This window comes from Bufo gargarizans, chromosome 8 (genome assembly GCF_014858855.1).
Source record: "Bufo gargarizans isolate SCDJY-AF-19 chromosome 8, ASM1485885v1, whole genome shotgun sequence".
NCBI lineage: Eukaryota > Metazoa > Chordata > Amphibia > Anura > Bufonidae > Bufo > Bufo gargarizans.
In genome coordinates this window covers 158,401,556-158,612,486 of record NC_058087.1, presented here as the reverse complement: position 1 = coordinate 158,612,486, position 210,931 = coordinate 158,401,556, and the positions used below count along the sequence as shown (strand labels likewise).

General features: G+C 43.8%; 3 protein-coding genes across 4 annotated transcripts; 2 read left to right on the top strand and 1 right to left on the bottom strand.

Moving 5' to 3' along the window:
• Window positions 1-341: 341 nt before the first annotated feature.
• On the top strand, window positions 342-165,037 carry ABAT (4-aminobutyrate aminotransferase). Its single transcript, XM_044302610.1, has 16 exons — window positions 342-576; window positions 72,242-72,353; window positions 101,727-101,824; window positions 102,629-102,658; window positions 106,291-106,408; window positions 117,870-117,919; window positions 132,292-132,372; window positions 133,419-133,511; window positions 133,683-133,745; window positions 139,235-139,298; window positions 140,343-140,491; window positions 142,808-142,945; window positions 143,899-144,066; window positions 150,427-150,573; window positions 160,327-160,438; window positions 161,576-165,037. Exons 2-16 carry the CDS (start codon window positions 72,284-72,286, stop codon window positions 161,695-161,697), a joined length of 1,503 nt encoding a protein of 500 aa, XP_044158545.1. The 5' UTR covers window positions 342-576; window positions 72,242-72,283; the 3' UTR covers window positions 161,698-165,037.
• TMEM186 (transmembrane protein 186) lies at window positions 162,304-182,466 on the bottom strand. The gene is made up of 3 exons (XM_044302611.1): window positions 182,422-182,466; window positions 169,440-169,939; window positions 162,304-166,788 (listed from the first exon to the last, which is right to left on the bottom strand). Exons 2-3 carry the CDS (start codon window positions 169,795-169,797, stop codon window positions 166,076-166,078), a joined length of 1,071 nt encoding a protein of 356 aa, XP_044158546.1. The 5' UTR covers window positions 169,798-169,939; window positions 182,422-182,466; the 3' UTR covers window positions 162,304-166,075.
• Window positions 182,467-182,553: 87 nt separating this feature from the next.
• Window positions 182,554-205,731, top strand: PMM2 (phosphomannomutase 2). 2 transcript variants are annotated; one of them, XM_044303452.1, is made up of 8 exons: window positions 182,554-182,700; window positions 183,848-183,959; window positions 184,713-184,789; window positions 187,317-187,408; window positions 188,206-188,305; window positions 203,081-203,156; window positions 203,444-203,559; window positions 204,932-205,731. In XM_044303452.1, exons 1-8 carry the CDS (start codon window positions 182,635-182,637, stop codon window positions 205,034-205,036), a joined length of 744 nt encoding a protein of 247 aa, XP_044159387.1. In that variant the 5' UTR covers window positions 182,554-182,634; the 3' UTR covers window positions 205,037-205,731. The 2 variants fall into 2 exon arrangements, with proteins under 2 accessions (XP_044159387.1, XP_044159388.1); XM_044303453.1 differs by having other exon boundaries at window positions 182,564-182,696.
• Window positions 205,732-210,931: the final 5,200 nt, after the last annotated feature.

The following is a 210,931-nucleotide window of genomic DNA, read 5'->3' as shown; positions in this document are numbered from 1 at the left end:
TGGGAGGCATGTTTTACACTTTGGATGATTTGAGTCTCTTCCGTGCTTTGAACCATATAAATACTTAGGGAGAATTATCAGAACTGGTGTAAAGTAGAACTGGCTTTAATTGTCCATAGCAACCAATCAGACTCCATCTTTCATTTTCAAAAGGAGCTCTGAAAAATGAAAGGAGGAATCTGATTGGTTGTTATGGGCAATTAAAGCCAGTTCTACTTTCCACCAGTTCTGATAAACCTTCACTGACTTGCCCCCATACCACACAGCAGCAGACTAGCCCGACATGATTACTGCCCCCTCCATAGCAATACCATAGGCGTAGCCCTAAGACAGGACATTATCTCCCCCATTGCCCGCCCTCACACTGCACAGTCCCCAGTATCTGGCCGCAGCCGCCGCGTCCCCCCAGCCCGCTTGGAATCCTGCCCCACGTGACTCGCGCTGTCACGTGATCGCCAGACGTCAGGAGGTGCCTGCCGAGAAGGAGCCCCAGCTCAGCCTTCAGATAAGACAGCCCGTTACCGGCGGAGGCTCCGTGATACCTGGGACCGGGAGTCTCGGCGGCACAGCTCACAGGTAAGATACCCCCCAGAGCGACGGGTGACGGCGGGATGTGATCACCTGGAGCCCCTCACACCCCCTCCATAGAAAGCTGGTGGCGTATATCCCGGGGCAGTGTCATCTGCACGATCCTGCCAGGTAACGGGACCGGACGGCGCTGCAGATGTGTGTATGATGGGATGTATGCCTCCTGTGCAGTGTATATGACAGGTGATGTGTATGATGGGATGTATGCCTCCTGTGCAGTGTATGTGACAGGTGATGTGTATGTATGATGGGATGTATGCCTCCTGTTCAGTGTATATGACAGGTGATGTGTATGATGGGATGTATGCCTCCTGTGCAGTGTATGTGACAGGTGATGTGTGTTAGTGTATGATGGGATGTATGCCTCCTGTGCAGTGTATGTGACAGGTGATGTGTGTATGATGGGATGTATGCCTCCTGTGCAGTGTATGTGACAGGTGATGTGTGTATGATGGGATGTATGCCTCCTGTGCAGTGTATGTGGCAGGTGATGTGTGTGTATGATGGGATGTATGCCTCCTGTTCAGTGTATGTGACAGGTGATGTGTGTATGATGGGATGTATGCCTCCTGTGCAGTGTATGTATGATGGGATGTATGCCTCCTGTGCAGTGTATGTGACAGGTTATGTGTGTGTGTATGATGGGATGTATGCCTCCTGTTCAGTGTATATGACAGGTGATGTGTATGATGGGATGTATGCCTCCTGTGCAGTGTATGTGACAGGTGATGTGTGTATGATGGGATGTATGCCTCCTGTGCAGTGTATGTGACAGGTGATGTGTGTATGATGGGATGTATGCCTCCTGTGCAGTGTATGTGACAGGTGATGTGTGTATGATGGGATGTATGCCTCCTGTGCAGTGTATATGACAGGTGATGTGTGTGTATGATGGAATGTATGCCTCCTGTGCAGTGTATATGATGGGATGTATGCCTCCTGTGCAGTGTATATGACAGGTGATGTGTATGATGGGATGTATGCCTCCTGTGCAGTGTATGTATGATGGGATGTATGCCTCCTGTGCAGTGTATATGGCAGGTGATGTGTATGATGGAATGTATGCCTCCTGTGCAGTGTATGTATGATGGGATGTATGCCTCCTGTGCAGTGTATATGACAGGTGATGTGTGTATGATGGGATGTATGCCTCCTGTGCAGTGTATATGACAGGTGATGTGTGTGTATGATGGGATGTATGCCTCCTGTGCAGTGTGTATGATGGGATGTATGCCTCCTGTGCAGTGTATATGACAGGTGATGTGTATGATGGGATGTATGCCTCCTGTGCAGTGTATGTGACAGGTGATGTGTGTATGATGGGATGTATGCCTCCTGTGCAGTGTATATGACAGGTGATGTGTGTGTATGATGGGATGTATGCCTCCTGTACAGTGTATATGACAGGTGATGTGTGTGTATGATGGGATGTATGCCTCCTGTGCAGTGTGTATGATGGGATGTATGCCTCCTGTGCAGTGTATATGACAGGTGATGTGTATGATGGGATGTATGCCTCCTGTGCAGTGTATGTGGCAGGTGATGTGTGTGTATGATGGGATGTATGCCTCCTGTTCAGTGTATGTGACAGGTGATGTGTGTATGATGGGATGTATGCCTCCTGTGCAGTGTATGTATGATGGGATGTATGCCTCCTGTGCAGTGTATGTGACAGGTTATGTGTGTGTGTGTATGATGGGATGTATGCCTCCTGTGCAGTGTATGTGACAGGTGATGTGTGTATGATGGGATGTATGCCTCCTGTGCAGTGTATGTGACAGGTGATGTGTGTATGATGGGATGTATGCCTCCTGTGCAGTGTATATGACAGGTGATGTGTATGATGGGATGTATGCCTCCTGTGCAGTGTATGTATGATGGGATGTATGCCTCCTGTGCAGTGTATATGGCAGGTGATGTGTATGATGGAATGTATGCCTCCTGTGCAGTGTATGTATGATGGGATGTATGCCTCCTGTGCAGTGTATATGGCAGGTGATGTGTGTGTATGATGGAATGTATGCCTCCTGTGCAGTGTATATGATGGGATGTATGCCTCCTGTGCAGTGTATATGACAGGTGATGTGTATGATGGAATGTATGCCTCCTGTGCAGTGTATGTATGATGGGATGTATGCCTCCTGTGCAGTGTATATGGCAGGTGATGTGTGTGTATGATGGGATGTATGCCTCCTGTGCAGTGTATATGACAGGTGATGTGTGTATGATGGGATGTATGCCTCCTGTGCAGTGTATGTGACAGGTGATGTGTATGTATGATGGGATGTATACCGCCTGTGCAGTGTATATGACAGGTGATGTGTGTGTATGATGGAATGTATGCCTCCTGTGCAGTGTATATGATGGGATGTATGCCTCCTGTGCAGTGTATATGACAGGTGATGTGTGTATGATGGGATGTATGCCTCCTGTGCAGTGTATATGGCAGGTGATGTGTATGATGGGATGTATGCCTCCTGTGCAGTGTATGTATGATGGGATGTATGCCTCCTGTGCAGTGTATATGGCAGGTGATGTGTGTATGATGGGATGTATGCCTCCTGTGCAGTGTATATGACAGGTGATGTGTGTGTATGATGGGATGTATGCCTCCTGTGCAGTGTGTATGATGGGATGTATGCCTCCTGTGCAGTGTATATGACAGGTGATGTGTATGTATGATGGGATGTATACCGCCTGTGCAGTGTGTATGATGGGGGGGCAGCACATAATTGGAAACCTGGAGGTATTGGGGTAGATTCGCACTTTGCTGATATTTGCTAGCACTTCTGCGCCTTCCGGATTTCAGCGGATAAATCCGATGCTCTCCTGGTACCGCGAATAATCCGTGCTGCCGCATTATGTGATCTGTGCCGACTTCTGTCTTTTTAACCATTATGTGTATGATGCTATTGAATGACAGCAAGCAGAGATCTTGACAGCCACATGGGATTAATCCAGACAGTGTATTATGCAGTGATTAAACTGCTCTTGCTGAAACTTTGATATCCTTAAAGGGGCATTCCAGCTTTACAGTATTGATGGCAAATGCTCAGCCTAGGGCATCAGTATCAGATTAATGGGGGGGGTTAATATAGGGGGAGACAAAATTGCGTTTTCTTATACCTCTCGATCTGGGACAGCTCTGAAATGTGCTGAGCTCCTGGAATTTGTCCTGCCTAGTATTTTATGAGAATCCTTGTGTTTTACGAGCCGGAGTGATTCTAGTAGTAGATTAAGCATCTGCCATATACAGCATGCAGTCCTTAGTCTTGAGGTCCTTATTGTTCCCCCCCCCCATACAGGTAATTGACTATGATTCTGAATGTCCCTTTAAAGGGAATATGTCCTTTGACCATGCTAAACTGCTGCCAGCACTAGGTGGGGGCTGGGGGGGGGGGGGGGGCAGGACTACCTTTTGTGGAGCATTTATCATCAGGAGTAATGAGAATATAAAGTTTTAAGCTGCCAGATTTAAGTTGCAAGTGCCAAGTAGGTGGAGCCTCAGCACAAAGTGCAACCTGCTCTTTGTCTCAAGCTACCTCAAGCCCCTCCCCCTGCGCTGAGTGACCGCTCTAGTGATCTCCTGTCTGCATGCTACAGCTGTCATAATGTAAATCTACAGCATAAATCTACAGCATGACAAGGATTGCGCACCACGGACCACGGTTCTGGTTTACCCCTTAGATGCCGCATCTAAGGAGTTAACAGGGGGAGAGAACTCCCTTTCTTTCCAGCAGCCCCCCCCCCCCCCGATGGTTGCTATGTACCAAAGCCTGCCAGGCCCTTACAAATGTAAAGTGACATTATAGCAGAGCTCAATAGATGACTATTGCAGTATATTGTACCAGTGATCGGTCTGCTGTATCTTCAAGTCCCCAAGTGGGACTTAATAAAAAATAATTATCCACTCATAATTGCTTAAAGAATAAAATAAGCTACACATTGGCATCACCACGTCCGTAACAACCAGGTTTAAAAAAGGGAGGTGGGGAAGGGCACGGGCCAGTAGGTCCGTCTCATTCATCATTTTCTACTCCTGTTTTAGGCGTAAAAAATTGTGTAAATGTAAGACAGCAAGGGAACTAGCTCACATTTAGAAGCGGCTGTTGTAACATAACGTAAATTCAACGGATTTGAGAATGAATAAGCTTACGCAGACTAAGGGTACTTTCACACTTGCGTTGTGAGGATCCGGCAGGCAGTTCCGGCAACGGAACTGCCTGCCAGATCCGGAAATCCATGCACAAGCGGATAGCATTTGTAGACTGATCCATCTCACAAATGTATTGCAATACTGGATCCGTCTCTCTGGTTTCATCCGGAAAAACGGATCCGGTATTTATTTATTTTTTACATTTTTAAAGGTCTGCACATGCGCAGATAGGGAAACCGGTTCCGGCGTTCCGGCAAGTGTTCCAGAATTTTGGCAGTATTTTCTCCGGCCAAATACCATAAAAGCGACTGAACTGAAGACATCCTGATGCAACCGATTGCTCTCCATTCAGAATGCATTAGGATAAAACTGAAGCGTTTTTTTTCCGGTATTGAGCCCCTAGGATGGAACTCGATACCGGAAAAGAATAACGCTAGTGTGAAAGTACCCTTAGTGAATAAATATGTTTACTAAGTGATGACATAAAACAGAGAATTCACATACAGAATAGTAAAAAGTAAATAATCATCACTAACCGAAATATGGGATATGGATCTGGTCGCCATTTTCTGGTCACCTTGCCTCACAAAAAGTGTAACACCAAGCGATCAGAAAGTCTTATGTACCCCAAAATAGTACCAATGAAAAGGTCACCTCATCCCGCAAAAAAAAAAAACCAATGGCGCCCATAAACCAATCTATCAAAATCTGCTCTGCAAAAGCCATATGGCGCTCCTTCGGTTCTGAATCCTGCAATGTGCCCCCACAGCAGTTTACCACCACATATGGGGTGTTGACATATTCAGGAGAAAATGGGTAAGAAATTATGGGGTGCTTTTTATCCTGTTACCCCTTGTGAAAATGAAAAAATTGGGGCTAAAGCAACATTTTATTGGAAGAAATGAAAGTTTCCCCCCCCCTCGCCTATGACCGCACCCTTAGATAGTGTCCACCCCCTCCTCAGGACAGGAAACAGGAATCACAACCACTTTTAAAGGAGGGACCAACCCCCTACACGCCAGTTTTGTTTCCCCTAAGGGACAGGGTTGGATACCACAGCCGCGATGAGCAAGAGAGTTGCAGGCGCCCCGTGTATAGAATTATAAGGAGGGCCTACCTGGTGGCGTAAGTCTTCTGAGGAAGCCGCTGAAGAGCCTGAACCTGAGGTTTGCATGCCTTCTCGGACGCGCGGACCTTTGCGGCCACGTCCGCATGATCGGCTGCCGGCGTTTGATGCACTTCCGGTTTCGGCAGAAGGAGGAAGCGCGATGCTGTAGACCGGAAGTGGGGGGAGCCGGCGTGCGCCCGGGAGAGTTTAAGTTCAGCCAGCTCATACTGCTAGCGGGAGAAGAAGCTAGCAGTCTGTTTCTCCATTTCTGCTGCTACAGCGTGTGACCCTGGAGCAGACACGGTGCGCAGATCCCACTAAAACCACCAATGAATCTTCGGTACCATGGTGGGGTAAGAGGGGTAAATACCCCATAACCTCTAAGGTTGTAGTTTCTTATGGGGCTATTTTTCTGTGTTTAGGTATCCAAGGAGTGTAGAAAGGTCTCCAGCTCTAAAGATAGAGGGTGTGCTATGTGTAAGAAAAAGTTACCCTTAGGCTGGGGGGGAGCCTATCTGTCAAGCCTGTGTAAGCAAGTTATTAGAGGATGAGGCCCCGTCTCTTATGACCAGTCTAAAACAGATGATCTGGGATGAAGTTAAGGAGTCAGTGAAGCAGTCGGTTAACAGCCTCTTGGAGGGTCGCCCCAGCACCTTTATTCCCCCCTCCAGCGATCAAGAATTACTGTCAGGATTGGAGGAAGAGGGAGAAAGACTGTCATCGGATAATTCCTTTGATGATCATGTAGCGGGAAGACCACTTTTTCAGGCCGAGAATATTAGCTCTCTGCTCAGAGTTGTCAGAGCCACCATGGGGTAAGGCGATTATAAAGCGCCGCAATCTGTACGAGACTCCATGTTTGAGGGCCTGGGTCCAAGAAAGATGAAGGGCTTTGAGTAAGCCAGATAGAAAATGTTTCATTCCCTCTTCCATTAAACGTAAATACCCATTTGATGAGGAAGTATCTGCTTGTTGAGATAGGGCCCCAAAACTGGATGCCCCAGTTGCCAAAATTTCCAAGACAGCGGCTCTTCTCTTTGAAGACACAGGTTCCCTAAAGGACCGCATGGAGAGAAGGGGGCGGAAATGTATTTGAAAAAGAGCTGTGAAGCTACAGCGGGAGCTTTTAGACCTGCCATTGCGGCCACTTCTGTGGCTAGATCCCTAAAAAGGATTTAGAGAATCATATAAAGGAGGGAACCCCTAGAGAGAAACGGCTTTCTTCCTTTACCACTATTTTTAATGCCATTTATTCGGCGGACTCGTTAAAATTTTCTGCTAGAGCTTCCGCCCTATCTAACTCAGCATGTAGAGCCATTTGGTTGAAGGATTGGAAGGGAGATTCTACCCCCAAGGCCAAACTATGCGCCATTCCATGTCGGGGTGAATTTTTGTTTGGGCCTGTCTTGGATGATTTGCTTGAGAAGGCCTCAGACAGATAGAAAGAGCTCCCTTCCACTAGTAGGGGTAGTTATAGGAGAAAGAAGGTGTCTAGGCAAACTTCAGGTACTAACAGAAGGTCCAAAGGATATCTTTTTTCCGGAGCAAAGGCCTCAAAAAAGCAGCCACAATGACGTCAGGGCCCCGGTGGGAGGTGAGCTTTCTCACTTCGCAGAACATTGGCAAAAGATATCAAACAGCCCATGGATAATCTCGATCCTAAGAGAGGGCTACAAGATACATTCATCGTTCAAGTCCTCAGAAACAGGCGGCCATAGTTTCAGAGGTATCTTCCCTATTAGAAAAGAATGTTCTGTTGGAAGTCCCAGTACAAGAAAGAGCAAAAGGGTTTTATTCAACTCTTTTTTTTGTTAAAAAAAAAAAAAAAAAAAAAGCTGAATGGCTCCTACCGTACAATAATACATTTGAAACTTCTGAACCAGTATCTAGTGTACCAAAGATTTTGTATGGAAACAATCAAGTCTGTGATTTTAAATTTGTTTCCAAACTGTTTTATGGCGTCCCTGGATCTCAGGGATGCCTACTACCATGTCCCTATACATCCCAGTCATCAAAAGTACCTAAGGGTAGCAATTCAGTTGGAGGACAGGATCCTACATGTGCAATTTTAGCCGCTCCCCTTCAGGTTGTCGCAGGCTCCCAGGGTATTTGCAAAGATTATAGCAGAGATGATGGCCCATTTGAGAGAGAAGGGTTTAGTAGTTATTCCATATCTGAACGACTTTCTCCTTCTCTCTCAGACATTCACACAGCTAGAGGAGCAGATTTCATGGTTCAGGGAAGTATTGGACAAGTTAGGGTGGGATCTAAACATAGAAAAGTCCAGTTTAATTCCGAGTCAGGCATGCACCTTTATAGGGATGACCCTAGACTCCACGTCACAAATGTGCCTACTTCTCCTTCACAAAGGCTGTCTGATCAGATCCAGAGTTCAGTACCTGTTTTCCCATCAATCTGTTTCCCTAAGCCATGTCAGTTTTGGGGCTCATGACAGCTGCCATTCCGGGGGTGGAGTGGGCCCATTTCCACTCGAGACCACTCCAACTGCACATTCTGGATGTCTGGGACAGGACTCGGAGTCCTTTGTCTCTGGACTCAGATTCGTTTATCACCCCAGATGCTCTCGACGCTGGAGTGGTGGATGAATCTTTCGAACCTGCAGGGGGGAGTTCCGTGGCAGAGACAAAATGTCTTACTCCTGACCACAGATGCAAGTCCTTATGTTTAGGGGCCCATATAGAATCTCTCCTTCTTCAGGGATCTTGGGATCAAGAGATTCAGTCCCAATCTCACAATTTCAGGGAGCTAAACGCCATCTGGATAGCCTTGAAGGAGAATCTTCAAATAATAAGAGGCAGGAAAGTAAAAATGTATTCAGACATGACTGCAGTGGCATACATCAACAGACAGGGAGGTACCAGATCCCCGAGTCTAATGTCCCTCAGTCAAAAGATTTTTTGTTTGGCAGAGGATTCTCTTTTGTCAATTTCTGAAGTACATCTGAGAGGAAGGGACATTGTGACAGCAGACTTCTTAGGTCGCCATCATCTTCCTCAATGAGAATGGTCTTTAAACCAGCAGATATTCAGCAAGATAGTTGCCTTATGGGGTCTTCCAGTGACAGACCTCTTTGCCACCAGGGTGAACAGGTAGGTAAAGAGGGATGCTCTTATGGAAAAAGAGAGAAGAACAACAGCTGTGGATGCTCTAGCTCAATCCTGGAGAGAGGGACTTCTTTATGCATTTCCCCCATTGAAGTTATTGCCAAGAGTCCTAAAGAAGATAAGTGAGGAGAGTGCTTTAGTCATCATGATAGCTCCCTTCTGGCCCAGGAGTGTTTGGTTTTCCTGGCTTCGCAGAATGTCAGTTGCCTCCCCTTGGGTTCTTCCAGTCTTCCCGGGACTTCTAGCTCAGGGTCCCATTTTTCACCCAGAGGTAGAGAATCTTCATTTGACTGCCTGGCTTTTGAAAGGCAGATTTTAAGGAAGAAGGGTTTATCGGAGGAGGTAGTCAACACTCTATTGGCAAGTCGCAAGAGAGTCACGTCCAAGATCTACTTACATGTTTGAAGGGCCTTTTGTATATTCGCAAATAAACCAGTAAATGTACTTGAAGCTCCCAATTTACCTCTAGTGTTAGATTTTCTACAAGAAGGCTGGAGGAAGAAGCTTAGGCCTAGTACTTTAAAGGTGCAGATTTTGGCCTTAAGTGCTCTTTTTGAGTTCAAGCTGGCTGAGCACCCTTGGATAAAAAGATTTATAATGGCAGTTTCAAAGTTAGCTCCAGTCCATAGAGTAAAAGTTCCACCATGGGATCTAAATCTGGTACTTTCTGCACTTACGTCAGATCCCACGGCACTTTTTTTATAATATGTTAATTACCTGGCTACCAGCAAGTAGGGCGGTTGCTTGCTGGTAGCCGCCACATCCTCCTTTCAAAAAACGCCCCCTCCTACTGTTGATTGACTTGACAGGGCCAGCGAGCGCTCTCCTCCTTCGGCTGGCCCTGTCTGCGTTCCAAATCTCGTGCCTGCGCCGTACCGGTCTTCAGTTGGTGCAGGCGCACTGAGAGGAGGACGCTCGCTCGGCCGCTCCCTCCTCAGTGCGCCTGCGCCGGGTGTAGATGTGACGTCATCGGCGCAGGCGCACTGAGGAAGGAGCGGCCGAGCGAGGTCCTCCTCTCAGTGCGCCTGCGCCTACTGAAGACCGGTACGGCGCAGGCGTGAGATTTGGCACGCAGACAGGGCTAGCCTTAGGAGGAGAGCGCTCGCTGGCCCTGTCAATCAACAGGAGGAGGGGGCGTTTTTTTTTTTTTTTTTTTTTTTTGCTGGTAGCAAGATAATTAACATACTTTAAAAGTGCAGTTTTTAAAGAAACTAAACTGCAGAAAAATGTAAGAGCACTGTATATTGAATAATCGCACTATAAGGATTTTAATTGGCCCAAAAATAAAAAATGACTTTTGGGGGGTGACAGAAGCCCTTTAACACTAAAATTGGCCTTTTTACTGGCTATTACATAAGCTAGGAGAGTGAGTTAGATTTCGGCCTTTTCTATTGAAAAGCCGTATTTAAATATTTTGGAGGATTGAGTGATAATTTTGCCAGATCCTTCATTTCTACCAAATGTGTCTTCTTCCTATCATCGTTGTCAGGACATCGTCTTACCTTCATTCCGTGCCTCTCCAAAAAATAGGAGTCAGAATTCCACTGGTCTAGATGTTAGGAGGTGTCTATTACACTACCTAGAGACAGGTGGATTTGATTTAAATCAAAATGATTTAAATCACGATTTAAAGGGAACCTGTCACCGGGATTTTGTGTATAGAGCTGAGGACATAGGTTGCTAGATGGCCAGTAGCACATCCGCAATACCCAGTCCCCATAGCTCTGTGTGCTTTTATTGTGTATAAAAAACGATTTTTATTTATTTATTTCTGTTCATGGTAATGCAAACGGATCCATTCTGAACGGATACAATCGTTTGCATTATAGGTGCGGATCCGTCTGTGCAGATACTAGACGGATCCGCACCGAACGCAGGTGTGAAAGTAGCCTTAAGGTCCTTTTAATCTTTCCTGGTAAGTTTTATCCTGCAATCCATGTACCAGTTTAGTAGCTCTTCTCTGAACTCTCTCCAAAGTATCAATATCCTTCTGGAGATATGGTCTCCAGTACTGAGCACAATACTCCAAATGAGGTCTCACTAGTGCTCTGTAGAGCGTCATGAGCACCTCCGTCTTTCTACTGGTAATTCCTCTCCCTATACACCCAAGCATTCTGCTAGCATTTCCTGCTGCTCTATGACATTGTCTGCCTACCTTTAAGTCTTCTGAAATAATGACCCCTAAATCCCTTTCCTCAGATACTGAGGTTAGGACTGTATCCCTGATTTTATATTCTGCTCTTGAGTTTTTACGTCCCAGGTGCATTATCTTGCACTTATCAACATTAAATTTTAGTTGCCAGATTTTTGACCATTCCTCTAGTTTTCCTAAATCCTTTTCCATTTGGTGTATTCCTCCAGGAACATCAACCCTGTTACAAATCTTTGTGTCATCAGAAAAAAGACACACCTTACCATCGAGGCCTTCTGCAATTTTGCTGATAAAGATATTAAACAATATGGGACCCAGAACAGATCCCTGAGGTATCCCACTGGTAACAAGACCTTGGTCTGAATATACTCCAATGACTACAACCCTCTGTTGTCTGTCCCTCAGCCACTGCCTAATCCATTCAACAATATGGGAGTCCATGTACAGCCTCATTCTACATAATAAAATGGAATAACCTTTGGATGGTAATATATTTTCCTCCAAAAAGCATTTTATATAAAAAAAATCAGATTGAAATAAAAAAAAAATTATTTTTTTTTTTGGTCCGTTTTTTTAAATCATTGATTTTTATCCAGCCTGCTTAGAGCTTATACACACAAATGTATTTTCTTTCCGCGTCCGTTCAATTTTTTTGCGGACTCTTCCTTTTTTTCAATGGGTCTGCAAAAAAAAAAAACTGAAGTTACTCCATGTGCATTCCTGTTTCCTTATGTCCGTTCTGCAAAATAATAGAACGTGTCCTATAAGGGTTTGTTCTTTTCAGGGGATGCAGGCCGATTTTTTTTTTTTTTTTTTTTTTTAAATGAAGTGATTTAGAAATTTGCTAGTTACACCATTCTCTATTAATTGAAATTAAATTGTCTTAATACACCTTTAGCTGGTGGTGAATGAGCTGAATTTATGTAGATGTGCCAGACTCTACATAACTTAGGTGCATCTTCCGCCTGTCTAAATCTACACCAGCTCCCTTGCTTACATAGATTTAGACCATTTTCTATGCCTAAAACAGGCGTGGAAAATGATAAATGGGAGGGGCCTGCTGGCCCGCCCACACAACACGCCCTTTTTTAGACCTGGTGTGAGCGAGGAAAGGTTGGCACTCAAGTAACCTTTTCTCCACAGTCAGTGACAGATATACACCAAAAAGTGGTGTATATCTGTTTGTAAATGACCCCCATAGAGTTCAAGGTGATGACTTGTCCTGTAAATCTCAGTCCGATCGAGCATCAGTGGGATGTGCTGGAACCAAATCTGGACCATGGAGGCCTTACGTTTCAGCTTACAGGACCTGCTTCTATGTTAGTGCCTATTAAAGGACAGGAATAATGAAGGTGAATGAGTTGCTATTATTGTTGTTTTACATTTTGGATTATAATTTACAATCAGAATCCCCCTCCAGTGGCATATACAGTCTTGGCGCCATTGTTTGCCCTGGACTCCTGCGTGCAGTGCTCCTTCTGTAAGCTCATTGTAATATGCTATGTACCATGGATCTCTTATACACTAGTAAATCAGATCAGGCGTATAGAATTGAATCTTTCGAGCTGGACGAGCGTCAATTTGGCTTGTGCTTTTTGAGGCAGAGACCACTCATTTTGCTTCTGGACGCACATTTTCTTGCCATTACATTAGATAGACGTGAGCGTGTTTAAGGATTAATGTCTGAACGGAGCATTTGTACAGATGAGCAACTCCATTATCCGTGTGAACCAGTTCTATGGCCAGAGGCGTTGTTCTGTTCTTAGCGAAGAAAAGCAAATATAAACCTACACTATGTAGCTAAAAGACCATCCATATAAGGCACGCGTCATGTTTTCCTGCAATCCGGTATACAATGGTATTGGTTGGTCTACAAAGTATTTCCCAAACAGAAGGGTAGTGGACGGCTGTCTGTCTGCTTAGGAATGATGGCTGGAAACATTGACTGCTCTGCTCGGTCCCGAACCAAGCCCCTCTTTTCCTTTTATTTAATTATAAAATTTAGGGTCCAGTTAAAGGGGCAACCTGTCATCAACTTTTATTATTTTACCCATTCCCTTATTGAAATTCACAGGCCTTTTGCAGAAAAGAACTTTAATAATGGCGTGGGTTTTATGCAAGTAGTATTTCTAGGGTCCCCGGAGTTCCCTTTAAGGGGGATCTGTCAGTAGATGTGTACCCATGTATGACACTGGCTGACCTGTTACATGTGCATTTATTATTTATTATTTTATTTTTAACATTCCAATCAGGCAGTTCTTTAGTAAACGTGATCATGCCTGACTGGTCCCGGCAATCAAATAGTGGAGATCTGCAGTTGCAAAGAGAGCTGAGCCTCTGGGTGTAATGGCAACGCCCCCGTTGCTCCTAGAGGGTCATTTACATATATTAAAACTTAATTTTTCTCAGCAATGTGAGCACATATGAACATGAGACCAACACAGATGTCTTCATCTGCCAAGTGCACCTGTAACAGGTCAGCCAGTTTCAGAGGTACAAATCTAATGACCGAGGCCCTTTAACCTCTATGGCCACACTTCTTCACTCAGTGTTTATTTTCTCCTGTTGGATTCTGTGTGAATCGAACAGAAACAGATATAGGGTGGCATGTTTTATTGGACTGTGTACCAGTGTTTTGTAGGGGAGAATATCCTTGTACATACTAGTGCATCTCACTCAAAAAATTAGAAAATCATTGAAAAGTTAATTTATCTGTTGATCTATTTTAAGTTTTTATTTCTTTTAATTTTGCTTATAGCTAATGAAAACCCAAGAGTCAGTATCTCTGAAAATTACAGTATTGTGAAAAGGTTCACAATTGTAGACTCATGGTGTCAAAGTCTAACCCCGCTAATCAACACAAAGCACCTAAGGTTTCCTAAGCATTTACGGCAAATGGTCCCTCAGTCTGGTTCAGTAGGCTACGAAATCATGGGGAAGACTGCTGATGTCGCAGTTGTCCAGAAGACAGTCATTGACACCTTCTTTAAGTGCTATATCCAAGCATGTTAGTGGAAGGAAAAAATGTGGTAGAAATAGATGCACAAGTCACAGGGATAACTGCAGCCTTGAAAGGTTTGTCAAGAAAAGAGCATTCAATAATTTGGGAGACATTCACAAGCCACCACAGACAGACGTATCCAGGACATGGGCTACAAATGTCGCATTCCTTGTGTCAAGCCACTCATGACCCAGAGACAATGTCAGAAGGACTGGGATGTTGCTCAGTGGTCCTAAGTCCTATTGTCAGATGAAAGTAAATGTTGTAATACATTTGGAAATCAAGGTCCCAGAGTCTGGAGGAAGAGTGGAGAGGCACATAATCCAAGTTGCTTGAGGTTCAGAGGTTTCCACGGTCAGTAATAGTTTAGGGAGCCATGTCATCTGCTGGTGTTGGTCCATTGTGTTATATCAAGTCCAAAGTCAGCACAGTCGTCTACCAGGAAATTTTAGAGCACTTCATGTTTACCAAATAGGTGGTGTAAGAACCACGGTATTGCTATGATTGATTAGCCAGCATCCTCGACTGACCTAAACACCATAAAAAATCTATGTGGTATTGTCATGAGGAATATGAGAGACACAATGATGCAGACGAGCTGAAGGCCACTATCAAATAGAGTTGTTGCAATACCAAATTTTTTTTATTCGATTTCGATACCATATGATACCACGTGAAAAAAATAAAACACTAAAGCCACATGCATTCCGCATTTTAAAAAATGTCGAATCGTGCAGTTTTTATTATTATTTTCCTGTTCCAGTGTTCACCGCATAAAAATATTTTAATAGTTTGGACTTTTTGGCGATATGTGATATGTTTTTTTTTTTTATTTATTGTTTATTAATTTTATATGTAAAATTGGGAAAGGGGGTGATTTATACTTTGGTGTTTTTTTTTTGTTGTTGTTTTTTTTTTACTTTTAACTTTTTAAACTTTTAATTTAATAACTATTTTCCCCCTATAGGGGCTAGAACCTGGGATCTTTTCATCCATTGTCCTATTCACCCTGATAGATCTCTATTAGGGTGAATAGGACTTCACACTCTCCCTGCTGCCCTGTGCATAGTGCACACAGCAGCAGGGATGTTACCATGGCAGCCAGGGCTTCAGTAGCGTCCTGGCTGCCATGCTAACCGATCGGAGCCCCACGATTACACTGCTGGGTCTCTGATCAGAAGCTGCCACTGCCATCAATGAGAGGGGGAGGGGACCTTGTGGCCACTGCAACCAATGAGAAGGGGATGGGACCCTGTGGCCACTGTCACCAATGATTTTAATACTGTGGTGGTTGAGGGGGGCGGGCGCACTGCGCCACTAATGATTATTCACCTTTAATACAGGAGGCGGGTGCCGGCAGCAGATCAGCGTCAGTTAACCCCTCAGGTGCCGCACCTGAGGGGTTAACTGCCACTGATCGCAGATCCCTGTCAGAGGCAGGGTGCCGGCAATGTGATTCTGCTGCCGGCACCTGCCTCCTGTATTCCTTCTCCCTTGCTGTGACGTTTTGTGCTGCAATTGGACAGCGCTGCAGCCAGGGAGAAGGAATGCCCAGGAGAGAAGTTGATGTCCCCTCCCCATTGCTCCGATAGTAGTAATTAGCATACGGGGCAGGAGACGGTAACAGGGGCACAGCCGCGAAAAGAGCGGCGCCCAGGAATAATACTAAGAGCAGGGAGTTCCCTGGGCACCGCTCTATGTAGTCTGCTAACTTATCAAAGTCGGAACCCATGAAAGGTTCTCCTATGATTGGTGGCGCAGTGCGCCCGCCCCTCTCTCTTTATTGGCAGCGCGGCACAGGGGGAGGGAGAGACGGCTTCCTTCTCCCCTGTGCTGCTAAGGGAACATGAGCACGCTCACAGCAGCGCGGTCATGTTCTGTGATACTAGACTGCGCAGTAGAACAGCCTAGTATGGAAAAATTGAATACGATACCGGGACAAAAGTATCGAAATTTCGATACCCTCAACAACCCTACTATCAAAGCAACCTGGGCTTCCATAACACCTCAGCAGTGCCACGGGCTGATCACCTCCATGCCACGCCGCATTGATGCAGTACTTCATGTGAAAGGAGCCCCGACCAAGCATTGAGTGTGTGGGGAAAGCCCTTTATTATGCCCTCCATCATGAACACTGTTTGACTCTTGTTCAGTTTTACCACAGCCAACTAAGGATGTGACACATGGGGAGGGGGGTTGGCTTATGTTGTCACTCAGTTATCTCCCAGGATACTGGGGGAGGAGTTATGTGCACTGTATAAACGTACTTGATGTGTGTGTGTCAATAAAGTTCAGTTGATGGTTTACCCAGCAATAGGCCTCGGCTGATGTGTGGGGTGATTTCATGCCCGAGGGCGTACGCCTGACAGGATTATTAACGATCCGGGCAGGAAAAGGGGACTGTGGGAGATGACCAGACCGCCAGAGTGCATTTACTGTACAGACTTTTCAGTAGGCCAACATTTCTGTATTAAAATAAAAAAATTGGTCTTATATAACATTTAAATTTTCTGAGCTTCTGCCATTTGGGTTGTCAGTAGCTGTAAGCCATAATCTTCAACCTTTTAAGAAATACAAGCTTGAAATTGATCCCTCTGGGTGTAATGAAGCTATGGTATATATGAGCTTCCCTTTTTGAATTGAAATAAATTAACTTTTTGATCATATTTAAATTTATTGAGATGACTACTACAGGGATGCCCAACCTGCGACCCTCCAACTTTTGCAAAACTACAGCCCCCATCATGCTCGGACAGCCTACAGCAGAGCATGGTGGGAATTGTAGTTTTACAACAGCTGGAGGTCCGCGGGTTGAGCGTCCCTGCACTAGTATATATCACCTGATGGAACACTGTACGATGCCCATGAAGCTGTGTGCTGTTCCAGCCTTTATGTACTGCCATACCGACACGGTGCCCACGCGCATGACTCTTTTTGCTGTCCTGTACTATTTTAAACATGGTTTTAGAAGCTGTAAAGTATCACCTTGCTCTCTAGGGATAAAATTATTTATTTGTTTCTTCTCTTTTCCGGAATAGACTTTGAAGTAGAAAATCCTCTTGTGCCAGCCAGAAGTGTTGGGTGGGTTGGCACTCTAAAAATACATCCACGCCAGAGCAGTAATTCATGCTGGCACTCACACAGTTCTGTCTCTGCCAAACACAAGCTGGCTCACTCCTCTTTCAAGGTGTTATCCAACCCCTATAATGCCCCCTCTAATGCCCAGGCCCCTCACACAGGTTGTACTTACCTGGCACCCATGTCGCTCCTGATGTCTGCACGGCTGCCGCTGCATCTCACGGATGATGCTAGTAAGGGTCCATTCACACGTCCGCAAAATGGGTCCGCATCCATTCCGCAATTTTGCGAAACGGGTGCAGACCCTTTCAATGTGCAGATTCGCACTTCCGTTCCGCAAAAAAAATAGAACATGTCCTACATGGACCCTAAGGCTCATTCTCATCACAGCTTGCTATTTGCTGCCCCATTCCCTCCCTTCCCCCCTGTTCCTGTTGCCGGGTGTTTTGATCAGCGCAACGGGGAGATGCAGTGGCGGCTGTGCAGGCATCAGAAGCGATGCAGGTGCCGGAGAATAAGGCAAGTACATCCTGTGTGAGGGGCCCAGGCATTATAGGGTTAGGATAACCCCGTTAAGCCAGAAACGCATGTTCAGTCATCCCTGGAATGCGAGTTGGGCAGTTATAGACTGATTTCCCTCTGTACGCTGGAGGAGGACGAGGAGGAGGAGGAGAAGAGGTTTCTCTAAGAACTGTCCTCCTTCATGAACAGGCAGCGTTGGATCTGTGTCATATGATAGTTAGAAAAGAATGACTCCACTCAAAATCTGACAGTGTATCCGCAGTCCAGTAATATCCTGCTCTCCACCCCATATCACTTAAAGTAGTATTACCATCTTGGACATTTATGGCATTATAAATGGCTGATAGAAGCGGGTCTCGCCTCTAGGACCTCCTCCACCTGTCTCCAGGCCAGGGGTTCCCTGACCTCCATCCTGCCTGGTGAGGCAACCTGTGGATATTCCATAAAGGTCTAAGATGGGAATAATCCTTTGAGGAGTTGTTTGGTTGGGTCATCTCACTTCAGAGGTGTTGATCACCAGTGATCTTTCTGCATTGACTATGGCCCTGTTCACATATGTCCATCCACCAGTACTTCCTAAGTAGGGATGAGCAAATCGACTTCGGATGAAACATCTGAAGTGGATTCGCATAAAACTTTGTTCTAATACTCTACTGTACTTTGTTCTAATACTGTAACTTTATAAATTAATTTGTACGGGTTCGCGTCCAAGCGGTATGTTATTTTTATTTACAGTACAAATTAATTTATGAAGTAATTACGTGAGACTTCGCGAAACAATGTATTTGCTCCGATGAGCCGTAGTTATTCTAATACTATACGGAGCTCCTGCTCCGTACACTATTAGAACAAAGTTTTATGCGACTCTCCGAAGTCAATTTGCTCATCCCTATTCATAAGCTCTGGAGGAAGACTGCTATAAGAAATGGTATTATGGTTTCCTTTGCGGTAATTTATATGTTTAGTGATATCCATATGAGACCAGACATTTCCCTGAGCCACACAGAGGAACGTTGCATGCAGCATCTATAGCTATACGCCCAATAGGTGCAAAGTCAGTTGCAGGGTGTTATTATTGGCTTTTCTTCATCCTGCTGAGTGACCATATTGGTGGCCAGAGAATGAAGTCTGCAGATGACGTCTAGCTGTCGAGCGTTAAGACCCCTGAGATAAAAACTTGACATGTCTGACTGGAGCACTGCATGAGGTGTAGGGGTTAAAGTGGGATGTGGAGGTTATTGGCACTCTCTCTTGAATTCTCATCCTTTCAGTAAATTTTCGGTGAGATTTGTGTATTAGAGGGCTTGGTATAGTAAGGCAGAATCCAGATGGTTCTGAAGCACAAGAAAATGCACAGCTCTTTTAAGAGGTTTTCCAGGAATGTACAATAATGACCTATCATTATCCGCTTGGGTCCAAGTTCCGGTGATCCCTGATGATCAGCTGTGCCGCTCCCCGGAGCTCTGGTGACGCTGCCAACTCCTGGCAGCTTTCCATGCACAGTGCTAGTACATTGTATAGTGGCTGTGCTTGGTATTGCAGCTCATCCCTATTCACTTCAATGGGGCTGAGCTGCAACTAGGCCATGTGACCGATGTACGGTAACGTCACATGGCCTAGGAAGAGACCATAGTGCTCATGGAGCGTCATTTCACAGGTTAAAAAAATATCATTTGCAGGTGGCAGATTGTGGTGTCTATTAACTATCTGCCGTCGGCAAACCATTATACAGCTTGTGGTCAAGCCATAGCATAGCATCCCATGCTGAGGAAGAGATCGCTGCATGTAATAGCAGCGGTCTTCCCCGCTAGCTAGAAGGTGATTGCTGGGAGGGTATGCCACATCGGGGTATGTATATACCTTCGGAGGCAATTTTTTTTAATGATTACATTTTACTCATTTTGGGCTAAAAATAATTTTTGATTTTGATTCGTCTTTATTAAAAATATTGAGCCTTTCTTTCACAAAGGGTTAACAGTTTTTCTAGCTGTGTGAATCCTACTTTCACTTTGTGCCGGTCATCGAATAACCCTTATATCTAAATTTCTAAGAGATCATAAACACCTATTTAAGCAATGTCCTTACCAGTAAGATAAGGATTGAGCGTTAATGAGTTTTTATCATGGAGGAGGCCCTCAGCTCCCTGTCTGACAGAGCAGAGAGAAAATTTAGATCCTGCTAATAGAGCATCTCTGCTCTGTACAAGGAAAAGTACTCCATTTTTTTTTTTTTACCTCCTAATGAGTACAATGCAATAATAAAAAAAAAATACCCCCAAAGGTGTACATAGCCTTTAAGAATACTAAAGCTATTCACAAAATGTAAAGTGATCAGTGATGGTGCTATCGGGTCTGTTACCAGCTGTACATTTCTGGAATTAATGGCACGTGAAACATTTTCACAGTAAGCAATCCTGTAAAAGCTGGTCAAGGTCCAGAATTTGAGTATATTGTTTGCAGACCTTGGTCATCCAGTAGCTGGGATTTTAATTTACTACCAGTTACTGTTTAAACTTCTTGACTTTGCATAACTGGATTGACTTCTTTACAGCTAAACCCAATTTGGCAATCTGGTTCAAGACTTAAAGGGGTTGTCCAGCTTTGACAGCCTTTCTGGCTGACCCCACCACCACCTTGCAGTCCCTAGTTGTGAACCACTGGAGTAGATGGGGGTCATGTGTGTTGCTGCATTGACATGTCTCGCAAGCTGGATGGGGGAAGGGGTAGCGAGAAAGGCTGCCAAAGAGGGACAGCACCTTTAGGGGGACCCATTTTTTATATAATGTTACATTGATGACCCCCTTTGCAGCGTTCATGTCCATGGGTTCAAATCTGACCTAGGGCAACACTGACATGGAGTTTAAATGTTCTATCAGTGTTTGCTTGGATCTACTCCAGGTTCTCCTGTATGGATGCAGCTGCACCTGGATGAAATAAATCACATTCCTGGAATATATTCATCTTTTATTTTTTTTGTCTATTTTGGAGTTTTCCTGTAATCTGTTTAATGCTAACTGCAGTGCTGTTCTCTTGTACACAAACACTAGCGGATTTGTTGGTCTTCTTTGCAAGGCTGTCTTTGGAAGGTGTCCAGGTTTGGCTGTTGGCTGGAGCAAACAGTGAAATCTATGCACTACAGTTTTGATCTGAAGATATTACTAAATTTATCTACACCATTAAATGAAAAGCCGTTCAACCAGGTGCAGCCCAGACCATGTTCTAGTGAGCACACGTTCATACCACCCCATTCAAATCTATGAAAGCTGCCAAGTTTGTAGCTTGAACCCTCAGCAATAAAAACTGTCCATCTAGCGTGACGTTTCAGAACTTTGGGGACTATGAGACCAACTTCCCTATGATGATGCTGTGCTGAGCTGTCAGGGATAAAGGAAAGAATAGTTGTCATAAGGGACGGAACCAAAAATCCCTTCTCATAGTTTTTTTTTGTACATTTTTAGCATAAACAAAAATCATGTTTCTCTGTTGTTTTCTTAAGGGATTGTTGGGGGAAGTTTTTTTTTTTTAAAGGGGTTGTGCAGCGCATTGATGACCTATCCTCAGAATAGGTCATCAATATCGGTGGGGGGCTGACTCCAGACATCCTGCTGATCAGCTGTCCGAAGCGGTAGCTGCACTCGTACAAGCTCTGCTTCCACTTTAAAATGACCTGCTCTTCATCTCGCTTGTAGAGGCAGTGCAGTCTGATCACAATACATTCACTTGTATGGGACGAGCAGTTGTAATGACACTTCTCCGCCTCTACATGCGAGACGATGCAGAGGTAACTTTGAAGCAGAAGCAGCCGCTACCGCTTTAAACAACTACTGCGAGCGCCGGGTCCTTCTCAGACAGCTGATCAGGGGGATTTCTGGGTGTTGGTCCCCTACCGACCAGAGGAATAGGTCATCAGTATAAAGGTCTCAGACAACCCTTATAATGCACTGTGTCACTCATTCGGTGGTCAGGACCTCTCTGCTCCCGCCTGCAGACTGCGGCCTGCTTGCCAGAAAGGCCATTCCTCCTAGGTCCGTAGAGTGTGTGTGTATGTTCCCTCTGGCTCTTAAAGGGCCAGCATGTACCCTGGTCTTCACCAGCTAGTGTCCGACAGTGTTGGGGTACTTAAGGCACCTTCAGTTGTGGGAAGGAGCCTGAATAATTAGGTCTCTAGCTTGCTAGTCTTTGTAAAGATGTGATGTTCTGTTGTCTGCCAGTGTACTGACCTCTGTCTGTTTACCCGTTTTGACCCTCCTCTGTCTGACCTGTGCCTGTTTAACTGTACTGAGCCTAAGCTGCGTGCCCTGACCTCTGACCTGTTACCATATTGCACATAGTGGGCCTGCCATGACCTTGGCTTGTCTCTGGCTATGATTCTGCCTGACTGCTTGGTACCCTGCATCAATGTCTCTGACCTCTGTTTATCATCCGTCAACCATACAGGAACTACTCCAGGAGACAGCAGTTTGGTGGTCTCCTGCACCAAAGTCCAGATCCCTAACACAAAGTCAAACCTGTTGACCACATGGCTCCATACCCACTGCCGTAACAAGAATGAATCTACTGGTGTGTGTGGTTTCAGTGGTGCAGGTTCCACCCCCCCCAAAAAAAATCTTCTCTTCACCATGTTTTTGCATTTTGTTTCCTGGAGAGCTCATGACAGTTGGAGTCACTGCAATGTGCTGATTACTGAACTGGGAAACTTCAATTCACCCTCCTAGTAATTGCAGATTTCCGCCAAGATTTTCACAATTGGTTACTATGGTAACTATGTAATAGCTTATCCGAAAAGCTGTCACGGTGATTTAAAAGTATTTGAGCCTTTCCAACACATTGCTTTGCTCTTTCCACTTCCCCACCCCCCAATTTCCCAGGTTTCCATGACAACTGGTACGTAATTAAAAAAAAAAGCATTTATCCATAAGGTGCTGCGTGTCCCATGTACAGTTTACCCGATGTACAAACAGCTGGATGTACAGACAGCTGGAGGGAGAACTTCAGATTAGCATCCAGTTGATCTTTTGTGTCAGCACTGGATGGTTTAGGCTAATCTTTTTTCAGTATAGACTGAAGTTGTACATTGCATTCCCTTAAAGAATTTAGAAATCGTTCGACTTGAAAGAAGTATTTCTTTATGAACTCATTGGATTTTTATCATTGTCTTAGTTTGGTCCTTTTATGTTATAGTTAGGTCTCCATGGCTGTTTGGGCACCAACAATGCTATGTAAAAGTAGAACCTCACGGCGCCCTACATGTTACCTCAGTATGTGACAATCTAAAGAAACCTTGCACTGGGTTCGAGTCTCAACCGTTTAGCCATAGCCTATTGAATAAGCGCCGGTGAATAATATATTGTGTGGCCCGCATCTTGCCACGCCATACCAGCTGATTTACTTGGGTAAGGCTACTTTAAAGGATAACTGTCACATTTAGACCCTCATTTACATTTTCATATATGTAGTTACTAATAACATGATATTCCAGAATCGGTTACTATTAGACTGACTTACCCCATATTTAATAAGATTCAGCCCTTAGCAACCAGTCTGCATAAAACTGCAATTTCACTATTCAGTTAAGATGGCCACCACTGCCCTCACCCTGAGGCTAATCCCGCCTGCCCTCACTAGCCAGTAACAATAGCCCCCCCCCCAAAAGGGTCAGTAACCAGAGCTCTCCCCCCTAAAGGGTTAATCTCCTGCAGCACAAAGGGGTCCTCTTACCACATGTTTCTTTCATTTATACACTGAGCAGATGGCAGATCTCCCTTCCCCGGTCTGCGCTGCTCCAACCCTGCATTCTCCTACTCTGCTGAGTGAGGGAGCATATGCCAAGCGCAGGGACAGGGAGAAGTGCACACAGCCCAGGCACTGTTATCAGCTGCTGGGGAGGACCTGGCTTTAATCATTTACTTACAGTCCCTGGCTGTCAGTAATGTGACCCTGCACGCAGCCTGCTCCGTCCTTCAACACATAGACGGACCATGCCTAGCAACACTATTTTAAGCACAGGTAAAAGTAGGCAGTACAGGGAACAAAAATGTGGAATTAAGGGGTATTGACTACACAGTGAAAAGTTGAACTAGGGCCACCAAGGTGATATTAATCACCACAATCCAATACTCCCAAAAAAATAAATAAATACGACAGTTATCCTTTAAAATAGGGTTGCTAGGCATGGTCCGTTTATCTGATGATAGACTAAGCACACAGCGTGCCAGGTCACATTACTGACAGCCAGGGACTGTAAGTAAATGATTAAAGCCAGGTCCTCCCCAGCAGCTGATACCAATGCCTGGGCTGTGTGCACTTCTCTCTGTCCCTGCGCTTTGCAGACACTCCCTCACTCAGCAGAGCTGGAGAATGCAGAGTTGAAGCAGTGCAGACCAGGGAAGGGAGATCTGCCATCTGCTCAGTGTATAAATGAAAGCAACATGTGGTAAGAGGACCCCTTTGTGCTGCAGGAGATTAACCCTTTAGGGGGGAGGGCTCTGGTTACTGACACTTTTGGGGGGCTATGGTTACCGGCTAGTGAGTGCAGGCGGGATTAGCCTCAGGGTGAGGGCAGTGGCGGCCATCTTTACTAATAGTGAAATTGCAGTTTTATGCAGACTGGTTGCTAAGGGCAGAATCTTATTAAATATGGGGTAAGTCAGTGTAATAGTAACTGATTCTGGAATATCATATTATTAGTAACTACATATATGAAAATTGAAATTAGGGTCTAAATGTGACAGTTATCCTTTTAAGCACAGGTAAAAATAGGCAGTACAGGGAACCAAAATGTGGAATTAAGGGGTAATTGAATACATAGTGAAAAGTTGAAATAGGGCCACCAAGGTGATATTAATCACCACAATCCAATACTCCCCCAAAAATATACAGTCGTGGCCAAAAGTTTTGAGAATTACATAAATTATGGAAATTGGAAAAGTTGCTGCTTAAGTTTTTATAATAGCAATTTGCATATACTCCAGAATGTTATGAAGAGTGATCAGATGAATTGCATAGTCCTTCTTTGCCATGAAAATTAACTTAATCCCAAAAAAACCTTTCCACTGCATTTCATTGCTGTTATTAAAGGACCTGCTGAGATATATTTCAGTATTCGTCTTGTTAACTCAGGTGAGAATGTTGACGAACACAAGATCATTATGTCAGGCTGATTGGGTTAAAATGGCAGACTTGACCTGTTAAAAGGAGGGTGATGCTTGAAATCATTGTTCTTCCATTGTTAACCATGGTGACCTGCAAAGAAACTTGTGCAGCCATCATTGCGTTGCATAAAAATGGCTTCACAGGCAAGGATATTGTGGCTGAGGACTAGGGCAAAGTCATATTCTCCGATGAAGCCTCTTTCCGATTGTTTGGGGCATCAGGAAAAAGGCTTGTCTGGAGAAGAAAAGGTGAGCGCTACCATCAGTCCTGTGTCATGCCAACAGTAAAGCATCCTGAGACCATTCATGTGTGGGGTTGCTTCTCATCCAAGGGAGTGGGCAATTTTGCCCAAAAAACACAGCCATGAATAAAGAATGGTACCAAAACGCCCTCCAACAGCAACTTCTTCCAACAATCCAACAACAGTTTGGTGAAGAACAATGCATTTCCAGCACGATGGAGCACCGTGCCATAAGGCAAAAGTGATAACTAAGTGGCTCGGGGACCAAAACGTTGACATTTTGGGTCCATGGCCTGGAAACTCCCCAGATCTTAATCCCATTGAGAACTTGTGGTCAATCCTCAAGAGGCGGGTGGACAAACAAAAACCCACTAATTCTGACAAACTCCAAGAAGTGATTATGAAAGAATGGGTTGCTATCAGTCAGGAATTGGCCCAGAAGTTGATTGAGAGCATGCCCAGTCGAATTGCAGAGGTCCTGAAAAAGAAGGGCCAACACTGCAAATACTGACTCTTTGCATAAATGTCATGTAATTGTCGATAAAAGCCTTTCAAACGTATGAAGTGCGAGTAATTATATTTCACTACATCACAGAAACAACTGAAACAGTTTAGCAGCAAACTTTGTGAAAACTAATATTTGTGTCATTCTCAAAACTTTTGGCCACGACTGTATATACGACAGTTATCCTTTAACACTTGCGTTGTTAATTCGTATCTGTTTTGATTTTACACATCAGGATGCATCCGTTCCGTTAGGGTTCTGTTGTGTGAAATCAAAACAGAAAAAAATGTTTTTAGGCTCAATAAAAAAATGGATCCGTCACCATTGACTTAGATTGATTTCAGTGCCGGATCCATCTTTTGCCATTTTTATGACCGGACACACAACCGCAGCTTGCACCAGTTTTGTATTGGTCACAAAACGGATTGCTGACGGAACAGAAGACATCCTGATGCATCCAGAATGCGTGAGGACCAAACGGAAACGTTTTTTTCCGGTATTGAAACCCTCTGCCGGATCTCAATACCAGAAAACAACAACTAATGTGAAAGTAGCCTTACACTACAATGTGATGATTGATAAAGCAGCTACATTCTAGAAAGCAGCTTGTCCTTTTGCCATGTTCATTACCAGCATCTGTACCCTTTTTTTCTTTGTTACCAGACCAATTTTGTCTTATTTTTCTTTATTTTTCCATTAAAGGGAATTACCTATTGTTCCAATCAAATTTTTTTGTAAAACATATAAAATAATTTTAGGTACTGTTATTTTTAACCCCTTAGGGACCCATGACGTATCGGTACGGCATGTTTCCCGAATCCTTAAGGACCCATGACGTTCCGGATTTTGCTGGCAATCCTGGAATCCAGATTCCCACAGTGGGGTTTACTGAAATTTACTATTTTAGTTTTTCTTTTACAGTAACCCACTGGTGAAATTGATGGTGGAGCAGACAAATCTGTACGCCCAACAGTTCGTCGCTCAAAACCCAGGCTCATTTTTGGCTAGATCCGGTGGCTGGACGCCGGTCAGTGCAGCCGAGATGAGGACATTTTGGGGCCTCGTGCTGCATATGGGTCTAGTCCAAAAACCCAGAGTCAGGCAATACTGGAGTGGGGACGTCCTATACCAGACCCCACTGTACAGTATGGTCATGACACGTCCCCGGTTTGAGGCCATCCGGAAATGTCTGCATTATTCCGATAATGCAGCATGTCCACCCCGAGGTGATCCTGCCTATGACCGGCTGTATAAGATACGGCCGGTCATCGATCACTTTGGGGCCAAATTCATGGAGGCCTACGTACCTGGAAGGGAGGTCGCGGTTGATGAGTCTCTCGTTGCGTTCAAGGGGAGACTCAGTTTCCGCCAATATATTCCCACAAAGCGGGCGAGGTATGGCGTGAAGCTATACAAAATTTGTGAGAGTACCTCAGGGTACACTTACAAATTTCGTGTGTACGAGGGGCGAGATTCCCGTATTCAACCCCCAGAATGTCCCCCCACTCTGGGTGTTAGCGGGAAACTCGTGTGGGACCTTATGCACCCACTGCTGGATAAGGGTTACCACTTGTACGTGGATAACTTTTATACCAGCATTCCCTTGTTCAGGTCCCTTGCCGCCAGATCCACGTTCGCTTGTGGGACCGTGCGGAAAAATCAGCGCGGCCTCCCTGCCCACCCCCTCCAGGTACCTATCCCCAGGGGTGAGACCCGTGCCCTTACCAGTGGAAACCTGTTGCTGGTCAGGTATAAGGACAAGAGGGATGTCCTTATGCTGTCCACAATCCACGGTAACAGCACCACCCCAGTCCCTGTGCGAGGTACCGCGGCAACGGTCCTCAAGCCCGATTGTATCGTCGACTACAATCGGTATATGGGAGGAGTTGATCTCTCTGATCAAGTCCTCACGCCATATAATGCCATGCGCAAAACCCGGGCATGGTACAAAAAAGTTACGGTCTACATGGTGCAGGTTGCCATGTACAACTCTTTTGTACTATCCCGAAGCGCTGGCAGCACAGGGACATTCCTCCAATTCTATGAGGCAGTCCTCAAAGACCTGATCTTTTCGGACCGGGAAAGAGCAGGCCGGAGTACCTCGGGAACTGGAGGCGCCCGGATCGTCCCTGGCCAACACTTTCCAGGTGTGGTCCCCCATACTGGAAAGAAGGGACGAACCCAAAAAAGATGCAGAGTGTGTCACAAGAGGGGGATACGGAAGGACACCACCACTCAATGTGACACGTGCCCCGATCATCCGGGCCTCTGCGTTATCGATTGCTTCAGGGAGTATCACACTTCCATGGAGTACTAAATTTTTATAATCCCCAACAGTCCACTAGAGAACATAAAACACTATGGCTCTTAGACTTTGGAGACACAGAAACAATTTTTTTTCCCCAAAAAAATATTAGTTTTAGAGCAGGCATCCTCAAACTGCGGCCCTCCAGATGTTGTAAAACTAACTCCCAGCATGCCCAGACAACCTACAGCCATCAGCAGGGCATGGTGGGAATTGTAGTTTTACAACATCTGGAGGGCCGCAGTTTTTAGGATGCCTGCTTAGTGTCTCCAAAGTCCGAGAGCCATACATATTGGGCATCGTCGCGTGCGTAAAAGTCGTCGCTATAAAAATAACATTTGACCAAACGCCTCGAATGAACGGTGTTAAAAATATAAAACAAAAACGGTGCCAAAACACCCATTTTTGGGCAAAATTTCAATTTGAATCCCTTTTGCCGGTAATAAAGCAAGGGTTAACAGCCAAACAAAACTCAATATTTATGGCCCTGATTCTGTAGTTTGCAGAAACACCCCATATGTGGTCGTAAATGGCTATATAGCCGCACGGCAGGGCATAGAACGAAGGGAACTCCATACGGTTTCTGGAAGGCAGATTTTGATGGACAGTTTTTTTTTTGACACCATGTCCCATTAGAAGCCCCCCCTGATGTAGCCTAGACTAGAAACTCCAAAAAAGTGACCCCATCTAAGAAACTACACCCCTCAAGGTATTCAAAAGTTACTTTACAAACTATGTTAACCCTTTAGGTGTTCCACAAAACTAAATAGCGAATGTAGAAAATTTTTTAGAATTTAATTTTTTTGTTACATTGCCTCAAAAAAGAGTAATATAGAGCAACCAAAAATCATATTTACCCCTAAAATAGTCCCAAAACAACAACCACCTTATCCTGTAGTTTCCTAGATGGGGTCACTTTTATGGTCACAAGTTTCTACTCTAGGGGTGCATCAGGGGGCTTGAAAGGGTACATGGTGTAAATAAACCAGTCCAGCAAAATCTGCCTTCCAAAAACCGTATGGCGTTCCCCTTCTTCTATGTCCTGCCGTTTGGCCAAACAGTAGTTTACGACCACATATGGGGTGTTTCTGCAAACTACAGAATCAGGGCAACCCATTTTGAGTTTTGTTTGGCAGTTAACCCTTGTTTTACTCCTGGAAAAAATTGATTATATTGGAAAATTTTCCAAAAAATAGAAATTTCTAAATTGTTTCTCCATCTGCCATTAACTCTTGTGGAACACCTAAAGGGTTAACAAAGTTTGTAAACCCAGTTTTGAATACCTTGAGGGGTGTACTTTCTTAGATGGAGTCACTTTTTTGAAATTTCTATTCTAGGGGTGCAACAGGGGGCTTCAAATGGGACATGGTATAAACAAAACCAGTCCTGCAAAATCTGCCTTCCAAAACCCATATGGTGTTCCCCTCCTTCTATGTCCTCCCGTTTGGCCAAACAGTAGTTTACGACCACATATGGGGTGTTTCTGCAAACTACAGAATCAGGGCAACCCATTTTGAGTTTTGTTTGGCAGTTAACCCTTGTTTTACTCCTGGAAAAAATTGATTATATTGGAAAATTTTCCAAAAAATAGAAATTTCTAAATTGTTTCTCCATCTGCCATTAACTCTTGTGGAACACCTAAAGGGTTAACAAAGTTTGTAAACCCAGTTTTGAATACCTTGAGGGGTGTACTTTCTTAGATGGAGTCACTTTTTTGAAATTTCTATTCTAGGGGTGCAACAGGGGGCTTCAAATGGGACATGGTATAAACAAAACCAGTCCTGCAAAATCTGCCTTCCAAAACCCATATGGTGTTCCCCTCCTTCTATGTCCTGCCGTTTGGCCAAACAGTAGTTTACGACCACATATGGGGTGTTTCTGCAAACTACAGAATCAGGGCAACCCATTTTGAGTTTTGTTTGGCAGTTAACCCTTGTTTTACTCCTGGAAAAAATTGATTATATTGGAAAATTTTCCCAAAAATAGAAATTTCTAAATTGTTTCTCCATCTGCCATTAACTCTTGTGGAAGACCTAAAGGGTTAATAAAGTTTGAAAAAACAGTTTTGAATACCTTGAGGGGTGTAGTTTCTAGAATGGGGTCATTTTTGGGAGGTTTCTATTATCTAAGCCTCACAATATGACTGCAAACCTGAACTGGTCCATAAAAAGTGGGATTTTGAAGATTTCTGAAAAATTTCAAAATTTGCTTCTAAGCCTTGTAACATCCCCAAAAAATAAAATATCATTCCCAAAATGCTACACACATGAAGTAGACATATGGGGAATGTAAAGCCATCACAATTTTTGGGGGTATTACTATGTATTACAGAAGTAGAGAAACTGAAACTTTGAAATTTGCTAATTTTTCAAAAAAAATTGTAAAAATTTTATTTTTTTGTGCAAAAAAATTAACTTTTTTGACCCAATTTTAGCAGTGTCATGAAGTACAATATGTGACGAAAAAACAATCTCAGAACGGCCTGGGTAAGTCAAAGCGTTTTAAAGTTATGATCACTTAAAGGGACACTGGTCAGATTTGCAAAAAATGGCCAAGTCCTTAAGGTGAAATAGGGCTGAGTCCTTAAGGGGTTAATTTACCATGTCTGCATGTAAAGAGGTTTTCCGATACTGTAATACTGATCGGAAGGGTCCAAGAACCCGTGACCCCCACCAATTAGCTGTTTGAGAAGCGAGCGCCATGCTAGCCTTCTCTCAGCTTTTCCTAGGCCAATAGCGACACATTCATTGGTCACGTGGCCAGGGCGCCGCTCAGCCCCATAGAAGTGAATGGGGAAGAGAACAGTACCAACCACAGCCATTATACAATGTGTACAGCACTGTGCTTAGTAAGCACGGATAACGCTGCGATGCTCACAGCAGCGCTGGTGCCTTCTCAAACAGCTGATCGGCGGGGGTCCCAGGTGTTGGGCCCCCACCGATCAGATACTAATAACCTATCCTGAGGATACATAATCTGTATCAAAATCTCAGAAAACCCCTTTAAAGTGGGTTTACCATTAAGACAACATATCCCATATCCATAAGATAATGTCAGACTGGTGGAAGTCTGACCACTAGGGCCTCTGATGGTCACAAGAATGGGGGTACCTGCTCCCCGTATTAAATGGATCGGCAAACGCTCATCATCTTATTGCTTTTCATAAACTGTCTGTGTTCCACCTCCTAAAGAGATTGTACAGAGTTAGGCTCTGGTGGCATATGGACAGAGGATGACAAATTGCTAATTTTCCACTTGATTTATCACATTTTAGATACAGGAAAAACTCTCTAAAAGACCATCTAAAAAGATCACTCCCGTCTAGACCAGATGGATTTTCGATTCCTCTATCAGATATATTGACCTCTTATTTGATACACCACCTTCCACCTAGAAGACCAATATTGACTGAAATTTTGGGTTGACATCGCGGAGGTTGAATGATAAAGATTACAAGTAAGGGTACTTTCACACTAGCATTTTTCTTTTCCAGCGCTGAGTTCCGTCCTAGGGGCTCAAATCCGGAAAAGAACTGATCAGTTTTATCCTAATGCATTCTGAATGGAGAGTCTGTCCCTCAGGATGCATCAGGATGTCTTCTGTTCAGTCTTTTTGACTTTTTAACCGTAGCATGCTGTATTTTTACCTCCGGCCAAAAATCCTGAACACTTTGACTGAACGCCGATCCGGCCTTTTTCCCATTGACTTGCATTAACGCCGGATCCGGCACTGTGTGTTCCGTCAAAACGGATCTGGCTTTTGCATGTTAAACCCGAAAAATATGAAAAAAAAAAAAGTTAAAGTCCATAAATGGCGGATCCGTTTTTTCCAATGCATTTTTTCATTGTGATCAAAATCCTGATCAGGATTCAAATGTAATCAGTTTTCACACGTTTTTCCGGATCCGGCGGGCAGTTCCGGTGTCGGAATTGAACGCCGGATTCAAACAACGCTAGTGTGAAAGTAGCCTAATACAGGTCTATAGCGCAATTTACAGATATTAAATACATTAGCAGTCTTCAGGGTGAGCCATATCACAATGATCTGCTCAAGTATTCCCAGCCTCAAAAATAAATCGCCAATACATCTATTTTTTTTCATGGACACTGGAAAAAAGTGCCTTCTTTTTAGGGACTGTCCAATAATTTCTGGATGGTTGGCAACCCTGCTATGGTCCAGCTTGTTCTCAGGAAGGTTTCCAAAATGTATTCACAAGTAAAAGTTAGTTTTACCATCCAGCCAAATGCTCCAATAATCCCTAAGCAATGAAACGTGTAATAACTGTTAATGCCCGCATATCGCCTGCCCTGCGTATCGCCTGCCGTCTAGCATTGTGCTGTACACAGGTTGTATTTACTCTAGTATTTGGTACGATGACATATGAAAGGCTTTGTAAATACTAGAAGATATCACTACAAATCTGTTCCGGGAAGTTCTGGGAAGCTCAGAGCGTTCTCCTGAACGTGTGAAGTTGTGAACAGATTTAAATTTCCTCCTCATTAGAAGGTTGTATTAAGGCTATCATGCAGAGACTGGCGTGCGCCAGCTTACCCACCCTGTCCCTGTTAGAACAGAATGTGCTCCGATCTTCCAGCCTGGAGTCTAGACTACCAGGGTGCACATGGGTGTGTTGTACATGTGTCTGCAATGTGGTTTCATGTTCTCACATCTGAAGAAGTAATGGGACCTAGTTATATCCCATGAAATATCACTGAAAATGTACAATGAGGTCCAAATAAGAATACCACTGTGGGAACCTGGCTTATTAAACCTTTACTCTATTAAAATAAGACCCAAACAAAATAAAAGATATACAATATACACGCTTCATGTCCTGCTGAGGGCATCAGCCTCAAATGAGACACTGGGCATGCACTTGGGTGAGATTTCTCATTGAAGCTGAAGGCAAGTGTGGGTGGTGTTACCTCGCATCAGTGATGTAGGGGTGCGGCGGAGGCAACGGCGCTGATGTGGCCGTGGAGCCTCAGCCCAGGAGAGGTGTGCTTGGGTGTTCCTGGGCATCGTTGAAAGAAAATAATGCCCCTCTGGGCACCTAACTGCCTCATTTGCATATCATACAAAGATGATTTTTGCAAGATAGAAAGCAAGAAACGCCGAACGGAAGGTACAATAGGGAAGGAGGTGTTCTACATGGGAATAGTTTTACTTTATTAGTGATAATCCACGGGACAGATTTCCTTTAAAGGCTATGTACAACCTTTTGGGAGCATTTTGTTTTTATAATTATTCCAATGTACCAATTTTGAGCTAAAAATCTATTAAAATAAAATTTATTAAAAATATGGAATGCTTTTTTCTGTACATAGCTGAGATGCTGTAGGAGCAGCCTATGGATTTTCTGTTAGTTGGAGAGCTGATGGGCTCCTTATCGCTGCTCTCTGACCTCCTAAACACTCATCTTAGCTCAGTTCTTATCTTACTGATAGGAATGTGCTTTAACCCCTTAAGGACTCGGCCCTATTTCACCTTAAGGACTTGGCCATTTTTTGCAAATCTGACCAGTGTCACTTTAAGTGCTCATAACTTTAAAACGCTTTGACTTATCCAGGCCGTTCTGATATTGTTTTTTCGTCACATATTGTACTTCATGACACTGCTAAAATTGGGTCAAAAAAGTGAATTTTTTTTGCATAAAAAAATAAAATTTTTACCAAAGATTTTGAAAAATTAGCAAATTTCAAAGTTTCAGTTTCTATACTTCTGTAATACACAGTAATTCCCCCAAAAATTGTGATGACTTTACATTCCCCATATGTCTACTTCATGTTTGTAGCATTTTGGGAATGATATTTTATTTTTGGAGGGATGTTACAAGGCTTAGAAGTTTAGAAGCAAATTTTGATATTTTTCAGAAATCTTCAAAATCCCTCTTTTTATGGACCAGTTCAGGTTTGAATTCATATTGTGAGGCTTAGATAATAGAAACCTCCCAAAAATGACCCCATTCTAGAAACTACACCCCTCAAGGTATTCAAAACAGTTTTTTCAAACTTTATTAACCCTTTAGGTCTTCCACAAGAGTTAATGGCAGATTGAGAAACAAATTCCAATATAATCAGTTTTTTCCAGGAGTAAAGCAAGGGTTAACTGCCAAACAAAACACTAAATGGGTTGCCCTGATTCTGTAGTTTGCAGGAACACCCCATATGTGGTCGTAAACTACTGTTTGGCCGAGCGGGAGGACATAGAAGGAGGGGAACACCATATGGGTTTTGGAAGGCAGATTTTGCTGGACTGGTTTATTTACACCATGTACCCTTTCAAGTCCCCTGATGCACCCCTAGAGTAGAAACTCCATAAAAGTGACCCCATCTAGGAAACTACGGCATAAGGTGGTTGTTTTGGGACTATTTTAGGGGTAAATATGATTTTTGGTTGCTCTATATTACTCTTTTTTTGAGGCAATGTAACAAAACAATTAAATTCTAAAATTGTTTCTACATTCGCTATTTAGTTTTGTGGAACACCGAAAGGGTTAACATAGTTTGTAAAGTAACTTTTGAATACCTTGAGAGGTGTAGTTTCTTAGATGGGGTCACTTTTTTGGAGTTTCTAGTCTAGGCTACATCAGGGGAGGCTTCTAATGGGACATGGTGTCCAAAAAAAACCTGTCCATCAAAATCTGCCTTCCAGAAACCGTATGGCGTTCCCTTCGTTCTATGCCCTGCCGTGCGGCTATATAGCCATTTACGACCACATATGGGGTGTTTCTGCAAACTACAGAATCGGGGCAATAAATATTTAGTTTTGTTTGGCTGTTAACCCTTGCTTTATTACCGGCAAAAAGGATTCAAATGGAAATTTTACCCAAAAATGGGTGTTTTGGCACCGTTTTTATTTTATATTTTTAACACCGTTCATCCGAGGCGTTTGGTCAAAAGTTATTTTTATAGCGACGACTTTTACGCACGAGACGATGCCCAATATGTATGGCTCTCAGACTTTGGAGACACTAAGCAGGCATCCTAAAACTGCGGCCCTCCAGATATTGTAAAACTACAATTCCCACCATGCCCTGCTGATGGCTGTAGGTTGTCTGGGCATGCTGGGAGTTATAGTTTTACAACATCTGGAGGGCCGCAGTTTGAGGATGCCTGCACTAAAACTAATATTTTTGGGGGAAGAAAAAATTGTTTCCGTGTCTCCAAAGTCTGAGAGCCATAGTGTTTTATGTTCTCTAGGGGACTGTTGGGGATTATAAAAATTTAGTACTCCATGGAAGTGCGATACTCCCTGAAGCAATCGATAACGCAGAGGTCCGGATGATCGGGGCACGTGTCGCACTGAGTGGTGGTGTCCTTCCGTATCCCTCTCCTGCGACACACTCTGCACTTTTTTGGGGTTCGTCCCTTCTTTCCAGTATGGGGGACCACACCTGGAAAGTGTTGGCCAGGGACGATCCGGGCGCCTCCAGTTCCCGAGGTACTCCGGCCTGCTCTTTCCCGGTCCGAAAAGATCAGGGCCTTGAGGACGGCCTCATAGAACTGGAGGAATGTCCCTGTGCTGCCAGCGCTTCGGGATAGTACAAAAGAGTTGTACATGGCAACCTGTACCAAGTAGACCGCAACTTTTTTGTACCATGCCCGGGTTTTGCGCATGGCGTTATATGGCTTGAGGACTTGATCAGAGAGATCAACTCCTCCCATATACCGATTGTAGTCGACGATACAATCGGGCTTGAGGACCGTTGCCGTGGTACCTCGCACAGAGACTGGGGTGGTGCTGTTACCGTGGATTGTGGACAGCATAAGGACATCCCTCTTGTCCTTATACCTGACCAGCAACAGGTTTCCACTGGTAAGTGCACAGGTCTCACCCCTGGGGATAGGTACCTGGAGGGGGTAGGCAGGGAGGCTGCGTTGATTTTTTTCCCCACGGTCCCACAAGCGAACGTGGATCTGGCGGCAAGGGACCTGAACAAGGGAATGCTGGTATAAAAGTTATCCACGTACAAGTGGTAACCGTTATCCAGCAGTGGGTACATAAGGTCCCACACGAGTTTCCCGCTAACACCCAGAGTGGGGGGACATTCTGGGGGTTGAATACGGGAATCTCGCCCCTCGTACACACGAAATTTGTAAGTGTACCCTGAGGTACTCTCACAAATTTTGTATAGCTTCACGCCATACCTCGCCCGCTTTGTGGGAATATATTGGCGGAAACTGAGTCTCCCCTTGAACGCAACGAGAGACTCATCAACCGCGACCTCCCTTCCAGGTACGTAGGCCTCCATGAATTTGGCCCCAAAGTGATCGATGACCGGCCGTATCTTATACAGCCGGTCATAGGCAGGATCACCTCGGGGTGGACATGCTGCATTATCGGAATAATGCAGACATTTCCGGATGGCCTCAAACCGGGGACGTGTCATGACCATACTGTACAGTGGGGTCTGGTATAGGACGTCCCCACTCCAGTATTGCCTGACTCTGGGTTTTTGGACTAGACCCATATGCAGCACGAGGCCCCAAAATGTCCTCATCTCGGCTGCACTGACCGGCGTCCAGCCACCGGATCTAGCCAAAAATGAGCCTGGGTTTTGAGCGACGAACTGTTGGGCGTACAGATTTGTCTGCTCCACCATCAGATTCACCAGTGGGTTACTGAAAAGAAAAACTAAAATAGTAAATTTCAGTAAACCCCACTGTGGGAATCTGGATTCCAGGATTGCCAGCAAAATCCGGAATCTCAGGCTCAAAGTCCACTGGGGGACACCAGCTAAGTTCATCGGCAGGGGGCTCCGGTGAACTTATTTGGTGGGCCGGGAAACCAGTACGAACCCCAGGGCGGCTCGTACTAGGGTGGGCCACAGGATCCCTAGCATGTGGGGCCCCTGGCTCCGCCTGGTGGCGTCTCCGCCGCCTTGGTGGCTCATTGTCATCTGATGATGATGAGGAGGATGCGGATGATAAAAGGAATGTGGGGTCATCCTCATTCTCACTGGGGCTCTTAGAGTCGGAGGCAATCTGGGCGTATGCCTCCTCGGCCGAGAACATCCGGCGGGCCATGGGTGTGTGTGCGTGTAGGTGTGCGTGTGTGGAATACTTTATTATATGTGCGTGTGTGTGGGGGCAACGGGTGTTCGCGTACTAAAAAAAGGCAAAAAAAAGGGGCAAGTGTTAGGAAAAAAATAAAAGTTCAAACTTGCTGATCAGCGGTACAACGCTGATCAGTGGTGGGGCGGGCGATGCGCTAACAGTGGACGGACGCTAAAAAGTGCCGACCAGTCAGCTCACGCAGAAAAAAGAAAAAAAAAAAGTGGTGGTAAGGGCGCTGGTGGTGAGGGGGGGGGGGGTTTCTGGTGGGGGTGCTGGTGGTGGTGGGGGGCAAGTGGCAGGAGGGGGTCTGGGGTCTGATAGATGGATCAAAGAAAATTTGGAATAAAAGTGCTTTTTTTTTTTTTTCCCCCTAACTAACTTTTCCCTTCTTTCCCTGCCTAACGGTGCCTCTCCCTCACTGACCCTAACCTACCTGGGTGGCGATGGGTGCAGGAGGGTTATGGATGGCGATCAGGGGGACGCAGGAGCTGGTGCTGGACGATGCTGCCGGGTGCTCGTGCAGAACAGGAAGAGGAGGGGAGAGAGGAGCGCAGGAAGTTTGAATCTCGCGCCTCTCTCCCCTGCACCAATCAGCACCCTGGACAGCAGTGTTCAGCACCAGGGCCAGCACCGGCTCTGCAACTCTTCGCACTGCGATTGGTGGTGCGTTTGCAGTCTTTTTCCGGTTCATCGGGTCACAGGACACCCGAATGGACCGGAAACGCTGAAAACCGCAGGTCTGAATTGACCTGCGGTTTTCTGCGATCGCCGATACGGGGGGGGGGGGGGGTCAAATGACCCTCCCCTGCGTTGTTACGGGATGCCAGCTGAATGATTTCAGCCGGCATCCCGTTGCGATTAACCCCCGCGGCGCCAGAATCTCGATTTAAAGTTAGGACGTACCGGTACGCCCTGAGTCCTAAAGGGGTTAAATAAGTGTTTATAACCTCTTAGTTTAGAGGTAAGGTTTATTAGATGACCGGCACAAAGTGAAAGTACCAATCACACAGTTAACCCATTGTGACAGAATCGCTCAATATTTTTAATAAAGGCCAATTGAAAATATGATTTTTAGCCAAAAATGAATAAAATGCAATCATAACCCAAAATTGCCTCCAAAGGTGTGCATAGCCTTTAATAAGTAGTCATCAGAGCCAGTGATGTCCTCCATGAATCATGGACCATTCATTAGGTTGCATGGTGTTAGTTACAGGATGGTGGTTATTGCACAGTACTCAGTAAGTTGATACCCAAAAATTCTTATAGAAAAAAGTTCACAAAACCCAGCTTACAGAAATATAAAATCCAGTTTTTATTGTTCCAAGACTTCCAAAAATTCTAGTATGATAAAAAGTCAATTGATTAGGTGCTTTCTCCTTTTTGCTTCTCAGTCCATATTTTGGGCTAGGACCACACAAGAGCCTATGAATAAAGCCATCATCCTGAATCAATCTTATTGTTTTATGAGCAGAGGGAGACTTAAAGGACTTTTGTGGGAGTAAAATATTGATGACCTATCCTCACACCTATTTCTCAGGTCATCAGTATCTGATCGGTGGGGGTCTGTCTTCCAGTATCCCCACCAATCAGCTATTTGAAGAGGTTGTGACGCTCTGTTGAGCGCTGAGGTCTTTGTCTGGGTCAGTGACTGCACGTTCCATGGTCACATCGCCAACATGCAGATCAGTCCTATTCAAGTGAAGGGGCCGGGGCTTCAGTACCGAGCACAACCACTATATGATGTACACTGTGCTTGGTATGCTGTGATCAGCCGGAGTGCTGGAAGTTGGACCCCCACTGACCTCATATTAATGACCAGTCTGAGGACAGGTCATCAGTTTTTAACTTTCAGAAAACCGCTTTCAGCAGATCTGGATCCGTCGCATGATTAATACCACCAGTGTCTTACAATACCCCATTGACAACGCTCACAGGGGGACATTTATTAAACTTGTGTAAAATAGAACTGGCTTAGTTGCCCATGGCAACCAATCAGATTCCTCCTTTTTATTTTTCAAAGGAGCTGTTTGGTTGCTATGGGCGACTAAGGCCTCTTTCACACTTGCGTTGTCCGAATCCGGCGTGTACTCCACTTGCCGGAATTACACGCCGGATCCGGAAAAACGCAAGTGTACTGAAAGCACTTGAAGACGGATCCGTCTTCAAAATGCGTTCAGTGTTACTATGGCAGCCAGGACGCTATTAAAGTCCTGGTTGCCATAGTAGTAGTGGGGAGCGGGGGAGCAGTATACTTACCGCCCGTGCGGCTCCCGGGGTGCTCCAGAATGACGTCAGAGCTCCCCATGGGATCACGGCATCCATGCGCATGGGGCGCCCTGACGTCACTCTGGAGCGCCCCGGGAGACGCACGGACGGTAAGTATACTGCTCCCCCGCTCCCCACTACACTTTACCATGGCTGCCAGGACTTTAGCATCCCGGCAGCCATGGTAACCATTCAGAAAAAGCTAAACGTCGGATCCGGTAATGCGCCGAAACGAAGTTTAGCTTAAGACCGGATCCGGATCAATGCCTTTCAATGGGCATTAATTCCGGATCCGGCCTTGCGGCAAGTGTTCAGGATTTTTGGCCGGAGCAAAAAGCGCAGCATGCTGCGGTATTTTCTCCGGCCAAAAAACGTTCCGGTCCTGAACTGAAGACATCCTGATGCATTCTGAATGGAGTGAAATCCGTTCAGGATGCATTAGGATAAAACTGATCAGGATTCTTCCGGCATAGAGCCTCGACGACGGAACTCGATGCCGAAAGAAAAGAACGCAGGTGTGAAAGAGCCCTTAGCCAATTCTGCTTTACACCAGTTTGGTAAATCTCCCCCATGGTTTTATGATGGGTCATAACTAAGGTTCAGAACGGATAATAATAATTAAAATCATCTTTATTTATATTGCGCCACCATATTCTGTAGCACTTTACATTTCTGGGGGGTATACGTACAAATTTAAATGGACCTCACAGGATTACAGGTTAATGTACAATAGGGAGTGAAGGCCATGCTCGCAAGAGCTTATACTCTATGAAGAAGTGCAGATGACACAAACTGTAAAACGCTTTATATTGTGGTCCAGCCATCTTTGTACGAAATAGAGCTGCATGAGCCAGTGCATTGAGCGTGGGGTTTAGTGGGGGATGATGGTGGTGAAGAATGAGGGGGCGATTACTCTAATCATTAAGACAGTCCGTTCTAACCTCATCTATGTTTCTATGCTAGTTAGGCCTCATGCACACAAACGCATTTTCTTTCCATGTCTGTTCCGTTTTTTTTTTGCGGACCGTATATGAAACCATTCATTTCAATGGGTCTGCAAAAAAAACGGAAGTTACTCCGTGTGCATTCCGTTTCCATATGTCCGTATTTCCTTTCTGCAAAAAAAATAGTACATTATCTATTATTGTCAGCATTACGGACAAGGATAGGACTGTTCTATTAGGGGCCAGCTGTTCCGTTCCACAAAATGCACAATGCACACGGACGTCATCCATATTTTTTGTGGATCCGTTTTCTGAGGACCGCAAAATACATATTGTCGTGTGCATGAGGCCTTATTGTAATGTTCCTGACATGTCTGGCGTACCCATGAATTAACAGTCCGGGAACATCTTTCATAGCTGTTCCTTGTACTGTTCCTCTATTGTTCCATCTGGAGATTTATTAGTAAATTGACAACTGGGCGTTACCACCATTGGTAAGTCCTACATATAAGTCCTGACATTGTGCAATCATTGCTGACAGTGCCAGGGAGAGGAGCCAGTTGTCAATGTATTCAGTTCATTCATTTATTCATTTCTGGGAAGAATAGCAGAGGAATGGCACCTTTAGAGGTACTTCTAAGGTGCTCCAGAATTATTTCTTGAAGAATACACGTATATATTAAAATGTACATGTCAGGCGAGCTAGCAACTTTTAAAGAGGCTAAAGGCATCCATACTCAGTGGTCATCCGAAATAGGGCTGCAGCTAACGATTATTTGAATAATTGATTAGTTGTCGATAATTTCATCGATTAATCAGGAAAAAAAACACCAAAATGACAAAAAATGGGGTTTATGTGATTTTACTTGAAAAATTATGTTCAAAGGCCATATTAAAACAAATTAAAGGCGTCACATAATTATACAAATTTTTCATTACAATTTAAAAAAGACAAGTTATGGGGGATCTGTGAATGACACTGTTATGGGGGAATCTGTGAATTGACACTGTTATGGGGGAATCTGTGGATGACACGGTTATGGGGGATCTGTGGATGGCAGTGGTACTGTTATGGGGAGGGGTGATCTGTGGATGACACTTTATGGGGAGGTGGATCAGTGGATGACACTTTATGGGGAGGTGGATCAGTGGATGACACTATATAGCATCTTATGCTATATGTGTCATCCACAGATCTTTCTCATGACAGTGACTCCACAGATCCCCCTCCCCATAACAGTGCCATCCACAGATCCCCCTCCCCATAACAGTACCACTGCCATCAACAGACCCCCCTCCCCATAGCAGTGCACAGATCCCCCTCCCCATAACAGTACCACTGCATTCCACAGATCTCCCAATACACCGGCCACATCAGTATTCAGACTATTCCTTAAATAGCAGTAACTTTTACTTGAACTTTAAATCAGCTCTATGATCTTTATTACCTTACAAATACAATGAAGCTCCGGTATCAGGCAGAGCAGGCGGAGGCGTAACGTCACTCACTCACGTGACTCGCCTGCTCCGCCCACTTTATGAATGAATTAGGCGGAGCAGGCGCGTCACGTGAGTAAGCGACGTAGCATTGCTGCCCGCTTTGCCTGTTACCGGAGCTTCATTGTAAGGTAATAAAGATGTGCTGATTTAAAGTACAAGTACAAGTTACTGCCGGTTTGGACCCACAGGCATAGCGCCTTACCGCCCGCATAGCAACGAATCGGCCGATTATTCGATAACTGAATTCGTCGACAACAAATCCCGTTATTGAATATTATCGATAACTTCGATTAATCGTTGCAGCCTTATTCCGAACAAACTACTATCTCTTCAACCTCTCCCTTAAAGTGGGTTGTCTCACTTAAGCAAATGGCATTCATTATGTAGAGAAAGTTAAAACAAGGCACTTACTACTGTACTGTGATTGTCCATATTGCCTCCTTTGATGACTTGATTCATTTTTCCATCACTTTATACACTGCTCGTTTCCATGGTTATGACCTCTCTGCAATCAGTAGTGGCCGTGCTTGCACACCATAGGAAAAAGTGCCGACCTCTCTCATGACCAAGACCGAGAGAGCGCGTATAGACATGCAAGGCATGCGCAGCAGCTCCCATCCTGGCCACCTCATATCTGCGCTGCAGCATTGGCTGTGACCCCTGGAAACAAGCAGTTTATAATGTGATGGAAAAATGAAGCCAGCAAAAAGGAAGCAATATGGACAATCACAACACATTAGTAAGTGCCTTTTATTAACTTTCTCTACATGAAAAATGCCATTTGTTGAAGTGACACAACCCTTTTAAAGGGAGACTTTTGCCTTGCTTTTGCTTATAACACTAAGGGCAGTTCACACTCAGTTTTTCTGCTTCAAAATCGGCTCCAAAAATGCTTAAAAACAGCCTCCTATTCATTTCGGTGGGAAGCAGCACTTGCTTTTTGGGAAGTCGTATGCCCTATCTTGGGGCAGAATCCATGAATCTCCCATTGAAATGAATGGGAGGCAAAAAAAAACAAAAAACAGGTTCGGTACATCTAAAAGTCAATGCGTTTTTTGGCACAGATCAACGCAAAAAAAAAAAAACCTTGAGCTGAAAATGCAGCTTTGTATTGAACCCCCCAATGAGTAAAAAAAAACATTAAAATTGCATCAAAAACAGCTGAAAAAACACGTGTGGATTCAGAGTTGATTTTTTTCAGTGTGTTTTCAAAATCTGTTGTGTGAACATTCCCTAAGGATAGAGTCCGGTAGTGCTGGCAGAGCCATTTAAATCGTTATCCTTCTTATGGAAAGCCATTGCTTCAAATAGCAGAAAATTTACTTTTAACACATATGCAAATGAGCTGCTCGGAGCTTCGGGAGCAGCCCCCTTCCCCTCGGAGGAAGTGCTCAGCTATATTCGTCCCATAGGGTTGAATGGAGCAGCTGACACACATGCATGTCTACCACTGCATTCAAGTGAGGAACATGGACCCTGTTCTAATGATCAACCACTCAGACACTTATACACTATCCTATGGATACGGGATATGTTGTCATGGGACATCCCCTTCTAAGGCCTTATGCACATGACAGTATTTTTTTGGGGTCCGCAAAAAGGCATTCCGTTGTTCCGTGACCCGTGTCCATTTTTGTTTCCGTGTGTCTTCCTTTATTTTTGGAGGATCTCCAGACATGAAGGAAAGTAAAAAAAATCTAAGTCAAGTTTGCCATGCAAATGATAGGAAAAAAACGGACGCGGATGACAATCTTGTGTGCCTCCGTGTTTTTTCACGGAACCATTGACTTGAATGGGTCCGCGAACCGTTGTCCGTGAAAAAAATAGGACAGGTCTTATTTTTTTCACGGACTGGAAACACGGATCACGGACGCAGATGACAAACTGTGCATTAGCCGAGTTTTCCATGGACCCATTGAAAGTCAATGGGTCCGCAGAAAATCACGGAAAATGGACACTGGACACAACAACGGTCGTGTGCATGAGGCCTAAGGGTGAGATCACATCACCGCTATATATTTCCATTGTTCTGCTCTGTTAGAGGGGCCGAACAATGGAAGTGCTGGATTAGGGCACATGCACGTAAGTGTTTTCTGATCCGCAAATCAGGTAGCCGCAAAACAGATCCTGGCAGAGTGCATGTCACTATTTATTTTTAACTGATGTTAAAATAGAAATGTCCTATCATTGTCCGCAAAACGGACATGTTCTATTTTTATTTTTATTTTTTGCAGGGCTGTCAAACAGACATGCGGCTCTGCACATGGTGTATCTTTTGCGGCCCCATTGATATGAATGGGTTCCCATCCAATCAGCAAAAAATGCTGATTGAATTACGGGTAGAAACTACAGATGAGCAGAGCTGAATAGACTCCATTCAGTTTCCGTTTGGGATCCTGTCTTTTTACCAGCCCAAAAAAAAGGTCATGCACGCAGGACTTTTCTGTCCTATTCCTTACAGAATCTGTGACGGAAGTTCTGGACGGGGCCTGCAACTCAGCTAGTCCTTGTTCAGATTTATCAACAAACTTTTTTTTTTTTTTTTAAGTCTTATTTTTGTCCAGTGAAGAGGTGGTTTACAAAGTTAAATAATATCTGACATAAATGTTAGACTTAAAGGGTTTATCCCATGACTAATGTAAAAAAATGAAAATCAGCCATTGTATAGTGCATTACAGTCTCGTTCTAACAAAGCCAGAACCAGTCCTGTACCTCACATGGATCCAGAGATCTTCCCATTCATTGCTCTTCTAGATTTATATCAAGCTGACAGCTCAGGGGGAGTGTCTTTTCTGCTGCAGCTCAGGAGGCGTGTCCATTCTCTCCCTATCACAGCTCAGGAGGCAGTTAAAGGATTAAACTGAGCATGTGCGGCCTTCTTAGTGAGCAGGTCAAAGAAATAAGAAAAAGAACAAACAGCAGGTGGCGCTATACAGATACATTGTATTGAACTCGGCTATTCTAAAAAATTTATTACATCCAATTACAAAAGTGTTCAGATCCAGGTTCTGGTTTAAAAATTGTAGACTATATAATCATTGGACAACCCTTTTTAAAGGTGCATCACATTTATCAAACACGACATTTGATACATTTGGCCCAAATTTCCAACAAAGCTCCCCCTTTGTCTGTGTTTTTGATAATGGGTAGCAAAAAGACAGTTGTGTCTTGCATATTATTGCTAGTTTTTGTCGAATTACCAGTAATTTGTATATAAAATAAACACCGCTGTTATCATAGTAACTGAACACAAAGGCCTGTGAAGGAGCTGCAGTATAACCATGGTGACTGGTAAATGCAGTAATACTCCTATCTTCTGTGCGGCTCCAGTCCATTGTTACCTGATGGCCTCACAAAGAACATGCTGCATTAAGTAGCTGTGATCATTTTGATGAAGCTGTCAGTCCGTTCCCTCACATCTCGTCTAAGAAAAACCTAATGTGACTGTCGGAGCAGAAAAATAGCAGCGATTTGTAGGACAGCGGAGTGTGTAGAGGGACATTGTAGAATTTTTTACATGCTCTACAGGTAGATGATTCTCCGCAGCTCTGACCAGGAGATCAGTTCTGGGGCAAGGAAAGGAAGAAGAGATAACTTGATGTGTGAGTTCACCCATTGCAATTCAATTCTTGTTTTCCCTCCAATTTACTAAAAAAAAATAACTGCAATTTGATTAAGACGAGTACACTCGCCCTACATTTTTCATAATGACAAAATTAAGGTGCAGTTGTGCTTACCTCCTCATTACGGGGCCTGCAAGAGGCTTCCTACCTCCTCCCCTACCTAGCCATGTGCAGTGCTATGAACAGGTACTTGCCCCCTTCCCATCTTTTAGTTTTACATATTTGTCATACTTAAATGTTTCTGATAATGGAAACTACTTTTAACGCGGGTCGTCCTGCCATTTATATTGATGACCTATTATCAGGCTAGGACATCAATATCTGATCGGTGGGGGTCCGACACCCAGCACCTCCACCAATCAGCTGTTTGAAGAGGATGTGGCGCTCATGCGACCGTTGCTTCCTCTTCATTTTGGCGCCCGACGTCTCGGAGGTTATGGCGGTGCAGTGTAATCATAAGTACTTGCTTCATTCACTTGAATTGAGTGAGTACTTCTAATTAGACTACATCACCGCTGCAAAGCAGACGACGCGTTGTGTAACGAAGGGGGTGCTGGCTGTCGGACCCCCACAGATCAGATATTGATGTCCTATCCTGAAGATAGGTCATCAGTATAAGTGACAGGACAACCCCTTTAATGACCAGACGCTTATTTGTGATTTAGCGCACGTGGTGGATTAATGACCCTAACTTTATTTGTTGGACTACCAAAATAATTTTTTGCTATGTGTATCTGACGCTTCGGGCTTTTTATTAATATCAGTATTTTTTCAATTATTTGTTTAGTTTTATTTGGGGAAAACTGATCTTGAATTGACCAACCCTCAGACCTGGACTGAGCGGGTAGAACGTTCCTTGGGCTACCAATGCACAGTGTGCATCAGGTGGTCTGAGAAGCGGTGCGGCCATCTTGTATGGTAGAAGAGGAGCCTGGGAATTGGCGGATCTGCAGCTAAAAAGATGATTTGGAGGTCACCATGTAAGTGTTCTGTATGTTCCCATTAGGGATGAGCGAATCGACTTTGGATGAAACGTCTGAAGTCGATTCACATAAAACTTTGTTCTAATGCTGTATGGAGCAGGAGCTCCGTACAGTATTAGAATGTATTGGCTCCGATGAGCCGAAGTTATTGCCTTGCGAAGTCTCGCGAGACTTCGCTCAATAACTTCATAAATTAATTTGTGCTGTAAAATTTTTTCCCCCCCAAATTCGGGTTCGGTTCAAAGTGGTAGCAATAACTTTGGCTCATTGGAGCAAATACATTCTTATACTGTATTGAGCTCCTGCTCCGTACAGTATTAGAACAAAGTTTTATGCAAATCGACTTCAGATGTTTCATCTGAAGTCGATTTGTTCATCCCTAGTTTCCATGTTAAAAGGGTTGTGCAGCCATTGATCGGTGGGGGTCCGACTCCCATCACTCCTGCCAATGAGCTGTTTGAAGAGGGGGCAACGCTCGTGCGAGCGCCATTTCCTCTGTGCTTCAGCTCGCTTGCAGCGGCAAGTGCTCGTCTCAAATGAATGGAACAAGTACTTGTAAATACACTGTGCCTCTGAGACCACGCGTAGTGTAATCTTAAAGATCCTCTTCAAGCAGCTGATTGGTGGGAGTTGGACCCCCACCAATGAGATATCAATGACCTGTCCTGAGGATAGGTCATCATTATGTACTGGCTGTGCGACCCCTTTAATGTGATTTTTATTTATTTATTTATTTATTTTATTTTTTATTGAACCGGACACTCACTCTAATCCCGTGCCCTACGTATTTAGCGCTTGGGCACTATGAGGTTAATGTTAGACAAAGATAATCAAAATACTGATTTTGCAGCATGAATTATTTCTTCTTCTACACCAGCAGAATTTATTCTAAGACTTTGTAAATTTCCTCCATTGACTTCCTACAAAATTTGTCCAAGTGTGTATATGTTTCTCTGAAATAGAGAGAGAGATTTTGAGCCCCATTGGGGACAGGGGCTGATGTATAGGATGATAGTTTTGCACAGAGCTGCAGAATATGTTGGTGACATGTTTTCCCCAAATAAAACTAAACAAATAATTGAAAAAATACTGATATTAATAAAAAGCCCTACGCGTCAGATACACATAGCAAAAAATTATTTTGGTAGTCCAACAAATAAAGTTAGGGTCATTAATCCACCACGTGCACGAAATCACAAATAAACGTCTGGTCTTTAAGGCCTTTTTAGGTCTGGTCATTAAAGGGGTTGTCCTGTCACTTAGGCCTCATGCACACGACAGTATTTTTTCACGGTCCGCAAAACGGAGTTTCGTTGTTCCGTGATCCGTGTTCGTTTTTTTCTCCCGTGTGTCTTCCTTGATTTTTGGAGGATCACCAGACCAGAAAAGTGAAAAAAAAAAAAAATTGAAGTCAAGTTTGCCTTGAAAATGATAGAAAAAAAACGGACACGGATCACGGACGCGGATGAGAATCTTGTGTGCCTCCGTGTTTTTTCACGGACCCATTGACTTGAATGGGTCCGCGAACCGTTGTCCGTAAAAAAAAAGAGGACAGGTCATATTTTTTGGACGGACAGGAAAAACGGATCACGGACGCGGATGACAAACGGTGCATTTCCGAGTTTTCAATGGACCCATTGGAAGTCAATGGGTCCTCATAAAATCACGGAAAACGGAACAAGGGACACGGATGCACACAACGGTCGTGTGCATGAGGCCTTATACTGATGACCTATCTTCAGGATAGGACATCAATATCTGATCTGTGGGGGTCCGACACCCAGCACCCCCTTCGTTACACAACGCGTCGTCTGCTTTGCAGCGGTGATGTAGTCTAATTAGAAGAGAAACCTTGGCCAAAACGGCCTTTCCCAAAAACTTGTTGTGTTGGATTGTGTTTGGCCGGTATACAGCAATAACCAGAAGATTATGGTATTAGTCCGATTACAGGCCAATGAGGTGTTATAAAAGGACTGCATATCTGCCGTCTCTTCTTGTTCTGTGACAAGACGGTAACCGATCACCCGTGCTTGTGACACCCTACTCAATGGGGTTAGCTCCAAAATGTAACTTTTTTTTTTTTCTTATTTGCTTTCATGGGGGACTTTGTTCCCTTGTTCACATGAGACAATCAAGCACAATCTACCAGGATGCATTGTGAATAATTAGCTCTTGTTAACCCCTTCCTCCAGAGATACTTGTGGTATGTAATGCCTCTACTTTTTCCTTCTCTACTGTCTAGAGATATATAGCTATCTATTTTTTTATTTTAGTAGGGGTGAAAGAATGAAAGGTGTCTGGGGCACTTCACCTGTTTCTCTATGTGAGCACTATGCCAGTACTGAGGGGAGCAGGGACACTCCTGGGCATGTAGGTCCACCACTGATTACGTGAGAAGGTGGACCAGAAGGAGAAACAGCAGGGGGCGCTACCAAATAGGACCATGTATTGTCCAATGAACAATTGCCCAGATTTACTAATCTTATACATCAGTGTTCCTCAACTCCAGTCCTCAGGGCCCACCTGCCAGTCATGATTTGAGAAGATCCCACAGAATGAATACCTGTGGTTAGTCCTGATGTATTGACACTAGGGTTGTTGCGGGTATCGAAATTTTCATACCCAATCGATACTTTTGTCCCGGTATCGATACGATACCGGGATTTCCATTTTTTTATACTGGGCTGCGCAGTCTAGTATCTCCAAACATGAGCGTGATGCTGTCGGCGTGCTCATGTTCTCTCAGCAGCACAGGGGAGAAGGAAGCAGTCTCTCCCTCTCCCTGTGCGGCTGCTGCCGCTGCCACCAATGAACGGAGAAAGGGGCAGAGGAGGGACGGGCACACTGCGCCACCAATGATGGGACTTTTCCTGGGTCCCGGACTTGGTTAAGTATTAGGTTACACAGAGCGGTGCCCAGAGATGTCCCTGCACTTACTATTATTCCTGGGCGCCGCTCCGTTCGCCCGCTGTGCCCCCATTACTGTCTCCTGCTCCATATGCAAATTACTATCGGCGCAATGGGGACTGGAATGGGGATTGGACAGCGCTACAGCCAGGGAGAAGGAACGCCCACTGATGTCTCCTCCCCATCGCTCCGATAGTAATTAGCATATGAAGCAGGAGACAGTAATGGGGGCACAGCGGGCGAATGGAGCGGCGCCCAGGAATAATAAGTGCAGGCACATCTCTGGACGCTGCTCTGTGGGGTTAACTGCCGCTGATCTGCTGCCGGCACCCGCCTCCTGTATTAAAGGTTAATTATCATTGGTGGCGCCCCCCCCTCCCCAGTATTAGAATTATTGGTGGCACAGTGCGCCCGCCCCTCTCAACCCCCCAGTATTAAAATCATTGGTGGCAGTGGCCACAGGGTCCCCTCCCCTTCTCATTGGTGGCAGTGGCCACAGGGTCCCCTCCTCTTCATTGGTGGCAGTGGCCACAGGGTCCCCTCCTCTTCATTGGTGGCAGTGGCCACAGGGTCCCCTCCTCTTCATTGGTGGCAGTGGCCACAGGGTCCCCTCCTCTTCATTGGTGGCAGTGGCCACAGGGTCCCCTCCTCTTCATTGGTGGCAGTGGCCACAGGGTCCCCTCCTCTTCATTGGTGGCAGTGGCCACAGGGTCCCCTCCTCTTCATTGGTGGCAGTGGCCACAGGGTCCCCTCCTCTTCATTGGTGGCAGTGGCCACAGGGTCCCCTCACCTCCTCTCATTGGTGGCAGTGGCAGCTTCTAATCGGAGCCCCAGCTGTGTATCCTGGGGCTCCGATCAGTTACCATGGCAGCCAGGACGCTCCTGAAACCCTGGCTGCCATAGTCGGCTCCCTGCTGCCCTGTACACAAAGCCCAGGGCAGTAGGGAGAGTGTGAGGTCCTATTCACCCTTAAGAGCTCTATTAGGGTGAATAGGACAAGGGATGAAAAGATTCCAGGTTCTGGCCCCTAAGGGGGAAATGGTTATTAAATAAAAAGTGTAAAAAAATAAATAAAAAAAAAACATGCAAAATTATTAAGTGTAAATCACCCCCTTTCCCAATTTCACATATAAAATATATAAACAATGAATAAATAAACATATCACCACGTCAAAAAAGTCCAAACTATTAAATATTTTAAAAAATCTATGCGGTGAACGCCAGAACAGAAAAAATAAATAAAACTGCTCGATTCGCCTTTATTTTAAAATGCGGAAGGCTTTTTTTGTTTATTTTTTCGCATGGTATCGAGTATCGCAATACTTTTTTATGGTATCGAAATTGAATCAAAAATTTGGTATTGCAACAACTTTAATTGACACTAATTGTATCACCTGCTCAATACTAAGGAAATCCCTGAAACATAACCGGCAGTTGGGTCCTGAGGACTGGGGTTGAGGAACACTGCTATAGATGGAGTAAGCTTAGACCGGCTGTCTAGACCTGCACCAGATTCATCTCTGGGGCTCAGGCTGGAGGATAAATGTGGTGCAGGGATAGATACTTTTCTGTGACTACAAATATTGGTTGGCTTACCTTGATATAGATTTTTACTCTATGATGGCGGCAAAATTATGGTGCAAAGTGGCACATCTTAGGTCCACTTTAACCAGCTTTCACACAAAGCCATGTCCCCTGTTGAGTACATAAGTGTGAAAACCCTAGATGTGCCAAATTACAACAGTTATCGCTACCTTTTATCGACAGATTTTTGGAGCAGACACAGCAAATCGGGGCCATTTTTTTATTTATTGTAATAACACTTCATTTGAAATGCTCTCTACACTGCATAGTAACACTATTCTTGGGGTACGCTGCATGCTGCGGTTTTATATCCGTCCAAAATTCCAGAACACTTGGCAGATTTTTTTCCCATGGAAATGCTTTAGTGCCGGATCTGGCCCCAAGTGTTCCGGCAAAACGGATCCAGCATTGCGGTCTGCGCAATGACACCGGAGAGACAGATCCGGCATTTCAATGCATTTGTCATACGGATCAGGATCCTGATCAGTCTGATAAATGCCATCAGTTTGCTAACGTTTTGACGGATCCGGGAGGCAGTTCTGGCGCTGGAACTGCCTGCCTGAATCCTCTGCCGCAAGTGTTAAAGTACCCTAATACACACAGAACCTATCCTAAGCACACAGTAGGACAAGCTACATTACTACACGGAGCTAAAGAGCTGCTTCATCCTCCTCTCTGCTCTACTTGTCAGGGAATATAATCCTGAATACAGATGATAAGATCTTCAGCTGAATCTCTGTGGTACATGAAGTACAGAGAGGATAGACAGGACAGACTATGGTAATGCAGTGTGTATACAAGTGCTACTGTTCATTATCCAAATACCCACCTCCTCTCTGTACTTCATTTATCCACATGATCTCCATTCACACAGAGATTCAGCTGAAGATCTTATCAGCTGTATTCAGGATCCTAATCCTTGACAAGCAGGAGAGGAGGATGAGGAAGCTCTTTAGTTCCGTGTTCTGAAATAACGTCTCCTGCTGTGTGATGATGACAGGGTCTGTGTACTAATAGGATGGTGGCCATTTTATTACTCCTAATGATTGCTCCCTAGATAAACAGAGCCATTATATCTAATGAAAGGTATTTGGGAATATAGACATAATAAAGCAATAGTTAGGTATATTCCTTTTCTTAATTCCCGGAGAACCCCTTCAATGTAATATTATTATTTTTTTTGGGGGGGGGGACCGGAAGGTCAATTTAATAAGTTTAATCAAGTGCACCTCTTGGACAGTTGATGGTAAATGCACGTATATATTACACAATAATAGGGTAATTTAAAGGGTAACTGTCATGTTTTCATCAACAAAATTCAATTTTACCATATGTTACTGCAGCAGCATTATGCATAAAGCAATCTTTAGTTTCTTCACATACCACTGTTTTCCTTGAGTTTTTCCCTTAGTTACGGCTGTTTACAATATTTACAATATGAGGACCTTCTCAAGATGGCTCCTCTGCCAGTTCTCTGAGGCCAAAACTGCTTTCCCTCACTTCCCAAACACACTTGCTGTAGCCAGCAGCTCCCGGCCAGCCAATCAGATTGGATTACTGAGCGACACGCCTCCACACTCTAAAGCCTGATGCAGGCATGCAGTGTGAAGGACCGCCCCTCAGTCTTCCTGTCTTCTTAGCCAGAGACAGATAAGCCATAGCAACGGTCTTTTAAGGGAGCAGTGAAAAGGGACAGAGGACATTAATGGAAGCTGTTATTATATGGCTCCTATTTTGCAGTTGTCGTATGTTTATCTGTGGGGGTTGGAGGCGTGTACGTTTATTGGGGGTAGGGTTTATATTGCCTGCTCAGTGCAGCATACACTGTTTCCCCATTCCTCTTTTGGATTCATTTACCCAGAGTCAGGCGGCTGAACTGCTTATCGCAGCGCTTGTCTCCACTGCTGCTACTCATTTTATCATTGTCTATGGTCTGTTATATTTATTATTTAATAAAATATTTGTGTTATAATTGTACATGTGTCTTTTGTTTAAATTGGTTGTGTTATAACTCTTTGGCACACATAATCTCATCCTTTGGATGATTTAATAGGTGGTACCTCTTTGTTCATTGTAAAATGTAGCTGCAATGGCCTACTGCCCCTTGTGGCCAAATCATGAACAACAGCAAAGCAACTTTGAATTTCCCAAACATCCTCTATGGCAGTGTCTGTTATGACAGTGGATATGTGCATCACCATCCCAGATATTGGTGTAAAGGAATCCTATAGTAAGAGGAAGTATATGTGAACTCCCATTATGCTCTGCCGTGCATGCTGAGAGTTTTTAGATTGCAGCTCTGGAGGCAGCGACCGCTCTATGTTCTGCTGCCAGCTTTTGCTGGGAATAAGACTCCAATTCAAGGTACAGGTATGTCAGACATCGGAGAGTGTTAAGGTGAAAGAATGCAATTGGATCAAATTTCTGGATACATATCTATAGTAGGGCTGCAGTAAACTATTATTTCAGTAATCAAGTATTCTATTGATTATTTTTATAGACTGTTTTCCTTTATTAAAACTAGGGATCGACCGATATTGATTTTTTAGGGCCGATACCGATAATTTGTGAACTTTCAGGCCGATAGCCGATAATTTATACCGATATTCTGGAAATTTTCATTAAAAAAAAAAAAAATATCCTACACAAATCTGCTGAAAATTAATGTTAATTGTTAATGTGTAGTTTTTTTTTTGGTAAATCTTTCTTTTTCATTTATACTTAATATTTTGGTGTTTGTTTTTTTTTTTGTAACTTTTTTTTTTTTTTTAGTTTTTTTTACTAACTTTTAGCCCCCTTAGGGACTAGAACCCTCGTCCTATTCACCCTGATAGAGATCTATCAGGGTGAATAGGAGCTCACTGTCCCTGCTGCTCTGTGCTCTGTGCACACAGCAGCATGGAGCTTACTATGACAGCCAGGGCTTCAATAGCGTCCTGGCTGCCATGGTAACCGATCGGAGCCCCAGCATTACACACTGCTGGGGCTCCGATTGGAGGAGCAGGGGAGAGGGGATCCTGTGGAGGGGCGCACTGCACCACCAATGTTTTTAATACTGGGATGGGGGGCGCACTGCGCCACCAATGCTTAATACTGGCCGGGCTTGGGGGGGGGGGGGGCGGGCGCACTGCGCCACCAATGTCTAATACTGGGGTTGGGGGGGGGCGGAACTCCACCACCAATGTCTAATACTTGGCTAGGGGGGGGCGCACTGCGCCACCAATGAAGCTTAATCTCTCATTTATTCATATACAGGAGGCGGGAGCTGGCTGCAGAATCACATAGCCAGCTCCTGACCTCTATGAGCAATACCTGCGATCCGCGGCACCTGAGGGGTTAACTACCGCAGATCGCAGCTATTGCTCATAGAGGTTGGGAGCTGACTATGTGATTCTGCAGCCAGCTCCCACCTCCTGTATATGAATAAATTAGAGATTAAGCTTCATTGGTGGCGCAGTGGCCACAGCCCCTCCCCTTCTCTTCTCCTCCCTCCTCTCATTGGCGGCAGCAGCAGCACAGGGGAAGGAGACACTGCTTCCTTCTCCCCTGTGCTGCGAAGGGGAACACGGAGAGCGCTGACAGCAGCGCGATCTGTGTTCCCCATACGCTATCGGAATATCGGCAAAATAGATGCCGATAGCGTTCAAAATCCTCAATATCGGCCGATAATATCGGTAAATCCGATAATCGGTCGATCCCTAATTAAAACTCATCATACCCCCTGCCATCAGTCCCCAACACCCTTCATTCCCCCCTGTGCGATCAACCCAAGTGCATCCGTTCCCCCAGTGCCATCAGCTCCGTTCCTCCAGTGCCATCAGCTCCACTCCCCCAGTGCCATCAGCCCCTCCATGCCATCCATTGCCATGTCCCCCACTCCCCCACTGCCATCAGATCAGCCCTTCCATGTCCTCTACTCCCCCAGTGCCATCAGATCAGCTCCTCCATGTCCCCACTCCCATCTGCCCCTCCATGCCATCCATTGCCGGCTGTCCACCTTCAGTGCCATGTCCCCAGCACCAGTTAAATAAAATACCTTTCCTGAAGGGGTGCTGCTCCACAGGTCCTTCCTCTTCTTCTCAGCGCGCTAGATCCTGACGTCACACAGCGTTGGGTCATAGTGTGCGCTTACGTGTACTATGACCTGACAATGTGTCAGGATCCAGTGCAGCACGGTACGGGCCGGCGGGTGACCACCGTGTGGTAAGTAATAGCAAGCGCTTCACTTCTGCTCCATGGTCACATGAGACAAACGGATCCTCGATGCAAAAAATTTGCATCAAGGATTTTTTTGTGTCGAATTACTTGATTCAATCGAGTAATCGTTTCAGCCTTACTTTGATCACTAGAACCCATTTAAAGGGGTTCTTCATTATTTTCATATTGTTGGCCTATCTCAATATGAGATCGGGGGGGGGGGGGGTCCTACTCCTGGCAGCCCCACCAATCAGCTGTTTGAGGAAGCTGCAGTGCCGCAGCAGTGGCCTCCGCACAGCTCATCAAGCACAGTGCCATCCATTGGATAGTGGCAGTGCTTATTATTACAGCTCAGCCGCATTCACTTGAATAGGACTGAGCTGCGCCTAGGTGATGTGACCGCCATCAGACTAATGAATGTGACATCTTCCAGCAGCTGAATATTGACTGTGTCGGGAGAAGGACCCCCATTGATCATATATTGAAGACCCATCCTAAGGGTTCATGCATACGACCATATATATTTTGTGGTCTGCAAAACACGGATCGGCAACAAATATAGGTGACATCTGTGTGCATTTCGTATTTTGTGGAACGGAACAGCTGGCCCCTAATAGAACCGTCCTATCCTTGTCCGTAATGCGGACAATAATAGGACATGTTCTATTTTTTTGTGCAGAACGGACAAACGAAAATGAAATGTACATGGAGTAACTTCCATTTTTTTTTTTTTTTTGTGGAGCCATTGAAGTGAATGGTTCTTTCATATGGTCCGCACAAAAAATGGAAAAGACACGGAAAGAAAATACATTTGTGTGAATGAGCTGTAAGGATAGGCCATGAATGGCAAAATCCCAGAAAACCCCTTTAATATTTTAAGTGGAGTTGGTTGGAAACAGGTGTCCTCTTGTGTTTCAAAGAGAACCTTTCACCTCTGCGGACATGTCTGTTTTAGTACTTGTAATTGCCTTTCAGTAACAATCCTGGAGCATCTAGTCTTATGACTCTATCTTGTGGCATTCCTCTATTATTCCTGCTAGAAGTTTATAAATGAATTACCTGTGGTCTGCAATAAAAGTTCAATATGGTGTTAGGGGTGCGTCCATGCATGGTCTGTCCAATCAGTGCTACCAGTGTTGCCCCACTGTTAACACCAAGATTGAGATTCATTAACAAACTTGTAGTAGCAATAACTGAGAAACAGAACAGCATAGAGTTACATGAACAGATGCTCCAGAATCATTATTGCACAGGGAGTACAATTATTTCCAGTGTACCTTACAGTGCAGTCACCTCTGAGGCAGGTGTAGGTTTACAGCTAGAAATGCTGTAGACTACCTGTGCACAAAGTCCTTTTCTTGTGCTGCATTTTTGATGTTCACATGATTTTTTTATTTTTATTATTTATTTGCTATTCGTTTCTTAATTGATATTGAAAAACTCACTCTCACGTTTTCAATGTCATTTTCATGTTCAGCCCAAAATTATACTGTATAGATATTGTTTTCAATGTCATTATAGATAGTGTTTTTAATGTTATTTTCGTGTTCAGCCCAAAATGACATACCGTAAAATGACAATTTAATTGTTACAGTAAGTCTTGGATAACCCTGGATAAAACTGTTACAAAAAACTTCCAAATGTTTGTAGAACAGAACTATCCGTTCCTCAATATATACTGTATAGTGTGTCCTCGTATCCTGACCTTGTCGTGGGGTCATCTATGTGCACTCTGTCTCTTTGTCACTGTGCCAGGTGCATTAAAACCGTAACTCACTGTAAACTGGTTGATAATTGAACAGACTTTAGTAATGTTACAAAATGAAATTGCACAGTGTCTTCAGCTTTTCGTGATAACCTTATGATAACAAGTTGTTGTGTTAAACCGGATCTGTCCGCTTATTATGCTGCCCTATGCCCCTTACGATGGCGATAAACTGCTGAGTATGCCCTTAAAGGGAATGTGTCACTTATCATTTGTTCTGCCAGTTAAAGTGTAACCTCCATGTTTTCATGAAAAAAAAAAAAAAACTATTTTAGCATATGTTACTGCAGCATTACGCATAAAGTAATCTTTAGTTTCTTCGCATACCACGGTTTTCTTTGGGTTTTTCCCTTTAGTTACGGCAGTTTTAACCTCTACAATATGAGGACCTTCTCAAGATGGCTCCTCTGCCAGTTCTCTCAGGCCAAAACTGCTTTTCCTCGCTTCACATACACACTTGCTGTAGCCAGCAGCTTCCTGCCAGCCAATCAGATTGGATTACTGAGAGTCATTCCTCCTCACTCTGAAGCCTAATGTAGGCATGCAGTGTAGAGGGGCCTCCCCTCTGTATTCTGTTTACACTAAAGGGAAGACAGACAAGCCCTAGCAACAATCTTTTAGGGGAGCAGTGGAAAGGGACAGAGGACATTATGAAAGCTGTTATAAGGTAATTACAGATATTTTGACAATCGTTGACAGACTAACTCATGTATACATGCCTAGCTGTAATAAACTGGCAAATAAAGAAAAATGACCACTACACTTTAAAACCCAATAGCGACACATATCCCTTTTTCTTATCTGTTTTTATTTTCTGATAGATTTTCTATTTACTGAACATGATTACGTGGGTCGTCATGTTGCCTGAGCTGTTATTAACAGCATTTAGAGCAACCAGCGTGGGTATACATATAATAGACTGGAGAAGACTGGTTGACTTCTATGGGAGAGTTTTCTATGTATGCTCTGTGCCCTGTGCAGAGGTCACTGTACAAGGAAGGAAGGAGTAGATAAGTTGTAATAGCACCTATTGCGAATGGCGGATCCTGTGTTATCTATACACAGAGGTGATATCTGTCAATGTAATCCTGCCGTTGATAATAATGAGATTATTTTTGAAAAGTGATCTGTACAGATCAAGAAGTGGTGACGATTATTAGGCTTAGTGGCCAGTGCGAAAACTGCCGGTTTTCAGGAATTGTTTTTAAAAGGGTTGTGCCACTAATAAAATGCATCCCACAAACAAATATCTCCGTTAGATCACTTTCCCCAAATACCTCCATTTATCAAATCTGCCTTCTTCTGAAGTTATTAGCCGACCATTGCACCCAGTGGCAAATCTGTTTTGATACCGTGGTTCTCCGAAAATAAGACAGGGTCTTATTTTTTAATTTTTTTTCTCCGAAAACTGGGCTAAGGCTTATTTTCGGGGTAGGGCTTATTTTTGGTTCCATGAACAACAATCACACATTTATGCTTGAACAAAAAAAATCTGAATTTATTCACTGTATATTCATGTCATCATATTCTGGAAAACCAGCATAACGCTCCAAACCCTGTATTCCATCATGCATTTCTTCAGATCCTATGGTATTGCCTTTTTCATGTACATTAACTGGTACAAACACATCAACCAAAAATCTACATTTATTCAAAAACAGTCATTTCATCATGAAATGGAACATCATCATAATTCTGCAAATCCTCGATTTCCTTCAAAAGCTTTGGCCCCCATTTCTCATGTCTAGCTATAGCGCTTTCCTGAAATGAGCCCCTCTTGTTCAAGTCGCCCGCTTGTAGCGCATTGGCGAGGCCACTGTCAGTGCTTTTCTCCCATGAATTCTTCACCCAAGTCACAACCTTTTGCAGTTTTGGCTTCACAAAGTTGCCGCGCTGATTTCTCTCATTCTAGTTTCAATGTAGCCATTGATTTCTGAGCGCAAATGGTCCTTGAATGTCTTATTTATTGCAATATCAAGAGCCTGGAGATGAGCAGTCATTCCAGCAGGAATCACTATTTGATCTATTTTTCTGTCATGAAGGAAGTTCTTCATGTCTTTAGCGCGGAGTGTACTGGCTGAATCCCAGACTAGCAGGCCTCTTTGGCCACCCCGCAAAACAAGCGGCAGCATGAAATCGACCCACTTTCTTAGAACTGCTTGTGTGCACCAGGCTTCTTCGGTGCCTGAAACACATTCAATCTTATCCTTCTTGATTAGAGGTGGGACTTTAGTTCCATCCAGACAAATTGCCAAAATACAGGTAACACGTGCACTTACATAACCAGTGGAGGGAACGTAGACTGAGGAGACCCATAAACACATTTCATCCATAGAAATCATGTTGGAAAGTTGGTATTTAGGAATATCGAAGCCATTGAATGCGAGTGCACGTTTAAACAGTGCTGTGGATCTTCTTCGAGACAGTTCACATCACAGAAGGAAGCCATCCAGCCAGTGATTTGATGCTGGGGATATGTCTAAGGCTATTTTCACACCAGCGTTTCAAGATCCTTTTGAAACGGATCCGTCACAGAAAAGGAAAGAAACAGAGGCGAACGGAAATCATTTGAACGGATCTGTCTATAAAGTGGATCCGTTGTTCACGTTCAGCTTTCGTTTGAACGTATCCGTCTGTAAAGCGGATGCGTTTAACGTTTTGTCTTCCATTTAGCGGATCCGTTTTAAAGGTGTAAGGTATGAGGCGTGTCTCAAAGTATACGCCAACTTTTACAGTGTATTCAAGAAGTGAAACCTCCTCTTTAGGCCTCATGCACACGACCATTGTTTTATTCTCTGTCCGTTGCGCCATTTCTCGTGATTTTCTGCGGGCCCATTGATTTTCAATGGGTCCGTTGAAAACTTGGCTAATGCACCGTTTGCCATCCGCGTCCGTGGTTCCAGTACGTAAAAAAAAAATATAACCTGCCCTATTATTTTTGCGGAAAACGGTTCGCGGACCCATTCAAGTCAATGGGACCACTAAAAAACACGGATACACACAAGATTGTCATCCGCGTCAGTTTTTTTCCTATCATTTGCATGGAAAACCTGTCTTAGACTTTTTTTTTTGCATTCCTTTATGTCTGGTGGTCCTCCGAAAATAAAGGAAGGCACACGGAAAGAAAAATGGATCACGGAACAACGGAACCCCATTTTGTGGAACGGAACACAACAACGGTCGTGTGCATGAGGCCTTAGGCTGTTGCCTGCACAGTTAAGTCTGCAATTGAGGTTTCTAATTGTAACGGTCGCGTACACACACACACACACACAGGGGGGAGGGAAGTGACCACTGCGCTCCACCCTTACCCCTGGCCCTGCCTACTTGCCTCGCAAGTCCTAATGACAGGGGACAACTGGACGGCAATCCCTAGCTTAGAATAAGTGCAGGGATGACAGACAGACAAACAGAACGTGAACGGACCAAGTCAATACCAGGAAAGCTACAAAGTACAAATGGAGCAAGCAGAGAATAGTCAGGAGAAGCCTGGGTCGTAAATACCAGGAGAGACGTGAAGTACCGAAGGAGTCAGCAGAGGATCGTCAGGAGGAAGCCGGGGTCAGAATACCAGGAGAGCAGCAAAGTACACAAGGAGCAGGCAGAGGATGGTCAGGAATTCAGCAGGAGGTAAGTACGCCAGGAAGACAAAATCACAGGTGGAACCTAAATTAACTGGCAACCTGTGGCCAGCAGGCTGCCTGTATTTATAATGGGGAGTGAGGGTCATGTGACGTGGCCAGCGTCACATGACCGTCAGACCAACCAGTCGAGCACCGAGTGATCAGCTCGGCGCTCAAGGCAGACTTAGGAGCAGGGAGCCACCCAGCTAGTAAAACCGCCCTGGGAACAAGGTCAAAGACAGATCCTCGCTCCCGAAGCTAAGCAGCAGGTCTTCGGCTAATGGGGGACCGAGTGCACCTTCGGAACCCCGTTACACTAATCTTTTAAAGCGAGATGGAGAAGACGTTTTTGTATACACTTTGTGTCTTCTTTTGTACTCAACTTTTGCTTTTGCTTCTGCTACACTGGTAATATCTTTAATTTTTTTTCAAACAAGCTAATGCCACCCATGTCATCTGGATTTTGTGCATGGCATAGTTCACTCTTGTAAACATGCACACGGTCCAGATCCTCATGGGTGGCATTAGCATTTGTGAAATAAACGTGAAGGGTAGTAGCCACACATATGGTTATTAAAGGGGGTGTTTCATCTTAGACATTGGGTGCATATTGCTAGGATATCCCCCCCCCCCTTGATAGGTGCGGGTCCCAGCGTTGAGACCTGCACCTATATTGGTGGTATAGCCACACAAGGTGTTGGCTGGATGAGTCCACTCCTGCCACCACCAAGCGCTTTCTCCATAGAAGTGAATGGGAGTGCACCGGACATGAACGGCCACTGCTCCCATTCGCTTCTATGGGCCCGATGGAAACAGCCTATCCAGCGCTAGACTATTTTTGGAGGACCCATAGAAAAGCAATGGAGGGAGCATGTGTCTGAGCAGTGCGCTTATTAGCACTTTCATGTTCTCGATTATAGGTGCGTGAACAAGCGCTGGGGTACGCAACTGTAAGGCTCATGCACACGACCATATGGCTTTTTCAGTGTTTTGCGGGCCGTTTTTAACGGATCCGTTTTTTGCTTCAGTAGTGCTTCCGTTTCTGTCCAGTTTTTCCGTATGGCATATACAATATACATGAAATACTTAGGAAAATTTGGGCTGGGCATAAAATTTCCTGTAAAACTGCTAGGGCAATGCTAAAGCCGGCCCATCAGAGCCGGTGACGTCACCGAACACACGGTTTGGTGGAATCCTCCGCCCAGCAGTATGTTATTGTAAGCCCTTGCCCTGCCCGACCCTGCGCAGGGCAAGGGAGAGCATTGGAGCCTGAAATGAAACATCAGGGCAGCTGTCTGGATGAAATTCTGGGTTCAGCTCTGAACCCGAACAACACCCTTATCAGCACCGTGTCACACTAGTTATGTTGGGAGCGTTATCTGGAAATCATTAAAGCTGTTGTCCAAGTTATATTTATTGATGACCTATCCTCAGGCTCATTCCTATACAGCGATCCGTCCCTTTGAAATAAATAGGACGGCTTGGGTGTAATTACACCTGCTCACCACTGCAGATGCGACGGCGAGCAGGTAAACAATGAAGAGGAGGCAGCGCTGCCACGACACGTTCCTTTTCTTCAAACAGCTGATCGGCGGTGGTGCCAGGTGTCGGACCCCCGCCGATCTGATAATGATGACCTATCCTGAGGCTAGGTCATCAATAAATATAACTTGGACAACCCCTTTAACTAAAGAGCGAAATTGAAATTCAGTGCTCTGTAGCTAATGAATTCGTGATGATGCTGATTCATATGGACCGTGACTCCTACAAGGGATCATGTGAAAGGGCACAAGATTGACCGATGAACAAGAGGGAAAACTATCAATATGGAGCTATAAGAAAGCCCGTTATTGATCTTGCAACATGTAATGTTCAAGGTTCAGCCACCTTTGGCACTACAGCCATTCAGAAAATAAAACTCCCAGAAACCTATTTTCACTTCTATGGGCGGTATAATAAACGTAAAGTAGTGTACTGCTGGGAGTTCTAGTTTCACAGCAGCTGTAGTGGCCATGGTTGCTGACAGCTTGTGCCTGAAAATAAAAACACACACACACACACACACACACACACTGAAGTACAGTTATATTATTTATATAACTAAAATATAATAAAACGCTTCAACATTGATTTTAAAATAAATAAATATTAACCCAAAAAATAAATTAATTAATTATAATTGTTGAAAGTCTGCTGGGGAGGTGGACCTTTGCTGCGTTGACTCTCTTGGTCCGGCAGCACTAGACCCCTGTCCTCAGTGGCTGAATAAATATGATGGGCCGCAGGAAAAGATGCATAGCGGATTTGTGAGGTGTGGAGAGAGGACGGGTCAGAACTGGAATGTTCCCCAGCATGTGTAGAAGAGGGAGTTTGAAAAAAAGTGGGAGCAACATAGTGAGGAGAAGGAGTTGAAGAAAAAGGAGGAGTGAACACATGCTCGGGGGGTGGGGGGTGGGAATGGGATAGTGGTCAGTAAAGATGCCGGGAATGGGATGTTTGCCGGAAAGGGGATGGGTGAAAGGAGTGGGATGAGGGGTAGTAGTGGTATGGGGGATAGGACTGGGAAGGCGGGCGGTGCAAAAATTTCCTACGACCCATTCTCCACCAAATTTTTTAAATCATGCTGGGGATTATGGTTACCACAAATTGATGGTGAGGGCTCAGTTGACACGCCACCTCTTCCCCTTCCAGGCAATGTGCCAAGTCATCCCTGATTTGCTTCATTTCCTCTGCAAAACCTTCTAGAGCATCAGAAACTATCTCTACAAGGTTCCCCAAATCCTCATAACTGCTCCTACCGGATCTTCAACTATTCAACAGGGCTCTCACATTTTGTTGGAAATTCGAGAGCCTCTGTTCAATAGAGGGACCCAGTTGGGGACCGGGATTGTCCTGAGCAGGGGCATGATGGACAGGAGGACTGGGGGTGGCGGTCGGTTCCAGGTCCGCTTTAAGAGGTGGGTCAGGAGCCCGAGTGCTGCTGGCAGTTCTGTTGAAAAAAAGAAAAAGAGATTCACCTTTAAATACTGTGTCCAGGTTCTACGCTATGCCTACCTCCGACCGTAGTGGGTTGCCCGAAACAGAGGGTCCAAACGCTCCTCTGTCTCAGTCAGCCCCTTGCAGTGAAAGGGAGAGGACAGTTGTCCCTCTGACCATAGTGGGCTGCCCAAAACAGAGGGGCCAAACACTCCTCTGTCTCAGTCAGCCCCTTGCAGTGAGAGGCAGAGCACAGTTGTCCCTCCGACTGTAGTGGGCTGCCCGAAACAGAGGGCCCAAACGCTCCTCTGTCGACATCCCTTTGCAGACAGTAGGAGAGGACAGCAAACGCTTTTTCCAGTCCCCCCCCCACCCCCCCCCCCAAAAAAAAATTACCTTCTTAGTGCCAGCATGATATCTATATGGCGACCTTGAGGTTGCTGCGGATCCGCTCGGGGCCTGAACCTCCCAGTTGTAATCCCTATTGAAGCATTCCCGCATTGACCGCCACCGAATGAGAACCTTTTGAATTGTGAAACAAAAAAAATATATAATTTGCATGCAGTTATGTTAACTACAATATGACTGTAATTAAAATACATATTTCTGTACTTACCAAATTGCCCCAGTGCCGCAGCGGTGATATCCCCTCAGTTGGTCAATAATGCTTCACCAATCTCCCTCCAGAGCAGCTTGGTTTGCTGATGGTCGGCATGGTGGCAGTTGGTGTAGTCCCATAAAGTGGGACACGCCTCCACCAGTTGGATGAGGAGATCATTATCAATGTGAGGGACAATGAACTCATCATCTTCCCTGGTAGAGACTGTAGAACCCTGGAAGAAACAAACACAAAATTTAGTGAAAGTCCAAAAACAAACTCCGAATTCGAACTATGTATTCAGTACTTACATGTCCCTGACAGCCAAGGGCTCTCCCACGATCTCTGGAGGAAACTGGGGGATCCTGTCCGGCAGCTCTTGGTGCAGGTTCCTGAAAAAAAAAAATGTTAACACATAATTTTCGTTTTGTAAAGAGAATATAGATAAATATACTTACCTCTTGCCGACCCTGGTCCCTGCTTTGTTCATCTCCCCTTGACGCGGCTGAGGCCTCTTCAGACTGCTGCTGCTGCTCCTCCTCCGCAGATGATGAAGAAGACTACAATAAAGTACATATTGATTAATGCAAAGAATCCTACAGTATTTCAAACTCCAGCATTGATTGTTATACTTACTGGCTGCGCAATTCAGTTGAAACTGAAGACCTCTGTACGAGACATAATACAAGACCAAATTCTGATTAAAAACACTATATGAACATGATTAGAGCACCATTGACAGATATATCACATTTACAATATTTATGTCAAGAACTTACTTTTGAGTAGAGAAGCTTGCCCTCCACAGATATTCCTATTGACTTTTTTTTTCTTGTTTTGAAGAAAAAGAATTCATACCGTGATTATGTTTTTGAAGTAGAAAAAAATTGGGAGTGTGGATGTGAGGCATGGCAGCTGAGAAGAGGCAGGGTGGCAGATGTGAGGCATGGCAGAAGATGTGAGCATGGCTGCAGATGTGAGGCATGGCGGCAGGAGTTAGATTGTGGCTATGCTGAGGTCTGATTCTGGGCCAAGGCCTCTTGGAGGAAAAAATACGGTGTGTATATATTGTAAGAAGGTACCTGGAATCATCGTGGATGGAATGTATGTGTCACCGAGGTTCCTGGCCTTGGTGAAATAAGAGTAGGTATTTTATGTGTCAGCAGCAGCTATTGCTAATTGACACCTAAAGATTTAGCATGGCTGTTATAGCTGATCTGGACAGCTCTTACTGGAAGTAGTCAAAGTGCTGGGTGGGTGACTACTCCCCAGGCATAAAAAACAGTGGAGCTCAGGAGTCTGTGTGCTGTGACCTGAGGGCTCTGCTGGGATTTGAGGTTTGAGCCGGGCTGGAGGACTCGGGCCCCTCTAAAGGCGAACAGGCCGCCTATGGACTTGATGAGCTGAACGGCTAACAGGGTGTGAATTAATATCCAGGAGAAAAGGTGACTTTTATTGTTTCTGGACTTTCCTTGTGTGTGAACAAACACCAAGCTACCTGCGTTTTGTGATACACCAATGTGGGAATAAACACCGCTGTTTGGTTCAAGAACTGTGTACTTTACCTCTATACTGCATCCGCTAGTCCTAACTACTAGAGCGAATCCCCACTATATATATATATATATATATATATATATATATATATATATATATACATATATACACAGACAGACAGATATAGATAGATAGTGAGTGTTAAATTTATAAAATAAAAATAAAAAAAACTAGAGAAAAAGATAGATAGGCATTGCAACTATCTTTACTTACCAAGTTGTCTGCCAAGTGTGGCATCCAAGATGGCCAATCATAAAATGGCTGCTGGGGGAGTGGACAAATGTTGAGCATGCTGAGTGAGCAAAACGGTTGGAAACAGATCCGCCCCATTGCAAACGGATCTGTCACCCATTGCCAATCATTATTTTGGATGGCGGATCCGTTTGGCTCTGCTTCGTCAGGCAGACACCAAAGCAGAATGGTGACGGAATGGAAGCAAACTGATGCATTCTGAGCGGCTCCTCTTCCATTCAAAATGCATTAGGGCAAAACTGATCCGTTGTGGACCGCTTTCAAGAGGATCTCAGAAACTGAAATCCAAAAACGCTAGTGTGAAAGTAGCCCAATTGTGGTCCCATTGCAAGGGCAAATTTTTGAATATCAGCTCTGCGCACAACCAAAGCCTTTGCTCTCCTGTCAGCAACCCATTCACAGATCATGTCTTCCAGCTCGGGAAATAATGAATGCCCATCTGATCCACACTTGCGCTTCTTAGCATTTCTCTTGCACACCTGCTGACTGAGGTTGTCATACTCTGCTCGCCATTTTATGACTCTTCGGAAATCCAACATCTTTTCCTTGCAGAAAGCGGTACGATTTTGGCCCTGCAAGTCCTCTACGATTGCTTTCTTGTACTCCACAGCTTCTTCTTTCTGAACTCGTGTTGTCTGGGGGTAAAAATGTACCAATACCTATACAGTTTAACTAGAGATGAGCGAATCTTGTTAAATGGTTAGGGTTACCATGGCGGTGTAGTGTCAGTGGGTGTTACTTGCATTCTCTCTCAGAGGCAATGGAACCAAGCCCTATCTCTATCCCCTCTCTGCACGTGGGAGGCAGGACTCTGGAGCCACTCTGGCAGTGGCACGTGCCCTCTCTATGGTATCTCCTCTTGGAAGGCAGGACACAGGAGGCAGTAGACGCATCTAGTGATTGGGTGAGTGGATTCTGCCATTCCTGCTACTAGGGTTGCACCGGGTATCAAAGTATCGATACCCAATCGATACTTTTAGACCCGGACCGATACGATACTGGGTCTTACTATTTAACGATATCAGTTAGAGAGCATGGCACGCACCACTCTCAGCACACGCCATGTTCTCTTCACTAGCACAGTTGAGAACGAGGCAGTCCCTCCCTCCCCACTGTGACGCGGCTGCCGCTGCCACCAATGGGGAGATAGCAGGGAGGAGGAGGGGAGGCACTGTGGCCACCAATGAATGTAAAACACATTACGATCCACCGAACTGTGGCAATAAACCCCTCAGGTGCCACACCTGATGGGTTAATTGTCGCAGATCGCATGCCCTGTTATTGAGGCCAGGTATGTGATACTGCTGCCGGCACCCGCTGCCTCCTATACTTGAATTAATGTGTTAATTACATTCATTGGTGGCGCAGTGCGCCCTTCCCCCCCCCCCCTCCCGGTATTATTATCATTGGTGGCGCAGTGGCCACAGGATCCCCTCCGCTTCATTGGTGGCAGTTCTGTTCGGAGCCCCAGCAGTGTAAGCTCCCTGGTATCATGACAACCCAGACATCCTGGGCACAGTATAAGGCTGAAGTATTCCTATTCTTCTTATCCAACATAACCTAGCGCTGGAGGCACTCACTGTATCTAGGGCTTATATTTGGAGTAGGGCTGATTTTTTTTAAGCCCCCTCCAAATTCCCTGCAAAATAGCGGTAAGGCTTATTTTTGGGGTAGGGCTTATTTTTGGAGAAACACAGTTGCCGTAACTTATGTCGTGAATCGACGCCTTGTAATGTAGGACACACAGGCGTCATTGGTAAGAACAAGGGGCGTGGTTGGTGTCACATCTCCTGCTGAGATCGGGACACATCTCACTGCCCTAAGGCATGATGGGACAGAAGACACATGACAAACCAGGAAGTAGGATTCAAGCATGGAGGATAAGAGAAAATGACAAATGAGGTAAATATAAGAAATAATAATCCAGGTAGGAATGGGGGCTAGAATAACTGATGAAAAAAAACTTTAGAGTGAAAAATAGTTTGTCACAATCCCTTTAAATCTAGATAGTGACATGGAAAATTAAAAACAAAAACCTGCCAGCATGTCCCCTTCCCTGCCCCCACACCTCACTGTACAGTGGGATGCAAAAGTTTGGGCAACCTTGTTAATCGTCATGATTTTCCTGTATAAATCGTTGGTTGTTACGATAAAAAATGTCAGTTAAATATATCATATAGGAGACACACACAATGATATTTGAGAAGTGAAATGAAGTTTATTGGATTTACAGAAAGTGTGCTATAATTGTTTAAACAAAATTAGGCAGGTGCATAAATTTGGGCACCACAAAAAATAAATGAAATCAATATTTAGTAGATCCTCCTTTTGCAGAAATTACAGCCTCTAAACGCTTCCTGTAGGTTCCAATGAGAGTCTGGATTCTGGTTGAAGGTATTTTGGACCATTCCTCTTTATAAAACATCTTTAGTTCATTCGGGTTTGATGGCTTCCGAGCATGGACAGCTCTCTTTAAAGGGAACCTGTCACCCAAAAATCGCCTATTAAGCTGTTTACAGTACCTTATAGTGCTGTATAGTCGTTTCCTGATGCACTTTTTATTAGTTTTGCAGCATGTATGCTCAGTCAGAAATCGATGTTATATTCAGCTGCTGCCCCGTGCTTCAAGTCAGGCTTGAAGTCACGGGGGCAGCGGCCTCGGCGTCTTACATGGCCCTCTCCCCGCCCCCTGCCTCTGTGACTGACAGCCGAAATCCGATTCCGGGACCGCGCTCAACGGCCGCATGCGCAGTAAAGGGCGGCAGGAGCGCGGTCCCGGCTGCCGCGCGTACTACGCGCCGTCTTACTTTCGCCGCACTGCGCATGCGCCCGACATCCTGTATCAAACGCGCCCGCGCCCGGCATCTGGGCGCGGGCGCGTTTGATACAGGATGTCGGGCGCATGCGCAGTGCGGCGAAAGTAAGACGGCGCGTAGTACGCGCGGCAGCCGGGACCGCGCTCCTGCCGCCCTTTACTGCGCATGCGGCCGTTGAGCGCGGTCCCGGAATCGGATTTCGGCTGTCAGTCACAGAGGCAGGGGGCGGGGAGAGGGCCATGTAAGACGCCGAGGCCGCTGCCCCCGTGACTTCAAGCCTGACTTGAAGCACGGGGCAGCAGCTGAATATAACATCGATTTCTGACTGAGCATACATGCTGCAAAACTAACAAAAAGTGCATCAGGAAACGACTATACAGCACTATAAGGTACTGTAAACAGCTTAATAGGCGATTTTTGGGTGACAGGTTCCCTTTAAGTCACACCACAGATTTTCAATTATATTCAGGTCTGGGGACTGAGATGGCCATTCCAGAACGCTGTACTTGTTCCTCTGCATAAATGGCTTAGTGGATTTTGAGCAGTGTTTAGGGTCGTTGTCTTGTTGAAAGATCCAGCCCCGGCGCAGCTTCAGCTTTGTCACTGATTCCTGGACATTGGTCTCCAGAATCTGCTGATACTGAGTGGAATCCATGCGTCCCTCAACTTTGACAAGATTCCCAGTCCCTGCACTGGCCACACAGCCCCACAGCATGATGGAACCACCACCATATTTTACTGTAGGTAGCAGGTGTTTTTCTTGGAATGCTGTGTTCTTTTTCCTCCATGCATAACGCCCCTTGTTATGGCCAAATAACTCAATTTTAGTTTCATCAGTCCACAGCACCTTATTCCAAAATGAAGCTGGCTTGTCCAAATGTGCTTTAGCCCACCTCAAGCAGCACTTTTTGTGCTGTGGGCGGAGAAAAGGCTTCCTCTGCATCACTCTCGCATACAGCATCTCCTTGTGTAAAGTGCGCCAAATGGTTGAACGCTGCACAGTGACTCCATCTGCAGCAAGATGATGTTGTAGGTCTTTGGTGCTGGTCTGATGGTTGACACTGACTGTTCTCACCATTCGTCGCTTCTGTCTATCCGAGATTTTTCTTGGTCTGCCACTTCGAGCCTTAACTTGAACTGAGCCTGGGGTCTTCCATTTCCTCAATATGTTCCTAACTGTGGAAATCAGATGCCCTGATACATCATGTCCCAAGTTGGATTCAGGACTGGGGAACATGAGGGCCAGCTTTTGAGACTACTTAGGCCTCTTTTCTCAGGGACCTTTTTACAGTATGCATGCCCCTCTGAAATTCTGGGAGGAAAGGGATGCAAATGAGCTCATAACAAGCTCTGCCTCTAATGCCACCAGATGTAAGGCGGCTATCCTAGAAGTCAATGTTCAACCCTTTCAATTGGCCTTAAGACATGACTCGGATATTAAGTAAACTAGCATCTCATCTGCAGACAGCTGTTTCAGTGCAGAGCAGGGAGTACTGGCTTAACTGGGTGAGAGGCCTAGGTCAGGATTTGGGGGGTACTATCTCTCCTTGGGGATCCTTATGAGATGATGTGGTCATGGCTGCAAAAGTGTTCCAGTAGTGGCAAATTTTTCCTTTCTTCTTTTATTGTGTGGTGATGAGAGTTCATTCTTGTTCTATGCTTTGACCAGTTTCACTGACATAGAGACCCCCAGTAGAACATTAGGACATTTGGTACATTATGTTTTTCTCTTCTGTTTACTGGCTAACACGGTACTTAAACACAATAAGTTATTGTGTACTTATGGCTGTTTTCCCTTTCCAGTTCAGCATGTCCCAGGTCAGATCATTGCCCTTCATCTAAAATCAACTCGATGTGTTTCCACTTGGTTGTAGGTCTCATAAGTGCACAAATGGCGATAAATCTGGTAAACGGTCAGGCCGAGGTAGTGTTACAATCTGGTGGAGACATTCCCGGGAAACCCTTGCATTATCCTGTTGAAAAATGCCAGTTGGAAGCCCTACCATGAGAGGCTATACATGTGGCCTGTACAGTGTGTAAAGATGCTGGTGTGGCCAGGCTTCTTCCTCCAGGCATGGCGTGTGAGGTTAGGAAACCAGAGTAGAGGATGCCGGATTGACAGCGGCGCGCCCAGTCCAGATGCATGGTATCTTTGAAATGTATCTTTATTAAAATTATCTCTTTACAGATGGTGATCATTTCGGGGCTGAACTGGGCCCTTCATCAGTTGTTGTTCTTTGGTCTGATGAAGGGGCTGGTTTGGTCCCGAAACGCATCACCACCTGTAAAGAGATTACTTTAGTAAAGATACATTTCAAAGATACCACGCATCTGGACTTACCTGGTCGCGCTGCTGTCAGTCCCGCATCCTCTTCTTCTCAGCTCGTCATACCAGCAGTTGGGGCAGTGTGTTGCTCTACAGCAAAAGCAGGATTGAAGTGCTCACCACGAAGTTTCTGTACTCTAACTGGACAGTCATCGGATCTATTAGCGTTTTTTCCCCAGGCAGGTTTATGATGGTTATACGATGAGGCATCAGACCTCCAACCCGTGAATATTTCCCTGTCCAAAGAATATCCGATTTGCACTGGCCAGGAGATAAAAAGATAGCCCAGACTGATCTCAGGTGGTCAATATCTAAAATCTTTATTCCACAGCACATACTTATAGGGCATTGGGGGTGGGAACATGGTGTCCTGCAAGATACAAGTGAAACTCCGTTAAACAATACTGGTATCTGCTATATACAATACACGAAAGGGTTATTTTACCTCTTGACCAAGGTTCATCTAAATGCTAATACGTTGAATGACTTGTCATAGGTTGCGGTCATTGTATGTGAGATGTGATTTTAAATAGCCTTATGTTAAGGGAGGAAGGTGCTATTGTGTTCACCAAGTTGCAAAGGGTGTGAGATGTGTTAATTCGGGGTGCTGTATTCCACAAGAGATGAGGCTTGTAGACCTTGTATAATCTGTGATGTATCAATAGTAAAATTATGAAAAATCCCTTTCAGGATCCTAAACAGAACCTGGACTCCTCACTATAGATAATGCTGTTGCAGTCCATAGCAGTCCAGGTTTCTCATTTCACAACATTAGTGCAAACAAAGGTGAAATTGTGGGAGCTGATCATGCTTGTTGGATCAATGATGCCCTCTACTAGTGGTCTGCCTGGGCCGTCCAGAGCCTGTTTGCCGTATTAGCATGCCCTTACTAACCATTGCTCCCAAAACCTAGGTCACAACGGCCTAGATGGTGGACAGTTTGTCAAAATAACCATCCTGCTTTTCTCAGTCAAGTATTGCACCCCCTCCCAAATCAACTGGGCAAAATGTCTTGAAGTACGTCATAAAGGCATGTCTAGCAGTCAGCGATCTCTCACCAAGAGGTACACTACCCAAATGTAGCCTCTGAAAGCCTTTTTATAGGGAAGTGGGGGAAGCACTTTTACACCCTCTTGTGGCAGAGCACACGTAATCATTACACATCTGCCTGAGAAGTAACTACATGCTGAGTTTTACAGCAATCCGACATTTGTCTTGTGCATAATATTTTTTTATATCGGTGCATGTTTTGGTCTAGCTTCTTTACTGCATCATATATTACTGTATTGTATATATTGACTCTTCTAATGCCTTGTTTTGTTTTTTTCTCATAGGAACAATTGTGCACTGGTCGTTGTTGATTTCCCTAAACAAAAATGGCTTCTATGCTACTTAGCAGACATATGACACAGGCGTTGCAGCAAAACTCCAGACTACTCGTACCATGTAAGTAAGCCGGCATATACCTTGTGCAGGCTTTTTGGGACAATAAGGTTTTAAATTTTTTAATTTTGAAGGTTTATGCATGTTATCTATACACTAAGGCCTGTTTCACACTGGCGTTAATGGTTCCGGCAGAGAAACAACCTGCCAGATCTGTAATTCCCGTGTGCTGCTGGAAGTCAGTCCAGTCCCATTCACTATAATGGGACCAGCGGAGATCCGGCCGCAGCACAGCAAATATGCCGAGAGGAGGCTGGACAAATACCCCTGCCGGAACCATTAACGCCAGTGTGAAACAGGCCTAACCCAACAGTCTTGATCCCGATGTAAGTATTTCTTTCTTTCTTACAAAGCTGTAGAAGAATTGGCTAGAGCCAGGTATACGAGACTTGTGTACAGCAGAGGTGTGTATGGATGGGTTTTCATGGCATGGCTTCATTGTAGAAGAAGACCCAGAGGTCCACAAGATAACGCAGGCTACACTTACATGAAGATCCGTTATCTTTTCATTGGGGGGTCATGTAAAATGTAACTTCCTATTATCACGCACTCTTGCACAGTATATTGGCTGGCGGGGCTGCATGGTATGTGATCATTTGACTGCAGGGGAAAAGAACTTCACAGCGGCCATTAAAATCGATGAGCATCTGATTAAGGCAGAGGTCAGCCGTCCTCTACATGGTGATGTGTGTGTATATACTGTATGTATGTATGTACTGCATCTGTGTGTATGTACTGTATGTACTGTATGTGTGTGTATATACTGTATGTGTATGTATTTACTGCGTGTGTGTATATACTGTGTGTGTGTATATACTGTGTGTGTATATACTGTATGTATGTGTATATGTACTGTATGTGTGTATGTACTTTATGTAGGTATGTACTGCGTGTGTATATACTGTATGTGTATATGTACTGCATGTGTGTGTATATACTGTATGTATATATGTATGTACTGCGTGTGTATGTACTGTATGTGTGTATATATACTGTATGTATATATGTATGTACTGTATGTATATATGTATGTACTGCATGTGTGTGTATATATGTATGTACTGTGTGTGTTTTAGTTTTAGTACTTTTTGTAACAATTTTCCACCACTTTGAGTGGCAGATTTTTTCCAGATTTACAGTATAATTAAGGTGGCGTTACATAATACTTTTTGCATTTCATGGCTTGTCATACTGCTGTCAAGTTCTTTTCTTTTAAAGCGCTATCTTTGACAGTTTTTGTCATTTGCTAGATGAGCTCTCCGACTGAGAAAGGCAATGCATTATAGCACAGCAGCGGTCTTATCTGAAGGCTCAAGATTGTGGATTTTTACTTCAGCCTAGATTTACTTTATGATGTAATGCAATCAATCCAGATCTCGATGGGGGTTATCCTCCTTTCTATTGACCAGGCCATCATGGTATAGTTTGTCTTAAAGGGCATCTGTCTGTAGATTTGTACATATGAACCCGGCTGACCTGTTACATGTGCGCTTGGCAGCTGAAGTCTTCTGTGTTGGTCCTATGTTCATATGTGCCCGCTTTGCTGATATTCTTTTTTTATATATATGCAATTGAGCCTCTAGGAACAATGGGTGCGCCCTCTGCACTTTGATTGCCAGGGCCAGACAGTGAAAATATCATAACGCCTGGCCCTGTCAATCAAAGTGCAGAGGGCACAGCAGTTGTAGAGAGAGCAGAGCCTCTAGGTGTAACGGCAACGCCCCTGTTGCTCCAAGAGGCTCAATTGCATATATTTAACACTATTTTTCTCAGCAATACGGCCACATATGTATATGAGACCAACACCGATGTCTTCAGCTGCCAAGTGCACATGTAACAGGTCAGCCAGTGTCATAGGTACAAATCTGCTGACAGATGCCCTTTAAGGTGTTCCCACCACAGTTAAGGTGCCAGCCACTGGTACTCAGTGTATGATACCATCCCTCTAATTTTGTGAGTAGCTTGGTATTTCAGGTGCACTGGAAGTTTTGGGTGTGATCTGATGTAGCAATAGACTTTCAGGTTTACTCTTGTATGTACAGTGCCTTGCAAAAATATTCACCCCTTGACTTTTTTTGTATTTTGTTACATTATTGCCTTAAGTTCAATGTTTTGTTAATCAGAATTTTATGTGATGGATCAGAACACAATAGTCGGTGAAGTGAAATGAGAAAAATATATAAATAAAACTATTGTTTAGAAATAGAAAACATAAAAGTAGCATGTGCGTATGTATTCACCCCCTTTGTTAGGAAGACAATAAAAAGCTCTGGCGCAACCAATTACCTTCAGAAGTCACATAATTAGTGAAATGATGTCCCCCTGTGTGCAATCTAAGTGTCACATGATCTGTCATTACATGTACACACCTTTTTGAAAGGCCCCAGAGGCTGCAACACCTAAGCAAGAGGCATCACTAACCAAAAACTGCCATGAAGACCAAGGAACTCTCCAAACAAGTAAGGGACAATGTTGTTGAGAAGTCAGGGGTAGGTTATAAAAAAAATATCAAAATCTTTGATAATCCCCAGGAGCACCATCAAATCTATCACAACCAAATGGAAAGAACATGGCATAACAGCAAACCTGCTAAGAGACGGCCGCCCACCAAATCAGAGAGGCAGCACAGAGACCTAAGGTAACCCTGGAGAGTTCCACAGCAGAGACTGGAGTATCTGTACATAGGACAACAATAAGCCATATGCTCCATAGAGTGGCCAGAAGAAAGACATTACTTTCCGCTAAAAACAAAAAGGCACTTTGTGAGTTTGCGAAAAGCCATGTGGGAGACTCCCAAAATATATGGAGGAAGGTGCTCTGGTCTGATGAGACTAAACTTGAACTTTTCAGCCATCAAAGAAAACGCTATGTCTGGCGCAAACCCAACACATCACATCACCCAAAGAACACCAACCCCCACAGTGAAACATGGTGGTGGCAGCATTATGCTGTGGGGATGTTTTTCAGCAGCTGGGACTGGAAAACTGGTCAGAGTTGAGGCAAAGATGGATAGTGCTAAACATATGGATATTGAGCAAAACCTGTACCACTCTGTGCGTGATTTGAGGCTAGGACGGAGGTTCACCTCCCAGCAGGACAATGACCCCAAACACACTGCTAAAGCAACACTTTGGTTTAAGGGGAAACTTGTAAATGTGTGGGAATGGCCGAGTCACAGCCCAGATCTCAATCCAATAGAAAATCTGTGGTCAGACTTAGATTGCTGTTCACAAACCATCCAACTTGAAGGAGCTGTAGCAGTTTTGCAAGGAGGAATGGGCAAAAATCCCAGTGGTAAGATGTGGCAAGCTCATAGAGACTTATCCAAAGCGACTTGGAGCTGTGATTGCCGCAAAAGGTGGCTCTACAAAGTACTGACTTTAGGGGGTGAATAGTTATGCACATTGACCTGTTCTGTTATTTTGTCCTATTTGTTGTTTGCCTCACAATAAAAAAAAAAACATCTTCAAAGTTGTGGGCATGTTCTGTAAATGAAATGATGGAAATCATCAAACAATCCATGTTAATTACAGGTTGTTAAGCACCAAAACATGAAAAAATTCAAGGGGGTGAATACTTTTGCAAGGCATTGTAGCAAAAAAGTCCAAATGGATCCAGCGAGTAAAATCAATGATTCTTTATTTCTTCATTAAAAAAATAAATAAACTAGTTATCCTCCTGCATAAAATCCACGCGTTTCAACCATAAGACAGGTCTTCTTCATGGATTCATAGTATAAAGTATTCAGATGTGTGTAACTGCTTTTTAAGCAAAAAGGGGGGAATTAACTCAATTGAAAATGTTAAGGTAACGCCCGCAGCGCAGGTGTAGGGTAAAATATGAGTAAATAATATAATACAATAATGCAGGAATGAGAAACAACATATATTAATAATGTAATAAAATATCTGAATGATAATTCATTCCATAAGGGTGAACTGTGTTTAAGGTAAAAATCCAGAAAGCTTCTCTCTCCAATAATAATTTATTTGAAACTGCCCCCTCGCTTCTATAATTTTACTTTTCCTATACCAATTAAACTGAGGAACGTAACCTTACCATTATGTTGTTCCAAAAAGTGTCTAGATGCTTCAGAGATGTTACGATTTGTATTTTTGATGGTGATATCCGTCAGGTGCTCAAGAAAACGCAGCTTCCGTTTTCTGGTTGTACTGCCTATGGAAGCTAAATCGCATAGTGTGCACATGGCCATATATATGATGCCTTCTGTAGCTTTTTATTTAGTATTTTATTTCTCTTTGGGTGTGTGTGAATTCTTTGGTTGAGTGAATGTAAGAGCGGGTTTTGCAGGGATGATTCCCACAGGGATAAAATCCTAAATTGGATAGCCGTGTGAGAGATTTAGAAAAATTTGTTTTAAAATCGCTAGGTGCGATTTCTTGGCCTATTGTTTGAGCTTTCCTGTAAGACCCTCTAAATCCTTCTGATAATATGTGGTGTCATTTTTCATCTTCATAAAGTATTGGTATATATTTGTAAATTAAAGAGCGTACTTAATAAAAAAGAGGGTTATATTGTAAAGTGAGTGTTGGTGTGAACTTGCTTTTATTTTGTTCCTGTTTTCATTATGTTCTTTGTTAATTGGATTACACGGGCACTGGCTTGTTTTACATCCAATTAGGGTAACCCTTGGCTGACAATCTATTGTGTATAGCTTTCTGTTCACATTGGTAGTTTTTTTCTGTGCTGCAATTACGTTTGGCTCTGATTAATTCGCCAGTGGGAATAGCTTTCAGTATGTTTTGGATGGAATGTACCTGCATGAAGAATTGCATTACCTGAGATGGGTTTTCTATGTGTAGCTGTGATGATCTCCTGATTTGGTATACCCTGTAATTTTCGGTCCTAAAAATATAATATCATATACATTTAGAGACATCGAAAATCTGTTCTTGAGGTGAAAACTGCAGCATCTGGCTGCTATGCCACCTTTGGATACATACTGGCTTGAAAGGATGCCTGATATTGAAAGGTTAAACAATGACATTCGAGAGCTTCTTCACCTTGAACTGGGTGGATGATAAGTCTGGATTAATATGGGATACCTTTAAAGCATATATGCGGGGGAAGCATATAAGCAGGTATTGATACAGAAGAGAAAGATTAAAGAGCAAATTGACGGTAAAAAAGAGTAAAAGTAAAAAATAAAAATAAAAAAAAGAAGTAATCGAGAAAGAAAGGCAGTATGTTTAATACCCTTTCACAGTTAACCAAGAAAAATACAGGTAGAGGTACAACAGAGAATAACTGAACATCTGGATGAACAAGCAAGAAGATGCATCAAACGTACCAAAATCGATTGGTTTAGCCTGGGGGGATAGCTCATCTGAACTATTAGCAAGAATTATGAAAAAAACAAAAAACGATATGCAGGTAATTTAATTACAGCCATTAAGAATAATTAGGGTGTGATTATAACAGATCCTGGTAAGATCCAAGAGGAGTTTACAGCATTTTAAATAAACAATCTATGTCCAAGATGGCATTTTTTTAAACAAAATAAAACTACTTCACAGCTTCGGAATCTGATAGGGAGATGTTAGGTGGTAGGTTACAGGATAGTGAAAAGACCAGGGCGATTGCAGCCTTGGGAAGAGAGAAAGCGGTGGGAATGGACGATATTCCAGGTGAGGCTTATAAGAAATGTAGTGTTCTATTAGTCCCAACATTAACTAAAGTGTTTAATTATGCCTGGTACTCGGATACACATCCCAATTCGATAACTGTGACCCTTATTATATTGATTCTAAAAGAGGGTAAAGATAAGTTAGAGGTAGACTCCTACCGCCCAATATCTCTGCTGAATATTGATCATAAAATCTTGGCAGAGATATTGGCAACCAGATTAAGATGTATAATTCAGAACTTTGTAAACAATCGGGCAGGTTTTATGCCTGGAAGAACATCCCATAATGTTAGAAGACTATTTCTTGATCTCCAGGCTATCCAGGATGAAGGAGAGGACTGGGGTGTTCTCACTATTTACGTGTTCAAGGCCTTTGACCGTGTGGAGTGGGAATACCTCTGGGGGAGGTCTTGAATGGTTTTCATCTTGGTCAAGGATTCATCTGTTGGGTAAAACTACTGTGTAAAGATGCTAAAGTCAGAGTTAGTATTAATAAAAGTGCCTCTCGGGTATCTATCCAGAGGCACTCGGCAGGGATGCCGCTTGTCGCCCCTGCTGTTTGCACTGGTGGTGGAACCTCTGGCTGAGTGCCTTAGGTGTAGAAAAGAGATTGTCCCACATAGGGTCTTTGGAACAGAGAATAAGATCTTACTCTATACCGATGATCTTCTCTTGTTTACTACACAAATTATGAGTGTTGTCCTCAAGGTAATTGGGATCTTCAACCATTTGGGGTTTTTCTTGGGCATAAAAATCTACTGGCTTGCTTTGTTTATTTCAATATAACTCATCACTGACTCGCATAGCTAACATCCCAATTGTTGACAAATTCAAATATATAGGTATAACCGTTTCAAACAACCCTTTGGATTATCTGAATATCTTGCTGTGGATCCATAAACTTAGGGAAATATTAAAATATGGTGCAAGTTGCGTTTATCGATGGCAGCGCAAATGATTATATTACCACAAGCTTTATATTTTTTACGAAATAGCTCAATTTGGATTCCAAGGTGGGTGTTTAATCCTATGGAGATGCTTCTGAGAGATATGGTATGGTCTGGTAGAAAACCAAGAATTGAATTTCAGACCTTGATGTTGCATTGCGATAAGGGAGGGCTGAACGTTCCAATAATTTTTTAGCAACACGATTGACACAGCTAGTTGATGCAGGTAGCACACTGACTGCTTGGGATGCAGTTAGAGAGTTTTTTGGGATTAAGGGGTTCTTCACATTCACTCCACTTCATTTGTGGGAATAATCGTTTCCATATTGATGTGCCGTACATGACATCACAGTGGGGGGAAGCGAAGGTTAGGTCATATTGTACAGTGGTTTGGTAATGACCAATTTTAAATAATTTGCTCAGATATGAAAAGGGAATATGAGTTGGAAAATCAGAACTGGTTGTGGTATCTTCAGGTTTAATATATCAGTCTTCAGACTCTAAAGTATTGCTTAAATTGGAATCTGTACAGTGTGGGGACTCGCCCTGGTAGACAAGATAAGCGGACGCAGTATAGAGGCACCAACCAGCTCTTAAATCAAACAGTTCGGTGTTTATTCACACTCTTGGCAAGTTCATAAACAAAGTCACATTCAACACAATAAGTCACCTTTTGGTTTTGGTGTTAGTTTACACCCAGCTGGCAGTTCTGCCTCAAAGAGTCCATGAACAGACTTTAGGTGGCCTGTTCCCCTCACACTGGTCTCAGACCTCCAAGCCCAGCACAAGCCTCAGATCCCAATACAGAGATCCTTTATGCTGAACCTAGCTGTCTTTTAAAGGCAGCTAGGTGTTGTCAAAACCCGGACCGGCACATGAGTCCAGTCCGGTTTTTGACCCCACCTGGCAGCACACACTGGGAGGAAAATACCTGCCTCCCCATACAACTCCCTTTACTGTGTCACAACAGTTATTCGATATGCTCATTAAGACCATATCTAGGAGGAAGCAGTCCTCGAGGATATATTCAAATTTGATCAAGCATACCTCCAATAATAAAGAAGAGTCATATAGGAGAAGGTGGGTAGAAATGTCTGGAGTAATACTCTAGAAGTAATCCCAAAGGTTTTCAGGAATAGCACAGTTAGGTCCCTTTCACACGAGCGAGTTTTCCGCGCGGGTGCAATGCGTGACGTGAACACATAGCACCCGCACTGAATCCTGACCCATTCATTTCAATGGGGCTGTGTACATGAGCATTGTTTTTCACGCATCAGTTCTGCGTTGCGTGAAAATCGCAGCATGTTCTATATTCTGCGTTTTTCGCGCAGCCCTGGCTCCATAGAAGTGAATGGGGCTGCGTGAAAAACGCATTGCATCAGCAAGCAAGTGCGGGTGCGATGCGTTTTTCATTTTTCACTGATGGTTGCTAAGAGATGGTGTTTGTAAACATTCAGTTTTTTATCACGAGCGTGAAAAATGCATCAAAACGCATTGCACCCGCACGGAAAAAACTGAACAACTTAACGCAATCGCAGACAAAAGTGACTGAACTTGCTTGCAAAATAGTGTGAGTTTCACTGAACGCACCCTGAACGCATCCGGCCCCAATCCGCAACGCCTGTGTGAAACCAGCCTTAGTGTCATTTTTACTATACCGTGTTTATTATACTCCCAAGTTACTTAGCAAATTTGATGTTGCACAAGATTATTTTTGTCCTAGGTGTAACTTGTCAAACACTGACCTGGTCCATATGGTGTTGCGGTGCCCCAAGCTTCATATCTATTGGTTCAAGATAATAGCTAAGATGAACAACTCTCTTAGTGTTTCGATCCCATATGATCCAACTCCTATAGAGGTGAACGGAGAAGTGGCCACACTTAAGCATTGCACTCTTCGAAACTCCCATAAAAGTGAATGGAGACCATGCACTGTCGTTTATTTTGGGGACTCTGTTCTAGAGATTGGTGCTGTTCTAGAGGTGGGACCAACACCAATCTGGCATTGGTGGCATACCCTAGCGATATGCCACCAGTGTGTGAGATGGGCTAACCCCTTGAAGATTATCTGTCTTTGTGCAGATGGCTCTTGCACAGCGAGGCTGATGTGCCTTTCTTGGAATAGGCTGCTTATATCACAGTGTCTTTGAACTCCTCCTGCTTTATAACAAGCCGTGCATTTTGAAATAATTTTGTACTGCAGAAGATTCAACGTGTCCCCTTTAGCACTGTTATATTTATCTCACAACCTCCTAACACAGAAGACATTTCTATGTTTTTTTCATGCTTAGCATTAGGTCAAAGACTCCCTGGAGCACAATGAGAACATGGGCGTAAGCCTGGGTTTCCACGGGATAATTTGTTTTTCTTGCATGAGGGAGGTTATCTCTGTGATGGCATCAGTAATGTAGTGTTCAGGGATAAAAAAAATCACGAAAAGACAACTGAGAATGTATTTAAAAACTGGTTTTAACCTCGACATCTTCCTAAACTTGAAGAATGCTTGAGGCCTCCTCCGTTGTATCAGATGAATAGAAATGAGGCCTGTGAATCATAGATTCAGTTTTTTTTTTTACTTTTTAGCTATTGTTCAGTTTTTGTTATGTGGAGCAAACATACTGTAGTTACTTGGTAACCTTGGAAATTCCATTAAGAGGATGATGTGGGAAAGCCAAGTGAGAACAACTGACGAAAAAGAGTGCAATGCAGGGGCACCGCGGTAAACAGCCACGCCATTGCTGATCTGTTGCTATCCTGAACTTTCTTTCTTCAGTATTCTTGGGATACTGAATGCCTGAGAGAAGGATTGTGTGTGTTTGTAGATATACTATGTGTATTTCTGTTATTCCATTCAAGAGAAGGGGACTGAGCTGCAATTTCAGACATAACCAATCGACAAAAGTGGTGCTGTTTCTGGGTTTAAAAGCAATAAAAAAAATAGTAATAATATATAAATATATGGAGCAATGGAAAAAAATAATTCACATTATTCAGTGAAAAAAGCGTAGTGTCCTTTATTCACCCATATAGCGGTGTTTCAGTCCTTTTTGCCGGGTGTGTTCTCAAGCAAGTGCCAAGTATTTAAAGGTATAATTAACATTAACATACATAATTGATAATTAAAAAATACATATTGTTGCCATCAGTGATCAAACAAATGCAATATTTTAGTGATAATAATGTGTAGCAAAGTGCAACAAATACAGTTACATAACCAGCATATCACACATAATTAGGCTATTTTTTTTATTTTTATTTTTTTTTACCTTTTTGCAGCACTCTGGTACAGGCAGAAGTAGAGGACTGGCAAGGGATTAATGGGGAAATTTATCAAGACTGGCATTTTCTACATTGGTCTTGATCTCCCCAGCACCGCCAGAGGATGTGTTTTATTTATGATGACAGTCCATGCGCCAAGAATGTAGATGGCGTAGATTTAAGTCATCATTTACGTCAGTGGCTGCCATATAAGCACTTGACCCCAACACACACATTACGGTCGTAGGAAGCCAATTTGCCTCTTTGTATATTTTTGGAGTGTGGGAAGAAAGTGGAGGAAACCCACACAAACAGATAACCCACCATGCCGATGGTAAATCTGCTAGGATCAATGGCCTCACATCACGCCCATACAATGCCCTCTTTTTTAAGTGACAACAGTGGCATAAAAGTGCCATTTGCACAATAAAGTCACAAGCCTATGGTTTGTCGCTTTTTTACTCCAGTTTTCTGGCGTTTAGGCGTTGATAAATCTCCGCGTGAGTTCTCCTGCTTGACTTATTCCTTAATCACATGGAAAGCAATAACATTCCAGAATTTGTATATTTGTCTGGCATTGCCCCCACTAATGTCTGTGGGGACGACCTGCAGTGAGTTCTCATCAGTATCGGACAATATAGAATAGCATTAGTATATTGTTTTGGTTACCTGTATTGCCCAGAATTCAGATTGACAATTGTAAGGCCAGTTTCAGACGAGCCAGTTCACTGCGGGAAACGCACTCCGTGTAGGAGCCTGTATTTCCCATTATGGACACTGCTCATCTGTGGATTTGCAGCATCATAATGATTTATGATATTGTGAATTCCTTCCTGATCAGGAGTCTGCTGAACTGTAGTCACGTAATGCCGTGACTCCAGTGTATTAGATCCGCGGTGAGACGGGAATTCAGAACATCATAAATTATTGTAATATTTGCTTGAGAAAGACCCTGTAAAGTCGAAACTTCGCACAGTTGGTGAAGAAATCTCCATACTATTGAAGACAGTGAGTGCTGCGGTCATCAATCTTCTGCCACAAATCATCAGGGGCCCGTCGGGCTTGGGCTCAACACCGCTGGCTCCGCCACCACTGCTATAGTGAATTCAGTGAGTAGTGCCGACTCTCCTTTGCATTCATTTAATGTAATACTGCGATTCCTCTTCAGATGAGCAGTGTTCATTCCAGGAAATACAGCTCCCACACCGAGCGTGTTTCCCGCAGTGAACAGTCATCTGGAAGTGGCCTAAGAGTTTCCAAACAATAGGCACACAATGAGTTATATTGCAAGTCATAGATTTCATAGTAATTTTGTTCTGCTTTTGGAAATATCTTCATTCCATCTTGTGGAGACCATTAATAAAGTCTGTTAGACTGTGAGTAATTAAGAGCCACTTCTAAGTGAACTAATGCAGGTCCATGGTGCAAATATTAAAGAGGTTTTCCACCCAGGAGAAAATTTGTTTAAAAAAAATAAATAAAAAAAATTAATTGGTTATCCACGTTATTTTTTTTACTCATGGAAACAGACCAGGCTCTGATAAAATATTAAAAGCACTTACACTTTCCTTCCCGGCCCCCTCCGATCCAACGCCACCACTCCTTCCTCTCTCTGGGCTGAAGCCAGTGGCATATTATTGTGGCTCCAGTGGTGACATGCCAATCACTGGCCCCAACGGTCATGTGCTGTACACTGCTGAGGCCAGTGATTGGCTGCAGTGGTGTATAGAACATTACCGCTGCAACCACAACAATACATCACTGCCTGCCGCCAAGAGTGCAGACAGAGTGTTGGCATTGGATTGGAGAGGCCAGGAAAAAGGTAAGCGTAGGTGCTTTTATTATTTTATCAAGGCCAAGACGGTTTCTATAAATTAAAAATAAAATAAAGTGAAAAATTCCTTTAAAAAAAACAAAAACAAAGAAGCTTTACTCAACTCCAGCAATCTCCTGCTTTCCCATGCTGCTTCGGTCACTGCTGCTCTCCAAATCTTGTACCGGAAATGGCAGGCCAGGCACGCTCAGCCAATCACTGGCTTTAGTGTTGACCTTCATTAGCCAGTGCTTGGCTGAGCCAGTCGTTCTTGTCATTTCCATCGTGTCCAGTCAGGATAGGGAGTGGTGGAGAGCAGTGGGGACCCGAGGAGCGTCGGAACAGCAATAGCATTGGATCAATGAAGCTTAGCTTTTTTTTTTTTGCCATTGTTAACATTGAATGACCTGTTTTCTTTCTTTTTTTTTTTTTTTATGGTTTCTCAATGGAAACCTTCTTTAATATACCGTACAATTAGTGAAAGTGTTATCTCCTATAGTCCTTGGACATTACATCTATAAGCTGCCTAGCCCTATACTGTTTACAGAGCATACTTCTCATATGATGCATTCAGAAATGAAGATCATTTCTGTAACAAGGGCTAATTTTCCAGTAACGAACGCTGTTCGACGTTTACTTCCATATTACTGTAAAAATCATTGTTCCCATACAGTTTGCATCACTCTTGGATGCACATTCTGGTGTACAATAGGGGGGTTCTGCCAACAAATTATTATTATTACATCCATGTAAAAGATTTGATCAGAGATGAGCTCTTGTTCAGTCATTTGTCACCTGGTCACTGGACGTGTTTACACAGGGTTTTGATCGATAATGGAGCGTTGGAGCTACGATAAATCCAAATGCCACAAGGCTATCTGTAGACCCTGCCTGTTAAAAAGGAGGCCTGAATTCACCTGATGATTTGCACACTGGTGATGGAGGATTTGATTTTTCTATATCTGCCCAATGAAACGATTCTGATAATAGAAGCATATTGGGGAACAGATCACTGCATAGATGTTTGAGAATTGGAGCTGCTCTTTAAGGCATACCTGAGTTTTGCAAAATAGCTGTGCTTCATTGTACAATCATAACTGTGAAGGAATAGGTCTTTTTGGGGTTTCCCAAATGTCATTTTCAGCAATTTTTATTCATTTTTTTTCAACTGCACAGCTAGATGCATTTCACTCAGAAACAGGGGGTGTATCCCTTCTGTGAAAACTACCAGCACTGTGGTGCTGGTAGTTTCTTTTGCTTACTTCCCACAATATTTTTTTGTCATCTCCAGTGCTCACAGAACAGATAAGGAGAGAGAGATCACACAGAAGGGAAGGAGGCTCCTGTGATGTTCAGAAGCAGTGCAGAAGCAGTTGTGTTATCAGGCTCAGGATCTCTGCTAGCTCTGACACACCACCACATCCTCTCTGCCGTATCTGTTACTAAGGCAGTGGACTGTAAATTAGGTGGAAGTAAGACCCCTAGTGGCCAGGACTTTAGAGCCTTTTTTTCAGGTATATGCAGGCAGACTTTTTTTAATGAAGTGATTTAGAAATGTGCTAGTTATACCATTCTCTTTCCAATGAAATTAAATTGTGTGAAAATACAGTGACTCGTTAAGCCCTTTTTTTTATCATTTATATTTTTATTAGTCATATAAGGAATTCACAGACCATGAAATAATGCTGTGTAAAACAAAGGATAGGCGTGCAGGCCTGCAAAGTGTTCCATTATCATCACCACATCACGGACACCATAAAAATATATTCGGCCTGGAAGACTACTGACACGTCCATTTTAACAGTAAATTGGACATTGAAGTCTTAGGGCTGTTTCACACGAGCGGATGCTGTGCGTGGCATCCGCTCCGTGAATGACAGCCAAGACCCGATGCAGACTGCAGAGGCACGGAGCATTAACATGACTGATAATGCTCCGTGCCTCTCTGTGATCTCTTTACTACGAAATCACAGTTGTCACTGTGATTTCGTAGAAGATGTATTTAGCAGGTTTTTTAATTCTGTCCTAAGCAAGATCAAGGTAGCAAGCTGTTGGGTAACTAAGGATTGTTTATGAGCTTTTTCTAGTGTGTGGATTTGGGCCAACAGGGAGGCTAGGCAGGATGCAGCCGACTTCTTGACATGAGTGCCTAGGCTAATAAGGTGTCCTCTTATAAACACTTTATGGGTGTCCCTTAAAGTCTGAGGGGAAATGTCTGGGGATTGGTTAAGTAGGAAGTATTCCTTAACCTCTTAAGGAGCCTGGGATTTTCCATTTTTGCGTTTTCGTTTTTCACTCCCCGCCTTCCCGTAGTCCTAACTTTTTTATTTTTCCATTCACATAGCCTTATGAGGGCTTATTTTTTTGCAGGACAAGTTGTACTTTCTAATGACACCATTTACGGTTGCATACCATCTAGAAGAAAGGGGGGGAAAAATTCCAAATTGGGTAGAATTGTGAAAAAACGCAATTCTGATAAAGGTTTTTCTTTTATTTTTTTACACTGTACACTATGCGGGGTCAGTACGGTTACAACAACACAACACTTGTATAATTTTTCTTGCGTTTTAATACTGAAAAAAATTAAAACCTTTTGAGGAAAAAAAAAATCTTTTTTTATAACCATTTTCTGACGCCTAACTTTTTTGTAGTTGTGTACAGGGCTGTGTGAGGGCTCATTTTTTGAAGGACGATCTGTTCTTTTCAGTGTGTGTGACCTTTTTTGATCACTTTTTATAAAAAAATTATTGGGTAGTTGGTGACCAAAAAAATGGCAAATTGGCTTTTTATTTTTTTTCACATTACGCCATTTGCTGTAAGCTATTAATATTGTTATATTTTAATTGTATGGGCATTTATGCACGTGGCGATGCCCATGATGTTTTTTTTATTATTTAAGTATTTTTATTTTAAGGAAAGGGGGGTGATTTGAACTTTTATATTTTTTGACATTTAAAAAATTTAATAAAATTTAAGTTCCCTTGGGTGACAATAACTGGCAATCATTAGATTGCCTATTGTGTTCATGAATGTCTATATAAACATAATTGAACACTTCATTTGCACTATACCAATACAATGCTGCCACCTAGTGTCCTGTATTGGTATAGTCATCTAATAGGCTCTGAAGCCTGCTTGAGGTTTCAGCCTGTTAGTGCAAGGTTCCCCAATCTCTGCCGGGGAACGCTGTCATCGGAGCGGAATTGCGTGACTTCAGATTCCGGAATGCGCAGACTACGGCATCTGAAAGGGAAAATGTAGGTGATCAGCCTTATGGCTGATCAAATACATGTGCCGCGGGTCTCTGCTATTTGGGACCGGACTTCCGCCATACATGTACGGCGGAGGTCCTTAAAGGGTTAAGGAGGTTTGTAATGTGTGTTATGTGCTTTTCTGTGGCTATACGTGATTCATGGACTAGAAGCCGGTGCAAGGGTACAATACAATAGACAAGGGAGTGGCCAGATAAGTTCATACTACCAATCCGTGAAGCAGAACACAGTTGGTTGTTCTTTGGAAATAAAGAGATAATCAATCCTGCTCTAGGCGTTGCAAGCTGCAGAATAAAAAGTGTAGTCAATTATTGTAGGGTTTAGGCATCGCCACACATCTATCAAACCCATCTCTGCTAGTTTGGATCTAAGTGTTCTTAGTGCTCTATAAGACAGCTTTTTGAAGTAGTTGCAGGGCTAAATTGAAATCCCCTGCCAGTATGACCACTCCTTCTCTAACGGAGTCTAGCACTGAGAGGACCTCAAGGAGCTAGTTTTCTTGCTCAGAGTTAGGGGCATATATGTTGGCAAATGTGGAGGTAATAGGACCGAACGAGCCTTTCACCATGATGTAACGTCCATCTGGGTCTTGGATATGGGTGTTGTAAATAAAAGGGAAACCTTTTTGGAACCCAATGCTCACCCCCCTAGAGGCAGGCCCATCCACACTGCAGTGATACCAGAGTGGGTAGTTAGAAAAGGTCTGGTTAGGGTATTTATTTAACTTAAAATGGGTCTCTTGCAGGAATATAACTGAACACCATTCTTTTTTCAAGAGGGAGAATATTTGACACCTCTTAGATGGTGGCCTCAGACCTTTGACATTATAAGACACTATATTTAGATCAGCCATTGGGAGTATAACTATTTTGCGGGTGGGCAAATCTTAGTAGCTACATAGATGGAACCCTCCCTCCTCCCTGGACAGTATTATGTGCTAACTGGAATCCAGGCCTCCCATGTCCCAGGAGAAAGACCGCAAAATAAAACATATTTACTTTGGAATAAAGAAATAGTGCACGTTGAACCTGCAAGGTTGAACGTTGTTGTAAAAACAGGCAATTGCATAGAAAGTGGTGGTTTCACTAAAAGGGGGTAATTGTGCATGTATACATGTAGAAACTGCTCCTAACTGGATCTAGATAAAGATATGGCCTAGAAAGATAAACATTAGTACAATACTATGGTGCAGATTAGTACCAAAGCTGACCAAGGGTGCGGTAGATAGGTAAGGTGGTTAGGGAGAAAAGGGGGGTATCAGACCATAGTAGACTGTGTATAAATTGTTAGATAGGCATATCTATCTTTGAATGAAGTAGAATGAAATAAAATAACCAGAGGGGTCCCAAAGTCCTAAGCGTTTATCCAGGAGATCTTCTTTGGGGTCAGTCCTCCTCAGCGCCTCTTGTGCCTCTCTTGCTTTGGAGTGGACACCTTTTCCCATGGGGTGGACTTTGCGAGATCTGAAAGCGATGAGAGATCTTTGACAGTATCCCAGCTCTCAATAGCCAAGGGGGAGATGTCTATATAAGTATTGGCCTGTTGCAGGTCTGAAAAAGAAGAAATCACCATGCTGCGACCCGAGAACAAGAAAGTAAGGCCAAATGGAAATGTCCATCTATATGGGATCTTCTTCGCTCGTAGTAGATCTGTCAGAGGTTTAAGTGCACGTCTCTTTTGTAATGTGGCAGGAGAGAGATCTTGAAAAATAGCAATGGGGGTGTCTCCCGGGCAGAATGAGGTTGCCGTTTTAGCTGCATTGGGGACCATTTCTTTGTCTTGAAAATTTAAGAAGCGGCATATGATGTCCCTTGGGGGATCAGTGTCCTTGGGACGAGGCCGCAGGGCTCGGTGAGCTCTTGGTTATGGCTGCAATATGGCAGCCTGGACGTCCTAAGGCATGATTGACTCTGGGACAACCCTAAAGCGGAGATTATTTCTTCTACCCCCGAATTTCCTGGGCTTCTACTGCCGCATATAAGGAGTTGAGGTGCAGTTGGTACGCAATGAGACATTGGGATACTGCTTCTCCATGTTCCGCCACCGCGGCCCGTGCTGTCTCTAAAGCCTCCACCCTGTGACCCACTTGCCTTATTTCCTGTGTCAGGCTAGAAAGTTCTTGCTTTAGCGGGCCCAGGGCTTCTTCCAGAGATTGTCTGATGAAACGCCTGGAGACTGGTAGGCTAGGGTGTTCTGAGGTGAGTTCGCCATTGCTTTCTGAGTCCGATACTCCTTCCCCTGGTTCGTCTTGGGCGTCGCATGCCACCGTCGCCATCTTGGAATCTTTTGCCGCTGTGTTTTTTTTTAGGAATTTTGTCATTCCATTTATTACATGTGGGTTTTTTACCAAAGCAGTAGTCTCTCCCTGCTTTGCCCCACCGATTTTGACCATTTTACTAAGCTTGCGTAAGCAGGATCCAGAGCAGATAAAAGAACGGAGCTCAGTGAAGTGCAGCCATTCAGCTCAGGCACACTGACTCCAGACTCTTTAAGCCCTTAATCATATGGAAGTTTTATATTATTCGACATGTTTCTTCCATTGCTTTTACTTTCCATTAGAGAGGAAACATATGTACAGAGCATTATTGACCCCTTTTGCCTAAAAGAGCTTACAGTATGTACAGTATACTAGCACTCCCAAAGACACAAGTGGTAGACATATCTTCATATCTATATTCAAAAATACACTGGATCGCATGTTTTAGTTCACTGATACACCAGTGGTTCAACTTCGGAGACCCTAATCTTGTTCCATGAATCCTAATCCTTTGAAAACTAGAATTCATGAATTGATGGGATTAAAGTCTTGGCCTAGAAATCTAATATAAATGACATTATTATGTGTCTCAGATCATACAAACACTTCCGGTTACTGGGGGCCCACTCCTCAGCTCAAGAAAGGGGTCCCCAGTGTCCCGAACCACATTGTATCTATTGATCTACATTACTGTACGTTGATATGACTCTACTATGCAGGGATGGACTCACCATATACCCTACAGGGAAATTTCCCTATGGGCTGACACCGAGAGGGCTGCCCAAGCCCTCCTTACGGCCGCCATCTGGGTACATAATGGTCTGATTCTCTCATCATTAATTTGTAGGAGCAACAGGTACTTATCCCCGGGTGCCCTTCTAAATTCAATCGTATCACCATCCTCGGGATGGTCATATAGTTGAACACTCTGGCAAAGGCGATTAGTGTTTTGAGGTGCACTGTGGTATTTGGTTCTGCTGAGGCAGTAGTCTGTGCTGCTCTGTGGTATTTGGTTCTGCTGCACACTGTGTGATATTTTATTCTGCTGGGGTGGTATTTTGTGCTGCACTATGGTATTGCTAGTCCTGCCTACTTCTGTTGTCCCTGCCTACTTATGCTGGTCCTATCTACTTGTGTTGACTCGCTTTCTGTCAATTTGGACCTGCCTACAACAAGGGGCCACTTTTAGGTTCTTTTTTCCAGGGCCACTTTAAGTTCCCAATCCATTCTGTATACTGTGTGACCAATATGCAGTATAATCACTCTTATGGATTCAGCTAACAAGAGTTAATGTACCTAATGGAATAGAGAAAATAAGTTTGCATCGCTTTGATTTTCAAAGTATTGATTTTCTAATTCCTTTGGATGGGCCATTTTATTTACAAGGCAACATTAATTGTTTGTAGTGATTGGTTCCTGCAAATAGATAAAGAAAATCTATGTGGATGTTCAGATGAGTGAAACCTTCTTCCAGGTTCATTATCGATCGATCAAGCGTTAAAAGAACTGTATAAAGCATTAATCAGATCAGTGGAGTCTTTTCATTCTTCTTTCTCAAAGGATATCTTTGAAGTACAGATTCTGTCAATTATACTTCGTCCATCCCTTGGAAGTGCATATGACGCTATATACAACCTGAGCGTCCACAGAGGCTGCATATGGATTTCCCCTGACAATTAATGATTTTATTTTATTTTTTAAAGGAATCGGTCACCAGAAAATTCACCATTGAACCAGACACAACGCCTTATAGGACTAGCTCAGCTGAGACCTTTCACTTAGTGATCCATTGCTTCCTTCTGGAGAAAAAGTACATTTAAATTGGTATTCTGGGTATAATAAGTTATCCCCTATCCACAGGATAGGGGATACGTATCAGATTGGTGGGGATTGTACTGCTGGCTCCCCCACCGATCATGAGAACAGGACCCCCGTTCCCTGTGGAGCGCCTTCAAATGGACACATCAGCTGGTCGGAAATGCGTGGTAGGTCCCCTACCGATCTGATAGTTATCCTCTGTCCTATGGATAGGCAATTAATTGTTCTAACTTGAATCTATGTACAAATGAGCAGTTAAGTGCACCAAGGGCGCATCTGTGCACCCTTGCTCCTTCTTCCTCCAGCACGTTCCTCTGTTTCTTTACTGTCAGGGCCAGGAGAGGTGAATTTGCAGTAACCTGGCCCTGCCAATCAATCAGGAGAGGAACGGTTATGGCATAGGAAGCAAGAAGAGCAAGGGTGCACAAAGTGGCTTGGGCCCGCCCTCACTGCACTTTACTGCTCATTTGCATATGGATTAAAAGTACCTTTTTCCAGAATGAAGCAACATATTGCTAAAGGACCTTTTATATGGACCAATATTCAGGCTGATTATTGAGGATGCGCATTTGTAATGCTCCCAATAATTTGGGCATATAAAATTGTGCCAGCGATCACCCAATAAATGAGCAAATGCTGTCCATTCGGTGATCGTGTTGTTCTGCCAGCACCAAAAATCTGCGTTCTTCTGAAGCAGATCCTGCTGCCCAGGAGCAATGATTTTCTATGGGGACAAGTGAGAGATTGTCTCCATACAGCAGAGGTGATTGCTGCGTGTAAATGCAATTATCAGGAACATCTCATTCATTCCCGATAATTGCACAACAGTCCATGTGAAAGGATGCTTTTTTGAAGGTATCGTTACATTCAGCTGAGGTAGCCCTACATGTTTACAGATTCCCTTTAAACTAAGGGGTGGTGAAATGATAGAGACTTTTCTGTTTTACTGTACTAATTCCATTGGGCAGAGAAGTATTACAATTAGGTTATTCTCCACAAAATGGAGCAAAGATTGGAAGAAGAGTGAAGAGCGAAGGATGGCTATATTCACACAGCAGATTATTAATTTGCATGTGTCTACCCGCCACACTTTCCAAGAGGAATCCATAGTTATCATTAAATTAGAATGCAGCAAATATGGGGGTGCGTTTCTATAGAGCCGGCGAACACCAAAAGTTTATTTTTGGTGTGCATATGACAAACTTTCATTTAGGTTTCTGAATATTGAAGCCTATTACATGATTTATAACTGCAAACAAAGCATAAGTGATGCTTTCTTAGGTTAAAGAGGTTGTTTGGTGTAGGACCCTCGTTCTCATGAAAGGCAGGGCTCCCAGTGGTCGAACTTCCAACGATCAGACACAAATTGCCTGTCCCATGAATAGCGGATTTCAAATCTTGGGACAACCCCTGTAATTGGAACCAAACATTTATATAGAATATTGATTTGATTATGGATAAAGATTGAGATATCTTCCATATTTCCTGAACCATAAAACACACCTAGGTTTTAGAGGAGGAAAAATAAGATCAGCCTTCAGATCAGACCCCCATTGCTAATAAGACTTCAGATCAATCCCCCAAATCAGACCCCCATTGCTCATCAGACCTCAGACTAGATATAAAATAAATAAATGAACTCGCCTCTCCTGCTCCGGGCGGTGCAGACACTTGCAGATTCTTGGACTCGCCGCCCCCTGCTCTTTTGCCAGCGTCAAGCGCTGTGCTTATGACCTGAAATTGCACAGCGTCAGGTCATAGTGCACGCTTACAATGTATGGCGTCAGGACACAGTGGAGGCAGAAGACGACCGGGGAGCAGTGAGTACAGCTAGCACAAGGAGGTCTGTATTCACCACTCCCTGGGCCTACTGTGTACTTTCACATAATGCTCTCACTAGTATTCGCATCAGAAGACGCATTACCATTCCCCCCACACACACACACTTTTGGGGTAAAAATAGTGCGTCTTATGGAGTGAGAAATACAGTAAATAGAAAACTAGTCATGCAGAATTCAGCATGCTCTAGCAATCTTACCTCATAGACAAATTCAAAAGTGACAACAAGTATGGCTTTTCCTACCGGGTAATACAAAATATTGCTGGGTATTCAGCTGGCCAGACATACTAATCAAATGTTGGTTGATTTCCACAAGTTTAACCATTGACAACTCAACTAGTGATCTAGTGTGATGGTGTCTCCTGATGGTAGGCAACAAGGATCACACAGGTTGGATTTTCATATATATATTTTTTGCATTATATTGATTTCCCTGGAGATAAATGGCAGCAGATATGCCTGGCAGCAGTTTAGTGCATTCATACTTGAGGATAGTTGGTAAGTGCCTGATCGGTGGTGGTCCAATCACTGAAATCCAATATGAATGGAGTCACAGGTTGAGCATGCGTGCTAGCTCTCTATTCATATCTATGAGGAGCGGAGTACAGTGCTTGGTCATCTCTGTCAGTCTCCTAGAGTTCAGTGGCAAGCCAGTGCACATGCTTAAAGGGAATCTCGGCTACTTTGGCTGTATATATAACTAAAGCCAATGTAATATAGCCGTGTGTACCATCATTCCAACGATACCTTTGTGCGGATGATCCATGTAGCTAAACGTCCAAAAATAACGTTTGTTAGGTATGCTAATGAGCTTCAAAGTGGCCAGTGGAGCGTAAATAACTGTTCCAGGAGCACAAGCCACCTCCCTCAAGCCCACCTCTTCACTTGTGCCCATTACCTCCCTTTGGTGGTGCAGCCCCCCTAGTATTATAGTCATTGGTGGCAGTGGCCACAGGGTCCCCTCCTCGTTGGTGGCAGCTTCCGATAGGAGCCCCAGCAGTGATATCGCGGGGCTCCGATCGGTTACCATGGCAGCCAGGGCGCTGCTAAATCCTTGGCTACCATGGTAAACTTCCTGCTGCTGTGTGCACAAAGCCCAGTGTGAAGTCCTATTCACCCTAATAGGTCTCTATTAGGGTGAATAGGACAAGGGTTCTAGCCCCATAAAGGGCTAATAGTTATTAAATAAATAGTAAAAAAAAAAAAACACAACAAAATATGAAGTTTAAATCATCCCTTTCCCAATTTTACATGTAAAATATATAAACAATAAAAAATGAACATATTAGGTATTGCCACATAAAAAAAAATATATATATCAAACTATAAAAAAATATTTCATATGCGGTTATCACTGTAACTAAATAGGATAGGACTGTTCTATTATGGGCCTGACGTTCCATGAAATGCGAAACACATGCAACTTTTTTGTGTTTTATTTTTTTTTGCGTTGTATTGAGTATCGCAATACTTTTCCATGATATCAAAATCGAATAAAATTTTAGGATCGTGACAACCCCACTATATACCATATATAACAGATTAATCAGCACAAAATTTGGAATCTAAAATCCATTCTGTTAAAAGTTGGGCATCCACTTGCGCATCGCCAGATTTACATCGACAAATAGACCATTGATGTATTTCTATGATTCCAGTCCTTAAAACTTTTCATCCCATTGATATCCAAGTAAATTAGGAAATGTGGCTTTTTGGCATTGGCCTAAATATTTCTTTCCCACAAATGTGGAATTAAAAAGCAATCTGCAGTCATGAAGTGTAATGGTACAAATGAATAGAAGTTCACTAGTTCAACTTGACTATTATAAGGGCTCTCCTAAAATGAACCATTATTTGGATATACAATCAACAAACAGGTTCTCAATCCCCAGGTAAAATCAATAATGAACCCTAGACCAGCGTGCAGATCAAGGAAACTGCCCAATTCCTATGACCAGGGGGTCAGCGCACTTGCTGAATCTGCAGTATAAACAAAACTGGTATGAGAACGACAAGCAAACGTAAAATGCACCAGGATTCACAAAGCATACATATCGGGGCCAATGACCCTTCAAATGTAGGTAAATAGTCAATATTAGATGCCCATTTAATAACCTTACATTTAACACTAAGCTTGGAAATTATGTTTTATTACTTAATTTACAAGGATATTAGCAATTATCTATTCAATTACTTTGGACATCTGATAATGTGACAACAGGAGGTGCAGCCATAGAGCTTTACCTGGTCGTTGGCGCCATCCTGGACAGAGATTCGCTATGGGTAACTGATTTTGGCACTACTTTTTGTAGCACTTGCACTTTATACCATTGTTACTATAATGCTTATAGCCCTTGTGTTCTTGTCCATTGATGTTGCCCATTCTTTCCCTGCATTCTTGTTAACCTTTTTAATGCCATTCAATAAAGTGATTGATTATAATGCGGTCTGGCAATTTTTTATAATGACGACTATTAGTTTCTGTCAGTGCACTCCGTCTGTGGAGCATCTTCAGTTTCTTTGTTAATTTGGTTTCATTTAGATGTAGCATCATTCCCTCATCCTCAAAAGTGGTAATGGGTATCCTGGTCTTTAGATGATTTCCTAGATTATTCAGTATTTTATTATTTACAATCTGTTATACTTTACGTTATATATTCTATTATATACTATTATAATATGTTCTATTTTATATCATGTACTCTGACATTGCTATCCATTGCCTTGACAAGGTCCTTTTAAAAAATGAGCAGCTCTGTGGCACTTCCAGCCCTGCCTAATTCTGATTAGTCAGTCTCGCTCTATTCTGTACATTTATATATGCAATCCATACAGAAATCTGCATTTAATGAGGTGCTGCTATATTTAGTACAGGATGCAAGGAGCAGAGGCAAATGGCGTTAACCCAAGAAGAACATTTGGTGCTCCCTCCACAGCATGTTGCTATTTGTACTTTTTGTTATTTGCCTTTTTCTTGTCTATATGTCTTCTTTTCTTCCATAAAGCCCTGATTACCGAGCACAAGTGTCGTTCTGCATCAGGAGTAGTGGGCTCTGGCATGATGCCTGCAGGCTCCTTCTCGTAACCCTTTCACATATTAGTAGCTGTTCACTGCCTTTGTGATTCGCTGTCGTTTTGGAACGACTGCGCTAAACAGTTAATGTTTCATATTACATTTTTGTGACCTTTTTCAGAGTTTTGACCTTGTGTTTTAAACCAAGAAAATGGAGTATTGATGAAATCGCTAGCCGTAGCGTGCCTGATTGATAAGTGTGAATGATGCTTTTATTTTTACATCATTCACTAGATACTTCATCATTTTGTTCTTTGTGTGTTGGTGTTTAGGCATTTTAATACTGCTTGTAATCCTCTTGTCAGTGTTCTAGGGATGAAACCTAGATTTACTCATTTCTTGAGCGGATGAGTTTTTATTGTTAGTATTGTATTGAAGGAGTTGCCTGATGACACTTCCTCCTTTTATGTATGCTTTACATACCTATGCTTTTATATACACTCACCTAAAGAATTATTAGGAACACCATACTAATACGGTGTTGGACCCCCTTTTGCCTTCAGAACTGCCTTAATTCTACGTGGCATTGATTCAACAAGGTGCTGATAGCATTCTTTAGAAATGTTGGCCCATATTGATAGGATAGCATCTTGCAGTTGATGGAGATTTGAGGGATGCACATCCAGGGCACGAAGCTCCCGTTCCACCACATCCCAAAGATGCTCTATTGGGTTGAGATCTGGTGACTGTGGGGGCCATTTTAGTACAGTGAACTCATTGTCATGTTCAAGAAACCAATTTGAAATGATTCGAGCTTTCTGACATGGTGCATTATCCTGCTGGAAGTAGCCATCAGAGGATGGGTACATGGTGGTCATGAAGGGATGGACATGGTCAGAAACAATGCTCAGGTAGCCCATGGCATTTAAACGATGGCCAATTGGCACTAAGGGGCCTAAAGTGTGCCCAGAAAACATCCCCCACACCATTACACCACCACCACCACCAGCCTGCACAGTGGTAACAAGGCATGATGGATACATGTTCTCATTCTGTTTACGCCAAATTCGGACTCTACCATTTAAATGTCTCAACAGAAATCGAGACTCATCAGACCAGGCAACATTTTTCCAGTCTTCAACAGTCCAATTTTAGTGAGCTCGTGCAAATTGTAGCCTCTTTTTCCTATTTGTAGTGGAGATTAGTGGTACCCGGTGGGGTCTTCTGCTGTTGTAGCCCATCCGCCTCATGGTTGTGCGTGTTGGGGCTTCACAAATGCTTTGCTGCATACCTCGGTTGTAACGAGTGGTTATTTCAGTCAACGTTGCTCTTCTATCAGCTTGAATCAGTCGGCCCATTCTCCTCTGACCTTCAGCATCAACAAGGCATTTTCGCCCACAGGACTGCCGCATACTGGATGTTTTTCCCTTTTCACACCATTCTTTGTGAACCCTAGAAATGGTTGTGCGTGAAAATCCCAGTAACTGAGCAGATTGTGAAATACTCAGACCGGCCCGTCTGGCACCAGCAACCATGCCACGCTCAAAATTGCTTAAATCACCTTTCTTTCCCATTCTGACATTCAGTTTGGAGTTCAGGAGATTGTCTTGACCAGGACCACAACCCTACATGCATTGAAGCAATGCCATGTGATTGGTTGACTAGATAATCGCATTAATGAGAAATAGAACAGGTTTTCCTAATAATGCATTAGGTGAGTGTATTACGCTGTACACTACAATGAGAGTCCACTTCTCTATGCAAAGAAGCGCAGGACATTGAATATGATGTGTGGCCCTTTGCAGGAGAGGTTTCCAGTGATATCTTGACAGTCAGACTGCCCACTCTCTCCGGTGCCTTTCCCACCATCATTCTTAAACTTCTTATGGAATACGTGATCTCAAACCTGACATGAGTTACCTTTTGAGGAAAATATAAAGGAGTTGACCGACTAGGCAAAAAATAATAAACGGACAGAGTGGATTAAAAAAGTTTAATAAAAGGTAACCTTACCGATCCTCCGCCACTTTTGTTCTGATGCTTCCCAGATCCTCCGCTAGTCTGTACTTCCTGATCCCGCTCCACACAGGAAATGTGTCCATCTGTGGCCACACCAATGGTCTGCCTCAGGCAGTGATTACTGAGCAATCACATTTCCTGTGTTAAAAGGTACCAGGAAGTCGAGACCTGCAGTTGACACAGGAAACATCGGAATAGGAGCGGTGGGAAATCGGTTAGGTGAGTGTTACTTTTTTTTTAAGCTATTCTGCCAATTGTAAAAAAATATTTCACAGCCAGACAACACCCTTAAAAAAAACTAGGGCCTGGCATATACATCAAATATTTAAAGCAATAAAATGTATTTTTCAGTTTGCCCTATCCCTGTTTTTTCCTTCAATTAAAGAAGCGCATTTTATTATACGTACATTACTAACTCATCGTATAACTGTGTGAAAGTGTGAACTCTGCCTCACTCCATCATCCATACTTTTTCATTATGGGAACCTTGTCATGTGATCTCAAGTCTGGCTATGTAAACAGGAACTCAGTCTCCTGTGTGGCTGACTTCCTGTGAACAACAGGATGACATCATCAGTCAGATCCCTCCTGGCAGCTCTAAGGCCCCTCCCCACACTCCTCCGTATATCTCTGTATTCTGTAGATATGTCTCTCCTATCTAAAAGACCAGGAGTGCAGATATATGCAGTAGGTGCATGTATATAGTGATTAGCTGCAGTTATATATATATATAAACCTCCTCAATCTCACTGCCTGTCTGTACTATCTGTGTAGTCTCCAGTGTAGTTCTATAGGCTGTAGCGTCACACTGGTCTCGCTGCCTGTAAGAACTAATACAAAAGCTAGGGGGAACAGCACTCCAAGTGAAATAAGTACAAAAATAGATATGTGGGTGCTTCCCAACACAGAGTTTGGTCAAACTTGTCCCAAATATGAAGTCCAAAACAGAAAGTAATTTATTGCATATGTATGTATGTGTGTATATATATATATATATATATATATATATATATATATATATATATATATACACAATGTACCTTAGTTAGTGACATCATCAGTGTGTGTCGACAGTTACAATGACATCATCAAGTGCGGACCCTAGATACCAAATGCACAACATACCATGAAACATAAATGTGTAAGTACAGAATACTAGAGTGTGAATGGCATTTATCATGTAGAGAAAGTTAATACAAGGCACTTACTAATGTATTGTTATTATCCATATTGCTCCCTTTACTGGCTGGATTCATTTTCCCATCACATTATACACTGCTGGTTTCCTTGGTTAAGACCATCCTGCAGTCCAGCAGTGGTGGTCATGCTTGTACACTATAGGAAAAGGCACCAGCCTATGCATGCTCTCACGTTCTCGGCCACAGGAGAGGACGGTGCCTTTTCCTATAGCGTGCAAACATGTCCACTGCTGATGGATTGCAGGCTGGTTGTAACCATGGAACGAGCAGTGTATAATGCAATGAAAAAATGAATCCAGCCAGCAAAGGAGACAATATGGATAATAAAAATACATTAGCAAGTGCCTTTTATTAACTTTCCCTACAGGATAAATGCCACTGGCTGAAGTGAGACGACCCCTTTAAATGGAGGATTTATAGTTGCACTGTATGCAGTTTGTGAATGCTTGAGAAAGGCTTAACAGCCAAAACATTGCATCTAGTATATGTGCATCTGCAATAAATTACACATCATTCCTTGAAAATCTATGAAGTGCTGCCTGGACTACCTGTGAGAGCGTTAACAGGACAGAGGGCAGACAGGCTCATGCTGCATCACATAGGAGAACACGGAGACCCTGCAGTGTCACTTATCTGTCATGGCTGCCATCACACAGAGCAGTGCATTGTGGTGAGACTCTGCCTCCTCTGTCTCTGCAAAGCCAGGCATGATGGGAAATATAGGATTCATTAGGAAAACCATATCTAAGTGGAGATGGAATCAAGATGGCTGACAATCCACAAATTACACATCAAATAAAATGGCTATACACAATGCATACACAAAAGCCTCAATCTTATTATTCTTTAAAGGGAACCTGTCACCGGGATTTTGTGTATAGAGCTGAGGACATGGGTTGCTAGATGGCCGCTAGCACACCCGCAATATCAGTCCCATAGCTCTGTGTGCTTTTATTGAGTAAAAAAAACTATTTGATACATATGCAAATTAACCTGAGGTGAGTCCTGTCCCTGACTCACCTCACGTACAGGACTCATCTCAGGTTAATTTGCATATGTATCAAATCAGGTTTTTTTTTACACAATAAAAGCACACAGAGCTATGGGGACTGGGTATTGCAGGTGTGCTAGCGGCCATCTAGCAACCCATGTCCTCAGCTCTATACACAAAATCCCGGTGACAGGTTGCCTTTAAAGGGGTTCTGCAGTTTGTTTAAACTGATGATCGATCCTCTGGATAGATCATCAGCATCTGAATTGCGGGGGTCCAACACCTGGGACCCCCGCCGATCAGCTGTTTGAGAATTAAGCGGCGCTCCAGAGCTTAGCCCCGTCCAGGCCAGTGATTCTAGTCGTGACATCACTGGGCCTGCGGTAAACAGTGAGAAGGCCACGGCGCTGCTGGAGTGCTGCTGCCTTCTCAAACAGCTGATCGGCGGGGGTCCCGGGTGTCGGACCCCTGCGGTTCAGATGCTGATGATCTGTCCAGAGGATAGATCATCAGTTTAAACAAACTGCAGAACCCCTTTAATAATGGCCTATCCTGCTCTATATAGGTAAAGAACAAAAAACTGGCGTGCTTCTATAACTTTTCATTTAAAGTCCTTTCCTTTTTCTTTCATGTGGGAGAACACGGCATTCTAATTATTACATTTTTTGGTATAGGGGAAAATGCTGAAAAGTGTTGCCCATTTATAGCTTGACCCGCTCTTATCATCCGCTTCTGAAGATTTCCGTTTTAGAAACATATATGATAAAGAGACACTTGAGAAACTGGAATCTAATCTGAAAGTGAAATATTACTGTACATTGACCCTAGAGTTTGTTGGAAAGTGTGTAGTAGAGAGATGGTATTGTAAGGTTCTCCGGGATGTGGCTTTTGAAGCGCTCAGACATCTGCTGTGGTTTCCTACAAAATAATACAAAATAAAAAAAATGGCTCAGTTGACCTCTATTTAGAGATCTAGTGATGACTGACATTGATGAGACTGAAAGAGGACACCAAATGGTTGAGTACTTTTATTGTCTCTATAGCAAAATGTGTGTGTTAGGCCGAATGCACATGGCCGTGAACGGTCCGTGGAACCGCGGCCTGGATTCCTGCTGAGAGCAGGAGCGCACGGCGTCATTGGTTGCTATGACGCCGTGCGCTCCCTGCTGCCGCCACAGTCCAGTAATACACTCGTGGTTCCACGGACCGCTCACGGCCGTGGGCATTCGGCCTTAGTTTGTAATTCTTATCATATCTTTACAATTGGATGGTCTGTGATTCATGATCTCTCTTCTTTTTCAGGCAGCAGGTATAGCAGTCAGGCTGCTGCCAAAAAGAATGTTGATTTCGAGTATGATGCTCCATTAATGAAGACCGAAGTCCCAGGACCAAGATCCAGAGTAAGTGTTCGGTGATATATACTAATTAGAACGGGGATGGCTTGTGAGCTGGGAGATTTTCACGGCTGCACCAGTCAGTAGTCTGCTAATGGTACCATGACCTGCACATGGGATAACAGACACTGGGTAATGAAGTGTTTCTTTGCCAATTGATTCTGTTACCAAAAATGATATTTGGGAAATGTTTTAAGTGCATGCACCAATGGAGGGGGATTCTATAAAGGGATTTTCCAAGCAAAGGCTTTGATTGCCTTTCCACTAGATATTCCATAGAGGTTCGATTGGTTGAGGTCTGTCTTCTGGGACCCAGCAGTCCCTGAGTACAATGAGGTTCAGTGGCCAGCGGAGAAGTGGCCCTGCAAGAACCTTCCTTATGCTCAATCCAGACCAACAGCAATGTCACTTTTTTGTACTTTATACATTTATGCAAGCAAAATCAAAGTTTGTTGAGGATCACTTAGTAAAGACTGGCATTTCACATGGCAGTCTTAATGGAGGAACCATTTTATTGAGGGGCACACACACCTCTCTGTCATCTGTGCCCCAAAAACTGGAATCTACTCCAGCTAGGAGCTACAGTCAGATCCTGGTGTCATGAGCGTTGGTCCCTAGCAGTGGAGATCCTGCCCGTGGACCACCTCCTCTTGGATCGCAATTTTTTTTTCTTTGTTCTAAAAGTGGCTAAGGTGTCAGAGAAAGCTAAAAAGTCACAAATGTTGTCACAGACCAATGCTTGCAACAATCAATATCCTCACTTGTCTTCACGAGTTTACAGAATATAATGTTTTCTTCTTTATTTTTTAGGAGCTAATCAAACAGTTGAACAGTATCCAGGTAAGTAACGGTGTAAGGTCTCCTGCATCTTGAACAGTTATAAATCATTGGAATATTGTCTAAAGTCTGTGTTACACTGGCCGATATGAGCGCTCATCAGTGATCATCTTGCAGTGTAACATTGCCACCAGTTGCCTGATGAGCGAGCAAACAAACACTCCTTCATTGGCAGTTCTGATTTTTAAGCATGGTTAGAGGTAGAGGTAGATTGTGCAGTGTAATAGCGATCTTCCACTGGAAGACCACTAGACAGTATAGGGACAAGCGATGGCTCCTCGCCATGCTGCGGGGGAAATCGCTGACTTTAATAGCGGTCTCCTCCGCTAGCTAGCCAGCGATTCCTCGCAGGAAATGCTTCCCTCCCAACAATCGCTTGCTGATCTGCCTGTCTAATACAAGCTTTAGACCGCTTTCACACAGTCATCAGTTATTGTGAGCCAAAACCAGGTGCAGGATAAACACAGAGCAGATCTTTCCATCTTACCTTACTTGTGTGGAGGCTCCACTTCTGGTTCAGGCTCACAATCCCTGATCAAACCCTGACTGTGTGAAAGCGGCCTAAATCTGTATAAATTCAAAGGCCTGTGTCATCAGAAAATGACCTTTTTGTTTTAGTCAAAATTCTATGTTAACCAGATTTATTTTATAATTTTGGGTGATATTTTTAATTTTCCATGATATATATATATATCTATATATATAAATCCTGACCTTTTCGCACTGGCCAGTAAGCCTAATAATAGGCGCCACTTCTTGGCCTGTACAGATCACTTTACTGCAGTTATTTGCTTATCATTACATGCAGGTGGTATTGCCCCGCAGATATACTGGCAGTAAAAGCGCCGATGGATGATAACATATCCGTTTGCACTGGTCTGATTAAACAAGCCACAGAGAACAGAATACAGGGGGAACGATTCGTTTCCTCCTTCAGTCTCTTCTATTCATTACCAGCAGCACATTCCTGATTACACAGGGAGATTTGCTGCCGATAATCTGGTATCTTTCATGAAAGATGCGCATCAGTCTATCAACGAGCGGCTGATTGAGCGATTATACGAGCCAATTATTGAGAACTTGAGTTCCTATGAATGGTCTGATATGGACTTTAGAATCAGGACTAGAATGACCTGTATGTAGATAACACAGGATCCACCATTAGCAATAGGCGATATTGCAGCTTATCTGCTCCCTCCTGACCTCTGCACAGGTTACAGAGCATGCCTAGAAAACTCTCCCATAGAAGTCAGTGGGGTCCTGTCCTGTCCATTGTGACCCATGGTGGCTGCTGTAACCCTGGGTTCAGACCTGAGCGCTCTGTATGCGCGATTGTACGGGCGTTTACAATCGCGCATACAGAGACAGGCGTGCACACATTGTCGCGCGTTCCCGAATATCTATGTGCGGGAACGCGTGACAAACGCCCAAAAAAAAGCTCAAGCACTTGTTTGAGCGTCGGGCGTTTCACAGCGCGATCGTACGCGCTGTAAAACGCCCAGGTGAGAACCATTCCCATAGGGAATCATTGGTTCTTGCCTGTTGTGCGTTTTACAGCGCGTAGGAACGCGCTGTAAAACGCTCAGGTCTGAACCCAGGGTAAAGCATCTCTCTAAATGCTGTTAAGAACAACTCAGGCAAGATGGCTGCCCCCATAATCATGTTCACCCACTGTCATCTTGATTCCCTTTTCCCTTCTGATATGGTTCTTCTGATGTAGTCTTTGTTACCCATTATACCTCCTCACACTGCACTTGCACTGGTGAGTCTTATCTAATGGCAACAAGTGATCAATCAGTGACAACAGGCATGCTCAACCTGTGGCCCTCCAGCTGTTGTAAAACTACAACTCCCAAAATGCCCTGCTGTAGGATGATAACTGTAGGCTGTTTGGGCATGCTGGGAGTTGTAGTTTTGCAACAGCTGGAGGGCCACGGGTTGAGCATGCCTGGTCTACATGATGCAGCTTCAGCCTGTCTTCTTTGCCTCCTGCTTGAGACTTTTCCGTCGGCGCGTACAAGTAGTATGAAGCTGCATCTGATTCATACACACAGATAGTATAGACAAGGGGAGTTAGGGAAGTTGTAGAACTGCAGTTAATAATGGTAAGGACGTGCCTATTATCTCACTTCTGGTATAATTATAGCACTCCTGGCCTCTTCATCTCTTAGATAGGACAGAAATGATATCTTCTGCAACACTCTATACATGGGTGAACATACAGAGGAACAAGGAAGGGGGGCTTGGAGCCCAGGAGAGGGCCTAAGGGATAATATAACCCTCTGGCTCACAGCGGAGAGATTGACTCTGGAGGAGGCTCTGGACGGGTAGTCTGATCATGGTGACATGACACCCAGGTGAACATAATGAAAGGGTTCAAAACGTATGGACACAATGAATAGTATTACCTGGTGGCCATTTAAATAAAATAAATGGATAGGCCAGGTTTGCCTGATTAAGTTCTGGCTTATTGAGGGTGGACCCTGCCCCATAATGTCCTTTTTGTTCATGAGACCGCACCTTTTAAGAGTATCAGAGTTTTCTTCACGTCTAGCTTAGGTATGTAGAACTAAGGTTGGGCCTCTGGAGCTTGCTACTTTTTGTATACGTGTTCCTGCATGACACTAGTGTGGTCTCAGTGTGACCTATGTTGTCATCTGCTGTACTTGGAGTACATAACAATGATATAGCAATGAACATTTTACTTGGTCAGGACTAAAGTTAGGGTGGGTTCACACTAGCGTTAGGGATTCCGTCATGGCTTTCCAACATGGTTAGGCTACATTCACACGTCAGTATTTTCCTATATCCCGATTTTCGGTCAGTTTTTTGCGGATCCGTTGTTCCTGAAAATGTTTCCGTATGTCATCCGTTTTTTGCGGATCCGCAAAAAACGGAAACATGTATAAAGTTCAATAATCAAATAAAGTTGTTTGGATTTCTTTGAAAAAAAATAGAAAAAAAAATAAAAAAAATTGTTATATGTTTCCAGGAACGGATTCCGCATAAAACGGACGACATACGGAATGACATCCGAATGTCTTCCGTTTTTTGCGGATCCATTGACTTTGTATTGTACCAGGATCCGAATTTTGCGGACAAGAATAGGACATGTTTTATATTTAAACGGACATGCGGAACGGAACAACGGAAACGGATAGCACACATTGTGCTGTCCGATTTTTTCCAGGACCCATTGAAAATGAATGGGTCCAGATCTGGTCCTGATCTGTTCCGCAAAAAACGGAACAGATCAGGAAAGAAAAAACGGACGTGTGAATGGACCCTTATAACGAAAAATAACGGAATGCATTACGGATCCGTCTGTCGACAGGATTTTTTTTCTGTCTTGCATAACGGGAACCAGACGGATCCGTTTTGATTCCCATAGACTTCTATTAGGACAGAAAGAAAATGGAATGCCTTTTAAAGGCTTCCATTTTGCATTCCGTCATTATACAAGTCTATGGGCAGAAAAACGGATCCGTCCTTCCGTCTTATGAAAAGGAAAGCCATAGCGGAATCCCTAACGCTAGTGTGAACCCACCCTTATTCCGCTTGCAGTACAGTATATTTGCATGAAGGGTTAATAAGATGTGAACATAGCTAACCATTTGCCCATTTTGTTTTCCTAGAATGCAGACGCCGTGCACTTTTTTTGTAATTATGAAGAAAGTCGTGGTAATTATCTTGTTGATGCTGATGGCAATCGAATGCTGGATCTGTATTCCCAAATATCCTCCATTCCTATTGGTACGTACCATCTGGTGTTGTCCGTTTTAGCTTTATAATATTTTTGTTTTGTGTTTTTTAAATCTGTTGATTCCTGGCACTTATTCGGTTTGGAGCAGCAGCCTCTCCGCTGATGGGCTCAAAGCAGGTTAGTTATATTCCAATATCAGAATAGCTCTGCCTACTAAGCAGTTATAGGAAGAATCGAATACATTCTCAGGCCCTCACTCCACACTTAACGTTCTTCTATAGCTGAGGGTTCCAGAGATGGGATCTGCATCTATCAGACATTTATAGCATTTCCTATGGATATGCCATATACCTCTAAGGTGGAGATATCCTTTTCAATCAGAGTATGTCTTCGTTAGAGGCAACATCTAACGTTCTGGTTATAGCACTGGCTCAGCAGACAAAGATGGTGAGACAAGAGGTCCACCTTACTGGGCTCAGCAGGTCACTGGGAAGAATAGAGAGCTGTGCTGTTACTTGGCTTATATGGCTTCACATCCAGCGTGATATAGTCCTTCACCCCCACAACTAAGGCTACTTTCACACTAGCGTTCGTCGGTCCGCTCGTGAGCTCCGTTTGAAGGGGCTCACGAGCGGACCCGAACGCAGCCGTCCAGCCCTGATGCAGTCTGAATGGAGCGGATCCGCTCAGACTGCATCAGTCTGGCGGCGTTCAGCCTCCGCTCCGCTCGCCTCCGCACGGACAGGCGGACAGCTGAACGCTGCTTGCAGCGTTCGGGTGTCCGCCTGGCCGTGCGGAGGCGTGCGGATCCGTCCAGACTTACAATGTAAGTCAATGGGGACGGATCCGTTTGAAGATGCCACAATATGGCTCAATCTTCAGGCGGATCCGTCCCCCATTGACTTTACATTGAAAGTCTGGACGGATCCGTACGAGGCTATTTTCACACTTAGCTGTTATATGCTAAAATAATGCAGACGGATCCGTTCTGAACGGAGCCATCCGTCTGCATTATTATGATCGGATCCGTTCAGAACGGATCCGATCGAACGCTAGTGTGAAAGTAGCCTAACCTGCCGATTACCCCATGCAAACACTGCCTGACATATGATTGTGCTATAGTGTAGTGAAAAATTGGTGGTCGGGTGTAATTATTTAAAATGATGATTGATATAACTGTATTGATGCCTGAGCACCTGAACATATGATATATATTGATGGTATGTATTAGTTTGCAGAGATGTGAGTGTGAGTTTTTTTTTATTTTTTTTATTTTGGGGGGGTTACATTGTTATTTATTTTTCTATTTATTTATTTTCTGTCCAGGCATGATGAAAGTTGTAGCTTTGCAACAGCTGGAGGGCTAAAGGTTGGGCATCTCTGGGCTATAACACATGGGTGTACAAATCAATACTTACACCCTACCTAGGATGACGTTCCAAGTGGAGTCCCCTAAATGTATGTGTGCAAACCAGAGGTATTCCCATCAGGCCCTCCTCCAGTGTGCACCATGCATGTCTCTGAGATATCAGCACAGTGGGGATGGGTCCTTCTCTAACCCACTACATTGCAAGGGAAACTTTATTATATAAAATAATAAAAGTAATATAAAAGAGACAGAATTAAAGGGGACAGACCCAATTAGTACTTAAAAAATACCCTTACAATACACAGCCTATTGAATTACTACTCCCATTGATAAGTATTTTGGAACATGCAGAGAAGTCTCAGATTCAGTCTACTGCATGCGCACTATCCGCACTTCCTTAGGGAATCGCTGGCAACTGACAGAATGCAGAATCTGCAGCTTTTTCATTAGGGCACACAGCACTATTTCACCTCCATCAAAAGGGGTACGTAGAGTAACGCTTATATGGGGCGGGCAGGAAGGGGTTGAACATAGGTGTGTGGGATCTGAAATCACAATCCATGCTTTTCTCTTTAAGGCTAGTTTCACACTAGCGTTCGGCTGTCCGCTCGTGAGCTCCGTTTGAAGGGGCTTACGAGCGGACCCGAACGCTTCCGTCCAGCCCTGATGCAGTCTGAATGGATGCGGATCCGCTCAGACTGCATCAGTCTGGCGGCGTTCAGCCTCCGCTCCGCTCAGCAGGCGGACACCTGAACGCTGCTTGCAGCGTTCGGGTGTCCGCCTGGCCGTGCGGAGGCGTGCGGATCCGTCCAGACTTACAATGTAAGTCAATGGGGACGGATCCGTTTGAAGATGCCACAATATGGCTCAATCTTCAAGCGGATCCGTCCCCCATTGACTTTCAATGTAAAAGTCTGGACGGATCCGCTCAGGCTAATTTCACACTTAGCTTTTTTTTGCAAATATAATGCAGACGGATCCGTTCAGAACGGATCCGATCGAACGCTAGTGTGAAAGTAGCCTAAAGAGGTTGTCCTAATATGACCTCTTACCACCTATCCCCAGGAGAAGTGATAAGTGTCTGACTGGTTGGGTCCAACAGCTGGAATGCACTCCGATCAGGAGATCAGGGGGCTCCCCGTAGGGGTGGGCGATATAGGTGATATGCAATATAAATTTGTGCTAAGATATGGATTTTGTGCATATCGCCTATATCGCCAGACCGCGATATGACCACGGAGCGGTAGTGAAGATCGGTTACAATGGCAGCCAGGACGCTACTGAAGTCCTGGCTGCCATGGTATGTTAGTGAGCAGCATTATACTCACGTGCGCCGTGGCCGCCGGTCGCTCCTTCTTCTGTCTGTGCGGCGCATTGCTAATGCTTACAGCATTAGCAATGCGCCGCACAGACCTATGAGAAGAAGGAGCGCCCGGCGGCCACGGCACTCGTGAGTATAATGCTGCTCACTAACATACCATGGCAGCCAGGACTTCAGTAGCGTCCTGGCTGCCATTGTAACCGATCGGAGCCCCAGCATTACACTGCTGGGACTCCGATCGGAACTGCCCACTGCCACCAATGATTGGGGGGGGGGGGGGGACCCTGTGACCTCTGCCACCAATGATTAATACTGGGGAGGGAGGGGTGGGTGGGTTTGAGTTACCAGAGGGGGCTGATAAGAGGGAGAGGCTGGGAGGCGGATCAGAGTCTGGGGGGCTGATCAGAGGCTGGGGGACGGATAGAGGGCTGATCAGGGGCTGGGGGCTGATCAGAGGCTGGGGGGCACATGAGAGGCTGGGGTGCTGATCAGAGGCTGGGGGGGGGGGGCTGATCAGAGGCTGGGGGCCACATGAGAGGCTGGGGGGGCTGATCAGAGCCTGGGGGGGCACATGAGAGGCTGGCTGCTATGGTCAGCTCCCTGCTGTTGTGTGCACAAAGCACAGGGCAGCAGGGAGAGTGTAAAGTCCTATTCACCCTAATAGAGCTCTATTAGGGTGAATATGACAAGGGTTCTAGCCCTTAAGGAGGCTAATAGTTATTAACCCCCCCCCCCAATATAGAAAACAATATATTGCGATATATATCGCATATCGCACATGCTTAAAATTATATCACAATATAGATTTTAGGCCATATCGCCCACCCCTAGCTCCCCGACTGAACAGAGTGTCAGTTCAGCATCGACATTGCGTTCCAGTCACACTCTGTAGGACTGCTGGAGAAAGTTGAGCACTCTACTCAGCCATCTTCAGCAGTCACATAGACTGTGAGTGGAGTCAGTGTGCCTACTGCTTCATTCACAAGTTGGACATGGGACCCCTGTTATTGTGACCCCCCACAAGTCAGACATTTATCACCTATCGAGAGGGTGGCTGAGAAGTTAGCTTTCTGAGGCAACATCTGAAACACATTATTGCTATCGATGGTGTAATTAGGTTTGACTTATGGAAGAAACCACATGTCAGCAAGCATCTCGGCTGTCTGCTGATGGTGGAAGCGCAAGGTACCGCACGGTTCTATAATCTTTGAGCCGATTAATATAAAGCAGTCTGGTTGCTATGAATGCATTGAGCACTACTAGATTTTTCTAGATTTTAGCTACTTAGCACCTAGTAAGTCTCACATGACTCAGCTCATTTGGGGCTTTATATGATTGATGGAGGTCCTACCACAGGAAGCCTGATCGCAATCCTGGAGGGGAAACATAGATTAAAGTATATTTTAGATACAGGAATACCAAAATGGGCACTCTTAACCACTTCCATACATCTGGTGATGGTGAACTCACTAAAAGAGGGGTCTGGATGTATTTCTGGAGTGTAATAATATTACAGGTTAGGGTCCATTCACACGTCCGTTTTTTCTTTCCTGATCTGTTCCGTTTTTTGCGGAACAGATCAGGACCAGATCTGGACCCATTCATTTTCAATGGGTCCTGGAAAAAATCGGACAGCACAATGTGTGCTGTCCGTTTCCGTTGTTCCGTTCCGCATGTCCGTTTAAATATAAAACATGTCCTATTCTTGTCCGCAAAATTCGGATCCTGGTACAATACAAAGTCAATGGATCCGCAAAAAACGGAAGACATTCGGATGTCATTCCGTATGTCATCCGTTTTATGCGGAATCCGTTCCTGGAAACACATAACAAATTTTTATTTTATTTTTTCAATTTTTTTTTCAAAGAAATCCAAACAACTTTATTTGATTATTGAACTTTATACATGTTTCCGTTTTTTTGCGGATCCGCAAAAAACGGATGACATACGGAAACATTTTCAGGAACAACGGATCCGCAAAAAACGGACCGAAATTCGGATTATAGAAAAATACTGACGTGTGAATGTAGCCTAAAGTTACTAGATTTCTGGAGAAGGGGCGTTGTAGTATAACATAGGTCTGTCATGAGAAAACCCGGTTCATATGTGAAGTGCAAATATGACTAGGTCTCTGATCATTTGGAATCCATTGGGTCTGATAAAATTATTCTCACCTCTGAATGAACTTAAGACTGTTTAGCAAAGTTTGTACTTGAATAGTTAAACTTTGTCCTTGTTATTTGTCTTAAAGGGGTTGTCCAAGTTATTTTTTTGTTCTTTGTTTCTAACTAATCAAATATAACCGCTTTACTGTGCACTTACTGCATCTGCAGTTGCTGCTCTCTCAGATTTCACTGTTGGTCACATGACCTGTGATGTCAGCTTCTCTCCCTGCTCTGATGATGTTTGGTGCACAAGCCTGAGAGCAGATATGTCTGTACACCAGATGTCACTGTTGGCCACGCCCCCTGCACTGCCGTCTGCTCTCTCCCTGCTCTGATGATGTTTGGTGCACAAGCCTGAGAGCAGATATGTGTCTGTACACTAGATGTCACTGTTGGCCACGCCCCCTGCACTGCCGTCTGCTCTCTCCCTGCTCTGATGATGTTTGGTGCACAAGCCTGAGAGCAGATATGTGTCTGTACACTAGATGTCACTGTTGGCCACGCCCCCTGCACTGCAGTCTGCTCTCTCCCTGCTCTGATGATGTTTGATGCACAAGCCTGAGAGCAGATGTGTCTGTACACCAGATGTCACTATGTTGGTCACACTGCCCTGCACTGCAGTCTGCCCTCTCCCTGGATTCTGTAGGAAAAACTTTAACCCCTTCAGCAGCAGAGAGGGCTGAAGACTTTATTGAGTAGCTGCAGGCAGTGAGGAGACAAATGCTGGGCACAGGAGCTGACAGACTAGAGGAGTTCTGCAGAGCATTGCACAAGCACAGGTAGGGAGAAGATCCTGTGTGTATCAGCAGTGTCATTATACAGCTGGGACTTGTAGTCCTACACATACAACGAGCTGCCGAGTCTCCTAGCAGTCAGACATGTCACTCGGGGCAGCTCTTGTATGCACTCCCTTAGCAGAGCAGGGGGAGGGCAGAGATTGTTGTTGCAGGTAAACAAAGGGCGGAAGAGAACCAGGGAAATTAGGAAATATAATTTTTTTTTGCCTAAAACCTGCTTAGCTTAGTTATATATTGCTGCCCATCAGATTTACAGTGCTATATATATTTTTTTCCATAACTCGGACAACCCCTTTAACTGTTTATTTGAGACCTTGTATATTTCTGTCGGATGAAATCAATAAAACTGGTGTGGAATTGTGTGTGGAAGGCTGTGTTAATTTTATCTGATAAACTGAGCAAAGAAGACCGGTCGGCAGTCTGTACCAGGCATTGTCTCCTTTATTAGTTGTGTGTACAATAGAGTTAGCATTGTCTGCAGAGTTTGTCCAGGGATTCTGATTTATTGCGGATCTGAGAATTGGCCACTACAAGACCTGAAATAGTAAGGCTACTTTCACACTGGCGTTTTGGCTTTCAGTTTGTGAGATCCGTTCAGGGCTTTCACAAGCGGTCCAAAGCGGATCAGTTTGCATTCTGAATGGAAAATGATCCGTTCAGAATGCATCAGTTTGCATCCGTTGCGTCTCCATTCCGCTTTGGAGGCGGACACGAAAACACTGCCTGCAGCATTTTGGTGTCCGTCTGACGAAACTGAGCCAAACGGAAAGTCAATGGAGGATGGATCCGTTTTCTATTGTGCCAGATAGTGTCATAGAAAACGGATCTGTCCCCATTGACTTACATTGTGTGCCAGGACGGATCCGTTTTCTATGACACAATCTGGCACAATAGAAAACAGATCCGTCCTCCATTGACTTTCAATGGTGTTCAAGATGAATCAGTCTTGGCTGTGTTAAAGATAATACAAACGGATCCGTTCTGAACGGATGCAGACGGTTGTACTATCTGAACGGATCAGTCAGATAATAGGAGGCGCCCCTGTGTTGAGTCTCTGATGTTTTTGGCTGAACCCGGCTCCTCAGCTGATGTGTGCTGCTGTCAGATGATGCTAACTCAATTGGTGGTGTCCATGGGGTGTCAAAGCAGCAACAGGGGCAGTGATAGGGGAGTGTCTATGTAATCAGCTGGGTGGGAGGAGCTATAACCTAGCTGGGTGTGGTTAAGAGCAGTGATAGGGGTGTGTCTATGTAATCAGCTGGGTGGGAGGAGTTATAACCTAGCTGGGTGTGGTTAGGAGCAGTGATAGGGGTGTGTTTATGTAATTAGCAGGGTGGGAGGAGCTATAACCTAGCTGGGTGTGGTTAGGAGCAGTGATAGGGGTGTGTCTATGTAATCAGCTGGGTGGGAGGAGTTATAACCTAGCTGGGTGTGGTAAGGAGCAGTGATGGGGGTGTGTATGTAATCAGCTGGTGGGAGGGGCTATAACCTAGCTGGGTGTGGTTAGGAGCAGTGATAGGGGTGTGTATATGTAATCAGCTGGGTGGGAGGAGCTATAACCTAGTTGGGTGTTAAGAGCAGTGATAGGACAGTGTCTATGTAACTAGTTGGGTGTTGTAAGGATCAGTGATAGGACAAGAAATCTACAGTACGTCCAGTTGCCTTGATTTATTCTTTACAGATATAGTGATAGGACAGTTTCTATGTAAGGAGCTGGGTGGGAGGCATTATAACCTTGCTGGGTGATAGGGGTAGTGATAGGGGTGTGTCTATGTAATTAGCTAGGTGGGAGGAGTTATAAACTAGCAGGGTGTTAGACACACCCCTATCATTGCCCCTAACCCAGCTAGTTTATAACCCCTCCCACCTAGCTAATTACATAGACACACCCCTATCACTGCCCCTATGTAAACTAGCTGGGTGTTAGGGGCAGTGATAGGGGTGTGTCTATGTAACTAGCTGGTGGGAGGGGCTATAAACTAGCTGGGTGTTAGGGGCCGTGATAGGGGAGTGTCTATGTAAATAGCTGGGTGATAGGGGTGTGTCTATGTAACTAGCTGGTGGGAGGAGCTATAACCTAGCTGGGTGTGGTTAGGACCAGTGATAGGGGAGTGTCTATGTAAATAGCTGGGTGTTAGGGGCAGTGATAGGGGTGTGTCTATGTAACTATCTGGGTGGGAGGAGCTATAAACTAACTGGACATTGTTAGGGGCGGTGCTGGAGCTGTGGTAGAGAAAGGAGAAGTGCATCATGGGTTTGGTTGGATACAGGAACAGGAGATGCTGTTTACATGATATAAACCAGAGAGATCTGTTTACATAGTGAAAATGGGGGGGGGGGGGGGGGGGGTGTTCCAAATATATTTAAAAAAATGTAGGGGGAAGATAAAGATGAAGTAAGCTAACTGCATGACCATATCTGTTAAAAACTATAGTAATCCTGTAAAACCACTTTAATCATATTGAAATGTATTAAGATTCTGAGTGCACACGTTGTATATTGTAACTGCAAAGTCACTGGACTCTGAATGGAAAAATTGCTATTCAAATCCTCTCCGATTTGGCATTTACAAATTAGTTAATTTGCATTGACACAAACGGCAAGCACTTCACAATGAAAGCGTAGCGCCGTATGAACGCAGCATGCCTTCCTGCTATCTTTTATGTATTCATTTCCAATGTACTTTAGAAGGTTGCATAGAGGGAGATTAATAATATATTGTTTCATTTATACCATAACGCTGGCAGCTACCTACGGCCAAAGCAAAGGCAGCAACATTAGTTTGTCATGATGAACTACTGCATCTTTTATATCGTTAAAGTTTAACTGTCATTTTTATTTATTTTTGTAATGTATAGGGGCAGTGATATTGAACATTTTTGTAATATAGCTCTAAAGTGGCCCATTGTGAGCCTTAGCAGCGCTCCTCTGTCTTCTGTGTACATAACGCGGTCAGTGTTGAGCGAGTCTCCACAGTTATGTACACAGAAGACAGAGGAGCGCTGCTAAGGCTCAGAATGGGCCACTTTAGAGGTATTTTTCTAATAGAAATGTACGATTTCAGTAATTACAGTATATTACAAAAATGGTCATTACCTCTGCCCCTACACATTACTAAAACAAAACAAAAAAGAATGACAGGTGCACTTTAAGGAATGTGTATAGTTGAAGTCATACGGTAGCCACATTTATTAAAACTCACATTCCCTCCCTTAGGTCAGTTGGGATCTCGACTATATTTGAAGAATGGGAAATGTCACAATAATACTAGATACCATGATTTATTTCTGCTTTTATGTCTGTCATCACATTCCCAGTAGCTCAGACGTGCATTGCCTTTAAATTGTCTAACTTGGGTCAAATGTTTTGACCAGCCTTCCTCAAGCTTCACTCAATAACTGATTGGAATTGACCCGTTCATCAGTCAGCTTGGCGGGCCTTGTTGCTCGTACACGCTATTACAGTTCTGCCCGTAAGGCTACTTTCACACTCGCGTTTTGTACAGATCCGTCATGGATCTGCACAGACGGATCCGTTCAGATAATACAACCGTCTGCATCTATTCAGAACGAATCGGTTTATATTATCCTTAACATAGCCACAACTTTTTCGTCCTATCATCCGTGATAGGATCTCAATAGTGGAGGGAAACGCTTCAGTTTTGTCCCCATTCATTGTCAATGGGGACAAAACTGAACGAAACGGAGTGCACCAGAATGCATGCCATTCCATTTGTTTGCATCAACATCGCGGACAGAAAAATGGTGCCAGCAGCGTTTTTCTGTCCGCGATGGGGTGCGGAGCAAGACTGATCGTCATGACACACAATGTAAGTCAATGGTGCCAGATCCGTTTTCTCAGACACAAAAGAAAACAGATCCATTCCCCATCGACTTACAATGGTTTTAGTGACTGATCCGTCATGGGATTTTTAGAGATGATACAACGGGATCCGTTCATAACGGATGCAGACGGTTGTATTATCGTGACAGAAGCGTTTTTCCTGATCCATGACGGATTCAGCAAAAAGGCAGATGTGAAAGTAAGTCTTACTTGGTAACATGCACACTTTCCATGCCAGCTAAATCTTTGTAAGACTGTATTAACACAAGCGGTATGGCCTCTGTATATAACAGACACTTCATGTCATGGAGACAAACGGTCACTGATAGACCCCATTGACTTAGAACCCCAACAATCTCCATGTTTCCTCCATTTTGTCTGGAAAAATAGCCATGAATACTGCTACCCAGACTAATGGAAGCCTGCGATGCAGGTGTGAACAGATCCTAAAACAAATCTGATTAACACAAACTGCATGGACTTGCCTTTTCCCTTCTTTGTTGTCAGCACAAGAAAGGAGAAATGAGGCCTGGCAGAATGCTTCTCTGCCTCCTACTGCTGTATTAGGCCTCATGCACACGACCGTTGTGTGCATCCGCGTCCGTTCCGTAATTTTTGACAGTTTAGCGAAGGTCCCAATCATTACTATGGAGCTGTGAAAAAAAACTGATAGTCCTCCGTTTTTTCTCTGTGCGTCCATGATCCGTGATTCCAGTCCGTCAAAAAAATATAACCTGTCCTCTTCTTGTTAGTGGAAAATGGAGGCTGGACCCATTCAAGTCAATGGGTCCGTAAAAAAAAAAATGGATGCACAACTGGTATGTCATCCGTGTCCGCATCCGTGTCTGCTTTTTCCTACAAGACCATGGTGCAATAAAATTACACTTTTCATTAACCTTCCTTTTTTTCCCCCTGTCAGACAAAAAAAAAGGAAGGCACAAGGAAACACAACTGAAGCAAAATTGGGCATGGACCACTGAGGCCAAAACACTGTCGTGTGCATGAGGCCTTAGTCAGATTTGTGCTCGCTGTTAGAGATGAGCGAATTTCATATTTTGAAATTCGTTCACGCTTCGTTTGGTGGTAAAAGGTGAATTGCGTTATGGATTCTGTTACCACGGACCATAACGCTATTCTATGACAGAATGCATAACGGAATGCCTTTAGAGGCATTCCGTCATAATAGAAGTCTATGGGCTGCAAAACGGACCCGTCCCGGCTTTGGCAGGGGTAGGTTCCGATGCAGGGTTCATCTACCATCAGGGTGAATTCCTGTAATTCGGGGTATCTAGGGTATATCAGGGAAAGATGCCTCTCCCTCTATATCTCTTTGACCGTCTTGTTAGTACCCTTGCCAAAGTCCATTTTGTTTTAAGTGTTCTTTTTGTGGGCCAATTTCTGTTTTTCCACATTGTTGATTTTTTATTTTGTTAGAGTGAATAAAAATTAACATTTTATTTTCCATGTCTTCTGTGACTGATGTAGTAGATTGTTAACCAGTTAGGTGTACTGTATATAGTAGTGCTCTCTGCAATTACCGTAGCTTTATATTCACATGCCAATCAGAAGCTACATAGACCTTGCATACATTTATCAAAGTAGACTGTGAAGACGGCTCGCGCCACAAAAATAAGATTCAAGGTGACATTGGAAGAGGCTTCCTCATTTACATAATATTATGGTTAGGATTTACAAATTCTTAGGGATGGTTTCCGAGTTCAGTTTTTTATGCAGTTTATAAAAAAAACTGACGTTTTGGGGAAAGCGTCCTCCGTTTTAACTCTGTGATTTTACTCTTTTTTTTTTTTTATGTGTTCATGATCATGTATTCTCCCCAGTAAATAAATAAAACCTGACGCTAGGTAATTCAGTCTAGTAGAGGTCAGTGGCCTCTTCTGCTGCTCAGCACAATGATGTATTTCTGTGACCATGCGTGCTTTCCAATTTCCGAATGTCATTCATTCCTCTGCTCAGATTTGTGCAAAAAAATATACTTAATTATATTGTACATTTCAGGTTATAACCACCCGGCCCTTATCAAAATTCTGCAACAACCACAAAACCTGGTAAGTATCATGTGACAGTATGTTCATTTTAACATTAAGGGAATTTGTCATCAGAAAATGACCTGTTGTTTAAATTAAGTTTTTAAGTTAAACATACAGTATTTTTAAAGCACTGGTGTTTTTTTGTTTTTATTTCTAATTTTGCTTGTCACTGTCTAGAAAAATCTAAAATGACACTGGTTACCATGTCTAATAATAATCCAACAATTTCTGTTCTGTAGATATCACTTGTTAGCAGTCTTCTCATTATCATCTTAGGCAAGATTACAATGAAAAATAATATCTATAGATGGATAAAACAGGATACACCATTCACTATGAATAATGGACACAGCTCACATCATCCCCCTCTCTGCACACTGACCTTTGCACAGTTTACAGAAAACACTCCCCTAGAAGCCAATGCCATTAAGCCACTATATGGATACCTCTGTATGGATACCTCTGCATGTACTTTCATAGTAGAAAGCTGTTCCATGCAGCTGAAAAACATGATTTAATATACCAGACCTATGGTGACCAAAAGGACAGTCTATTTAAACGCCTCCTTACTTTGGCCATACAGTGACAAGGAACAGTAGGGTCAGGATCTCTGCTCTAGTGATTGGAGTGTGTCCCAGCAGTTGGGAGTAGGTGAAAAATCTCTATTGTAATACAACCAGTTTAAAGGCTCTTCTCTTGTATGCACAAGGTTTATCACAGTGTCTGATGCTGGGTGATGAAGCCCGTGCACCTATAGACTGTCTAGTCCAAGCTTCCTCCACCTATTTTTTGGCTTAATTTACAAAAAAAAAATGCCATAATTTTGGTGCATTTTTTGGCATGCAGATTTAAAGCGTTCCTGAGTTACAAAGGCTGTGCTTCATTGTAGAATCATAACTATGCTTTCCTCAGCCATATTATTCCATTTTACTTGCACAGCTAGATGCATTTCTCTCAAGAAGTGTGTCAGTGGATGTGTCCCTTCTGAGGAATCTGCCAGTACTGTATGTAGTGACCTCACTTCTGTTACTTCCCACTATGTTTGTTTACTTCTAGAAGGCTCAGAAAGCTGATAAGCAGATCACACTTACAGCCACTCAGGAGCTTCTGTGCTCTTCAGAAACTGTGTAGAAGCAGTTCTTCTATCAGGCTTAGGATCTCAGTGTGATCTGTGTTTCTGTTCCTAGGGATGGATCTTGCCTAACAACAAGCAGTGATCTGCAAGTTAGGTGGAAGTGAGACCCCCTAGTGGCCATGACATTGCAGCTTTTTTCAGGTGGATGGCATTTTTTTTTTAAAAGAGTACTTTTCACCACAAAATGCAATGCAATCTGAGGGCACTGTGTTATAGAGCAGGAGAAGCTCAGCAGATTGATATCTGTACCGTATTTTTCGCCCTATAAGATGCACAGGCCCATAAGACGCAGGTTTTAGAGTAAGACAAATAAGAAATTGGTCTGAACACCAATCAGACCCCCAGTGTTAATCAGACCTCAGCTGACAGCCCCAATTAGACCCCCAATGTTAAGACCTCAGATCAGACCCCCATGCCTCATATCAGCCCCCAGCCATATGTGATTAGCCCCCGGCCATATGTGATTAGCCCCCGGTCATATGTAATCAGCCCCCGGTCATATGTAATCAGCCCCCGGTCATATATACAATTAGCCCCCGGTCATATATACAATTAGCCCCCGGTCATATATACAATCAGCCCCCAGTCATATATACAATTAGCCCCCGGTCATATATACAATCAGCCCCCGGTGATATATACAATCAGCCCCCGGTGATATATACAATCAGCCCCCGGTGATATATACAATCAGCCCCCGGTGATATATACAATCAGCCCTCGGTCATATATATAATCAGCCCCCGGTCATATATACAATCAGCCCCCGGTGATATATACAATCAGCCCCCGGTGATATATACAATCAGCCCCCGGTGATATATACAATCAGCCCCCGGTGATATATACAATCAGCCCCCGGTGATATATACAATCAGCCCCCGGTGATATATACAATCAGCCCCCGGTGATATATACAATCACCCCTCGGTCATTTATACAATCACCCCTCGGTCATTTATACAATCACCCCTCGGTCATTTATACAATCACCCCTCGGTCATTTATACAATCACCCCTCGGTCTTATATACAATCAGCCCCCGGTCATATAATCACCCCCCCCCCCCCCCCCAGCCATTATTCAGCAGCCCCCAGCCTCTGATCACAAAATAAATAAACCACTTACCTCTCCTACTCCTGGAAGCCGCTGCTTCTCTCCTCCAGCGCGATCCTCTTCCTCCTGCTGTCGGCTGTGCTGTGAACTGGCACGCACGGCGTGAGGACACAGAGCGCCCTCACACTGTGTGCAGCCACTGCACAGCTGACCGCCGAGGACCAGGAAGAAATTTGCATTACATCATTCTCTATTAAATTACATTGTGTGAAAGTACAGTGACTCTTTAAGCCATGTCACTTTCCTCTAAACTCGCAACCTTTTTCCAATAAATCACTCTGTCAGACACTTAAAGGGGTACTCCTATCTGAGACAATGGGGCAGATCACTAGGATATACCCCCATTGTCTGATAGGTGCGGGTCCCACCTCTGGGACTCTCACCTACACTGAGAACAGAGCGGGGAAGGTGGTGGCCGGAGGACCCACAAGTTTCCCTGGGTCCAGCCACCACCAAGTGCTCTCCCCATAGTACTGAATGGGAACGAACTGTGCTTGCGCGACACCGCTCCCATTGTATTTCTATGGGGGCAGTGCTCTGCTATTTTCGGTGGCCCCATAGAAATAAATGGAGGGCGGCTGCGCATGCACAGTGCGCCCTCCACAACCTCCGGAGCTCCATTCTCGGTGTAGGTGGGACCCTCACCTATCAGACGATGAGGGCATATCCTAGCCATCCGCCCCCATTGTCTGAGATACGAAAACCCCTTTAATAAATGTGCTGCAAAGTACAAACTCAGTTTTTTGGGCAAATTGATGCCAGAATTGTCACATTTTGCTTAGGAAATCTCTCCCATATGTTTCATTTGTTAAGCGTCAAGTAGCTCTTTACTTACATACTAGTTTGGATTCAAGTTGGCAAGCGCTGGCGTTTGGAATTTGGCTACTCTGTAACTTCCTGCACATATTAGGCTACTTTCACATCCGTTACAATAATAGAACTGCATGCATCTGTCATGAACGGATCCGGTTGTATTATGTTTTCTGTAGCCATGACGGATCTGTCATGAACACCACTGACAGTCAATGGGGGATGGATCCGTTTTCTATTGTGTTAGGACATTGTGTGCCAGGACGGATCTGTCTTGTTCCGCACCACATCACGGACAGAAAAACACTGCTTGCAGCTTAACCAAACGGAAGGGAATACATTCTGATGCACTCCGTTTCGTTCAGTTTTGCCCCCATTGACAATGAATGGGGACAAAACTGAAGAGCTTTATTCCGCTATTGAGCTCCGCAAGAAAATAGAGCATGTCCTATTCTTGTCCGCAGCTGCTTTAGCTTTAGTGACACCTGCAGCTGACAGTCCAAATTTTTTTTTTTTGTTATTATAGCTGTTCTGGCTGGTCACAGTGACAAAAGGTGAGAGCATGCCCTACAGTGATCTCCATGTTTTGTGGAGCACCTGGCGCAGTTTTTTTCCCAAAGCAGTAGTGTGGATCTACACTTTCTTCACGCAGTCCAGTAGCCAGTGAGTGCTTTATGGAAGCTGAAATGATTAGATTTAATTGACAAAGTAATGTCATAGATTATTACAGATATCAGGAAGTGATTGACTACAGCCCTTCCCATAGAGACACTGATGCATACGGAGCCTTACCTGAGTGTATTATGTAAAGGGCGGCTATTCTGTCTTCAGCATTACACTACAGCTGTCATTGCACACCTTCTACTGCTAATGAAATGACTCTGCTGACAACGTCCCAGTCTATATATAGAAAAGCGTCAAACGTCTGATTTTAGGTTTTCTTGCCTGACTATATTAAAGTTCTCACGTTTCAAGGAGAACCTATGCCATGTAAAATGTTCTTTCAAAACCTACCTTAGGCTACCTCTTCTCTACGCCTCTCGGGGAGGCGGCATGGCCAGCGGGCCCAGCACATCTGTCTTCATTTACACCAGTTCTCTGAGCTGCCATAGATTTCACATTAGGCCTCCTGTACACAAAGGTGTCTGTATTTGTGGATCGGCAAAATAAAGACACTTTCTGTGCGCATTTTTCTCACTCCCATTCGTAGTAATTACTATTCTTGTCCGCAATATGGACAAAAATTGTACATGTCCTATAATTGGCAAAACAGACACACGGATGTGGACAGCACACTTTTTTGTTTTTTTTGTTTTTGTGGACCCATAGAAATGAATGGGTCCGTGTGCTGTCTGCAAAAAATGCGGATCGGACATGGATACAAATACGGTCTTGTGCATGAGGCCTTAAGCACACGGACTGCCAGAGGATGTGCCTAATATATAGCGATATTTACTCCTTGACATAAATTAGGCACATACTTTATCAGCGCATGGGAAATCAAGACTGGCGTAGAAAATGGCGGCCTTGATGAATCTTCCCCAAAGTTAGTCAGCACATTCTCTATCGCCATGGCTGAAAATACAAAACCAAACCAAGCAAATATTGAATATATATAAATGAGACAGAGATACGTAACAAATATATCTTGATCAAAATAAGGCCATGATATCTTCTCTCAGGTACACTACACTTTTAAATAACTTTTCATAAATCAATATTACAGGTGACTATAAGAGACATTTTAATATAGCTCATCAGAGAAACGTGCCTTGTTCTAGAGTTTGCTGGCTAAAGTGAAGACAAATAAGTCACAAGGGCCTGATGAGATACACCCAAAATTATTAAAAGAGCTTAGTGGTGAGCTGGCAAAACCGTTAACAGATTTATTTAACCAATCATTAGTAACAGGAGTCGTCCCGGAAGATTGGAAATTGGCAAATGTCGTGCCCATTCACAAGAAAGGTAGTATGGAGGAATCAAGCAACTATAGACCAGTGAGTCTGACATCAATAGTAGGCAAATTAATGGAAACCCTACTAAAGGATAGGATTGTGGAACATCTAAAATCCCATGGATTGCAAGATGAAAAACAACATGGGTTTACTTCAGGGAGATCATGTCAAACAAATCTTATAGATTTTTTTGACTGGGTGACTAAAATAATAGACGGTGGAGGTGCAGTGGACATCGCATATCTGGATTTTAGTAAGGCTTTTGACACTGTCCCACATAGAAGACTTATCAATAAACTGCAGTCATTGAGCATGAACTCCCATATTGTTGAGTGGATTAGGCAGTGGCTGAGTGACAGACAAAAGAGGGTTGTAGTCAATGGAGAACATTCAAAACAAGGTCATGTTACCAGTGGGATTCCACAGGGATCTGTACTGGGACCAATTTTGTTTAATATCTTCATAAGTGATATTGCAAAAGGCCTCGATGGTAAGGTTTGTCTTTTTGCTGATGACACAAAGATTTGTAACAGGGTTGATGTTCCTGGAGGGAAACGCCAAATAGAAAAGGATTTAGGAAAACTAGAAGAATGGTCAGAACTCTGGCAACTGAAATTTAATGAGGATAAGTGCAAGATAATGCACCTGGGGCGTAAAAAACCCAAGGGCAGAATATAGAATATTTGACACAGTCCTGACCTCAGTATCTGAGGAAAGGGATTTAGGAGTAATTATTTCAGAAGACTTAAAGGTGGGAAGACAATGTAATAAAGCAGCACGAAATGCCAGCAGAATGCTTGGATGTATAGGGAGAGGTATAAGCAGTAGAAAGAGTGAAGTGCTTATGCCGCTGTACAGAACACTGGTGAGACCTCACTTGGAGTATTGTGCGCAGTACTGGAGGCCATATCTCCAGAAGGATATAGATACTCTAGAGAGAGTTCAGAGAAGAGCTACTAAACTAGTACATGGATTGCAGGATAAAACTTACCAGGAAATGTTAAAGGACCTTAATATGTATAGCTTGGAAGAAAGAAGAGACAGAGGGGATATGATAGAAACTTTTAAATACATAAAGGGAATCAACTCGGTAAAGGAGGAGAGCATATTTAAAAGAAGAAAAACTACCACAAGAGGACACAGTTTTAAATTAGAGGGGCAAAGGTTTAAAAGTAATATAAGGAAGTATTACTTTACTGAGAGAGTAGTGGACGCATGGAATAGCCTTCCTGCAGAAGTGGTAGCTGCAAATACAGTGAAGGAGTTTAAGCATGCATGGGATAGGCATAAGGCTATCCTTCATATAAGATAGAGCCAGGGACTATTCATAGGATTCAGATATATTGGGCAGACTAGATGGGCCAAATGGTTCTTATCTGCCGACACATTCTATGTTTCTATGTTCTCAACTCCGGTCCTCGGGACCCACCTACCGGTCAGGGTTTGGGAATATCCCACAGAATGAATACCTGTGGTAAGTCCTGATGCAGGGACACTAATTATATCACCTGCTCAATACTAAGGAAATCCTGAAAACATGACTGGTAGGTGGGTCCCGAGGACCGGAGATGAGTAACCCTGTTCTAGAGCAATGTTCCCCAACTGGCGGCTCTCCAGCTTTTGCAATACTAAATCCCCCATCATACTCTGACAGCAGGGGAGCCACAGGTCAGAGACCACTGTTTGAGAAGTTTCTGCTATTTTCTTCCCACCTCACCTCCGTTCCCTATGATATTTGTGAAAACCAAAACAGGCTGCTTTACCATGGAAGGATCATCCTACAGAAGTCTATGGAGAGGGGAGGAAGTCGAAAAAGAAGCAGAGATAAAGATTTGAATAAGAAGCTAATAATACATTTTTTATCTCGCCCCAAGTGCTTTATTCAAGTATACTGCTCAGTACTGTTCTATAATGTCCTATATGGGACTTCTAAGTGAGAAACATGGAGCAGAATCTCCTGTATGTATATGTATTCTCCCCCCCACCAGCTCAGATACTGCTGAAAATTAGAGATGCAGCATAGATACAAGTCGTATAATGGTCAGATATAGTGCTAGCACTCTTGTAAATAAACATACAGTACATTCCAAAAATCTTCAGACCCTTTCACTTTTTTCACATTTTGTGATGTTGCAGCCTTGTTCTATAAAGAAAAAAAGTCTAGTTTTTGCCCATCAATCTGCACTCAACCCTTCCTTAATAAAAAATAAATAAAAAAAATACATATTTTTAGAAATGTATACTTATGTTTGCATGGACATAAGTATTCAGACTCTGGGGGCACCCCATTTCTCTTAAAGGGTTTCTACCACCAGAAATACTGTTATGTAGCTGACTGACATTAGCGATGCGCCCATGTCACCACTACATAACAGTATGTTTCTAATGTTAGTCCCTGCAGCCATTTTTGTTAAAAAATGCACTTTTATTATATGCTAATGAGCCTCTAGGTGCTATATGGGCGTAAAATCAGCACCTAGAGGCTCAGTCCACTCACCCTGTATTCCGCCCAGGTCCAGTGTTGTGCCCGCCTAGCTCCTCTTGATTGATGCCACTGTTCCCTGCATCGTTGGCAAAATCCCGCGCCTGCGCCGTTCACTTCTGTCTTCGGCGCAGTGAGTGAATGATGCTATCCTGGTGCTGGCTTCCTCACTGCACCTGCGCCGACTACGTCACAGTGAGGAAGCCTACTGTCACTGACAGCGGGCAACCCGCTCTGCAGCTGCACGATAAGTGTGCAGCTGCCATCTCTAAATGGACTTTTAGAAACGTCCATTCAGAGATAGAGATCCACCTCCTGGACGTTTATAGTCAACGGGCAGACAGGAGGTGGTTAATCACCTTTGAGATGTTTCTACACCATGATTGAAGTCCATCTGTGGTAAATTCAGTTGATTGGACATGATTTGGAAAAACACACTGCTGTCTATATAAGGTGTCACAGCTGATGATGTCTATCAGAGCAAAAACCAAGCCATGGAGGAAAGAACTGCCTGTAATGCTCAGACACAAGGTTGTTTGAAGGCACAGATATGGAAAAGGGTACAAGACCATTTCTGCATTACTGAAAACTCCCAAGAGCACAGTGGAATCCACAATTATTAAATGCAAGACATTTGGATAACCAGGACTCTTCCTAAAGTTGACCTCTCCAGCAAACAAAGTGATCAGGGGGAAAGGGCCTTCATAATAGTGGTGACCAAAAACCAATGGTCACTTTGACCTAAGCGCCAAAGATCGTATTTGCAGATGGGAGAAACTCCAGAAGGTCAAACCTCAATGCAGCACTCCACCAATCTGGCTTTATGGCAGAGAACCAGAAAGAGTCCTCTTCTCAGTAGAAGACATATGGAAGCTTGAAAAAACAACTAGTATTCTCAGACTGTGAGAAACAAGATTCTCTGATCTGATGAAACCAATATAAAACTTTTTGACATCAGTCCTAAGCATCATGTCTGGATGAAACCAGGCATTGCTCATTTCTTGCCCAATAACTTTCCTACGGTAAAGCATGGTGGTGGCACCACCATGCTGGGGGAGTGTTTATCAGCAGCTGGGACAGGAAGATTGATCAGTAATGAGGGAAAGCTGAATGGAGCAACATACTGAGATATCCTGGACCTTAGACTGTGCCGAAGGTTTATCTTCTAACAGGACAATGACCTTAAGCACACAACCAAGACAGCATAGGAGTGGATTTGGGACAACTCTGTGTCCTTGAGTGGCCCAGTCAGAGTCTGGACTTGAACCCAATCACCATCCAGCCCAACAGAGCTTTAGAGGATCTGCAGAGAATGGCAAAGAATCCCCAAATCCAGCTGTGAAAACCTTGTGGCATCATACCCAAGAAGACTGGAGTCTCTAATCGCTGCCAAAGGTGCTTCAACTAAGTACTGAGTAAAGAGTCTGAATTAGTGATTAGCAAATCGGTCTGTCGTGCTATGAACAAATTTAATTATTTTATCATATTATCTGTACTGTGGCAGAGGGACTGTTGCTTGGTCACAATACAGATAATGTGATGAACAAATCAGGTTTGTCCATAGTGGAACAAACAGATTTGCTTATCACTGGTCTGATTACTTATGTCAGTGTAATATTTTAGTTTTTCCTTTTAAATAAATTAGCAAAGCTTTTGAACATTCTGTTTTCACATTGTCATTATGGGGGACTGATACTGTATGCAGAATGATGGGAAACGTGAACTTTTTTCATTTTTGCACAAGGCCACAACATAACAAAGGGAAGGCTGCGGCGCTACTGCGAGAGCCGCTGCCTTCTCAAACTGTTGATTGGGGGGTTCCAGGTGTCGGACCCCCACCGATCTGATACTGATGACCAATCCTGAGCATAAGTCATCAGTATTTAAATCTTGGAAAACCCCTTTAAGGACAAAGCCCCATTTCACAAATCTGACATGTCAATTTATGTGATCATTTTGGAACCCTTCTACATATCCAAGCAATTCTGACATTTTTGGTGACATATTGTACGTTGTTAGTGTCAAATGTAGGTTGCTAAGTTTTGTATTTTCGTAAAAAAAATCCAAAAAGTTGGAAAAATGTGTTAACATTTGAAAATGTATGGTTTTAAGACAATACCACACAAAAAAAAGTTTGTTTTTAAAATTTTCCATATGCCCAATTTATGTTGTCATCATTTTTAAAATGTACTTTTTTTTTTTTTTTTTGAGGAGGGGAGGTGTTAGAGGGCTTGTAAGTTTAGCAGCAATTTTATAAATTTTCCAGATCCAATTTTTTTAGGGACCAATTCAGTTCTAAATAGTTTTGGGAGGCCTAAATATTGGAACCTCTCATAAATCACCCAGTTTTAAAAACTGCACCCCTCAAAGTATTTTAAATGGCATTTGGAAAGTTTGTTAACCATTTAGGCATTTCACAGGAATTAACGCAAAATGGATGGGAAAATTTTAATTTTCTTTCTTTTTTGTTTGCAATTTTTCAATTTTAATCCATTTTTGGGAAATACAGCTGGTGTTCAAATGGAATGAATACTCCACATATATTACCCTGATTCTACAGTTTTTAGAAATATCTCATATGGGCCCTAGTTTGTTGTTTGAAATAGCAGTTGTACCTTGTGGATTTTGGGTCTTTATTGGGCACCATTACAGGTTTGCAGAGCTCTTGAGGTATTAAAACATATGAACTCCCCCCCCCCCCCCCCCAAAAAAAGAAAAGGCCCCTACACCTCTTAAGAAATTAATATAGCGGTGCAGTGAGCATTTTGTATTTTTTGCTCATTTTTTCATTTTTGCAAGGGTTCACAGAAGAAAAAGCATCCCAAAAATGGTTGCTTCATTTCCTGTTCATAACCTGCTGTGTGGGCACACAGCAGGGCTCAGAAGGGAAGCAGCACCATTTGGCTCTAGAAACACAGATTTTACTGGAAGGGGTTTGGGCCATGTTGAAATTGCAGCACCAAATTGCTTATCATGCTGTATATTTATGATGTCGAGTGGAAAGGGATTAAAGTTTAACATGCATCTCCAGTTTAAAATGAAATTTAAAATAGATTCCCAGTAAAAATAATTGCATCAGTGTTTAATGTTAAAGGGGTTGTCCAGGGTTTTGATATTGATAGTCTAACCTCTAGGTCTGACACCTGGCACCGCCACAGACCAGCTGATGCTGTGCTCCCTGCAGTTACCAGCTCCATCCTCTTCACAGTGGTCGGAGCTTTGTATTTTCACTGCTGACTTTTGGCGCTGGAGCTGCATGATAACAGCCGGTCTGTGGAGCTGCAGGTTGTCAGACCTCTGCCAATCTAATAATAATTACCTATCCATAAATATCAAAATTCTGGACAAACCATTTAAGGCATGCACGTGGTTTCAGATGACTTTTCGTAAAAGGCTGACCTGTGTGCATACATGAGTGATAGCACTACATCTGACTGACTACATGTCCCTTCTATATACCAATTTTTCCCCTTTGCATGATGCTTCTTATTCTCAGCTTTCTCTGAGCAGGTGGTTGGAGATGCTCCCCGTAGAAAAGCCCCACATAGGATATTAAAGAGAAGTACTGAGCAGAATAATGTAAATAAAGCACTTGGAATGAGATTGAAAACTATGACTTAAAATGCTTTAAGCCTCATTCACACGTCCGTGTCCGTGCTCAAATCCTTAAGCAGGTGGTCAGTGATGCATTTGTGAAGCTGTCCGTGAAGGATACGTGTTGGGTCCGTGTGTCCATTTTTTGCTGTCTGTGTTGCATCCGTGTTTCACTGACACTGCACAGCTGAAAAATAATTTTCAAAGCATCTCTTTATAATGATCTGTGAAACATGGATGCAACATGGATAGCATCCGTGTTGCATCTGTTGTTTTTTACGGACCCATAGACTAATGGGCGTGATGGATCCGTGAACACGGACAAAATAGAGCATGCCTTCGTGCTAAAAACACGAATCCATGGACCATGCAAAAAACACTGATGTGTGAATACACACATTAAAATGAATGGGGATGTTTGCTGTCCGTGGAGAACACGTACAGTACATGTCCGTGAAACACTGACTTATGAATGAGGCTTTATTCACACATCAGTGATTGTGAGCCAAAACCAGGATTGAAAGGGAAATATCTGCACCTGCTTTGTGTTTAGAGCCGCACCAGGTCTTGGCTCATAATCACTGATGGAAATCACTGACCAAACACTGACTGTGTGAAAAGGCATTACTGTTATTGTGTAATCTTCTCTTTCAGTGAGCAGGTTACACTCTTTGGCTACATGCACACGACCGTATGTGTTCTGCGGTCCGCAAATTGCGGATGCGCAAAAAAAAAAAAAGGATGACATCCGTATGCCACCCGTTTTTTTTTTTGTTTTTTTTTGCGGCTCCATTGTAACAATGCCTAAAATGGACAAGAAGAATAGGACATGTTCTATTTTTTTTGAGGGGCTACGGAACGGACATACAGATGTGGATAGCACACGGTGTGAAATGAATGGGTCCGCATCCTATCCGCAAAAAAACACTAAAACGTAACGGACACAGAAACAAAATATGTTCGTATGCATGAGGCCTTTGTCTTAGAAGAGGGATTTCTAACAATTACCAGAAAATTAGTTTAGAAAATGGGGAGGAAGAAAACAGCTGATGACTCCAGAACAAGGCATTTTTCTCTGATAAGATGTATTACAAAGTTTCTTATATTGATTAAAGGGGTTCTGCAGTTTGTTTAAGCTGATGATCTATCCTCTGGATAGATCATCAGCATCTGACCAGCTGGCGGTAAACAGTGAGAAGGCCGCTGCTGGAGCGCCACTGCCTTCTCAAACAACTGATCGGCAGGGGTCCCGGGTGTCGGACCCCCGCCGGTCAGATGCTTATGATCTATCCAGAGGTTAGATCATCAGTTTAAACAAACTGCAGAACCACTTTAATACATTTCAATATGATTAAAGTGGTTTAATGGAATTACTTGGTTTTTTAACAGATATGGTCAAAGCAGGAAAAACTAAGTTTAATTCATATGCAAATGGACACTTTTATATTCATTTTGCAAGTGAATTGCATGTTCTCTAAGCTGTGCATATAGAATGTAAATTTCAGCACAGTTCATTGATATCGCCACATGTAACGTGGACTACATATGGTTCTGGAGATGAGGCCTGGCTAAATCATATGACAAATGCAGAGAGCTAACTTGAGTTGCAGAAAATAAATCCACCTCTAATTCAGCTCCCACTTGGGAAGTGGGTCACACAAGTCTCTGTAGTGGCCAAAGGGGTCTCCTTCCTTCCCGAGTGAGTGAGCTGTATAGGAAAGAAGGTGGAACGAAGGCTACTTTGTCTACGGCTGGGAGCTAGGAGAAGCTGCCTTCTTTCTGGCAGTAGGTACTCCCATCTAGTGGTACACTGTGGATTACCGCTAACAAGTGCATGATTTTATAGGATTCACCTGTACTTACACAAGCAGAAACCACTGAATTTGCCAGTAAACAAATTCCTTTGATTAAAAAGCAAAGTTGTAATAATCTATTGTATGTTAACTTTTTATTTTGGCTTGTATATATCAAGGTCCTCCACCCTCACAACTGAGTTTTATGCAGGTTTTATCAGGGACGGTATTGTCCCATTGATGCTGGTTTAAAGATTTTACTGTATTGAATTTTCCCCTTAGGCTACTTTCACACTTGCAGCAGTGTGATCCGGCAAGCAGTTCCTATGCGGCAATCTGCATGCAAACGGACAGCATCCGTCTTACAAATGCATTGCAAGAACGGATCCGTCTGTCCTAATGTCATCCGGAGCAACGGATCCGTTATATATTTTTTTCACATTTTTACCGGTCTGCGCATGCGCAGACCGGAAGGACGGATCCGGCATTGCAGTATTTTTAATGCCGGATCCAGTACTAATACATTTCAATGTAAATTAATGCCGGATCCGGCATTCCAGCAACTGATCCAGAATTTTGGACAGAGATAATACCGTAGCATGCTGCAGTATTTCCTCCGTCCAAAGTGCCGTTCAGTGACTGAACTGAAGACATCCTGATGCATCCTGAACGGATTGCTCTTCATTCAGAATGCATGGGGATAAAACTGATCAGTTCTTTTCCGGTATTGAGCCCCTAGGACGGAACTCTATGCAGGAAAAGAAAAACACTAGTATGAAAGTACCCTTAAAGGGAGTCTGTCACCACATTTGAGCATATTAGACTGATCAAATAGCGTTATATGTGCCACCGAGAACTTAAAAACGGTACCTTTGTTGTATCTAATGGAGTTTTCTTTCAGCCAAAAATTAACTAAGATTCTGTAAATGCGCCCTCTCAAGTGCCCAGGGCGGCGTCTCAATCGTCCGAGCCCCAGGCAGCACCTCCTCAACGGCTCATAACCCCGCCCTCCGTGTGCCTCTGCCCGCCCGTTTACTCTCCTCCTCTCTCCTTTTCCACTGCGCCCGCTACGAATTTGACCGCGCAGCCGCAGTGGAAAAGGAGAGGAGGAGAGTAAACGGGCGGGCAGAGGCACACGGAGGACGGGGTTATGAGCCGTTGAGGAGGTGCTGCCTGGGGCTCTGACGATTGAGACGCCGCCCTGGGCACTTAAGAGGGCGCATTTACAGAATCTTAGTTCATTTTTGGCTGAAAGAAAACTCCATTAGATACAACAAAGGTACCGTTTTTAAGTTCCCGGTGGCACATATAACGCTATTTGATCAGTCTAATATGCTCAAATGTGGTGACAGACTCCCTTTAATCCCTTTATTTTTTTTATAATGTTATTATTGGTTATATGTGAAACTGCAAACTTTAAAAAAAATATTTTCGATACTGCTAATGATTATCACACTCTTTATTGATACTCTCTGCTAAGCTCACAAGTGTGTACTTTCTCCTAGAGCACATTTATCAACCGACCAGCCCTGGGTATCCTGCCTCCTGAGAATTTCACAGAGAGACTGGAGGACTCCTTGTTATCTGTAAGTGGCTGCCAGCATTTCTTATCTGTGAAGTCCTGTGGAGCATGTCATGGGATAATGGAGAGGACAATATTATTGAGAAGTTGGTGGAAACCAGGCCTTACGGGGGTGCGGGGGGAATTTATCTTCATAGGGGTATCTGAAGTTAGTTTGTAAGAGTGGAGTTGCTTTGCCACCTTGCGACAAATTTAAGAACTCGTGAATGTTGCACTTATTTCAGTGAAAGTATGCCTGGGAGTTACCTGCCGTGGAGTTGCGATTGGCTGCAACAGGGTGACTTAGAAGCAACTTCTCTCTTCTGATAGTGGTGTGGGAAGTTCAGGTCACCAAAAGTTGCAAAATTGTGCGCAAAATGTTGTGTGCTACATCATTTGCAACATTTTTACACCACAAAACTGGCATAGATGATTTGATAAATGTTGCAGTAAGCCTGCAGTAAACCAGTGTGCTTCTTTATTGGAGCTCAAGTGGAAAACAACACAGGCAAAGCACTGAGCTGGCTTCTCCTGTCTCCTTCCTGATTTTGGCTTCCCCTTTCTCTCTTTCAGAAGGTAGGCTCCCTGGCCAGAGGGCTGGTGGCTTAGGGTCTGTGGCTCAGTCGTCTGGCTTGCCCTGTGGTCTAAGGGTTGGTGATCCAGAGTCTGTGGCAGAGTATCCCCATTTCAGCATTTTCTTCTGGTCACTCCAGTCTGGCAGAGTCTCTTCTACTAAAAACTGGCCCCTGTCTACAGACAACCAGGGGCTCTAACTGCTCTCCTCATATACATTTTCTAACTGAATTAGAACAGTATATTGGGAGGGTGGAGCATAGAAGCACTGTCTAAACAAAAACAATGATGCAATTGCAGTATAAAGTTTCAGTACAAGTCTATGGGAAAGACTAAGCAGTTTTTCCAGACATAAACAATTCATTAGATATAGACAACTGAGCTAAACCAGACAGTCAAAAGGTCACTTTGTCAATTTTGTTTCCCTCCAAAACATTGCATAGTCCCTTATAGTAACTTTGTAAGATTTTTAACAAATTTCTAACTTAATTTTTTTAGATTGGTCCAAAAGGATTGACACAAGTAATTACAATGTCTTGTGGCTCCTGCGCCAATGAAAACGCATTTAAATCAATATTCATGTGGTACAGGGTAAGTAACACAAATGTGTGTGTGTATAATATATGGACTTTCTAAACCGCACAACCATAATCCATGCAGAATAAGGTATAATGATGAGAATGAGTACTATGACTACCATATTACAGTAAGAATAGCGCATGTCACCATTTTACTAGATTCACAGTGTTGAATATCTTTCAGAACAAGGAAAGAGGAAACAGCGGTGTAACAAAGGAGGAGCTGGAGTCCTGCATGGTGAACCAGGTACTTAAAAATATATCTTGAAGGGAAACTCTAGAATAAGTGTACAATTAAATGTTAAAATAATCCAGTAGGGGGGCGTGGCTTACCGCCGACATGAACGCACACGTTTTAGAGTTGCTCCGGCTCCCGATTAGAATCCTTTATCATCCTGGCACATAATCAGCTGACATCATAGAGTGGACTGTGTACAAGAGATGGAGGAAGCCGAGGAGGCACGACTTGAGCCCAAGTAAAGCACAGGCGGCCGCAGAGCGGCTTAAAGATTATGCAAGGCAGGAGGCCCAACATGGCACTGCGGCCACGGCATCGCCACAAGCTCCGGCTACTCGCGGCCATACAACACAACTTACTGGGGCTGAGAGCTCAGAAGATCCTGAATTCACTTTAAAGGCTGCCCATGATCAACTAATGTCTGTTATTTCATCATGTCAAACCTCTCCTACCAGCAAGATAGATGAGGTGAGAGTAGACCTGGGCTTGCTGAGGCACGATGACAATTGAGGGAACGTGTACGCCATACTGAGGACAGAGTCTCTGCCCTGGAAGACCTCACACGGACCCTGACAGTAAGGGTACAAGATATGGAGAGCTCTGTTAATCTATGGAAACCGAAGTGTGATGACTTGGAGAACAGAGCCAGAAGTAATAACGTTAGAACTCTGGGCATGCCTTAGAGAGCAGAAGGCTTGGACCCAGCTCCATTTATTGAGCACTGGATTAAATCCACATTCCCTGATGCGGCTTTTTCGGCGGCTTATGCTGTGGAGAGAGCACACCGAGTACCTGCCCGGCCTCCACCACCGGGTGCTCCACCCAGACCTCTATTGGCACGAATGCTGAACTGGAGGGACAGAGATCTTATACTAGGCCAGGCAATGAACAAACAAGTTATCACATGAAAATGCGAATATATCGCTGTTTCCTGATTTCTCAGCAGAGCTTCAAAAGAAACGTGCTACCTTCACATCTGTAAAAAGGCGCTTAAGAGAAGTCACTTTGCAATACTCAATGGCACACCCTACGCGCCTGCGGGTGGTTGATGGCGGGAAATCATTCTTTTTTACAGACCCAAAAAATGCGTAAGAGTGGGTGTCCAGGAGACCGGGCCGCGCACCGCCTAAATGAAGATCTTCGGGACACTGAGGTTTCTTCTGTTTATGACATCTCCAAGGGGGATACATTTGAAACAGGACTAGTTGTCAGTGATGGCCAGTTCGCAGTGTTCGCCGACGAACACATGCGATCTACCATCTTCACTCTCAAGCCCGGCAAAGCAGAGGTAAGTCCTTACCTGTGCCTGCACCGCGAGCCGCTCTGAAACCCATGCGGTCACCGGGAGCAGGCAGTTTCGAGAACAGCCCAACTGCCTGCTCCCTTTGACCGCATGTGTTTCAGAGCGGCTCGCGGCACAGGCACAGATAAGGACTTACCTCTGCATCGCCGGGCTTGAGAGTGAAGATGGTAGATCGCATGTGTTCGTCGGCAAACTCTGCGAACTGGCCATCACTGCTAGTCGGCTAATCCTTAAGGTCCACGTTCAGGACTGCTGGTATTGTATCTTGTTTCTGAATATGTCCGTCTGGTATCATAACCCCTGGTTAACTTCAGTAGGTTATTAATGCCTATTATTATGTCTATTGTAATTGTCGATGGCCACATATAAAAGCAACGGGAGACCGTGCAGCTACCTGCATGAGTACTGCAATTTGTTACACTGTGCAGGTCCCAGACCACGAAGCAAGATGGCGTACCTTGTATTCAGCACATTCGGGTTACCTATATTATGTTATATGTTGTTTTCTTTTGAAAAGGTATGGTACTACACTTCTAGACTAAAGTGGTGGAAGACAGATGGTTTTATGGAGAGAGCTGGGGGGGGGGGGATCTATTTAGTCTTAACAAATAAGGGCAATTCTGAGGAAGATGCACAGCTACAAACATGGCCACCTCTTTTATTTGCAGTGGCCATAGAACATCTTTCCCTCAGAGAACACCAGGATTCTGTGTTTAGGGGAATAGCATTGGGAGGAAAAGAGGACAGAATAGGTCTATACGCTGACGACTTGAACCTAATGCAGATACCGCCCTCCCAAGAGCAATAGAGCTTATAGAACATGTTGGCTATTTCTCAGGGCTACATATAAAGTCTGCACTCATGCCTCTCTGGGAACATGATTGGCCTTTGACATACCATAACCTTCCTGTAGTAGATCACTTCAAATATTTGGGCATAGTCATCGCCAGAGACCCACTACTGTAATTCACTAAAAATATGGCTCCTCTGGAGTCCCTTTTTGTTGACAAATGTGGAAAACCCTTCCTCTGTCAATCATGGGGCGACTGAATAGCATTAAAATGATGCTACTACCTAAGGGCTTATCTGTATTGGAACATGCAGTACACCAGTTCTGCGTAGTTTTTTTGACCGCCTTCACGCCATGATGATGTCACTTTAACTTGCTATGAGCATACTACAGAGAACGAGACAGCAGGGAAGCGCCACTCTGTCTGCTTTTCTTTTTGTATTTTTTAGCAGATCAATTGAGATATTTAGCAACCTGGGTTTCACGGTCAGAACTACCCAATGCTGAATACTATGTACAGGATTACTTGCACTTAACTACTCTGTGGCCAGTGTTGGCAAGTATACATTTATTCCCCAGACGCATCCTCCAATTACACCACAAATGACAGCAGAAGAATGGCAAGAGGCACTGGCAGCTCCCACGAGAGTCTCACCCTCCATAAATAATAGGTTAATACAATAGAAGCTACCTCACTCCTACCAGATGATATAAAATGGGTAGAATTCCACAAAACAGATGTCACAGGTAACTGCAGATATCTGGCACATGATATGGGAGTGTAGTTACCTGCAGCACTTTTGGAGGGCGGTCAGAACGGTCCTTTCAACTATGGTCCCAACTCCTGTACCAATGTGTCCTAAGATATGTATTTTGGGGATCATGGATGAGGAGCTGTGGTCACATCACAATAGAATATTTCTGTGAGGGTCTCCGTTTCTATGGCGGACAGACCACCTACTATGGGACAATAGAAGTCCCTAGTGAATCAGATTGTACCTATGGAAAATATAGTTTTTAAAAATAGGGGGTGCCCCCAAAAAGAAGGTGTGGGGGGAATGGTGTTCATCTTCCTTGACATTGTCAGATAACCATATGCATTCCATTGGGACTATCGTGTAATATAATACATATACTCATCGAGATACTCTCACAACTCGAAGCCATGTCTTTATTGCTAATAGTATATGTATATAAATGTCAGACATAAATATATAAGCCAATACGTACAACAACTGTCCTTTTACGTTGATATGTAACAAGTCACTTGATCATTATATGTGCCATACCTAAATTGTTATAAAACGAGTTTAAAAAAAATATATCCTCCAGCTGGGAGTCTTCAGATTCTTTTTATGCCATGCTCCTGTCTTGCTCCTCTATGGCTGCTGGTCCTTTGGGTGTCCATTTTCAAATATTATGGGGGAGATTAATCAAAACTGCAGTAAAGGAAAACTGGATTAGTTGCCTCTAGCAACCAATAAGATTCCACCTTTCATTTTTCAGAGCACCTTTGGAAAATGAAAGGTGGAATCTGATTGGTTGCTATGGGCACCCATGCCAGTCTTCCTTTACACCAATTTTGATAAATCTCCCCCTAAATCTTTTGGACTCTAACAGATTTAGACAATAGAAAGTAGAAATAAAATATTTCTTACTAATTCAGACTTCCCTAGCGCTCTAAGGAAGTAGAAGGGTTAATGGTGTGTGTGTGGGGGTGACTGATAATAGAGGCACACACCGCTTTACTTATATCTACACCAGACCGTGCGCCCTTGTATCTGCCATATACCATGACTCTGCACCCGCACCCATAGCTGTAACAAGAGCACACTCCGTACCCAGGCCCACCACACACAAATTCCCCCAATCTTTACCCCGGTTGTCCCCTGATCCAAGTATTACCTTTGTGTAGTATCTGAGGAGACATCGGGCTGTGAGGGATCAGGGCTGAGACGTCAGTATCACAGTAAGGGCCGGCTCTTTTACTCTGTATGAACTGGAAAAACTCAGGGGAAGATTTATCATCTCCCTTGCGTCTAAAAAGTGACTCCGATTTTACGCCGCCCTCACCACATTCCTTAAAAGGGGCATGACAAGGATAGGAAGGGGCTTGGCCAGCCGCCATGACAAGTTTACCTTCATTTACACCAGTTTTTTTTTTGCTGCAAATGAAGCCAGAAATCTACGGTAGATTACTGTTTAGGCGCACGGACTGCAGGAGGGAGGATACACCTAATTTAGGCTCTATTCACACGTCTGCAAATGGGTCCGCATCCGTTCCGCAATTTTGCATTTGCGCAGCGCGGCCCCGAACTTTGGATCCGTAGCTCCTCAAAAGATAGAACATGTCCTATCCTTGTCCACAGCTGCGGACAAGAATAGGCATTCTATAGGGGTGCCGGGCGGGTGTGTTGCGGAACACACCACGGACGTGTAAATGGAGCCTTATGGTGAGGCATGCTTCAGGGTTATTAAGACTGGTGCAGAAAGCTCCCCCATAGTCTGACGGCAGAAAGGCTAATCACCTTTATAAGCAGTGCACTGTGGTCCGGGTCTGGCAACCATGCGGAGGCACGCGTGATTAGAGTAGGACTGTAAGCACCACTAGCCCAGCAGGGAACCTGGAATGTAGGTGGTCAGAGAGCGGTTCTAGAGCAGAGTCCAGGGCCCGGTGCTGGACGGGTAGGGAAGGAGAAAACTGTGCAGCCGCACAGATCTCTCAATGATTAGGCAGAGCTCTTTATGAGCACTCTATCCAATCATTAAGGCAGAGGTGAGTGGGGTCTGCCAGAGTCGGCCCCTTTGACTGCGGACTAAAAGGACCTGCAGAGACTTTTTAGGATTTTTTTTTTCCTTGTTTAAAAGTGCATCTTATAGTCCATGAATATATGTAATACGTGTTAAATAGGCTTTTTATTTTATATATATATATATATATATATATATATACACACACACACACACAGGTGAAACTCGAAAAATTAGAATATCGTGCAAAGTTCATTTATTTCAGTAATGCAACTTAAAAGGTGAAACTAACATATGAGAAAGACTCATTACATGCAAAACGAGATATTTCAAGCCTTTAGTTGTTATAATTTGGATGATTATGTCTTGCAGCTTATGAAACCCCAAAGTCTCAATTTTGAGGTTCCCTTTGCTTAGGGTATATGGATTCATTAGCTGACTAGAGTGTGACACTTTGAGCCTAGAATATTGAACCTTTTCACAAAATTCTAATTTTAAGCTGCATTAATGCAATTCCTTTTAAGTTGCATAACTGAAATCAATGGACTTTTGCACGATATTTGAGTTTCACCTGTGTGTATATATATAAAGTGCAGTTCTGAAGGGGTCCATTTTCTCCGCTTTCTACCAATTATTTTTTTTTTTTTGTTTTAGCTTCCAGGTTGTCCAGACTACAGCATTTTATCATTCATGGGAGGTTTTCATGGACGAACAATAGGTAAGACGTAGGTTTTTGTGCTTATGCTTGCAAAAGCAGTGTCCCTTTTGCTGAGGGTTACGCCAAAGAAAATTTCACACAGGCCACATATGTATGGCAGGCCACTGCCCTGGGAGCCCCGAGTCCCCTTTCTCCTCCTGCCACTGTATATAGGAGGTGTGTAGCTATACTGTGTATAGGAGTTATTAGGTAGGACTGCATATGAGAAGCATGTGAATTTTCTGCCACTAAAGGAAGCGACGTATGACATTAAAAGGGGTTGTTACATTTTTGGTAGAACCCCCTCCTCACTGGACCTGAGGAGGGAAGCATATATACCTGCTCACTGCCACTCTGTCTTGACTTGTTCTGTTCGCCACTCTTCCAGATGGATGGGGATCACGTGTGCTGCTGCAGCCAATGACTGGATGCAGCGGTGACATGTACCCCAAGCAGGCAAGTATGCATCACTCCACAGGCTCAGCAGAGAAGGGGGCTGTCAAAAATTATTTTAAAGTTGGACAACCCTATTAATGCTATAGTTATGAATGGCTTTTTGGTCAGCTAAAAGAAGTTGAACCTACTGGTAAAATATCTTTAGATAAAAATTAAATTGAGAAGCTTTATCCAATCTGCTTTCATCAGTTGCTTTTCTCTCACTAAAAAGGGCACCTACCCACACAGAATTTTTTTATGGCTTTTTTTTGCCGTTAATAAAAATGCCATAAAACCACGTTTATTTTTTCTTGGCACATGCATCTTTATGGTGTTTTTTATTCACACATGTGAAATGTGTTTTTAGGGAAAAAATAAACACTTTAGCCACAACATGCTACAATGTAAAAAAAAATGCCATGGACACAACAAAATGCCATCAATAAAGCATGTACTAAGTTTCGTATTTCCCTTAGTCTTTCAGCAAATATCTGGAGGTGGCGGTTAAAAAAAAAAAAAAAAAAAGTCCAAACCACAATAGTCAGCAAAAATACCACAGAAAAACTGTGTGAACTCAGCCTTATTGTTAATTCAATGTGTTTTCCTTATATTTTCTCTTCATTGTTATAGGGTGCTTGGCTACAACACATTCTAAGGCTATACACAAATTAGACATCCCTTCCTTTGACTGGCCAATTGCCCCCTTTCCAAGACTAAAGTACCCTCTTGAGAATTTTGTTAAGGAAAACAAAGAAGAGGAGGAGCGGTGCTTGGAAGAGGTAATGCGAGTAATGTTAGTGGTTAAAGGGCTTTGTCCAACAGAATGCAGTTTAGGATAAGGGTCCATTCACATGACCGTAGGCCATCCGTGCCTGTATTGCGGACCTCAAACAGTGGGTCTGCAATATACAGGCACCAGCTGTATGAATCCCGTATCATGGATGTGGACCCACTGACTTGAATGGATCCGCAATCCTCAAGATATGCCATGGTGCGGAACAGAGGCACAGATTGGAAGCCTACAGAAGCTATCTTTTGCCAATACAGGATTCACTTGGTCGGTGCCATACATTGCAGCATGCGCACGGATGGCTTACGTTCATGTGAATGTGCCCTTAGAAGCATGGGCTAGAAAATTTGAAAAGCATTACTTACCTCACCGATCCCCAACCGCTGCCATTTTTACACTTGCTGGGTCTCCACTTTCTGCTGCAGTCTTGACAAAAATGTATTGGAAAGACATGCCTAATCGGCAGACTACTGGCCACAGCTATGACCATGTCAGCCAGCCATCTCCCGTGTCAAGCCAGGACCAGGAAGCGGAGACCAGTGGGGACCTGGTAAGCTCTGGAACGGCATCAGTTGGGATCGTTGAGAAGAAGAATGCTTTTATTTATCTAGTTTTTTTTAACATATTACTCATCCTATATCCTTATCTAAATAAACCACCAACATGCAATATGTAAAAATAATTTTTCATGCCTGCCAAGGGTATCTGTAGCCTTTAAAGGGGTTGTCTCATCATGGACAAGGGGGGCATATCCACCACTGGAAACCGCACCTATATTGAGAACGGGGCCCCGCAAGTGAAGGAGGACGCACTGCGCATACAGAGCTGCCCTCCATTCATTTTCCATGGGGCCGGCGAATATAGCCCCATAGAAATGAATAGGAGCGGGGGCCTTGCATGCGCGGTACGCTCCTATTCACTTTGAGGAGCTGGCTTGGTGGTGGCCGGACCAGAGTCCTCCAGCCACCGCCTTGCAGGGCTCTGTTCTTCGATATAGGTGCAGGTCCCAGCGGTGGGACACGCACCTATAAGACAATGGCGGCATATCCTAGCGATATGCCCCCATTGTCTATGATGAGACAACCCCTTTAAAGAGAATGTAGAAATGTCTATGGTTTCCATTTGTGAACGCTTTATCATTTGCAGCAGGGCTAATGCAACAGATTTTTTTTTTAAAGAGGACCTTTCACCACAAAACGCAATGCAATCTGAAAGCACCATGTTATAGAGCAGGAGGAGCTGAGCAGATTGATATATAGCTTTGTGGGAAAAGATTCAATAAAACCTGTAACTTATACATTTATATCTTTGCTTTTTCCACTTCTTGTGAACAGATTTCAGTACAGGAGGGAGGTGACTGTGTAAAGCCTCATTCACACGTCTGTGTCCGTGCTCAAACCCGGGAGCAGGTGGTCAGTGATGCATCCGTGAAGGATCAGTTTTTTGCTGTCCGTGTTGCATCGGTATTTTAGTGACACTGAACAGCTGAAAAATAATTTTCAAAGCATCTCTTCTTAATGATCCGTGAAACACTGATGCAACACGGATGGCATTCGTGTTGCATCCGTGATTTCATGGCCCCATATAATGGACGTGATGGATCCATGAACACAGACAAAATAGAGTATGCTTCTGTGCTAAAACCACTGACCCACGGACCGTGCGAAAACACTGATGTGTGAATACACACATTAAAATGAATGGGGATGTGTGCTGTCGGAGGAGAACACGTACAGCACACGTCCGTGAAACCCTGACGTGTGAATGAGGCTTAAGTGTGCATACAGAGATAAGCTGCCAGTCACTCTAGCACACCTCCCTTCTGTACCGACAGCTGTTCACAGGAAGTGGAAGAGCGAAGATACGGTAAATGTATAAATTACAGGTTTTACGGAATCTTTTCCCACAAAACTATACACAAATCTGCTCCGCTCCTCCTGCTCTATGATATGCCACTTCCAGATTGCATTGCCTTTTGTGGTGACAGGACCTCTTTAAGCAGTGCTCACATGAGTATTTTCAGTGACCTGGGGTAAAAATATACAGTAGTTGTCGCCTTTTGTCTAGTGCACTCCAAGCCCGTGCAGAATCGGAAGAACGTTCAGGAATGTGGGAAAGGTTCCTGCCCATGTTCCTTGTGTCTGAGAAGTGGAATTATCACTCACACTATTCTGTGCAAAAAGGACGCTGAGCTCTTGTGCAGTTCTCAAAATACATAAAAATGTCTGGACCTAAAAATTGTTAGCGACAGATATTCAGTTGGAAATGTAAGCACGGTGTGAATTTTCTTTTAATTCGTCTTTAGGTGGAGGATCTGATTGTAAAATACAGGAAAAAGAAAAAGACCGTTGCTGGAATAGTGGTGGAACCAATCCAGTCCGAGGGAGGAGACAATCATGCTTCTGATGACTTCTTCAGGAAATTGAGTACAATCGCTAGAAAAGTAAGAAGAATATATAATTTGCGTAATATTTGCATGTACGTAGATATATTCTCCAACTTGATAATAGGGAAGCTGGGTGATTTTAGAAAAATCCCTCATTGATAGGAATGCTAACTCAAAGGAATACTTCTTCAAAGGGATTAAAATGGAGTCTTTTGGAAATAGTCCTTGTGTGGTCCATCCTAAAGAGACATCAAAGCCATTTGTCACCTCACCAGGCTCCAGCCATGAGATTTGACAAGTCGGCGTGGCTCGAGCTAGGTATCCAGACGCCTCTGTCAGATTTTTTTTATTTTATTTTTTAGAGGGTGTTTAATGGGGTTTTCTAGGAACTATTTACAATGGCAGCTTTACAAATGGTGGCAACCAGTCCTTCCACGGTGAACCCCTATAAGAACAGAACCAAAGCATTTTCGGTATAAAAACTCAAATGTTTTCATGTAATACCCTCAAAAACTGGTGTTAGGCCTAAGGGTGTAGGTGGAAAAAGGCGTTTGTTGTAGTTTTATGCCAACACATTACTGAATATTAATTAATATTGCCACACCTACATATGGGTTATATGATTTGAGGCCTAAGGGTGCACTCAGACTACTGTATATCTGGGTTCCACATCCATTCCGCAAAATTGGACTCATTCACTTCAATGAGGCCGCAAAACATGCAGACAGCACACCGTGTGGTTTCCGCATCCGTAGTTCCATTCTGCGGCCCCACAAAAAATAAACAGCATGTCCGTGATTGCAGTCAATATTAGGCATTTCTATCACAGTGCTGGCTTTGTGCGGTCCACAAAATGTGGAATGCACATGGCCGGTATCCGTGTTTTGCAGATCCACAATTTTAGGACCGCAAAATGCTTACGGCCATCTGGATGAGCCCTAATGAGAATGAATCTGCAGTTTGTCCTTGTATGTTTCTGTGGACCATCCTGATACAAATCTGTTTTCCAGCATGGATGTGCTTTTTTGGTGGATGAAGTTCAAACAGGAGGAGGAGCTACTGGTAAATTTTGGGCGCATGAACATTGGGGCATGGATGATCCAGCTGATGTGGTTTCCTTCAGCAAGAAAATGATGACAGGAGGATTTTACCATAAGGAAGAAATGAGGCCTAATGCAGTAAGTAGTTTAAATGTGGCAGTGTCAGGCTACCTTCACATCCGTCATGGACCAGCAAAAACGCTTCCGTTACTGATAATACAACCATCTGCATCTGTTAGGAAGGGATCCGGTTGTGTTATCTTTAAAATAGCAATGACGGATCCGTCATGAACACCATTGAAAGTCAATGGGGGACTGATCCGTCCTCTTTGACTTAAATTGTGAGTCATGACGGATCCGTCTTGCTCCGCACCACATCGTGGACAGAAAAACACTACTTGCAGCGTTATTCTGTCCGCGATGGAGATGCAACCAAATGGAATGGAATACATTCTGGTGCATTCCATTTAGTTCAGTTCAGTTTTGTCCCCATTGACAATGAATGGGGACAAAACAAGCGTTTTCCCCCCGCTATGACGGACCTCAATAGTGGAAAGGGAAAACGCTGGTGTGAAAGTAGCCTTATTCTATACGAAGCACAGCAATGGCCAAAGTAAACACATATGTCTACCATGAAATCTTTAGATACTGTGCATCTTGAGAGGTCCATTATGTTGTTGCCTGTTTTTCAGTATATGCTTTCTCTAACGTGTCTGTTTGCAGACTGGCAAGTTTAGCGCACTGAAGGCGTTCTCTGTGATGCACGTTCTATTTCCCTCTCCTTTCGCTCAGGACTCTAGTTGGTATTACTGTGTCTCACCATCTTCCCTCTGTCACACTGACATTGCATGCCCACTGCGGCTGATCCGTGAGCGAAACCTAAGGGAGCAGATAAATAGCGGTGCACCATTCTGCTTTATGTTGTGACCGCTGCGGTCCACAAGATTGCAACTCTATGTACTGGCGTGTACCGCAGCTGTAGAGCCATAGATAATATGTGTTGTTTTAGTTCTGTTACAGAAAGTGTCCATGTAGGATAGGCCTTATTCATATCTGTCCAGAAGGAATAACACAGGAGCATCACAACACCGATTTCATCCAGAATTGGTATATCGCGGGTAATAAAAAGATTTACCGGACATGTCAGCTGAGGTGACAGATCATCTAAAAAGCTTTCTATATACTTAAAGGGGTTGTCTTATCTCAATGGGGTCATATTGCTCCTCTATCGGGACTGGAGCCCCACAAAGTCCGGCCACCACCAAGCGCTCTCCCCATAGAAGTGAATGGGAGCACACGCATAACCGCCCACCACTCCCATTCACCTCCATGAGCCTGGCAAAAATAGCCGAACCAGCGCTCGCCTCGCATGTGCAGTGTGCCCTCCACCACTTTCTGGGCACCCTTCTCAATATAGGTGCAGGTCCCAGCGCCTGCACCTATCATATAATGGGGGCGTATCCTAGCGATATGCCCCCATTGTCTGAGATGAGATGAGAATAACCCTTTAATGTTCTTTTACACTGGACGATATTACAGCAGGTTATCAGGAAGGAAGCGTTCCTTCCCAACAATCTGCTGATCGGTAGCGGAGGAGACCACTGTATTTACATGCAGCAATCTACTCCATAGGGCTTTTCCCCATAAGGACGCATTTGTTGGCAGGAGAACCGGCATGATCTGCTGCCGCCGGTAAACGATAATTTTTGCGTGCACACAAAGGATCGTATTACCCGATGAACTAACGTTTCACTCGTTCATCTGGTAATCGGTGGTGCATTTACACTGCCTGATCATCGCTAACGAGCGGTACAATGAATGCTCGTTAGTGATAATATGTGCGATTCCCGGCCCGTGTAAAGGGTCCTTTATCTTCCTTGCTTCTGAGCTTCAGCTGAAGAGGAGCCCAGGAGTGAGGAACCATTATCTACTGCGTCAATCTATTAGTGGTCCAGAGAGGGATGATTGCTCCCATCGCCCCCTGATACTTAAATCCACCCCTTGTTACTCAGTGTATTTATGTGAGGAAACATCAGGTTAGAACTTCACTTAAAGGGAATGTGTCACCAAACATTGTTTTTTAAAATCGGATAGTGACACGTATCATTATTTCGAATGTGTTTTTATTTTCTGATTGGAGATTTTTAAAAAAAAATTAAATTCCATTTCCTGAACATGAAGTGGCGGCCATCTTACCTGAGCTGTTAGTGGTATTTAGAGAGATGCTTTACAACAGCCACCATAGACTTGAGGGACCTTATTGACTTCAATAGAAAAGCTTTGTAGGCATGCTCTGTGACGTGTGCAGAGGTCAGGTGGGGGTAGATAAGCTGTGATATCACCTATCTTTCCAGTGTTAACCAGAGACGTGCTGGGATGGTAGTGGGGAGCGCTGTCAGCAGCTCTAATACACTTAGGCCTCATGCACATGGCCGTTGTGCGGCCGTTCCTTGCATTGCGGACCGCAAATGCGGTCCCCAATGCACGGGCAGCATCCGTGCAGCGGGCCGGACCCATTCAACTTGAATGGGTCCATGTTATGTCCACACCGTGAAAAAATATGACGTCATATTTTTTTGGGGGCGGTGCAGAACCACGGAAAGAAACACCACGGAAGCACTTCGTAGTACTTCAGTTGTTCCGTTCCGTGAATCCGTTCCGCATCTCCGTAATTGCAGACCCATTCAAGTGAATGGGTCTGCATCCGTGATGCGGGGTGCGGGCCGCAATATGGCCACGGCATGAGACCTTATAGGGAGGCAGGGCTGTGGTAAGGAGGCTGAGATTAGGGCATTAGGAGACCAGAGGCTGGATGAGAAGCCTCTGCATCATACACTTATCCGGTGTGGTAGAAGACTCAGGGTATGTTCACATGGCAAAATCTGCTGTGGTGGATTTACAAGTTGTTGTTTTTTTGTGTTTTAGAAGAGTTTTTGCCAGTGTTTTTCTAATCCAGCCCTTGGGTGGGATAATTCAGTGGCAGAAAAGCCTGTAAAACCTCTTCTAAAACGGCTAGCATCTCCATTGACTTCAGTGCAGAAACCACTAACGATCTGCTTCTAAGGAGTAACATGCCACTTCAGAAGTGGCGGAAAAAAATGCTGAGCAACCTTCAGTTAGAGGGATGCTAAGGAGAGACTTACCATGTAGTTTTCTAATAAAAATGACCATATTTCCCTAATAAAGTATATTAAACTCAGCGGGGGAATTTATCATATATATCCTATGCTCTACCAGAAGATGCGCTTAAAGGGGTTCTCCCATGAAAAAAAATCCACAGTTTTCAAACCAGCACCTGGATCTGAATACTTTTGTAATTGCATGTAATTAAAAATGTAGTATAGCCACTGTTTTTCAATAAAATCTATCTGTACAGCGCCATCTGCTGTTTACTCTTATTCTAATTTCTCTGTCCTGCTCACTGAGATGGAAGCACATGCTCAGTTCTATCCTTCATCTGCCACCAGCTGCAGCAGAAAGGACACACCCCTGAGAGTGCACATCCCCTAAGCAGACAGCTTGAAATAAATCTAGATTCTAGAAGAACAATTGACGCAGTAAAGGGGAAGATCTCTGGATCCATGTGAGGTACAGGGCTGGTTCTAGCTTTGTTAGAAAGACATTGTCATGTACTATATGATGTCTTATTTTCAATTTTTACATTAATTATGAGATAACCCCTTTCATTTATGACGAGGCTCAGGTGCATCCTCCTGCAGTTTGTGTGCCTAGACGGAAATCTACGCTGGCTCCAAGCTGTCGTAGATTTCAGTAGGAAATGTGCCAGGCCCGTTGGTCCCAGTCCCTCCTTCACAACGCCTCCTTCTCAAAAAGTGGCTACCGCGGCATAGGAACTCCATTTGTGCCTAGATTTAGGTACATTGACAGTTAAAAAATCGTAAACGCAGGGCTTGCGACTTTTTTTATGCTAGAAAAGATAAATTCCCCCCACTGTCACTACACATCGAAAAGTGAATTGATAGTAATGCTTAAAATAAATGGGGTTCAACTCTTCATGTTCTTTAAGCAAATCTTGCCCCAAACTGCATAATCTGCTCCCCCAAAGATTTGTATATGAAAACATTGATGGTTCAGCTTCTATTCAGCATTACATGTATTAAAGAGGACCTTTCACCGGTCCTGACATTGCCATATAAATAGCTGGCAGGGTAGGGCATACTGATATCTGATATCGCGTATTACTTTTTCTTTGCTGCTGCTCCGTTACCCCCACTGTGCCCCCCGTTCTGGTTTCCTGCCTGGTATGTAAATCCACACCATCGGTACAGGGAGGAGGAGACGGCCGTGTTTCTCAAGGGAGGTCTCCTTCTCCAGTGGCGGTGACGCTCTCTACTGTGATTGGGCAGCTCACAGCCAAGGAGAAGGAGACGCCCCTTGAGAAACACGGCTGTCTCCTCCTCCCTGTACCGATGGTATGGATTTACATACCAGGCAGGAAACCAGAACAGGGGGCACAGTGGGGGAACGGAGCAGCGCACACAAAAAGTAATAAGCGATATCAGTATGCCCTACTCTGCCAGCTATTTATATAGTAATGTCAGGACCGGTGAAAGGTCCTCTTTAAGCCACCACTACATTTACTTCTGTATCAGTGTACAGCGTGATACATGTATTTATTTGTATTCTACTGTTTTTCTATACAAAATAGAAACTGATTTAAAACAAGGTAAATGTTCAGCCTAAGCAGTGATTTGGGATTGGCTTTTTAGTAAGGGCTCAGTGATTTTCTTATCTCGCGGCTGCAGCTTGTGTAGGTGCAATATCTTTCCTTGGTCCTCAGTATAGAAAAGGTGATAGAGCGGACTCCTTCCTGCCGAGGTTGTCTGATCGCCTCCTTGTAGGCTTATAGTCCAATTTAAATTCATCCAGAGTAAATGAATGCAGCCGCATAATAGCAAATGTCAGCATAATTGAAGCAGATCAGATAACCGATTGTGCCTTGCTTATGTGTATGTGAAGCTAAAACACATAATCCATCATTTCAGTAGAAAGGTCTTATCGTTGCATGCTGTGTATTATAAGTACAGGGCATAAGATGGTCAGAGCACCGGAGCTGAAAAACACTTATCCCTCCTTAAAGGGGTTATGCCTTAATTAACGGGAAAAAAATCTGATATCATATAGTACATGACAGTCTCATTCAACAAGCCCTGTACCTCCCATGGATCCAGAACTCTCCTCATTCATGCCTCCAGTGGCTCTTCTAGATTCTCTTCAGGTCTGCAGCTCAAGGGGCATGTCCTTTCTGAGGAGATGTGTCCTTTCTGCTGCAGCTCAGGTCAGGAGGTGAGTCTTTTTAGAGACCGCTCTCTCCCTGTTACAGCTCAGGAGGCATGTCCTTTCTGCAACAACTCTCCCTTTTACAGCTCAGGGGGTGTGTCCTTTCTGCTCTCGTCCTGTAACAGTCTAAAAGATCTGGCTGGTGGCAGTTGAAGGCTGGAACTGAGCGCTTATCAGGAGCGCACATTACTATACAGATTAAACAAAAAGAGGCGCCATTAGGGTCTATTCACACGTCCGAAAATGGGTCCGCATCCATTCCGCAATATCGGGAACAGGTGCGGACCCATTCATTCTCTATGGGGCCGGAAGAGATGCGGAGAGCACACTACGTGCTCTCCGCATCCGCATTTCTGGAGCGCGGCCCCGAACTTCTGGGCCGCGGCTCCGCAAAAAAAAAATAGAACATGTCCTATTGTCCGCAATACACTACGGACGTGTGAATGGACCCTTATAATGAATTTATGAGAGTATCTCACAACTGAAGCATTTTTGAAACTGAAAGTAAATTACAAAAGTTATTTGTTCATCTGCTGATTTATATAATGGTGGAACAATCCCTTAAACATAATATACATGCAATGAGAAGCACCTACTGCTTGACAGAGGGGGTCCTCACACAGTGAATACACTGGTCCAGGGACTATATACACAGATGTAGCAGAGCTGTGTTTGGTTGCACAGTAATATAATGTTTTCATAGTCGAGTTAACCTATTGCAAACATGGATTCATACACCTGGTTGATTGAATGAAGACATTTTTATCTCTTCAAATGTGTCCATTGCCAATCACAAGCAACACATACAGATATGCCATTTTCACTGATTCATTCATCGGGCGATCCTGTCATTTGTGCAGGCACATCAATCATGGTTTCTGGGCAGCAGATTGTGCGGTCTAAACTGCGATCTGCTGCCCAGAAACCATGATTCTCTGAACGAGCAGCCGACTGTCGGGAAGGAACGCTCTTACATAATGCGGTGTAAACCCACCTTACATTGTGTTCTTATGAATGTGCCCCTGCTGATACCTTGTATTTGTGGTTTGCCATTGCACAAGGTGTTATTTCTTCATCAGATTGCTGGGGGTGCACTGACATTTGACCTCCCCTGCCCGGCCTTCAGGATATGAATGTCAGATTGTCCTATTGATTGCTTTCTGATTAGGTTCCATTCTTTCTCTTGTATTTCATTAGCCATACCGAATATTCAACACCTGGCTTGGGGACCCCTCTAAAACACTCCTATTGTCTGAAGTTCTAAACGTCATCAAGCGTGAAGACCTCGTAAAAAACGCTGTCCAAGCAGGAAAAGTTCTTCTAGATGGACTTCTAGATTTCCAGGTGACAATCGATTGTATAATTATTGTCTTTTCCTTTCATATCTGGATTCACTGGTACTTCCGTCAATTAGAAAATGCAATCCGTTCTAATGAAAGGGATTGTCCAGTTACCGTGGAGTTAGTAAACCAGAATGGCTTACAAAACTAAAAGGTTTTACCCATTGTTACTGATCTCCTGACGCTCCAGTTCTCGTGTTACTTTCTGAGCCAATCACTGGCAGAGGAAGCTCCCCACCTGTAGACCCAGGGGCTGTCATATCAGGAGCAGCAGGGCATTGGTAAGGGGAGAGTATCACCTTATTTTGACTCTTTAAAAAAAAAAAAACTGATCGCCAAGCTGTATTACGTATATCTTTGGCGGTAAAAGGGTTTATGGGGAAGTATCCTTAAAACAGGTCAGTGGGTTGGAAATAAATAAAATAAAAGGCATATTCAATTCACTCATTCATCCGCTGTGCCTGGTCTCCTAATGCCACAATGACGTCCTGGCACAGACTCACTGGCTGTAGGGTCACCATGTTCCTATAGTCAGACATAATCATTGCAGCAGGAAGTAAAGAACGGTGAGATACCGGAGAGCCCTGCAATTAGAGCGAAGGGCATCGGTAAAATATTGCTATTTTTATTTATTTTCAACATACCTGTTCTTAATGATATTTTCCTGACTTGTCTGTTTTAGTGACTATTTGCATTCCTTATGTAATCACATTTCTGAAGCATCTTTGTGTTGTGCCATTCCTTTATTATTCCCGCTTGAAGTTATGAATGAATTGCTAGCAGTTTGCAATGAAGGCCCAGCTGGGTGTTACCAGTTGGGGATGTGTCCCTGCACAGTCTAATACTGGCAGCACTGATTGGATACTGTCAGACTGTGCAGGTACACCCCCCCCCAAACTGGTAACATCCATCTGGATCTTCATTTCAAACTGCTAGTAGTTAATTTATAACTTCTAGCAGGAATAATATCGGAATGGCACATCAGAGTCATAACAATAGATTGACCATAATTGGGGAATGCAAGTACTGTAGTTGTTAAAGGAATTAGGTGCATATTTGTTGCAATAATGGCGTCACCATTGCTCTTGTTGAACCCAAGCTCCACTCTTTTCTGTGGCCAGCCCTTCCCTGACGGATTTGATTGACAGGATCAGTCAGTGGCAAAGCAGCAAGGGTGGGGCTGGCCACAGAAAGGAGTGGAGCTTGGGTGCAACAAGAGCAATGGTGATGCCATTATTGCACCAAAGGACTAATTTGCATAGTAAGAAAAAGTCTCTTAACTCAGGGACGGAGCCTCAGATCAACAAAGAAAAACAGAGTTTTAATTAGGTCAACCTCCAGACATGTCAGGTTTGAGGTCTCCCTCTGGTCTGGTTTACCTCGCTGAGACAATGACATACCGCACCTGCTCTGTATTCCATGAATGAGTCGGTAGTAACACCGCAGTGACACTAATAGGATGGGTGCGAAGCTGAAGAATGAGAACATTACTCATATCAATGGCAAGAAACATCAGACGTTATCAAGTGTTCGTCCTCCGTCATTGAGCTTGGAATAACCCCTGTCTACACCACAGAGCACTGATTTCTTTATGAGATTTATTGCTGCAGCGAGCACCTGTGCCCTGTGTAGCCCGCATCCTCCTCCGCAGCTCATGTTCACTCCCATTCACAATCCTTCATGGCCCATTGAGCTGTAACAAAGACACAGTGCAGTCAGCAGATGGTGAAGATGGTGTCTTCTGGCCCTGCATTATACCTCTGTAAATCTGCTGGTTGTGCCATCTACTGCTTTCCTGCCTGCCATGAAGGATGGGTTTAAAGGCGCCATACCATAATAAGTCTGTCACATTGGCGTGTTTACTGATTGTCTTCCTCCTGATAAAATATAGGTAGTAGGCCAGTTCACATAAATCCATGCTGAATCCGATCAAATCTATGAGGCCTTCTATAGCTACAGTTAAGTCCAGGAATATTTGGACAGTGACACAATCTTCATGATTTCGGCTCTGCATGTCGCCACCACATTGGACTTAAATTAAACAACTGAGATGCAATTGAGTGTAGACTTTCAGGTTTAATTCAAGGGGTTGAACAAAAATATTTTGTTAACCCCTTAGTGACCACCCATACGAGTTTTTACGGCGATCACTAAGGGGCTTTGGGCTGAAGCACCGCCTTTTTACGGCGGCACTTTAGCCCAAGTTAGAGATAAAATCAATCGCTGTAGCTCTGTGCCCGCTGCTACCGGAGGTAGCTGAGGGCTCGGGGCAGTGATCAGAGACCGTGACAAGCGGTCTCTGATCACGTGATCGCCGTGATACACTTTATCACGGCGATCACAGAAAATGCCGGCAGCGGAGCTGCCCACACTAAACTTTCTCCCTCCTCTCACGTAAGGCTACTTTCACACTAGCGTTCTGCTGTCCGCTCGTGAGCTCCGTTTGAAGGAGCTCACGAGCGGAGCAGAACGCTTCCGTCCAGCCCTGATGCAGTCTGAATGGACGCGGATCCGCTCAGACTGCATCAGTCTGGCGGCGTTCAGCCTCCGCTCCGCTCGCCTCCGCACGGCCAGGCAGACAGCTGAACGCTGCTTGCAGCGTTCAGCTGTCCGCCTGGCCGTGTGGAGGCGTGCGGATCCGTCCAGACTTACAATGTAAGTCAATGGGAACGGATCCGCTTGAAGATGACACCATATGGCTCAATCTTCAAGCGGATCCGTCCCCCATTGACTTTACATTGAAAGTCTGAACGGATCCGCTCAGGCTACTTTCGCACTTAGAAATTTTTCTAAGTTATTAATGCAGACGGATCCGTACTGAACGGAGCCTCCGTCTGCATTAATATGATCGGATCCGTTCAGAACGGATCCGATCAAACGCAAGTGTGAAAGTAGCCTAAGAGAGCAGGGAGAAAGTCTCCGGTGCAGCGATCGGGTCCCCCAGCGCTTCTGGTCCTAAGCTGGGTCCTGATCCTCAAACCCCCCCCCCCCCCTTACCCTCAATAAAGATGGCGTCAGTGGCCCGGCGCATGCGCAGACTGAAAGCGGGTGTCAGTCATTTGCTGTCCATTACCAGTCTACTAGGGATGGTCAGTTATTTTAATTTCTTTCTGAGCTGTACAGAAAAAAAAATGGCTCAGAGGTTATTCAGTGCAGAGCACGCATATGAATTTCTCTGCTCTGACCACTCTGAATCTGACACTTCAGAGGCGGAAATATTTTCAGATATCGGGGACTCCGATTCCATCCTCAGACCCCATAGCCCTATGGTGGTAGAAGTCGCCACCTCCTCTCATTCTCCACCCAGCGGTCCCGTCCCTTCTGCTACGTAGGTTCCTACCACTTCATTTTCCCCCCAAATTTCCCAATTTTTATCCACTCCCCAAATTAATGTGGATGTTGCCAATTTTACCCCTCATGATTTTTTTTCATTTATTTGTGGATGATAACGTCCTTGAGTTAATTGTGCAGCAAACTAATTTGTATGCCACACAGTTTGCTGTACAAAAGCCCAGGTCTATTTATGTAAGATGGTGGACCCCCACAAGTGTCTCTGAAATAAAAAAAAACATTTGGAGCTTACCCTGGACATGGGCATCGTAAAAAAAAAACTCTGTCCGATCCTATTGGGCTGCGAGTACTGTCCACTCAACCCCTGTGTTTGCAGCAGTTATGTCCCGTAACCTCTATGAAGTCCTAATGTGGTTCATGCATTTTTCTGACAATTCCCAAGTCCCCCCCAGAACTGACCCAGCCTTCGACCGCCTAAATAAATTGAGACCCCTTATTTCCCTCCTTACAGATTTATTCTTGAAATTATATACCCCTGAAAAAAAATTATCCGTTGATGAGTCCCTTTTTAGTTTTAAAGGCCACCTTTCCTTCCGTCAATATATTCCCTCCAAGCGTGCCAGATATGGGGTAAAATTGTATAAGGTGTGCGAGAGCACAACCGGCTACACCTGTGGTCTGTCTATTTATGAGGGCAAAGACTCCCAACTTAACCCCCCAGGTGCCATGGCCATGACCGTGACTCCTGAACCGCATGCGGTTGTCAGCGGTTTACTTTGGTTGTCAATCACAGGTGAGGGCTGTGGTATTTGCCTCACCTGTGGTTGCCGCTGGCAACAGTATGTATGTGGCAGCTTGCTATGCTGTGCATGCGGTTGTGTGTGATATCTGTGTATGTGTGCACTTGTGTTTATGTATTGTGTGCACGTCCCCTTTAAGTTGGTGTTTCCCTTCCCTGGTGCTGGAAGGGTTAACTCCCTTCCCAGTGTGTGTGTGTGTGTGTGTCACTGGGTGTGTCCGACTGTGGGGTGTGGCTTCTTGGCCTATAAAGCCTCACTGTTAGCTCAGGTCTGAGGGTTGCTTCAGCCATGCTTTGCTGGAGCAGCCTCCTGTGTTTTCCACCTGCCAGTGAGAGCCACCCCTGTGGTCATAAAGATATCGTCATTATGTTTATGTCTTCTTGTGTGTGATGTTGTATGTGATGTTCTGTTGGGACCTTCCTTGTGATTTTGTGCAGTTTACAGTTCTGGATTCCTGTTTGCACAGGGATTCAGTCAGCAAGCCTGTGGCAGGTTGGTGGAACTACTAGTTCGCCTGCCATACCCGTAAGGCTGTATGTGTTCCCCTTTTCCCAGCAGCTTGGCCGTTGAGACTCCTGCTCCTCCGTGTCTAGGAGGAGTAGGTCGTCTTACCCTGACTCCTAGTCCAGGGACCAGACGGAGGGTGAGTTAGGGATCCGAGGTTCCTGTGCATGGGTCCTCCTACCTTAAAGGTCGGCCCATGCAGCTAGGAGTTAGGGTCAGGTTAGGGACGCGTTAGGAGGTGACCTGCTCCCTAATCCTGTGTTCCTGGCCGAGCAGCCTAACATCATCGGGCATCGCATGGCTGAGGGTTTTCCCCATCCTCAGCCGTGACACCAGGCTGACCCGAAAATATTGGAACATCAGGCAAAATTGTGTGGGATTTATTGGCGCCATTCCTGCACAAAGGGTACCATGTGTACACAGATAATTTTTATACCAGTATACCCCTTTATAAATCCCTCCATGCTGCAATCACAGGGGCTTGTGGGACAGTCCGCAAAAATAGAGTTGGATACCCACAACCGCTGGTCTCCAAACGTTTGGAGAAAGGAACATCCTTCGCCCCCTCGCAAGTGACCAGCTGCTTGCTGTGAAGTGGAAGGACAGGAAGGATGTCTACATGCTGACCACCTTCCATGCAGACACCACAGTGGCAGTTAGGGAGAGGAGGGCTACGGCAGACGAGCACAAACCGGTCTGTGTGAGAGACTACAATAAATTTATGGGAGGTGTAGACCTCTCGGACCAGGCGCTTCACCCCTACCTGGTGAAGCGAAAAAACAGGGCCTGGTATAAAAAGGTAGCAGTCTACCTCATCTAGATTGCTACCTACAATAGTTTTATTTTATTTAAAAAGTCCCAGGGAAACCTCAACTTCCTTGAGTACCAGGAGAAGGTGGTTGAGAGTCTCCTGTTTGAGTCCCCCGCACCTGGGCAAGTCTTCGAATCGGAGGACGTTCAAAGGCTTTCAGAACACCATTTCCCTCACCCCGTCCCTGCCACTACCAGCAAAACGTATCCACAGAAAATATGCCAGGTGTGTAGCAAACATGGAAGGAGGAGGGACACCCGGATTTACTGCTCCAGTTGCCCATCACAACCAGGCCTCTGTAATTACCCTTGTTTTGAAATGTACCATACGGTTTCAAATTAATAATTTTATTTAATACCAAAAAGAACGGGGGGTTCAGAAATTTAATTTATTCTCATTTTCTGTTTAGTTTGTTGGCTTTCCAGGGAGGGAGGGGTCCCTTTGGGATGGGTCGTGGAGCTAATTTTTTTTTTTCAGACATTGGAAGTAATTTGACCTTTTTCTGATTTGTTTCCTTACATTTTGGAGTGTACATCTTTATTTTCATGTGCTCTGTAGAAAAAAAATCTGTCTTTAAATTGACACTTTTGTGTAAAAAATGAAAAATATTTTTTTTCCCGCCTGCTTTGCATTAATTTCTACAAAAAACTAGGTGGTCTAAATGCTCACTACACCCCTAGATGAATACCTTAGGGGGTCTAGTTTTCAAAATGGGGTCCATTATGAGGGTTTTCTATTGTTTTGGCAGCTCAACGCCATTACAAGTGTGCAATGGGGCCTGGACCATTTTCAAGCTAATTTTGTGTTCTGAAAACAACTGGGTGTTCCTTTATGTTTGGGCCCTGCCGTTTGTTAAGACATAAGATTAGGGCCACAATGGGGATATTTCTGAAGACAGGAGAAACGGGGTGATACATTTTGGAGTGTACATCTTCATTTTCGTGTGCTCTGTAGAAAAAAATATGTCTTTAAATTGACACTTTTGTGTAAAAAAAATAAAATAAAAATTTCACCTTCTTAGCATTAATTTCTTTAAAAAGTTAGTGGTTCAAAAAACTCATTTACACCCATAGATAAATACGTTAAGGGGCCTAGTTTTTAAAATGGGTTCACTTTTGGGGGGTTCTATTATTCTGACACTTCTAAGCCTCTGCAAACTTGCCTTGTTGCAGGAAAAAATATGTACTTTAAAAATTTTAAAATTCTCCCAGATAAAATAAAAAAGTAAAAAAATTTTGTAAGTGCAGCCAAAATAAAGTAAAGATGTGGAAATATATTTCTGATAAAAATATTGAATAGTATTTATGTACAGCACAGACCAAAAGTTTGGACACACCTTCTCAGGCCTCATGCACACGACCGTTGTTTCATTCCGTGTCCGTTGTTCCGTTTTTCCTGATTTTCTGCGGACCCGTTGACTTTCAATGGGTCCGTTGAAAACTCGGCTAATGCACCGTTTGTCATCCGTGTCCGTGATCTGTGGTTCCAGTCCGTCAAAAAAATATAACCTGTCCTATTTTTTTCACGGAAAACGGTTCACGGACCCATTCAAGTCAATGGGTCCGTTAAACACGGAGGCACACAAGATTGTCATCCGCGTCCGTTTTTTTTCCTATCATTTGCATGGCAAATTTGACTTAGATTTTTTTTTACTTTCCTTCATGTCTGGAGATCCTCCAAAAATATAGGAAGACACTCGGAAACAAAAACGGACACGGATCACGGAACAACGGAACCCCTTTTTGCAGACCGCAAAAATATACTGTCGTGTGCATGAGGCCTCATTCAAAGAGTTTTCTTTATTTTCATGACAATGAAAATAGTAGATTCACACTGAAGGCATCAAAACTATGAATTAACACAAGTGGAATTATATACTTATAGAAAAAGTATGAAACAACTGAAAATATGTCATATTCTAGGTTCTTCAAAGTCACCTTTTGCTTTGATTACTGCTTTGCACACTCTTGGCATTCTCATGATGAGCTTCAAGAGGTAGTCACCTGAAATGGTTTTCACTTCACAGGTGTGCCCTGTCAGGTTTAATAAATGGGATTTATTGCCTTATAAATGGGGTTGGGACCATCAGTTGCGTTGTGGAGAAGTCAGGTGGATACACAGCTGATAGTCCTACTGAATAGACTGTTAGAATGTGTATTATGGCAAAACAAAAGCAGCTAAGTGAAGAAAAACGAGTGGCCATCATTACTTTAAGAAATGAAGGTCAGCCAGTCCGAAAAATTGGGAAAACTTTGAAAGTGTCCCCAAGTGCAGTCACAAAAACCATCAAGCGCTACAAAGAAACTGGCTCACATGCGGACCGCCCCAGGAAAGGAAGACCAAGAGTCACCTCTGCTGCGGAGGATAAGTTCATCCGAGTCACCAGCCTAAGAAATCACAGGTTAACAGCAGCTCAGATTAGAGACCAGGTCAATGCCACACAGAGTTCTAGCAGCAGACACATCTCTAGAACAACTGTTAAGAGGAGACTGTGTGAATCAGGCCTTCATGGTAGAATATCTGCTAGGAAACCACTGCTAAGGACAGGCAACAAGCAGAAGAGACTTGTTTGGGCTAAAGAACACAAGGAATGGACATTAGACCAGTGGAAATCTGTTTACATCCTTTACATACTTATGGTTTTGTTTACCTGGTTCTATTTGAATCATGTGACAAGGATCACATGATTCTAGAGTGGGTGGCCTCTATTGCGTAGGCATGTGAGCATTGTCGGATTAGGCCATCTTTGATGTGGTCTCTATAGAGTTTCTTTGCGCCTGAGATATCGCGAGATTTATTGCTCCCGCTCTTGCGCAGTAACCGAATGTGGACGCCACCGAGACCGCTATGCTCGGCGTGCGCAGTCTATCAGCTGATTGTGTGAATTTTTTAATACACACTATGTAATGGGCACACCTGTATTTTTTAATTATCAATGATATCTTATTACGCATTGTCACTGTATATCATGTATTATTTATATGGCACTGTCACTTTATTTCAATTATGTATTTTTCTCATTGATATGGATTAATTTTTATGTTTTAATTGTGATTCATTATGAATTTTGTTCACTTTTATAGTTAATTGATTCTTTTGTACTATGAAATGATACACCTATATATTTTGTGGTTGTAACACGTGCACATAGCTTGAGAAAGACCGCAACAAGCGGTTGAAACGTCGCTGCTACATGACACTGGGTGAATAATTCGCACGTGTTTTTTTATCTTAATGGTGTGCTGCTGGCTTCTTCCGTCATATATATAATATATATATATATTTATACACACACACACACACACTGATAGTGTGAATCTGGCAGATCACAGCACACACCCAATATTTAGTAGCAAGCATGATCAAACGACAGGGCACTTCAGGGGGGCATATAATGGGAATGTTATGTGGGCATCTTATAGATGCCTAAACTTGCAGCACTCACTTCTTGTTGATCAGGCCTACACCCACAGACTTATACAATAGAATCATTTACCTGTAAACGAACAATTCCTGTACAAACCTAATGTTCTGACATCAATAAGTGCATGGCCCAATCCTATAGAGCTGCATCAGGCCCCACACTTCAGTAGTAGGATGCAAAATCCTTTTTTCCCTGGCTGTTGCACACCTTCTGGATGTTTTTTGTAAAAACGCTGCAGCTAGATGTTACTTTAAAGTCTATAGTAAAATATTATAAAATGTTGCAATAAAAAATTAAATCTCCGCCAAAAACACTTGAAACCGATGATGCTTTTTTAATGCTGGTGTATGAAGGAGCACTAAACATCCTTAGTACACTGAAATCCATGTACTTCTGGGGTCTTTGTTACACGGGCAGATTTCCGCCTGGTAAGGAGCACTGATAGATTATATGAGAGCATGTTCACACCTAGCATAAACACTGCAGATTTTCTAAGGCAGAATTGTGTGTGGAAAATGTTCAGCATTTTACAGTACCAGCATAGTGAATGGCGTTTTACCTAATCTCATCCACACACTGCAGAAAACCATTCACAGCGGAAACTGACAAGTGGTACCGATTTAAAATCTGTAGCATATCAATCCGTGGATTTTCATAGCAGATTTCACCCTCTGCAAAGATTGGAATCTGCAGCAAAACAACAGCATTTCTGCAATGAAACCCGCAATAAAAACACATCATTTGGTTTTCTTTTCTACTGTGGATTTCTAGCAGGAATCTGCAGCATTTCAGCCCCGTGTGATTGCGCCTTCACAGCATACAGTTACATTTTTCTTGGCCTACTGAACTGCAGTTCTTTACATTTTTAGTGTTAACCCTTTTCAATATTTCCATGTACAATAACGTGTAATGTATGTGTATTCACAGTCCCGCTATCCGCATATTGTGAGCAGAGCCAGGGGCAGAGGGACATTCTGTTCATTTGATACTCCAAATGATGAAGCCCGATCCAAGTTGATAGCAAAAGCAAGAAACAAAGGTAACACATGAAACCGTATAGACAAAAACCGTAAATGGAGTGGTAAAAGGTTTCGCTTTTACAATCAGCATAAATTAAAGAGGTTATCCTATCTTGGACATTGGGGGGATATCGCTAGGATATGCCCCGAATGTCTGATAGGTGCAAATTCTACCTCTGGGCCCCACACCTAAACTGAGAACGGAACCTGCAAAGCGCCGGAGGGGAACTGTGCATTCTCAGCCACCCTTCATTCATTTCTATGGGACTGCTGAAAATATAATTACAATCTAAATATAATAGATATAAATGCTAATAGCAATGTAATCCTGGTCTAAAAACCGGGGTCCTCGCAAATATGGCTGGTGTTTAAACAGTATGGCATAAGATGAGACTGTGCACGGTCACTAATAGACCTGGGGATATAAGGACAGTGAGTGGCTATCACAGTAACTGGTATATTCACTGTCCTTCTATCCCCAGGTCTATTAAGGACCGCGCACAGTCTCCTCTTGTGCCGTTAAAAACCCTGCAATTTTGTTTTGGGGGATCCAAGCCCTTTCCCTCCGTCTGACCTCTCAGTTGCCATAATCACTATTAGCTGTAGCATCCGAGGGGTTAAAAAATGACCAGGATCGGAGTTATCTCCAATCCTAGCCACTGTAGGCTGCTGTCACCTGTATTACACGGGCAGCACCCAGCAGTGTTTAAGTCCGGAAACTGCCATTAAATATACCAGGCCGCATAGGTCCACCCTACCCACTTTTTTTCAGAAGTGGCGTAAAAAGGCAAAAAGTTTGAATTTTTGGAGCCTGATGGGATCCGGCAAAATGTTTTGACTTTTTGGCGCCACTACTCTAATTCTTTGCAATAAGAGAGCCTGTTACTGTTTCCTGCCTGTGGTTAGTGCAGCAGGAATTGATGACAGGCTTCCTTTAGTTTGGTTGTTATCTTGGACTTGCGTGGTATCTTCCTTGAGTGGAAAGGCTTATAATCAAGCCTAGATAGCGTGGAGGAGGGAGTATGGATACAGCAGACGGTTGGCGACCACTATAGTACTATAATAGCTGCGTGCACTGAAATTGCTGTAAATAATGGACATGTAAATTGTATTTTTTACAACTAATAGCGTACTAACGCGTTTCTCTCTCCTCTCAGGTATTGTGCTAGGAGGTTCTGGAGATCGGTCCATTCGGTTCAGACCAACCCTGGTTTTCAAAGAGCACCATGCGCACCTGTTCTTGAACATCTTCAATGACCTCTTGGCAGATTTGAAGTAGCTTTGTATTCCGCTTTGTTGCCTTAGTCCAAATGAATCAGGAGGTCTCAAAATAAGTCACGCTTCTTAATCTCTGCTACCATATACGCACAGTTCAGGTCTAACCACAATGGATGGAGAATATTTTTGTGCTCAAGCCAAAACCATGTCTCCATAAAGAGTTTTAATGTGCCACGATATATATTTTCATAGGAAAACTATACTTTTTTTTTTTTTTTTTCTAGTGTATTAATATTGTTAATTATGAAACATTCAGACTGTGAAATGAATACTAATACCCTGAAAATGTCCGATCCGTGTATGTGTTGTCTTGTGTTAATGATTACATAGGGAATTTTGGGGCCTGTCCTATACCATGTATTGTCTCCACAATGTGAGCATTTTGTTTGTGAGGTAAGTTTCCACCACTATTCAGATTTTAATGGTTAGATTAGAAGATATTATAACTGTCTACTAAATGAATACCGCCTTACTGCCTGTGGTTCACGGTAATCTAAGTCCGCTGTTAATGTAACGGCAGTATTTGCATGTTATACTGTACATAGATATTTCTTAGATACTTTTAAGTATAATATATTTCTAAAGGCAAGACAGTATTTTTCGGCCACTTGATTGGGTGTCTTCTAATGAAACGCTTTTTGTACACATTACACTGAGCCATATATACAAGCATTACACATTGGGCCGGATGCGCGTGTCCGTGCTAACAATACATATTACTCTGCTGTGTCATGGCCCAACCATAGGGAAACCTAAGTAATGCGGATGGATATCACGGTCAGCACATGGACACGGAAATCCAGCCTTACATGTAGGTCCCAGAAGTGAGACCCACACCTATCAAACAATAGGGGCATATCCTAGCACTATGCCCCTGTTGTCTGAGGTGGGAATACCCCTTTAAGATTGGATCAAATGAGAATATTCCTAATTGTCAGTATGAATGTTCAGTCATGTGTCCTTGATGTAGGATCCACATGACTGGTAGAAATCTGGATGCTGAGGTTTAGGGTCCATTCACACGTCCGTATGAATTGGTCCAGATCCGTTCCGCAAGTGCAGATGCGTGCTGTCCGCATCCGCACTCCCGTTCCGCAGCCCCGCAAAAAATAGAGCATGTCCTATTCTTGTCCGCAGACACGGACAAGAAAAGGCATTTCTATTGGGGTGCCGGCCATGTGCGGTCCAGTGTTTTGTGGATCCGCAATTTGCGGACCGCAAAACACTTTCGGAAGTCTGAATGGACCGTAAAGCGGTTTTTCAGGATTAATTAACTAATGACCTATCTAGATTTACTGTATGCACCGGTGCCTTCTCAAACAGCTGGTCGGCAGGGGTCCTGGGTGTTGGACCCTCACAGATCAGATACTGAAGACCTTTCAGGAGGAGAGGTCATCAGTTGAAAAATACCGGAAAAACACCTCTTTAAATAGTGAGTTGTCCATGTATGCCCTGTCACTTTCTATTGATGTGGAGGAGAGCACTTGAGGAGTTCTGTGATCCAGCCTGGACTGGTGATACATTGTTACTCGGATGAAAAAAGACCTAAGACCATGAAGTTCACTTGTTATATACTTACAAACCAATTTCATCCAGGTACATGGTGCAGCCTGATTTTCACTGCTCACGCGTACAAAAATCTCTCTTCAACTTATTTGCTGGAATTCCTTTAAATATCTGCCCCCTACAAAACTGGTAACCTCTGCTTGTGTAAAGTTCTTAAAGGTAGATCAAGATGGTCTTCTTGAGATGACCCCTTTTGTATGAATGTAATAGAGGGCGTCCCTGCTTGTAACCCTTTTATTAGCCAAAGCAGATAGCTGCTACTAAGGTTGAATCTGCCGCTGGAAGACCAGTCCCATCTTTGCAACTTTATACAGCAGCCATTGAATAAATGGACCATGCAGTAATGCAGAGAACACTAGCCACTTCCCTGGTCATAACTGCTGTTCTGCTATGCTCGGCACATTGCGGGGACCATTTATGTGAACAGGAGGTGTCCAAGCTGGGTAAGTAGGTAGCTGAGGAATTTACCCATTAATAACATTTACGGTATCACCTATCCCTATATATGCTCACTGGGGGTCTGACCACTGGCACCTCCACTGGTCAAAATAAAATGAGGGTTCCTGAGTCCCCTGAGGACTGTTAAAGTAGTGTACATGTGACCGCTGCACCTTCAACTCTCTATCTCCGACAGTGAATTCAGTAGTGGTCACCATGACTCCAGTCATATAGGGATCCTTGTTCTCCTGGGCAATCAATAGTCTAAATCTGGAAAAACCCTTTAAGCATTCAGAATAACCAAACTGCAGGGATGATAATTACATGTTATAAATCAGCATTTAATTGCAAGTCTGATTTTGTCTTTGCAAGATCTGCAGCGTGAAGCCATACATCTCACTCCTGCCAGGACCATTGATATATAGGAAATGGATGAGATTGCTGCATGAGTAGTCATATAGGAGCATTCCTGAACTCACCATTTAGTTAGAGGGGTTTTTCGGGCGTTTTACACTGATGTCTTGTCTTCTGGATAGGTGATCAGTATCTGGTGGGTGTCTGACACTAGGGACCCCTGTCTATAAGCTGTTTGAGAAGGCAGCGATGCTCATAGTAGCGACGCAGCCTCCTCACAGCTTTGCCTAGGCAATGTGACATCACCTTCGTCGGTCACATGGCCTAGGCGCAGCTCAGCCCCATTGAAGTGAATGGGGCTCAGCTGCAATACCAAGCACCAACCACCATACAATGTACGGCGCTGTGCTTGGTAAGCTGAGAGAAGGCTACAGTGCTGCCAACACTGGTACCTTCTCAAACAGCTGATCGGCGGGCGTTGGACCCCCACCAATCAGATATAAAACTTCCAGAAAGCCCCTTTAATAGCAAATCTAAACTACTTTTACACTAGATTTTCCAAAACCAATAACTTTTTGATACAGCAATGGTATAAGAATCCCAGTAACTGCCAGATGTGTGTTTAATGGGATACGTTATTGTGTTGACCATGATTATTATGTATGTAGCATGTTTAAGGCTTGTAATGAATGTGTAATGTTCAAATAAGTCATTACTACACTTTCAGATCATTTTAATGCATTTATTGTTTTTACACTTGGTCCGTGGTTTCCTATACACCAAATATGTAAGAAATGTTAACATACACTCGACACAAGACTGAAGAAACTAGGTGCTTACGAGGAGCAAGTGAGCCGTTTACAGCGCGCTACCGGTGCCAAACATCTTACAAATAGCTGCACTTTGTGTTCTTGTCCAGAAATCTGTGGATTTAACTGCTTTATGTCTTAATCGGTAAGAAATAAAATGTATTTGTAAGTTTATCATGGTTGTCAATTTATGTCAGACTGGTTCCGGGATAAGTAGCATGTACACATTGTGTGGAGCTGCAGTGCCAAAAGTCAATGACGCTTTCAAAATCCTGTGTATACCTTGTGGGATATTCCCATGTGCAAATTGACCTGCAGTACATACTGTAAAATCTGCAGCGTGTCAATTTATGTTGCAGATATGCAGAAATTCCCCACAGACTTCAATGGGAAGGCTACTTCTCTGTACAAAACCTGCAAGATGAACTTTAGATGCAGATTTTATGTGGAACCTGAGCAGAAGCCCTAAATAAATAAAAGAAAAAACACTACGCTCCCTTCCCTAGTGCTTCCCTGTCCCATGTCCGTCTCTGTACAATCCAGCCTCCTGTGATTACGTCTCGTCCCTTTTACCACTGCAGCTAGTCACAGACTGCTGCGGTCAAACTGGCGTCATTGAAGGAGACCAGGCAAAGGAGCCAAAGGAGGCGAGTTATCTAGGTGGGGTGTTTTCGCCGCTCACGCCGTTCTCCACAGGTGAAATCTGCACAGTTTGGAGTGGATTTACCGCTGCAGATTTCCCTGCAGAAGTTTTCCACAGTAATTCAAGTGTGCATGTAGCCTAAAGTACTACAGCAGAGTGGCTCAGTGGTTAGCACTGGTGCCTTGGATGGTCCCAGTTCTGGGTGGGCTCTGGGTCTCCCCCTTGATTTCAGATGTCATTCGGATCCTGTTTGAACTACATAAAAGGTATTATGTGGTGGGAGACATTAGGGTACGGCCACACTTTCTGTTTTCCAAGCCAAAACTAGGAATGAATTCAATAAAGAGAAGTTGTATCGTCCTTTATCCTTTTCTCTCCTTTTATAATCCACTTCTGATTTTAGCTTCCTAAACTGGCCAGATGGACCTACCCATAAATGTGCTGACGCTCTAGAAAGTGAATCTCCATTTTATTTTTTACTAGTATATTTAAGATTCAAAATTCTGTGCAAGAATAGGACAAAGTCTAAAAACAAACTGAACAGACAGAAACTGTTCTTTAAAATTGAGTTATTCTAATTCTCCAAAAACCAAAGTGAATTTCTCTCTATCTAGGACATAACCATACAGAGTAGAGAAATACAGAATATCAGGTTTGCTGTATCTTGCAAACTGACGGAGAATTTCTTGCTTGCCATCTCCGGTTTCTGAAAGCTGCTTTACATCATCAATTGGCACAAAAATATTTTTTCTGTTTCCCCAAAATGTCAGGTGGGAAACCTTCACCGTTGTTAGGTTGTCATTCACGTACAGCATCCCAATAATTCTACGCAGGAAAGAGCTAAGACCATACAGCATGACGCCAGCAAAAAGAGCAGTTGCAGTGCAATAAACCACAGAAAACTGTGTGATCTGTCCTTGCAAATAGTAATAATAAACCGGAGGAAGAAGCAAAACAGTTAAGGTGGTCTGCGCAAGCTTTAGCCTGGAGACCACCCTGCAGAACCTTATTGCTGGAAACTTGTAGATCAACGTAAACTTGGCAGAGTCATCAGTGTTTTTGTTGAGGGGTGAAGATGTACAGAATAAGGTTCTGGGTCCTAACTGCTGGTAGATGTTGGCAGATGACAATAACTTGGAAACCTCTCCATGTGAAGGGCGAGTAAATATCACAGATCGAATAAAGTAGGTTCTGCAGGGTACTTTAGATTTCCACAACTGTACTGAAAACTGCTGACATAAAGGTCTGAACCTCATGATGAACTGTGCCATGGTGATGGAACCTGTTAGATGACAAGAACATGTAAGTCACCGGCCTCACCTAAAGATACAACTACAACACAACTTTATATATTCCGTTTATCACATGTATCGTTATCCAACACTAGATGGCATCTCAGTCTGCTTTAAAAGGGTAGTGCCAAGTTTTACGTTATCCCCTATCCACAGTATAGGGCAGGCATGCTCAACCTACGGCCCTCCAGCTGTTGCAAAACTACAACTCCCAGCATTGTCAAACAGCCTACAGCTATTAACCTACAGCAGGGCATTGTGGGAGTTGTAGTTTTACAACAGCTGGAGGGCCGCAGGTTGAGCATCCCTGGTATAGGGGATATATAGCTGATCGCTGGGAGTCCATCCGCTGTTCTGATGGAGCGACAGAGGGAGCACCAGAGATAGCCAAGTACTGTGCTCCCATAATGAATTGCTCCCAGCAATCAGCTAGATATACCCTATCCCTGTGATGGCTAACCTCCAGCATTCCAGCTGTGGTAAAACTACAACTCCCAAGATACACACTTGCTTGGGTGTTTTCAGAACTCCATAGAAATAAAAGAGCATGCTGGGAGTCGTAGTTTCACCACAGCTAGACTGCCGGAGGTTAGCCATCACTGTCCTATCCTGTGGATAGGGAATAACTTAAAAATGTGGCACAATCCCTTTAATGACTGAGGCCATGTTCGCATGGCATATTTTACATATGGACTTTGTCGCTTTTTCTGAACCATAAGCCAAATGTAATCCACTTTCAATCAACACAATTTTCAATGGGAAATCAGCACTGTAGTTCCTATGGACAGTTTTTTTCTGTTCATTGAAATTAAGGCTGTGGAGTCCAGTTCTGACTGACTCCTGCCAAAAACCAAATTACTTACCGGTAATTCCTTTTTCATGAATCCTCCATGACGGCATACCATGAGAGATGACACACACACACACACACACTTCTTTATTTTTTTTGAGTGGGAAATCCATGCCGTCATGGAGGATTCATGAAAAGGGAATTACCGGTAAGTAATTCGGTTTTTCCCTTTCATCCTCCATGACGGCATACCATGAGATATAACATATTAATACTCCTATTTAGGGAGGGACTATGGCCTGAAGCGCCTTTCTGCCAAAAGCGAGCTCCTGCCTAGCTCTAGTATCCACTCTATAATGTTTAATATGTATGAGGACTTGACCATGTTGCTGCCTTGCATATCTGTTCTAATGAGTTGCTCGCCCTCTCAGCCCAGGGTGCTGCAACAGATCTTGTGGAATGTGTCGTAAAAGATTTTAGTGGAGGAATACCTAACGACTTAAAAGTGCCATTTTTATCCATCTGGATAATGAGTTTTTTGTGGCTTTATGCCCTTTATGTGCTCCACTGGACGAATAAATAGTCTGTCTTTCTGAAAGTTTTTGTAGTTTCTAGATACAGTAACGCGGCCCTACGTACATCCAGCTTGTGAAAATTCTCTTCCCCCTCTGTTTTAGGTTTGAGCAAAACGATGGGACAATAATTTCTTCTTGTCTGTGGAAATTTTATACCACTTCGGGGAAAAAAGGAACTGTCTAATCTGAACACAATTCTGTTTGAAAACACAAAGCAAAAGGGTTCCACTATTTTTAGAGCTTGAATTTCACTTACTGTACGCGCTGAGGTAATTGCCACCAAAAATAAAGTCTTTAGTGACAAATATCTCAGGGAGGTTTCTGTCAGGGGGTTCAAATGGGGCGTTTGTCAGACCTGATAGTACTAAATTGAGGTCTTAACCTATCTGCCCCTCTCAAAAAAACAGATAACCCATGGGTGCTCCGCAATTTTTTCTCCAAATACAGAACTTAATGCCGATATGTGCACCCTTAATGTATTTGGACGTAATCCCTTTTCAAAGCCTGACTGCAGGAAGCCTAGAACTGCTTGGACCGAAAACATCTGAGAAGTTTTTTCTTGAATACACCAACTGCAGAACTTACTCCAAACTTTGCGGTAAATTTTTCTACTGGCTGACATAGTGTCGATAATGGCTTCTGATAGACCCTTTGACCTCAATATCATCCTTTCAGGTTCTAGGCTGTCAGATGTAAACTTTCTATCTTGGGATGGTAGATCGGACCTTGAGACAATAGATCTTGTTTCCAAGGAAGAATCCATGGGCTCTGGACTGACAAGGTCTTCAGCAATGGAAACCAAGCTTTTTTCGGCCATAGAGGGGCTATTAGAATCACATGGGCCTTGTCTAGCCGAATCTTTTTTTAAACCCTGGGAATTAGTTGAAGAGGAGAAAAGGCATAAGCCAGTTGAAAATCCAATTTTTGTGTTAGACGGAAATATAGGGGTAGACGCACTTAACGGATTTAGGGAAAATAACTTTTTTAATTTTGCATTTGCTGAAGCAAAAAGATCCACTTGTGGCGTCCCCCATAATTCCGTGATTTGGAGAAAAAACTGTTTCTCTAGGCTCCATTCTGTTGATTTTAAAGAAGTTCTGCTTAAAAAAAAAAAATCAGCTTTTATGTTTTGGGACCCTTTTAAATGTATAGCTGATAGGGATCTTAAGTGAACCTCTGCCCAGAAGAATATTTTTTCCGTTAACTGGCTCGGTTCTAAACTTGTTCCGCCCTGATGGTTTAGGTAAGCAACTACTGTAGTATTGTCTGTTCTCACCTGAACGTCTTTGCTTTGTATGTGATGAGCAAACACCGCCGTCCCAGACTGCCGTCAACTCCCTTTGATTTGAAGAAAGATTTCTGACTGTCGGACCATTTTCCTTGGGAATAGAGATGGGAACATTGCGCTCCCCATCTGTCTTGAATCTGTCGTGATAACAATCAGATGTTGGGGATTCCAAGGAACTCCTTTTAACAGATGCTCTGACTGTTTCCACCACTGCAGGGACTGAATCACTAGCAAAGGGATTTGAATTTTCCCCTCTAGTGATTCCGGACTTCTGTTCCAACACCCTAATATCCACTGTTGTAGGATCCGAGTGTGGAACTGTGTCCATTTTACGGCCGGGATACATGAATTCAGGGAACCCAGTAGCTTCATTGCTTCCCTGATTGTATGTACAGATTGGTTTTGAAATCTTGTCACTTTTTCGCTTATCCCCATTACTTTTTGGGTTGTAAGGACTGTCTCTTGACAAGTAGAATCTAGACGGACCCCTAGGAAAGAAAAACAAATAAATGAAGTCTCTATTAGAAATACTTATCCTCTCCAGCGCTGCAAATCCAGAGACAATGTGGGAAAAGTCAAATGAATAAAGTTATGTAGAAGGATTGCGCTGCAGGAGAGAATTCTTATGTATAGGAAAGTTAAATTCTGAGGACTCCTAGGAAAGTTAAATTCTGAGATGCGCAAGGATTTGACTTTTTCCAGTTTATAAACCAACCTGTCTGATACAGTGTCTGACAAGTTAAAAACAGATTGTTTTCGAGTGCTTGTTTTTAGTTGCCTATGATCAACAGATCGTCTAGGTAGGGTATAATTAGGATGTTTTGCCTTCTTAAATGAGCCACTACCTCTAGCATTACTTTGGTAAACACTCTTGGGGCGGAGGTGATTCCAAATAGAAGTTACTTGGAACTGGAAATGGCATTGTTTTTTCAGAGATTTTTTGCATACTGAAATATGGAAATAAGCATCTTTTAGGTCTATTGATGCAAAAAAAAAAAAATGGTATTACTTACTGGTAATTTTATTTTACGGAGCCCATGACAGCACCACCAGAGAGAAGGATCCGCCCCCCGAGACAGGCAATCTGCAGAATAAAAAGGGCGGACACTCTCCTCCCCTTCAGTGAGTTTTCCAAGTACCGGAGGAAGGCCGCCAACATATATTAGACGTGTAAATGAACATTCTTTCATTTATTTTTTATATTTTTTATATCACCCGTGCAAAAAGGAAGGACACATAGGGAGGGAAAGCCGTGGTGCTGTCATGGGCTCCGTAAAATAAAATTACCGGTAAGTAATACCATTTTTTCCTATCGCCCATGACAGCACCACCAGAGACTTACTAGAGGAACTCTTAAGGGTGGGATGTAGAAAGAAGGACCCCTTCACCAAAGGAAGAATCCCCCGAAAAGTTCAGGTCCAACCTATAATGTTTAAAGAAAGTAGAGGGTGAAGACCAAGTGGCTGCCTTGCAAATTTTCTCAATTGGAACCGCGGACCTCTCTGCCCAAGATGCTGCCACCGCTCTGGTCGAGTGAACCCTTAACCCGACAGGAGGGGACAGGCCAGAGGATAGATAGGATAAGGAAATAGCAGCAACAATCCATCGGGCGATTGAACCTTTAGAGGCAGCCGAACCCTTATTCACTCCCGGAAACTGCAGAAACAGTGAAGAAGACTTCCGCCAGGTAGATGTAGAGGATAGATAGGCTAAAAGAGCTCTTCTGACATCTAGACAATGGAGAGACTCTTCCTCCTTAGTGGAAGGATTCTGAAAAAGGGTAGGAAGAACAATCTCCTGAGAACGGTGAAATTTAGAGACTACTTTCGGGAGGAAAGCCGGGTCAGGACGAATGATAACCTTGTCATCTAATATTAAAGTGTACGGAGGGTTTATGGAGATGGCCTGAATCTCACTAATCCTGCGGGCGGAGGTTAAGGCTATTAACAAGGCTAGTTTGAAGGTCAGATGCTTGATAGAGGAGGACTCAATAGGCTCAAAGGGAGATTCTGATAAGGCTTTCAGCACTACCTCTAAACTCCACGGAGGAGGCCTAGGAACTGACACTAGGGAGGTTCTATCTACAGCCCTAAAAAATCTGGAAACCCATGGATTCCCTGCTAAGTTCTGGTTAAACAAGGCTGAAAGAGCTGAGACCTGAACTTTTAGAGTGATGACTGCTAGGCCCAGTTCTAGCCCCTTCTGGAGAAACTCCAGCATAGTATGTAAAGGGGCTACTGCAGGGATGCTCCCTAACTGGATCTGGGCAAAGTCTAGAAATTTATGCCAGATTCTGCTATAAATTCCTACAGTGACCTATTTCTTGCTCTTTAGCAGGGTAGAAACTAGGGCGTCAGAAAACCCTTCCTTGTTTAGTAACCACCTCTCAAATTCCAGGCCGTTAAGTGTAGGTTCTCCACAGCTGGATGTATCACCGGTCCCTGGCTTAGAAGCCCCCTGGCCGAAGGAAGAACCCAAGGATCGGATACAGACATGGTTCTGAGCCCCGTGAACCAGGCTCTCCTGGGCCAAAAGGGTGCTATTAGGATTACCCTGGCCTTTTCTTCCCGAATCTTCCTCAAAACCCGGGGAATCAGGGGAAAGGGGGGGAAGGCATAAGCTAGATGAAACTTTCACTCCTGGGACAGAGCATCAATCCCACAAGGGGACCCCGACTGGTTTAGAGAAAAGAACCTCGGTACTTTCTTGTTTGAATGGGTAGCAAACAAGTCGATTTCCGGAAGGCCCCAAAGATCTACAATCTTCTGGAAGACTAATGGGTCCAAAGACCACTCCCCCTGAGACAGGGTATGACGGCTCAGGAAATCGGCTTGTTTGTTCTCCACACCCCTTATGTGAACGGCTGAAATCGAGGTACACGTTCTCTCTGCTAACTCCAGAATAGAGAAGGCTTCTTTCATGAGGGCTCTGCATCTCGTTCCTCCTTGTTTGTTTAAATAGGAAACTACCGTCCTGTTGTCTGAAAGAACTCTTAAATTCTTTCCCTTTATTTCTGGAAGTGAACTCATATCTAAGCCCACTGCCATCAGTTCCTTTAGATTTGAGGATTGAATTTTCTGAAGGGAATTCCAACGGCCCTGATAGGAAGAACCTTGAATGTGAGCCCCCCACCCCCAAGGGCTTGCGTCCGTAGTCAGACAAACTAAACTCTCGATTTTCCAAGGGGTCCCCTGTGTTAGATTTCTTTTTTCTAGCCACCAGGCTAGTTCCTGGATAGTCTGGGAAGAAACTTCCAAACTGGCATCGAGTGACTTGCTCTTCTCCCAACTGGCCAGAATCTCCCACTGTAAGGTCCTGGAATGAAGCTGTGCCCACCTTACTGCTGGAATACAGGATGTGAGGGAGCCCAGGACTGACATTGCTTTCCTTATGGAAGTCACTGGTCTCTGGGTTAGACTCGTAATTTTGCTTTGAATGGTCTGTATCTTCTCTACAGGTAAAAAAACATCTCTGGAGAGAGGAGTCCAAAATTAGGCCCAGGAACACCTGTTTCTTCAGTGGACGGGATCTTGACTTCTCGTTTATCATCCAACCCAGTTTTCCTAAAATGGTACGGACCTCTAGAACTGCTAGACTGCAAGCCTCTTCTGACTGACCTACAATTAAGAAATCGTCTAAGTAAGGGATAAAAAGAATGTCCCTTTCCTTATGTGGGCCGCCATCTCTGCTACCAATTTTGTGAAAACTCTCGGAGCCATGGAAAGCCCGAAAGGGAGAGCCTGGTACTGAAAATGTTGAAGATTACCGTCTAAAAAAACTGCTACCCTTAGGAACTTCTGATGTTCTACAGCAATGGTGACGTGGTAGTATGCGTCCTTTAGGTCGAGAACTGCCATAAAGCACTGAGGGTATAAGAGATTGATCGCTGATTTTATCGTCTCCATCTTGAATTTCTTTGGCTGAAGGAAGAGATTTAGCTTCTTTAGATTTATGATGGTTCTCCAGGAACCGTCTGGTTTTTTGACCAGAAAAAGCGGAGAATAGAACCCTTTCCCTCTTTCCTCTTCTAATACCGGGATTAAAACGGATTTTTCTACTAATTTCACCACCTCTTTTTCCATGATGGATCTTCCCTGCACGGAACAAGGAACTACGGTGGGTAAGAATCTGGCAGGAGGAGACTGAAGAAATTCCAGATTTAGGCCTCTGGAAATGGTATCGAGTACCCAAGGGCTCAAGGAAATACTCCTCCATTCTAAAGCGAAACCCTTCAGTCTGCCCCCTACCGGAATGCTGGCGTCATTGCTGGTCTGACTTCTTTTTATCTGAGGAGGGCTGGTTAAAGAAAACATTTCTGCTCTTCCTTTGACCCCTAAACCGGTCTTCTCTAGGTTTTCTATCTTGTTCCTGGTTACTTTTAAAGGGACGAAAGGAGCGACTAAACCTGTTTTTAGTGGGGAAAGAGCTCTGAAAACTTTTTCTCTTTCTGTCAGCTGCCTTATCCAGGAGGTCGTCCAAACTAGGACCAAAGAGGTACTCCCCCTCACATTGAACTCCGCAGAGCTTAGTCTTGGAGGCAGTATTGCCACTCCAATTCTTTATACACAGTGCTCTCCGAGCCGAGTTGGATAAGGCTGCTGACTTAGCGGCCAGTCTGACTGAGTCAGCAGATGCATCCGCTAAAAAATCAGCTGCTTTTTTAATCGTAGGGAGGGAGGCCAGTATCTCCTCACGGGGACTCCTGTTTTTTAGCTGAGCTTCTAATTCGGATAGCAAAACAATTAAGGAACGGGCAGTACAGGTGGAGGCTATACTGGGCCTAAAGGATGAGGTAGATGCCTCCCAAGCTCCTTTAAGAAAAGCGTCTGCTTTTTTATCTAGAGGGTCTTTCAGTATACCGGTATCCTCAAATGGCAAGGCCGTTTTCCTAGAGACCTTGGAGATGGCCACGTCAATACGGGGAGCCCTATCCCAGGAGGCAGAGTCCTCTTCTTTAAAGGGGTATTTGCGTTTGAGATTCTTGGAAATAAATACTCTTATTTGGTTTCTTCCACTCCCCTTTAATCAACGCAGCTACATTTTTGTGTACCGGAAATGTACCATGTTGTCTGGCTTCTAACCCTTCAAACATAATGTTCTGAAAGGAACGGGGCTCTTCTATGCCCATAGTAGAACGAACGGCCTTTAAAAGCTTCTCCGTATCTTCCACAGGGAAACACGGTCTCCGCCCCTGATCTTCTTCCTCATCAGGAGAGGACTGATATGAGACGTCAGAAAGTTCAATTACTGAAGAAGGAAAATCTTCCTCTTCTGAAAAAATGGGATTTTGCCGGGTCTCTTTACGAATAGGCCTCTGATCCTTTTTAGCAGTTAAGGAGGAGTTAACCTCTGATCGAACCAACGCCTGTAGACATTTATAAAAGGAAGGATATTCTTCTGCAACTGTCTTGTCTATACAGGCCTGGCACATTTTTTTATCCCAATCTGAGGGTAACCCCACTTTACACAAAGCACACTCTCTATTTTTCTTTTTGGCCACCACTTAGGCTTAACCTGTAAGTAAACAGTAATGCAAATTAGTAAAAGGGAATCTAGGTCATAAGAGACCCCACTCACCCCTTCAGAGGTACCGGAGCAGGAGGGACAGCAAGCTCCTCAGATGGCTTGTTTTCCTCCATGATGCAGGCAGCTCAGCCAGGTCGCAAACAGACGCCGGCAATAGGAAAATCGCGCTCCTCTCATAGGGCACATACCGATGACGTCACCGCCGACGCATACGCCGGTCACATGACTGCAGGAGCGCTATCCGGCACTCACTGCCGAAGCCCCTCCTCTTTCTCCCCCTGGCGGCCAGCGTCAATCTTCGCGGCACCTCCATGGAGGTGCCGGCTTCTCCCAGCTCCGGCACACTGAATACCCCCTCCGGAGTTCAGCTGTGCCTCTGTACGGTCCTCAGCGCACCTCGATGCCGCCAACTTCCAGGGACCGCAGGTCAGTAGCGGAGCGCCGCCAGAGAGAGGGATCTGATGCATCCATGCTGCAGGCTTCCCACCAGAGACAGGAAACCACACTGAAGGGGAGGAGAGTGTCCGCCCTTTTTATTCTGCAGGTTTCCTGTCTCGGGGGGCGGATCCTTCTCTCTGGTGGTGCCGTCATGGGCGATAGGAAAAATCTCCTTCTTTTAACAGATTTATTATGGATCTTATCGTCTCCATTTTGAATCTGACATATTTTATGAATTTGTTTAGGCTCTTTAGGTTTATTATTAATCGAGATTTTTCATCTTTTTTTTTTTACCAGGAAAATTGTTGAATAATAGCCCTTTTTCTGTTGTGAGAGAGGAACCGGAATAATGACTTTTTGAGCCAATAGATTCCGAATCTCCTCTTCTAATTTTCCCGTTAGACGGCCGATTTATGGATAGGGGTTATTCTGAAGACGTTTGAGGGAGGAGGAAGGTGAAAGGTAATATTGTAACCCTTTGTAATTATATTTAATACCCAGGGATTTACTGTGATCTCTTCCCATTCTTTTACGAAAAACTTTAGTCTTCCTCCTACCTCCCTGGTGTCATTGTTTGGTAGATCCTGCATTCCTTGGTGTAAACAGGAAACCTCTGTTTCCACCTTTCTGATTTTTTTTCTTTTGACCAAAGAGTTTCCCTAGATGATCTTTTTGCCTGAAAGGAACCCCCTTTTTAAATTCTTCGAAAGGGAAATTTCCTTTTATTTGTATCCTTAGGGAAGGACTTTTTTGAGTCCGAGGCCTTCTCTAAAATAGACTCTAAATCTTGGCCAAACGGTAAGTTTCCATGGAAAGGTAAACCACAGTCTCATCTTGGAACTGATATTATCATACCAGGGTTTCTGCTAGCCAATACTGCTAGGCCCGAGGCTTTTGCTGCCATTCTGACCGACTCTGCAGTAGAGTCTGACAGAAAGTCAACAGCTTTCACGAGTAGAGGAAAGGAGTCCTTTAGTGTGTCATAAGAAGCTCCTTCTTTTAGAAGAGCTTCTCACTGTAACAACCACCTTTTTAATGATCTGGAAATGGATGTGGCCTCCAGATTAGGCTTAAATAGCGCAGCGCTAGCATCCCAGGTCTTTTTTAAAGCCTGATCAGCCTTCTTGTCCATGGGGTCTTTTAGAGTCCCTATGTCTTCAAATTGCCCCTTTAACTAGCTTAGATAGGGATACATCAACTTTAGGGCAGGTTGTTAGCAGGGCTTCATCCTCTTCACAAAAAGGAAGGCGACGTCTCATCGTTTTTTGGGATAAAACGTTTTCTATCCGGAGTTTTCCATTCTCTTTTTATTAATTCCTGCATGTTTTTTTGGACCAGAAATACTCTTTCTTTTGTTCCAGTCCAATAAACATTTTGTCCTGGACGGACCTCTGCACTTTTTCGTCCGAAAGCCCCATAGTTGCCCTGATAGCTTTTACTAACTCTTTTGTGTCCTCCAAGGAGAAGAGGAAGTTTTTATATTCTGAATCAGACCCAGATGAATCCCCGGAGTCCGGGTCCTCTGAATCCGATTCCTGCTCTGAGTCAGAGGATGATGAGCTGGAGATACTCATTTTTGTATCTCTATGTTTTGAGCTAGATGTCCCAGGAGTAACTACAGGATTCTCTGCTATGACAGATCTCATTTCTTCCCTTATCACATCTCTTAGCTCTTCCCTAATAGACAGGACCAGGTCTTTTACCATATTAGAGGTACATTTTTTGTAGAGCTTTTTGTTATATGCGTCAGGCAATCTAACTGAACTCATAACACATTTTTTTGTTTTTGGACAAGCTTTTTTCTGAGCCCCATCCTTCTCACGCTGCATACATACAGGAAGAGAGAGGTATAAGGGGGTTTAGCAAGGGTAAGATAACCAGCATTCCCCCCCCTCCAGAGACCTTTTACTTACAATAGAGGGTCCCTAAGAGGCTTCCATCTGACCAGCACCTTGCTCAGACATATTTAGCTCTATCCTCTCTGATCCCCTTTTTAAATACTCTCACCTGCAGACCTCAGATCAGCGGGCGACTTCTGCCATGGTCCTGCATGCCGATTATAGCTCCACCCCCTCAGCGTGCATTCCACAGAACGGAAGTACCTCTTGGAACGCACGTGAGCCGCATACGACTTCCGGTGGCATCATCGTGAGCGCCGAAACTATCGGATCACAATGAGGAGCTTGCGAACAGACCGGAGGGACTCCCTGAGTGTCCGGTCGCACATGGACCTCCACGGGAGGGAGGTAAGGAGCAGGGATCCTGGCATTCTTTTCAGCCCCTCAATACCCAACTAGGGCACGGGTGCTGTCTGCTTCCTTCATGTGCTTTAAGGCATTTATTTTCTTCTTACCGCCTCTGGCTGCCTGTAACAGAAACGGGCTCATAGCATGTGCCATGAGGATGATCCATCTCCTAGCTGGAGAACAGGAAGACACTGTGGAAGAGCCGAAGGAGGGTCAAATTTATACTTCCTGTCCCTACCTGGTTGGAGGCGGGTCCTCTCTCATGGTATGCCGTCATGGAGGATGAAAGGGAAAAAAAGAAATGTATTGTAGAAAAATGTCATAGTAGTAAAACTGTAGTAATAGTAAAATCAAACTACTTAGAAATTGAACAAGATTTATTGGAATACAATTTCTTAAATTCCTGCCCTTTTCTAAATTCCTGGATGTAATGCACTGTACATTTACTAACTGGAAAACACTGTTCTACACTGAATTATTGTACAAAATCTATACATTTTCCCTCATTAAAAGTTAGAAAAACTCTATATATATATATATATATATATATATATATATATATATTCTGGAAATGCAGAGAATCGTGTGCAAGTCTAAATGGGAATAAAAGAAACATGTAGAAACTGGAGCTGCTATAGAAGGGTTATCTAGCCTGCCTCCACTATGGAAGGAATCATACTTACCTGCTGGCTCGCATGTTTTTCGGTCTGCAGCTTGTTTACTTCCTCCCCAGCATGGGTTTGATAATCTGTTCTGCTGCAGCCAATGATTAGCTTCAGCAGTGACATGCCCACATGTCGTGTGGCCCAGTTCGTCCTATGACCAAGGGACTTGGGGACTCTTCTTCCCATATTTCTCTTGTTCTGTTAGTCTACCTTTAGCTCTTTCGATGTCTCCGAGATTTCATTAGGACTTGGTTTTTCTGTCACTCATCCGATATACTCCTTCAGTTCTAACCAACCACCAGGCCCATAAACTCTATTGTACTCCTCTGGTTCTCCAAACTCTAAGCACATCAATAGTCTCTACAGATTTGTCCTCCAATATGAAGCCATAGCCCTTTTGCGGAACAGTCCTGAGTTTTTGTTGCCGCTGGATATTTCCACCCAATGGCCTGTCATTTCTCTTAAACTCAGTTCCCAGAAATTTCTAGTGTGCCTTCCTGTGATTCTCAGGTGGTTCAGCTTTGGTATCAAAGTCAAACTGCATTAGTTGTATACTAACAGTAGTTGTTACTATGTGCCTGGGGAAGACCATTGTTTTCAGCCTTATATGCTTATCTGCTTTTTGCTGTGTCTCTTCTGTCTTATCCTGGTGGCTACGCCAAAATGTAATTGGAAGGAACAGTAGATACCAAAAGAAATTGGTATATATTCCCACATGACGAGGCTTATCATATCACCATTCACTGTTTGTCTTATCTCTAATAACTAGATTTCAATGAAAAACTCCAAATGAATCATTTGGTCAGTGAAATGTGACTTTTATTAAAGCCTCTCTGACAAGATGTGCACACTTTGGGGACATTTTTATTTTATTATTGCATTTTACTCATTAGGGGCTAAAAGAAAACATTTTTTCAATTGGTCTTTATTAAAAATATTGAGCCTGTCACAAAGGGTTAACAGTTTTTCTAGCTATGTGCATCATACTTTTACTTTCTGCCAATAATCTATTACCCTTATCTCTAAACTACTTGTCCTGGAACACAATGTAAGTCAATGGGGATGGATCCGTTTTCTCTGACTCAATCTGGCACAATAGAAAACGGATCCGTCTCCCATTGACTTTCAATGGAGTTCATGATGGATCCGTCTTGGCTATGTTACATATAATACAAACGGATCCGCTCAAGACAGATGCATGCAGTTGTATTATTGTAACGGATCCGCACAAAACGCGAGTGTGAAAGTAGTCTAAGCCACATTCTTATCAGTAAGAGTGTTGAGTGTTTATAAGGTCTGAGAGCAGAGATAAGGAGTCCAGAAAAGAGAGAAAATCCAGATTCCTCTGTTAAAGCATCTCGGCTCTGTACAGAAAAAAAAGATTCCATATTTTTAATAAAGACCAATTCAAAAAATTATTTTAAGCTCATAATCAGTATAATGGACTAATTAAAAAAAATTGCCCCCAAAGGTGTACATAGCCATAGCCTCCTCACTATATATGTTTGCTATACTCCAATCTACATGTTTCTATATATGTATTAGACCTCACCTTTCAGATGTTTCTTTCTAGGTTTCCTTAGGGCTCTTTCACACGAGTGGATCCCGTGCGGGTAATCCGCTGCGTGAAAGAGAGCCAAGCCCCGTTCCGGACAGCAGAGACACTGAGCATTAACATGACTGATAATGCTCCGTGCCTCTCTGTAACCTTTTTGCTACAAAATCACGGTGACAACTTTATCTCACTGTGATTTTGTAGTAAAAAGATCACAGAGAGGCACGGAGCATTATCAATCATGTTAATGCTCCGTGTCTCTGCTGTCCAGAACGGGGCTTGCCACTCTTTCACACAGTGGATTACCGGCACGGCATCCACTCGTGTGAAAGAGCCCTTAGGGTTACCAATCCTTATCTTGGCACCCTTCTTCACGGTCAGCCTAGTTGGTCACACCCGCTCAGGCTCTCCTCTCTTGTTTCCGTTATTTCTGCATGCCACCTCAACTTCATCTTTGCTCTAACCTCACTTGCTTTTGTTGTCGTCTATCTCTTCCACCTATCTACCCCTCCTGAGATTATTAGGCTAGGGCTACACAACTACACTGGTCACTGCAAAGATCGCCGTGGCTGTCATAAGAAATTAACCAGTGTTGGATTTCTTGCTACTGTCATGGAGATCCTATTTATTTCAGGTGTTGGGCCTACAACATCCCAAAACCTAACTTCACCATGCAGACATCCAATCTCACACTATACAGTATCTTACATTTTAAATAGATTTCTGAGCTCTAAGGTTCTGCTGAGTTGTGTAGGTATGGGCATAGAACATAGACATCAGTGGCATGTATGAACAAAGTTTAGGATGTGCTGTATATAGGATGGTACTTCTGATTCTACATGGGGGCACACTCCAGTACATGTGCTATTATGAATCAGATATTCCCTAGAGCAGGGGTGGCCAACCCACGCCTCTCGAGCCGCATGCTCTAGTGGTGGAGCCGGGAAACAGTCAGGCCTGCGCACTCTCCACCCCATGCTCAGATCTCCTTTCCTGATCGGGCGCATCTGCTACTCTGCAGCTCCAGCTCGCTCTCCACTACGTCCTGATGCACACAGTGTCAGAACGTAGTACCTGGAGACACACACTATGACCTGACACAGAGCACATCAGGCCACAGTGGAGACCGTGTCAGACCTGCAGAGTAGCAGGTGCCCGATCAGGAGAGGTAGGTGATTTTTATTTATTTTTTTCATTATAGAACTTGGGGGTCTGATCAAAGCATGGGGGGGGGGTGATCTGAGCACTGAAGGTCTTATTTTGGGGCTCTGATGAGGATTGGGGATCTTTTCTTAGGTCAGATGAGCATTGGGGGTCTGATGAAAAATATTTTTTTTCTTATTTTTCTCCACTAAAACCTAGGTGTATCTTATAGGGCGAAAAATACTGTGACGTGTGTGTAAATTTATAGTTGATGGCTCCTGGTAGTCATACTTTTTTTTTGTTTGTTTTTTTTTCCTGGCTCTTTGTGTCTGTAAGGTTGGCTACCCCTGCCCTAGAGCAGGGATCAGAAACCTTCAGCACTCTAGCTGTTGTGAAACTACAATTCCCAGCATGCTTCATTCATTTCTATGTGAGTTCTTAGAAAAGCAGAGCAAGTATGCATGCTGGGAGTTGTAGTTTCTCAACAGCTGGAGTGCCGGAGGTTGCATACCCATGCTCTAGAGCAGGGATTGTCAACCTGAGACTCTCCAGCTGTTGCAAAACTACAACTCCCATCATGCCCTGACAGTCTTAAGCTCTCAGCTTACAGCAGGGCATGGTGGGAGTTGTAGTTTTACAACAGCTGGAGTGCCGGAGGTTGCATACCCATGCTCTAGAGTCTAGAGGAAGGCTGCTTCATGGCGGTAACCTGAATGCCTATGGCTCCTTAATACCCAGGTTATACCCCTGTTAAATGTGTACTTGAGCTCTAGAGCTGGACACAGACATAAGCATGGCATACAGATGTAGCAGGGTTAACACACAAACTCTTAACTCAAATTTATTAGCTCATTGCGTTATCTTGAAACAAAAGCCATTGAAAAGCAATTGAAGGTGTTTGCTTAACGCATTTAGTTTAGATAACTCCTCCCATAAAGCACGTGTGCTGACTCTACCACATCCGTACCTGCATGCTCTGCCTGTGGTTCCTAAACCTCATGTCTGGTCAGTAGGTCCCCGGATCTTCAGATCACCTGTGGATCCCACTATAGTTGTCATGATCAAACCTGTAATGGTGGCACTTGGCCTTGCTTGGGTCAGACCTGCATGGTGACAATATATGCCGGGTATGGGGTGTAATATGCTGGGATCTGTCCATACTACAAGGAATTTGGAAAATGTCCTGTTAAAAAAGGTGCAGCATAAAGGTTTTAACATTTCCCTATGTCAGTGCCAGTTATGCATGCCAGTTTTTCCCCCCTAACCTTTACCATGCTCCAACGGTGGAGGACATGACATTCAGCCCACAAGGTGGCACCCAGGTGCCCCTCCGGTAACGTCAGGTAACAGGTTACCCTCCAGCTGACGCACACATAGGACCCACATACAGGACGTACCTGTCACCCGGCGCACATGCCGTCACAAACTACGCATCCCAGAATGCAGCGCGGAAAGAGTCACGTTACCACTGGAGACAGGGTTTGTGGGAATTGCAGTTTCAACCCACATTGCTGTTCACGTGACCAGGAAGTTATGATGTGGCCGGACGACGAAAGCTGAGAGTGGACATATCATTCATAAGGAAACAGGTGGCCGCTTCTGACGCTGCTATGGCTGAACGAGGAAATGCTCTCTGCTTGTTTGATGTGGACGGTACATTGACAGCTGCTAGGCAGGTATTGTGCCATCCTCTAGATAGTGGAACTACGACTCTCATCATTGTGTGACAGTAGGGAAGCTTTGTGTGGTATATGGGAGTATTGTGAGTGACATACGTCCTTGATCATGCTGATGGCTTCTTAGTATCACTAGTCCCATGTCTGTCACTCAGGGTAGGTGCAGTTCTTGTATCAGCTGTAAAATGCACCAGGTATTCTGAGACTACAAGTCCCAGCATGCCATTAAAGCTGAAGACTAATCATAGCATGCTGGGAGTTGTAGTTTAAGGTTTATTCTTTATTTGGCTGCCTTTCCTTTCCTTTCTGCACCAGCCCTGATCAGCGACCAGAGCTTAGCTGCATGTCTACAGTGTGTCTAGGGTGGTCAGTCCCTCCACTATGCTTTACACTGTAGCTCTGCTTGTTCACCTTGGCTGTTGTGTATAGGCACAAGCTCACCATAAAATCCATTTTCAGGATTGTGTCAGGATATGCTGTGGATTTTGTGCCACAATCCTGACAATCCATTGACATTCTGCATCTAATACAAGTAAATGGAGAATTCCAAAAAGTGAATTCCAGTTGGGCAAATACCTGTGTGTGGATCTGCAAGTCTCTGCTGCAAGTGTTCAGAGCTACAACTTTGGATTTGAGCTGCAGATTTTCTGTGCTGTGTGAACATGGCCTGACAGTAAGATTGATTATAAACTGCAACTAACTACAAGGATATTGCAGGACTGTAATATCGCTGAGCTCTACTTAGAATAGGTCATCAGTATCGTACTTGTGGATGACCGACTCCCTACACTGGTCAGTGTTCATGAACGGTACTGGGCTACTTGACTGGGAGGTGTAGTGCCATTCATGTCCATGACACAGCTGGGTGTGCCGGGAGGCGGCTATCCACCAGTATGATATTGATGACCTGTCCTAAGGACAGCTCCTCAGGAGACAATGAAATAAGATTCATTCTGATTTCTCCCGAGTATATTCGTACATGGTGGTCATCGATGTTTGATGACATCTCCTAGTGCATGTTGTGTATCGGCTCGTATTCGTGTAGATTATCTAAATGTGATAGGAGCAATTTGTGGAGGGTATGAACAGCAGCTCTGTGCAAGATCAATTTCTGAGAAAGTAATAACCTACTACTGTTATATTTTAGAAAGCTACTAGTGACATGGCGGAGTTTTTGCAGAATTTGAGCAAAAAAGTGAAGGTTGGCGTTGTCGGAGGATCAGATTTTGAGAAAATTAAAGAACAGCTGGGAGATGATGGTAAAATGCACAAGACTACACTGGAAATCTATCTATCTAATCCAGTGATGGCGAAGCATTTGGAGACCGAGCGCCCAAACTGCAACCCAGAACCCACTTATTTATCACAAAGTGCCAACACGACAATGTACCCCGAATACTCCAGTCCAGTACAGTATATCTTCCATGCACTTTATCATTTAGCTATTACAGCCTGTCTACATTCAGTGCGCTGCCTGTGCTGTTCATTGTGCGCCCTGCGCTGATGAATGGCAGGGAAAGTCTAAGGCATACTGGTACGCCTTAGACTTTTACCACGGCTCAGGTGCCCACAGAGAGGACTCTGGGTGCCCCCTCTGGCACCCGTGGCATAGGTTCGCCATCCCTGATCTAATCTATGTGAGGGAGAGTTCATATCACCTGTTATTTTTCTGTTCTTCTGATCCATCAGGAAAACTGAAAATTAAAGATAAAAAAATGAATCCTGCAAAAAAAAAAAAAAAAAAAAACAGGCATACATTTGAGCCATTTCCTTCTCAGATCTTTTTTAAGACTGGGGGGAGGAGGGGGGCCGAGTCCTGCATGCATAACTGATGCACAGGATTATTCTAATTTTTTTATACAGGATCCGTTTTCTTTTTCTTTATTTCTCTGACAGATCAGAAGAACAGCAAGATAACGGTGATGTGAAGTCTCCCTAATCTATCTACCCTGTCTCCTCTATGTGCACTATGTCTGTAGTCATTTACTCTTTAATTCCCATTTTATTTTCAGTTGTTGAAAAGTTTGACTACGTGTTCGCTGAAAACGGCCTGGTGGCATATAAGGACGGAAAGTTTCTCTGCAAACAGGTTAGTGTTACCCGCTTAGGCCGAGTTCACACCAGTTATTTCCATCAGTTAGGGTCCATTCACACGTCAGTATTTTTACCTTTCCAGATAAACGTTCCTTTTTTTGCGGATCCGTTTTTCAGTACAACCTTCAGTTTTTTTTACTAAAGTGCTTCCGAATCCGTTCTATGTTTCCGTTATTGCGTTTTGTTTGGTTTTTTTCTTCCAAAAGAAAAAAAGAGGAGGAGGAATAGATGTTGCTAGGGTACCAGTGAATGCACATGTCTGGAAGCTGCAATTTTCTAATTGGCACAAAAAAAATGACAAGCACGTACAGTATACTGCTCTAGGACAGATGGAAAAGTAAAATTACACGTATTATAATATATTTACTCACTTATTTTTTCCCTCTTGGCTAAGTTGCCTGGGTCCCAGGAGGATGGAAAAAGTTCATGGGCAATTTCCTCCCAACACTGGTCCTTTAGCGACCTATTTTGGTAGTCCTCTTGTCTGGTATCCCATAGAGAGGGCCGTTCCTGGATCATAGTGATCAATCGGTCCACTTCATATGCCATTTTGCAGGAGAGCAGAAGATGACCTGAACTTCTCTCACCACAGAGGGCTGGGCTTAATTTTTTTTGCGAATTCGCAAAATCGTATGACATTCGGATGGTTTTGTGCATGTCATCTGCATTTATGCGGATCCATTGACTTGAATGGACAACGGACCCGAAAAAACGGACAGAAAGTAGGACAAGCTTAATTAATTTTTTTTTTTTCAGGATCCACATACTCAAAAAAAAAAAAAAAAAAAAAAAAGGAATGGATTTCGTGATTCGGACAGCACTATGATTGGTGTCCACATTTTTGCAGAGGCAATTGAAACGAATGGTTCTGAAAAAACGTTCCGGTTTAATTTGGAACGGAAACGGAGTGTTATAACGGACGTGTGAATGGACCCTTATTGTGAGGCAAAACCAGTAGTGATGTCTACACAGAGATGAGGGATAATGGAAAGATCTGACTTTGGCTCACAATAACTGATGAAAATAACTGAAGTGTGATCTCGCCCTTATCCTGGACAGTGTGTTTTTATGATGGGAGATTTAGAAGCAACGTATAACGTGTTTTGTAGCGGATACCATTGGTCTGTTGTGTGTAGTAAACAAAATGCAACCTTGCACAGTTCCGTCCTGTTCGCGGTGTGTGTAATGTACCCACAGGCCCCATTAACCCAGCAGAGGCCAAAAGAGAATCCATTTGTCCCCTGTGGGGCGATACTTTGAATAGTGTAGATGACTATGCTATTCCGTCCAGAGGCATCCTGCAAAAATGTATGTACCTATGAATGACATGTTGTGTCAGGAAATCCTCCTATGTACTGCCAACACAGTATGAAGGCACCCTGATTGTGAGGAGGTTCTCCTTCCAGGTCTTAAATTTCCAACTGAAGCCATTAGTCACTTTTGTTTCACCCAGCAGAAGATATCCCAAGCTCCTTGATGTGTCAAAAAGCAAGGCTGGCCATACACATGAGGGCTCATGCACACGACCGTTGTTGGCCGGTGCCCGTATTGCGGCCCACAAACCGGCTCCGCAATATACGGGCACTGGCCTTTCATTCACCCATTTTTGTCTTCTATTGTCTGCGGTTTCAAGGAGCTTGTGATCCTCTCTGTTATATAGCAATTTGGCTGTCATGTGGGAGCCCAGATACTGTGCACACTGCTGACACCAGGCATTACATTACTAGAACTAGGTTCATATCCAAATCGCTCAGTAATATAATTAATAAACTTCTTCATATTTAATATGCAACACTATCTGTTGTATTTGAAAGTGGCTAGTGGCCTACATAAAGATGGGGATGCCTGTTATACAGTGATATCATCGGGCCCGTCCACTGTCACTGAAGAAATCGGTTCTCTCCAACCTGTGACGTTTCAGCTGCCATGACAGTTGCAGGGTGTCGGGGCATGCTGGGAGTTGTAATTTTGCAACAGTTAGGCCCCTTTCACACGAGCGTGACGGATTGCCTCCTGATGCGTTCGGTGAAAGTCGCACTACAAAAATACAAAAACTGAAGGTTTACAAACAACATCTCTTAGCAACCATCAGTGAAAAGCGTATTGCATCCGCACTTGCTTGCGGATGCGATTAGTTTTTCACTGAAGCCCCATTCACTTCTATGAGGCCAGGGCTGCGTGAAAACGCAGAATATAGAACATGCTGCTTTTTTCAAGCAACGCAAAACTGATGCTTTGTGTTAAAACAAAAACAAAAAAAACGCTTATGTACACAGACCTATTGAAATGAATGGGTCCGGATTCAGTGCGGGTGCAATGCGTTCACATCACACATTGTACCCGCGCAGAAACCTCGCTTGTGTGAAATGGGCCTTAGAGATCTACAGGTTAGAGACAACTTTGGCACCCCGAACACTCGGCTTCATTTCTATGTCCTTTGCAGGCACCATTAGTACTAATGTATTATATGGAGAACGTTCTGCATGTTGTTCTATGGCTACTGTGTGCTTCTGTTGTTACAGAGCATCCATGCACACCTGGGAGAAGACCTATTACAAGAAATAATAAACTATTGCCTGGCATATATTGCAAAACTGAAACTACCAAAGAAAAGGTTTGTAAAGGAGTCGCACTTTTAGTCGCTGTAGAAGCGAATGGTCCTAATATAAGTACTGGAATTAATGCTCAATACTATAGAGTACTACTTTTGGGGTACTTGATTAAATGGGTTGTCCGCTTTTCATATATATATATATATATATATATATATATATATATATATATATATATATATATATATTTGATGACCTATCCTGGCCCCCCCGCTGATCAGCTGTATGAGCACAGCCTTCTCTTCATTGTTTACCTGCTCACCGTCGCAACCACAGCATAATTACAACTACGCCATCCCATTCATTTCTATGGAACAGCTCCTTCCTGTTAAAGTGAATACTACAGAGCCATCCTATAGAAGTGAATGGGACGACTGAGATGTAATTACACCTGCTCATCGCTGCCGTTACGACAGCAAGCAGGTAAACGGAGCAGAGAAGGCAGCGCTCATACGAGCGCAGCTTTCTCTTCAAACAGCTTATCGGCAGGGGTGTCTGTAGTCGGACCTCTGATCTGATATTGATGACCTATCCTGAGGAGAAGTCGTCCATATAAAAGAAAAGAAAAAAAAAAAAGTGGGCAACCACAAGTCATAAAAGTATACAAAGGTGTATTATATTTTAAATGAGGGGAGTGCCAAGTCCTCCAGAGCAGGAGCTCTCGGCTCTGGTTAACGGAGGGAAATCCCAAGCTGGAGACCCTCCTCTATGACATCTCTAATAGGGGAAATGGGTATTGTTCCAATGGCACCAAACATTTCTAACAAGATCTTAACATCTTCCTGTTTTGTAATTTCAGGGGAACATTTGTTGAATTTCGAAATGGAATGCTGAATGTTTCACCTATTGGAAGGAATTGCACCCAAGAGGAACGGATTGAGTTCTATGAATTGGATAAAGTAGGTGGCACGGTTATAATAAAATGAATATAGCATTTCTGGACTATAGGTATAGGACTAAAATAATAGCATTCTTAATACAGAATGCTAACTTTGAGGACCTGGAAGGAAAAGGACCTTTGGTGACGTCACTGCGCTCATCACATGGTCCGTCACATGGCCCATCACTATGGTGACTGACCATGTGGTGAGCGCAGTGACGTGACCAAAAGTCCTTTTCCTCCCAGGTCCTCAAAGAAGAAGAAAGAAGATAAGCCGGGCTGCGAGAACAAATGGATGAGGTGAGTTTAATTATAATTTTTATTTTTTAACACTCCATCCCTAATTTTCTTAGCATTCTGTATTAAGAATGCTATTATTTTCCCTTATAACCATAAGGGAAAATAATAAAATCTACACAACACCAAACCCGAACTTCTGTGAAGAAGTTCAGGTCTGGGTACCAAACATGCCAATTTTTCTCACGCGCGTACAAAACGCATTAAAACGCTTTGCACTCGCGCTGAAAAATCGTTTCTCGCAACGCACTCGCATCTTGTCCAGCCCTTACACGCGACGCCCGTGTGAAAGAGGCCTAAGACCAGTGGTTTACTTACCTCCCCAGGTTGTAGTTAGGTGCCCTGCTTTGTCCTGTTATTGTCTTTGACTCTCAGCTTCCATTTTCTGAGTGCAGTCTGCACCAGCATCCTCCATTGTACGCATTTTTTGCTGGGGATTGCCGTTGTCTGCGGACCGCATGCGGAGTAATTGCTCCCCTGGTTATAGACACGCTACAGTGTATGGGTTTGGAGCATTTTCACCCGTTTAGGCCACTTTTTTCAGTGAGTTTTTGTATAAAGGTAAGTCCACACACAGCAGACTTGTTGCAGAACTTTTAAGCACACAGATTTTTCTTGCTAAAAGGGGCATCTACTAATTACCATATCAGTGCAGAGACTTAAAACATAACTTTTACAAAAAAAAAAAATGTTATACCCTGTTCATTCGTAATAGTTAAAACTGTGCTGTGATTGGCAGCGCGGTCATTTCTCTTACTTTGTTTAAAAATAATCTGCTGCTTTATTTTATCTCATAGTAGGCTATAACCCCTACTTGCATTCTTAAGGGGTTCATTTTCATGGAGTGTGTGTGTGTGTATGTATATATGTGTGTGTGTGTGTGTGTGTGTGTGTGTATATATATATATATATATATATATATATATATGCAACACTTTTGGTTTTGCTCCCATTTTGCATGAGCTAAACTCAAAGATCTGAAACATTTTCTACATACACAAAAGACCCATTACTATTAAATATTGTTCACAAACCTGTCTGAATCTGTGTTAGTGAGCACTTCTCCTCTGCCGAGATAATCCATCCCACCTCACAGGTGTGGCATATCAAGGTGCTAATTATACAGTATGAATATTGCACAGGTGTGCCTTAGACTGCCCACAATAAAAAGCCACTCTGAAATGTGCAGTTTGATCACACAGCACAATGCCACAGATGTTGCAATGTTTGAGGGAGCGTACAATTGGCATGCTGACTGCAGGAATGTCTATGAGCTGTTGCCCGTGCAATGAATGTTCATTTCTCTACCATAAGCCGTCTCCAAAGGCGTTTCAGAGAATTTGGCAGTACATCCAACCGGCCTCACAACTGCAGACCACGTGTAACCACACCAGCCCAGGACCTCCCCATCCAGCATGTTAATCTCCATTATCGCCTGAGACCAGCCACCCAGACAGCTGCAGCAGGTTTGCATAACCAAAGAATTTCTGCACAAAGTGTCATAAACCGTCTCAGGGAGGCTCATCTGCATGCTCGTCGTCCTCATCGGGGTCTGCACCTGACTGCAGTTCGTCGTCGACTTGAGTGGGCAAATGCTCACATTTGATGGTCTGGCACATTGGAGAGGCGTTCTGTTCACAGATGAGTCCCCTTTTTTTTACTGTTCAGCGCAGATGGCAGGCAGCGTGTGTCGCGTCCTGTGGGTGAGCAGTTTGCGGACGTCAACGTTGTGGATCAAGTGGCCCATGGTGGCGGTGGGGTTATGGTATGGGCAGGCGTATGTTATGGACAACAAACACAGGTGCATTTTATTGATGGCATTTTGAATGCACAGAGCTACCGTGACGAGATCCTGAGGCCCATTGTTGTGCCATTCATTCACGACCATCACCTCATGTTGCAGCATGATAATGCATGGCCCCTATATTGCAAGGATCTGTACACAATTCCTGGAAGCTGAAAACATCCCAGTTCTTGCATGGCCAGCATACTTACCGGACATGTCACCCATTGAGCATGTTTGGGATGCTCTGGATCGGCATATACAACAGCATGTCCCAGTTCCTTCCAATATTCTGCAACTTCGCACAGCTATTGAAGAGGAGTGGACCAACATTCCACAGGCCACAATCAACAACCTGATCAACTCTATGTGACGGAGATGTGTTGCACTGCTTGAGGGAAATGGTGGCCACACCAGATACTGACTGGTTTCCCCCCCACCTTGATATGCCACACCTGTGTAATATTCATGCTGTCTAATCGGCACCTTGCTATGTCACACCTGTGAGGTGGGATGGATTATCTCGGCAAAGGAGAAGTGCTCACTAAGACAAATTTAGGCCTCTTGCACAGGATTTTTTTTTTCGTTTATGTTCCGTTTTTTGCGTTCTGTATACGGAACCATTCATTTCAATGGATCCGCAAAAAAAAAAAAAACAGAAGGTACTCCGTATGCCTTCAGTTTCTGTTCAAAGAAAGAACATGTCCTATTATTGTCCGCATAATGGACAAGGATAATACTGTTCCATCAGGGGCCAGCTGTTCTGTTCAGCAAAAAACCGAATGCACACGGACGTGATCAGTTTTTTCCGGTCGCAAAATACTGAATAAGCCATACGGTCATGTGCAAGAGGCCTAGACAGATTTGTGGACAATATTTGAGAGTAATCAGTCTTTTGTGTATGTAGAAAATGTTCAGCTCATGCAAAATGGGAGCAAAACCGAAAGTGTGTGTGTGTGTGTGTATATATAGGTGCCTTATGCCAGGCTGGAGGTAATCAGCCTGGCATAAGGCACCTCCCAGAGTGTCAGAAAGGGGGGAGTGTGTTGCCTGTGGACAGAGGCCTGGAGGCTCGGTGTGGTCCAAGCCAGGAGGGCTTAGAGGCCACGATTCCCCATGTGTGCTGAGACACTGGACTGGAGACAGTGGGCGTACTGTGCTCTGTACAGCCAGGAGGCTGTGGGACATTGGCTCAGAAAGCCGCACATGTTCACAGGGTGTGAACAGGGACTTAGGTGACTCAGGAAACTCTGTGTTAGTTAGAGCCTAGCCGGGCAAGTATTTATTATTTTATATGAATGTCACATGTGTTAGGCCTCATGCACACGACCGTTGTGTGCATCCGTGGCTGTTGTGCCGTTTTCTTTTTTTTTTTCGCTGACTCATTGACTTTCAATGGGTCCGTGGAAAAATCGGAAAATGCACCGTTTTGCAGCCGCATCCGTGTATCCTGTCCGTCCAAAAAATATGACCTGTCCTATTTTTTTTTTTTTGACGGACAACAGTTCACGGACCCATTCAAGTCAATGGGTTCGTGAAAAAACACGGATGCACACAAGATTGGCATCCGTGTCCGTGACCGTAGGTCACTTTCATACAGACGGATCCGAAGATCCGTCTGCATAAAAGCTTTTTCAGATCTAAGTTTTCACTTCGTGAAAACTCATATCCGACAGTATAGTCTAACACAGAGGCGTTCCCATGGTGATGGGGACGCTTCTAGTTAGAATACACTACGAACTGTGTACATGACTGCCCCCTGCTGCCTGGCAGCACCCGATCTCCTACAGGGGGCTGTGATCCGTACAATTAACCCCTCAGGTGCCGCACCTGAAGGGGTTAATTGTGCGTATCATAGCCCCCTATAAGAGATCCGGGGCTGCCAGGCAGCAGGGGGCAGACCCCCTCTCTCCCCAGTTTAAATTTCATTGGTGGCCAGTGCCGCCCCCCTTCCTCCCTCTATTGTAATAATTCGTTGGTGGCACAGTGTGCGCCCCCCATCGGCCCCCCTCCCTCTATTGTAATAATTTGTTGGTGGCACAGTGTGCGCCCCCCATCGGCCCCCCCCTCCCTCCCTCTATTGTAATAATTTGTTGGTGGCACAGTGTGCGCCCCCCCCCCCTCCCTCTATAGCATTAACAACATTGGTGGCCAGTGTGCGGCCTCTCCCCCCCCCCCCTCGATCATTGGTGGCAGCGGAGTTCCGATCGGAGTCCCAGTTTAATCACTGGGGCTCCGATCGGTAACCATGGCAACCAGGACGCTACTGCAGCCCTGGTTGCCATGGTTACTTAGCAATAGTACAATAGTAGAAGCATCATACTTACCTGCTGGCTGCTGCGATGTCTGTGTCCGGCCAGGAGCTCCACCTACTGGTAAGTGACAGCAATGCGCCGCACAGACCTGTCACTTACCAGTAGGAGGAGCTCCCGGCCGGACATCGCAGCAGCCAGCAGGTAAGTATGATGCTTCTACTATTGTACTATTGCTAAGTAACCATGGCAACTAGGGCTGCAGTTGCGTCCTGGTTGCCATGGTTACCGATCGGCGCCCCAGCGATTAAACTGGGACTCCGATCGGAACTCCGCTGCCACCAATGATCGGGGGGGAAGATGGGAGGCCGCACACTGGCCACCAATGTTGTTAATGCTATAGAGGGAGGGGGGGGCGCACACTGTGCCACCAACAAATTATTACAATAGAGGGAGGAAGGGGGGGGCGCACACTGTGCCACCAACAAATTATTACAATAGAGGGAGGAAGGGGGGGCGCACACTGTGCCACCAACGAATTATTACAATAGAGGGAGGAAGGGGGGGGGGGGCACACACTGTGCCACCAACCTATTATTACAATAGAGGGAGGGAGGGGGGGGGGCGCACACTGTGCCACCAACCTATTACTACAATAGAGGGAGGGAGGTGGGGGGCCCGTACTGGCCACCAATGATATTCAAACTGGGGGGGGTCTGCCCCCTGCTGCCTGGCAGCCCTGATCTCTTACAAGGGGATATGATACATACAATTAACCCCTTCAGGTGCGGCACCTGAGGGGTTAATTGTGCTGATCACGGCCCCCTGTGAGAGATCGGGTGCTGCCAGGCAGCAGGGGGCAGTCATGTACACAGTTTGTAGTATATTCTAACTAGAAGCGTCCCCATCACCATGGGAACGCCTGTGTTAGAATATACTGTCGGATATGAGTTTTCACGATCTAACTCATATCCGACAGTATATTCTAACATAGAGGCGTTCCCATGGTGATGGGGACGTTTCAAGTTAAAATATACCATCGGATTGGAGAAAACTCTGATCCGATGGTATAAAAGGGACTCCTGACTTTACATTGAAAGTCAATGGGGACGGATCCGTTTGAAATTGCACCATATTGTGTCAACGTCAAACGGATCTGTCCCCATTGACTTGCATTGTAATTCAGGACGGATCCGTTTGGCTCCGCACGGCCAGGCGGACACCAAAATTACTTTTTTTTTTTTTTTTCCAAAAATCAAGGAGGACCCACGGACGAAAAAACAGGTCACGGATCACGGACCCTGTTTTTGCGGACCGTGAAAAAATACTGTTGTGTGCATGAGGCCTTAGGTGAAGCTGGGACTTCATGATAACCTGTATTGGTTGGAGTGCGCACAATAAATGCACGGTTTGGACCTGAAACCTGGTGTCCTAAAGTTGTATCTGTGAGAATGACCCCCAAATAAGAGGCGATCCCGTACAATTCGTGTCAGATGCGGGCAGGTGTCCCTGCTGAGAAGTAAAAGTGCTGGAAGCCTGCTAGTTTGCAGGAGCAGGGACTGCTGGTGTTAATCTGGACTTTTTTTTTTTTTTGTGGTGCAAACAGTGCAGGATTTAAAGGGCCAGAAGCCCAGTACAAAAGACTGATCAGTGGAAATGGCTGCAAAATGGTATAGCCCGTGGGAGAAATCCTGCGATTTAGTGATCGGGGGAATCCCGCTGGGGGTCATTCTAGACTCCCGCCAGCAAGTGTATTGGGTCCTGCCTGAAATTCTGGACTTTGTAACAAGGGGGCCAGAGACAAAAACTACAGTGTCACTGACCTTTGTGACTGACTATGGCTCTGTGCAATGGGAGCTGTTAAAATATGAGACACTGGAAGTGGAATTTATACTGGGCAAGGACTTTCCATTGTTTGGGCAGTTGTGGAGCGGAGTTCCTGATAAAAAGCAAAGATATGCCGTTGCCAAGGGCAACCTTCGGGAAGACAAAGAGGTGGAGAGCGGTGCAGGTCTCAGGAGTACATATCTTCTCTGCAACTGTGCACAAGATTCTAAAGGGTGCGGCTGGAATGACTATCCAGGAAAAGTCTGGATTCAAGGCCAGGGCGTTTCCAGTAGCAACGGTTGCATCACGGAGTCTGCAGGTGATCGTGGTACCAGGAAGCAGGGACAGTCTTCCAAAGTCCGGAAGAAGGATGATGATCTCGGTAGAGATGTCCCTGGAATGTCCTCGGCTCCCAAGACTGCCAAACCCGTGGCATCAGGGGGTAAGAACGTTTTTGTTGATTGTGTGGCAGACCCCATTACAGTGAGTCGGCGGCAGTTGCTACCTGCTTGGCCGGTATGGGGTAAGACACCCAGTCGAGAAACTGCTACAAAAATATGTGACAATGTGAAAAAAGCAGTGTCTGAACAAGCGGATAAGCCTGCTGTGATTGCTCCCTCGCAGAAATCTTCACAGGGGAAGGTTTCTGTGTTACCTCAGTTACCCATGACCAAAGCTAGTTTTGGGATGACCAGGATCCGGGATCCCATGCTAGCCCGGGTAAGAGGTAGCACAATATTGAAACCTGAGACTGATAAAATATTAAAGGTGCTGGACAGTCATGCGGATAAGGACTATCCGCTGATTTTCACTGAACGTGAGACTCCAATGAGAACAGAGACTGATGAACTTGATGTTACAGATACGCTTATGCATGAGGGAGTATTGGGCCGTGATATCGGTTTGTTGCTGTGGGGTAAGGTAGACACTTCTGCAGATAGTGCCGAAACTCCTGCAGAACCTGTACCTGTCCCTTTAAGTGAGGATCTAAGGGAGCTGCACTTTGACCTGCATGGGGAAAGAATATTGACCATTGGAAACAAGGGTGCTGGTCAAGTGCAAAGTGATGGTAACAGTGATATATCTTTTCCGTTGCAGGTTCTGGTCAGGGGAGAAGCGCCCCCTGGTGGTAAAAATGTAATTGATGATTAAACTTTATTTTCTGCATCTATGTTTCATGAAGCGCAATATGACTTAATCAAAAGGTTTGAAGACATACATATAAGTAGTGTGGAGCAAAGCCCAGCTCAGTGTTTGACGGTGCAGGAAAATATGATAAGGTTAGAGGGTGTACCACACGTACCAGAGGTGGAAATGCAGTCTCCACAATGTTGGTTGGTTACTAAGGAAGTGTCCCAGGTGGGGATTAGAGGTGCCCCTAGAGGTCAGAATTAATAATGACACGAGCGGTATAGGTGACGTATGTGCTGTGACCGATAGAGAGTGAAGCTACCATGTCAAGGTCCTGTGAAACAAAGGTGGTTACTAGTAGCGACCAGACAGTTATATCTGATGAGAATTAAGTCGGGTGGCGTCAGCCTAGGGTCTGAAGCCCATATCCAGACAGTTGTAGGTGACCTGACACGACAGTACAGCTGCAAACAGGAGGATGATCTCTCTCGCTCTCTCGCTCTCTACGTTAGAGATGGGACTAGCTGTCTTCACAGAGCAACTGAAGAAGGTTTCAGAAAGGGCAAAGAAGGAGAGCCAGAAAGAGAATGGTGATACTCCTACATCTGCTGCAGCAGAGCCAAGCAAGGAGCAGCTGGAAACGGAGGCCCAAAAGCGGGGCACTTCCCACAAGCTTGTGCAAAAAGCTGAAAAGAAACTGCTGAAAAACATGGAGTTTGTGGTTCAGCGCCTGGAGAAACATGGTGTGACATACAAAAAGGTGGAGAAAACCAAGAACAAACTTCAGCGAGGATTGGATGATCTGATGGTGGACCTGGACCACCAGAAGCAAGTTAAGTCTAATCCAGCGAAGAAACAGGAGACGTGTGACTGGCTCCTAGCTGAAGAGAAATACATCTCGGCTCGATATGGTGAAAAACGTGACCAAACAGAGACTGATGCTTGGGGAAAAGGAGACAAAGGCCCTCTCCTTGGCTAAAGCCCTGGAAGAAGCGCTTGAGGAGCATGCTGAATTGGAGAGGCTGAACAAGCAACTCAGAGCAGAGACTGAAAATCTCATGAGCTTAAAAGATGAGTTGGAGAAATCTAAGTGTGCTCTCAAACAGCAGGTGGAAGGTGAGAAACCTGAAGAGGAGAGTTCTCTGGAAGATGTCAAGAAGCCAGAGCCTGTTAAAAATGGGACTGGAGAGGGTGGCACTGTGGTGCTGGCTGTGGCAGAGAAGATGGAAGATGCTTCTGCTAAACCAGTTGATGGGGCTGATGTGGATGCCGAAGACCACAGACCCGTGGTAGCGTGTAGCCTAGGCCTGTAAGACGTCCCCTCTGCATACAAGACCTTCCAAATAGCCAGAAGGCTGCTGGGGAAGAAGTACGAGGAGGTGAACGATCAGTTTTCGGATCCGGGCTATTACAATGGGCTGTATCTCCTGACTCCTCCACAAAAGGAGAACAGTGTCTTGGGTGAGCCTCTGGAGAAAATGACAGAAGACAAGGAGTCTGCTGAAGACCCTGGTGCCCCCTGCCTCGATGAGAAAGAGGGGGAGGGGTTAACAGGGCAAGTGTATGGTGCCATGTCCGAGAAGGATGAGAAGGCGGTCAAAGAGACTGGAGACTTCAAGAAGACAAAGACTGAAAAAGTTAAGGCCGATGTGTTGGTTGACGTGAAGTCCCCAGGTTCTACAGAGACCAAAGTTAAGCCAAAGGGAGCCGCGGCCGAAGTGTAAAAAGCCGCTAAAGAAGCAGAGGTCTCTAAAACTGCCATAGTAGCTGGGGTAACTACTGTTGGAAAGAAGGAAGAAGTAACCCAGATGCACGTAAAAGAAGTGAGTAGGGGCAAGCATGCTCTGCTGAAGGAGCCCTGCAAAGCAAAGGAGAAAGTGTCGGGATATGACCATGACTGGGAACAGTTCAGGCAAGAGCTGCAGCAGTCCAAGAAAGGACGGGAGGCGCATGTACAGGAGCCAGAGGATCTAAAAAAAGAGAGAGATCAAAATATACAACAGCGCATCATCATCACTCGGGAAAGAGTAAGAAAATAGTATCTGGCCATGAGATGGGTACATGAGGCCTTTAGGCAGTTTCGGTTGGGCAAGATGTTGGTTTTGGTGATAAACCAAGCTCTGCTGGCATGGGTCTGGCAGAACAAAGGGAAGGTACGTGTCACCGAGGTTCCTGGCCTCAGTGAAATAAGAACCAGTAATTTTCTGTGTCAGCGGCAGCTAGTGCTCGCTGACACTGGGTTACTTAGTGTGGCTGTAAAGCCAATCTGGGCCGCTTCTTATTGGGAGCAGCCAAAGAGCAGGGTGGGTGGCTGTTCCCTACATCCAGGCCAGGTCTATACCCTCTCGCCAGCCTCCCGTGGTTATGCAGGTGTTGACAGGCTTGAACAAAGGGGGGGGGGGGAGGGGGATATGTGAGACAGTGACAGGTCTCATGCAGGTTGGAGGTAAGGAAGGGGTGGATAGTGCGGTCCACACCCCTGTTCCACCACAGGTGAGAGAAGCTGGAGGTAATCAGCCTGGCATAAGGCACCTCCCAGAGTGTCAGAAAGGGGGGAATGTGGTACCTGTGGCCAGAGGCCTGGAGGCTCTGTCAGTGTGGTCCAAGCCAGGAGGGCTGAGTGACCACGATTCCCCAAGAGACACTGGACTGAAGACAGTGGGCGTACTGTGCTCTGTACAGCAAGGAGGCTGTGGGACATTGGCTCGGAAAGCCGCACGTGTTCACAGGGTGTGAACAGGGACTTAGGTGAGTCAGGAAACTCTGTGTTAGTTAGAGCCTAGCCGGGCAAGTGTTTATTATTTTATGTGAATGTCACATGTGTTAGGTGAAGCTGCGACTTCATGATAACCTGTATTGGTTGGAGTGTGCACAATAAATGCACGATAATTACAGTACAGACCAAAAGTTTGGACACACCTTTTCATTCAAAGAGTTTTCTTTATTTTCAGGACTATGAAAATTGTAGATTCACACTGAAGGCATCAAAACTATGAATTAACACATGTGGAATTCTATACATAACAAAAAAGTGTAAAACAACTGAAAATATGTCATAATCTAGGTTCTTCAAAGTAGCCACCTTTTGCTTTGATTACTGCTTTGCACACTCTTGGCATTCTCTTGACTAGCTTTAAGAGGTAGTCACCTGAAATTGGTTTTTACTTCACAGGTGTGCCCTGTCAGGTTTAATAAGTGGGATTTCTTGCCTTATAAATGGGGTTGGGACCATCAGTTGCGTTGTGGAGAAGTCAGGTGGATACACAGCTGATAGTCCTACTGAATAGACTGTTAGAATTTGTATTATGGCAAGAAAAAAAGCAGCTAAGTAAAGAAAAACGAGTGGCCATCATTACTTTAAGAAATGAAGGTCAGTCAGTCCGAAAAATTGGGAAAACATTGAAAGTGTCCCCAGTGCAGTCACAAAAACCATCAAGCGCTACAAAGAAACTGGCTCGCATGCGGACCACCCCAGGAAAGGAAGACCAAGAGTCACCTCTGCTGCGGAGGATAAGTTCATCAGAGTCACCAGCCTCAGAAATCGCAGGTTAACAGCAGCTCAGAATAGAGACCAGGTCAATGCCACACAGAGTTCTAGCAGCAGACACCTCTCTAGAACAACTGTTAAGAGGAGACTGTGTGAATGAGGCCTTCATGGTAGAATATCTGCTAGGAAACCACTGCTAAGGACAGGCAACAAGCAGACGAGACTTGTTTGGGCTAAAGAACACAAGGAATGGACATTAGACCAGTGGAAATCTGTGCTTTGGTCTGATGAGTCCAAATTTGAGATCTTTGGTTCCAACCACCGTGTCTTTGTGCGACGCAGAAAAGGTGAACGGATGGCCTCTACATGCCTGGTTCCCACCGTGAAGCATGGAGGAGGAGGTGTGAGGGTGCTTTGCTGGTGACACTGTTGGGGATTTATTCAAAATTGAAGGCATACTGAACCAGCATGGCTACCACAGCATCTTGCAGCGGCATGCTATTCCATCCGGTTTGCGTTTAGTTGGACCATCATTTATTTTTCAACAGGACAATGACCCCAAACACACCTCCAGGCTGTGTAAGGGCTATTTGACCATGAAGGAGAGTGATGGGGTGCTGCGCCAGATGACCTGGCCTCAACAGTCACCGGACCTGAACCCAATCGAGATGGTTTGGGGTGAGCTGGACCGCAGAGTGAAGGCAGAAGGGCCAACAAGTGCTAAGCATCTCTGGGAACTCCTTCAAGACTGTTGGAAGACCATTTCAGGTGACTACCTCTTGAAGCTCATCAAGAGAATGCCAAGAGTGCAAGTGTGCAAAGCAGTAATCAAAGCAAAAGGTGGCTACTTTGAAGAACCTAGAATATACATTTTCAGTTGTTTCACGCTTTTTTGTTATGGTATATAATTCCACACGTGTTAATTCATAGTTTTGATGCCTTCAGTGTGAATCTACAATTTTCATAGTCATGAAAATAAAGAAAACTCTTTGAATGAGAAGGTGTCCAAACTTTTGGTCTGTACTGTGTGTGTGTGTGTGTGTGTGTGTGTGTGTGTGTATGTATACACTCACCTAAAGAATTATTAGGAACACCTGTTCTATTTCTCATTAATGCGATTATCTAGTCAACCAATCACATGGCAGTTGCTTCAATGCATGTATGGTTGTGCTCCTGGTCAAGACAATCTCCTAAACTCCAAACTGAATGTCAGAATGGGAAAGAAAGGTGATTTAAGCCATTTTTAGCGTGGCATGGTTGTTGGTGCCAGACGGGCCGCTCTGAGTATTTCACAATCTGCTCAGTTACTGGGATTTTCACGCACAACCATTTCTAGGGTTTACAAAGAATGGTGTGAAAAGGGAAAAACATCCAGTATGCGGCAGTCCTGTGGGCGAAAATGCCCTTGTTGATGCTAGAGGTTAGAGGAGAATGGGCCGACTGATTCAAGCTGATAGAAGAGCAACGTTGACTGAAATAACCACTTGTTACAACCAAAGTATGCAGCAAAGCATTTGTGAAGCCACAACACGCACAACCTTGAGGCGGGTGGGCTACAACAGCAGAAGACCCCACCGGGTACCACTCATCTCCACTACAAATAGGATAAAGAGGCTACAATTTGCACGAGCTCACCAAAATTGGACTTTTGAAGACTGAAAAAATGGTTTCTTGAACATGACAATGAGTTCACTGTACTAAAATGGCCCCCACAGTCACCAGATCTCAACCCAATAGAGCATCTTTGGGATGTGGTGGAACGGGAGCTTCGTGCCCTGGATGTGCATCCCTCAAATCTCCATCAACTGCAAGATGCTATCGTATTAATATGGGCCAACATTTCTAAAGAATGCTATCAGCACCTTGTTGAATCAATGCCACGTAGAATTAAGGCAGTTCTGAAGGCAAAAGGGGGTCCAACACCGTATTAGTATGGTGTTCCTAATAATTATTTGTGTGTGTGTGTGTGTGTGTGTGTGTATATATATATATATATATATATACACACACAGTGTCAAGTCTAAAGATTTATACGTTCTCAAGATGAACCAGAGCATACTCTCCTACAAAACTGTAGTGCAAGCAGGGTGCCCTCCTAATAAACAGTAGTACCAGCAATACAGCTTCGCATTACATAGCCCCAGAGTCATGGGTATTATTTCTCCTTATAATTTCACCAGACATAAGGCCTATACGTCAATGTTCGACCTTTAAAACAAGCCTTGACAATAATATAGGATTATAGCTAAGCCAGTACCTCATCTGCAGATGCTGTTTTGGGCTGACTGCCCCTTATCAGTGCAGTCTCCCCAGATCCTGACAAAAGCCTCTTGCACAGTTAAGCCAGTTCTCTCTACTCTGCACTGATGAGTACATTTGAGGCACAGCTTCCTTTTTGGAAAGACTGCTAATTTATACCTTTTTCACAGAGGAGACTTGCATGGCCTATAAGACTCCTTACGCCTACTAGGCACTCTCAAAAAGGAAAAATAGTACCTCCCAGACCCTGATGAAGCCCTCTCACCCAGTTAAGCCAATTCTCTCTGCTCTGCACTTAGAGGTCAATCTCCTTGAAATGGCTGCAGAGGAGGTACTGGCTTAGCTATAATCATAAATTATTGATTTATAGGATAGCTACCCTATATCTGGTGGTACTAGATGTTCAACTTTCTTTTTATTTTGGAAAGACAGTTAATTTGCAAAGCCAAAGAGTTAAATAATATTCTGATTGCCACAAGGGGGAGCTTAGCCCACACAACTCATACCATTTATCTCAATGTGAACACTAGGGTGGAATTGATCAAGCTCTGCACTGAATTGTAGCTTAAAAAATTCACAAAATTGGGCTTTTTTTTTTTTTTTTTTTTTAGCTCAACAATTTTGTGACATTTTCCATTTTACTCCAGTTTTGGAAATTGGATGTGTTTAGCCTGCTAAGCTGATTTAAGCCAATAATTAAAATTGTCACAATCTTACTGTAGTAAAGAGGTGGCATAGAAAGTGGAGTAACATCTCAAGACAGAAGTATTAGACTTAGAAGCACCAAACTTATCAAACATTGTGTGACATTTGATACATTTTGCTTAAGTGGGTTAATTAAATATTACTTTTTTATAAATATATTCTCAAATACCTTTCATTATTTATAATGACTCGTTTGGTCTGCGGAGCAATCATCAGGGGAAACAAAATGGCCGCTGGCCTGATCATACATGAGGACAAGTTACTTTTACAACACTGAGCTGCCTCCTCCTTTCTACTTGTCAGGGATTATGATCCTGAATACAGACGATAAGAACTTTAGCTGAATCTCTGTGGGAATGGAGTTGATGAGGAGACGGGAGAGACTGTGGTAATGGAGACTGCATACAAGTGCTGCTGCTCATTAGCCACACCTCGCCCTCCTCTCATGTCTCCTCATCATTTCCATTCCCACAGAGATTCACCTGTATTCAGGATCATGATTCCTGACAAGCAGAGCAGAGAGGAAGACGAGGCAGCTCTTTTCCGCAGTGTGGTGAAGTAACTTGTCTTCCTGTGTGATTAGGACAGGTTTTGTGTGTAATGACCATTTTATTTCTCCTAATGATTGCTCCCTAGACAAAACAAGCCATTCTAAGTAATGAAAGGTATTTGAGAATATATTTATTATAAAATAATATTAAAGTATTTTCATTTTATTTTTATTTTTTTATTATTCCGGAAGGACCCCTTTTAAAGTAAGGAAATGCAGGCTCCTGTAATAAGAACCCTTCATCATGAATCTCCCCTTATGCATACAGATAGAGAAAACTTGCTCTGTTGCTGAATTTTGCCTTGCATAAAACTGGTCAGCTCTGTTGGGAGTCTCAGCAGAGGTCACTATTTTGGGACAGTAGGCTACTATTCATTACGAACCTCAATAGTGAGGGATGAAACGGATATCAAAATATTTTGTTCATAAATGTATTTCAGCTGGATAAAATATGTCTGTGACCAGTTTAACTGAATGTTCTTCGATAACTTTTTTTTCTTTAGAAAGAACATTTTCGGGACAAGTTTGTTGCAGATTTGCGAAAGGAGTTCGAAGGAAAAGGCCTCACGTTTTCAATAGGTAATTTTCTGAAGTGCTTTCAATCAGTCCCTGCGGTGAATAAGGGTATGGCCACGTGGTCAGGTTTCCTGATACAGTTTTAGAAGCAAAACCAGGGGTAGTCATATCTGTCCTTTTATACTTTCTTTACTTTTATGATTCACTCCTGATTTTGCCTTCCAAAACTGCAACGGCAAACCTGACCGCGTGGTCATACCTGAATTGAGCAGAATTCATGTCCTCTCACTGTAAAGGGTAAATTTTACATTTTGTCAACCTTACTAAAACCAGTTGTTTCTGATCAATAGGTGGTCAGATCAGCTTTGATGTGTTTCCCAATGGCTGGGACAAGACATACTGCCTAGGAATTCTTGAAAAGGAGGCATTCTCCAAAATCTACTTCTTTGGCGATAAGACCATGCCAGTGAGTATTTATTATAGACTTCATATGGTGTAAATTGAGTAATGGCATGCATATCACTGTCTACCTTTATCCATTTCCCCTCAGTCTACAGTTAAATTAGAAATAAGTAGTTGTAGTTCTACGCTGAAGGCAGAGGAAAATAAAATGCAAGTAGTAAACCTTACCCCTTGGCACTTTATTGGCAAATTCACATCACTGTTTAGCTTTCTGTTCTCCTGATCCGTGAGAAGAACAGAAAAACAAAAAATTGCATTTTGTGCATTAATTATGATCAGTTTGTGTCCCTTCCGTCAGAGATCAGTTATTTTTGACAGGAGAAAAAGTCCTGCATGCGAACTTTTTCTGCTGTCAAAAATAACTTCTCCGGAAGTGACAGACTGATGCTCCAAAAAATCTGTTATTTTTTAGTGCAAACTCATGCTCAAAATAAGGATCAATTTATTTTTTATTACTGTTCTTACTGCTCTCTCCCTGTGTAAACGTACATGGCCCAAGGGTGAGGGTAACTTGAATGTTTGTTCATGTTATCAATCCCTCTTCCCCTGATCAGTTAGAGATCATAATTTTAATTTTTTTAACTTTATTTGTAGCCCCCCTAGAGGACTTGTAATCATTAAATTCCTTATGCCAAAGACTGAAATAAAATACTACTGCATTAATGCTATGTTTTATTAAGTCTCCTTCTCCAGTTTATGCTGCCTTCACATAGGGCAGCATAAAACTGGTGGCTAATGCCTTTTAATACATAGATGTTGGTTTCATATTTATTGTATGAACTTTATTTTAACTAATGCTACTCCTAATCCCCTTTCACGCGAGCAAATATTCCGCGCGAGTGCAATGCGTGATGCAATTGCATTGTGCCCGCATAGCATCTGGACCCATTCATTTCAATGGGGCTGTGTACATGTGCAGTGGTTTTCACGCATCACTTGTACGTTGTGTGAAAATCACCGCATGTTCTATATTCAGCAATTTATAATGCAACGCTGGCCCCATAGAAATGAATGGAGCTGCATGAAAATCGCATCCGCAAGCAAGTGCGGATGCAATGAGTTTTTCACGGATAGTTGCTAAGAGATGTTGTTTGTAAACATTCAGTTTGAACGCGATCGCAAACAAAACTGAATGGACTTCCTTGCGAAATCACGCAGTTTTCACTGAACGCATCCGGACACGCTCGTCTGCAAGGGGCCTAAATAGGTCTCCAATTTCCTTCTCTACAGCCACTTGCTCCTAATTATATCATATTCACATTAAAATTAAGAGTTATAATTGCTAAACATTTCCAGCAATTATATCTCTCTGGAACCTTGAATCATTTATGACTTGTGGTAGTACTTAACGCCTTTTCTCTGGCTTTTCTTCTCAGGGCGGTAATGACTATGAAATCTACACAGACCCAAGAACAATTGGCCATTCTGTGACATCGCCTGAAGACACACAGAGGATTTGTACAGAGTTATTCTTGCAGTAAACAATTCTACTTGAATGGATTTCAGCAGAGGTGTGGCAATACTGGAGTAATGTAATAGGAGTTCTGATTGGAAATTGACTTTTTAGTAGTTTCATATCAATGGTGAAGGAGTCAATATTATCTAGTAATTATGACCAATCTATTTATTTTAATGATTGATTACTGCAAGGTTGCTCTCATTTCGTTTTTTATTTTTTTTCCTTCAAGCCAGTTATCTAAATAAGTGATTAGAAACTGGTATTTTTCAACTGCCTTATTGCTAATGAACTGAGTCTCTGATGGTACCAAACATCACCCATATGAGGTACTGACCCCATGTTCTCTCATGTAAATATATTTGAATTGACCACTAGGATAGAATTGTGTAGAGGGGCCTCACTTAAATACATCTTCCCCAAAAGAGAGAAACATTTTCCAATTCTTAGTCTGAATGCTATAACAGTAGCAGTTTATGGTCTGTTCAGTTCTGGTGAAGATATGAGGATGTAGACTTTGATATGTATGAACCCTGCACATGTTTGGACTTTTGGGAGGTATTTCCATCTCGCTGTCTACTTGGGTTAAACGTTTAGCCACAAACATTAATTTTTAAGCATTTTTTTTTAAGAACATTATGCTTTGATGCAAAATGCCATTAAGTTGCCTATGAGAGTAAAGTGGCAGGTGTCTACTTAAAAAAAATATATATATACGGGTATCATGGTGTAATGTAGTATTTTACTCTATAGTTCAAATTTATTGTTTATCAAAAGTGTAAAAACTGTCTTCATACCAAAAAGGTTGCAAGCTTACTCTCTTTTGTACTCAAACTTGACCTCAGCACACATATTACCTATGGAAAGTTACCGTTTTAAACATGCATATATTCAACTTCACGTCACAGTTTTAGTTTTCCATTCTTCCGATCCATCAGAAGAACAGAAAATAAATAATATGGCTCTTGGATTTTAAATGGGGTTTTCAGAGACTTTAGTAATATAGTACATAAGGCCGAAAAAAAAAAGTTCGGCCTGTTATCCTGCAAGTTGATCCAGAGGAAGGCAAAACAAACAACCCCTGTGAGGTAGAAGCCAATTTTCCCCACTCTAGGGGAATAAAAAATTCCTTCCCAACTCCAATTAGAATAACTCCCTGGATCAACAACCCCTCTCTAGTAGCTATAACCTGTAATATTATTACACTCCAGAAATACATCCAGGCCCCTCTTGAATTCCTTTATTGTACTCACCATCACCACCTCCTCAGGCAGAGAGTTCCATAGTCTCACTGCTCTTACCGTAAAGAGTCCTCTTCTATGTTTGTGTACAAACCTTCGTTCCCCCAGACGCAGAGGATGTCCCCTCGTCACAGTCAAAGTCCTGGGGATAAATAGATGATGGGAGAGATCTCTGTACTGACCCCTGATATATTTATACATAGTAATTAGATCTCCCCTCTTTTTTCTAAAGTGAATAACCCTAATTTTGATAATCCTTCAGGGTATTGTATTTGCCCTCCTCTGGACCCTCTCCAGCTCTGCTATGTCTGCCTTGTTTACAGGAGCCCAGAACTGTACACAGTACTCCATGTGTGGTCTGACTGGTGATTTGTAAAGTGGTAGGACTATCCTTGGGATAGGTTATCAGTATCTGATCGGTGGGGGTCTGACACATGAGACCTCTGACAATCAGCTGTTTGAGAAGGCACCGCAGCGCTGTGGCCTTCTCTGGCTTTCCCTAGGCCAGTGATGCCACATTCATCAGTCACATGGCCTAGGCGCAGCTCAGCCCCAGTAAATGGGTCTGAATGTGATACAAAGTACTGCCGCTATCCAATGTACAGTCGTGCTTGGGGAGCGCTGGTGCCTTCTTAAACAGCTGATCGGTGGATGTCCCAGGTTTCAGATCCTCATGGATCAGATAATGATAGTCACCTAAATCACCTTTTTTTTTTTTAGCCATTTCCATCTGAGATCTGTTATTTTAGACAGGACTTGTGTAAGACTTTTTTTTTTCTGTCTAAAATAACGGATTTCAGATGGAAATGCAAAATGTACATAGCTGAGCGTAATGGATACTTAAATTTCAGGATCTGTTTATTTTTCTGTTTCTTCTGACAGAGCAGAAGAATGGAAAACTAAACTGTGATGTGAACCTGGTGCACTATATGGTTGAAAGTATAAGGACACGCCTATTAATCATTGAATTCAGGGGTTTTTATTCAGTCCCATGTGTAGAAAATCCAGCACCTAGCCATGCAGTTTGCTTTACAAGTGAGAGTCCTTCTAAAGAGCTCACTGGATTCAAGCATGGTCCTGTAATAGGATGCCACCATCGGAACAAGACAGTTCATGTAATTTCTACCCTCCTAGATATTCCACCATCAGCTGAGTGGTATTACATAGTGGAAGAGTTTAGGAACCACAGCAACCCAGTCATGGATCCAGAGTGCAGTTCGGAGGCACATAGGGGGAGATTTATAAAGACCAGTATTTTCTATGTTGGTCTTTATCTCCCCTGTGCTGCCTAAAGATGCTCCTAATGGATACTGACGTGCAGGCTCTGAGCTGCCATCTCTCTTTGTCTTTATTTAGACCAGAGAACCAGTGTAAATGAAGATAAATGGGCCAGGTCCACACATTTTTGTCACAATAGTGTTTAAAATGTCACCAACACAGTATTTGCATATTTTTCACCAGAGAACTTGCGAAGGGACAGAATAAATCTCCCACATACTGCATAAAAGGTGCCAATGCTCTGCCGACTCAATGCTAGAGGAGGTTTGAAACTGTGCGCCAGGATGAATGGGATGTGATTGGTGTACCAGTACTTTTGTCCATATAGTGTACACATCTGTTTTTCTTAATTCGTGTCCCGTCTACTTTTAGTGAAGTCGCATTGAGCATGCTCACTGCTCCACTTCATATAGGACAGTTACAGATCCATTCAAGCAGGGACAGCGGATAACTTGTTGGTACAGGAATACCCCTTTAGAAATGTATATAACATGCTGTCATAAGAAGGTACTTTTGTAGACACCAAAGGGGTTGTCTGTAGCCAAAGGCAAACCATTGTTTCTAATGTCTCAAACAGCCCCAGTTGTCTATGGGCCGTGTCCCATACTGTAGCGTTACCAGACACCCACCAGGGTCTACAGCGGTGGGCTCTGAATAAATACAATCATGTATTTCTAACCTCACACAAATACTTTGTCACCTCTTGACTGGCCCTGAGTTCCAGCCTGTATTACTACATGCGGTAATGTACATTCAGACACGGTATTGTAATCTGATGTACTAGAAACGGTTTAATGAAAGCTATATTGTTAGGATTGGGTCTGCAGCCAGAGGAACCAGCAAAACTGGATTACAATAAAATAGTTATATTGTAGTGATGCCCAAGTTAAGTAATGTATTTACAAGGTCATGCAACATAATATGTAGAGTATGTCTGTAAAAACAATAAAATGGTGTTCAAAAAGGTAGGCACATCTTAAAGGCCCCTTTACACGGGCTGATTTGTATGAATTCGTGTTCCTGATAATTTGCCCATCGAAAGGTGTCACTGATCACCCAATAAACGAGCGAATTCTACTTCACTGTGGGAAAGCTTTGTTGGCGAGCACACCAAAATCATTGTGTCTGGTCAGCAGCTTGTTCTGTGCAAACTGTTTTCTGCTGTTCAGAAACAATGAATCTGTAAGGATACTTTCACAATTTGCGTTTTTTGCAGATCAGTCATGGATAAACTCATGAACAGATCTGGTTGTATTATGTCTTCTATAGCCATGCCTGATTCGTCATGAACACCACTGAAAGTCAATGGGGGACGGATTTGTTTTCTATTGCGTCAGAGAAAACAGATCTGTCCCCATAGACTTACATTGTGTGTCAGGACGGGTCCGTTATGCGCCACACCACATCGTAGACAGAAAAACGCTTCTTGCAGCGTTATTCTGTCCGTGATGGGAACGGAATGCATTTTGGAGCACTCCGTTCCCTTCAGTTTAGATTTGTCCCCATTAACAATTAATGGGGACAAAACTGAAGCGTTTTCTTCCGCTATTGAGATCCTATGACGTATCTCAATAGTGGAAAGGAAACCGCTCATGTGAAAGTAGCCTAAGGGGCTAGCAGGCATAGTTATGATCACTCATAGCCATCGCTGCATGTAAATGCAGCTCTCACCTTCTCCTAACAAGCAGGCAATTATCAGAAATGAACAGCTTGTTCCCAATAATTGACTTTAAAGTCAGCCCATGTAAAGGGGCCTGAAATGTTACATTTTTTTTTAAACAGAGGTCAAATAGTGTGAATAAAATATTCTTAAACTATTACCTTTTCATTTTACAGATGTTTAATTTTTAGCAATGTCACTGTAATGAATATTTTCTTGATTCCTCATGAAATTAAAATACAAGTTGGTTAAAAAATATGTTTAGACTATAGTTTTGTGGGGTCCAGTTAGAGAGCGATATTTACACACACACATACATATTAGGGTAATATGCCTATAGGGGAAATAAAGTCCCAAGAAAAGTTCAGCTCAGCAATGTTGCGTCACCCAGACTGCTAGGTGCACAGAAAAGCCAGAGCGGAGCAGGTGAACATGCACGATAATGCGATCCAGCGCTCTAGCTTCAGGTGTTATTAGCACAAAACCACAGGGGAAGTAGCCAAGCTCTGTACTCTGCATCTCCAGCAGTCCCATAGCGATGAATGGAGCATTGAGCATGAGCTCTGCCGCTCCGTTCATCTATATGGGACTGCTGGAGAGATAGAGAACAGCACTTGGCTATTTCCACTGAGTATGGGACTCCTATTCTCATGATCAGTGGGGCTCCAATGGTAGGACCCCCCCACCAATCTATTAGTTATCCCCTTTCCTTTCAGTAGTCAATCGTTTGCGCATAGAGTAGTATATTAGTCTGAGAATCATACAAGGTTCTCTCTGTGGCATATTGTATTCATGTAAAAAGAAAAAGTAAATTTTTCTGCTCACTGTGCTGGCACGTGTCTCACCTCTTGTATTGCAACCATCTTGGTGTCCTGTAAAACACTGCCACAGGTAAAGCTTTACCAAATAGAAGAGGAAAATTCTCATGGCATACTAAAGATTCCCCTTGAGTGCCTGGGTAAGAACCATTGCAACTAGGTTTGAAACATGTCAGTGAGAAGACCAGGGCTCTGTGTCATGTAACCGTTAATAGATTTCTCAATAAATGATGGTTTTATACTAAATATATTCCCCTGGAGATTCTTCCTTTTATATTGTATTCATGACCACAAAATGTGAATATACCATAACAGTTTTACCACAAATTATGCAAAACAGGGCTACAAACTGATGTGACCACAAGGTGTGAATACACCCATGGACTATGTTGACTTAGCTTAAAGAAGCAAAAAACAAAAGAAAAACATTTTTATTCTCTGAACGGTTAGAAAGGTACATGATGTAGTGAAGGTAATCTTACCAGTAACTGTATTTGTGAGTTATAACCTCCCTTCTGATACTCAGCCGTGTCATGTGACCAACGCTCTGACCGTCCAAATAACACAGGTTCTTGTATGTGGACAGGAAGCCAGTCTGTGGTGGAGATTCTTGCACTATGAGAACCAGGACAACTTTACCAATATATTAGAACTAACTATACTGCAATCACTTTATACAGGGCTTTCTATATAACTGATTTAGAGTTGATTGAATTAATAAATGTACCGGTATATTTTAAATCAATGGCGTGTCAGTGTATAGACTATATGGATTTTATTCCTCATCTTTATACAGGGCATTTGTCATAATGTCCAACTGATAAATTAGGCAATGAAAGGCTCGCTGAATTGCAGTAACTGCATGCACATAAGCACCGGGAGCAAGAAAGAATGCTATATGTTTATCTGATGGAGGCTTGCTA

Bases quoted from the DNA above. Each gene is read 5' to 3' on its own strand.
- ABAT (XM_044302610.1), top strand. From the start codon at position 72,284: ATGGCTTCTATGCTACTTAGCAGACATATGACACAGGCGTTGCAGCAA. The intron at 144,067-150,426 runs GTAAGTAGTTTA...GTATTTCATTAG, and splicing joins AAGAAATGAGGCCTAATGCA to CCATACCGAATATTCAACAC. The intron at 150,574-160,326 runs GTGACAATCGAT...GTGTATTCACAG, and splicing joins ATGGACTTCTAGATTTCCAG to TCCCGCTATCCGCATATTGT.
- TMEM186 (XM_044302611.1), bottom strand. From the start codon at position 169,797: ATGTATCCCGGCCGTAAAATGGACACAGTTCCACACTCGGATCCTACA. The intron at 166,789-169,439 runs GTGAGAACAGAC...GTCATCTAACAG, and splicing joins TACAAAGCAAAGACGTTCAG to GTTCCATCACCATGGCACAG.
- PMM2 (XM_044303452.1), top strand. From the start codon at position 182,635: ATGGCTGAACGAGGAAATGCTCTCTGCTTGTTTGATGTGGACGGTACA. The intron at 183,960-184,712 runs GTAAAATGCACA...TTTTATTTTCAG, and splicing joins AGAACAGCTGGGAGATGATG to TTGTTGAAAAGTTTGACTAC. The intron at 187,409-188,205 runs GTTTGTAAAGGA...TTGTAATTTCAG, and splicing joins CTGAAACTACCAAAGAAAAG to GGGAACATTTGTTGAATTTC.